This window comes from Temnothorax americanus, unplaced genomic scaffold, assembly GCF_048541705.1.
Source record: "Temnothorax americanus isolate GAGA-0224 unplaced genomic scaffold, ASM4854170v1 Scaffold52, whole genome shotgun sequence".
Lineage (NCBI taxonomy): Eukaryota > Metazoa > Arthropoda > Insecta > Hymenoptera > Formicidae > Temnothorax > Temnothorax americanus.
In genome coordinates, this window is record NW_027509678.1 from 387,454 (window position 1) to 645,000 (window position 257,547).

The 257,547-nt window shown below is 36.9% G+C and overlaps 3 protein-coding genes and 1 long non-coding RNA gene across 13 annotated transcripts in view; 2 read left to right on the forward strand and 2 right to left on the reverse strand.

The window, feature by feature from the left end:
• Positions 1–103,313, forward strand: part of LOC143904441 (protein amalgam) — a 311,418-nt gene extending 208,105 nt beyond the window's left edge. For 2 of the 7 annotated variants that reach the window (XM_077419130.1, XM_077419129.1), the window contains exons 4-8: positions 89,327–89,537; positions 90,754–90,813; positions 92,562–92,721; positions 93,404–93,564; positions 99,319–103,313. In XM_077419130.1, coding sequence (XP_077275256.1) covers positions 89,327–89,537; positions 90,754–90,813; positions 92,562–92,721; positions 93,404–93,564; positions 99,319–99,419 — 693 coding nt within the window. In that variant the 3' untranslated portion in view covers positions 99,420–103,313. The remainder of the gene's footprint in view (positions 1–89,326; positions 89,538–90,753; positions 90,814–92,561; positions 92,722–93,403; positions 93,565–99,318) is intronic. The other 5 variants (XM_077419132.1, XM_077419131.1, XM_077419134.1 and 2 more) reach the window with 5 other exon arrangements.
• Positions 103,314–117,761: 14,448 nt separating this feature from the next.
• Positions 117,762–243,235, reverse strand: LOC143904446 (zwei Ig domain protein zig-8). 4 transcript variants are annotated; one of them, XM_077419147.1, is made up of 8 exons: positions 242,972–243,235; positions 242,491–242,530; positions 198,293–198,468; positions 140,166–140,376; positions 139,722–139,776; positions 133,898–134,069; positions 132,690–132,846; positions 117,762–118,835 (listed from the first exon to the last, which is right to left on the reverse strand). In XM_077419147.1, the coding sequence occupies exons 1-8, from the start codon at positions 243,047–243,049 to the stop codon at positions 118,699–118,701; spliced, it is 1,026 nt and encodes a 341-aa protein (XP_077275273.1). In that variant the 5' UTR covers positions 243,050–243,235; the 3' UTR covers positions 117,762–118,698. The 4 variants fall into 4 exon arrangements, with proteins under 4 accessions (XP_077275273.1, XP_077275272.1, XP_077275271.1 ...); XM_077419146.1 differs by lacking the exons at positions 242,491–242,530; positions 242,972–243,235 and adding an exon at positions 231,383–231,665 and having other exon boundaries at positions 133,898–134,061; positions 139,723–139,776; XM_077419145.1 differs by lacking the exons at positions 242,491–242,530; positions 242,972–243,235 and adding an exon at positions 231,383–231,665.
• LOC143904454 (uncharacterized) lies at positions 216,176–220,186 on the reverse strand. Its single transcript, XM_077419153.1, has 3 exons — positions 219,893–220,186; positions 218,116–219,382; positions 216,176–216,304 (listed from the first exon to the last, which is right to left on the reverse strand). Exons 1-2 carry the CDS (start codon positions 220,008–220,010, stop codon positions 218,121–218,123), a joined length of 1,380 nt encoding a protein of 459 aa, XP_077275279.1. The 5' UTR covers positions 220,011–220,186; the 3' UTR covers positions 216,176–216,304; positions 218,116–218,120.
• Positions 243,236–253,886: 10,651 nt separating the features above from the next.
• On the forward strand, positions 253,887–256,113 carry LOC143904447 (uncharacterized). Its single transcript, XR_013258905.1, has 2 exons — positions 253,887–254,070; positions 255,868–256,113. It is a non-coding gene; the product is annotated as an uncharacterized LOC143904447 (long non-coding RNA).
• The last annotated feature ends 1,434 nt before the right edge of the window (positions 256,114–257,547 follow it).

A 257,547-nucleotide genomic window follows, 5' to 3' on the forward strand; every position in this document is an offset into this window, starting at 1 on the left:
TTAAACGCGCACTTGACGTTGATTTTTTGCAAAAGAAAAGAACATATTGACTTGTATTAACATCTAATGTCCAGGACAAATATATTGCATTTATTTATATTATTTTCCTTTTAGTGTTAATTTTGTCGCTTTTTGTATTTCTCAGTTCTTTGTTAAATATAACATTTGTGCGCGAAAAGTTTCTTGACTTGGTCTGTAAAACAACAATTTTTTGGTTTTTAATTGTTTTATTTCATTATTTTGTTTATAACTACAGACACATTTATAACATTTATAACATTTTGTTTATAACAGAGAGGTAACATAATAAGAAAAGTTAATGTCTGTTTTAAGATAAAAACTCACGTACATAGCTTGAACGAAAATGTCATGGTAAAGTTTGAACTGAAATTATATCAACGATAATAAATAAATATTATAGTAAAGATAACTGAAATATATTATAATTAGATTTATCAAACTAAACGCGTACATATTTTATTATATCAACTGTTCCAAAGAAGAGAATAATAAAAGCGTAAACCAAACTTTTAGGAAATATAAATTAAAAAACCTCTTATAGATGACAAGTTTTAAGGTGGAAGCACATAAAATTGCAGGAGCCATGAGCAGAACGCAGAAGCCATATGCGCATGCGCTATGGTATCTGCCTGCATTCTGCCCATGGCTATGGCTTCTGAATTTTCAATCTACATAAACTATGCTTATGTATTTTTATGTAGATTGAAAATTCAGAAGCTATGGGCAGAATGCAGATACCATAGCGCATGCGCATATGGCTTCTGCGTTCTGCTCATGGCTCCTGCAATTTTATGTGCTTCCATTTTTAATGGGCAAACTTAAAGTTACTTTGAAAAGTCACAGTGATACGAAGTGGTCAACCAAACAAAGAACAGTTAGTGTCTTAAAAAAGTCAATAAAGTAAGTTCTGTTTTTTTCCTTTCAGTATTGAATGACAAGACAGATCGCAGAAATTATATAGTGATGAAACATCTTTTGGAGCACAAGCTTTGATCAGACAAATAGACTTCAAATTTATGTGCCTTCTTCTAATATGGGAAAGAATACTAAGTTGCATCGATCAAGTCAATCAATCTCTTCAAAACAAGAGTGTTTCTCTGGATGTAGCAAACAAAACGATAAAGGATCTCGCAGGATCGTTGCAGAAAGTGCGAGATGAGGGAACGGAACCAGCTATAAAGTTTACCAGAGAAAATTAGAAATGGGATTAGAGGACGACTTTTCTGACGTGAGGCTGAAAAAAAAGTCAAAAGGTTTTATGACAGTGAAATAGCTTAAAGAATCTGAGTTTGAATGAGCTAAAAAAAAGTGCTGACTTCGGACTTCGCTATTCATTAGACGTAGACAAAGTGGAATTTGTGTTCGAATTAGAAGTGTTCAAAGCACAAGTACAGGAGCTGATCGAGGAATTTAGAATCAGTAACTCCCCTGTATTTATTAAAACGTATTCAAGAATACACTCCCTAGATGATATTTATCCAAACATCAAGACCAGTCATAATGCATTTCGAATTTATGTAACTTTACCAGTGACTGTAGCGTTTTGCGAACGCAGTTTTAGCAAGCTCAAGTTAATAAAGAATTATCTCCGTTCTACGATGAATCAAGAAAGATTAATCAGACTTGCATTATTATTATAATAGAAAAAGAAATGGTTTTACACATGAATGTAGATGCAATAATAGACGAATTCTTTAGCCAAGGCAAGGAAATATAAAATTGTATAACTTTCATATAATAAGTAATGAAATGTTTATACATTAAATAAGATGTTATTTTTTTCTGAGAGGGAAGAGTCGCCGAGATACAGCTCTTTGCCAAGAACGCGAGGAATTCTAGATATACCTCTGAATCCATGCTATTATAGTTTTGAATAAATTTGCAAATAATATAACACGCACGCTAGGTTTTATTATCAGATTTCCATTAGCATTTTTAATCGATTTTTTGTACGTTATTAAATTAATGTTTTTATCAACTGTTATTCAATTCATTCTACACACAGATTATAAAAAATGGTTTAATAAAAATGAGATTTAGATTACTTGGAGTAATAAGATATACAGGGTGTCCCATTTTAAAAAACGCACCTCGATAATTCTTCAACGAAGTATTTTCAGCAAAAATGTTTCAGACAAAAGTTGTACGGTTTCGAGGGGCACATAAGATGGTGTCATTAGTTTGACCTTGGATAGGCGTTTGAAGATCACGTGAAGGTCACCTTCAATTTCTTAAATGGAAATCCTTATTTTTCAATGCATATTCTTGTAGCTAATCTCGAAAGCTTTTCAAAACACTATAATAAAGTATTTTTTTATTAGGAACTTTTGGAATTATTAGGCTTGAAAGTTCTAGTATTTTGACATAAAATACAAAATATCTTGTGAAACATTAAGTTTTCGGTAATGTTACCTTAATACTTTTATGCACAGAATAATGAGACCAATCAATTGGTATGAAAAAAAAAACATAGGTAGTTCCTTTAAGAAAAAATATGTAATTTGCAGCATGCATCTGCATACTTTTTCTTAAAAGCAATTGTCTTTTTTTCATGAAACCGTACAATTTTTGTCTGAAACATTTTTACTGAAAATACTTCGTTAAGGTAGTTCGATGATGAAAGGCCGAAGACAAAACAATGTTTATAATTTTTTTATTTTTATGATTATAAAAAAATAGAATAACGCATCGCAAGGCTTCGTAATGATGTAAAGAGATTATTTAGTAAATAATTTTTACGTTGTAATAGAATAATAGTGTTTGCCTGAAATAGATTAAATAAAGTGTGTGTTAACGCGTCGCTTGACTAGTTTTCAACTTTAATGATTAATTAAAAAAAAAACTGTACGGTGGATCGTGTTCACCTTCAACTATAAGCTTCCTCACAGTGTCCTCTTTCCATTGATATATATTGTTCAGACATTTTTGGCAAAAGATTTTTCGCAAACTCGTGTTATTCATAGGAAAATAACCTCTTTTCCTATTAGACATTAGACCAATGTTAAAATCATTAAAATCACCTAATTTTAAAATTTAATATCTTGAGAACGGGACGGTGAATTATCTTTTTTCTGGACTTAATCGATTCAGGAGAGTTCCTTTTTTTGATATAAAAAATAAAACCTATCACTTTTGGCAAAAGTTGTTCATCATCGAACTACCTTAAAGAATTATCGAGGTGCGTTTTTTAAAATGGGACACTCTGTATATTATAGCTTATTTAACAGTTTATAGCTTATTTAACAGATCTTGGAAATCTAAATAATAATTGTTCAAGAGGAGAACCAATATGCGTCATAAAGTAACGACGCAAAAATAATTGTTTGCACATGGAAATGCAAATTGTCGTTTTAACACAATAAATTACTTATATACCGGAAATGATTCTGTTCATCTGTTATATAAGATATCTTATTCAGTTCCCTCAGTCCCCGAAGAATTATATACACAGTAGCGTCGTCAGTAAGATATTACAGTAGATATACCTTCTGTAATTTCTCATATGGTTATTCAACGTAAGTTTGAGATCGGCAGCGATGAGCATAGCTTCGTGCACTGTTAAAAGTGATTGCGGATTATCGTTCTGCATTATGTAGGCAGATAATTTACGAAACTCTGATATATTTCGTTCTCGTCCATTTACCATGGTTTTGCCGGTGACCGAGGTAGTTCTGAAATGCGATGTGTCGTTAATTTATATCAATACGAAATTACTTTTTTCCAAAAAGGTGAAAAAAGGCGCCAAGTACACGCGCAATGTATGTTGTAAATCCTAAATAGTAGTAGCTTTATTTCTCCCTAACAAAATAATTCACAAAAGGATGTGAAATCTTTAAATTGCGCCATATTATAAAGAATCATTTTAATCACAAAGAATTAAAGAGATAACAGTACAAAATACAAAAATATTTAATTAAAATATAATAAATAAATTGTTCTTAAAAAAAACTTGGCGCTGCTTTTTTACTCATTCTTCCCTAAATTATGTTTATTGTTTTTTTATTTAATCAAAAATTTCAGTACTTTATTTTAAATTTCGAGATCTAGCAACGCCAAGTTATTTTACAAGAAACATTTATTAATTCTATTTTATTAAATATGTTTATTTTGTACTGTTATCTCTTTAATTCTCTGTGATTAAAATGATTTTTTATAATATTATAATATTGTTACGGTTAAATGTTACGTAACGTTAACTCACGCACAGCCGCGTTTGACTTTCAAAGCCCACTTTTTCCTCGTAAATTTCAATATCGAGAGTTTTTAGTTGATTATCCATTTACTGGAAAAACAAATAACGTTTTTTCAATCTGTTACACAGTACCAGCTACGATTGACCATATCTGCACGCGTATCGCGGAGCTTTTTTTAACAGCTCTTTTTCTTTCTAATCTCTGTTTAATAAATCGCATTAATCATCGCACATGACTCAATCGGCCGGACATAGCGACAAGTTAAGGAACGATTTACGTGCTATATGGTCCACATATTAGACTCAGCGAATTATTACATTAACGTACTACATCCATCCACGACACCTGCTCGCGGCTCGGAAGACATTAACGTCACCGAGAGGTCGTTCCCTCTCTTAATCGCGTGTCGCGCCTGTAGCTCGAATCTCGTCCGTCGAATATTTCGCAAGCGCATCACGCAACACGAACTAAGATAGATACAACTGTCGAATTAAAATCTAATTCACCATAAGACTCTATGGATTAAATTATAACAGACTTGTGGATCAATATAGTTTTCAACAGAAAGCTGCAGTCCTGGGCTTCTGTAGAATTCTGATATAACGTGTGCTTATTAACTCCGATCTTTGAAATAAAAACCACGAGGAAAGTCACGTAATGGCGTTGGCATTGCGCAAAAAGTGTTGTATTAATATATGAGCTACTTTCCACTTTCATCAATCATATAACGCGCTTACACAGCGTGCTAAAAAAATTGCACGTAAAACATCCTTGTTTTAATCTTGATGAATAAAAAATTATCGGATTCGCTGGAGGTGGCAGGTCTCTTATTACAATGTTAAAAATTTCCCCGCTGCTTTTTTAATATTCTCTAGTCCCGGTCACTTACGAAGAAACATACTTTTTTTCTAGTGTCGTACAATTTCGTGTAATTCGTGCGCCAACACGGTTGCAGCTTTGCAGCACGGCGGCGAAGATAAATATTTGAGCGAGGCGCCACGTATAAACGCGCGTCTGCTGGAGATAGAGGTAGGCTCTCTCAAACGGCCGACTTTCGTTTCGGAACTACGGCGTGCATTTCCGGCTACGCCGCTGCCGTTTAAAGTACAGACGTCGTTGCGTCGGACGTTTTGCACGGCTTATTAGTCGGCAGTAAATTAATAAGTAGTTAGTTTGTCGTACGACTTCATCTAAGTTGGAGTGCTTGCAATTCGGCGGCGAAAACGGAAAGAGGAAAGTCGATGGTCGCGCACGAAAGGTATAAGCTTTCGTACTTTTATACAGACGAATGGTCCACAAGCCAATCAGCGTTCGAGAGTCACGGACTGGAAAAGGAATGCTGTGCTCTCGTTAATTGGACCGATCTGGAAGGTCTCCTCCGCTCCGCGATTTTATCGGAGTCCGAGTTTTTGTGAGAGCAAAGACGCAAGAACCTCCGGTAAAACCGTGGGGAACTTTTCGGACGTTACGGCAATTTATATAAGTTTGTGCGATTGTCGGAGCGCCAGCTGACTATGCGTGAGAGATTTGTAAAAATTATTGCCTTTAATTAGATATTACGACTTAAATAGTATAAATTTCAGAATAAAAGACTTAGGGACGTATTAGCGACATATTTTGGGTCTTCGAATAAAGATTTCATTGTCTTACTAAATCTAAAACTTAGATTTCTACACAATACGTGTATAGAAATTTAAACAGTGTTGATTTAAATAACGTTTTAATGTTGCAGACAATAAAAATGCATAGAAAATAGATCATTTTCTTGTTATCATATTTTTCTTTAAAGCGATAATTCATTATTTTTATCTTCTCTCTGTGGATAAATGCGAGTGATAAGCGATTCGGCGAGTAATCCATTTTTAGCGAAGATGAAGTTTTCCCATTTAAATCAAGAGAGAAACAATGAGAACTTTATAAGCAAATTTATCGGATTGAACTTCTTGAACTTTCATCGTCCACGGGGAGAAGGGGAAGAACACTATGTATGGATTTTTTTGAATTTCTTTATATCAATTTCATATTATGTATTGCGGGTCGCCGTCCCGGTATGATATGCCGTCTATTTCCAAGCGAACGATATAGCGTTGCCAGGAAGGCGAAATAAATCAGCCATTCTCGGAGCAGCATGAAATATTGGTTTAGACGACGCGCGCAATCTATGGTTTGTAAATATTAATCCGCGCTACTAGTGTCACATCAAATATTCGCTTGCCAGGAAAAATGGCCAAACAGATCGTTTAATTACATGTATATTTCTCTAGCATTGCATATTTTCTCCTTTACTGTTGAATTAAGTTCGCATTAATTTAAGATAGATTTTCTTATAATCGTATATATATATATATATATTTATGTTTTTTTTTAATATAATTATATAAAAATAAGCTAATTGTTTGTATCGGTATTGGTATTTAGCGTATCATGAAGGAGACTTTTAACGCCAAACTTGATAGAGTTTAGAAAGAGAATTCAAAGATTTTATTTTATTTCAAAATTCTACTAGGTTTTTAATTATAAATTGTTGTAAATGTATGTGTATTGATTGTATATGTATATGTATATACATTATACATACATATACAGTCTATATGTGTAATACTTTGTATTACATGTATATATATAAATATTAGGGTGTCATTTTGGAGCAACTTTTTTTTCATTTCACGAATAGCATATATACTTATAGGAAGGTAAAATAAGACACCTGTTAAAATTTTAGCCCTTAATATTAATATTAACAGGTCGCTCATCGCGATTTTTTATTTTTCATTTAGTAACATAGAAAAAATTTTATAACTATCTAACAAACAGTAATACAGCATTGCGCCACATAGATTTTCTGTAGTAAATTTACCGCTCTACAAAAAAGATCTCTTATCATTTTTTTTATAAATTTAACCGTTCAAAAGATATTCAAAGTTAAAGTTTGATAAATTTTATAAAACTTGTTTTTGCTTCTTATGAATTTTGTATCATATCGACTATCAAAAATATGAAATAATCAATACCTATTTTTGTAGAAAATTTAACGATCTACAAAAAAGGTCTCTTATATTTTTTTTATAAATATAACCATTTAGACGATATTAAGGTTTAAAGTTCAAAGTATAAACCTTAATATCGTCTAAATGGTTATATTTGTGAAAAAAATATAAGAGACTTTTTTTGTAGATCGTTAAATTTTCTACAAAAATATGTATTGATTATTTCATAATTTTTGATAGTCAATATGATACAAAATTCATAAGAAGCAAAAACAAGTTTTATAAAATTTGTCAAATTTTAATTTTGAATATCTTTTGAACGGTTGAATTTATGAAAAAATGATAAAAGATCTTTTTAAAAAACTCATATCTTTTGCCTGGGACGAAACGCTTTCGCTCGAGTGAAACTCTTTCGCGGAAGAAAGCGAGAAATGGTCTTTCAGACGTCCCTTGTACGCGTCAATCGCAGTGGAAAAATTAAACATCTCTGACATTATCGCTGGCATATACAGTTTGCCGCGGAAGAAAAGAAAAGCGGATGAGGCAGAAACATCCATTGACCCGCTCCCCCAATCGCCGCCACATTTATCGCGCGCCATTCGTCGAATCGTGCGTAAGCTCTTCCGCCGATAGCAGGAAGCATTCCTTCGTCCCGATACCAATACTTCCCGTATATCGGCGTCACGCTCCACCGGCGTATCGGTGAAAATAGAAGAAAGCTTCGCTCGAGGCTCGGCGGCGGATGCGACTGAAAATTCCAAGTTCTCACGTATACCCGATTCTGGCTGGTCCACGTGCCAGCTGCGGTTCTACACACAAGGCCCGTGGTCCTCGAGGGGGACAAACAATCGGTATCAGAGCAAGCTGCCAACTTCCAATGTCGGGGAACGTCGAGTGCAAACTTCGATATTGACCGTTCTGCTTTTCATCCGCACAGGCAAGTGGATACTTTTATTGTTTTTATCTTGAGACAAGTATCTTAGCTTGCTAACGTCGGTGACCTTTTATCAGAATATCTTGAGAGCCGCGCATGCACATGTCGCGGGGAAAAGTATCGTCGATTCGTTATCGCGGCTTCGTAATCGATCTCGGAACGGACTGAACTCCTAGCTCTTTCACCGAGCTCACTGTAGGATGCATTAATTGCTCGTAAACGCAGTTCTTCCAGGACTATTTTCCGGGGGCTACTGTAGCATAATAAAGTGCATATCCATCATCCCCTTACCCAACCCGCTTCTCTCAATCTTCCTCAATCCCCCCGCATTACTTCCCTGTCCGCCTCTATCTCTCGTGTCGCTGCATCGACGTCGCTTCTTCCGTTACGGCGGCAAAAGGAAGAGGGGGGCCATTGCGACTGAGGGAAATCGCGCGGGCGGGCGGGCGTCCGGGTGGGGAAGGGAAAAAGCACACCCAACGACCCAACGCAATCTCACACGCTGTGGAGAAGCGATACTCTCGCGCGTCAGACTTTCCAGGAAATCTCCTCCGGGAATCTTCGCCGCGGGACACCTGCGCGCGCGGAGATCTCCTCCCTTGAGATCCGGGAAAACTGGGAACGCGGCTGTATATGTGTAATATATATGTGCGCGCGCGCCTGTATGTGTTTGTACGCGCGAATGCCGCGTCCGTCGTGTATGTGCGGAGAGCGTCAGGGATACGGGGGATATCCTTCTCAGCATCGGTGTTAGCCGAAGGAAGAGCGAGGGAGATCCCGGAGATCGATTGATCGCCCGGCCCGATCGTCGGGGCGGATCAGCGAGAGCGAGAGAGGCGTCACGGGCAAAAATGCGAGCCATATTCGATATCCGCGGTACGTTTATCGCGGCACTTTTATCGCGCGCGCGCGCAAGAGCCCAGACGTGTTATTGACAAGAGTGTACATTTGTTATCGAGATTGATTAAATTTGAAACGGGCGGTGGCTTAAGCGAGACACTGGAAAAGGCGATATCGCGGACAGATCGGAGAGGATAGATAGGGGGATTTTGCCGTGGTTTTATTGGTTGTTTATGGACCGTTGCTTCGGGGGAGGGGGGGGGAGGCTACCCGTAATTTGCCGAACAAACGACATTCTTTGCTGAGAATAAACAACTGAGGAATACGATGAAATCACATTAGCATAAAATGTTTATACGATAATTTCGCCCGAGTGTATTTATCATACGCTTGGAATATTTTCCCTTGGGTATACTGCATAATTTGCAATATAATATTATTATAATTAAAGACTTTAAATTATTTTTGTTATAGCACACCTCTCACACAAATTAATATTGTGCACGATGTATTCGCAATTTTGCTTAAATTTTTGAACTTTCAAAATTATTGTATTTTGTTGCTTGTTACTAAATTAAATGAAAACTAGGTATATCATGACATATGTATCTCCTTGTCCACTGCCGTGCACACTTAACTAATTAATTATAGTTGTTAATACGTGCTTGTATAACAAACGGCTAAAAACAACTACAGCGTATACAACACAACGTATAATTATAATTGTATTATCGTAAATTATCCACGCGCGCCGTTATCCGTAGTCGTGAATAATTGTAAATACAAACAGATATATGGTTTCAACCTTTGAGATACATGCGTTTTGCTAAATATACGTTACGAGATATTACTAGACTTTAATTCGTTGTCCGATCTTGGAAGTCGAATATCGGAAGAAACGATATATTCGATTGAGGACAATGAGTTTGTACGCACGAGATTCTGGCGAATATTGAAGACGTTATTTCAGAAGTTGTCTGGATGTTGGATACGATCCAACACCCTCGAAACTCAAACTCTACCTCTCTCGCCGTCCGGACTCTCGTGGAATTCGTTTGCGCTCGGAAATTTCGTATGCATTCGATCGATTTGACCATGATCTCCTCGTTTTTCAATCCTCGATTCCTGTTAGCGTTAATAATTGCATAAATAATTCTCACCGCGAGCACAGAATTGCGCACAAAAGTGCGCCGATTTATTACCACGGCACTTGTGGTTTATCGAAAATAGTTTATCGATCGGACTACTTGAGAAAATAAAAATTCGCTGCCGATCGTATTTAAATAATTAAATAACTAAAATGTTTATCAAAATGTAATTAAAAGTATCAAAGTATTATAATATAGATTAAATCGAATCGAAAGTATATTTTCAACAAATATTAAAAAACTTTTAGTAAATTAAATTTTTTCTCTCGTATTTTTGTAGATTTTAGTTTTTCTCAGGTTTCCCGACAGACCTGAAAAAAATATTTTGGCTCGTTGGGAATAGAAAAATATTGAGAAATTGTAACGTATGAAATGAAAGTAATCAAATATTATTATTTTTAAACATACATATGCATTTAATATTGATAATTTATTTTAGCTTTCTTAAATATAACGTAACACATTTTTAGAAAAAAATATTAATGTAAGAAAATGATACGTATATTTCTTCTATTTATGTGAAATTGTTTTTATGCACTAAATTACTAGAAAATATAATAATAACATTGAAACATCGATGATGCATTGATTTTCTATTCATCAAGATATCCTGAGAGACTATCCGTTATATTCTTTTGGATATCATACTTCCAGATTGAAGAAATAAAAAAAATATTTTAAAAAATATGTTATTCTTCTTTTCAATATATCGCAAAAGTGAGAAAAAGCTGGACCATCATAAATCGTTTTTTTTTTTTTTTTTTTTTTTTTTTTTAATTTAACGGCTTGAAAAGAATAGTTACAGATATCCGGAAGTTTTCCGATAGCTTCATACGTTTTCTTTTGGCATCCAATTGTCGTAAGTTCACACCTCCTTAACCTTTTAACTTTGGCCATACCGGTCCGCTCACGTTTCAATGGAGGTTTTGAGAATCCGCGGAGGTATCGAGAATCTGTGGATCAAAAATTTTCCCTGCAGCATTAAACTTTCGAATAATTTTCCTTCTCATTAAAATCAGGTTCCCGGGTACAATAAAGGTTCATGCAATGGTAGTTCGTGCTGTTACTCAGTTTCGCGATGTTCTCTCATAAACAGGAACTGTTTTTCAGGGGCTGAAACGCCGCTTCTGTTACGTTTATTACCCCGTCGAAATTGCAGATTATTTCTTGCCATGCGGAATTTGATTATTTATTTTTTTCGCTTTTCGCGATAACAGCCTAGCGAACTGTTTTAAAGGTTCATTATACGCTCGGAGAACGGTCGAGTTTATCGCGCTAATTAAATGCAAAATTCTCATTTCGATTTCTGTTACTTTGTAACCAAACTACTGTTACGTGTTTCCATTAATAATAGCCTACGGGTTTTAATGCATAAAAATTAGAAGAATGCTACTTACATGAATCTCATTATCGTATACATTCTGAACCTAACTGCAACATAATGTAGAAATATTCATTTAGGGCAGTATATAAAGAGTTTGTAAAACTCCCACGCTTCTCGATACTCGTATATAAGAAGCAATAAACATGTATTAACCGTGGGCGGATTGTCTCGCCGGAAATATAACTTTCACGGACAATGTTTTATCTTGCGAGACACGAATGGTTTCGAAGTTTGCAAATTGATTCCACCGCCGGATATATGTTGCACACCGGTTTCGTATTCGTTCTGTAAGATCTATAAAGAAAACCGTAGCCTTCCCAGAGGGAGAAGAACTGTGCGGAATGCCAAGAGAAGGAATGCATCAACGTACAAAATATTTTGCACACAGATCACGAAACGTAAGGTCAGCCCTAAACCACTTGCAATTTAAAGACGCCAATGGGGGCAATAGGGGGTTTTCGAAAAGAAGATAAAGCGAATAGGTGCCGCAGCGCTCTATGGCAATACCCGAAAGCCGGATTCTCAGCTTGTGTAGCTAAAGCACAAGATGCACTTTATACTTGCCTGAAGTTTTCGGAAAGGCCAATGCGCGGAATGCATACAGAAAATAGTCCGCCAATGACTCTTTCTATATATTACAAGAGACAAATAGTGTTTTCTTTTTTCGAGCAATTGCAAGTTTGCATATTATATGTGCAAAGAAGATTTAAACAGAAATTGGTAATAATTAGATTTTGGAAATAATACTAAATGATTTATATTTATATATTTGTTCTTTGTTATATATAGAATTTTCAAAATTAGTCAATTATATATGTATATAAAAATTTGTAATTTTATAAGACGAACGTAAGGGACCGTGACGGGGTCAGCGAATCCCGGAAGGAAGCCGCCGAGTTTGAAGAATCTAGTAAGGCTCGGAGATACCGGGTGGTAGCGGGGTAGAGATGGGTCGTCGGAAAGAGGGATAAATTCATTGAAGTGGATAACTGCATTGTGCCAGGAACAGTGCAGGAACACATCCGATTATTGGGAAGACGGGATTTCGGCATTTCTGTACCGCCTGGCCGGCTGCCACAGGATGTTGTTTCCTCTGTCGTCGGAGGCCGCTGGCTCGGAAGAATCGGTTCGGTTTTTGAAATAATGCACTTTTATCGCTCCTTCAGGGCTTTCTCCTCGCGCTGTTGCCTCATTGAGCCTGATGTCGGCAGGTACCACCACGGGCGAGGTTGGAAAGTAGTGTTTAAAGTATGGTCTCGGAAATTTTTCGCAATAGAATAACCCATGATACATTTAGCGTTGCGGTATGTATGTAATATATATCAAATTTTTTATATTTTTTTTATACGTAGGATTTTTATAAAAAGATGGTCATATAATTCTTTATGTACTCTATGTATACTTCAATCATCTCTTTCTTCAATATATGCGTGTGTATACCATTAGTCCGCACTAATGGTTCGAAAATGCTTAATAACAACTACTTGTTTGAAAGAGGTTTGAGGCTACAGAATCCGTCTTTCACTATTGAAATTCTTGCCTGTGAGAAGTGGTCTGCAAGAGAAGAAGATGAAGAAGAAGGATGTGCGGCGGTGGAGGAGCAAAACCCGAAGAGACAAAGTTGAGCGTACGTATATAATCCGTCCTCAAGCTCGCTGAAGCTACGTTGCGGTGTTCTTCTTCGCCCGTCTGTTCGTCCACTTTTGAGACTATACTTTGAAGCTATTTCCTACTGTAAAGTATGTTCTAGTGTTAGCTAGATGGATGGTTTGCGTGAAGAGCAAATATGGCGGAAGATCGAATATATTTTATATTTTGCGTTGCCGGCATATATGCATGTAATTATTGTTTATGACAAATAAGATAAATAAAAATTAACAAAAATAATGAAAACTAACGCGATTAAAGAAGCATATTACGTATAAAATTAAAAAATTCTTCTCTAAATTACTTATAATTAATTTTTTAAGCTATAATTAGATTAAGATACTTTTCTTCTTTTAAATCTTTTATACGTAGCATTTACTTATATTATTTTCGTATTTTTGTAATTTACAGTTATATCTAGGAGGGTTTTGTTGCTTTCTAATGATAAAGAAATTAAATACATTCAATTTTACGTAATTTCTTTTGCTATTTTTAAATCTTTGTTACCTTTATTCTTGATGATAAGCGTTGTAATGCTTTAAGACGCAGAAAGTTTCTATTCTTTGACACATTAGAAATGTTAAAAAAATAAGTTCGTATATCTCTGTAGCGCATTGTTGCGATTTACGTGTAACATTAAGTTTCGCCACAAATGTATCTCGCGATTGCAATCTTTTGTCCCATCGTCTCGTTCACTTTCGACTTGTTCGCTGCATCTATTCACTCTTTCTTTGTCTTTAAGCGACGCCGCTGTCGCGTCTCTTGAATGCGGAATGGATTAACTGCGCTTAACTTTATCGCCTCGGGTTTCGCAGCGATGCCCTTCAGGCCCTCCTCCTTTCGCACTTCCTGTTGCTCGCACGCGAAGGGGCTTCACAAGAATCTCATTTCCCGACTGTATTTTCCGGCAACGTGCAATCCGTAGTCATCTCCTTCGCACACGCACATACACATGCGTACGTGCACCCCATATGGGGAGTTACATTCGAAAGAGAGGGTGGAAACGTTGCGTTATTGGGTTGCGTAACGATTATTGGCGCGATCGGTCGTGAGGACTCAGCGCGAAAATGTAGATGGCGGAAATGATGAAGGGACCGCGGAATTGCATGTCCATTTGATGGTGCGGTGCGTTCTAATTAATGATTAATTCCGAAATTCGTCGAATCGAATTTGCGATGCTAGAAATAGGTCGTTGGTCGCGTTAGTCTTTGAGCGGCTGCGTCGCGCCGGTGCGGTGGTGTAAATTCTAACAAGAGATCTCACGTATCCGTGAATCGCGCACTTAAATTTGCAAGCTGTTGACTTTTTCGGTGGTGCAATTAGATAGCAAAGCTTTATTTTTTTGTTTATTTAAAAGTGAGTAATGTTTGTTTATTACTAAAGGCGCATCGTGTTATAGATATCGCTGCTATATAAACATGTTAATATTATTTATGCACGATTAATTATTGTACTTTTTATTTTATCAATTAAATAATAAAAAGGTGGCTTATTTTAGGGAGAATAGCGTATAGATTAATATTTTGAAATAGGAAAAGAGAATATGCAAGGGTCGAAATATAGCCATTAGAGCAGAAATGGCGCTAAGGCTATTCGGCGGTTCCATACAATATTTAAATCAGCGGTTTATATATGTGAAGAAAATGAATAATATATTCTGAATAATGTAATGTGTATTCTGCTTTTGTCGTAAATTACTTGTTACTCTATGGAAGATACCAATTCCATTTGTTTGATTACAAAAGAATATTTAAATTGGCGGAATCTTTGCAATTTTAAAAGTTCGTGAAATTTCCTCAGTTTATCTTATTATTTATTGCAAAAAATAGATTAATTTAGATACTTTGAAAAGAAAAAAAAATAACAATAGTCAAATGACTAAAAAATTATTTGAAATAAACTAAATAAGTATTTTTAATAAAAGTTATTTTTTGCTATGCTTGTATCTAAATTAACTGTTTACTATTATTAAATTTAAAAATATTGTACAGTATATATATAAGTACACATTTAAGAAGAAAAGATCCTATAAACATCCTAAACTGATTTGTTTTTAAAATACAGGATGACAAAATTATTTAAAAAAAATCGAAAATCTGGAAAACGTTTAAAATTTTTTTATTCAAATTCGCTTTGCGTATATGGTATTAAGAACTATTTTTTAGTAGGTACCAGATGAAACATTTTTAGATCCACCAGGGACGTATGGGTAATCATATTAAGCTTTTTAATGAATAAAAAAAATGGTATATCACTATTTTTTACAAGTTTAATCTTTTTTTTTAATTTCGAACTAAAACTACAAAAACTACCTCTTGTGTTTTTTTTTAAACAATGGACCGCTTTTGAGTTAAAGCAAATATTTAGTTACTTTAATTTTCTTTTTTGTTATACATATACTATTGTTTTCCATTTTTTTTGTAATAACACAGATTGTTCCGTAATAAAAAGTGAGGCTATATTTATACAGTTTTTAATTTCAATTTTTATCTTAACTTACAACAATATTAGACGCTCCTTAAAAAAATCGTGCCGTGCTTAATTTGTTTAGTGTGTCACACCTCTGATGGCGGTCATTGTTGACACAGGATCTCATGTGAATTATATAAATAATGCAAGCTTTGCATTCAACAAATGAATTAAAGAGAAATTAACAAGGAGTCGCCGTGCGGAAATGAATAATAATGGATGCGTAAATAATCATAAAATGATAAAGAAGAAGCACGATGAAACAACGGCCTCCTAGCTGTTGCGAACGTTCGATATCGCGTTTTACGTAGCGACAGCGTAAGTTGTTACGAGTGCCATGTGTTTTTCTATAAATTATGCACCCCTTGTCTCGGAACTTTTTTAATTAGGATGTCTGCTGGGTTCGAGAGACGAGAACAGGGATAACGTGAATTTTTCACGCAGCTGGCGCGGTAAAGCGTCCCGCTTTATCGCGGATAATAACATTCGTAAGTAAGTAACTGGAGTGGCGGACGTTTGAAGTATTTTACTTTTTTCTTCGTTATAACGACTTCCTCGGCGACGGCTTTTTGTTAAATCACGTTAAGCAGATTAAATGATGTTCTGTGATTAAATGCCATCTTGTTAATATTACTGTCAAGGAAGCCACGGTTTCCTTTCACTATAAGAAGTCCTTATTACTTCTATATAGTTCTTATATATAGTAAAGCTCGTTAATTGTTATATAAAATTGCTGTCTAATTTTTCCTATTTTTATAACGCTGTATTTTATCAGTTTAAAATTATATAGAGAAAAAAAACGCATTTTATATACGTGTCTTTAATAGGTAATCTATCTCGAGCTCATCACAATTTGCTGAAGACAAAACAGAAAAATGTCAACTTTTACATTTTACTTCAGTATTAAAAGGGATTATATCAGGTACATCCGTTTTTATAAAGAAAGTAATAAGAAATATGAGCAAATAGTAAATATGCATGAACATCGATGGTTTTGCTAAAACATGTGAATCCGGTTTTAATATCTTTAACGATTTCAGCAGTCAATATTCCGCTGCACTATTTTTCCCGTTTTGACGATGCCCAATGAGAAGTCAGAGCAATGCTAGCTCGTACATGAATCTTTATCAGCAGTCCGTCTATTCATGAAAATCGTGACAGGTTCGCTCTTTTTTTTCGGCCGGCTGTACCGCGCGCGCTGCGAAACATCACGAATGAGCTCTTCGTGTTCGTCCTCGACTCGTTCGCGCTGCAATGCAGCGGCGCGCAACGAAAGAGGAAAAGCGTTTCATACTGGCAATAAATAATAACGAATCCATGCGGTCAATGTGTCTCGTGACCGATATTCCCCATTTTCCTCTTTTCATTTTTCTCGCTTTTTCTTCCTCTTTCTTCCGCGCGCTTGTTTGCAGCCAGTCAGAAACGCGGGAATGGATGTTGAGCGTGAACAAATTTACGAAATATCAAATATAGTTATACTGTCGGAAATTATCCTTAACTCATATTGCTCTTTTTTAGTATATCGACTTAGTAGTACTGATTTAAATTCGAGAATATTTGCAAATTCAATTTTCTATCGCAAATTCATTCTCTTATTACGAATTATATTAGCTATTTGCTAGGCATGTTTTTATATTTAATAGAATAACACTGTTGATTTACTTTTATTCCGCAATGCAATGCATATATAAATTAAATTTTGTCCATTTAGTAAGCACAATTTGTACAAACATGATAGATTTCATTCTTTGTTTCAATGTCGGAAAACAATACAATTGTCGTGGCGCGAATGAATATTGCCTAGTGACAAAGCATTTTTGTAGAAATAATATTTTAAATTTCTGCCAAGCTCATCTAAAACTCTCTACAACATGTAGCGACGAAAAAGTGTTTTAAATAATAACGAGTTACGAGTAGCAATAAATAATAACGGATTTGATCGTTTGATGTATTCCGTGACCCATTTTCCTTCTTTCTGGCTATCTATTTTCCCTCAGCCGAATCATAAAATGTCCAGAATTAATACTAAATAGTTTTGCGTGAATCAATTGGTCATTACCATTATTTTTAATATTTATAATATTTTTCACTGTTAATATACATTATGTATTTAAAAAAACGTATTTAGAAGATATATTTAAAAGAAATTCGCGTTTTTCCGTCATGATAAATATTTTAAAATATCTTACATTTCCCGATACATATCTCCCTTTGTACGAAGAACAAAGCACTGGAGAATCAACTGTTAAAAGCTCTTAAATATACTTTTAAAAACTTCCCTCTGTAAGCTTCGACAAGCTCGGAAAGAAACCATAACGATTGGCTACACGAATTTCGTCGAAAAACGTTCGCAATACATCGCAATATATTTTTGAGATGAGAAAAAGAGAAAAAGAGAGAGAGAGAGAGAGAGAGAGAGAGAGAGAGGGAGGGAGAAAGCTTGCGTTTCTCGTGTGAGTAATAAATAATAATGCATCCATTTGCTCCAGTCCGATATTCTCCGCACCCACATTTTCCTCGTTTCCAATAGACATTTCTCTCTTCCTCTTTGAAGCCGCGCTGTACATGCAACTGGCAGAAACGCAACACAACGGCTCTGGGGCCCTACACTCGAGAGTAAACGAATCCACGGCGCAATTAGCTATTATTCGAACGAAAATGATACATGGCTCCTATTCTGAGTGCAACAAAGGACGCCCGGAGAATGGACGCGGCGCTCGCTCGCATGAATCTTCCTCAGCGCTTTTTCGCGGAAATGATCGCATTCGCGATGTACCGCTCGTGTGTTTCCGCGGTACCTGGTAACACCATTATGGGCGTATACGTATAGCGTAAATGTAAAAAAGAGTTAGCGCACAATGGAATTATAGCGCCTAACAAATATACTGTACAAATGTATCGTCGCGCGCATATTAACAATGTTTATCGCGTGAATGGGGTATTTCAGGGGCGAGTCAATGCTTATATTTAAAATTCATTCGCGCAAAGCTCTCGACACAATGACCTCGTGAATTTTTAGTTATTATCGTTTTTTAATTATTTTCAGGCCAAGATCATTTGATAGAGATGAAAATTTACCCAATTTCTACGCGCAAATCTTCAATTGTATATTTCATTGATAGCGAAGAGAAGGTAAAAGAAAAACGGGACAATCGGTGAGAATGCATGTGGAAATTTCTACAAGAATTGCAGGCTCCATCATATCAAAGGAATATCATATTCGCTTTAGTGTAAATTATCCAAGCATGAAGAAGTATAGAAGTTTTATTTTCAGTGTGAGAAGAAGTAAAAGAGAGAGCGACAGAATTTTCTGTTGCACAATATACAAATTGTAGTCTTTTCTTACCGTTCAGGAGAATTTGAAGGAAACGTGAGAAATAAATGTTCCATACAATTAAATCTTGTCTCGCAAAAATTGTACGCGCTTAAAGCGATTTAAAATTATTTAAATTATCTCACCTTATTTTTTTAACTTTGAGAATCACGGATCGATTAGAATAATATATCTGTACGACGAAAATTAATTATTTCAAATACTTAGATATTTTTCTCCTTTCGTTTTTGTTACCTAAATTAACCACGATAAGATTAGAATGAGATTTTAAAGGAATATTCTTTTTTATAGGAATCAGACGGTTAAACGTATAATTCTTTTAATATTTGAATATGTGCTATCAAAAGTGAATAATAAATGAATGAAAAACGGGTACTTCCGGTAGTCTGCAGGATGTTACCGAAGAGGGTAAGTCGTTTTTATCCTTTAGACGATAAAAATTTCGCAATAAAGTAAAAACAATGAAACCACGAAGATCGTAACTCCGCGTTGATGAGAAGTTTAAAATTCAACATCATCCTGCTTTTTAACTTTTTATCCGACGCAAAGTCGAACTAAACCGCCGCACATCCGCGGGATTCTACCTCTCACAATAACACTTTTCTTTTCTGTTCCTTTTTTTTTGTTTTCTGAAAAGAGAGACCCGCGCTCGTTCACCTCTTCCAAGCTAAGCGTTTCGCGCCAGCGTTTTCCTGCTGTCGCATCTGTTCGTGTTGCAACACGACAAAATGACGAGAGAGAAAAGGTGCTTCGTGCTAGCAATAAATAATAACGGATCTCGTCGGTCGATGTGCCTCGTGAAACGATACTGCCATTTCTTGCCTTTTGCCAGCCCGCCTTTTACGCGAAATAGCTATACGTATACCGTCAGCAGAATGTAATAATGGCCTCTGGAACTTTATGTTGCCCCGTATCTCACATCATTTTTCCTATCTTCTTCCCGGTAGCGTAGCGACACTTTATCCACGATTAAACGTCTATAATCTTTTCACGGCGAATCTCTTATATACGTTAAACAGCGCCCGTAACCTTTACACAACGTGAATGCATGATTCGAGAGCGCGTGCGCGCGCGCGCGCGCGCGGAAGCGTATAGTTTTTCTACTTCATTCTATACACCAATCGGAAAAATTCCATTCAATCATCGTTTTTCACTCTTCTTCATTGTTCATTCACGTCGGTGGGCAAAGATACGTACCTCCAATCGAGAAATTCGAAGCAGCTCTTGAGTCCTGAAGCAGATTCGATTCGAAACGACGAGATGTTCCTAAATATCAATGACGTTTTTGTTAAGAGAACCGAGAATTGTGTGAGAATTAGCGATTGTCGTACTGTGCATATCAAATTTTCAAAGCAAACACTGTTATGTCGTTTCAATGGTGGTTTTTGAAATTTTGTCGTATTTGTTTGTATGTACATTATCGTTGCAAAACAAAATATTTTTGGCATTGTATTTTGCTTATAAAATTCTAAATACTTACAAAACTGTAATTATATTTTATTGATTGCTGAAAAAATTTAAGGTTTTTATATATACTTTATATATATTTTATAAACTTTCATATATTTATAAATACATAATGTTAACGAACTAATAAACGTTTTACTTATGAATATGATTACGTATATAAATTACGTAAGATTTTTAATATTACTATTAATATTTGTAATAATTTGTAACTTAACAATCGAGATTTTATATCAAAGAAGAAATGTAGGTTGTTTTATTGCTCTCTCTGTAAATTCGTGAGAATGTCAGATCATATTTTTGCGTAATATATCTTTATCCGCGCTAGATCGATGATTCTGGGGTACTAACGGCGAGCATTTTTTTCCCGAATGCGATATAAATTCCTGTCTATCCCCCTTTCTCATTATTCGGTTCTGTCGCTCGCTAGTGCACTCGTCGATCAGATAAGGGGATACGTGTCCACTTCTGATCGGAAAATTTGAATCGCGCGACCTCGATCCGCCGTGGATTAAATTTAGAGAGGGGTAACGAGATGCTGTGTGTGTGTGTGTGTGTGTGTGTGTGTGTGTGTCCATCGCTTCTCCGTTTGTCTGCTCTTTGGTTATGCTACGAAATCCGACGAAGATGTAAATTCGTGTCGATTATGCCGTAAAAAGAGTAAAAAAAAATCTTTGCTGAAAAATAATGGTCGTATAATGATATTCTTGTGTTTTTAAGTTCCACTAGTTTTCCATATTAATATGCTTTAAAAAAATACAAAAATCTGATCCTGTGTTATGACAAAAATAATATTTATCACAAGTTAAAAAAATTATCTGTTTTATATATAATATATAGAGAAATTTGCGCTATTTTTACCGACGTATTAGTCATGACACACACAAAATATTACTGCAAAACTCTAAACTTACCTATATATCATCTTTTCGAACATTGTTAGTCTTTTACTAAACAGTTTTTGCAACAGCATTTTGAAAATAATCATTGTGAATCTAATGACCCTGCGAGCGCTGTGCAAATTTGTTATGGCGCATTTTATCACTAATAAACTGCAGCGATGACAAAGTTTGGAATTTCAAGCGGGCTGTGATGTGACAATGTGTAGTTAATAACATTAATTTACCGTCGCGCAAAATCCGCGCGCGTACCTCTTTCTCCTCTCCCCCGCGCTTCCGCTTATGCGTATTTGCCAACAGTAATTAAGCCGTAAGCATATTTCGCGTTTCCACGCGGACTCACGCCGCAACGAGTGCGACTATTTTCATGCGACAGGCGGCGCAATATAGCGCTCTAGTCGTCCCCTACAATTGGAGATGAAATGGATTAAATGGATTCAATTGCCGCCGCGAAAAGAGCGCAATGTCCAACACTTCACTTTTGGAATGTCACAAGTCACAAAGTATAAAAGTCATCGACAATTTTGGTTCTAATATATATTTCGATTCATTTGCGAGGCTTTTTAATTGAAACGCAATGCAATATTACATGTCCCGTAATCATTTTAGTACTTGTAATTACCGTGTAAATATGTCGCTGCCTTGTGACATTAGAACGACATAAAAAAGTTTGAGAGATGAATATTAAAATATATATAAATTAAATTAGTCAATAAATTGATATTTTAATCAAGTTTATTCTTAAATCAATTTAATTGCGTACTTTTTTTTGCAAAATTTTGAATTTTTTTATATATTTTAATTTTATTTAATGTGTATTTGGTCTTGCATCGCAATTTGATAAGGTGCATCATAGTTTTTACTACTTTATATTGACCATTTGATATTTGTATAATTGCTGGAAAATATAATTTTTATATAAACGCCATCTTCTTTTAACGAGATTGAGTCGAGAAATATTGAATAAAGTTGGCTTTCGGTTTAGAACTCTTTCGAAAATACTTCTTTTTTGTCATTCTCTTTATAAAATTTCCCACTTAAACTGTTACACAATTTATAGAATATTAAAATTGATATATAAGCAAAATTAAATCAATGTAGTTGATTAAAATGAGCACGATGACCACAAAAGGATACCGCAAATACGCCGGCGCGTTTAAAAAGAGATGATATGGAAAAATCTTGAAAAATGAGTATATAAGGAGGTGAAAATGAAAGAAAAGCATATCGCGATAAATGAATGCTCACGAATACAGTCACGTTATTAATTAAGCAGCTCCAGCTTGTTGCTCGAGATGAATACTTGATTGGAGCAGTCCATTCTAGTTCCTCCGTTTCTTCTACGATAATAAAGAATGTTAAAGAAACCCATAAATTTGCGTGATTTTTCGCAAAATAGCGTTTGCTTTTTTTTGAAACAAGAAATCTTATATATCTTCACCATATAATCGTAAGAATAATGGATTAAAAATTTCGCATTTGTCATCTCTGATGTGAAAATGTTCGCTAAAAATTCGATTTGTAGCTTTTATTATTTTTTATAGTGAATAATATATTATATTTTTAATAAAACATTTAGCACACATTACATATTATCTTAAAAGACATATGTAATTACGTATTTCATAATATATATTTTAAAATAACTGTTGCAATTTTTATGAGATATGAATGTGTGTTGTTATCAAGATATGAGAACGTCGATTTTCTTAATTCGATAATTATTCTACATTTTGCAATATCGTTATTCCTTGAAATGTATCTCTATCGTAGAAGGAATAGATATAGGGAAGCTTTAGAAAAGCACGAAGAGAGAGAGAGAGAGAGAAATTATACGGGGCTGTTCTCTTCGCTAAGGCTTTGCTTTATTAAAGGCAAAACTTCCAGGAACTTTGAGATTATTTAATTAAGTATTCGTAATGGAAAACCAGTCATTCGTGAAGCACGGGATATTAGACCTGCTCTCGCATTGTATATGAATTATTATCATTGCTGTAACAGATATTCTTAAATAAATGGCTCCCTTTAATTCAATTCTCATGAAACCACCAAACCGCTTTTGACATAATTTATTTTCAAAAGATATTACCAAGTCTCTCTCTCTCTTTCTCACTCTCTCTCTCTCTCTCTCTCTCTCTCTCTCTCTCTCTCAAACTCGCGAAATTTATTCGCATGGCATTTGCTATGAAACCTCGCAAATTTATCGGAGATTTATTAACAGTTTACTTCTCGTATATTTACCTGTATTATATTTGGCTCGATTCAACGGATGCAATACAAATTTGTTACAATATTTTAAAAATTTCTACATTTGTAATAATATTTTTAAATATCCAATTAAATGGCACAAATGTTTTCCAGATATTAAATATTAAATGCTTCCTTTTTTTTGATGATATCTAAGATGGAAACAATGTTACGTCACAGGGAACATTACTCGCTCTTTAATCTCACTTAATCTCATCGTCATAAAGACTAAACATGAAAAAACATTGCGTCTATAATAATGACATATTAAATCCGTAATTGATCTAATAAACCGTACATTATATTTACCTGGGACTAGCGCGAGACGTTACATGAATTCTTTTTACAAGCCGAATTCTATACGGGATCTTACGATTATTTATCCGTATCACGACGAACAATATCCGCGAATTAGAAGTAACAGCGTTACGCCGTAAAAAGCGTCACGGTGGCTGTTGCGGTAGGATGCGCGCCGCGCCATAAACGCGCTCGAGAACGTGCAAACGGGAGCTCCGGAAGCGGGTCGCATAAAATCGCATTATCCCGAAGGCGCTATTCCCGCTCCCACGGGGTTATACTTCGTTTCACGAATTTTTCCGCGTCCGTGGGTCCGCCGCCGTCGGTTTTCGAACCTCTCCACCCAGATCGCAAAATATTCAGGGAGTTTATGTGTGTCTTTCGCTTGGATGGGTAGACCGGCCACGAAATCCCACCAGCAGGAATTCCCTTAACACATTTCAAGGGTGAAAACGAGGCGTTTTGGGAAGGAGATGGGTAGGGGTGGGGGTGAGGGGGGAGGGGGCTTGTGCTTGCAGCGCGAGGCTGCTACGGCACGAGGCAATAAACGCCGACACTATCTAGCATCCCCGGAATGTTATATAAAAGCTCATAAATAAAATTCCCATACGCTCGAAGAGGCAGCGCGTTGGCGCGCGAGCCGACTCCGTTTTTTTCTTAATTGTCTTTACTCCTCCCCCCTTGCTCTAGGATGGCGCCTGGGGCCGACGTCGTGGAACCTTTGAAGCACCCAGAACGCACGTTATTATACGTTTCGTGGAACGTAAACGACTTAGCGCGGTACATATATTGCACACATATTGTGTAAAATGTCCATCGTTATCATATGAGAGTCAAGAGCGTGCGTGGATGTAAAATATTTTTGTTAAATAAATTCAACCACGCACCAACTGCACCGATAATAGCATATTATTGCGTCGGAAATAACTTTGTCGGTTGGTTTACGATCTAATTTTTGAAGCTCGTCTGACGGAATTTCGCAGGCGAATGTACAATATAGGTATACACGGTTCGCGGTGATATTGCTATGAAAAGTGCAGTTTTGTGCCTCTCACGATTACGATGTGTATAATCTACGACGACCTCGTGCGAGAGATGCGAGAGATGTCAGTGCAGAATGTTCTTTAACATCTGCTTTTCTTTTTTCTTCTAGTAACAAGCTTCTTAAAAAAATTATTAGTTCCTTGCTTAACAAAATTTCACGCAAAATTTTTATTACATTATAACTCTTGACGTTAAAAGTTTAACTTTTAATATTTGGAGGAACGATTATATGAAAAATTACTAAAAACAAAACTATGCAGCTAAAAGAAGCTACAGTATACACAGCAATTATTTTTTACACGCAAAAGCATTCTTTGAAATATAAATTCTCGCAATCTGTTTTCTTGCAGAAAATGTCTTTAATGACATACGTGTGTTTTGTGTAAAATAAAATTTAGCTTCGATAATGGTTTTGTATTTTTCTTACATTTTTACGGACATACAATCCGGAGGTGAAGAACCCGGAAAGTTGCGCTATACCAAAATGTATCACTGAGATGCTGTATCTCTGTATAGGTATCGATCTCGGCCGCCGAAGGACCATTCGTTATTCGGTCTCATTTGACCTCCCGTTCGTCGTATAAAAAAAGAAACTCGAAAATAAGCGTACGGAGAGAAGTGGAAGAAAGAGAGTGTCGTGGGCCACTCACTAAACGGTGTCTAAAGCTCTGTCCGCAAGCTAAGTAACGAGCTTTCGGCCAAACTTTTTTCCTGAACGGTTGCCAAGTGGCCGAGGGGTGTTTGCAAGGGTGGTCGCTGGTGACGGGTAAAAAGGACGAAGGCAAGAAAAAAGGAAGAATCCGCCTCTCTTCCGCGAGCGTTTTCACCCTACACGGCCAGCTTTTCTGTTCCTAACTTTTTTTGTCTGTGACAAGCTCTCATTAAGCTCATTTGCCGTTCAATACTAAGTTTCTCTCTTCTTGGAGGACGCGCCAGAGGGAAAGAAAATAAATACAATTCTAATGCACAGACGTATCGACGATACGTTTCACAAGCTTCTAGACAACTCTTCACGCATATATTCCGGGAAAGTGCACGTTGCGAGTTGTTATTTCAGAGCTGAATCTTACGACAATGTTTCCATAATTAATTAAGGTGGCACTTTATAATTAAGTGAACCGAGAGTAGGTGAATGTGATTAAGACGAATAATGGAATAAAAGCATAACCGAAGGATAAATATTGTTGCGTTCAGGACACGCAGCGTATATAAACACTACTATGATTATTAAAATAATTATTAATATTGTACCATTTTACCTTCAATTTTGTTATATAAACGATGAATGTATATTTAGCGACAACTTTAGATAAAAAATTAGATTTAGAATAGGAAAAAATCTAAAAGATTTTTTCGAAGTACGAATTCTTGTTGTCTAATTATACCATTGTCAAATACCACCTGTATTATAAACTTACTTATTTGTTAACGATATTAAAAAGATATAACAAGCGTATAACAAGCGCGTATAAGCTAATCGATTTAAAATAAAATAAAGATTATAATAAAATTTAATTAAAATTACAGTAATTTTAATTTTAATAAACCGCATATTTGCAACAAAGCAAACGGGAAATCGATAATAATAATTTTATATGTCATGGGTTTAAAATTGATCGTAGCAAAATCAGATATATCCTTATTATGATTTTAATTATTTACGCCAAACTGTCACGCACTTTCGAATTTCTCGTATTCTTGATCGAATTTAATATGCGCCAGCACAGTGGCATAATTCCAGACTGTCATTAACCAATGTACTTAGGGATGGTCATGCACCAGCAATTTCTGAGCGTATTGCTAATAAAGGGTTAAGTGCTGGAGCATACGCTGACAACTGGAACGTCATAGCTCTAGCGTGTCGCTTAGAGCAATTCAGGGGGTATTGCACGGGTATACCGTCGCATTGGACTGCACATCGATATAACGATTCTGTGCCCGCTCGGTACGCACGATTGGTTGGTTTTCGAATCAGCATGGATATACGCAAACCGTGTGCATCCAGTGTGCGCGATGCATCATTGGACTGCACCGATGGAATATTCGCAAAATGTATCGTAAAACTGCACACCTGCAAAGATATCGAACATATATAATAATATATAGAATTGTACCTCTCCCTTTCAATGAGAAGATTATACAATTTCACGTTTTGCGATACGACTCAATGTTTAGCATTAAATTTCTCTCATTCCCTCTAATCTCGTTAGATAGAGTGCATTTTGTTTTATATTTGTTCGACGGAGCAGTTTTTTTTTTTAATAAAAAACACAGAGCAACAGAGACTTAAGTGGTAGCTGCATGTTATAAATATTGTGCAGAATAATTAAAATTTTGTGTAGACTAACTGCATTTTAGCTTGGTATTGTTTGCTTTTAGAACTATCTCTTAATTCGCACTCGCAGCAATTCTTTTATCATTTAGATCGCGTCGTCGAATATACGACTGTCATTCAATTTGGATTACGAAAATTGCAACAAGCGAAGCATGAAAGTGCAATTGTAAGCGACATACAAGATGCAAAGCACCTTTTCATCGGTAGCTCCATAGAATTACGTACGATGCCGGTGTAACGAGGCAATAGTCGAATTTTGGTGATATTACCGAGGCAAGTGACGACTAACGAGACACATTCATCAGCCCGCGAAGATACAAGGAACGAGTTTCGTCCTCCGGTAGGGTGCTCCAATTCACTCAGAATAACGCACTTCAAGCGCCGCCGGGCAAGCGTGTACATGTTCATGCACAGCCGTACAACTTATACGACATATACCTGTGTCTAGAAGGTGCCCATAAAGTCCCTACCTATTTCATCGAAATTATGCGGAAACGTGCCTTCACACAGCACCTGAAAGTCTAATTTTCGAACGCTATCGTGTCGCTTGCGAGCAGGTCGTTATTTCTACTAAATAACCCTGTGTATAATAATTGTCTTCTGTTTCTTCTTAATTTCTTAAAACAAGCTATTTGCACTGTTTACAACTTTTTGCTTTTATACTGTAATTACGTCTCGTAATGTCTACACTTTAGTAAGATTTTTATGAATGATATAACGTGTATATATATATATATATATATATATATAAATTTTCGGGACAGTTTTTTAAATCTGATTACATATATATGCGTTATATTCCAGGACTGTACATTTCAAAAAACGTAAACAGTCCCGGAACATACCTCTGGACCTACATATACATATATATATATATATATATATATGTACATATATATATATATATATATATATATATATATATTAATCTATATATATATATAAAGTAGAAGTAATGTTAAACATATAAAAAAAAGAAGGTCAACGGTCAAAATACGAGTAAAATATAGATGTTGGTTTTAAAAATATCTAATTTATTTAGTGGTACATCTATTTATTTAATAGTAATTTATTTTAAAAGTATATATCAGAACCAATTGAACGTATTAACTGTACTTATTGTTAGTCTTCTTCAGCATCAATAATTTAATAAAAAAAAAAAAGAATAAGGAAGTCAACGTTATATATAAAAATTAATAAAGAGAAAGAGAACATTCTATACACTATTGTAAATAACTATTAATATACTATTGTAAATAAATTAGATTATATTTTAAATCAACATCCTTTGCCCGTATTTTGGCTGTTGATTTTCTTACAGAGCTTATGTTAGTTTATAATAACGACCGTTGACTTCTCTGTTTATGCCTAACACGTAATATTTTTACGTGGTAAAAAAATTGCTTTGTGTTTCTGTTTAGAAGCTTAATTAAAAATTAAGTTTTTGTAGAAAGATTTAATCAATTACTTACACAACATTAATTTTCAAGATTTTTACATAAAATTTATATCTGAGATACTTTAACTTTAGTGATATTGACAGGGGCTTTATAGACGCGCCAATTACATGAATAGAACTCGCGCAGCTGCGCGCAACAATGGACAATGACACGCGCAGTTTCGCCAATCGTATCTACGTATCCATTTTCTCCCTTATTGTTGGCCGTCAATCTCCAGTACTGAGTTTTCCAACGGCTTTTATGCCTGTTCGGAAATGCACCGGCATGTTTGGGTTATTACAGCTATTATTATTCATTCGGCTCGCATGCTCGTCGACGTTTGCTCGTTTATTCCGTGAACAATTTAGCCGACCGGATAAAAAATCAGCGCAACTTCCGGTCCGTATGTACATATTTGATGACAGATGATCTGAAAAAAAGTGTTCTGCAGGAAATTCGATTTGCAATAATTTATAATAATTATAATGTTTACGTTTACACACGAACACGTATATTTGTATTCATCAGGCGAAAGGATTAGTTAATCATACACACACACACACACACACATATATATATATATATATATATATATATATATATAACATTTTTGATGGATGCTAAAATAATTACTGTCATGTTTTGATAGATAAATTAACAAATCCATCCTTTGTACCTTTAAAGTAGGGTCGCTGTATGTTCGGGTTAATTAATGATGTTGGCCTGTAATTTCAGTTATCTCGCGTGAAAGCACAACTCAACTGAGATGAATATCGCGAGTGTAATTATTAAAACGGCATATGTGTATGTAACCTATGTAAAATAGGTAGGTATTGGGAGCCATGACGTATTATTATTAATAACATCGTTATATCTATCAACCCATTAGCGTTATTATTGCGATATACTCTCTATTGAAAAGAATTACTTATTACCTATCATTATCTATTTCCTTTTCTGCTTCTTCATATTGTATTGTATTTAAAGGGCTTTGAAGAGTTTCAGCAATGAGGGATACAAACGTAACGCTAATATCCACTAATTATCGTACTATGTACAATTACGCACTCTATAATATTGTTAATGTGCATTTTCTCGGTTACACATGACTGTGAGACGCAATTCAATAGCTACAGTTTAACCCTATATATGCGTACAGTTTGCCGGCTGCATGACGGATCCCTTTGTACGTAGTAAATATTTCCTCGTCGCAGAAAGCATCTAATTGTAAGTCGAGTAGTAAGCTTCTTGCTGTCATGTCACGTTGCAAAATCTTCGTCGGCAGCAATCACTTATAAATTCGTGAACACCCGATTAATTCGATAGAAAAAAATAGCGTTTAAATTCACAGTTTGTATTATTAAACGACATTATGTACTTTTATTCTTTTATCGCATAAATTTATGCAACAACTATTAAATTCTTTTATCTTAATAATTTTATTTCTGTGTACAAATCAGTGGACTTATAAACAACAGTGTCAGAGCTATGTGTTGCAAGTTTGACAATTTAGTCGGCGCGCAGTTACTAAGGTTGGAAAATATGTAAAAATTAAAAAATAAAAATAACTTTTGCGCATCATTTACCGCGCCTGGCTCTTAATTAGCCCGTTTTCTTATATTCATGAATATTATTGTTTTTATATATATGTTTATTTATAATTATATTATTACAAAAGTATAAGTATATTAATTTTTTAACCATCAAACAGAATATACTTTATTACAAGGCATAAAAAATATTAATATACAAGTTGCTCTTCAAAATTAATAAATTTAATTACGAGAAGAGTAATTATTTTCCTACCATGTACTATACTTTGTAGCACTTTGCGTGGAGATTTTCGCGCAATTCGCGTAGAAATAAGAAAAAAAATTTTTTTAACGATTCCTGAACTTATTAAACGCGACTACGATTCTTGCTAAAAAATCAGGCAGATTCTCTCCATCGCAGCCAGTTATATTATGCCGGTCTCGTTTTCTTTCGCCGTCATAAAAACGCAAGTATATATCGCGCAACCACCTGTGCTACGTGGTATAGTTGCTGTCCACAGCACGGTTCGGTCCTTTTTAACTCATTCACTCTTCCTACTCGCGCGGTGCGCTGCGTGATTTAGCGCGCCCGCGTCCCAATAGGCAGGTGCGTTTCGCGCTCGCAAATTACACATCTACCGCTATTCAGAAATCCGTGACAATTCTAGGGTGGCAGGAACAGGAGCGCGAACATCCTCGCCTCGCGAAGAGCTGGTGATGGCTGGCGCGAGTGAGAGCGGACCCGAAAATCAATGTACGTACCGTACGCACCCTCAACCGTACGTACGCACCCTCAACCCTTCCACGCCGCTATCGAACACGTCGCGCGGATTATTTGCGCGCGAAAAATCGATACGTCCCGAAGAACGGAAAGACGAGATCACTTAAAAATATCGCAATTAAGTTATATAATTTGGCCACTTTATATCTCACGTATAAATTAAGAATTTAATTTTTGATAAATTAACAAATTAGATAAAATAATTAGAAGGCAAAGAAAATGATCGCGTAATAAATTGGTAACATACCCCAAACATTAATAATATTAAATAAAATACCTACTTTCTAATATTTATTGCGCATATTCTTGCAATAAATGAGTCGAAGAAATTGTTATCCGAATTATGGAACAATATTAATCGCATGCCTTACGGAAAAGAATCTTATTTGAAATCAAATTAAAAGGAACAATGATCTTCTCGCATTATTACCTCATGGAGTGCAAGTAGCTTCAAAACAATATTTCTGGAGCGCAGCAATTCCCGCGGCATCTCTACACTCCGCGTTTTACCATTAATTGGCCAATTAATGATAAAATTGCATCGACGAATTAGTAATTCCATTTAGTACGGGCGCGCCGGTGGACATGCTTAATTATTCACAAAGTTCTTAGAACGGACAGAGTGTGACGGGTAGTAGGTCTCCACGGTACGCTCAATTTTGTCGATAATTAAACGCTTGCCGGTTGGCGTCTGCGATCCGCGTTAATTCCGAATTAATTCACGGCGGGATAACGCGCGTTACGCCGGGATGGCGGAAGAGAAGCCCCGGCGTAGGTTTTCCCCGCGTATTTCTTCTCGCGCCCGGGCGCTTGAGCCGCGTAAGTCGCGGCGCAGTCACAGCGCCATCTAAGAGATTTCAAGAAAATGGATATCGGTACGTAAAACGTGTGTAACTTTGGGCTCAAGCACGTAAGCTCTGTATCTTGATTGCCAGGCTGGCTTTAAAGTTAAATCTCGCGGGAGGAGGCGGAGGGTTATGCCACTTCGAGATCTATGTGTATAGATACGCGGTTCTTTGCGAATAAAACTGAAGCTAAAGTATGTGGAATTAGCCACCGTCATTAGGATATTTAAAAGATATCGTATATATTTGTTTTAGTATATTATTCCGTAAATTTATATGCTTAAAGAACAACTGGCAACACGGGGCTAATTCCTTTAATTTAGAAACGTATATCATTCAGCTTTCTCAAATAGAAATGTTTTATTAGCGCTTTGAATTTATAATGATAGTGTGAACTAAACCTAATAATTATTATAGTATATTTTCTCGTACTAATTTCGTAACAACCTAAATTACCATCACCCTTATCATATATTCTTTCATACGCATTGCGTCTAGAGAAATCCAATTTCCATTTTTTATTTGCCACGTGCACGCGTTTGAGCACGCGTGAAGGCGGAAGGCGCGATAGATACCTAACGTCTCTCATTGATTTTCGTCGGTGCCTGGCTTATATCCATTACGAAGGCGACGTGGAGATCGAATTAAATTCGCGGAGACGGAGAGGAGAAACGGATCTTCCCGGGAGATCCATTAGATGTCAATTAGACGCAATATCGGAACGCGATGCCCGACAATTCTCCCGACTGTCGTCGATTCCTACGTTTTCGATAATCCGCTTAATATCGCGCGGCCCTTCCGACGGAAAGAGCGGGGCATTAAACCGATGAGAATTGAATTACTCGATTTCCTGCCGGTTCCACGTGTATTCGTCGAAACTTGCGTGAGTGCAATTACGCATAACTGTATGACCGTGCACGGATTGCTACGAGCCGAGGATACACACACACGTTATTTCCCGTTCGGGGTATTCCCGCGATTGTTTCAGAAATTGCGATCGATAATGACGCAGTCATCCGTTGTGGAAATTATACGGTTAGGCAGTTAGTGTAAACTTGATTTTCTGCCGTACGCGTAATTCGTAATGCTCTACTATGCAGTAAACGTGGCAAAGTAATTAACTGAAGCACACAAGATTAGAATTTCCAATGATTCTTACATGCCAATCGAACGTTATTCGATGATCGCTGCACATCCAGCGCTTCGCGCATTTGCGCCATTATTGCTGCGATAATTATTTGATTATTCGAGAAAGTAATCACTTTTCAATTACAGTAAATAAAAGATACGACAGCGTTCTCTCTCTAGAGAAACAGAGGTCTCTCTCTCTCTCTCTCTCTCTCTCTCTCTCTCTCTCTCTCTCTCTCTCTCTCTCTCTCTCTCTCTCTCTCTCTCTCTCTTTGGACATTGTGTTATATAAATACGCTTGATATTTTCGCCGAAAATTATTTCCATATTTTGTTTGTTTCTGATAGAATAAAATAGGTTCAAATAACACTCTGGAATTAAAATAAATAATTAAATTACCAATCTACGATATTTCTCATATTAATCATTACGAAATTATTTATTATTATAAAAAGTAGTATAAATAAAATTTGCATATGCATACATATGCGTATGGTTCGGTCAGTTTAAAGTTTAAAGCAAACTTTTACTTGCAAGTAAAAATTACATTATTCATTGGCTTACAGCACCTTTTTTGTAAAAAAAAAAATGCTAAAATATTATATTTTTTACAGATTTAAGTCAATCTACAGAATTTTACACGTGAAATTTGTATTATATAAATTTTCTGTACAACCAATTGATTGAAATCAATTAATTAAAAATAAAAATCTTTCTAACACTTATTGCAAATAATTTAAAAAAAATGAATACAATTTATTTTCAATATCAATCGGCTTGTATACAAACAGCATTGCAGTATGATTTCGAAATGCAAGTGCAGCTGTGCGGCCGGTGGAACGCGAGAACGCTCGGTTACACTGGGAAAAATCTTTTCTCGATATTCCGCGGTCATACCGGCATCCGACCGGACGTGCGCGACGGCGTTTCGGGAATCAGTCCCTCGCAATCGCGGGAGTTATTATCGTGAAAAATATTTTTGAATCGATCCACGATTCCAAAGTGGGTCGACGGCTCGCGCAGAAAGGAAACCGCGCTGAAGCGAGCATGATGAAGATGTACGTGACAAAATGCAGGAAGCGAGTGCAGGCGCGGAAATTCCGCGTGGATGTATGTCGCGGATGCGGAGGTAAAATGCAATTGCCTTGCGGGCCGACATTTCTGCAACAATTCTGTGTGAGCTGCCTCGATTGTTCAGATTAGGGAAGCCATTATTTTAGTTGAAGCTGAGAGAAATTTTGGTTTACTCATTAAAACAATATCGCGAGAGGGATTCAAGGGAATCACGCGGTCGCAGCTGGATGGATGAAAACTATAAATAACTTATTATTGAACCCTTCGTATTGTTTTTACAATAACTGAATGTAAAGAAGCTTGAGAGAAACTGTAAATTAGTTCGATCTTATTAAAAATTAAGTTCAACGAGGTTGTGATTATTTTGAAACAAAATAATACAATGCTTATTGATTTTATTTTGAAGAAAACCCAAGTGCGAAACATTATTAATTAAAATTTTCGTTTCAGAACCTTTATGAATACTTATTAATTGGAAAAATAGATTTGCAGCAGAAAAAACGACGCGTGCACGTATCCTTAATGACGTCGACGAATGGCGCTAAACGCTTTACTCGGTAATCGGTTAAGAGATACCTTCTAGTCGCATCCGCCGAGTATAAAGCGTAAAGCTGTTGACATAAGCTAGTCGTACGAAGACTACCCTATTATACGTGCAATCTGCTTAATATCATGAGGCTCAGCAGCCACCATAATGGCAACCTGACTCCCCTCGAAATTTGTACGCTACTTTGCGCCGCATATAGCTTACCATCAGGTAATAAGTTATTATTTTCTTCTGCGTCCCAGTGTTGTCTCCTGCCAGTTGTCTTCTGCTTATAAATTCAATAATTACACGAGTTAGTCTAACAATAACATTGTTAAATATTTTCTTCGATTTTTTAAATTTTATAGCCTTACATGTACAAATTGATGTAAACATCTTTATATCTTTGAATCTATTGAACCTTTTGATCCAAAATAATTGCATAGATTGTAATTAACCGATTCCAATAACGTAAAAGATTATGGCGTTCAATTCTTTAGTTACGAGAGAAATGTTCTTCCTAACGATGGCGAAGTACAAGAATACAAAAGCGATCGCCCCTTTCTCCGGAAGACAGCGACAACGAGAACGGAGGGCAGAACGAGGAAAGAGAAGTGGATATATAGGGGCGGCGAGACGAGAGAAGGTCGAGTTGAAATCGGGCACTAACTAGAATTGTCTCTCTAGTGTCCTGACGTGTCTCGGTACGGCGGCGCGTATATATATATCTATCTCGAGGTACCCCCGATGTTAGCTTTGCCTAAGGCAACTTGACACGTTTGCCTGCGACGACGACGAGGGCTCGGTGCCACCGGGCCTCGGAGAGATCCGGGGAACGGTTTCCTTCTCCGGGGCTCACCAGTTCTCTCCTCTCTCGCCCGCGCTCTCTTCTCTCTCCCGGGTGCATGCGCACGTATAATGTGTCTATGTGCCCTAGCTATGCATTGTCGCTTTACCTTATGAAGGATTGTGGCGCATTAGTATAGTTACGCTTTCCGGTGTAATTGAAATCGCTCCGAGGACCGGATTACCCTCTCTTCGGGGAAGTATACGGCGCGGAATTTCCAAAACCCGGAATTTACGCGGACAAATGGTATTACTTACTCGAAAGAAGTGACTTTGTAACAAGTTCAATCCGGGATGGGGGGGGGGAGAGCCGTATAACCGAAAGACGCGAAGGCGATTTTATTCGCGCGGCGACCGGCGCGCGGCTCTAAAATCGGAGTCTTGTAATTTCGACGACGAATAAAGGTGGAACCGTTAAGTTCGTAGTTTGGTATAGCGTTAATTAAATGGAAACTCCGGCGCGCTGCGCTATACGCGCCGCCAGGGCGCTTTTTCAAACTTTCCGGTCGTAAATTTATACGAGTAATTTAACACAGGGTCGAAATTACAATTTATTCGTGAGTTTATATTTTAATCCGCTCAATACGTACGCCCGTGCTGCGAGTTCCCGGGGTTCACGTAAGAGCGCGATCGGGTAATGAGGAGCGGCGCGACACGTTGCACCGCGTGCATGCACAATACGCGCGCGATGTAACTGAGTTAGCGCTATCGTCGACTCCTTCACGATGTAAGTGATAATGCATTACCGAGACTGCAAAGTTTCTTTATTCAATAAAGTCTAGAAATTCCAAACTTATAATTCTGCAGAAGATTTTTTTTACTCATGTATAAATTATATTATAGAAATTATGTATAATTACATTGTTATAAATAATTACTCTAATCAATTTATTTAGGCAAATATCATTAGTTATTTGTATAATTTTGATTAATTCAGCGTCATTAACTTTTGCACGACCAAAAGTTTGCATAAGAACCTTGCATAACTCGAGCCGTCTAAATATTTTCTTAATCTTCTTTTGAGTTTACGCGTAACTCTTCGTAAGTGTGCAGAAGATTACTCGCATACTAATAATTAATATTGTAAATAGTCAAACAAAAACTGCGAAATTGCGGGGCAAAATCGAAGGGAGAGAATATCTGCGAAGCTTCAGTTTCGAATGCGCGGTCACGGTGCAATAATAGTTAATAATCGGACGCGCGCGAACGCGGCGGCGGGAAGGGGAGGGGCAAGACGAACCGCCGTATAATTCAGCCGATACGCGCGCGCGTCTCTCTCCCTTGACGTTCTTGCGCCTTCCGGAATACCTCGAACGCGACGCTGGAACGTAATTTCGTGACTAACAATAACGAGAGAGTTGTCATCGACAGCTGCACGGTTTAACACGGGGATGGCGCCGGAACGTGTATATGGCACGAGTTACATTATACGCGCAATGTAACGTGAATTACATAGGTATACGTCTGCACGCGAATGAGCTCGTATCTTTAGGACGGAGGCACATATTGACGCCTTCGCGCTTATAAAGTGAACGGTCCATGATGTTTGCATAATCATCTGAATGGCGTTTCGCAGATGATGCCATTCATCTTTAATCGCCCTGTGGATCCACATTGCAGAATGCAATGTGGACGACACTTGTTTGATGTTGTAATCTGATTTTGCTTTAATTACTTTTGATAATGCTTTACCCATAATTTTATTTTCTCATTTAGAATATCTATATAATTTATTTTTTCTGTACAATATTGTAATACATATAGGATATAACTTAAGTTTTTACTTAAATAGAAATAATAATAAAAAATTGCAGTAAATATATAATTATATATAAAATTGTTAATAAAGATAAATTTCAAACGGACAAATATATTTGAACGAACTTAATTAATTTATACATAACTGCGACATAATAAAAATTATCACAATTATTATAATTTGCCTCCCAATCTTAGAAAGTAATGATAATATTAATTTATGTGATAACGTGAGATGAGATGTTCAACATTCGCGAGATGGCAGACTCGTTTTAATTTGTTGAATTTCCGCAATTTGTTTCACACATAGCGCAAAATTCTCGAGAGCACACATCTTTTCGATAGAGAAGCATTCGTGACGCATATACGCTTTTATCGAATCGTCGAGTATTCTTATGAAGGCCGTCCTCTGCAGTCGAGCGTAATTTGCACAAGAGTCTCTCCAGATATGCGACGTACACAAAGGATCAAAGTATGGCGCTTGTAGCGCCTATAGCTGTGTAATCGAAGCTTCAAAACGCCTGTGTATGCATCTACGTAAATCTACCTATCTGGCGCCATAACACCCGAACACGTTAAATTGCTGCTTTCGATTACATCGACACCTCTCGAGATTACGTTTGCAATCTCGGCGTATCGAAAGAACTCCGTCAGGGTTTCACGCTCGCGGCCTCCCCTAGGCCGAAACAAAAGCTCATAACGAATTGACGCGAAGAAACGCGAAACAGTCGTCCAAGTAATTTTCTTTAAGAGCGAAAGAAAGAAGAAACCTTGAAGCTTATAGCTTAAAGGTCACAATGAAGTTGTTATTATTATTATTATTTATCATCACGTCTTGTTTGGTCACGTCTTGTGGCGCAGAGAGATGTGCGCTGGTCTAATGAGCCGGAAGATCCGAGTTTAAATCCGACTAAAAATTGTCGGTTTTTATTCGATTGCCACCTTTCGAAAGCAGGCAACCCACCAAGAGTATTCTTGTGTGTGCCTATAGCTCTCTATACATTTAGAGAGGGAACTGATCCCCCAGGCTGGCGATTGGCAACAATGAAAATCAGACTAATCTGTTAAGTTTTTTTTTGTAGAGGAGTTAATAAGAACAGCCCCGTGATGTAGTAGATATAAAAACCTGCGCACGCGTATATGTGCGCGAAATACCAGTATTACCAATATTTTTTTACGATGTGACAAATTCGATCAGAACTCGTGATTTTCCTATGTTTACTCTTCTTTAATTTTCTTTTGTGGATCTATTGGCTGTGTCTTCCTATTCTTCATGCGTATAACTTTATCTATTCTACACGTCTGTCCTTGCACGCTAAAACCCTCAAATAGCTTTTCTCCGCTTTTTATACATTTTAATCTTAATATGATTCTCTTGTGAGATAAAAGAAAAACTGTTACTAGGATAACGAACTTTGCATTTTGAAAAAATTATGTTATTTATTATTTAAATACGAAAATTATCGAAAGTATGTATTTCATTTAATTTAAAATCAGATTAATTAATTACAACTTAAAAATTATAAAACTTTTAAATGCATTACTGTCTTGTTTCCTGATTATGAAGAGGGCGACTTTTCACAATAAATAAGATATAATAAATACTTGCAAAATAGGGGGTAACGTGTAACTTGGACGTGGTGGACCGCGGCCCAAGGAGAGAGGAGCGGAGAAAGTGGTGCGAGAGGAGAGAGAAGGGAGAGAGAGAGGCCGGAAGAGGCGGATTGGATGGAGAGGGCATAGAGGAAGATGAGGAAATGAAGGAGACGGGAAAATCGAAGCAGGAGGAGAGAAACGGAGGATGAAAAGGGCTGAGTGATATGGAGGTTAGGAGAGAGGCTGATGGAGCGAGAGGGGGGAGACGAGCGGGGGCAGCAGCACTGATGCGAGATCACGCGGCGCTCGCGCAGGCGCACCGGTGGTAATGAGCGCGGAGCGGAATGGTGTGCAGACTGAAGAGAGGTTGGCAAGGGGAACGGTGAGGATAGAGGACGCGGTAGGAGGAGAAAAGTAGATACGGCGGCGCGGGACATCAACGGGCGAGAGGTTGTGTGGGAAAAGCGGAGAGGCTAGAGGGCGTAGCAAGAGGAAAAAAGTTGAGACAGCGGCGCTGGATAGTAGCTGAAAAGGATTGGTACGACTGAGAGGAGAGGCAGGGAACCGAGAAAAGTTGGACGCACTGGCAGAGGTTTGAAAGGAGGCAGAAGTGTAAAGGAGGAAATTATACAGAAGGTGAACGGAAAAGGTTTAAGGGAAATGCGAAGGAGAAAAATCGTGGAGGAGCGGACTGAGAACTGTAAGTAGAGGAGGAACAAGAGGAGCGAGGGAGAGAAGGGCGGGATTGAAGGAACGGAGGGTAGCAGCCCAGGTTACACGACGAGGGAGCTGAGCGAGTTGGTAGCAGAGAGTATCGATCGGGCGATCGATTGACCTGTCGAGAAAGAGGGTTTGGCGATGGTGGCGCGGCAGGTGTGGAACAGAGCAGGGAGTCGGCTCGACAGATCGATGGATCGAACGATTGAAGGGGCTGGACGGATAGATAGGTGATGAAAGGAGAAGGAGAGAAGGCGACGTAGAAGTGGAACGAGGAAGGGGAGGAAGTGACGAGCGTGCGTGAGCTGGACTTTGGTTGGCAAGAAGAAGGAAGGAGAGTGGGAAGGGTGAAGATGGACGAGGATAAAGCGGTGGAGGCGAGGGTATGGATGCGGACGAGGACGAAGGCCATAGGAAGAAAAAAGAGTAAGAGGGAGGTAGGATGGAAAGGAGAAAGGGTCTGGGAAAGGAAAGGGGAAGGAGGGAGAGAGGTTTTGATAGTGGAGATGGAGGATGAGAGGGAGAGGGCAGAGTTGCTGGGAAGATTTGGAGAGGTTAGGCAGAGGTAGCGAGAAAGAGTCTAAGGGTAAAGATAGCTGAGGACAGATAGGGGGAGACGAGGATAAGAGAGAGAGAGGGAGGGGAAGTTAGAATAGGAGAGAGAGTGGAGGAGAGGAGGAGAGCAGGAGTGAGAGGAGGTAGGAGGTGGAGGAGAGCACGAGAGAGACGGAGGAGAAACTCCGCAGGAGCGGGGAAGAGGATCAACAGACCCAGGGCAGGAGACAGACAGGAGGGAAGAGCTGAGACAGGAAGAGGTGGAGGGAGACGAACAAAGACGTGAAGGAAGAGGAGAGGGCTAAAGGAAGGGAAAAAGATTTATTGTGAGGTCGCACATGGCCAGGAAATGAAAGAAGGGGAACTATTGTAAGAGGTTTGGGTACGCTCCTCAGTAAAAAAAACGCCTTGTAAGCCCTGCGGGGAAATGCAATAAACACTTACATACATACATACATACAAATACTTGCAAAATATACCAAGATTACCAAGACACTCCTCGAACAAATCACGCTGATTATTTACGCGCGTAAAGACAACAAATGGATCCACAAAAGAAGATTGACAAAGACAGAAGAAGAGTGTTCGTAGGAAAATCGTATACTGATCGAATTTGTCAAGTCGTGAAAAAATATTGGTATTCAGATAACGAAAGACGAATGCACAGGAACAATGAGTACCGCCCGTTGTTTTTCTCTTTCCAAGCCTGACACCTAATTTTCCGCACTTCAACTCTGATCTAACCGATTCGCCTACTGTCCGCCTCAGATGTAGACTTCCAAAACTTCCGCAACATTCTTTCTATTTCTCTCCAAAAATATAATTTTTTACATATTACTAATAATTTAATAATTATAGATACAGTTGTGAATTTTTTTAAATTATTTATTTTGATTCTTCACTTAATTTTTAGCTGCAGTTAAGTTCGAGACATGCGTGCATATTTAAAACTAATGAGATATTTAGTAAAAGTATTGCATCATTAAGAATGCCTAATATACTATTGTGTTGTGTGTCATCTTTGAAATATAAAATATAAAAAACAAAAAGTCGTGTTTGTTCGACCCGACTGGCCAAATAATAAATATATTCAAAATTCACAACGTTTCGACCGCATTTTCGGTCCTTCTCAACTGATTCAGCTATGCAACTTAAAAAACCGCGTACAAAATATCGATTACGTCGCTGACATCGTGCCCTAACCACATCATGCACACGTAAAGCTAAAAAAGTGAAATAAACTCACGATAGTCAAAAAGATAAAAACGTTCAGAAGTCATAAAATAAAAAGTAAGAATACAATTGAATTGTTGAGTTAAAAATAGTTAAGTTATAAATAGTTAAGTTATAAATAATGTACAAAGTAAAATGTAAGGCTTACATATTCTGTGCGTCAAAACGGAAAGTGAGAACGGTAGCGCAGAACGAAGAAACGTCGTAAGCCATAACTGCGAACACATCCGTACAGCGTGACAGACGAAGTCATACTAAATGACCGATACAATAAATAGATGTGTTCACAGGTGGAAAACGAGCAGAACAAAAGTGTAAATAAAGTGACGCCAATCAAACGGTTGTAATTCGCGGGCAGACTTTCTGTGTCTTTTTGAAGATTGATTGCGCAATCGCATTTTTTAATAAAAAAACATCTCAGAGATTTCACGTTTCTTAAAGTGTCGCTCCTTATATAAAATTTTTGGTTGTTGCCAATTAAAATCGTGGTTATGCGTGAGACGGTGCTTACTAACAACAGAATGATTATCGCTGTTCTTCCTAATATCACAAAAATGTTCCTTAACACGTGTCTCTAGGTGCCTTTTTGTTTGACCAATATATGCAGCGTTGCAATTAGCACAATCAATCTCATATATCAACTCTGTTTGCTTAAGATTCGGTAGCGTATCCTTCCCCCTTTTGATAATACAATCCAACTTTTTCGGAATGGTGAGGAGAACCCTGAATTCTGCATCGCGCATTGTACGGCCAACACCGTCACTGAGACTCTTAATATACGGTATAGTGATAAACTTTCGAGGATCCTGGGCTACACTGTTACTGCTAGAACTATTATTATTATTATTATGACGTGTCTGTAGCTCGTTAAGTCTGATGTTAATGTACTTGTTAATTAATTTTATTGGATAACAATTATTTGAAAGGATCTTTTTTATTTCGATTAAATTAAACTTATGAAACCGTACGTCAGATAAGAGAATAGCTCGGTCAACAAGATTACGTATGATATTAATTTTGTATTTAAGAGGGTGATTCGAAAAATAGTTTATGTATCTCCCCGAAAAGGTCGGTTTTCGATACCAATTCGTAAACAACACAGTCCCCTCTCGAATCACTATTGTGTCGAGAAAACTTAGAGAACTATTCTTTTCTATTTCAAATGTAAATTTTAATCTGGAGTGATAACTATTAAAAACTCTAAGTAACTCGTCAATGCCAGATCTAGGAACAATCGCGAAAATGTCATCAACATATCTTTAAAAAAAAAAAAATATGAAAACTGAGCAATTGCAAACAATGCGTCTCAAGGTCCTCCATGACCATATCAGCCAAAATCGGAGAGAGAGATAAAATATAAACCAGTTAAATTGTGATTGTGAATGAAATAATTACGATTTAACGCATTACAATTCGTACATTCATAATTATTCTGCGAATACGAGAGGAATATTAATATCTGTCAGGACTAACATTTATTTTCCGGAAGATCACGTCAATCTTTTGCAACTTTTGACGAGAGGCGACGAGGAATCTGTGCTCGATGCTCGCGAAATTATTCAACGCGCGCACATGTCGAATGCACATTCTTCTTTCGTCTCCAGCAAAAGCCTTTTGAGTTACGATTATTGGTGGCACGAGTCAATTTTCCGCACCCAGTAGCCGCAACGTTTCGAGTGGCTAAAGTCTAGAGAAAGAGGGCTTGAAATTTCCAGGAACCAATTTGTCAGAGCTCAAGGCGGTTTTCTGCCTTCTCTTACTGCCTCTCCTCGCCCCGCGTCTCTCTTCTCTCTCTTTCTCTCTTTTTTTTTTATTTATGACTCGCATAAATCGACGTGGATTGCCGCCGGTGATTCGCGAAACTTTCACGATACGGCTGTAGACGGCGAGTTTTACTAACCCGCTACTGGTCATCGCACCTCAGTGGTCTTCCAGAGGGAGAAAGAGCCGGAGGATAGGCCAGAGAGAGAGTGAGAAAGAGAGGGGGGGGGGACGAGAGACGGAAGCGAAAACCCTCGATATAAATCGCCATGGGGCTCTAATTCTCGCCACAGTTTATATGTTATTGCATTTATCACGAGTACGTGACCCGAGTTCGAGTCGCGCGAGTTCGCGCGGACACGCGTTGCACATACGCGAGATGTGTTATGTGGTACGTGAGGACATATATTACGCTACGAGGTACATGTGTGCCCCCGCGCGCAACGCGACGTCCATGAAAACCTATAATGAAATATCACCAACGTGTCGTAAATTTCCACGGAACGTCGGCTATTTGCAAATTGTCCGACCGACGCGACGCGACGCGCCCTGGCGACCCGCGATTGTCTTCGATTCTCGCGACTCTAATCTCGGCTTTTCTTCTCGGCCCCCTTTCGATGCGATGTTGCAGCCATAAAATATGTAAAGGCCTTTACACACGAATCGACGGAAGACGTAAGACGTAAATTGTAAAAAAATCCACCAATCAGAGTCGACTATTCCCCTCTTTAAGAGGGAAGAAGAGAGGAATAGTCGACTCTGATTAGTGGATTTCCTTACGATTTACGTCTTACGTCTTTCGTCGATTCGTGTGTTCAGGCCTTATAAGAGCCTGTTCACACGAGGCCGGAGGCGGTTTTGACGCGCGGTTGCCGCGCGATTTTTGCCGCGCGTTAACGTTCGCACGAGCCGCGCGTGGCCGCGCGCTGTCGCGAGGCGAGGTGCGACAACGCGCGACGACGAGCGTCTAAGAAGGCTTTGCAGCGCTTTAAATCTTCCGCGTTTTGTGCTGTGTTAGATTTTATTTCTTTACCATGGAAGTGGAAGAAATAATATGTCTTTGGATTCTATATTGTCGCCACAAACGGCGTAAACAAAAGCAAAGACGATACTGGATACATCCTATTTTAAGGGATAAACTTACACACGGCAGCTTTATAACCTTATATCCAAAACTGAGAGAATTTGAACCAAAATTCTTTAACTATTTTAGAATGTCTATTAAATCTTTTGACAATTTGCTAGAGTTAATTAAAGACGATATATCATCAACTGCGAACATAATGAGAGATAATATTTCACCAGAAGAAAAACTCGTAGTTACATTAAGGTAAGTTTATTTTTGTTAAATGTTTTATACATGTTAACATATTTATTCTCATAGTCACAAACGGCGTAAATAAAAGCAAAGACGATACTGGGTAGATCCTATTTTAAGGAATAAACTTACACACAGCAGCTTTATAACTCTATGGGCTCACTAACTGTCCCCCTAGAAAGAGACGAAGAGTGAGTTTAATCGAAGGATCAAGTTAATCGGAGACTGTGAAATCGGCCCATAGAGTTATAAAGCTGCTGTGTGTAAGTTTATTCCTTAAAATAGGATCTACCCAGTATCGTCTTTGCTTTTATTTACGCCGTTTGTGACTATGAGAATAAATATGTTAACATGTATAAAACATTTAACAAAAATAAACTTACCTTAATGTAACTACGAGTTTTTCTTCTGGTGAAATATTATCTCTCATTATGTTCGCAGTTGATGATATATCGTCTTTAATTAACTCTAGCAAATTGTCAAAAGATTTAATAGACATTCTAAAATAGTTAAAGAATTTTGGTTCAAATTCTCTCAGTTTTGGATATAAGGTTATAAAGCTGCCGTGTGTAAGTTTATCCCTTAAAATAGGATGTATCCAGTATCGTCTTTGCTTTTGTTTACGCCGTTTGTGGCGACAATATAGAATCCAAAGACATATTATTTCTTCCACTTCCATGGTAAAGAAATAAAATCTAACACAGCACAAAACGCGGAAGATTTAAAGCGCTGCAAAGCCTTCTTAGACGCTCGTCGTCGCGCGTTGTCGCACCTCGCCTCGCGACAGCGCGCGGCCACGCGCGGCTCGTGCGAACGTTAACGTGCGGCAAAAATCGCGCGGCAACCGCGCGTCAAAACCGCCTCGTGTGAACAGGCTCTTACTGCGACTGCCGCGCATCGTCGCCGGATCTGTAACAGGCCAAACTGCTGTTTGCGGATCCGAGATTGGGTTGAATTATAGCGTAGATTGCGCGCGTCCGTGCTTCCGAGGTGTCCAATTTTCTTTTGCTTGCGCATACCGAGATTTGTCTTCCGGCTCGCCGCCGTGGTGTGAACATATTTTAGACTTACCCGCGTGAATTGCGCAACTATATACGTTGGACTCGACTCTTTTTTTTCGACCCGAATAAGCGTTGATGCCCGCGGGAATAACGAACTAGATCTTCTGAGTTATTGCGGCCAGTGTCCTGATGTGCAATTGTTGCATATACACGAGACATGTAGACTGTGTATCTTTATAACCGTACACTTGAAACTTCATAACTTCAGATCGTAATTGTGATTTAAGTTGTTGCATATTTACTTGCATCTATTTTTTACACGTAAGGGCCTTACTCGCTGCATAATTTTCCTCAACCGATCCAGATCTCGTTTCTTTTCTATATTTGTGCGCAGCGCATGATGTACGCGGTACGCGGAAACAATAAGACGCAAGAAATAATTTTGGCCGAGCTCAAACTTGAATACCAAAATGTCAGCTGTATTGTAAGAATAGTAGTAGTAGTAGTAGTAGTAAGCGGGGGGTTCTACTTGAGCCCCCAATGGCACCTAGATCCTATAAGATCCTTTGTACCTCCCGCTCTTTCTTTGCTATAGGTGTTTTGGGGCCAGCCCTTAGCCTAGTACCAGGTTTATCAGGTCTGTCACCCTAGCACTTTTCCAAAATCGTAGTGTCTTTAGGTACTTTAGTCCTAAGCTTTTGGGGGTCTTAATTAATTGCTTATGATGGCACCGTTTCTGCGCACGAGCCCCACTCGTGCGGCGAGGCGCAGTCTAAAATATACTGGTGGAAAAAATTCCCGTGTTCAGGTGGACTCGAACCCGGTAGTACCTCGGGGTTATGAGTCATTGTAAGAATAACTTATAAGAATTTTTCGCACGGTTTACAACTAATAAATTCACTTCTCGTTTCTTCGAACTAAATTGCGAGGACGGGAGCGCGGAAAGATTCTATACTGTTCAAGAGCTTCATTCTGAGCCATTCGGAAGATCCGTTTGGAATGACGAAGTAGCGCTGTAAGTGCTTTCAAAGAATGCTTGAATTCACGACTAAAATTTACTTAAATTGCCTCTTTAAGAACACATTTGAACTTTCCGTTATGACATTTTAACGCAATCAGAGGTATTTATTTTATCATGTAAAATTTGTTTGTAAGCATTGTAGCTTATTTAATTGTGGCTTAAATTTTTTTACATGTATCAAACATTTTATTTATTAAAATATTATTATAATTATAAGCGTAATTGCAATTAAAGGGTAAAAGACTTAATTTTGACAATGTATTCCTTCCTTATTAATTAGACCATACATTGCTGCGAAATGTTTTCTAAGAATTTTTTAATGCTACCACTAGTAAATATATTTTGCCCCTGACGCCCGTGCAGTTCGTAGAAAAGTAATATTTTTTAGGATTATCACGCGAATTTCAATTAAATTTATCCTTCGTGCCATGGGAATCGAAATAAATTGTGGGAATGGCGAGAGGGACACGGAAATTCTTTCCACCGTCCGTTTTGCTTAAAGTTCTTCTGGCGCAGAATAAATAATTTATCCGACTGGCCGCAATGAATAGCTCGCGACGGATGGGAGAAGCGAAAACTTCTGTCGCTTATTATTCGCTGTAGCACGGCATAATTATCAGTGAATCAAAAGGCGAAAGGACGCCCAGGTATTTTGTGCTTGCCGAGAGAGTACTTCCATTCCTAAATCCCACCTCCGCCGCCTCTGCCGCCGGTGCCGCGCGCGCGACTCAATGGATCAATGTGTAATTACGACTCCGAAACCGGGAAGTGAAAATTAAGATTCCAAATGAATGCAAGAAATAAATTGCGCTTCTGCGAATTTCGCGGATATTACGGCCAGAGAACTCCGGCCGGAGGCGATGGTGAGACATTATTTCAATTAGGGAACGTCAATTAGAAGGCACTAGCGTTAGTTCACTTTCTCGTTGCATGCTTGAAGTCACTTTGCTGAAGTTTACGTCCCGCTTATAGGGCCGTCTTTGGAGTTTAAGAGTGTGAGAATTAATGTCGCGGCTCTCTGCGCATCTCCTTTGGGACACCTTGGCAGTTAAGAGAAACGAATAAGTTTATTCTTACTCGATAAGAAAGAGGTTGTAATAATAATATTAAGTGTGTTTTGAAGGGAGTCTTGTAAATAAGTAACTGAAGAAAAAAATAAAAGTATTATTATAACAAACTTTTTCATCAATAAAAAAAGGATCACCGATATACAAGTACTTCGTTTTCTAAAAGCTATATTGTTTAAGAGTAGACTTTTTCCGACGATTGGAAACAAAATTTTACTTTGTGGAGAGAAGCTCCTTCAAACTTTTATTTTATTGCCGATAATAATGAAACATCCAGAGATCTAATATGAATCAATTAAGAGATAAGAAATCCATCCCATCTAGAATGGAATATATTCCGATGGTCGCGCGAAGAGCAAAAGGGCGAACGAAATTGGAATTGTAATAAATTATTGAAATCCGATAGCATTCGCGGACACGGCCGGATGAATATGTAACATCGATACTAACCAATTTCAAGCATTTATGTTTGATATCAATTTCCCTTGGCCAATATTTTCGAAGCAACTGCACTGGGTTATTTTAATCCCCCGGCTGCCAATCCGCTCTTTATCGTCGACCGCGTCACAGAGTTACCCCATTGTTTCGTGTCGTATTCGTATATATTGCTTCCGTCTCTTTATTTGATTTTAATCACCTCGATGAATTGATATATTATAAGAAAGAGTCAATGTGTGCGTGCATGTGTCTACGTATGTGCAAGAGACTGTCGAATTGCTCGCGTCCGATTTTTTATCCAAGGTTCTCATGTTAAACAATGTATCTCTCTGTTGGTTTTATTATTTAATATTTAATTTATTATTTAATATTTATTTTATTATTTTTAATATATAATAATACAAAATATTTAATAAAGTATTAAATAATATTTAGCAATAAATATATATTTTGTGAAAAAATATTAAATAAATAGTAAACATACAATATAAAAAATATTCTTAAATCTTACTAAATGTCAAAATTTTATTTTTTTAAATTTTTTTGTTCTGAAACATTTCTCGAAGCGCTATCAATACCAATATTACAAATAAATATATGGAAAGGTGTGAAGGAATAGAAACCCTCTTGGAGGGTTCTTCGACTTTCGAGAATGGGGTCTCAGAGATTTTCTAGCTATATATAATGTATATGAGACATTTTTCTCCGACGAAGCTCAGTCGGCCTCATTAAGCCCCCGGGGAACCCCAAACTCTTCGTCAAGGGAGGAGCTTGCAAAAAAAGAAAACCCGCGGGATTGAAAAATCGCCGACGTGACGCGGCAAATTGCGTCATCGCCGACAAAATAACTCGCCATAATTATCGCTACCTGAATAATTGCGAACGTCTCGTTATCGTGCCCGCGTGACTGCTTGCCCAGGACTGACGGAAGCCAGAGCCGGGCCGTTAAATGGAAATAATTCCCCTAGGACAGCTTTCCATGACCCGTTTAATTCTTCCCTCGTATTTTCCAACTATAGCAATGGAATACGCTAAAATACTCTCATTCTACCGTTCTTTATTTAGCCGTTCGCCATCACTATCTCTCTCGTTTTATATACATTATGTTAATACGTATATCCGACGAAGGAAGTATAATCCTTGTATTGATCCTGGAGTCGGAAGTATAATATACGCATATAGACGCAGGATGCGTGATATACGAAACTCAAAGTTTCGTAAAGTTGCATTAGGCGCCCTTAGAAATTTAACTGGAGTTCGATCCGCTTTACAATGTGATATCAAAATGTAGCACGTAGTTCGAATAGTTTCCTTGAGATTGAAGTGCATGCTCAACCCTAATAGTTGTTCCTGAGATCGAAATGCTTGAAGAGTTTGTGATAAAGGAAGAGTTTATGGATATATTGCAGAATGCGCAAAATTCTTATGTGAAACTTTTGAGACTTGAAATAGATTTTCTGGAAAAAGAGAATTAACAGTATAGATAGTATTCTTTAAAAACTTGCATGCATTTGAGAATAACTAAAAATTGACAAAAATAAAATAAAATAAAAATAAAATTAGCTAAAACTTGAATCGTCAGTTTATTGTTATTAATAACAAAATTTTGATTTTGTTATTAAATTTTACAATTAGATAAGCATCAAATTGAATGGCTCACACGTATATAGTTTTCGCCGTATATATAATTACACGGATTAAATTGTCGAATAACATTTTCTTTTAAATATAGAGAAACTAATATTAAGAAATTTTATATCTCGATCGTTATGCGACATTGCTCTGAAAGCGTCTGCCGATGAACAGCTTCCTGTCTCCGGAAAGGAAAGTGCGATGGAAGATTTTCACGCTCGAAAAAACTCAATAGATGGATGCGCGGCTCTTAAGGGACGAATGTCCGATGGGGATTGAACGTCCAAAGGGGCACTGAATGGTCTCCGGTGGCAAGTACAAGTGACGACGGCCACGAAAAAGCAGGCTGCGTACGCATTATGAAAGAAATACCAAATGGAGCGGAAAACACAGGCAACCCTCCGTCTGTGCTTTTTCCACTTTTCTCACCCTTTTTCTTGCGCGACCGACCCACCCTCGCGCCCGCGCGAGCGACGGTCCCATTGTAACTGGACTTGGAAGTTTCGCCGCAGCTGTCGGTTCGACACGTTGAGTTACAGTCACTCCATCAAGTTCGCGGCGAATGGAGCAGTGGAAAGCGTGGCAATTGGTGGCTTTTACCTCTAACTTGCGAAAAATGCGAGAAAATCCCGGGGAACTCGCCTCGCCGAAATGCGGATGCCACGACGAAGAGTACACTCGGAACTTTGACTCTTCGATCTGGTGAAGAGCTCGCTTCGTAACGTATTTACGATGGATTCAAGAGGTGATTTTATCCGATTAAACTAGATTTGTGTGCTTCAACCAGACTACAATCTAACAATGTTTTCTTGTATCGTTTGAGAGAGAGATTTCAGACTTTATTTTCAAATAAGTAAAGTGAATGGTATAAATAATGATGTCTGATGGTCTCTTAATGTGTTCAATCGAAAAATGCATTTTAAAGTACTTGTGAGATATGTAGATAAAATCTATAAAATTTGTAAAATTAAATAAAAGTATATAGTCTCAAATATATCTTTTGTAAGATTTGGTATTAAAATGCTGTTTATTCTTTTAGCGAGAAAAATCATAGCTTCTTGTTTTCCTTGCTCAATGCTGTATGTGCTAATAATAATTTATTAAAACTGAGAATGAAGAGGATATAAAAACTAAGAAAGTGTAATTTATATCAATTTTTTTTTAAATTATGGATGTTTTTTTCCCGAGTTTTCGTTTTAGATACAATATTCAAAATGTTAAAATATAGACTTTTATTACCATTTCTTTATAAAGTTATCTTGTAGAAGAACAATATATAAGTTTGTGTCGAATATACGCGTAAGAGTTTCACTCAAAATTCTACACAATACTACAGCATTAGTTTTGTTAGCGGAACACAACGGGAGAGAGAAATAATTAAATTAAATCGAACGAAAAAAGCTTGCGGAACAAAAACGTGCCATATTCTATTTTCCAGCGCGAGTCCGAGCGTGCTCGGTCGAAAGCGATTCGGCGGCGTCCGGAAACGCGTGTGTAAAATCAGTGATTCGTATCCGCCTGGGAGTAACATATTTCATAGTAACGCAAATACGGGATTCGGCATATTGCGTCAGTAAACACCGCATTCGCGTGTGTATTCACATTGAAACGTGCGCGGGGGACACACACGGCGGAGCGCCTGCAGAGATGAAACTCGGCGTTAAGCGCTTGCCTATAGATATACATACTTACGCGAGATGCGGATAGACGTTGGCTTCTTCAAACTGCGATATCGCGAGATTTCAGCTACGATAGCAATAGAAAAGTATAAAGGATTGGACGAGACTACAATTTGTCCGTATTGTAAAATTTCAAAGAGCGTCGTTAAAAAAAGCTTGGATAATTTTTTAATTAAAATTTTAAAATTTACGTACATCAATCGTGATATCTTTGCGTCTCGAGAGACGCTAAAAACTTTGATTGTTCAAAAAATAATGTCCTGACGGAAAATTATTACGACATATGGACGACGGTCTAAACAAGTATATACAGCTGATGTATTATAGTATTATACACTGTACGAGATTGTGCTTTTTTCGGGTTGAATGAATCGCGGTTCACTAGTCCAAGCGTAATTAATATGAATACTAACATCGCGAAAACTCGTCCTGCCACGGATTTCGCGCGGGTGGCGCGGCTCCAACCGACGCGCTGGTGCCCAACGTTTTAATTAGCTCCCGGGCCCGTGATTGCCCCCGTCATCTTATGAATATGCGGTACGAACATTTATTTCAAAGTTCGTTAATTCGAAATCTCCGACATAAAATAGTCGCCAGGTCGGCACGTAGGTCGCGACGGACGTTGCGCGCTCGAGCGTAGATCGTGGCTTTCCGCGCGGTACTATATATCGTGCCGTGTAAATTTTGCTGCGTTACAAAATTTTTTATTAAAGGCATAGGATTGAATGTAGCGTAAATACTTGATCCCCCACAGCACATCACCACTTTTTGCAGTAGAATATTACACGGCAGATATTACGCGGAAGGTAATCGCAGAATTTGGATTACCTAATTGAGTCTACTGAAATTTTGCAAAATTTCCAAATAGTAAAGTGGCGTCTGTTTTAAATTACTGGACGTCACTATATGTCGTTTTTTAACATCACTCTACTACTTGGGGATGTTATGTACGACACAAGCATATCTACAAAAATAACTCTATATTTAAGTATTCCATATCGCGCTTTGTGTCAACGTTACAAAAATAGATTACGCCGCGGCAGGTATCGGACGTGGAACTTTTTCCAGATGCGTTTTAGAGCTCCCTGCTCTGCTTATTAGACCGTGTTCTCGGTACGGAAGTTGTAATGAAGCGGTCACGCCGCGCGGGGGAACAACGTCCCTAACACTGCGGTCGAACGAATAAGGCGACTTTTCTGCCGCTGATATCACGGCGACTGCATGTTTCAGCAATGCGGTTGCGCAAACAAGCAGCAAGGGGTAGAATGTTTGCGGCGAGTTCTATAATACGGGCAGAAAGCCGCGGGAAACCTCCACCGCGAGAGTAGATATACCCGGGCGTATACGACGCGCGCACACAATGCCGCGGAGCTTACGAATTTTGCGGAAAAGTCATCCATGCGTGCCGCTGTACGTGACCGTGCATCGCGTTATATATAACTCCGAGAGAGTAATTGTGGTCGCTCCGAGTGTGAATAGCGATTACTGAACATAGTTGGAGAATTCACGCAACGCGCTCCGTCGCCTCGTGCCATAATTTGTACCTCCCCTGAGAAACATATGCTGTTGGCTCCATAGATCTGTTTCGGCAATAAAATTATTTGTTACATGTATATATGCGCGACCATAACCGCAAAATGACGAATTTCCCCTTGTGATACTGGAATTAATTGAAATTGCCGTTTCTTTTAAGATATTGTAATTATGCGCCAACTCATTTTCATTTCCTTTACATTTCTTAATTAAAAGTGGAAAAAAAGCTTCGGTAATATCTTTCTTTACAACATTATTCATTAGAAGGGTTAATTTTGACTTCATAAAATAATTACGGCTATTAAAAAAGAGTAGAAATTATGCAGAAATTACATTATCTTGAACTTAAATTGAATTATCTCGATAAAAGGCCTGTCAGTCGCGTTTCCGTGTTATTAAAATGAGATATTCCGTATCTTAAGGATCCGGGAAAGGAGAAAACTAATTTAAATTTAATTTAACTTACATAGATCAATTAAACATATTTTAATTATAGTTATACCTGATATTAAATTTACATAAATTTACAAAATCCTTCCCTTATAATTTCACTTAATTTACGGAAATTAAACTACATGGAAACATACAACAACTACTGCACAACTACCGTATTCTAGATCGTAGGAAAATAGCCATTGCACCTCTCGATGGACTAATAAATCTTGAGCGGCCGGCGCGGCGCGCTCAAGCGCTCAAGCGCTCTAACCAAAAGCGGATTTGATCAGAGAACTTCCCCAAGGTTTGGCTCCGTAACGTGTGGTTTAATCGAGCGAGGCTGCGTTCGGTTAAAAACTTTTCGGCATTATTCGATAATAATATTCGTTTGCGAGCGGCTCAAGTGCGGCGATTGCCGGACGAAAGTACTTTAATGTCGATATGTATGTGCCGTGACGTGACACCATTATTCTCGAATTAGTTTCAATGTCTGATTTTAATGCTGTTACTACTACTTCCAGCCATGGTAATACCGATCCTTTTCGCCTCCCATGCTGCCCTTCCTTATCCACGCCCTATATAAGCTTCACTTTTAAAAGTGCAGTCTGGACTGCGACAAAAACTAGGACGTGAAAGGGTTTAATCGTGAATGCAAAAGTAGGCGTGAGCCCTTAATCCTGGAATTATGAGAAAAAGCGAATATCACACGTCGGTTGACGAGAACAGCTTTATAAAGCTGCACATACAATAGATACATATATGTATAAATTATATTATATATATTTTAAATAAATATTTGAGGAGTGCTTTATAGATACGTAAAAATGAATAAAATTCGAGAAATAATTAAATTTGTAAAATTATTAATTGAACATATGTATGTATGTAACACATAGATTCGATAATTTTGCGAATTTTCATTGTTTCATTTTACATTTAGAACATATTCTATCAGATCCCATGTCGGATGTACGCCAAACGAAGTGAAATATCGCGATATCGCGACTGGATGGATTTTTTAATCTGGTTCTTTTCAATCACCAGATAAATATCGCGATATCTGTCATTTACCGAATGCGGAAGATGTAATCAAATTTTAAATCGTTAATGAACGCGACACGCGCGTTTCGATCGCTCAAAAACAAATAGTATCGAATTCAAAGAGAATGTTAATTCAAAACGACGCATCCGCACACGACGACGGTATAAACCGGATATATATATTAGAGTTGTCGGTTCGGACCACTTTGCTTCCGGTTTGCCACATAAACGCGGCTGCTGTTTGCTCTCGAGTTGTTTACAAACATTGTTTCACATTTGCGTGTGACCCCCTCCTTCCCCCCCCCTAACGCACCGTTGAGAATTATCGATATAGCTTTGCTTATCGCATACAGCCGTGTATGCCTAGGTGTATGCATACACACATATAGACGGTGTTTTGAATATATCAGGATACTTTAAGGATATCCTCAATATCGGCTTGTACATCGTGGAGCGCTGGTAAAATATCGTCGGCGCTTCGAAACGCGTCAATAACGCAATAGAAATTTTTCAAGACTGCATCACGGAGACAGTTATTTCCATCATCATGTTGATGCTCATTACATTTGTATATGTACATCTATTAGTTTGGAATAATCTCAAATATTGAAAATTTTTATCGAACACCCACGGATACAATAAGCTTCATGTAATAGTAAGTCGACGTAAATTATTTTCCAATTAATTTAAAAATGGTTTTCGCAGTTATGCTTTTTTATATGGATTAAGATAGACGTTTATGTTATAAGAATATTGACCTGAACGCTATTGTTAAATTTATGCGCATAAATTTAAAGCTGTTGAAATGATGGGTAATCTAATATATCACATCGCGATATATTACACCGCGCATTGCGAATAATTGTGCAAAGATTTATGCGTGCAGTCTTGTCAAGCGGTTGACGGACAGCCGCGATACATATTTCCAACCGCGTATACACGGTGGTTGAACCATTAGCCAAATGTTTCTCGCAGAACATACGTATAATGATTTCATGCTGTGCAGTAATTAATTATGCTTAACGAGGTTAATAATAGAGGTTTCGGAAGAGAAGAGGTTTTGCGGGCGGCAAAGGGAACCTGCGGGGGTATAATACCGCGCCGATCGCGCGCGCGAGTTCAAAGCGCGGACGATGGGAGGGGGGGGCGCTCTCGATCGAAGTGGGCGTAATCTCGCGTATACGCGAACTTCCGGAGGTTTTAATGTGCCCCGGAGGTAATCGGCAACTCCGAGTGAATCCGGAGCGGTTGTAATCGCAAACTACGTAATCCGTGCAATTCGCGACCCACTTTTTTGATGAATATATTGGATCGCTCGCGGAAAATAATGTTCGTCTTTCTACCTGGATAATTTCAAGTTTTGGGAACTGGTACCCCACGAGATAAATTGTTGTTTAATATTACGCGTCAAATTTTGGTTGTGACTATTCTCAACAACAACAGAAAAATAGATTCAGCTTTGGGACGTGTCGTATTTTCGATGGGATTTTTAACCCCTGACAAACTTATTGTTAAATACGAGTTGCTTGAGACTTGAATTCATTCCCATCGCGCGCGCGCGAGACGACACACACGGGGAGCAGCGCTCAGTAGGAAAAATTGTGAAGGGAGAAGTGGGAAAGATTGGAGGACGGTGAGCGCGCCGGACGGGTTACTTACTTTGGTTGTCCGGAAATTAAGAGTAAAAAGAATTGGCCGTCTGCCAGATCGTGTTACGCGAGCAAATCCGGACAACTAATAATGAAACGAGCGATATAGTACCGCGGCTACGACCGAGCGACTACGGGCGTGTCTATAAATTTACGACAATTTACTATAACGGCCGGCGGCCACGAGACTCGTGGCGGTAGCGGAAAAGCTAAATTAAAATTTCGGCCCGGCGTATCGGACCGGAAAGAAAAAACGGGGAACGATTGAAATGACGGCCGAAATTGTGTGCGAAACGAACAATCGCGTGCAAACGATCCTCCTATTATGTATTTGTGGCCGAAGAAGCTCTTTTGCAATCGCCCGCACCATTTCTATAATATTATATCTTTTATCTTAAAAATAAAGAAAATTTTTTTGTAGATTTTAATGAAATAATCAACAATCCGATTCGTGTATCTTATAAATGTTCGCATTATATTAGTATTAAATTGTCATCTTGTAGTTTTAAAAAAATTAAACGTATTAAAGCTACAAAAATAATTATATAACCACAATAATTATATAACTGTATATGAGGCAAGGTTGCAATGTCAATAATTTTAAGATAAAAATATTTTTGTGTTTATTTAATTACAAAACACGCAGAACACAAAAACAATATTTCGTACAGCGCTGCGCCAGCCGTGAAAAACAGATAAAAATTTGATGTTTCATGACGTGGCAGATTGAATTTTTTGATGGTTTCCATGCCAATATATAAAACCAATTCGAAATTTTTCTCGTGTAAATGATTGACAGAAATCTGATATCGATTATGCCAAAATTTTGAAATTGAGCAAAAAATAACATATATTTTTGCAGCATGCGTTGTTTTTCTTTTTATTATATTGCTATTATTATTTACCTCCGAAGTAATTATACTGTACCTACATTTTCAATTTAGAGAAAAATGTTATTTAACATCGTTATTTATTCACAGAAGAGTACAAGACTGATTTGGTAAAATTTCATTCATAAATGTTATATATCTTTTGTTACATTCAATCGATAAATCTCATCACTATTTCAATAACGACTAAGATCCACTTTTATCGCCTGGCGATTGTCAATAGTATAGCGACCTTTCGTCTTGTATTTTTCATTTTAGCCGTCCACACGGGAAAGGCGGACGGCATATTTATTTCTCTCTTCTTTTTGAAATTTGAGGAAAAGCGATCGAAAAGCTGAAGTTTGGCTTTCCCTCGCCATTGAACGCCACGCGGAAAGGTGAAGGAGAGAGAGAAGCTCACGGACAATATATTGGAAATATCTCCACGGTGGTATAAAGATTCCACGAAGAATAACGCAGACTTCATAGCGCTTTTGTGCGCATAGTTTCGTCGAAATGTGATTCAGTTATGCGTGAGGTCTCGTCGGCAATGACGCAGCGTAACGTAAGCCAAATTTTGGTATCTGGAAGGCTATAAGTTTATGCTTTGTACCGGACACTTTTTATACATCGACATAACGCTATGAAATCGTGTACTTACATTCGCAACGTCAAACTTTTGGAGAGCAGTGTGGTCTAATGGTAGTAGAGCGCCAGACTCGTAAATTGTGGAACCGGGTTCGAGTCCACTAAGGTAAACGGCCCAGTTATAGGCACCTTTATAGCAGCGACCCTGATTTTCTATTATTTACGAACGCGATATATTGTTAAACCCCAAACATACTATTTTAACACGTGCATTAAAGCTTTCTGAGTAAGATTCACCTATATTTTTAGTTAAATCATTCAGTTCTAATAAATAAATAATTATTTTTATAATGCTCGTTACTGCCGGCGTTTTTGGCACTATCGAAGTGCTCTGCCGCACTTTATGGCACCAACGGGCCCAATTTTCGGCACTTCGAGACGTCACAGTTACTTAAATTGTCCTGCGTATAATTTTAGCTGTAATAATCAATGTTTAATTACTAATTAGCTCTCTGGAAGGTATTATATTTTGCCAACCTCTATGCAAAAACTACATATAATATAAGATATATGAGATAAAATTAGCTACCTTCGATGAGTCCAAAGTCTCCATCACTTTTTTCTCTATCTGTGCTTACTCTGTTACAACAGATTTTTTATATATTACATTAAAATACAAAAAATAAGATAGGTGAAAATAAAACACAGAAAACAAACTTTATCTGTAGCGTAAAAAGTGTCAAAATGTGTTGAATAATTAATAAATTTCAAACAAACATAAAAATTCATTAGAATTATTTTTTTCATAAAAAATGTTTTTTATTATAAATTTTCGAGTTACAAGTATCAATAAATCTACCTCAATTTCTAGAATAATAAAGCAAAATTGATGATGCAACATATTACAAACTCTGTGCCAAAAAGTGAAACATAACCTTCATTACGTGACGCACTTCTTGGCATCGGGAATTTAAGGGAAAAACTAACATACAGATAAACTATTACTTATCTAATCGATAATGTGATTCGTGCTGAACATGTTCATATAACCATTATGACGTTTTAATACTTACATAATACTAAAAATCAGCAGTTTGACGTTCGCTACCACTAAGGTGTGTCACCTAGGAATGCCCTTCGGGAGCCACTGAAACGCGCGAGTCGCCCCATTCACTGTCGGTAATTTAAGTATGAAAAATTAAAAAAAAAAGTGTTTATGCAATAATCAACAGTAAAAAACGCTTTTTAATTTGCTTGTAATTTTTTTAATATTTGACGAAAACTTTATTTATTACAAATATAAATGTACCGTCGGTGCCGGAAACTAGGACAGTGCCTGTAACTGGGCCGTTTACCTTAGAGCCATTTAGCGTGGAATTAATTTTCTGTAAAAAAGCTGTACCCTCTCGCGCACGAGAAGACAGTTCCCGTGCGGAGAAAACTGCGCTCCGTCTTTCGGAAGAGATGTTAAGCAGTTGTTCCAGAATGGTCCCTCAGTTGGGCAAAAAAAGTAAATGCAATACCCGTTTATGACATTGTCATCAACTATGCTTTACTATTACTAGACGTCAAACTTTCATCAGGTTTTCCTTTACAAAAGTGACTTTGTTTTATATGACTACATTTCGCCAGCTATATCTAATCTAATTTCGTATAACCGGATTTGTAAAAGAGAATATTAATGCATTAAATTTACTCGTTCTAGTGTGTTCTGCAAAGCCAAGATATTCTTGATCCTACAATGAAAGCCGTAAACTATCTTCCGTCACAATTCTGCTGTCCTCAATAGTTACACCTGCACTGGTCGTAATTTATATGCACGATATTTAGCGTTTCGCTGCTCTGTAATCATAATGCATTTCTACGTGACATTGCAATGGTCGTCTCTTTGAGAAATGGAAATTATATATATTATTGGAAATTGTTGAGATAATAAAGGCACTACTGTGCAATAATTTGTTCTTTATAGTTTATATTATTTGAATGAAAGAATATAATATGTACTTTTGTTCTCATTACAAATTTTTTTCCCTAAATGACGCACTAGATATACGAATTAATTAAATATTTAAATTATAATTAAAAAAAAACTCGATTTAAGAGAAAAACCGTTTTGCATACACACTATAGAAATCACAACTTATTTATATGTTTCGCAATTAAAAAAAAAAGATCGTTTTTTGATTTTGCGGATATCATTAACAACGAACGTTGACACATTTAAACAGCTATGTAGCTATTATGATTCAACAAAATAAAATTAAATGGAATTATGCAGTATAGATTTATTTTCTGATAAATGGGTCATTTTACGTTATCGAAAACATGTATTTTGGTTATCTCATGAATTTACTAATGATGTAATTTTCCAATACTAATTTTGTTCCTTAATGCATTTGACGAATGCAATATTATAAAACAAATAAAAATTACAAATAAACATAAAAATTATATAGTAATATAAAAAATGTATATATATATATATATATATATAATATATATTATTATAGAAATAATTTATAATTAACATGTGAAAATTATTTCTAACGAATCCTTTTCAACTAAATAATGTATAAAAGGTTTTGACCATATTCTTAGTATTTCCATATTTACATTATTTGTTTTAATAAGATTACGCATGAAAAAGGGACAAAAATGATTTCGTTTTATATGTACATATAAATTCCTCCCGCTATCACAGAGGCTCCGTAAACAATTCTCGCCAGTCCTCCTTTTTATCGAAGCAGATTTTTATGAGCCAGTATCACAGAGACATCGTAGTCACAAATTTTCACGTTCCATAAGGACACCCGGCACCTTCTTTCATCATCGAGAAAAGCATTCAGCGAGCACACGCATTCGTTATTTCTGTGCTGCCACCCTGGCGTCGTCTCCTTGCCATTCAATTCGTCAGCATTCCAAAAAGACAGCGGCAATGAAAGAGAGAAAGCGGAGCCAATTCCGGGCTCCCAAACGAGAGGGCACAGCGCCGCGCGCTGTAGCGGGATGAACAAATGGCCACCGAGAGAGTGCGAGAAACCCCCATAAAAACAAAGCGCTGAAAACAAAGGACAATCGGTTATGATTCGCGCCTCCTCTTTTCATCCCTTTACTCTCCCAACCCATTTATTTCTCTCGTTGCGTATCTACGACTCGCGCGATGTCGCTGAAAGACGCGCGAGCATTTCTCTCTCCTTTGTCGCGCGTACGATATCTCTCTCTTTCTCCCCTCTCTCTCTCTCTCTCTCTCTCTCTCTCTCTTTTCTCTAGACTCCACGGCGTTTCTTATGTTTTATCTCTCAACTCGTTTCTGCGAAATACGCATTGCCGGTTTTGTTCGAACCGCGCCGCGCCGCACCGGTGATTTACGACGATTCTTGTCTCAGCGACAAGCCTTTGTGTCGCACTTTCGCGCTGATAATGCGCGCTTTCCTGTCGCGAGACGCTGTTCGAAATATAATTGCACCCTTCCGTATCAACCGCGTGACTCGCGGATGTCCTCGACTGAGAAAAATCCCGCTCGTTCTCGGGCCCGTGCCGTAGCAGAGATGAAATATGCTTAGGTACCGCGTGTGTAAAGGGGAGTTTACACACGCAACGATTAGTGGCGCCAACTGACTGGCATTCATTGGCGCCAGAAACCGACTGGCAAACTCACAAGTGTTTACACAGTGATTGGCGTATAATATGGAAAATATTTAACATTTGTTAAACACACAGTAAATGACAGCCAGTAAACGCGCCAGATTACTCTAGCGCCAGTTTTTGTATCAAGTAAGTTTACACTTGCATTTTTACTGGCGTTAGTCGATTGGCGCCACTAATCATTGCGTGTGTAAACTCCCCTTAATCCGTAATCGCCGCGCTGCCGAAGAGCGCGCTGTTGCTGACGTATGCGAACGTATGGCGATGGAATTGATCGCTCATACGTGAAAAATATTTCCCGCGTCCAATCTCGCGCGCATCCGCCATGAACGATTTGCTCGATGATAACTTTCGCGCGTTTACGGATTTCGCTCTCGCGAGTCGCGTATAAACGTGTGTATTTAGCATAGGTAATGTCCCTTCAATTTCGAAGCTTCATGCAATTTCGCCGCTTTTTCAATATTTTCATATCGTCGCGCGCTCGAATATTTATTTAATTCCACCGACCACGACAAAGCATTACAATTTTACGGCGCAAAATCGAAATGGCGTTTTGCGCGCTCGGCAAATATACCGCGAATGACGATGCGGAAATAGCGGCATCCGCGTAACGAGCTTTGCATGCGCGCAATTTTCACACGGCGCGTTAAAGCCAACAAAATAATTTGGACGCGCAAAGCGCGCATAGCCCGCGGTCAGCGGATTAAATATTGATTTATTCTGAAAAGACACGCAATATATAGGCCGGGGAAAAAATTTGAATGAAACCCGTGTGCGTCGCGCGTCTTTCAATATATATTTCGATTTCGCATTGTAAGCTTGCCGGCGACGATATAGGTCCGTGCCGAATATCGATTTGCCTTTGCGGCGCGTGACTGCGTGGCAGTTTTAAAAAATATATGGAGCGATCCGCGTGTAAAATAGTAAAATGGAATAAGTTAGCATTAGCATCAAGTTTTATATTACAATGAAAAAATATTCTAGAAACATTTAATGAAAAATGCACTTAAATGCTTTACGCGAAAGCGCTGGTTTATTGAACCACGCGCATTTCGCAGAATATATGCTTATAAGTTATAACTTTATCACGGTATATTCCTCAATCAGTTGAAAAATAAGACATAATACCTAACATTACGCTCTGTTTGCGCGCTATAACACTATAACGCGGTGCGTTACTGCGGAGTAGAAAATTTTATGGCTCAGCCGAGTTTCCTATAGAGCAATAACTTAGAAGCATTATAACGACTATTAGCGGGGCTCTTACTCAACATATGCATTTAGCGTTGGGGGTTGTAAAAACTCCTAATTACGTCCGCGTCTTAGAAACTTGTACATTATGTGCTCACTCAGTTATTTTACTATAGTACGCAATAATCTACGAGACAGTTATAAACAAGATGAATTTTGTTATTATTGTTGCACACTACAAACGAGTGTTTTCTGTTTCAAATTATGTGTAGTATACGTGCGGGAGGTAGTTTAAGTAGCTATAAATTTATTAGCTGGTAGAATAAGTCACTTATTTACACGCGCATTTACATTTTTAGGTATTTTAGAGAAGAATTAGTTTTCCTAATACATCAAAAACTCATAATACAGTTATCAAAAACAAATTGTAGTGATTGAAGGGCTATGAGAGTACAACGCGGTTATTAAATTTTATACATCAAAATGAATTTATTTTAATTTCCACAAAATATATAGAGTCCGTTACAGTTATCACAATTACTTAAAATTTACTTTAAATATGGCTATAAGCAGGCGAGGTAAAGAAATAATTGCGAACAAATTAACCCTACAGCTGCTTCATAACTTTCACGTAGCACTCACTGCCATTCGGGGCAATAGCGATTGGTTAAAATCTCCGGCGTCGTAAAACGGGAAAGGAGCCGTTCAGCCGAGAGAAAGAGAGAGAGAGAGAGAGAGAGAGAGAGAGAGGGGGGGGAGAAGGAACTCGAGAATCGCTCGACAGGAAGTCGGAACGGCAACGCGCTCGACCTCGTTTATCCGCCGATGACGAGAAACGTCCGCCGTCGAACCACGAGAATTTAATAGAGGGACTTCCAGGGAAAGACAATTTTCTTGGTATCTTGGTGGAGCGGGCGGACAACTCGTCGGGCGAGGAGATGGACGGAGGGTGGATGATGTCGGACGAATCTGGAGAGCATCGTAGATTGGAGCGCTTCAACTTTGATTCTGAAAGTTACTCGTTACCCCCGCGGAAACGATGTCGCGTTTGTTATAATAGTTGTAATGCTGTTGCAGCGAAATACCGAGAAATCCCGCTATGATCCGCTGTAGAGAGATAGACAATTTTTTTCGGACAGATTTTGTTATTGATGAATTATAAACTTTAATAATAATAAAACAATCATGTAGGTTAAAGATTGATTAAATTGGATTTATTAATTTAATTGAATCTTGTATATTATTTTTAAATCCAAGCTTCTGCTTCTCTCTCATCTCTCTTTCTCTCTCACTTTTATTCCAGAATTCAGCCAGCCATAAGATATTTTGACGTCAAATCGTTTGTGATGATTTGTTAGTCCCCCTCCTCTCTTGGAGTAATGAAAGCACATTCGCATTTGTCTCTGCACCTCCGGGCGTTATACGGACGCCTCTCTTTACGACGTCCCAAATTCATTTTACAGCGCTATTATGAATGCGACGTGATCGCGCGACTCTCGGCGCTCGAATAGGACATAAGGAGGTCGACTTCTTGAGATCGTAAACTTCAGGATGACATTAAGAGCCGGTGTGATATCTATATATGTACACACACACGCGCACGCACGCACGCACACACACACACGCGCACGCACGCACGCCCACACACACACACACACACACACACACACACACACGACGCACGCGCGCGCGCACACGCACACGCACACGCACACGCACACGCACACGCACACGCACACGCACACGCACACGCACTCCCACACGCACACGCACACGCACACACACACACACACACACATATATATATATATATATATATATATATATATATATATAATAATTTCTACGATATATATTGAAGCTTACCGGGGGATCCGGGTTAATGGTTTATGGTATTTCAATTAAGCATGCAATCATGCCGATATTACTATTGTTCTAATGCGCACCTACTATGTCTTTCGAGTATCCCGGGCGTAAACCCTTGAGGAACACAGTTCTGGAGCAAGAAGAGAGAAAGAGATAGTGCCCAAGCGACAAGTAAGAGATAGCACGAGAGAGGTACCGGAAGTCGAGGGGGTGAAGCTCGGATGAGCTACAGGGTTGTCCCAAACCGCACGCCTCCACCGCTATTGGTACCAATTCGACCACCGTACCCGGAGCGCAGTTCCGCCACTGGATTCGTCGCTATATGCCGGTGGCATTGTAATTGGCTGCCAAATGAGAGCCCGACCTCTCCTAAATCTTCCGAAGTTACACCATGCGGAATCGGTTACGGCGGCTCCTCTACGGTCTGAGAAAACGAAGATTCCCGGGATATTCTCGGTGAGACGGAAAATAATGACAAATAAAATATCAGAGGAGAATAATAATGATCGAGAGAGAGAGAGTGTGTTCCAACTATATTAACGTTGAAATTATAATTATTACATCGATGTCGGTATCATTATATATATTACATTTCTTATTCTATTGCAAACGTTGGCTTGTTATTTATTTCCTATAAATTTTAATAAGATGCTGTGCAATAAAAAATTTATAACCACAAAGGCCTTGTGATCCTTTTATTTAGCAGCGAAGAAAGTAACAAATGGGCAAGTGAAATCTAATAGCGCTTTCAAGAAAAAATTTGTATAATGGAGTTTTGTAGATCATTTCAGTTTTTTATTGTTCAAAACGAAACAATGAACGGTAAACAAAAAATGGATCCGTAAAGAGTTGAAAATCAGTTGAAAGGAGTGACAGTAAATCTGCGGACAAAGTGCACGAAATCGATTGAACGCTCCAAAAGGGGACCTTTTTCAAGCATTCATATACCCTTGGCGTACACTCATTTTTGCAGACGCGACAGTCATTAAGAGCGATGATGATGGTTAGGCAGAGCGCTGTCTGCGACGTGAAAATGACTTCCAACGGAAATGCATATATATAACGGTTGTGCGAGAATACTACCAGCGAAATATGTTTTTCTTCTTCCATATTTAGTGTATGAGATTGCTCTTCTTGCTATTGCTTGTCATTATTATCGCAATATTTGTTTTATATAAAAAAATATCTTTATTTATTTTTTTTTTTTTTAAACCCTTGTTTGTATGTAACTCTGTAATTATTTGTATATGAGTACATATTTCTAAATACGTTTCTTGTGTTTGAGTGCTGAATATTTTACATAACAGAGATATTCAAGTATTAATTATATAATCTTGCCTTTTTTAAACTTGGTCCGCTTGCTTTGCCGTGTGTTTCGCTTGCTCAATTCTTGAACGTGTATGTACGTCAGCTGTTTGCTGCCCCAGGCTTTGTGTATCAAATACCGGAACAGTTTATCGCGTGGCAAAGAGACTGGAAGCGTGAATCTAACATTGATTTACTGTCGTGTAATCGGTTGGCAGGACACATCGACAGTCGAAAGGCCTTAGAATATAAAACAAGAATCCAATATACATAACTTTAAAAAAATTGCACACACTCACACTTCTCGATTCAAAGTTTTACGAGTTTTACATTTCGACTTTTACTTTATATGATCTATCTCCCTTAATAATTTCTTAGCTAAATATTTTTTAATTATAATATAACATTGCGTTCTACACGTTGTAACAAAGTTTTCACCGATATTTTGGATTGAAATTTAATTAAGATTAAATAAAAAATTAAAAATATTGATAAAAACTTTATTTCAATTAGCAAGAGCGTACTTGAGATATTGCTATATGCTATAAACTGTAAAGTTACCTAATCATATTATATAATGTCAGATACTAACTAAAACTACATATTGTAATCTCGCATACACAGCACACACAAGAAAACCGTTTTTATATATCCAGGAGAAAAATTCATTTCACAACCCCTCGTGCCTTTTAAACTATAATGCTGCTTTACTATGCAGATTTCCTTATCTTTTAATACTTTTAGACCAGACGGCCCCCTTCACGGAAAACGATGTACAAGAATAGATATAGTCAGCGGTAAAAAGTAGGACAATGCCGAGTCAAACTTAACGTCGCATTAATTCGCCAACGCGCATAAACACAATTTTTTAAACTAATCGGGATTTTCCGACTAAAAATTCTCTGTATATAAGAGACGCAACGTACGGCAAAGGATACACACAGACTATATCGAGCGTGACATCTAACATTTTCCAATATGTCCTCTCGCTTTGATCTCTGAAAGCCGTCGCAACCGAACGCCCAGTTGAATCGCTCGGCGAGGAAATGCAAGGAGCACGACATTATAAAAGTCACGGCGAAGTATGCGCAGGTATCGACTGGTATTAAGTAAACATTGTATCGTACGTATGCTGCTATTACTTATTTTTTCTGGTATCTTTTATAAGACACATTATCTTGGAAGCTTGAAAATACAATGATAATGAAAGAAATTCTTTTTTCGCACATAAAATTGTTCTTATTTTGAAAGATCTCACAAGCAGTGTATATATAAGTCTTTTAAAGTTTAATAGAGAAGATATTGTAAAATAAAGATCTTTGCGTGTTTACAATGCAAAATACGACAGCTTACATAAATATATAATAACTAACGATACTTAATAAATTATAACTTCATCGTGCGAGGAGAGGCGAAAGTTCGCTTGCTCGAAGTTATACGAACTAGAGAAGCAAAGTCTTCTAAAGCTTTACTGAAGGAAAAGGATTACGTGCGATAAATAATATTGCAATTATAAAACATAATGAAAATAGATAATATAAATAGATAATATAAGCAATTAAGAAATTTAATTTATATAATTTATATAATTCGTAATCATATGGTTGGAGGATACACAAACTCGTGTAAATTGTTCTAATTTTCTTCACACGTAAGCGATGGACGGAATTGATATATTATTACGTGTTGGCAAATCGCGTGCGGTAGTTCGCGAAGCTGAAGGAGAGGAAAGAAGGAACGTGCCAAATTACACCGAAAAATCATTCCGACTACGTCGCACCCTATTCGACACGAGAATTCCTCATGCATAACAATCATGGCGAGGCAACCGTGGCGCGGTGGCAGTTGTTTTCAATAGAAGCGCCGTAATTACACAGGCAGACAAAAGAAGAAACCACGATAAGAAACCACCATGCCCGCGCGCCTTTCCACGAGCTCGTGGTATGCGAGACGTTGACTACGACTTCGGCGGGCATATATCTCGTCAGCGTCGTCGTCTTCGTGTCGTCATCGTCGTCGACGTCGCCGTCGCCGTCGCCGCCGTCTCGGCTGACTGAAAGGGGTTGAAAGCCGCGCCAGGGGTTGTCTGTTACATAAAGGGCGTATTCACACAATAATGCGCGCCATACCGTGTGCGTATCCCGCGCGCGGTTACGCGCGGAAATTACACGCTCCGGGAGACGTCTACTCCCGGAGCCGCGCGAGGGCGGGATTATCGAGAAGACGAGTCCGCAAACTACCCTGACTTTGGCTCTTACGCGATTGCGAGGGCGGAAACTGGAAAGCGTCGCGAATAACGAGAAAGGAAACAAGCGGGGAGCACGAAGCGTCGCGAAGCTCAAATTATACCGCGAGAGAATAATTCGCGCGGAATCTAAAAATATTAGGTACATTTGGTGTGATTACGTGGGACAGGCTTTTGGACTTGGCGCAAAAGTCGGTTCTTACACGGAATAATCCTCCGTGGCCCTAGGAGTTCAAAGGGAGCTCTTTGTAATAACGAGAGGTCGGATTAATTCCAATTTCGCGGGCATTTTTTACAGTCCCCACGCGCGTGAGGGGTTTAAATTAATTTCTTTCATCGTCGGCGTTCTCGACTCTCCGTTCGTCGTTTCTCGACGCGATCGTCGTAAGAATTATTCGAATTCCACGGCGCGTCTGTGATTCTTAACCCAGATCAATGCTGACGCTATCAAGGGCCAATTAGATCTTTTGCACGGTGATCTTCCTTTTGTTCGCCGCCCTTTCTACCTTCGTCTTCTATCTCGACAATTTTACACAAATTACGATACTAGTGATTTTAAACGTAACGCGTAATCACAAGTTGCAACCATCTCAACTGGGATACAATTAAATATCACTCGCAACAATAATACTATTTTCTAATTAAAGATAATATTTTTTAATACCTTATTAAAAAAAAGTACAATTTTGAGTTTTATGCCATTATACAGATAACAAGAGATTTATATAAACTCTAATTAAATTACTTTATTTTAATACTGTTTTCTGTTTTTACTCTTCAGAATTTTTAAGAGAACTTTCTGTCAATGATAATTGTTTGCTGTTTTATTTTTTATTTAAAAACACTACAATAATATATATATATATATATATATATATATATATGTATATGTATATATTAACACAATTGTCTTTATTATGTTTATATATCATCTTCTAACAGAAATAAAAACGCATTGTTATGATTTTTGTGTCATTAACTTACTAATTTTCTGCATTTTTGTCGATATATGCAACGCAACTATAGTACAGTTATTATTGCGAGATAAGATAAATGCGCGCGGAGAAACCTTCTGCGCGATTAGAGGAGCGGTATTAGATCGCTGAACTCCTCATTCCGTCGATTGATCGCCGCACAGCTCAGGGAAGACATATATTCCGGGAGATCTCCCGGAAATCCGGAATATAAAGGTGAGCGAGTACAGGGGATGAAGGATAAATCGCGTTCGTTGTTAGGGCTTTCTGGGAATCGCGTTCCTGCTCTTGAAGGCCTATTAGTGGATCCCTGTCGTCTGACCGCTCGGGCATGGCACAGCCGGGTACAAAGCTTTTCAAAGCGAAGCTCGAGTAAACGTGCTGACCTGGAACTATTATTATCTGACCGGATAATTATACGCAACCCCGTATTATTACTATAATCATGTTTGGTGACATTGTCCTCTCATTTGTCATAGGACTCCATGAGGATTACAATTTAAATTGCTTGAGCGAATCTTCTTTTGCGTTGAATTTCAATCATCGTATTGCAAGCCGCAATTGCAATCGTAATTGCAATTGCAAATTACTTCTTTATCCTTTCTTTCTAACTCTTTCGATAACACTTTTCGCTTTTGCGCCAATTGAAATGTCAGCAAAGTCAAGCAATAACAGTAAATGCAATAGTATACACAATTGATATGGTTCGATAATTATTGAAGATGATGAGCTTTTCCTTTACTTGTAATATTCTTGCATTATTGAAAGCACGAATTAATGTCTGAGAGAGAGATATCAGTCGTTTCTACTTCTTTTGACTTCATTTCTTTCGCGACGATTCCACACCCCCAAGTTTTTCATTTGTTGCTCACTCACAGATCGATGATCTCCAAAAGAGAAAACCGTCGCAATAATTATTAGTATGGGCAATCTTAAACCCCGCGCATCCAAAAGAATTGTTTCTCCGCCGGGACCAAAAAAGCGTCTTTGTCGGCTTGCAAGTCGCGAGGTCGATGGCCTGAATGGCGCGGCATGGAGAAGTAATACGGGGGCTGATCGAAGAATATAAGAAGAGAAATCCTACTAGCTCCGTGGAATCTGTATTTGGTTCGTCACCATTGTCGTTCATCTTTCTTGTAACATACTTTTTATCAGCTCCTTCGATTTTCCACTCGAAGCCATTATGTTATCGGCACAATGCTGGAAGATAGTAGAAGCGATCGTTGAGTCATTGCTCGTTACATCAAAATCCATTCTTGAGATCTTTATACGAAGTTTAAACATGTATTGACTTCATAACGCACAGTAGCTTACGAATACAATTACTATCATAATGATTTCAAAATTTTGATATAAATGTGTACTTATATTTTGATTAAAGATTTTAAATAATAACTTAGTTATCCACTTTAATGTAATAAAGAGCATAAAACGTTGAAGAAACAAAAATGCTTTGAAATTTTTAATATACTTACTCTTGCGTTTGATATATAACACATCGTAACATATCTTCTTCTTTAAAATAAATTATCATAAATTATCAATAATTATTATATGTGTCTAAAGAAGATTGTTTGCCCAATAACCCATTTATTTTTATTATCTTATCTAAAGTACTAATATTATTATAACATCGCTATTATTTATAGCTACTTTAAATAGTTTTAAGAAGGAATGCCGTGTTTAGAAGATTTATGGTAGCTTTCGTAAATCATATTGAGCAGTGCATTTGCACAAGAAAATTTATCGCTGAAATAATTCGCGCAAAATACCAGCCAGCGGGAGCGTAGTTAGCGGTGCTATTCGGAGCAGAAAAATATAATCAGCGATTGCTTGGCTGGGTACAGAGACAGAGGGATTTTACCAGCGATTAATTTGTTTGAGCCGTTGGAACGAATATGAAGTCATCATTTATAATGGGCGATTGTTTGTTGGTCCAAGAGTCTTCTTTCTGCAACCCTTTGAACAATATTTATAAAGAGAGGTCTTATTTTTATCAAGTAATTGCAAATTGCAAGTAAGCAAGTTTTCTCATTTCCTTGAAAATAATTTACAGTAATGAGTTCCCTTGTTCAAAACTCAAAAGTATTAGCAACAAGAGGTAGAATTAAGGTTTATGATAATCTTGAAAATCGCCTTTGTATTGCTCGTTTCGCAGAGATAATTAAGAACGCGGCCAAGATGCAAGAGAAAATTACTTAAGAATAAGTAACTAAGAATCGATATTTCGTCATAGCGTTTTTTGATATAATTTTCGATATATCTAACAAATATATGAACTAAACTTACAGCTCGATTGATGGAAGATTAAATGCATTTGCACTGTCATTTATGTAAAATATAAATAATAGTGTTAATGTTTTGCCCAACTAAAATTATTGTTTGTAATAAAAACAATGCTTATTTATATTAAATTTATTATCATTTTCTTATAAACTGACTCTTACTTTTGATAAAATAGAGCAGATAATATAATTAAAAAAAAAAATACTGCATACACTCTCACAAGATTTTTAGTAGCCTGTTTTAGAAAGATTTGTTTAAAAAAATAACAGCTTTTAACCGTCTTGGAAGAGGAACAAGTAATTTCTAAACGTGACATATGTCGTTCGTTGAAGTACTAACGTAAGATGGCCACCACCGTAAAATCACTTTCTACTTATTCAATCTGGCGTGAAAGTCCAGAAAGTAATTTCCGCGCGAACCAATGAAAGAACAATTCTCCGTCGTCCTCTCAATTCGAAATTACCTCATTTTTTCTTCGCTGAGTAAGAAAACCGAGAATTTGGACTGCGTGACAGTTTTAATTAAACAGAAAATTTTCAAGTTGAAGATCTAATGATTCGGTCGATCTCGCACCGAATGATTTGCGGCACGTTTTGCGGAATAATGTTTATTTTTAGGGAATACTTTCGCGATGCACTTTCGCGAGACACACTCGGCCGTGGAGGAGGCCGACATATCATATCATATGCCACTCGACCTCGCCTAGCTTCGCCCGTGCTAACCGTAATCTAACATCCCTGAACCAAATCCAACCCCCGGAACCGCCACCGACCGGGCAAGCGGCTATACTTTGTTTGCCTTGTGCTCGACCATTACTAACCCCGCTACAGCCGAGAACCCGTGTAATGTACAGCGGCACGTGGATGAGCTACAAGGTTCCACCGCACCGCCATCGGGGATCGCGCGCGCGACCGTGTATTTGCTTACTGCATTTCGGCCGCTTCCGGCCTGATATCCTGCTTTCGAAGTGCATCCGCGCGGAAGACCGTGGCACTTGTTTACCGCGAATGCGCGTTTCTAAATGGTATACGTCGGAGAAATATGCAACTCTTTCGATACTTCTTCACGGAAATCTGGACCAAAATCAGTCACATATTATATTAGTTCGTTAGATTGAGATGGAGATAATTAATCTTGAAAATTATGAGAAGAAAATTGTGAGAAAACAAGATTTTTAAAAAATTATCTTTAATTTTCTCTGAAAAGATTACTCTTGAGAAATATTTCTTTTAGTTTTGAGATAAATTATAAAGAAAAATCTGGTTTTTTAAGATTTATGAAATGATGACGTTTAACAGATATACAGCATCAAAATTTATAAATACGTTAGCTCTTAATTTAAATTATTTAAGATATATTGGTTGACGAAAGAAAAATTAATAATTTAAATTAATATATAAATTGACTGGTAAGTTATGCATCTTTAATTAACAATATAGTTCTAAAAGCATGGTGAATACAGGAATTTAAAGATTAATAGTTCAAATATATTTTGTATCTATATATCCTTGTTGTTTGTTGCTTTTAATGTAATTAAAACGTCGCAGGGTTTGCAAAATAATACGGTGCCCTTTTGTTATCGATAGTCATGATTTCAAACAAGTGCTCCTATTGCACGTCTATTTAAAGATTCATAGCGTATTACGCGTATGAATATTTTCTCTTTTTCGAGGTCCCGTGAATACGTGACCTGTTTTTCTATATCCCTTACAAAAGAGAGGACCTGGCGATAACATCTGGTCACTGCACCGGGAATATTCGCTTCATAATATACGGGAGTTCAACCTGCGCCTAGAAATTCATAATTCTCTACATCATCAAATATTAGTGCACGTTTGCGCCGCTATAAAGGCCTTGGGAAGAAGTAGGTAGGAAGAAGTGGAGAAGGAAATTAGTGCATGACTAATTAATTATGAATATTTTGACTCTCCTGAAATGTCGTGCATATGCAAGGCATATGGCTTTTCGCGTATCTGCTTCTATGAGGAAATATCGCGAACACGTCGACAGCGCAGAATGACATATCGCTGAATTTTCTTTGCTTTGCGCAACGAATGCGTAAATTAATTAGAAGTTATAATTGGAAATGCTGTATAATATATAATTACAGAAATATATAAGCTTATTGTAATTAAAGGAATATTTTCTTTTTCTCTTGTTGCTATAGATTGAGATTTATTGAAAAAAATATATAATATATGTTGGTTTAAATTGAAGCTATTAATATTTCTTAATTTTTAATTATTTTTTAAATATAATTAATCTAAAATAATAATATATATTTTACATTTCTTTATCATTAATTACATCACGTATTTCATTATTATTCGCTTATTTTATCATTATATAAAAATCTTTATCGTAATTTGCTCATTTTCTTGATGCAGTATAATTTTACTACATTACACAACCATTCGTTTTTATAACGTTGGCGTAATCCATTAATACCATCGTGTCGAGACTCGAGGACAGGAGCACGTTATAACGTTCTACCTCCTCGGCCATCAAATCCACCCAGGGCATTTGCTATACGCCTCTGAATCTCTCGCGCATATATACAGCAGCTATAGGGCACAATCTTCGTAGTCCCCGCTATGACGCTCGAATATATACACACCGAGTGTCCTCGAAAATTTACAACCGTTTTCACCTCACGAGGGACTAATATCTATACAGCAGCTAGACGTCTGAAGATCCTAGAAATGGCGGAACTGAAGCAGGAAGTGTATCTCGAGTAACATTTTCTCGTCCGACCGCGCCACACAGAGATTCTTTTTATTTCCTCCTCTTGTCTTTCTTCCTTTGCTCTCGACCGCGCCCCTCCGCGGGCTGTGCGGGGTAGATTCGCTCTCTTGACTTTACGACCCGCCCTAGATTAGGATTTATTTTAATCCTAAAGGAGCGTCGCCGCGCCTTCGTGCGGCGGTTCTTTCCAGAGCCACGACTCGCACAAAGATCACACTAACTCCATATTTAAAGTGTACACGTGACCGCCGGCGATCATTCTTTACGCACTACTCTAATACGTCTTTCCCTCTCGTAAATCAATTGATACTACCTGATACCTCCTGACGGCCAGATAATTGAGGAAAGCTGAAGTTACAATCGAGATTTACGCAACGGATCCCTTGAAAATAAATGCGCAAAGTCGAATTAGTACAATTCAACAGAATATTTTTTCATTCCTATCATTTGTAATTATTAAAATAATATTAATAAATTGTAATTGTAATGAGAAGAAAAATCTTGAACGTAATGTAATATATTTTGTTACTGTAAAACGATCGGGTCGTATGATCCTTCGATATCTTATCTAGTTTCACAAGTGCTTCTTAATGGAATCGATTATTCCGGACAGTTTAAAGGTTAATTAACTGCCTGCCTATATGCGTTATTGAAGCCTACACGTCTACTCATACATCGCGCTATATACGACATACTACTACTCACCCTTAATCCCACAAGCGCTCGTACACGGCCGTATAAGGTAAACTAGGGCATTTCTCATCCCTTTCCGGTGTCTCCTTCATCTTCCCAGAGAATATGAGCAATATACTGTCGTTAAACATATATTTTGTTAGATATATTTGTGGAAATATAACGGAAAATAAACGGTGGGGCTCTCTCGCGGAACAATGCGCGATCGTTAGAACGGAATATCAAGAGGAATTCGATTTATTCGATCCGTTCCCCGGATATTTCTCCCTGCGTGCGTCGACCTTTGTTCCGCTCCGCAACACGAAATTCACAAATAATGAAATAATCCGATCCCTTTAAACGCGCATGTAGGTCTCTGTGCCCTCTAGTTTATTTTATCCGGAGAACACATTTATTAATTATATTAAACAAATGTGTACAGATCTCTCTCTTTTTATCGCGTGTACGCGATTAGTTTCATTTTACATCGTGGTGTTATGTTTCGCATTCGACACGCTCGCGCGCGGAAAGCTCTGACCTATATCATTCGTCTGTTTAGCTCGTAGACACGTGTAAATACGCTCGGTTTGTCAACGCGCCAACAATTTCTCTGCCTATAAGTCAACTAATCGTGAATAAAGTAAACATTAAATCGGATTCGTTATATGAAGGCCCGGGATATTATGATGAAACAATATATGATACAGGCAAAAAATAAAAGTTCTCGTTTCTGTGGGGATTAATAAATCGGATGTGTATAAAAATGCGTCTACGTTACAGTTTGAAAAATATAAATCCTCTATAAATTTTACATTTTTATTACATATGTACAATGCGTTTCATAGTTACAGCTTTTACAAAAACTCTGATATAATAATCATAAAGGAGATAAAGGATTTACCCCTAGTTTCTCTTCGAACAGAAGATTGTTTTTTTAAAGTTGTTAACAATAAATTAACGTAAATTTATATAAATATATCTTTTGTTAAACGGTGTGATACATTTTAGATATTCTATCTCGTGAGCAGACGCTTTTCCATCACCCAAATTCGACTTTTGCACCATAACTGCGAGATGATTATAAGCATGTTGTTTTAAATACACATTTTATATCATCTTTTCTTCTATCATTAATTTTCATGTCCCTGCGAAAAAAATTGCTTTTGAAAGTGTACAAAGTAATTCACGACATATTTTTCTCTTTCTATCGCAGGCAGATATCCATGTATTTCTTTTAATCCGCGCGTCTCGGCCGCGCTATCGTTTATATACGATCATCCTTTACTGAGAGAACATCCTTTGGTATAGGAGGAAGAGCGATGCCGCCGAACGTGGACGTATCATCTTTATATTTCGATTTAGCTGCGCAATATAAATTTATATCGTCAAGATTGAGAATGGAATAATAAATCCGTCCTCTCGGCTAAGCGGAGAATGGCCTATACCTGATAGACTTCGCCAGATTTCTCTCTTGGATAAATATATTTCCCTTCGAGAGGAGTTTTTCGCTTGGTAGCGTTCGTCATGATGAGATGCGATCCTACGCTTGTTAAAGTAATTTAACAGATATGATTTCCTACTGTTTCTACGATTTATTTACTTACCGATAAGTAAATTCAAAATAATTGTTAGATTTTTCGAAACGATTTTTCAATATAAAGGCTAAATTAATAAAAATGACGAAATAGTATTTTTGCCTAGCAATAAAAATAAAGCAAATAACTGTGGCAAACGAAAAACGCAAACTCATCTTTTGCTGAGCGAAGCTCGCGCAAGTTTCAATATACGTTAGTCTGTCAAACTGGCATGTCGTAAACGTCTCATTTGTAAGTTTCATTGTGACTTTTCATCGCTGCAATTTACATAAATTACTTTCTTTGCTGCTCTTTTCCTGCATTCGCAATGAACCAGCAGGAAGTTATTCTATCCTAGATGAAGAGCAAAAATATGGAATTATTGATAAAGATTAGTATCGTAGTGCCTTTCGCCTTTATATTTTTGAAAGAGTAATATTAAATTTTATATTCTATATTTTGATATAAATCGTACAAAATATTTATAAAACAAAAAATAAGGAAGATTCTCTTTTTTTTCGTGTTTATGATTAAATTTTTAAACATAGATATCTAATATAAAGTGGAGTAAGTCGAGCAGCATTATATTTGTTAACTTTTTTGAATATTATTTATTAATAATAATTAATTTATAATCATTACAAAGTTACCACATATTTTAAAGGAAAATATATTAAAAGAAGTATTTTATAAAGAAACATTAATTATAAAAAAGAATCTTCGCAGTTATATTATTACGCGACCAATAATTTGACGCGCACGGTTGATCGCATCCTTGTTGGTTGAGGGCTCAATAAATAATGCATCACATAACGTTACATAAATCATTGGATGATGTAGATGTCACGTACAAGGCAGACGTGAAATTCAATGTAATGGGAGCGCGGGCTGAAATCTGGTTGCATCGCGGCGCCCGAATACGACGCATTTCGCCCCGCAATTACGTCACGAACTCGATACGTATCTACCGCGTGATGTATTAATATCGATTATTTAATTTCCTTACGGCGCGGCGCTAAGAAGACGGGGCCGAGAACTTCCGGCGCGAGAACACGAGCGCGTGTTTACCGGGTGCGCTCGAGTGACCGAAAGCCCGACGCGCGCGTTACTTACTCTTCATCCGCGATGAGAAATCGCCGGGCCTCGACTTCCGTTACAAGGTACGCGAGAAGAGAGCAGGTGCTTTTGAATAACCATATTACGGATACTATTTATATTCATCAAAAATGCAATGTGAATTTTTTTGATATTTTCTGTATAGAGCAGAGAAGAAAATAAGAGAAGAAAAGAGTAAAATTGAGAGAAAGAGAAAGAAAAAGAGAAGAGCCCAACTTATAAGAAATACATGTATATACTTGAATGTTTAAGTTCCAATATGGGTGGCCACTGATACCTTATACATCTATATCTATACATATAAAAATGAATGTATGTATGTATGTATGTATGTCCTTTATACACTCTTGAACTATTCGACCGAATTTTTACCGAAAGTATATAAAATAGGGGTAGAATTTTCCGGTAAGTGTTATAGAGTGTATATAGTTTTTCGTTACCGATCTTCTTGGGAACCGGTATTCGAAATTTTTTCAATTTTTCGGGAAATAATTGACTGAATCGCAAAGAATTATATATGAAGTAGGGGTAGAATTTTACGGGGAGCGCCATGATGTGTACAGTTTTTGTTACCGATCTTTTTGGAAACCGGTTTTTTTAATTTTTTCAATTTTTCGGGAAATAATTGATGATTGAATCTCAAAGAATTATACATGAAGTAGGGACAGAATTTCCCGGGGAGTGCTATAAAATGTACTATTTTTTTTATCGATCTTTTTGGAAACCGGTTCCAAATGACCGAATCTCAAAGAATTGTATATAAAAACAGGGAGGGAAGGAAAGAGGAGAGAGGGAGAGAGAGAGAGAGAGAGGGAGAGGAGTAGAGGGAGAGAGGGAGAGAGGAAGAGAGAGAGAGAGAGAGAGAGAGAGAGAGAGAGAGAGACTATATTTTTATCAAAAGTATATAAAATAGGGGTAGAATTTCCCGGGGAGTGCTATAAACTGTATAGTTTTTCGTTACCAATCTTTTTTGGAACTGATATCCGAAATTTTTCCAATTTTTCGGGAAATAATTGACCGAGTAAAAAAAGATCGGTTACGAAATGTTTAATCCATGAACACTCTTTATGTTTGTTCACAATAAAGATATTGAAACATAAATGAAGTTGTTTTAAGAAAAACGACTCCCGGGCAAAGCCCGGGTAACCAGCTAGTATATTATAAAATAAACAAAGTGTAAAATGCATCATTTATACAATATCGACGTTTTCGGGGATAAAAATGTCGATAAAGTTCAAGTTTTTTAGAGCAAACATATATATGTATGAAATATAAGATTTGTGAACGTACTTCGACATCTTTAAATTTTCAGTATTATCCAGTGTATGTGGATATCTAAAAGTTGGACCTTTCTTCATTTAAGATTCTCTCATAAACCCCATATCCAAGGTATTCAATATAGAATGGGCGAATCATAAATTGATGTGGAATTGTAGTAGTAGCGCGACGCGTATATCGCGCTACACGGTAGTCGAGAAAAGAGTGCAATGGTAACGTTTACAGAACAAACGCATAACGATAAATATACGAACAATATATCGGCCAAGTAGTAGACAATTCGATACACTTTGTCAACACGATATACCGGGCGAGTGCACTTACGCGGGGTAAACAAATCACGCGAATTACGTAGCACAAATATTCCATCGGCCGTGTGCTCTGTATCTGTAGTACCACGAGCAACAAACACCGTCGTCGGCGGCCGCATCGAGAACCGTCACGAGAGAGGAAAGCGAGTGCGCATCAAAGGAGGGAAGGGTAAAAAGAGATACGCGACGTTGCTCGGACTCGTTCGGTTGTCAATATCGAAAATTAGAAATTCGGAGCAGGCAGCGGGTTCCGTTCTCTCTTTCGACGCACGTCGGTGTGCCCGGCTCCATGGCACACATTTGACGCGACTCTTCCACCCCTCCGTTGACCCCTCCTCCCCCAACTGTCGCTCGGTGGATGCAGGCTCCGATAACACTCCGTGATCGTACAGTGACCGTCGACGCTCTTGCTGCTCATAAATCAAACAATATCGATCACGTGTTTACTTTGCCGTCTCTCCGCAGCCACCATTACTATGTCACCGCGCGGGAACGATATATCCAAAGGGGGAACGTGTGTACGTGCGCGCGTGCAAGCTTGTCGTGACGCCCGTGACGGTGCGGGGGACGGTCTCGGGGAAAATTCGCGGGAAATGCACGATTTATAGAGTAACGTATGCGCATCTGTATGTGCGTGTACGGACAAGCTCGCTCGGTCGCAATCTATCGAAAAGCTGCCACCGCCGCGTCGCCGCCGCTGCCGTCGTTGCTAACGCAGCGAATAAACGCCCAACTAAAAAATTGAGTTACTCGAATAAACTACGGAGGTATACGGGTATACGTTAAATTCACGGCGGTTAATTCGATTTCCAACGGTAAATTATTAAACGGTTTTCGACGCTCCGAATTAATCGGCCGCGCGGAAACGCCGTTGATCTAGTAGACTTATACCCGCCGGTTGGCTATCGACGAGGCAAACGATGATGAAGTTCGTTCTATCTTTAACTTCGGCTAACTAGCCGAACTTCGGCTAACTTTAACCGGCTAACTAGCCGCTTTCACCCTGATACGTCATGAAGTTTGTGTAGTTTAAATATTTACGTGTACCTATCTCCTCGCATGTTTCCTTTTTAACTCTAGCTAGCCACACTTGGTTTCGAGTCCTTATTATAATTCGCCACAGTTCGATCCGTGAGACCGCTCCACTTTGTCACACATTGTTATCTTCATTCTAATTAATATTTTTAAGCTTGTAATGTAGAAATTGTAAATACAGGGTCTGAATAAGATGTTCATGATGATATTAGGTCAAGAAAATGATTTGTGTTTAAACTAAACTTATTATGAGGAAACTTAAAAAATTATTTTATTACGTGAAAGCTATGGAATACCGAAAAACGTGTAGCGGTCCACTGGGCCGAAATGTGGCGAGCTAGGGTTAATAGAAATTGTCACCTTTACGATGAGCAGCTCAATTGAGGATACATAATTTATCACGATGTGTATGCGCGCGGCAAACGCTACATCATATTTCTGAAGCAACAATTTGCGCTTGCCGCTCTTTACTCCCTTTTCCCACGTTTTTATTATCGTTCTAGATTCTTTATTTTTCATCTGCTCTCTCTCTCTTTCTCTCTCTCTCTCTCTCTCTCTCTCTCTCTCTCTCTCTCTCTCTCTGTCGTTCTTTATATCAGTCGCAGCAGTTTTCCACCGCGTACTAGTGTTTCGGCAACGGAATTTGCATGTACCGTTTATTGGCCGTATGCCGAGTGCACGCAACCATCCGCTAGATATATACGCCGTACGCGTGCGCATGCGAGTGCGATTTTGTGGAATTTCTCGCTCGCGAATATGAAGGTGCCGGTGGGAGACGAGCAAGTTTCGCCGCGGTGCGCCTTCGAGTGTATTCCACGTATGGTGCACGTTTATCAGGAACTACCCCGGAAAGTTTCTCGCATCAGGCTGCGCGCGCGTTGATTGCTTCGCGAGAAATCGCATGCGAGATGTTGACACGCTCGCGGAAAATTTTTCGAGCTTTCGATAGACTCGAAAATTTTATTTATCGCAATTTTTGTTGCGACAAAGTTTATATTGCGGCTAAGAATTTAATTAACCATTTTAATAAACGCTGATAATAGCTATAATAATATTTATTTTAGAATGTATACCGTAAAGTAAAATTAATTATATAATTAAATGTTTTTTTTTCAGAGTTAATTACACAAATATATTAGGTTTTAAATAGAACATATTGTGTAAAGTAATTAAAAAATGCGATAAAGAGTATAAGTATACGAAGTATAATTTTAATCGGAATTCATAACTTTTTATTTCAATAATATTAAAAATGTTCTTAATCTTTTATAAAGTACCTCATTCTCTTATAAAATATTCTTGCTCTATTTCCTTCGTTTTTCATCACTGCTATAAAATGATCACGCTACTCGACATCTTCCATCGCTTTTCACCCAACCTGGATCGACCTTATGGCAGCGCGAATATTCGTCTGGTTCTCAGGAAAATCGCGATCATAAAATACGAGGGATGATCCAGTGCGGCGAGAAGGGATGGCGGAAGTGCAATGGTGAGAGAATACGCCAGGTCGGTTGGTAAGAGCCGTGCCTCTCAGCGGAATATATGACCGCGAAGGAAAAAAGCGTCGTTACTGATGGAGGCTCATTAACGTTAACTACCCCCAAGACACCCCTAGCAACACCTTCGGTCTCGTCGTACTCTATATCTAGGGTGGGCAGTTCTTGTGCTGCAAAGAGACGTACTGAGCTCCAATACTAATTAGCTGCCGTCTCTTCGAATGGACTGTTCGCCTGTACCACCCCATTTTACCCCTTTTCACCCTGCCTCCGATATCTCCGTCTGCTTTCTCACTTTTTTCTTCTTCTCCGTCTACTTGGATCTAACCTAGACCAAACCGTTTCCCAGATACTTCGCAACCTCCTTCTCGTTTTTCCACCTTTGTCGTCTTATATAAATGTAATTTCAGTTTAGTTTCTGAATATATATATACTTGTAAAATATATTATATATTATATATTAAAACACGGTCGCGCGCGCGCGCGCGCGCGCGTGTGTGTGTGTGTGTGTGTGTGTGAATAATAAATTATTTTTAGACTGTCTTGAAGGATTAATAAAACACTAAATATACAACAATTATAAAGTATAAAGTTAAATATAATTAATTTTTTTAGTTTTTATACGTAATACCTACAGACTATAATATCACATAATCTTCTATTTTATAATACCATTATCTTCACATACTATTAGGAGCTTTCGCTCAAGTTGTAGTGAGAGAATAGAACGATTTAGAAAACAACTCCAAACACTATTTTGCAAAAAATATATATATTTATTATAAAAAATATATATATATTTATTTTTTATTTGTAATAGATAATTTTTTATCTTGTAAAATTTGTATTACAATTTATATCAAAACATCTCTCTTATCGAGAAATTGTTCAATTATTTCCTTTCATTATTTTCATATTTCTTTGATCTCTTCATCTTTTTTAAAATATTCTTTGGCTTAACTTATTTCTGAATATCCAAACATAATTTCGTTTCCTTCAAAACGGCTATCGTCCTCTTTGCTTTCTTCGCTAATTCAATTTGTTCTTATCTCCCGTGTTCTGTTGCTCGAGTCCTATTACGAACATCTAATCGAACCTATCTCAACAACCTCACTTCCTCAAACAGCTTCGTTAAATCCTCCCTCCCGTTCTCTTCTTTACACTTTACCGAAACCGCTCTTCTCCCCCCCCCCTGCTCCACCCCCAGCCACAACTTCTCGTACATCTTCTTTCAAGAAAGCTGCTTCGCTTCTTTTTTCACATCTAATCCAAACTCAACCCCCTTCGTTTGAGTTTTCTTCTATTTCTCATTCGCGCCTATCCTACGCTTCTTAATTCGGTTTCGGTAATCGAACGGTGCGATAGATAGCAGCTAACAACTCGCCCGGAGCCACTTCGTTAAAGGAAAGGCGCACCCGTTTGTTCCGGCGCCGATCGTCCTCTGTCCCTTTTTAGAGAGATTCCGTGAGAATTTGGATTCGTGCCACGCCTAAGTGTCTTCCGCCGAGGCAACGGAAATTCGTTCGATCGCCCGACATTATAGTCTTGCCTTGCTTCGACAGCTCGCTTGAATGACGCTTCTTGATTCGGAATCTTCGCTACGCAAAGTTTATCGCGTTTATTTGCGATTCTAATTTTACGAAATTAAATTTTTGAGCATCTCAATATACATCTTTTATGTGTAAAACTTTAGACAGTTTTAATACCTTCAGCATACTTCATCTTAACTTCCATACCAAAATAATGACGTGACTGAAATTGTCTATCAGGCTATCGGTCAGGCGTTTACAAAGTGTCAATTACAAACTCCATTTTCCAAAATCAACGTGTCGTCGATGATGCAGCCTTGTTTGCCCAACATGCAGATTTCCCCGGGAAATTCAACATTGAAATTCCCGACAAAATTAGTTACAAAACATTACGCAAACAACATGTCCTAATAAAGCGTCAATTTGTTTGTGCACGTGAATTTCGATTTAATTTATTATTTCGGACGAGCTTTCCTCGCCTGGAGAGAGGAGGATGCAGCTACCACACGGTAGAATTGGGAAAGAGCGCGGACCAAGGGAAAATGGAGGGGGGGGAGCGGTTGGGGGTGGGTAGCGGCCGATAGGGTATTCAAGTAATGACGACGGTAACGACGGCGACGATATAATCAATGCCTAGCGCGCCCGTGTCGAACACGTTTCGCCGCGCTAACAGCGATGACGAACGATGCCGTGCGGCCATTAAATTGATACCACCTGCTAATTGGTACCTCCAATTTCTATCGCTCGGTGTACCGACTACCGCGCGATAAAATAATCGCGCGGCGCGGTGCGGCGCGGCGTGTCTGCCGGCCGAAATGTTGCTGCGCCCGCGAAAACGTCGATTCGCCCTGCGTTACGGGCTGTCTGACAATTTCGCGAGTGCGTCACGGCGATGATCAATGTGGCCCGAACACCGCTGAAGTCTTGGTCGGATAGATAGCGGCGGGTGGCGGGTGCCTCGCGTGACGTGCCTCATCTCGCTGCATTTGCGCGCAGATGATACGCGTTTGCAGCTTCCGTTTGAGTAACAAAGATGGGAGATGAGAAACGATTTGTCTACAATACGTTAATAGCAATTGTTAATATCACTTGAAGACAGTTATTACAAAATTTGCACGGTATTATTATTATTAACGTAATGGATTCGTCGACATTTCGCAATTTCTTAAATATACATTTTCTTGAACAGTTTAAAATCTACTTTATATGTTTTTATTTAATAGTTTGTTTAGAATAATACTAGATGAAAGTTTAATATTACGAAGAACTAACTGCTACTATATATATTAGAATGAGTATATGTGTCTAACATTTTACGTCATTAAATTTAAATTGCGAGACCTCTGAATATTTTTCCCGACATGGATATAAAAGTATATAACGAAAGTGTCAGTGTCGCCATTAAAAATTGACGTAAATGGATTATGTCAGAGTCCTTCCCTTTTTTTTCTCTCGCTTTCCCCTCTTTTATTTCACTTGTGTCAGTCGATATTGTCGTGCGTCTGTTAGTTCGCGCCCGAGACAAAACCGACCGGATACAAACTGTCTCTGCCAAATTGATCGACATGCCTGACTGCCTCTCGAGATCTCACGAAAACTCGTGAAAACGGGAAAAAGAAAGCGAAGAGTCGAGCCGTAACACAGCACGTCGACCAACTTGTGCAAAAGTGCGACTATACTTGTATATTGAGACTCTCCGCAAATAGAATTTATCTCCATGTGTCGTACACGCGCGATACATTCGCATCTGTGACGAATCATCGCCTGATGTCTGCGCTGGAAATCTTTCACATCGTCAGATTTTACAGTGAATGTCTGACATGAGAAATATTCGTAATGATCTCGTAGTTTCTGATTTTTTGAGGCAGGGAAGAACATCATCATTTATACTAATTGTAAAAGGAAAAAACAAAAAAGTACATAACAGCACAGATATGAAAACATTTTTACATAATAATAAAATAGAATTTGAGAAACAAGTTATTATGTTCCACATCTTGAATATCGTCTTCAGCGAGCTCCAGTCATTTATTTCATTATCGACAAATAAATGCCGCGCACATCAATCCGAGAACGTTACATAAAACGAGGATAGCAGCAAATAAGAAATACCTTAAAAAAATATATAAGATTGACCGGCTACTCGCTACGCTTTGAATCCGTTCCACCTTGCGCTAAATTGCATCCGGTTTCAGTAGTTACATGCGCGTACAATCCGTCGCCTCCTTCTACCCGGTCGCGAATTAAAGGGAAATCAGGATCGCTGAACGGCGGCGGCGCGGGCGGCGCGCGCGGTCATATTGCCGTGTACAAAGAGACGCGCTTTCCAGAGCGCTTTCGGGTTGACCTAAGCAGAAAATGGCGGATCTCTTCGTGACAGCGACGAAAGGTCAAAGCCACTGAAAGCTCGCTTACGCTGCTTACCGCCTGGCAAATTGCGCTTGGAGATGTTTTATGTACCGCCTAGCTCGTCGTAAGCTTGCACTCTCCCTTTTTCTCTCACCGGATATTCCTGTAGGATGTAAGGGAAACAAGCAAAAAGTCTAGAGGAGGAGCACGCGAGAGAGAGAGAGAGAGAGAGAGGGGGAAGAGGGAGAGGGAGAAGGAGAGAGAGATGCTGCCCTGTCTCGTTCCTTTCGCTATATTCGTACGCGCTGATTTCTAAGCTGGCGCAACATTGCCGAGCGCCGTCCTTTCTTGCCGCGTAATTTCTCTTGACTATACGGTAGGAAGAGCGAGATGTTCTTGCGCTTGGAAATTGCGGGACGAATTTGGTTATCTCGCTGCAGATTGCGTCGATTGTTCTTAGCGATGTGTCGTGAAAATTTTAGCTCAATTTTGTGTAGTTTGACTTCAACGATAAGACGCTTAAAAGCTACGTAATTGTAGGGGAGATTCCTGTCTTCAAGTTATATTTGAAAGATACATATATATGGATAATCAATTGTAAAATGATATATATGTAATGTAAACTTGAGTCTAAAAAAAATTGTTTCTAAATTTAAATTAAAAATTGTTTAAATATATATATTAACTAATATTAATATTAATTATACATATATCTTTTTATTAAAATAAAAACTTTAAGAATATTATTGTCTTACATCAAGTGCAAATTTTTATTCTCGAATAAAATACTTCCTTCCTTTTGTCTTTCTAATAACGAGAAAGACAGAGTGTAGAGGAAAATAAAAAAAATAGTGCAAATTAGAAATTTTCACTTGGCTTCCTCATAGAGGAAGTGATGTCTTAAGATCCGCGGTCTTACATATACAGGTCTCTCAACTCTAATGTGTGTATGTGCCAAATTTACCGAAATTTTTATAACTCCAGAACTAATTAACCAAATTTTAACGAATCAAATATGAAATAGGGGTAGAATTTTCCGGGGAGTACTATAGAGTGTATAATTTTTTGTTACCGATTTTCTGGAAACCGTTTTTTTATTTTTCTAATTCTTGAGTAAAAGAATTAAAAAAATTGGTTTCCAGAAAATAGATAACGAAAAACTATACACTCTATAGTACTCCCCGGAAAATTCTACCCCTTTTTCATATACAATTCGTTAAGATTTGGTTGATCAGTTCTGGAGTTATAGAAATTTCGGTAAATTTGGCACAGGCATACACACACACACATACACACATACGTACACACATACCGACATTTTTTAAAATAGCGATTTTTTTGACGTTTTAGAACATTCTGAACACATTGGCAAAAGCAACTAAAAAAAATTTTTTTTTACGAAAACAAAGCTTCCTTTATGAGGAAGCAATAATAGAGTTTCTGTCAACAATTCGCGTTGTAAACGTGTTTCTTATATTTACACGCTGCGGCCAGTTTTTACTTATTATTACTATTAGAAGGGACGAATATCTCATATTTAATTACGAGTAAGCATCGTTAGCAGTACAGTCGTGAGTAATTCAAAGCGCTAAATGTAAAACCCATTTATTTATCACATTACCGCCGCAATAAAATGACACGATAACATGTCGAGCACGTAATATTCCTGCTCTCGTAATCTTGGTTGCGAGTCGAGAGTTCGGAACTATAAGATTTTCGTGGCTAAGTTATATAGGAAGGATTCTGACCCCGAGGGGCCGAACGTAGAAGCTGGAGGATATTTAATTTTCCCCGACGGAGGTGCACTCCGTCTAGATATAAAAGGCGCTAAACGATAACCACAGAAGGAGGGAGAGGAGAAAGAGAGAAAGAGGTATGAACGATAAAAGAGACGTGTAGAGATACGCGAGCGTATTTCTAATTCATGCTTAAAAGCCCTCTATTTCTTGTTTTCTCTGGCTCTTAAAAATTACAATCTCTTGGGTTTACTGTCGATTTCAGATAATTTTCGCAGCAACATTTTTAAACTTGGAAATATTCGAATTTAATATTGTTTATATATTGATTGAAAATTACAGAAAATGCATTTTATAACTTCTAATGTTTTTTAAGGGACTTTATTTCATTAATTACTTCTTTTTATAATCGCAGTAGATTTTATTATAATTTATATAAAATTATAATAAGAAGCAACATATTACAATATTGATAGATCTACCGACATTACTATCTAATTTTATATAAATTATAATAAAATCTACTGCGATTATAAAAAGAAGTAATTAATGAAATAAAATGTTACCTGAGGACACTCTTTCGGAACATATTACATAAATGTATGTATAATTTTTATTCCAACTAAAATGTGTGTGTGATATTATTGAAATGTGCGTTATATACACATATTAATATATACAGCAAGAAATAACACATGTGATATTTTTGTACTTCATATATGCGTATCAGAATGTTTTGTAAAAAATTGTTACGCGCGATGGGTGTAAAATTGTGAAATATCTTTTCTTCTTTTCCCAAGTGAGAAATTTAAGAGCTTGAAAACGATAATAGAAAATGGGATAAGTTCTCAGTTGTCATATATAGCGCGTTGGATCAGAAGATCGACCTTTATCAACTTTGTCTATCCAATTTCTGGCTTTCCCGCGCGGAAGGATCATGTCATTCTAAAACCGAGGTGACTTCCAGAAGGACGCGATGGGGAATAATTAATGAAAGGGATGAGAGCGTCGTCTATCCGGAAAGAACATACGTTTAACGATCCGCCATTGCTAGGGTTAGAAGTCCGATAGCGAGGTTTGGGAGAAACGTCAAGGATGCCTTGTGGATGTGCTGGTCGGAGGCACGTACTTCTATAATTGTTGGGGTGGCTCGGGGAGACAACCTTTAACGGCCGTCTCAAATACTACCCTCGTGGGTCCGGGGAAATCTAATGCGTTTTTCCAATTTGGCCGTTATACATACGTGTGCCATTATTATCGATTAAACAATATCGATGTTGCGTCAGCCCGAAGCATGCTTCGAAGGTATTCGAGCAATTCGATAGAATGACTCGCCGCGCGCGATCGTCTGACACAATTTCTCTCGAGTTGAGGGAGCCCCTATTTTATATTGGACTCATATATGTGCGTGTCTTTAAGAGGGCGGCATCGTATAATTTACGATTGAACGAAATAAAGATTGAAATCAGCAATTTACGTGATAATACATTTTCTATCTGTGATGCAGGAGAAATGAGTAGAATAGTTATTGAATTCTGAAAAAAATCATATTTTATTTCTAAGTGAAAGAAAATAGAAGGTATAAGATTTTATTATAAAATTAGAGTACTGCTAATAGAGCAATTTAATTCCCAGCAAAATTTCTGAAATATATACTATTTATATATTTTGATATTGCCACGTTATGACGTAATAATCCACAAAATCCGAAAGGTTAAACCGCGGAAACCGTTTATTATCGCGCTTAATAGGCGATGTTGTAAACCACGAAAATGTAATACCTCATTTGTAATGCCGTACACGCCGGGCATGTATGCACCAGGCTGCGACAAATTTCAGATTGCACTGCAATTTTGATGTAACGGTGTGGTAATTCAGTTATTATCACAGGCAACGCGTGGCTTGATCGATCAACAATTGACGATGAAATCGATAGAACGGAATATTTATATGCGACACGGAGTGACAATATTTAACGTTTGCGTGGACGAAACGTTACACATTATGCGTGTTTGTGCGGGAAGCGCGCCAATGGGCGGGTCCCGTACCGATCGTCGACGCATTACACGCCTATGCGGCCACGGAAAGTTATTGTTAAATTTGTAATATTTCCTACGGATTGACAGCTAAACTAGCCGGAAATGAACGTCGGCTTTTTAAAGCAAATCGGACAGTGGTATCGCGGGTTAATGACGGACGACATAATTGATCAAATAAATGGATAGTTGCGGGTACCGATTAACTGAGAGTCGATTAATCGTGCTACTGACTAATTGCCGTCATCTGATGAATTGAGGTCGACTGGATCCGCGATCGCTCTTCTCCTGTCACTCTGTTTAGTTTCCAAAACATACCTCCCGAAAATATTTGATATAATAGAACAATATATATATAGCTTCGATTAAAACTGGATTATCTAAAAGGAGAGGAAAATCGTATAGAATTTCGAAATATAAAGAGCTAAAAAATTCTCTTGAAGGACACAACTTATTTAAAGCCTCTCTTCGATATTAAGTACAATTTACTGCAACTATGGTATACGACAATATTTTTCTAAGAAAATGGGTGTGCAGCCGGTGATAATCGTATCCATTATTCAGATCGGCAAATCGATGGTCGGAGCTCGGGCGGATGAAGTCTAATCGAGCATTCACTTTGCTTGTAGATCTCCTGGATACGTAAGAGGGATTTGCATATCCTGACGTCATCGACCCTCGCTTATACGGGGGACGCAAGATTTTCCGTTAAGCACCCTGAATCATCCGACGAATGGACGCTGAGGATCGAGTATGTCCAACCACGGGACGCCGGGGTTTATGAATGCCAGGTTAACACCGAGCCCAAAATGAATTTAGCCTTCATGTTGAAAGTCGAAGGTAAAATCAAGATCGTTAAGTTTCTAGAAATTTGCCAGATAACCCTTTCATGGATCGCTCAATTCGAAAACAAATGCACACTTTTCGAACAAGTTTTATCACAAACAAAGAGAGAGAAAAGAGAACGGAAATAATATTAATACAATAAAAATAGATTTTTAAATTTTTGTTGCAACGTTACTTATTGTCAGTACACATGCATATAATATATTACATTATATATACTTTATAAATCGAAATAGATATTTCATTACAATTTATTGCAATGTATTAAATTATTATAATTTCCGAGTTAGCTTTTAATTATTTCAGTTAAAACATAAGCGAAAAACTGTGAAAGGGTTAAATTAGATCCCGTAATAACTTTAAGCCGTTGTAAATTATTACGTAATTTACGATAGGTGAAAGAATATCTGAACGCTTTTCGTAAGTGTCTATCACCTGATTGATCAGGAATGACACTGCTGGATAACTCGAATACGCACCAGCATGACCAAAGTCATTAACGCTTCCGCTTGCATGTCTGTCACGTGAGGAATATCCTAAAGTACCGATCAGTTTTGTTGCATCTATTTCTCTGACCGAGTAATCGCATATAACATTGCAGTTACTTTAATTACCAGCGCACAGTGTCGATTTCGTCTTTCAATACGTAAAGCACCTATATATGTATGTATGTTTATATACGATCGCTTAATACAGATATTAATAAAATATCTCGTCAATTAAAATTTCTCTAACAAAAGGGTTCATTTCGGCGCGTTATCCGGGAAAAAGATAAAATACAGGATAAATTACAAGATTTATTGTATAAATATTAATATTTACTCGATATAAAAGCATTCAAAAGATGTTTAATAAAAAGATGATAATATTTTAATTACCCATCAATTAATCTGATTTTAATAATTTGAATTCGAGAGATTGTCAATAGAAATTTATTGAAATCGTTTTCAACGCTTTAAACTCAATTATATTAGGTCAAACATTTTTAAAATGTCGGACTAGGGAATCTCCATAAATCTCGACTAACATACATAAAAACGGACGATAAAAAGGAAATAGAGGAATAATATTCTTTATACTCCGTGTTTCGCAGGCGTGGCCTACATATACTGATAGTGCTTTCAACATTAGTTCAATTCCCAACCCCCCCGAAACAATAGATCTTGACGAAATCGATTAACTCGATATCTTTTCTGTCCTCCCATTCCAGAAAGTGCCCCTGTCCCTGCCATCACTACACCAAACGCCATTCACCGGACGTTCAACTCAGGTTAGATTCACGCAAAGAGCAGACTCCTTTTCCAAGCTATTGAATTTGCTATTAGCTGCTAGAAGTATTATTTGCAATTTAGTTACATGCCGTAATGATTTGTGCATAAACGTTTTTTTTTTTGCTTTTTTTTTATTTATGGCCAAGCCGCCCGGATGGGTTTCGCTCGCCAATGAATTGGAGGTCGTTGCATGAGGAAGGTGAAAACACGGACAGCACTCTTCATTTATAGACGCCGTTACGCTCGGGACTGTCGGGCAAATATTCTCCTCTCTTTTTTTTTTACGCAGATACAGCTGACGCTAACGCGTGCTAATTTTCCGCCCTAATATTGCGAGTCGTAAATATACCACGCGTCAAATGTGTTCGGTGGAACCGCGCGCAAGAACCTTGTTTTGAAATAGAGGGAACCCAATGCGAGCGTAATGAAAATATATTCCACGCAATATTCATACTCGGCCTCGACTCATTTAGATTGTAGATTTTGACTGTTAGCGACAGTTTATCGACTTTTGTACAAGCTTTGGAAACCGTTTGATTATCTTCAGGTTGGCCTTTCGTGATTTTGCATGGTTCTGTTTGCATGTTTTTATGTGTATTCTATATAACTTTTTTAAGATAACTGCAGCAATGATTTGAAGAATAAGTAAGTACCCAATGTAATGAACTGCAATGTTAATGTAATTGAAATAAGTTTTCCCTTATCATGCGGAAATTTTGTTGATAATGACGAATTCTAATATATTTTACTATTTTTATGCACTTCTCTCTTTATATGTCTTATATATATAGATTATTATCTTGTTAATTTCAAACATATCTATATATAATTACTTTTAAAAATTAATCTATCTCTTTTTAAATTTACTATTGCATAAAAGTCACAAACAAAACTCTTATTTTCGTTTATAAATTATACCGTAAGATCGAAATAATAAACTAATTATTAAAATAATTAAGTTTAAAATCATCGATTGTAATTAAAAGTTTCTAAACAAGAAGTTCAATATGAGAAAATTGCTTAAATATTGGTTTATTTAATTGGCAATATTTTTTAACTCGTAATGTGCATAAATTATAAACTTTGGAGAGAGAGAGAGAGACGGAATCGATAATATTAAACAAATAATATTAACTAATAACTAACTAATAACTAAAGGAAAATTTCATCTAACTGAAGTAATATGCTGTAGTCGAATATCAAATCAAGTCATTTTCTTTTCGTTATGATGTATACGTATATATATGACACTAAAACATATTAATTAATTAAGCTATATTACAAACACGTATTTATTATTATAAATGACAAATATAATTTATATAACGCATAAATTCCTTCCTTTATAATATAATTTTTAGAGATTTTACCACAAACACACACATAAAAAGTAACAATATCTTTCATGTAGAAATATAAATACAAGGAATAGAAAGAGAATTTTAATAATTCTATTAATAAAAAAAATACAGCTACCCTGTTAATGATAATAACCTTAAGCATATTAAGCTATAAGAGATCGTTATATAGATATTTAATTGTTTGAAATTTCACACGAGTGCCGAGTGAAACAAGCAGAAAGATATCTCGCTCCTGTAAAATTTTAGATAATGCAAGCAAATGAATTTGATATCAATAAAGGGCACGATTTGATGTTTCCAGATCGATCAAAGCCCGTTATCTAGCACAGATGGATATACGGATGCGGAATATTTAAAAAACGTACGGTTTCTAACGTGTGTTACAGCTGCTCAGGCGACGATCCTGGGACCGGAAGACGTCTACGTGAAGAAAGGTAGCACGATAAGTCTCACGTGCGAAGTGAATGTGCGAAGTACACCGCCCAGTAGCGTTTCCTGGCATCACGGAGGGGCCGTAGTGGATTTCGACAGTCCCAGGTACAAATCGTAAGAATCGCTCTCTCTCTCCCTTTCTTTCTTTCTTTCTCTCACATACACGCGCTAGTACGTACACACGTTTCCATTATCGATTGCGGATCGCATAACCGAGACGGGAGATCCTAACAATGTTTCACAAGTCGCCTCCGTCTCGGCAAACGAGGAGGGAGGCTTCGGCCAAGTTTTTTTAGGGGCGTTACTTTGCGGTATCGCCGATCGAGCGGAAGACATTGGAGTACCCCGCCTTTAATCTTTTCGTCAGCCCCGTCAACTCCGGGAAGGATCATCAAGAGTCGAAAAAGCAAACGACCCTTGATCCAGCAATTTTGTCCGGGATTAGTTCAGAGAACGCTTTACGCGAAAAGATGTTCAAGTAGTTTAGATTCTTCTTTTTCTCTCTGCAGAGCGAAATATGTGTCATCAGATGTCGTCGCGCACATCAGTTTTATAGGAAAACATCTGATATACAAATAAACTTTTTGTTTCGATTTATTCGTGCACAATTGCCAGCAAATGTTTGACAATATGCGTTACGCGAACAAGAGTCCGCGTTATCGTTTATGCATCATATACACGATCGCGCTTTTTGCCGATGTTTTCTGTAAGCCGCGCGCCTGCCTGCAGAGAGAATTAATGACAAAGTAGCAATGTGTGTGACGAGAACGGCGCCAAAGTATCTGCGATAATTCAGTGTACACCGCAGGGGCGGGGTTTCCCTGGAGACGGAGAAAACGGATACCGGGACGACAAGCAGACTACTGGTGACACAGGCCAGATTGACCGACAGCGGAAATTATACCTGCATCCCCAGCAACGCGAATCCAGCGAGCGTAATGGTCCACGTGCTGAATGGTAAGCGAATTTCTTTTTTTCTTTCTTTCTTTTCTTTTACGACGCGCGAGGACTTATCCGGTGGCCCATCATCCCTCTTGCCTCTCGCGACGTCGGTCGTCCCCCGCGGCATCCCGGATATTCGGATACTCGGCGAGCTGCCTTAATGACATATCGCGATAGAAACGTCTGAATATCCGCACAGTTGAAATTTTCAGATAACCCAGCGGTAGCGCTGGGAACACCTCCATATATTACGAGCCATTATCTACCAAGCCGGCCCCGCATGACGCGATAATTTGCGAAATTTTCAACTAATGCAAACGCGTTATGATTACGTGACGAATTTTTATTATTGCAAATGTGACGAATGTAATAATGTTTCGACGTATTTTATCAACACAGAGACGATTTAATTCGGCCCGACTGGCCTTTTATATATAAGTATATATTATTTAAATACACTATTTGTATGAGTTCAGAACCGATTATTATTGAAAAAAAATACTATAAAATTAAAGTTTCAACCTGTTAATATACTTTACGATATGTGCAACACTGAATAATATTAAACAGAAAACAAAAAATATTGGTTATTATAATATTTATAACATATGAATATGTGGTGCAATTGACACCTCACGCCGCGCCCTATTACGTTTCAAATTTTCACGTGGCCTACACTGAAGAGATAAGAGCGACAAAACGATATTACGAAACTTGCACGAGAAACTGCGGGACGTTTAAATTGGAAGTTTATTGCTTTAAAGATCAATTAATTTCTATTCAGCAAACACGACATGCCGCATGCAAACCAGACTTGCACTCGATAAACAAAGTCAGAGGCGGGTTTACTCAACAATTTACGCGTTCCACGTTACAATGTAATTCGCTTATGAACTAACCGAATAACGAGAATACCAAACTGCAATATTTTATCCGGCGTATTACCTTAATATTATTGAACAGACCGGCAATATCTTCTTTATTGCCGCAGAATTGCGAAGTTATTGTCGGGTAAAATTGAGAATAGAACTAATAACTTTTTTTATTTGTTCGCATGAATTACGCGGTGTGTTTCTCATGCCTTCTTGCGCCACGTAATTCGATATACAATCGACTCGGTATAGTCGGATTTTTCCTCTTCTTCGTCTACTTGCTTTCTTTTCTTCTTTACGTGAAGGAAGCACGCGCACGAGTTGAGTCGAGGCTGCTGCGTCATGTGCATACCCTTCGATAAACGTCGCGTGCACATGCACATTTAAGAACCGTTGCATGCGAAAAAATTTCCAAACACCGGCGTATAAACATTTCTATGTCGGCATTCTTGTAATACCGCATTTTCATGTCCACCACATCACACGATTTGATCAGAGTTCACGGTTAATCGCATTGTTTTCTATTAGAGCGCAACCGGATTTGCACGGTATTCGTTTCGGAAGAAAAATTCCCGCTTTCTCTCTCTCTCTCTCTCTCTCTCTCTCTCTCTCTCTCTCTCTCTCTCTCTCTCTCTCTCTCTCTCTTCCCCCTTCTTTTCTAATTTTAAACAAATTTACTCAATCGAATGCAGTTACACATTATTTGTGTATTTCATTGAATCCAACGTTTCGATTTCACTTTCACGTAAATAACAATATTGAAAACTGATGTATATAAAAATACAAAACTTTATCATGAAGAAATTAAAAGTTGAAGAATTTATATCAAATTCACCTCATATATCATTTTTATTTTCACAGCGTGTTTTTCAACACTGTTGTTTCTCTCTTGAATGGAATGGAATATTAAATAACAGTTATGTATCGATCACATTTACGGATATGAATTGGTTAACATTTTAATTCTCTTCATACGTTTGGTTGAATATTATATACATGTAAATATTTTAATTTTTTTTTATATCTCAAGCGTTTTATTATTGCCAGACAGTTCTGTGGAAATTGAGTTTGGTATACATCCTTGGCTTTTTTTGTAGAAACGGAATTTAGAAATTTATAATATCATCCTTTTCATTATTGCGCGTCTCTTTCGAGGGAAATTTCTTCAATAGAGGAAGTTTTTCGGGGACGGCAACATTTTTCCAGCGGAATTGTGTTCGCGCGCGACCGACAAATTTCACATCAATAAACGCTCGCATATTCACAACGAACGCAAGTTCGGCGACAGGAAGCCAGCGGGCTCCTGAAGTGTGACATTCGAAAGGGACGGCATGCGTTCATTCATCAAGTATCGAAATCCCCCGTCATAAAGTTTGACAGGCTCGTATATTGGAGTCGCGGCAAGTTCTCGGCGCGCAGCACGCATACACTCGCTTTTGATCTATTGTCAGCCGGCAGCGCTCGCGATAACACATGTAATATCTTGTTCGGCAAGTTCACCAATCCAACCTGTCAATCATCGCGCGAGCGTGCAGCCCCGGCACGCGTCTCGCGAAACTCGAACGCTGCAGCTGCAGTTGTTCGAAATCAACATCTCTCTCTTTCGCGCTTTCTTTTCTATAGTCGAGATTTATAAATGTTAATAAATAGATTTAATAAAAATTGAGATTTTTCAATAAAAATGAGATAAATATGCGAAGTAATCTTAAATTAATACCCAAGTTTATTTATAAATAAGATTTTTAATATAATTTAAAGTTGATTTTTTTTAAACAAAACTATCCGTTTTGTAATTTTAAAATTTAATATAAAACACAAAAAGGTTTTATCCTTCGGTAAAAATTTCAACTAAACTTTATCCGCACAAAATTTTATCTTAGCTGCCAGAATATTTAAAATTAAATATTGAAAAATTCTGAAAAAGTAGAGTATTTCATAATATAGATTTATATAACGATTATACCGAAATGATTATGATTACGCACGATGTAAAAATTGACGATGTAAAAATTGCAATGTTTCAGTGAATTATGTAGTCTATTATATTCGGAATATTATATACATCATCATCAATTTATATTCGTATGATATAACCTACTTAATATTCGGTGAAAAAAAAGCCCGCATCGATATTCCGCAACTTTCGTTTTGCTTCATTTCAACACCGATGCTGCTGCATGCGCGTCGCGCTGGCCGACAACGCAATAAATTTACAATACCACTGGCCTCACTCTCTTCAATCCCTGATTAAATTAATGTTTTCGAATTCATAGCACCCCACGACGCACGGGGAGCTACAAAAATCAACAAAACCCTCTCTGGCAACTAGGCAACACGGACCGCTCGCGGCGCGTACGCCTCGCGTTTACACGGCAATCGAATTGCAGAACTTAACAAGCTTTCTTCGACGGTTTCCACGGTTTCCAGCACGGCAGCCTGGCGCTGTCCGCTCCCCTCGCCCGGCCGCCTCCCCCGTCCGCACGCCCGTCGCGGTGCGCTTTCCTCCCTTCGAACCATCGAGACATCGATCGCGCGCCCACTTTCCGCGTCTGGAAACGCCCGACGGAACGCGCGCGCTCCGCTCGCGCAGAGCGGCCGGCGCGGCGCGGCGGCCGCTTCCGGTGCCGGATGAAAATTAATGCGGCACAGTTCGTCTGCATAATTAATTTATAGGGCGCACCCGGTTGTGCCGCGCGGTCGGCGCATTGGCCATCGACGTTATTTCAAACACAGCTGATTACTCTGCAAAATTGACCGCAAATTTCAATTATTTCTCGATAAACCCCCGTACGCGACCCGGGAGCCATCCGTTTTGGCACGTACTATCCGCGCGCATTAACGCAATTACGCACGTCGGCCGTGCTCGCGCGCCCCCTTCCCCCCTCATTTTGAGTGTCGGGCCGGTGTCATTTTTCGTTAACAGGCCAGGTAAACGCGGCGTAACGGTAAACTCCGTCCGATGAGATTTTCAATTTGCTCGTAAATTGCGAGGCTCGCCGAAGGGACCGGTTACCGCGTCGCGGAATCGCCGTTATGTCATATATATATACCGCCGGACCCGCGTGATTATCTTTATTACCGCCGAATGTTATACACGCAACGCGGCGATACCGCCGCGCGCACCGCGCCGTCGTCATAGAACGCGAAATTGTTGTTTGCCGTTCGAACGTGGCGCGAGCCGCGTAGCTATACTGTTATTGCCAAACGAAACGATATTTCAACTTGCGGTTCGTATCGCGACACGCGTTTTACTCTTTCGTAGCGCGCCTTTTGTACATTAACCGTTATTCCTTTCTGTCGTGACGTGAAACTTTATAGTAACATATGTGAAATGTGCACCGTTGATCTTGAAAATCCATTGTGAACGTATATCGCGTGAGACTTTGCGAAAGATGACATAAATGATAATATTGCTGGGAAGTATAGAAAAATGATTCGTATATAAATTTGTACATTTTGATTTGTATTTAAAAATTGTTCGGGCCAACACGAAGTTTATAAAGAATACATTAGAGAGTCAGTGTTATTATATTTTTCAGAAATTTTTCAACAGTTTACGTAACTAATATGATTGAATTATCATCAATGCACTGAAAAAATATACATATAAAATATTTCTCTTCTTTACTTTAGATTAATGTTATATTTTTTTATTATTGTATGTTATAATACTTGATTTTTTTTTGATAATTTTTAGGATTTTATATAAGTTCAATTTATATGAATATTAAAAATATTTATTTTATAAATTGAAAGTATTAGTTCTTCTAAAATTTTATTACAATACATATTGTTTGTTATTGTGTGTTGTTGGTAATCGTTCAACATAATGTGTTGAATTTTAGAATAAAAATACAAGTTTACTACAATACACATTTTATTTTACCGATTATTTCCTCTATACATATTATAGGCTCTCGTTACTGGAGAGAGAGATTGTCTGTTAGGCTGGAAAGTTCATGCTTGGCGTTTAACGCGTTATACGAACGATTAACCTACATTGTGAATCTAATTAGGGCTGCACAATTAAATTCCTGCGTTATGTAGCTACTCGAGATAATATTCAACGCGAAGAGACTGTGACGTGGTTTATAGAATTAACTATATAGAACGATATTTGCTTTAGCTTCCGCGAACAATTTTCTATACATATATTGTTCCTAAAAATTATCAAATTGTATAATGATTTAATTAATTTTACTAATCGCAAAACGATGAAAATATTGTATATTAGAAATTAATGTTTGATTCTATTACCTTTCCAAAGTGATTGTTTCTTTTTATTTTAGCATTTATATGTAAAGATCAATGATATGCACTTAATATATGATTGAAAGGTATAATTCTTATACAATAATTTATTTTATTTTTGTAATATTTAATAAGCAACTCTAATATTTTAGAAAATATCGGTATTTACGCTTTTATATACTACATGGCAGTACAATAATATATCATCTGTAAATGTTTGAAAATTTAAAAAGATTTAATTAGAGAAGAATTATTTTAACGTTGCGCTTAAACAACGAAAAATACGTTATTTTGAGAGAGAGAGAGAGAGAGAGAGAGAGAGAGAGAGAGAGAGAGAGAGAGAGAGAGAGAGAGAGAGAGAGAGAATCTAATATACATATATAATAATTAAAATAATTTTCAGATTGTTCTCTTCGCATTGTTCTTTATCCAAGATATTTAATAATCGTGCTCAATATTTACACGCACTTTAAATATATCATACATTTATTTATATTCTATAATTTTACATATTTAATATACATAAACCCAAATAGTATCAGATTTCTGGATGAAGATTAACGCGAATTATCGAGCAAGATCATCAATGTGTAAAACGGAATCGAGCACGGAGGAACTGAAGCCAATTTGCGCACTTCTGTTGCAGGTGAACATCCGGCGGCGATGCAGCACGGCGGCAGCTGCGGCGTGGCTCCGACAATTTTACTCGCCAGCATCACCCTTATAATCGCGAACCTGTTAAGGTGAGCAGCCACGTTGTGAATCGCGCAATTATTGAAAAGAGAAAAAAAAAAGAAGGGAAGTCAAACGTGTCAATGGTCGAAAGGGACAATGTCCAAAGTGAAAACGCGGCGATCGACGGTCGCGAAGCGCGGTGCACGCTCGAAAAAATCGCCCGGCCGACCGCGATAGATCGCTTTAGCTCACGCCTCGCTGTCACAAGCTGCGTGTATCCGTTCGTCGAGTGCTCGGAAGCGACGACAAGAGAATCATAGTGCGCGGACCGAAGTGCAGTGGACCAAAAGCTCTGTGAAGGATGCAGTGACGTGGCGGACGATCTTTAGCGTACGTACGTTTTTTAACACGAAAATCTTTCACCAGACACTCTCTTCATTCTTTTGTATGAAAAATCGTGTTATTCGTGTTAATGCGGCCGAAGAAACGTACCGAATTATTCTCAACGTCCTCGGTAGTATATACGGTTGAGCGGTTCGCCAAAGGGACACTCTTATACACTTGTGCTTTTTGTATAATTAAATCGGCATGGTTAACCGTGCCTCAACGAATCTGCGCGGACTCTCTCTAGTGACGGAAAGAAACTGCTCATCTCGTGACTTTGTTGCGAGAACTCTGTTAGAATTTGTATTTTAACTAATTCAATAATGGCCTCGTATATATCCTAATGTAACGTCGATCGAGGAACCGCGACGCCGTGTACTTGGCATATAGTCGGATCGATCGGCACGATCCGTTTACGACTGCCAAACTGCTTTCGAATTGAGTATCGATGGCTGGATCCGTTCGATGGCTACGAAATAATTATTACATAAATCGAGATTTATAATTTAACGATTATCAATTAGTTGCGTAATAAATTATCAGATAATTAAGGATCTTGTACATAAAACGAGTAATATGGAACGTGTGAGGTTTGCCGTGACCTTGTACAGTACAATGCACGTGCGAGAATTGCCACGTGATCGATAATCGTTTCTCGTCGTCGTTTGATCTGGGCAATATTGTACATAGCTTGTATCATTGGTTATAATGTAATTGTACGGTATACGTACAATCGTAAATTTGCGAAAATTCTAACTAAACCTCGTGCCTCGGGCGCAATTCAGCATCTCGAGCGTGCCAGATATTTTTCGTGTATATTTCTTGAATTATGTATAATTGTATACTTAATACACATAAAATGATTTTGCCCAGATTTAACTCGTTCGGTTTTTGTTAAATCTAGATACGACACAATGTCTATTATCGAGAGATAATTGCGTTGGTAAGGGATTGATTGCTAAAGTGAGAGTGGTGCGGTGATTTTATTAAAAAAAAAAAAAACTGTGAAAAAATATCGCAAAAACGATTTGCATCAAACTGTAGGTAAAATCAAATTTTCACAGTATTGACATTTACTATGTTAATATAATAATGATATACTATTTACGGAAATCAAAATCGTTGTTTGTAGTCTTTTAATACGTAACTCAAGTGCAGTTTTTTAATATGCGACGAAATTATTTGAAGAGTTACAAAGTTGTGCAAACAAATTCTTTGTTTGAAAAATTTTAATCGAGTATTGTTATAAATGTAAAATCTTTTCTTGGATTTACACTCTGAGTAGCTATTTAATATTATCATATTTGTAAGAATCTATTCTTTTTATAAAGAGCCTATTTTGGAAGAATTTTTAATTTATACAAAAAAATAGTTGCTATTGCAATTAAATTAATATCTACACAAAACTTCTTGTTTTAATTAGTTTTGATATTTTATAAATAATCGGGTGTGCTTTATGTTGAAGACGTTATCACTAATCAATTAATTTTGATTTTATAAAAGAAATTTAGAAAAAAAATTTTTATATTAAAATATAATTGTTTCTAACATCAGGAGAGGGTGTTTATAGAGCACAGTATACGGAATTATACCAATAAAGAATGAAAAGGCAACCAGAACTAATCACTTTAGTAATGGTAGTATTTAGGTCTGTCCTCGATATGTTTCTGTTTGTTTATTGTAAACAGGATACGTGTCTTGCTTTATTGTACGATAATCAAAATGCAATTTGTCAAAAGTAATGTTCGTCCTTCAAACATATATGTATATGTTACTTTATTTCTAATTCATTCAAATTTTGCTATGAGAATATCAAAGTATTGTTTCGAAAAACAAAACGCATCAAAATTAATTCGTCGATTAATCAAAAGCTAATCAAACGGATAACAAATTATATTAACAAATTATATTAAAATGTATTATGAAGCTCGTGTATACATAAGTGAATATATGAAAAGATAATACGTAAATATATTTAAATAGGTCAATAATAAGCGTTTGTTATGTATCATGATAGTACGGAAAATATAATTCGAAAGATCGAAATGTAATTAAAAATGAAATAAAGGTTCCTTTGCAGGAGTAATAAAAATCGCCTTTTGCTATGATAATTTATTTAAACTCTCTAAAATGTTGAGAAAGTGTCATCGAACCTGTCACACACACAAATTCTATATATAATTTAAAAATATTATTTAATATTTACTTTAATATTTTTAGTTATATCTATAAGAAATTAGTAACTTTCTAAATAACAGAAATCAGATTTTTGGGGAAATAATAGAGTAATTCATTTAATTTTGCAAATGAATCAAATAACCTTTTGTACATAAGGACATAATTCCGCTAAAATTTAAAATTTTTATTTTGTTTATTAATAATATTACATATAGCGGTCTTCCGACTTTAATGCCAGATTCGATATTTCCATCAGATTCTACGAAGGACAAATGCTTAAATTATTCGTTTTCCTGTGCATTTGATTAATTCAATCAAATCTTGATTATCTAGCTAACAATTTTAAATGACTTTTCAGATTAATTTCTTCCAATTCAAGCCACTTTTTCTGGAAAGAAAAAAATACGAGAGAGAAAGCGTGATCCTAGATATGATCGCACGTAATATAGAACATAGCAGTAAATCATTAAGAGGTAGATTTATTACGACATAATAATGTAACATGAGTAAAGAAATATATCATAATGAAACTAAAATGTTAAGATACGATTTATCTTAGAACCCATAGATTTTTTATAACATTGTAGTTTTGAAAACATAAATTAGAATCTATCCCCTGTTGAAGATTGTGAAGCATTTCGGGATTTTCATTCAGAATCAGAGGGAAAATATCGCAGTGCTATCAATTTGTATATAATTTTTCACATTATGATTTATGTTAACATGCTAATCGAGTCATATATATATTTCGGACAAAAATTGTAAATCACATAATGATTCAGAGAAGGAGAGGGAGAATGCGAGAGAGTGAGAGAGAGAGAGAGAGAGAGAGAGAGAGAGAGGCTGGCGTAATTACATAAAAAGTGATCAAAGTGCAAAGTAAAAAATAAATTTTTTTAAATTGAAGAATTACTTCCATCGAGCTACTGGTGTGTGTCGAATCAAAGTATAATATTTAATGAAACTCAATTCAATAAAAAAAAAGCTTACATTCGCGATGCTCCGCGTTTTGGCGGTTTCCGATAGAGATTCCGCACCCGTGATTTTTCATAACGCAAACGTGGCTCAATCATAAGATCTAAAAATACACTCCTGTGCACACATGAAAGGTGATCAAACAGAAAAATATCGAGAGAAGTATACCTATTTGTGAATTAGATAATCAAATATCCGCGATTCGCATACGGAATGTTGCACATTATACATATAGGTAAGAGACTAGACTGCATTGTACATAAAATTTATAATCGATTTTATGTATCATGTTATAAGAGAATAACTTAAGCATGAATCGAAAGGACAAGATTAAAAAGCGGAAAAGCGATATAGATTACTATATTGTAAAAATATTCATCGACGTGAATACTGTTTCAAAATAAATGTAATGATGATATAAAAAAACCACTTCTAGACTTTTGTACTTCGCTCCTCCTGTTCGATAAATAATTTTCGTCAAACAAACGCGTATACATTTCTCTTTACACATAACAAACAGGACTTATATCCATAATATTGTATGTTATGGAAATTTCATATATCGTCTCCATTCCGTTAGTAGTTAATATTTTTAGTAGTTCCAGTTTTTAGTAAAACTGGAATATTAATGTAAATTTTTTACTACCTAGAAGAGAAATCAAAGCTAAAAAAAAACAGTTTAAAATTTATTTTTTACATAAAAAGAGCAAATATTGAAAAGAAAAAATATATATACATATGAGTAATATTTTCAACAAAAGTATTATTCTTTTTGCTCGAAATCGAAAAAATAATTTTAACTGTGTATTGTAATGTATCTTGCATGTTTAATTTAATCTTCATTATTTTTATGTCTGGATTAACGTGTATACCTACTATACACAACTCTGCGCATAGCATTTACATAATATACAGGGTGTGCCATTTTAAACGCCCCAGACAAATATCTCGAAAAATACACAGAAAAAAAGAAGTGTCAAATCAACTGATATACTTGGATGTATACAATCTTGAAATGAGATTATATTGCGTTAAACGAAGAAAACTTGCTTGAATGAAGTCATTTATATTGTTAAACGAATTGTTTTATCTAGTTCAATCGAGGAAAACAAGTTGAAACAAATTGAAATAAATTGAAATTTTTATAAGAAGATTATATATTCTTGCGTTCTTGCGTATATATGAGTATATCACTGTTGATTTGACACTTATTTTTTTTCTGCGTATGGAAGATACGGAAAAACGTTTCAGGCAAAAGTTGTAGGATATCAAGGGGGAAAAATAATAGTAAAACCAATCTTCGAAAAAAATCGATTTTTTTTAAATTAATTTTATAATTTGTCCCCTTTTTGACATTCTGCAACTTTTGTCCAAAACATTTTTCCGTATCTTCCATATTTTTCGAAATATTTGCGTGGAGCATTTAAAATGGCACACTCTGTATACAGAAATATTTATATATTTTTGTTTTTAATGAATACACGCACCGCCTTTTTAATTAGATACGAAAACGGTTGATTTTAATTGGTACGCGGTTCACATGGTAACGGTTTCTCTGCTGCGTAACGTTGTATGTCGCGTGTATTTTATGCGTGGAAAATATACTAGACGGAAAAATGGGTGTTTGCACACACGTATAATAACTATTAACGCGAAAACATGCATGGCAAGCATCTTTTATTTATCATACTCGGCTGCTTCGAAACGCGTTGTAACAAAATTAACGAAATTGCGGAGACATTCATAACGTAGCCGCCGCTCACTCTTAATTTCTTTAATGGCACTAATGGACTAATTGCACGGAGCAAATTGCGATTTTAATGGAATATCGCGAAATAAATTCAGGGAAATTAAATTGAAACGGCAAACACAGTGCTGCACTGAAATATTTAAACATTAATTTGCCGCTCCCCGCGAGCTACATAATGTAGCAATTTATACGAGTAATACGAAAGAGTTATATCAAGCATTTTGTTTAGGAAATAAATTTATAGGGGGAATGCTCTCTTCTCTACATTTATATCGCTCATCAATACGCTCGCTCTATGCATTACATTTGTTCTAAAAATAGCAATTTCTTAAATGGTGAAAAAACAACTGCTCATAAAGGAGAGCAGTTTTTTTTAAGTCATTTTCAATTATTTATACGTAATCGTTACTAAATTTAAAAAAACAGGCGATTACTATATACCGTTACTTTTAATGGACGCGGTCGAAACGCGGAATCGCAATCACCGAGCGGCCATTGAGCGACTTCCGGGCATTCGAGGGCACAGTGAATTCGTGCATTGTCCCGCAGTTTTTCTTTCCCGGCCCCCGGCGCACGTGTGCGACATTTCGCGCCGGAGTAACAGAGTGAATTGGGCAGAGAGAAAAAGAGAGAGAGAGAGAGAGAGAGAGAGAAAATTGCAACATATAGTTAAACGCGATACGCGCGAGGTAAGCCCCGGCCATCTACTACGTGTACCCGCTGTTTCCAACTTCGCCGCCACGACAATTAACGAACGCCGAGCCGTCGGGTCGGCGAGCTGTCGCGCAATTCGCCGCCGATGCCGCGATTGCGCCGGCGAAACGCGCCAAAACGAGACAGCACGCGAATTTCCGAAATCGAATAAACGGGGACAACGGGGCAGCAGCCGAATGAATCGACGGAAGCCGAAATTGGCGAAGAAGAGAAATAGCGTTTGATAAGCGTATCTTGGGGGGGAAAAAAACCAGCATGGGAGGCGAATATCCAATGCTCATCGTTATTTTTTTTCTCCCTCTTTCGAGTGTACCACGTATACGATATTGCACAAATATGGATAATATTATATGCATGTATGTCGCTTGTATTTGGACACGTTTTATACGCGAAAATGAATTTTAATCAATGGGTGTTAACTCTTTAATTCCAATAATACCGTGCAAATACCACTTTTTAATATCAATATATGTTCGCGTATGAAACGGTTTGATGTACTTTTTAAAGACCGCAAAGTTTTATTAAATTCCGTCTATTCCGCAACAATGTCAATTCATAAAATATTTTACATAATGTGAGAATTATTAAACAGCATTTTTTCTTTTTTTTTTTTAGTTACTTTAAGCCAGTTACCAGTCGACAGTTAAAGTTTCAACATATTTGCTCTGATGTAAAAGCAATATTTTGTACGCTTTGCGTTTTTATCGCCCGCATTTATAGTGTCCTATAAGCGCGCGCAGGAGCATCACGTCACTGCCAACCCGCACATGTATAAACGGATTTTCGTGACAAAGATAAACTATCACGGAAGGAGCGAGGACAACGTAAATGGCGGACTCGCGTCTTTCTTTTTCGGCGATATCGGTCTATCTACGTCGCGTCGCGGCGTTTACACGAGGCATTGACACGAGATTTCGCGGCGACAGCTAATTTCCGGTATAACGCGGGCAAAAAATTATTCTGCCAATAAAAGCTGTTTACCATCTTGCTACGGTTAACGCGCGATTCAATTTCATTGTAACGAATAACCCAAATCCACCATCCCCCCCCTTCGCGTCTCGTTGACCACCCCATTCGCAAAAAGCGCCGGACCGACTCTCGACTATCGAAAAACAATTAAACGGATAAAATATCGGCAAACACACAGCCCGATGGACGACTGATATTTTATCAGCTGTTCGGCAACCCGCGCGTCGGCATCTCGTTGGAAATGAGTGTACCGCTGCGAGGGTTGCAGCAACCTGCGTGGCATTCTATCAGATTAAGAAACTGCTATTATCGCGGCTGTCACATGTCTACTGGAACGACAGCTGAGTTTTGTTCTGTGGATCTGGGCAGCACCATATAATAGGCGATTTTTATAGTGTGAGTTGTGAGGATATTGAGACGATAGTGAGTCATATTAGACAACTGGTTTTGTAAGAGATAAAGAATACTTGATGAATAATTTGTTGATAAAAAACTGCTGAGAAAAATATACATAAAGTTTGTTAAGTACACCTTCTCTCTTATTTAGAGCTACATGTTTCTTACAAAGATGTTAATAATGTGATAATTCTCAATATTTCACTCATGTGTGCAAAGGAATATATTATGTTATAACATTGCAAAAAAATTCAGAAATAAAATACATATTTTAAATATTTTATACAGAAACTGTTTTAATATTAGATTCTCATTATTTCACTATTCATTAAATGAAGAGGCTTTTATATATTGTATTCCATTGGACTGTAATATAGTTTATTCGTTATTATTGTGGGATGTTATTTTACTTAAAAAATTAGAGAATGTTAATACGTACAAAATTAGATAATGTCTTAAACACGCAGATCATCAGCATATTAATTGAAATTCTTTGATAAAAAATTAAAATATTTGTAATTATTTATATAAACATCAGACATATTTCTAAAATCCAAGAGACAACTCCAACGAGCTCATTATTGACAATGAGAGGTCCACCATCGTCACCCTAGAAAAAGTGTAACAACGAATTTTTAATTGACAATTTATAGCAGTAAATGAAACAGTGTGAAATAATTAGAAAATTTTGTCTTTAAAAACGCTGATGTATTTACCAATGTTTCTTTGTAAAAACTGTATATGCATACTTAATGTTTGCGAGATGCATTATGCATTACATGCATAAGACAAAAAGTAAGTATAAAAGTAATTTACTTGACAAGCACCCTTCCCAACTCTTTCCAACGTATATATCTGATTTTCATTGGTGCGTGGATTTATGATGTGATCACTCAGGCAGCGCGATTGGCTCAAGACGTGTTCACCCTAACCCATTTAAGTATTGGCGAGTGATCGGTCCAATTATTTTAGTTTTTCCCCATCCACTTACGATACCGCGTTTATCGCCGTTAATATAATATATAATCTTTACTTGCTAAAGGAACTGGACTTTGTCGTTTATCTTAATCGGTTTTTTCAGCTACGCAAACAAACAATTTGTGACATGAGTTGAATAAAATAGAAATAACCAAGATTGTTTTCTTTATATGATATTTTTCTTGTTCTAGACACTTATTGAGCTTAAACTTATGGTGATCATAACAATATCATTGTTCCTTCTCTCTTTTACTAATATTTGGATGTTTTTGAATACGTTTGATGTCGTGCTTTTCACCGTCCGCTGTCAGATTAATGATTCCGCTTACGAAAACCACAAATTAAATAATTCGATAAGTTAAATAAAAAGATGTAGGATATAAAAATACATCAATACAGAGAAATAATAAAATAACAGAAAAAAAGGATAAAATAAACAATACATAAATGAACTAGAAAAAAACATTAAACTCAATATTGAATATTGCTTATGTGCTATATATGTGTCACATAATAACTTGTGCTTTCATTATCTGATTAATGGAGAAATATCTGCATATTGGGCTAACTCAGATATTAATTGAAAACAGCTGAGTATCTGTTGATGCCTGAAATAATTAGGAAATCAGATACACAGATACTGAATTATACCGCAATACCAGCCAGGATCTAGATGCCAGAATAATAATCGGACCACTATTCGATTAAATTTGACTCGATTATTTGAATAATTTTTATATCTCATTTTCTAAATGACTTAGATTAAGCAGATGGAAATAAAATACAGGGTATACGTAGATAACTAAAAATTTTAGAACCATTTCTAATTCCAATTAACAGAAACATGTATTATTTATTTGAATATTTTGCTTTTCTTTTTTAAAAGGAAGAATAATGATCTTTTAGAAGCAATCTAATAAAAATAAAAATGTAAATATTTTAAGAATATAAAAACATTTTTGTACATCACTGTAAATAAATAATAAAATTTTGTTAGTTAAAAGAATTACATACCATGTCATTTGTGTAGGAAACGTCATCCACACTAAGCAGCAGTGAGGATGTGTATATATATATACTACTAATGATGCTACCTCCGCAAATGTGTTCACTGTAAGATTGAAGGGAGACTTGATATTTAAATTGACCTATTGTATAGCTGTATCACCACCGACGATCTGTTCATGCTCATCGCAGTAAGCTTCTTTAAGTAATAATTAAGATCGAAACTGTCTATTATTTTGTTTGAAAATATTTTATATTGAAACAAATAAAAATATTTACATTATTATATATATTATATATATATATATATATATATATATATATATATTAGGGTGTGTCATTTAAGTCATTTTGGAGCAACTTTTTTTTTCATTTCACGAATAACATATATACTTGCAGAAAGATAAAATAAGATACCTGTTAAAATTTTAGCTTTTAATATTAATATTAACAGGTCGCTTTTATCGCGATTTTTTATTTTTTATTTAGTAAGATAGAAAAAATTTTATAACTATCTAACAAACAGTAATACAGCATTGCGCCACATAGATTTCTTGTAGTAAATTTACCGCTCTACAAAAAAGATCTCTTATCATTTTTTCATAAATTTAACCGTTCAAAAGATATTCAAAGTTAAAGTTTGATAAATTTTATAAAACTTGTTTTTGCTTCTTATGAATTTTGTATCATATCGACTATCAAAAATTATGAAATAATCAATACATATTTTTGTAGAAAATTTAACGATCTACAAAAAAGATCTCTTATATTTTTTTCATAAATATAACCATTTAGACGATATTAAGGTTTATACTTTGAACTTTAAATCTTAATATCGTCTAAATGGTTATATTTATGAAAAAAATATAAGAAACCTTTATTATACTGTTATATACTGGTATATACTGTTTGTTAGATAGTTATAAAATTTTTTCTATTTTATTAAATGAAAAATAAAAAATCGCGATGAGCGACCTGTTAATATTAATATTAAGGGCTAAAATTTTAACAGGTATCTTATTTTACTTTCCTGCAAGTATATATGCTATTCGTGAAATAAAAAAAAAAGTTGCTCCAAAATGACACATCCTAATATATATATTTAAAAGATTTTATATTTAAAAAATACACGTTAGAGAGAGAGAGAGAGAGAGAGAGAGAGAGAGAGAGAGAGAGAGAGAGAGAGAGAGAGAGAGAGAGAGAGAGAGAGAGAGAGAGAGATAAATTTTGTCAAGTTTTATTTTGTTGAAATTAACAGACAAAATTTTCTATACATATTATTTACATGTTTGTACGTTACTGACTTTGGTTACTTATGCTGGACGATGACAGCCACAGCGAACAGAATAGTTAACTTCATCATCTTTGCTGTCGCAAATCAAATTCAGATCGAGTTACAAACTGAATAGTTGTGAATTATTAGATCTGTTACATCTTGAATTATTGTCCAGTATTACGATTAATTTTCTTGTAATTGCGCATGGATGTAGAATACATCGATACAATTGTTTAGTGTAACTAGATTATTAAGCACCATTTATTATCATAGAAAATCGCCCTTTTATATATCTATTTATTATTTAATTAAATATAAAAAATAAAAATTATTTTGTTAATTAGTTCTAAGTTAGAAGAAATTGAAAACACAGAATTTGCAAAAAAATGCATGTTGATTTCGCGACATATAGAAGTAGATTGATTTAACAGTATGTCAATTGCGTGTAAACATTGATTTTTATGTATTATAAATAATGCTAATGTATTAAAAATTATTTGTGAATTTTCAATCTGTATTTCATATTTGGCATAAAAATATAATAGCATAAAAAAGAATTGTAATTTGAGATGTCGTAAACAGTAATTAAAAACAATATTTCCGAATTATAAAGAGCAAGAACCAAAATGTATTAAGAATATATTTCATCTCAATTATTTATCACAATTAAGAATTTAATTGACTATACAACAACGTTACCACGATTATAATCGTGACAAATCGTCACCAAGTTTCGACCAAGGATTCTGGTCATTCTAAAGTAGATGTAATTTTTTATAATATAAGCATCTTAACTAAATAATTAAATTTATTGCAAAAAATATTACCTTAATTATTTATATTTAATTAGTTTTTATATATTATTATTTACTACATATTGTACATTGATTTTATATATAATTGCTATTGTTGATAAAATTATGGTCTGATTCTGTGTACTTGTATGCGTGGATTTTGAGATAATTATTATTCAACGCAGTAGAAAAAAAGTAATATTATAGTTGATAAATAAAGATTATAAAATCAGTTATCGTATCGTGGTGATTCCATCAAAATATTATTTTATTTTCTTGTAGTAAAACGTACAGTCAACACGTTGTAAGTTTTACAAATATCTATCGTTTGTTTCAAATAGTTTTCAGTTTTAGGTTGATGGTAGAAAAACATTGACATTCATTGACAACAACTCGTTATTGATGTGCAAACAAAACTCAATAAACCAAGTCAATATTTGGCTTATATGTTTGAATATTTTGTGTGCACCATGACCCGTACCGTGTTGCCATAAGCGCAAAAAAAAATAATTGCATCGAATTATTTTCATTTACAACAGGGCATAGAAATAAAATTCTACTTTTTATAAATAACCTAAAAGTGAAAAAATTGAATGAATTTATTTTGCGAGCAGTACATATATTATAACAGCGATGAATTTCAATGATTGACTAATGAGTATCTACTGTTAAAAGTCGATCAAATCAATCTATGTGATATACAAATTGAAATGCAGATTGTTTCAACCAAACATATTTCGAATGCAAATTTAAGCAAACTTCAATGTAAATTTGTTGAAACTGTATACCATTAAAATGTACATATATTTCAATTAAATTTGCACCGACGGTCAGTGATTGATCAATTTATAATCGCTAAGTCCATTTTTTACAGACTCAATTAAAAACGGACATGTGTCCTAATTAAATGGATATTCATTATTCATCATACATATATGCACATATCTGTATAATACAAACGAAAATATAATTGTGCCAGTTTTTAATTAAATATGTTTTTTTATATTTTATATTTACCTACATAATATTTATAAATACAATTTGTTGGAGTAGTTGTAAAAATACGTAATCAATTATTTAACAAATGATGAATGATGTGCCTCGATAAATGACTATTAAATATTAAAATGTTTATGTAGAATTATAATAAAAAATTTTTTCTGGAGACTGAAGATATTTTACTTGTTTTTAATATGTATGCTAAAATTGTAGAGCATATAGACTTAAAAAATATTAATTAATATGCGCTACAATATTACGAATTAAAAATATGTAAACGCATAAAATATTTATCGGCAGAATTGAATGTGACTAGTGCACTCCACTGCCAATGTCTTTATATTATCGCGTCTTAATTTCGTGGGATCGATATTTGACGTGATTACGGGTATATAACTGTGTATCGCGTTGCTTCGTGATGGCAAATATAATTTACGCAACACTCATTAAACAACTTCTTATCGATTTTTTTGAATACTCACAAACACAGATTTCTTGAATTTCGCGATACAGCTAGTAATATTTGCACGCAGGGCATAAAAATTATGCAAATAATGTATAAATTAAACCACGTTTGAATTATTTCTTTATTTTTTATTCAACCAGATTGTGTTAATCTTTTTATTCATATCATTATTAATACCTACTGCATGTGTTTTGAAAATAATGTTTGGAAAAAAGTGAGACAGAGGAAGCCTATAAGTTTATTTAATCGTTAGCACTTCATAAATTTACTCCGTAGCTTGGTTAAGTAATCGGTCGTGTAAAAAGAGTCTATAATCTAAAAAAATCGCCTATTAACCCATTAATGTAGCCGTTAACAATTTAATTTACCGCAGCACTTTACGTTCAAGATTATATATCTAATACTTTAAGATGATAAAATAAGACGCATCCGCGCTGTAGAAAAGCTTTCTGCAGATTAATTATATAGTTTAAATGCATTAAAATTGAATATCTTAAATAATAAAATAAATGCTAATTATATTATTTATTATTTATTAGTAGGTTTACTTCATTATGTTTAACTTGTATGAAATAGAAGTTTTAAGATAAAATACGGATGCGTAAAAATCACACTATATATCGTATTGTTGTAGCTAATGAAAGTTCGCATTTCCAGCTCGATTTCCCTCACGATAAACTTGACGTTCGTAAATATTTTAATTGGTTCCAGCTTTTCATGGCAATTTGCGTGAAAAGGTACGCTAAAAGCGAGGTTGAACGCGCTATTGGGAAGGTACATTCGTTTGGCCGGCCCGTTGTTTATCCGAAGCAACAAAGTTGAATTGTCCGTTAACAAAGCAAGATTGCAAACACTTTTTACGGAAAAGCGGCCTCTTTTTTGTTTGAGTCACGCACAGAGGCGGGTCTGCGAAAATTAGCCACCGTTTGTCTATCCGGGCTATCGAAACCTCTCGATAGCCTCCGCGTGCGCCCGTGCCGTGTCGAAAACAAAGCGATTTTTGAAGAAAAAAAAAGAACAAATGGTACACACAAAATGTGTCCAAAAAATCAACTGCACTAAATGATTAAATTAAGCACAAAAAAAAGTGTACGATGCAGATGCGTGCTATTTATAAAATTTCATATGCGTGTGTTTCGCCATGTCGAGCCGTGAGTTTAACCGTATATTTCATTCTGAAATTTCGTTATTATTATGTACTTTAATACGGTATTGTGCATCGATGCTCGCAGGATTTAAACGTATCAATATGTTTTGCGGTTTCAATAGTGCTTCAAGCAATTCAATTAATGCACGCGTATCGGTACGAGCATGGACAATATCTCGTTCTAATTTCGGTACAATGAATACAAAATATCCTGATTTTTGGCGGCTTTTGTTTCAACTATTATTTTCTCGCAGTAATATCTTTCCATTATGTAGTAGAAAATTTCTATTTCAAATGAAATTAAATACAAAATTGTATGCTGTTCATTACGTCATTTATTTATTGCAGAATTAACTTTTTGGTTAAACTTGGTGAAATAATTTCTCATTTACAGTCCTAATTAATCGCTTTTGGTGTTCTGTATCTATAATTATGATTACTTGAACTTATGTTTTTATAAGCAAATTCAATAAACACATTTCAAATGTATATTTCAATTGAGATTGAGTGATAGAGGGAATGGCAGTACGAAATGTATATAGTTGCCCGTACGAAACCTCACGAGTCGCGTGAAACAGAAACTCAAAGCTATGTCTTCCAGGATTAGCTTTATCCAAGTGCCTCCGCTGTATCGCGGTATAAGCAAATATGACGAATATCAAGTTGACTCTCAAGATCCCGTGTACTGAATCACATCAAGTTTCAAGACTAATCTCTCACTTAAATTTGTAAGCGGAGAAACGCGACGGTAAATATACACAAGTCATAGTTAAATACCGCTAAATAAACAACTAGATACATTTTACGGCCGGATACGGAACTAACTTAATATAATTCAATATTTCCTGGAATATTTAATAAAAGTAATCGACTCGATAGTCGCGTGGAGAGCAATCACGATCGGGGCTGATCTTTAATTTGAGCGCAGGTGAAAGACGGGGAAAGAGTGGAAGATACGTGAAATTTATCGTCGGTGGACGATGCCCACTAACGAATGTGTCCCAGCGGAGTAGAACGGGTGGACAATGCAGTTTTCCAATTTTCATCTCCCCCACCCCTGACGCATTCGAACCCCTGTTCGACCTGACCAGGCTAGCGCTCCCCGCGCGCGTGCGCTCTCATCCTTTATCATCCGCTACCCGAACAATCATAAAGCATGTTGATTCACGGTCCGCCGTAAATTTACTGTTATTTCATTCTTGTTTTAGCGTCGCTTAAGCGGCACTTTTAACGATCCCCGACGTGGCCGCTCTCGAATTGCATCGTGTGCCTCGTTAGACGCGAGATCCGTCCGTCCGTCGCGCTCGTTGACTTCTCTGTCTGTCGCGTGACGTCCACCGACATCCGCCAATTTAATTGCGCGTCGCGAGATCTAATTAATTGATACATCCACCCACGCGAGTTTCTTTTTATGCGGCAGGAATTATTTGTCTTCCCATGCATGTACAAGAACGTTTAAGTTTGAATAATACACTTCGCGTATTACGAATGCTTCTCACACGCGACATATTAATTGATCAGACCGATATTGCGTTCTTCTGTTGCTACGATTTTAAATTTTGTAAAAATTCAGGTTTTTTTTTTAAAGGAGGAATTGTACGTAGCGCTGTAACATTAGACATTTCAAGCACGCAAATGTTGTAATTTGGATCTGAATACACGCCGGATGTTTACGTTGACGCGACTGGCCGAGTTTTACACAGTTCGCATCACCTTTACTGCGGGGTGACAGTTATATACGATTACACTCTGAGAGAAAAGCTGAACCGGTATTCGTTCCGGCGACGGTGAGCAAGTAGGAGGGGATGGCTGAGACAGGAGTCTTGTCCGGGAAGAGTTACTACCGCTGCTATACCAGTGCTCCTGTCCGAACTTGAAAAATAATTCAGCACGAAGTAATGTCCTGAATATAAAATGCGCATAGGACGCGTCAATTTCAAAATAGGTAGAAGTCTGGACGGGAAACAGCCGCTCGCCGCATTTTTATTTATAGATTCGGCACAGTTTGAATGTAAGTGCGAAATTACAGTCTTCGTAAGAAACTTGCGCAAAAGGCTCGAGCGTCAAAATTGAAGATATAAAGTTAAACATCCATTATCTTACATTATATTATTCATTCTTCATATTTTTTATTTTTTTATATTTTATTAATATTAATTCAATATTAATTAAATATGAAAAGATAAGAGATATGAAGAGTATTAGCAGAACCAATTTGTTTGGACATTAAATTGCTTTCATCATTTGTAAATCTTGTAATACTAATCAATTTATCCCTTAAAAGATCAATATCGCTACGATTTAAATAAGACTTAATTATTTTGAGAATTATTAAGTCTGAAATGCATGGCACACTCAATAGTAAAGGACACGCGTAGATATGCCGTCACGTTCAGTAGTAAAGCAAGAGTATAGCTGCGGCGTGAAGTACAGTAATAAAGAGCGTATTTTTGCTCTTTATGACGCCTTTAAACCATACAACCGTAAAATTGTCAGATACTAGTATTACGTTAAGCATAAAATATAGCTTGCTTTCTTGACAATAAGTTTTTAGAAATAAACAAATTTTGTTATATCTAAATAAGAATTTTTTTCGAAATATGAAATAACACGTAATTGAATTTCGATCATGAGTACTGATGTAACGCCTGTTACATGGAAAATATGTAATGTAACTATGTGTATATTGCATATACATATTAAAAAAGCATGGTTAATGCATTCGTTTTTCTGTCACCTTTATGATCAAATATGATGTAATCGTGCCTGTCACCCTGTAACTTTTTGCCCATCTTATTTGTAATTCATAACACATCAAAGCGCTACCGTCGTAAGAAAGAGAGAGAAAGAGAGCTAACGGCATAGTGCCGGTAGTGGAATTGCGAATTTAAGGAGAATTATGACTTCAGAATTCACGATGCATGACAAGAGAAATTGCTATAACACACGCACGTTCCCGCATTTGACAAATTCGAATATGCGGCATGATTTTCTTTTACATATTGGAATAAACATGAATAAGCGAACATCGTCTTATTTGATATTTATAAGAGAGGCTGAAGCATAATTCAGCCGGTGATTATATAATCTGAATTTATTTCGCGCGCGATACGCAAATCAAATAAGAATTGATTGCATGTACATATGTTATCTATATATGAAATAATTCTTATGTAACAATTTTATATAAAATTCTTTATGTTGAAAAAAATAATTTTGCAAAATCTATATAAATAAAACAAAGTCGGGTTAGTTACACCATTTATAACTCAAGACAGCTGGACAGATTTTGTATTAAGAGAATTTTCCGGTGAGTGCTATAGAGTGTATAGTTTTTCGTTACCGATCTTTTTGGTAACCGGTGTCCGAAATTTTTCCAATTTTTCGAGAAATAATTGACCGAATTTTAAAGAATTATATATAAAACAGGGGTAAAATTTCCGGTTTCCCGGGGAGTGCTATAAAGTGTATAATTTTTCGTTACCGATCTTTTGGAAACCGGTATCAGGAATTCTTCCAATTTTTCGGGAAATAATTAAGTGAATCTCAAAGAATTGTATACGACGGAATTGAACTTCAGTCGATAAAAAAGTAATATCTTTCAATTTATAGCATTTTAGAGAGAGAGAGAGAGAGAAAGAGAGAGAGAGAGAGAGAGAGAGAGAGAGAGAGAGAGAGAAACTATTTGCGTTTCTTATTACATATGTCTTCCGGGGCGAAGCCCGGGTAACCAGCTAGTAATATAAAAATGTGAAAAAATATGTATTAAATTAAGTTTTAAAATGTACACATGTTTGTTCTTGTTTATTTTGTACAGTATAAAAATATATATTTAAATATATGTCGAAATATATACCTTAATTTGTGCAATGATTTTATATACGTATTACATATTGCCTATATTTCTATAATATTATCAATAGAAAATTATTTTCGTTTTTTTCTGGTACATAACTCTATGAATATAAACAAAAAATGAAAATTATAATAATTATTAAAATCAATACCCACCTTATTTTGCTGCGACAATCTGATGAAAGTTTTTTAGTTATTTATATGTAAGGAACACTGACAAGAATGCAATATACTATTGTAGACACACTTATACGCCGGAATTTCATGAAATTCATGACGCATTCTCCTCGACCCTTCGAAGGAAAGGATATAGCACGATACACAATATCAAATTACCTCCGCATCCTTTGGCGCTGCGTGGCCGCTTTAATCCCATTGACTTTAAGAGCTGCGTTCAAAGAAACACCGTGAATTGCGAGAGAGCACAGCGAAAAGAAGGTTCCGGAACATTGAGATCAAATGGAGTATCGCAGGTCATTTAATGAATTATTTGCGCACGAAACTAAATTTAAGAGACAGCATGCGAGGAAACTTGTGCAAAGGACGTTTTATTTTTGTTCCCATTTGCGTGAAATTCTTTCAAAAAACCTACCTTATTTTATATATGCACAATCAGAGAACTGAATGTGAACATACTAAATTTATTGTCTTAATTAATGAGAAAAAGTCGGGGCTTTTAAAGCACGGTCGGCGGAAAAGATTTATGCACACTTATCACTTTTCTATTATTTTACAAGTACAGTCATTCTCTAGTCTAATATATTACGGCAAAGAAATATTACATTACATACGAACCAACTTGGCGTTTATACTCTTTCCCCATGTAAAATTGTTGCAACAAAAACTAATTTTGTATGTATATGATCATTACCTATAATAAATATTTACAAAAATCTGTCATAGAATCTACTTATTGATCATCTTGCTGCAACCAACTTCTCAGTTAGAGCAATTCATAATTTCCACATACATTTTTTAGAATCTAGCCAATTATAATTATTCTTCATCAACATTATCTGTTACATATAAAAACAGATTAACGTTAACTTCTTAAACACGTTGATATTACATTATTTACCCTATTTCCCTTGATTGTATTATGCATTAAGCAGTTATATTTATTTAAATAGTCCAATTTATCAATCATGATATAATTGTGCTCTACGATCTATATAACGTTTTTAAGATATTTTCCGAACTAAATCAAACTTTCTGTAACTTTATTTGTATACGTATTTGCAATTATTGATAGAAGATAAATTCGAACCCTCCAAATAACTCTTATCGCAAACAATTTTTAAATTGTGTAATCTCTTCATCTGGGTATATTATATAGCGCGCTTTATAAATATGTTTCCTATATAGGATCTTCTTTACAAATCTAAATTCGCTTGGTCGCATTTTAGGTACATTTCAACGTTGGGAACGGCAAGAAATAAGCGTGAAATACTGTCGGGTGTGTGCGCTAGAGCAAGAAAGTTTGGCTGTTGCGCGCGAGCATTAGAAACCACGAAAACGGAAGCAGAAGTCCGGGCCAGTGCCTGACGTCACTTCCGGAGGAGACATATCCGGCGTCACGTTGCATGGCTTCCGTGCGTTCCCCTGTAACAGAAAGGCAAAAAAAAAGGAGAGAGTCAAGTGTCAGTGCTACACTCGTCAGCCGTCCCTTGTATCGCGCACGTAATCGTGTATGAATATTTACGAGTGCGGTATCAAATTAACGCGGGTTTCACGCGATATCATCTAATGAGCGCCACGTCGGCGGGAAACGCTTCGCATGGGCAGACGTTGAAAAATTGCCGTATTAGGATATTGAATCCTGGATATCACGCGCCGGAAATCTTGATACTTTTTTGAGAATAATGACACCACCCACACTCGTAAATCAATGTCGCTTCAAAAATTACGAAGATTATGGGTTTCCTCGTGTTACAAGGAAATCCATTAATTATTGCGTTGTTTGAGGCATGTCGATACGCGTCTCTGCTCTCTATCGTTTCTTTATTCTTCGCTATTTAAACTTAATACAATGTTGCGAAAATCAATTTAATGCAATTTGCACAGCAGATACCATCAATTACCATCAAATTCTCAGAACAACAGTTTTACGGAGTAAAAAAATTATCATCAATAAGATCAAACATAGTTTACATCAGTCAACGTATCGAATATGACGTTTATTTTAAATATCGAGATAAATTGAACAGCTCTTGAAATTTTTACGTCTAATTCAAGGCAACCAATCTCTCATGTAGATCGCGTATAACAAAACATTTGCTAATTAGCTGATATTTAGCATAGCCAAAAAATATCAGCGAAATTGAAACTCGTACATTATTGTACGATATATTAAACGATACATAATGCCAGTGCGAAGGAACGCGTTTCGCATATACGGCAACAAACACGTGTAACTACAATCAGCTTGCACGAAGACAGTTAGTTTTACCAAATTCAATCCGCAATATTTCCAGCGAGACGTCAACAACGATAGCTGTCCTGTCCGTCACAGGAAATTTAAAAAAAAAAAAAAATTCGTAAATATTTCAATCATTGCAGCTGTCATACTGCATATGAATTACTTCCGCGGGGTCGGCGGAATAAAGCGATGGGAATAGAGGGAAATCTTTTGCGCTTTGATCTCGCGGAATTTATTTATTTATTTTTCTATTTGCACCCTGAGATCCATCTATGCTCGATCGCGCTAGCGAGTCGGTATAGAAAGCAGTTAAAAATCTTAATGACGAAGAAAACCTTAATTCCGACAGCCGATGGCCCTTTGAAGCTTAATTATTGTTAGATTCCAATCGCGCCTTCATCTTTACGACCATTAACGGGAACGAACGCTGAACTTCACCGGGGAAAACCGGTAACAGGTACTTTATTTTCTGAAATTACGCTTTTAACGACTTCTTCTTTGATTACGCAGCGTTGGTCCTTTAATAGCTGGAATACGTCCGCTTTGTGGTGCGCGAGCAAACTTCACGAACCATTCCTCGTACTCGACGTCCAAAAAAAATAATATATCGATAGCTCTAAAAGTATAAAAGAAAATCGTCACTAAATAGGTCACAATATTGTTATAGGATGACGTTCAATTTGGACAGATAATAGTAACGGTCGTAACGGACCGTCAGTAGCGACGAGACAGCCAGCAGCGACGTTTTATATCGATGAACCGCGCATATTCAGTAGTATAAGTATCGATATGGTCAGTCATGTGGCATAAGCAATATGTCATCAAAATTCCACCAATGATCGGGCACGTGTGCTCACTAATTACAAATTAATAATTAATTTCTTGATAGTAACATGACATATATCGCGAGATGTGAATTGAATTCTACGATTATGCCAACCAAATTATTTTGTTATTAAATGTTTGATGCCGCGAAGAATATGGTTTTTAACTGCTGCATACAGAGCATAACTAAATTGTGTTAATATTTTCTAGAAACATTTACGTTTCAATACTTACAGATATACTTTTAATGGTGTAATAAATACGTTCTAACGCATCTCGATGACATGTGAAAAAATATGACAAATGATAGGTGGCTTTCTGCACGTTACATCGTTACATATTAGACGTATTGGTAATAAGACAATAATTAATTATCAATGCGCATAGCGCAGAAATTCAATGAGGATCGATGACGATCGACTGCACCGTATATCAATGGCGATCTCCAGAATTCGGGCGACAATAATATGCTGCCGAGGCATGCCTGCGTACAGCCGGGGTATGCGTCCCGATCAGGTATTCGTATGAAAGCCGCGTCATTAACCGTATGAATCGCACACGCTCGATCGAGGCGAGCGTGCTGGCTCGATCGCGCACGACCGTGAACGTCGGCGCGTCCGTGTGTTGGTGTCTGGGAATGCGACACGCGTGTATGTACGGGGGCACGTGGCACGCATACGCACGCCGGAACTGCACGCTGCGCCGATTAAAACGGAAGTAAAATATTTGCACGTGCGACGCATCTATATTTTGGAACACGATGATCTATCACCGTTGGTTTGCGATCGCATACGTATATATATACGGCAACACTTGACGGCGTCTACTTGGCACCTCCTGCATGGACAATTCGAAATGCAAATGACGTGCAAACGTACGCTTGATTATATTACCAAGTAGTAGCAAGTTGTAGCACCGACTTCGGCGTGATAATTCCAAACATTCGAGAAAAACTAGTCTCCTCTTGAACTTTCTATAAAAAGTATTTTTTTTTCTCATATAAATAATATTATATTATATAATTTCTGCATTATTATACAGAGAAAATTATAAAAGTAATTATTTTGCAGCTACTGCAATTTATCATATGTTAAAATATAATAGAAAATTGATATTTTAGGTCACTAACAATAAACAAGTACCAGCCATTGCCAAAATTTAAAACTGTTTCAGTTTTATTATAAAAGCGTTGCGTGTATGAATAACTATTAAATTATAATTAAACATAAAAATTGTATGACATTTTTGCTTTCTACGAATAACTAGCTAAACTATAAAAAATAATTAGAATAGTGCAATTAATTTCATTAACCTTACTTTATTAAATATTCCAACCTTTTATTATTCAACGTCATTTTTCACACCCAACGTATTTAAGCTCTTCTGAAAACTAACTGCGATATATTTTAAAATAACACGCGGAATTGATTATTGAGCTGAGCGAGAGCGGAATTAAAAATTAATTTTCAATCTGCAATAGCGGTCCGGTAAAGATCAGTCCGAGCAAATAATATTTCTCTCGCGAGTCAATAATTTTTTCGAGCGATCGGCTTAGAAAGGGAAAAACCACTCAAAAATGTGGCAAATTAAAACTTCACAACGGCATATTAGCGAATGCTCATAATTATGTACATTATAATAACGAGCAACAATGTTCGTTACATTACTTTGATTTTTATATACGCCATTCATCGTAATTACCGACCCAATGTTTTTTCTAAAGTATATATCAACATATAATAAGTGCGAACACGTTCGCATTATAGCTGCGCGAAATCATAATGATTTATGAGCGTTGGAAGTTCACGAGTAAGTTGCACCTTAGCTCTAGCAACTCCTTAGACACTGTCTCGGAAACTGTCTACTCGCGCCGAGAAAGTTACGTCTAAAGCGAGGTAAGAGTGTACAAAGTTGTACAAAAATGGAGATTTTTAGTTAATGGATGCACAATTTTCCGCCTCTCTCTCGCGCGATTTGCGCGCGCGTGTGCATGTGTGTGTGTGTGAGAAAGAAAGAGAGAGAAGAGAGAGAGTAAATTCGTAAATAATTGCTCCGTGCGTAATTAACGATAGATCTCGGATGAATTATTAAATATTTTGGATACTCTTCCCTATAACAAACGAGGAAGTTGGAAGATTAAGGGCTTAGCTTAAGTCCGTTTATAATCCACGTTATATATATAGCTGCGCCGATACGAGCGCTCTAAACTGGCTCTCGGAAGATATCTGTTAAAGTGTGCATTGTCGTATTAAAGGAAATAAATGGATTCCGCAGTTTAAGAACTCTCGTCGTAGCGGGCGCGCGCGGGAGGTGTATGGGGCAACGGATGAAAAATTAGCCGGAACCGAAAATCGAAGCTCGCGGACTTCACTTTGCGCGCGCGCGCGAGTGTATTTCGGATTTCGGCTAGGAAATTTAATAATATCGTACGTTAAGAGAACGCGACACCACGGGAGAAACGGAGAGCGAGATAAGAAACGAGAGGCGAGAGAGATCTACAGGAGAGCGGGGAGTTTGCGAGCCCCGGTATAAACGACAGTCTAGGGAGCCGTTAGGTATTAAACTCCCTGCAAACTTCCGCAGTCCGTCGTGCTCGATATATATTTAAAATATCTTGGAAGTATCCATGAATCGTCTAGACTGAGCCGGCGACGTACCGAGGCACCAGGGATTTCGTTGGATGTCGGAAAGTGATATCATAACTCGCTACAACGGCACGCGGAATGTCCCGATTTGCCGAGTCATATTTAACGCTTGTTTACCTTCCTATCGTTTCTTAAAAGATTTTAATCGATTTCCCTGTGACGCTACCGTAAATATCCGTGATATAAATTTTATTCTTGCCCGTTCGCATTTAATACATCCTTCGCGCAGGCGCGGAGAAACATTTTAACAGATTGCGATAAAGAAATGTGCAAACATCAAAAATCATTTTAAATACGCCTTGCTCGCTGCACCCCTTTCTCAAGATGTACCCTCGAAAGCTCAGCAGTCAGTTGCGAGATGGTGAGAGGGACGAGCTCGAAGAAATGTCGGAAAAAAGAGAAATAAGAACGAAGGAAGAGCCGCGCTTAAATCGAGAGATAGTGAAATTAAAAGCGGTCAAGAGAGAAAGAAGCTTTCGACGGTACCCTCGACCACACCTCTCTCCGGCACTCTCCGCGGCTGCCGACTTTCTGGATGTAACTGTATATAGCTCCGCAAACGAACAAGGCAAAAGATTCTACCGCTTGCGCGCTTCTAAGTAGCACAAGCGGCGCGAAAACTCGGCGATGAGCAATTAGGAAAATTGAATTCCGGCGTAATTAACTTTCTTAATTAATAGGATCGCGGAATTGTATCTTTAATCTGAGCGGCGCTATACCATAAGTGCCGTTGGCAGACGTGCAAATGCACGAGCGGTTAATGACGGGGAAGGAAGAGAAGACCCTAAAGATGGTCAAGGGGAACGCGAAAGGGGCGCGACGACGCGGATAGGGTGAGGGAAGATGCAGGTTGAACGGGGAGGGAAGGAGAAGTGGGTGAGACATAGGACTACCGCAGGAGAGACGGCGACGTTGACTGCGACGCCGGGATGGGGAGTCGCTGTAAGTTTTGATATATGCGCGCCGACATTATTTACGATCGCATAAGAATTAGCTCAGACGGCCGCCAAAGCCCATCCCCCCCGGGGTAAAAGCCGGCGCAAAAAGACCCGGCATCAGACGCGGACTGGCACTGCACTCGAGGTGTTTTTGCACGCGACGCATTGGCTTCCTCAAAATTCGTTAAATCCCGCGCCGCTTTCGACAAATCGCGAGCAAATGGCGCTTCTTGCCCGCGCACGAATGTTATTCGGCAGAAACGTTCACGGCTACTTTAAGGAAATGGCGATGCGAAAAGCTACGTGTGTAGCACTCTCTCCTAAATTATAACACAGAAATCTTAAATTCAAAGATATACGCCATAATGCTTGTTGTGTCATATCGGAAGATGAATAATATTTGATAAAAAAAATGCATATGGCCTTCCACTTTTAGCTTAGATAATTGATTTGGTTTTACCACTCAAATTATAAATTTTATATTAAAAATATGTAATTGAAACATCGATATAAATTATTAGTAAATTAAAAATTACAATTCATTAATAAAAATATAGAATTGGATATATATTTTCCAAAAGTCATAAATAAGTTAAAAATGATAAATTTATAGTTTTATTCAAGTCTTGTTTAGTCTTATCTTATTTAATTTAATTTTTCTCAAATTTTTTTAAATATTTATTTGCTGTATTGGAATGAAGATGATATTTAACTTTGGAAAAAACTAATTTGATTTTAATGTATGTATTATATCTCGAGTGAAATTAAAACTATATTTCATCGGTTTCAACGGTAAGAAATAAAGATGTGACATATATAATTCTTTAAATCAAATAAGTAACTTTGCCAGTGAATAAATTAACAGTAAAGGTTTTTTATTCGACCTAACTGGCTATCATTATAATCGTCACGACAATACTACCATTGCATTGGTTTTTGGTCAATTAATCATCAAGACGTTTCGACCATAGGGTTTGGGTCTTCCTCAATCAATGTAACTGTGATAATAATATATGTATATAAATATTTTATTTAAAATAAAGTGTAATAACATTATAATTTTTTTGTTCGCGCTAGAGTGATAATGCCTGTATTCGGCAAAATGGACTTGTTTGTTGAAGACAAGACGAATAATTCAAGTTTCGAGCTTCGTGCTGGCCCCTCACACGCTTAAACAGTTATCTTTACATTTCTAAACAGAACATTGACAAAGAGGAATCTTAATTAAGCTACACCTATCTTGCACATATTTAAGAATTCGAGAAATCTACAAAATCTGGAACACAAAACAAACCACACAGCTCAAGAAAAAGAGTACTTGTGGATAAAATTACGGAAAAGATAGTAAGAAAGATGATGTTCTTCAGCGGCACACTTAATACTGGAAGAATTTTACTATAGCATTTATCTATCTATATGGTAGATATTTGGTATTGTATATACTTTTCTGGCAAATGCTTTAACCCCTTAACTGTCGATGACGGCTATAGCCGCAAAAATAAAAGTGGCCAAGAGTGCGTATGACGTCTATAGCCGCAACGTAGAAAAACAAAGTAAAACTTTTTGAATTTGCTTGAAACTTGTTACACGGGGGTTTTTGGGGTCGCTGATTACGAATCCGAAGTCAGATGTACAAAATTCAAAATGGCGGATCCAATATGGCGGATCAAAATTACAAAAAATAGTCTGATTTTTATGAAATTTGATACCCTTATGTTTTTTGAGTCTCTGAATCCGAATATGAAGTCAGATTTTCAAAATTCAAAATGGCGGATCAAAATTACAAAAAATGGTCTGATTTTCATGAAATTTGGTACCCTTATGTTTTTTGGGTCTCTGAATCCGAATATGACATCAAAATTAAAAAATGGCAGTAAATAATGGCAGTATAATCACATTACATTCAAATGTGGAATCGGCGGATCCAAAATGGTATAATTTCTTTCTTATTAACCATTTTGAATATATTAATTCTAATGTTAAATTTAGATTCGGAGATCTAAATAACTTCAAAATAATAATAAAATTCCGTCTATTTTTTGTAATTTTGATCCGCCATATTGGACCCGCCATTATTTAATTTTGATGTCATATTCGGATTCAGAGACCCAAAAAACATAAGGGTACCAAATTTCATGAAAATCAGAACATTTCTTGTAATTTTGATCCGCCATATTGGATCTGCCATTTTGAATTTTGAAAATCTGACATCATATTCGGATTCAGAGACCCAAAAAACATAAGGGTACCAAATTTGATGAAAATCAGACCATTTTTTGTAATTTTGATCCGCCATATTGGATCCGCCATTTTGAATTTTGTAAATCTGACATCATATTCGGATTCAGAGACCCAAAAAACATAAGGGTATCAAGTTTCATAATAATTCGATAAACTTTTTTTCAACACACTTTTGGCCCAAATAGTAAAATTCTCTTAAACAGCCAATGGGTTAAATCTGTTTCGTTTGATAATAGCAAGCCGCATTCCAAAAACGATAGTAAAAACAACATTGTCTTTTAAATAAGTAGTACTAGCAAGGGAAAACTCATAACTCTACTGATTTCGATGAAACTTGGCAGGATTTAGAGAGAAAGTTCCTCCGAATATAATAATACTCTTATTTAGGTGCAGACGGTCAACCGTTTCCGAGGTATTTTAATATTTATATATTTTAATATCTATATGTATAAATAAAATAAATTTAGTAGCGTCTATAGTAGAGTTTATTAGGACACTCACATACGAGTATTTGTGGCGTAGTGAATATGGTAACTGCTTCGTAATGTGTAGATTCAAGTTTAAATCCCACAAGTAATTAATTTTTTAAAATTATAAATACAATAATGGTTTATGATAAAAATACAGTCTTGGCCAAAATTATTGGGCACTTTATTAAAATAGAATTCTTTTAAAATAACATTTATTTTTGAAAGAAATAAAAATTAAACATATAAACGCGTTCATAATAATGAACGCTCTAGTAAACAACTTTAAACAATAGAAGCCTTTCCTGGGTATTAGATTCGGCACAGCATAATATGATTACAGGGGTGCTTAATAATAAGGCTGTAATTATTGTTAATTAAAAAAATATATATTATTTTAATATCTATAAACAATTTTTATCTATATAAATTGATATGTTTATATATTAAAGTTATATAAATTTATATATAAATTATAATATAAAGTCATGATATATAAGATAATATAATAGTTATGACATAAAGTCTACGAATTATAAGATTTGTTACCATTCCACTACAAATACTCGTATGTGAATGTTCTAATAAACTCTACCCTAAAAAGACGCTACTAAATTTATTATTTAAATATCTCGTAAACGGTTGACCGTCTGCACCCAAATAGTGGTATCATTATATTCGGACGAACTTTCTCGGTAAATTCTATCAATTAGTTCATCGAAATTAGTAGAATTTAGTTTTGAGTCTTGATTTGTGGGAATAAAGCATCAATATAATATCATTGTGATACCGATGTAATAAGAAAAGATACCACTGTTATACCAATCAATTTTTATTTTGATTATTTAAAAAGATCCGGAAACTGTATTTGTATATCGATATTTTTTTAAAATAATTTTAAATTCTTTCTTTAAACTTTTTATGGACGATATATGCTGATATCTCCTTTCATTAAATATGTCCCGTGCTATTCGATTTCAAATATAAGAATTTTTGTTCAATATCAAGCGATTAAAGACAATTAGAGAGATATTAGCGAACTATATATATCATAGTAGGCACCTATAATTTTTTTTATCGGTAAAGACTATATGTAGATGTTTCACTTGTGTCGATCATCTATTTTGGCTTTCAAATACTGATTTTATCATTTAACTTGACATTAAGATGATTATCACTAATCATTTTAAAATTAATTTAGCTTTGCGTACATGTACTTTCCTAGCATGTAATACATATTATAGAATTAAAAACGAAACGATCACAAAAATTATTTTTATTAATTTTCTTTCCTTAACGTTTGTCATCCGGAGAAAAAGCAACCAGCGCGTTACCTATTACGTGGCGCACTGTATTTAAAAACGATGCGAAATTAAAAGAACGTGTACATTTTCTCCACAAATCATATGATTTTCATGCTTGTGTTGTATTATATTTTTTCTAACGCATAAAACATAAATGTTACAAGATTAAACATCAGATTGTAAAGCGCGAGATTTAAATAGTACTTATATAAACAAATAGATAGATGAATAGATAAATAAATGAAGAGAGGAGAACATAAGAGCGAGATCGAACAAATAAAACGTCGATTTATAAGGGGACACTAGGACGATTATGTTGACGATGATGATATGATAACATTTCTCTTTCTTTCTCCTTCTCTCTTAAATCTAAATTACTCGATTTTAACACATATATTAAAAGAATCTCTTTTAATATTCAATCAATTATGTATAATGTGCAATCAATCGAGCCTGTTAAAAATTTCATCCGCTCAGTCGTTTTGTAGATATGACCATCGCGAGACACTATACCGTGTCTCTTAATATTATACTTTCGGTTAAGCTTCAACGTGCGATTATCGTACTTTCGCGAAAAACTCGACACCTGTTGTTTGTTGTTTTACGCGCGACAGCTGACCATGCGTCTCCTCATAATAACTCCTAGGCGTGTTATCATATGATTGGGCCACATAATGTTCGGTAAGGGAGGAGATCGGCTCTCGTGAGCCTGATAATGGTCAGAGTTTCGAGAAAAGTGAAAAAAAGAAATCAACCATTCTATATATAGTTTTCGTGAACATTATCTTTTAGGCTCGCAGGGATATTTTCGCGTGTTTATATTATTCTTGAATACGTCAAAGTTAAAAATAAAAATAAAAAATATTTCTTTAAAATCTGACCCTACAGTGTAATTAGCCGTCATAATTCTGCCTCCCGTTTTATTTATGTGTTTTGAAATAGATCTGGGTTTTCTCCTCTTCGTATTATCATTAATTATCTACTGTCAATTTATAACAATCTTCTAATTAGTACAGGCTATTTATTATATGGAGAGCATATATTCATATAGATTACCAGAGTTAAAAGCTCGTGTAGAAACATTCCGATGTGTATTTTAAAATCTATGTATTTTAACTGTTCTATAACTTCCGCGAGAAATATCCCATACTTCGGGACGTGTTCACAAAATTGTTAATCAAATTAACGCTCTGTCAAATAAAATCTCATAAAATAGTTCGCCCGTCGCTGATTCATTGAATCGCGGACCTCAAACTTTAATCGGCGAGAATGCGAAGACTTAATCAACTCTTTAATCTTGAGGAGCTATAATAGTCGTATCAGCTTAGTCCCGATTATCAGTATAGATGCCAATAATTAATTGGAGGATGATCAATTATTGGTTATCCCCGTGGCATTCCCGATACACGGCCGGCGAAAGTTTTCTTCCTTCCACCATTTTTCTTCGATAAGATTGAACACAAAGTTTTGATATGATCTCGCTAGATCGACATTGTTATACGAGGAAACCGCGAGCTGGGCTGTGTTTTGGAATAATTTTTAAACTATAGTTTAGACGAGATCTTTTTTGAGAGAAATATTTGTAATAACATTACGACTGCGTATTTTCAACTTTAAACACGATCAGCCAAATCCATTAATTGATTTTCAGAAACTAGGGCAAATTTTTAGTTGCATTTATCTTTCATTCTACTATAATCTATTTAATTTTAATTGACACGAGAATTTTTATCTACGATTTCAAGTCCACTTCGCACATTATATTTGCGTGTCATCCAGCAGCAGTATATTTTTGTGCAGGCGCGCTCTCATAAAAATGCCCACTGTCCCGTTTAATCCCATCGCAATGGCACTTCCTTCGGACCCCGGGCTCGTTCGTGCCGATAAACTGGCGCGCGAATTCGCAATCTGCAAAACTAGAAAACAAGTGGCCGGACTTCTGATTTATCGTCCGGGCCGCTCTCGCGCGCGGCCACGAATACGTATCGTGCCTGCGGTTGATGAATCGTATACGCGCGTACGTAAATATACACACGTGAGTGAAACGGCTATTGCAAAGTGACTCGCGATCAGACGAAAATTCAGTTTTGCGATATCGCGCGAGTGGATTTAACACGGGTCCCCTTCTATTCGCCGCGTGCGGTTTTTCCGTGTCTCTTCATTCTGAGCGGTTCAACAGATTCGATTATAAATTGAGGAATTATATATACGTATAACTTCTTCTATATCGCAATTGCACGCAACAGATATTTAATTATCCGCCTTTTTTATAGTCGTAATATACAGCCGTAACTTACACACGCGTTAAATACTGGCGTAACGAGTAAATGTACAATTTATACATGTTGCTCGGTCCGTGGAAGCAGCGAATTAATTCTATATTCTCTCGGAGATTTACTCCGACGTGCACGTGTATGTATGTGAGTATTCTACGCGGAGTCATAATTTTACAGTATTTAAACTGTGTTTATGACTGTATAAATAATAATGAGATTTTTTGTGAGCTATACGTCAGGTATGATATTGTTATGCTTCTTTCTCTTTTCATTATTCCGTTGTATTAAAATATAATAAACTTTCACCAAAATGAGAAATGGTAAGGCGTCTAAGAAAGAATGTCGTCTCCCATTCTTTTCCATTCTCTTCAAAAAATAATATTGCACACGTAAATATTTAATTATTCGCAACAATTATTTGTCAAAACGTTCACGCATTTACACAATTTTATTTAAATAATAGTTCTAAAAGACAAGTTCACAAAAGCAGGATTAAATAACATCGATAATTCATATCTCGATTTCCCAAATCCTCCGTTACACGTCGATCCGCGTGATTCGTTTCCACATCTCTATCGCGATATTTGTGCCGATACACCCTCGTAAAAATCGGACGATGCACTTCGCTTAGTTACGCGCGGTCGAGACAGTTTCCTTCGGGCGCGTCATAAACCGCGTAAATCCGCAATCTACGATGCCGCGAGTCGCCCAAGTTTTGATATACAGCCGCACGGGAGGCGTTTCGCGTGCGGATAGACACCGGGTCAGATAGCGGCGCGCATATACACGCGTGCGTGTGCACACACGCGCTCTCTCGCTGCTGGGGAAAAATGTGACTCCGCGCGCGCCGCGCCACGGGCGCGCTTCCTCGCAATAACCTCCGAAGGGAAATTCACGATAATAGAGACTATACCCAGCACGTGAATTTCGCATGCAATTGTCCCCGCGATCCCACGACGTCTGCCTCCAGGCTCTCCTCCGCTCTTCCGCGGATCCCCCTCGGACCTCTTCCGTGCCATTCGTTCCATTTCAGCCGGCGCGTGTTCGCACACACACTTTTCAGCTTCTACCGGTGTCTCCATAATTTCCGTTACTTTTGCTTTGTTACCTTATTATTTTTCTTCCTGATGGTATGCGCTCTCGTAACGACTGTCGCGTACGCGAAGAAAAATCGACTTAAGACTCGACTTTTTTCGAAAGAGAGAGGAAAAGAAAGAAACAAATGAGAAGAAAAGTCTGTGTACCAATCTTTACTGAACTTTGTTAAAAAATGTGTTAAAAAATGCACGATATAAAGACGAGAGATAAGGTAAACCGTCTTTTTTCTCTCCGTTGACTTTATCGACTGTGCGTTCAAAACTATTTACTTTCGTTTTCATTTTTCCCTGTCTCTTCGCGCGTTTCTCCCTCTATCTCTCCTCATATTTATTTTCTCAATCTTAAAGAGAAGGAAAACAACAAAATAGGAAATAATGCAGCGTAGCTTGAATGGAGGGAGGAAAACGCGAAGAATCTCCGCTTATATCTACTTCTTTCCACCGCAAGTTTCTTCCTTTCTCTCGAACTCCACTCCCTCTTCGTCACCGTCCTTCTATCTGTGAACCGTAATTTCTCTTCTTCCGCGATTTCTCGTTCCTCGTCCCTCTCGGACATTCCCGCTTTTCGTCTCGCGCAGGAGTACACGCGCGCCCGAGCGCGAGCGGGTCTTCCGTCTTTTCCATCCCTTCGCAACCCTCCCGCAGCCCTCCTCCCTCTCTCGTCCTTCCGCTCCTTTTCATCCCATGCCGTGGCGACCGAGGGGCTGAGCTAGACAAATAGCTTCAGCGTGAAATACCGCCGCCTCTTTAAAACTTTAAAGTGTTTCAAGTAATCCTAAGGCACGACTTTACATCATGGTTGTACCCCGCGGAGGATACACGCGAGCGTGGAGGAGGAAATGGAATATCGGTGCGCCCGCGGTGGGCTTCCGGCTACGCTCGCGTAGTAACATCCGGCGACAGCAAGATTTCCCGGAAGATCGCGAGGCACCGTAAGTGTACTGTTATTATATCATTATATGTTTCGCGAAGTGTATCTGATATATATATACTTTTCTATTATGTCTGTTATTTTAGTCCTTCAACTTGTTTTACCTTCTATATATATATATATATATATATATATATATATATACGTTCCATTTAATTTTAAATAAATATTTTTGCGGCGCATGCAATCGATAACTAAATATATAAATGTATAAATATACTTATATTACAGTCTAATTATTTGCGAATATATCGCTATAGTTTATTTTCTCGCTACGATATACCCGTGTGAGTGGTAAAAGACTGAGACTAACCTTCCTCAACGACTAAGGTGACAGTGGCTGATCGACCCTCCGTCGGCCTGCATGAATAGTTCCCGACGTCATCTTGAGTCATCGCCGCCAAAGTCAACACGGATACCGTACGTGCCGCACCCCTTTCGGTCTCTACATTTATCCCTCCACGCGCTGCCTGGATGAAGAGCAAACAAGTGAATTCAACGATAAAGTAAGTAATAAGGAATTTTTTCAATATTTGTGAGATATAGAAGCAAGATGCAAGTTTTTCTCATTTTCCATTTGTAATCTAGAGCCGAAAGATTTTGACATACATTGCTAAGACCTTATTTCGTCGAAATGTATATAAAAACCTCTACATTTAGTCTTGTTATAGAATTTTATGCATTAATGAATAAATTTGAGTTTTTGTTTCTATATCTCTCACATCATGTTACATGTTTGAACGGAAATTTTATTATGCAAATGCGTATTTTTATGTGTGTCAACGTAAGCGCGATTATTACTACTTGAATCAATAGAATAAATGCAAACTGTCATTCATGCTACGTAACATACAAGTTTCATTCCAAAATGAAATAATTAAAGTGATAATTAATATGCTAAACTGACAGCGCATAAAGTCGCACATGCAAGGAAATAATGGGACCTATAACATACATCCAAAAAGTATGGCAATATCAACATCAATTTCATGACAATCTTTTTTTCAACATGCATATCATTATACGGTCGCAAGGCCATTCCGCAAATATAGGTTGTAATATACATTACAATTTCACGTAACATTTTATATCTTCGAAACGCAAAGAGTCTCACTTTGTGTATATAATAAACAATAAATAATGTAAAAGAAAAATATCACTAAAGAAGACTGACGAGTTTTAGATCGACGTTTCAAAAGACGCGCAACCAGGCAAGATAATCGCGCGCAGTCTCGCGGTGGCAAAACCCGCGTCGACTCTCGCCAAATCGATCAGCTTTCAACCATCACGTATTTCGCGCGAAAGAAACAGCCGGCGCAGGCTACCACGCAAACAAAAATGTTGGGGAGACACCGGTAGGGGGTAGGGGCCATATGACCCATATCCCTTCGCGTCGGGGCGCGCGATGATATACGAGCGCCCCTTTTTTCTCTCTCCTATCCTTCCGATTCCCGCGGTCGTCAAACAGAAATTTCATTAGAGCGGCCCGGCCCCGCGCGTATCCAGCTGAGGCTGCATTACCTGGAATGTTAGGAGTTTGTTATCCCGTAGCCATTGTACACCCCTGATAGGACGGGTCTGATACGGCGACAATATGACGCACCTCAGGGTGATCGTCGAGCCCGATGGCACCCTTTGCTCCCGGGGACCCATTATGTCCGCCACCGGCGCCGTACTCTCGTAGCCTGGAAGTCATGTACGGACAAATATCATGCGGCGATTGAAGGCAATTGAATGACCGCGTCGTGACGAGATTACGCGCATATCCGATAGTCGAGGGTAAACCGCGATGGGGGAGGGGAGGGGCACGCCGCAACAACGAATTTCTTGACTGAATCTCAAGATTCGGCTGGGATCTTGATTTGAAACGGAAATGCAATCGGGATCCCTTGACCGATGCACTGCTTTAGAAGCGGCAAGCTTGAGTATATCAACGTACGTGCTTTAGTATCAACACACGCAATATCAATTCTCTTTGTATGAAATGCAATTTCGCGAAGTTAAAATTTTATTTGGATTATACGTGTATATTGTTTATTTAACGAATATATTAAATTGTGATATTTTTGCGTGAAAAAGTTATAGGTATAATAATACGCGCGCGCGCGCGATAGGCGCAAACAATACTTTTATTTATCAAAAATAATTTGCGGTCGTTGATTGTAATTGGTAATAATTATTGAAATATTTGTTTTGTTAGACAAGCAGCTCGAAATTGATTAATAAATCAATTGCTAAAATGTAAAATATATATTTGTAGCATTTCTGATGTATATATTTAAATTAAACGCAATATAATCGATATATAATAAATACCACCCAATCAAAATTTACTCAGTGTCTGGATGTTATTTACATTTACTTTTACGTCGTGAAAAGAGCGTATAAATGGAAGAGAATATATTTTTTGAAAGACACTTAACGTATACATTTACTCTAATTCATAAAGAGATTTTCACAAAATCCCGGCGAATGATGTCGAAATGGCGAACAAAGGGCGGCGAGCACAAAGGAATTTACAACTTTTTAATTGACAACGTCATAACGAGCGTGACGTATCGTGAATACCCTCTAATTGATGCAATCCGTTTCTCGGTTTTAATATCTCAACGAGCGACATTAACGCACTAGACCTCTTCTCTCCCGATGGAAAGAAACACTCTGCAATAGCGCGCTTTTGCGCGCATCATCAAGGGTACTCGACGAATGTTATGTAATGATTTTAATTAATGCCAGCGTTATATATCCACTTTCATTGCGCCGGTGCTCCGCCGTCGACGCGGCACAAAGTAGAGAAAGCTGAGGTAAAATGTAAAAAAAAAACCGCGCGTAGTGACACGCACTCACACGTAGATACACCGTCAAGCTTGTACATTTTTGTTTAGGATAAGCCAGGGACAAGTATTCGTTTTAATGCGCGAGCCGCCGCGCGCGGCACTGTATGCATCAGTCTTTACAAAGTGTACCGTAAATTACCTCCCGCCTTGAAAACTCGCTTTGGTTCCTTATTACACATGCGATGAATTATGAACGGGCTTCCCATTACGAACTTTGCTACGTAATAAAGCTCCGTTTTTCTTTTGTAGCGCGTCCCATCCACGCACGGTTGCCTTTCGTCTTTACATATTTTGAGAATATCATGCTAACTCTCTTTAGAACTGAGTATACATAGATTCTCGAAATGTATATCGTCATAAGATTAAGATATTAACCTGAGCGAAGACCTGATGCGCTGAAAATTGCATGACTTGAATTTAAATGATTATTATGGAATATTATGTCGAGAGAATAGCATACAGTAGTACTGACATAATTTAAAATCATCGCACGCGAAAATTATACTTTTTGTAACCTGATATTGATAACCGATGTAAGCTCTTCTCTGATTAGATTAATAATTCATCATCTCCGAAGCGGAAAAGAAAAATAGCCGAAAGAGTGGAGTTCTCCGTCTCCGTATAAAAATATCGAGGCTCGTATACATTATTCAGTACGAGGATCGCGGTCGGGACTCATTTAGCGGCTCAACCTCTGTCCCTTAGAACTCTCAACTCTCGGTGGCCGAAGAAAAAGATACGAAGAAGCCAGGACCGCGGGATTAAGGATAATCCTATTAGACTTAAATGAATCCGGCGACGACTGCGTTCCCTCTAGCGAAATATTATGTTATGCTGTTATTACTGTAAACTCGCTCGCCGACGTTTCTTTTTTGAGCGTGCAGTCTTGCTTGCTCTTTTTTTGCGTCGCCGAGAACTTTGTGGATAAATTCTCTCATGATCCACTGGTATACCCACCGCGAGTTGCAATACCCAAGTGCAAATTCTTCATGTCAGTATATCAAGCATATGCCGGAGTTTTTATCGAGTTTTATCCGATTATGTATGTTTTCTAATTACTTGTAACAAAATTAAATATTATAATACAGTTCAATGACAAAATGCAATAATAATACGTAATTTATAACTAATAATCATTTTTAATCATTAAATTATATTATATATTATATACAACCTGTGAAACACGATTGCGCGGAGAAAAAAATTTACTATGCTATTGTGTCACATTATTATTCGCATACACGCGGCGCGTCGTACTTCCATTTGCTTATTTGTTCCCTTTATTTATCTGTTATGAAACTTCGACAATATAGCTGGCAGCGATCTGTGACCATCTTTAAGTCTCGCATACATCGCGAACAAAAGCGAAAGAAGAAACTTGGCGCGAGTATATTTATTAGTCGGGTGAAACTGCATGGAGAGTGTTCTGAGCGGAAACACGTGATACGAAGAGAAATATTCACGCGCGGCTGCAACTTTGCCATTAAGTTGATAGTACCGCAAAATAGATGAAAACATATCGCAATAATTAATGGGAAAGTAAGGCGGGATGTCCAAAGAAATAATTAATTTCATCGTTCGCGCGTTCGTATTTCTGACGCGCTCTGTATTTCTGTAAAGACTATAAAAACGACGAAAAGATCGAGAAGAAATCAAGAATCACGCGATCAACGACACAAGTCGCGGTGTTTCGGCAACATTTGTGAGATTTCCAATGATTTTGAGCGGCGGTATCAAGAGTAGACGGGTATCAAGCTCCTCGATATCGAGAAAACGCAGCTTCTCGTAATCTGCCGTCCCCGGCGTAAACGAAAAAGTGTAGACGCCGGAACATCGAAGGCGTCAAGCGAGAGAGGACGACGTGTCTGAAATAAAACGACGTTACTTAAAAAGAATTATGAAGCGGCTGTGAAGAAAGTTCGCAAGAAGAATCGACGACGACGGATCACGAGCGTCAAAGCCAGGACGGTGTCGCACTTATCCTTAAGTGATTGATGTCGCTCGGTTCTGCGAGAAAAATAAAAAGCAAGCTTCTAATGATTTTTTAAAGGGTGTTCGGTGTACTACGACGAAAACGCGCGCCGGAGTTTATTAATATATTTATGAAAGATGCGATACACGTTATCGACGTCGACGCCCGAGTCCTTCAATACGATATTTCAATAATATTTTAAATAATCTTTGATTGTTCATTTTCATTGTCATATTTATCTATCGCGTTTGTTTGTCACTTACAATAAATGTTATGTTTCGCGGGAGAATATTTACAATAAAATTAGAAATATAATATTAAAGCTGCGGTTATAATCGATAATTGTTTGACGTGTGTATTACGAACTATCGCCTTCAAATATCGAATATCGGCGATATGCGAATTTAGACTCGAAACCTCGCTCGAAACGGTCGAAGCAGTTCGCCAGATACGTACGCGTATATACGCTATGCAGATCTGATAATAAACTTTCATATAATGCACTCGCTACAGTTTCACAGGGTATTACAGTGAACAACAGAAATAACGCTGTTTACTCGCCCAAAAGTTTGCCACCGACCGTCTAAAGCGGTAAACAGGCATCGCGCAAGTTCTAAACATACGTTGTAATGTTACACTCGTAAAAGCTCAACCTAATCTTCCGTATACGCTTTTGACCGTTATATCTAATTCACTGGATTTTACGTCTGTAATATTGGTATAATTTTTAAGTTAATGTAAATTTTTGTAAATCCAACGTGTTTATATATGTTTCTAAATTTGCGATTTTCACAAAAAATAAATAATACAAAAAAAATAATATAGAAAAAAGACACAGTAAACATTAATGCACATGAAAGCAGTAATAATAATATATATCAATTTAATAAAATGTAATTTTTTATCTTGCAGATATAAATAATGGATAATAAAAATAGCAAGGAAATAGCAAAAAAATGTATTCTACAATCTACATTTATAAAGTATCTGCAGATAAAAATAATTCAAAATCTTTAGTAATTAGTTGTATTAGTCATGTCACTCAGATCGCTAAAATATTGTTTTAAAGTATCTGCAGATATACATAACTTAATAGCTAATAAATCTAATCCTCTTTTAAAAATCTGTATAGCAGTTAGCAGTTAATCGTGTAACTCAGATCGCTGAAATATTGTTCGGTGAAATACTAAAAACAGAATTAATGGTGACAATGATACCTTACAGGGGGGATGCCTTACATTTGTAATGATTGTATTACAAGAAAGCGCGCTTTCTTTGCTTTTGATAATTATCAGTAAGCTTAGCGCTGTACCTCGCGGCTGATTAATCGCGCTTTTTCCAACTGATGCAATCTTAACGACGATTCAACCAGCGCTTTCGGTCCCGCTACTTTCCGAGTGGCGAAACAAAGCGGAAATTGCCAGTCGTTGGCGATAAAAGTTATATTTTTAAATCTCTCGGTAACTAGGTCAATCTTTGCACCCGAGGGAATTTTACAGATTTATACCGGTGAATATTTTTATTGTGAGGTGATGTTCATATTGTGACGTTCATCGCGCGTATTTTATTACGTTCATCATTCGTGGCGCGCATGCCGATAGAATGCAGAAACGGATGAATTTGAAAGGAGAGAGAGAGAGAGAGAGAGAGAGAAAGCAAAAAAAATGCATTCTATCCGGGGTCCGCGAAACTTTCAACGAAGTTTTGATTGCATAATTGTACGCTTGTCCGAGTTTCGTGTCGATCAAGAAATTCATAAAATAATTTGCATGATATAATTTCAAACTGCGCGATACAGGCGTCCCATTTTATACACACCCGCGCTCACCCGATTTGGCTAATGCTGATTACGCGGGAAATTAATTATGCAAGTCTGTGCAAAATATTATCGCTGATATCACAGACAGTGAAATAAGTTCAGCGCCAGTGAAATTAGAATCACAACAAAATGCAAATACGCACGGTACAGCCATATAAATGTCGATAATTAATTTCGATTGTTCGAAAATATGAGAGATTTAACTAGCAACACAAATCTTTTGAAGCAAAATTTACGCAGTTCAACAAATAGTAAATATGAATAAAACGGAGAGCTTGCTCTTTTTAAAAATTATATTTATGAGCGCGTATAAGAGCATTTGTAACGATCATGTAATACAACAATATAAAACAAAAATAATCTATTTTTGGTTATAATCGAATGGTATATTCATTGAAAATGAAGTATCTTTAGAAATTTCTACGTTTCAATCAAATAAATCGTATTTTTATCGTTTTATTTGACACAAAATTGAAACGCATGATTACGCACGATGTTCTATAGGTATAAGCTAACAAAATTTAGTTTCCCATTTTAAAACCTTTATCGCTATTACCGACGGTCTGTTCAGTGTTAGTAGGGAACGTTTCAGTCATGTCTTTAAATATACGACCGATTCGATCGGCATGGACTGGAACTAAAGGAACGTTACGCTTATATATGTCACAAACGCGCAAGCTAGAAATACGCATCACGTCTGCGAGGTATATATACTTACTTATACGTGTCTGCTGAGAATGCGGCTCGTCATAGCCCTCCGGTTTGTCCGGTTCTGGAAATACAAAAGCTTTCAATGATAAAATATTATCGTGTCATTACAAAGCAAAGAAAGAAAAATGCTATATAACTCAATCGTGAATTCTAACGTGATAAAAATAAAATTATTTTATTAACTTATTTTACCATTTGTGTGTATTATTTTATGCGGCAAGAAATAAGTTGTTTCGTTCTTTCAAGATATTCAATGTATTTTTGCTTTAATTCGACTCTTATGTGTTTGCATTACGTTGTTGCGTAAGAACATTTAAATTTCCGTAAAAGTTTAAATAAAGGTTGTGATTTTTATTTGTATAAAAACAAAAATGTCGAATTTTTCTGTCGTAAATCGTCATATGGGGAGGCAAACGTGAAGGACGAAATGTGAAGTGGAACGACAATCACCTCGCACAGAAAGCTGCACTGCATACATGATCTTCGGTTCCGTATTGACCTGGCACTCGTACTTGCCAGAATCCGTCTTCCTGGCGTTATCCAGCCTGAGAGTCCAGGCGTCGCTGCCTGGGGTGTGCTGGGGTCCGAATCGCGCATCCGAGCTGAACGAAAAATTTCCCGAAGTGAGGATATGGAGATCTCTGCTCCTCATCCAGGAAACCTTAAATAAAAAATGTGCAGGTTGCTAGAATGAAGAAAACATGGTCTCCGTGCTTCAGGTGAATTTTTTTTATTTAATCTTTTGGTCCTTCCTGTGTCGTTCGAATAATGTTATGAATAATGGAAGTGAACAAATAGTGCAGGTGCAGCATTAAAAACAATTATTTCTTAAATTAAGTTTACGAGTATATATAATAATGTTTAAGATTTAAATTGAATTAAAATGTATATATGATATAAACTTTTGACACAAGCATTTATACATATATTTAACTGAATGCAACCCGTTTTATTTTCATAACTTTCATAAATATATATTTTATTTCCTGCCATTCATTAATACTAAAAAAAAATGCAAACAATTTATATGTTCCAAATTCTATGTATACTATATCCAATTTCAATAAAAAAATTCGAAAATAATCTTTTCACTTGTGCGTGCAGAGATTTAAAAAAATTTAAACAATATTCTGGAAATGTTCAATACTACCGTGTTGGATTGTGTAATATTTCTGGTACACATGCGAGAAATTTTCGGGCAAATGAGAGTTCGAGGAATGTAAATCTATACTTTGTAAAAAAATTCTTCGTTGCAACAGTACGTATTAAAGATGCTGATATGGACGTGCATGCGATAATGGCGGCTCTCGGGGAGCGTAAAGTTGCCAGACTGCCATTGACGACGCTCATTTGTCAGGACGGTGTCATTTAGCCGATATGCGAGACCGCGAACGCCGACGACTGACGCGGTCTTAAAATCCGAGAAGTCTTACATGCACTCTAAATCAGCATATCCCCGCTGTGACTTATTTCTCCTTCGTTCCGCGACCACGTTATCCGAACGCGTAACGCGTCGTGTAATACATAATAATACATTACAACGTGACGATAATAAAGTTAATGAAGCAGAAGCGAGAACATGCGGCGCGAAGGGTGGTAACGCGACGATGGGCGTAATGGCGCTAATGGATGCTCGATTACTCGAGCGGCACGCAATTATTATTAATTATCATCGATACTGTATCAGTGATAGCGTTTTAGTGGTGTGGCCGGCATTCGCCTCCTCTCGTTTAAAAACTTTGCTCCATTGAAATATCTGTTCCATATAGTACTATAATAATAGATAAAAGTAGGCAATAAATGAATTTGGTCTTTTTTTTTCAAAATTCAGCTCTAATATTACACTTAAATAATTTTGGTTCAGTCTTAATCGTTATATTTCTGTACCAAATAATTAAATGGATTTAACAATCAGTTTTATAATGTACCTATATTGTACCTATATCTATTCATTATAATTTTGATAAAAATTCTAAGTTTTAGACGTTTATATTAGTTGCATAAATAGATGTTTACGCTAGTGACATAAAAAAACATCCATTTATATTAGAAGTACTGGAATATTTTTCAATACATATAATATTATTGACATTTTTGATTTGTTTGACTATATAATTCATATATGAATAATATTATAATATACATTTCCTATTTTTCATTATTTAAATAGAATTTTTAAACAGACAAACACATAACGAGTGAAGAGGACTTGAAGAAAATATACATTTTAAGCCAACTGCGAGCGTCAGATAATTCTTTCTGACTACTCATTCTCTTTCTCGTCCTTTCCTTCGTTATGTTAAAATATGGCACAATCTATTTTAAAAACATTACTAATACGAGTAAATCTCAAAACACCATCTGCAATTTTACTGATTAACATTCGTAAACATGTATACACAGCCCCAATGCAGCTAATCGCCACTATTTAAAGTATAAGTTAATCATCATTATAGCTTTTGCGGAAATAAATATACAAAATATTATTGCAAAACAGTCAATAATTTATTCGTTGTGGTAACGCTTAACTTTTCTATGTATCTAATTATAATAAAACTACAAAATATGTAAATTTATCTTGACTGTATAAAAAGACGGTTTAAAATAAAACAGCAAGAAATTCGCGTTTTCTTTCTTAAGCAAAATGAATGCAAAATGTAACATTCCAGTTATAAATTAAAATAAATATATCTATATAACTGGCATAAATGTCTTACTACAAATTAGTTTTCTTAACAAAAATGTTTAGCTGTCCATATAATAATTATCAAAAATTGCTATAACAATTTAAAATATTTGCTCTATTAGCACACCTTTTTTCTGCATGCTGCTTCGGATTCTGAAAAAAGTAACTGATATCGATTATTTTCTTTAACGTGAATTTTCTTATACATCCAGGTTCATTGAGCCTTCCTAATGGAATATTCAGTCTCAGCGGACTGAAGTCAAGGACGAACCGAAATTTTTGCGAGTGCAGCATCGCCAGAGCAAAAGGTGCAATCCGATGAATATGGTTACCGGACAGTGCTTATCTGATTCTCATATTTTTTGGCACTCGGCCGGCCAAACGGTCGGATATTAGATATCCGGTTATCGGCTGGTAGTCATTTCCGGTCTATACCCAGTTACCATTTTCCCATTGGCTATTCCGCGAGGATGCCTCACCGTGTATTAGCTTCATCGATGAACGCCTGAGAATAAACGATGCGCCTGATGATTTGTTGCCATTCCGGTGTATCAAAAAATGGTTATCGATTCGTCGCCGCAAAAACGTGAGACATCCGCCGTCACATCAGCTTAGAGCGGATTTTGATAACGTTATAAGTATAATGATAGGGATTACGAGCGCGGCTAATTTTCAGCTTAATCTTGTACACTTGAAGTTTTTGAGATCCGGATCGAAGGATATTTATGGCGATACAGAAATGTATTGCAGAATATATTTATCATGCAATTATGTATATATTTGTGTACTTGTGTAATTATAAATTTAAATCTTCGATCTTCGAAACGATTATTTTTGCATTATTAGATATAATTAGGTGTACAAATAAGTCTCCGCCGTTTTACAATAGATGGCCCCACCAGGAGGTTATGGTTGAAATTGTCAGATGTAAAGTGTTATATCGTAAGGTTGGACATCTGGCAACACCATAAACTTGACATAGTATCAGACTGTATCGGCATCACATAATTCTTTTCGTGCGAAAATGTCGATTTTTGAGCCGAATAAGCGTCATTTGCGGAAACTTTTGATTTATTTATTTAATTTGAAGAAATCTGCAGCTGAGGCGCATCGATTGCTTGTAGAAGCATAGAAGTTGTCGTGAGTGGTTTCAAAAGTTTAAGAACGGTGATTTTGACGTCGAGAACAAAGAACGTAGCGGAAGGCCGAAAGTGTACGAAGACACGGAATTGGAAGCATTATTGGAGGAAGATTCGTGCCAAACGCAAAAAGAACTTGCACTTACATTAGGAGTGACTCAACAAGCAATTTCACATCGTTTAAAATCGTTGGGAATGATTTTTTTTTTATAAAAAACGGCGGAAACTTATTTGTACTGCTAATAATTCTCACAGTGACTTCGTAATCTTAATTTCAAGATCAAAAACTCAAGTAAGTCAATTCTAACAAAGTCTATTCCAAGAAAGTCTATTCTCTAAGAGAAACGCACTTAAAATACTCTTAGGACGCATTCTCCTATTTAGTTTCCTCTTATTCGAGGAATTAAATCGTGCGGACTTTTTTTTCTTCGATTCATCACTAACAGTGCCGTCGAACACAATCGAGAATGTCCCATCGACGTGACATCGAGACTACGAGAAAGTCCAATAATCTGGACGACAAAAAAAGAAGGCAGCGGCGGGCGCGTAGTCTCGAATATTCCGTCGGCGTGGCTGTGGGACTCGAGATTTATCGTCGTTATTAAAACAAGCGCGGTGATACACGAGCGATCTCTGGTCGGGCGAACGTAGACATTATTCAAAGGGGAACAAAAGAAGTCTAGATTAATCGGTAATTAAATCGACGGCGGAATACCGCGGTACACTGATACGCGCGCGCACCCGCGACTTGCTTCTCCCCGATTTTATCGGCCTGATTCGTGGGTTGATGCATTTGATGTATTTGATCATCATCGGTCCCGTGTGTGCGCCGCACAGTTTTAATGGGGCGTCTCGTTCTAATAAAAATAATCCGATACGTACACTTTAGTGTATCATTATAAATCTTTGCGTATCTACGATCGTGAAAAAAAAAATCTGAAACATGCGAGAGACAAGTAGAGAGATCAAACTCGTTAATATATACATACACCGTCGAGGATAATCGATGCAAACAATATTTTTGTATTGAATAATGTATTAAATGCCCTATTTCTTCAAATTGCTCTCGTTTCTAAAGAAGCACGTTCTAGCCAAATCGCAGTCGTTCCTGATGAATACAAAGCAAGTAACAGATTGTACGACACGTACATGTAATGTAATGTATGCTTATATATACGTAAGCGACATTGTAAGGAATAAGCAAATCTATAATTAACTAAAGGTTTCTCACGTTGAATACGCAAACGCGTAATGATTCCGGCAAACGCAGAATCGGTAAAGGACGCGCCGACGAGCAGGATTTATGCGTAACGTGCTCTTGTGCGACGCATAGAAGCATAAATTATTGCTAAGAATTTGATTATATGCGGATGCAACATATATATGCGTCAGATTAAACAATTATTCAAACAAAAAGTGAATTTGCCCGCGTCGTGCAAATATGTCGCCTACAGAGATTCATGTGTTTAAATTTCATTACAGTTGGAAATGATCGCGTAAGAATTGACCTCCATCCTTCTTTCATGTATGACAATTGTTAGTTGACTATAATCGGCAGTAAGAGCTAATTTATGAATTTTCATGTTTCAACGTCGGTAAACATTTATGTTATTAATGAGATAAATTTCAGACTTTCGAAGAACATAGACATTACGCGCGATTTCACGCTTACAACTCGTAATTTATTATACATATATAGAATCATATGTTTCAATAAATAGCAAGTTATCCCCTTGGATGTCAATAATTTTGTAACAATAAAATTTCATATTTGGCAAAGGTATTAAAAGTGATCGCATTTCATTGTAGTAGAGCTGAAAAGAATCGGTTTAGCATGACGGAATATAATTTTGTCCCCAGCAAAAATTATCGTTAATTATTGTAAGCCTTGATAGATTTAAAAATATTTATATAGCTACGAATTTCCTATAAAAAGATATATATATTTCCAACAATTTTCATACATGATAAAATTAATACAAATCTCACATCAGATCGTATAGACTATATATATATATATATATATATATATATATATATATACATATATACAATATAGCAGATTATAATAATCTCATTTAAATCTCGATCAGACTTTCTGCTCCGGGGAGGGAAAATACCTCCAAGACCACAGAGGAATCCGCTCTTAGCGGAATCCACAACTACATAATGCAGCGTCGTGAGGAAAGGTTGGTTTGGCAATAACATTAGAGCGAGAGGGATTCCACCATGCGGCACAACACGTTATACGGCACGTTGCAGCGGGGGTGTTTCGGTGTATCATGGCATTTGGTCGTACGCCAGTGTGCCCGAATATACCTAGGATGGCCCAAAATAGAACTGGCTTTGAGGTCGCGAAAGAGGAAGAAGCGAAAACGATGACGGGGGGAGGAAAGGAGAGGACGCGGCCGGGGAGTCGGGGGATGGAGACGCCACGGCTGTTGAGGAACGTCTTGGATACGAGGAGGGAGACAAAGGACGGCAATAGAGAGCCGGCATAACCGCTTTCATCTGCTGCGTCGGCACCATCCCGGATAAAAATGCAACGGGCTCCTGATCCTGGTCGTTCCAACATTTCGCCGTACCTTACGAGCGTCCCCGCGCCGCCGCCGCGGCTCGACCGGAATTTTCCGCAGGATGGCACCTTATGCACGTCGTTCCACCACACTCGGCTACCTTCCGCGGAGAGAAAACCAGCCGCGCGTACTTTGCTCATGGCTTTATACATTAGGTGTTGTACGCCATCAATAACGCGGCCGAAGCGTTCCTCCAATTGAAATCCGACATGGGAAAACTTTAGAATGCACTTTCTGTTATTTATTTCTTGGCACGAATGCGTTATTGTTCATTCTATATGTGCCCCGATATCGAAGAGCTTTTTTTCTATATATACGCGTGAAAAGTATTCCTTTCTTTTAGATTATAGATTTTAAAATATTAAGATAAGTTATCCTATTATATTACATTCTTTTATCTACATATTATTTGCGTTTTTTCTACTAAGCCCGTTACTTTAAATCACTTTTATCTGAATTGGGATTTGTGTGTTTCCTTTCCAAATATTACCGCTTGCGAGAAGCTGCCTTTTACACATTTAATAGAAAAAAATAGTACTCGATTATCCAATATCTTGAAAAAATACATCTTACCCAAGATCTATCTCATATTTCGTAAGTTAAATTATATTGCTCTCAATCTTGTTTTCCCAAATGTTGTAACCGCTGTAAAATTAAATTATTAAAAATTCAAGATTCCTAATTATTAATTCCATAATTCTTACTTTCTAATTCTTTTCAACAATCAAATTTTCATGGTCAACAATTCAACGAAAGAAGGGTTGATAAAAGAGTCTATCTAAACGAAGATCTCGACGCCCTGTAAGTGTGCCGAGATTTCGTCTACCGGTCGTCGTGCGAATCGGACCGGTTCTCACAGCCGATCGTCCGACATCGTTTACTCTCCCGTTTACCCGACGAATCACGACGCGACAGTCCTGGATGTGCTTTTGCTCTTTCAGCTCTAGATGGGTGCAGGTGTCCGGGGGAATGGCGAAAGTACGTCGATGGAAGCACAATGAATTAAGGGAGTTCTTCGCTCGCTCGGAGAGTCGAGGAAAGTCACGAGTAGTCGAGCGAAAAGAACGGCGAGAATGGAATTGGGAGGAAGAGCTCGGGCGCTCGGCACCGAAAAAAAGTCCTCGATGGCGCCATCGAATCAATGTTCCTCAGGTAAATTATTTACTCCCGCTTCCGCATCGACGATAAGAATCGCGGGCGTCGTCTTACCACTGCACCGCGAGGGACGACGACGACGGTGTCCCTTCGGTTCGATAAAGCCGACTCAGCGCTCTCGGATTTACATCTGGCTAAAGTTGTTCGGCAAGTGCGATCGTGAGATTGACAACCTTTGTGATCCTTCGTTGCTACTTTCCAGCTAGCTGAGTTCCTCGTTGCGATTCCTCTTCGCGGAATAGAATCGCATGATTAACGGCGATGAAATTTTCCCTCTGACAGTTATCGTCGTTGTCATCGCGATTAGATAGTTCGCATTTTGCCATACCGCGAGGATAGATAGCGCAATTTCTTGAAGAGATGGAAAAGACGAAAATTCACCACTTTAATTTTGAATTTTTAGAACATTGGAATAAAACTTTTCCATTAATCATCGTTATCCGCACTTTTATAATCTAAACTTTTGTTAAAAAATAGATGTCTTTTAATAATTTATAGCAGTTACATGCATTTCGGTAAGTTTTAGGCGCAGCCTTCCGCGACGATCGAGAAGTTGAAAAATTTACGGACCCCCACGCACAACTTTGCGCCGCGTAATCCTCTTCGACATTCGAACCGTGTGCCATTTCCGCTCGGCGGAACAATTTTTACACTCGCGCCGGCCAGTTTCTACCTTTTTCGATAAACGTAATCGGATTAAAAAACGGACGGTGTGCATTTTTCCTATCTCTACGCGGATAAAAAAATGTCACTGCGGAAGTAATGTTTGCAGGCAAAGGGTTTGATCAGGAAGCTTCGCGGTGCTAAATTTTACACCTGTAAGGATGGCACTTTTCCTTTAGGGAAACGACGACGTCTATTGGGAACATCGATTCTTTGCGAACAGCAAGTGTTACTAAGCGTAATACAATTTTTTAATTAGTTTGTGATTTTTACGGTTATAGCAGAAATAAAGTTATTTATTTTCTCGTAATTGTAGCTTTTTACGTGTATTTTAGATAATTTACAATGTTCAACGCTTATTTTTATAAATTTGCAATAAATTCTTTACAGTTATTTAGATACTTATAGCATCAAAGTTAAATCGGATCGATTTAATTAGGGAGAATTTAATGTTCCAACAATAACTGTGTTTTAAGTCCGACAAAGAATCGGCGCGCAGTTTACTAATTGTAAGTTGGAATAAGTAAGTAATAAGTATAAATATACATACACATAGAAATAGTATTAGACTACTAAGATCCAAAACCATAAATGGCATTTTACTCTAATTTGATTGTATATTATCATAACGGTCTTATTTCTCTTATATTGCTTATTTTTATGTTCTGGCTAAAAATCTATAATTTAAAAAATGAGTATGTGATAATTAAAGAATAAAAGATAATCAGATCATTTTGTTGATAATTGAATTTATCAGTAGTTAAATTCGACTTAAATTATGACGCCAATTTCTATTTGTTTCATTTGCGTATTTTACATTCTTCATTTTAATGCAGACAAATTTGAAACTTTATAAACGTTAGAACTTAATTACTTAAGAGTTAATGTGCATTCAACTTTAGGAAGATTAGATACTTTGTTTTCCGAGCATGAAGAAAGTTTACCTCGAAGTAAAATCAACGTTAATAAAACATTACCCTTGGAATAAAAGATTGTTATCTTCTGTTAAGACGTAAGAAGCACATAAAGTTCCACGCAATTTTGTATGCCTTAATTTTAACAGCTCTTATAAAAATAAGCGGAACGCGAACACACATCTATTCACTAATAAATACTCGCATACACACATTTGAAGTTCTAAAATTGTATTATCACTTTTAAATGTTATTAAATAACTTTGAAGCTCTAGTCGAATGTGATCTTATAGTCTGGTTAAATACTCAAATCACGTATTCCAACGTTGGAGAGTTTTCATGTTAATCGACAAGCAATCTCTAAATGTCATACTTTCTTCGTGACGGCATTATGGATTCTGCACATGCGGTTCTGATCTCGGTTCTGATCTAAACTAATCGACGACCAACAGTGGTCTCGGGTCACCGGGCTTTCATCGATTGCCTTTATTGCGTTACACGTTGCGCCAACCGTGGCAGTATAATGCCATTCGATTATCCATGTGCCTCTGACACTCCGCGTAAATTAAAATCCGGTTTGTTCCGGGGTCCGCCCACTCCGACAACGACGACGACTCGGAGATGCAAGTGCGGGAACTGGGTCAGAGGGAAACAAAAGCCCCGCGCGATGTTCTATCTTCTTCGCGTCTGCAGAAGGCGCGATCGATCGCCGAATGCGTGAGACCGACCAATCAACCGTTGGGGAACATTTTTGTTTTATTGATACTACCTAGCTTTTATTTGAAACTCGCGCTGTAGTGCCACTGTAAAACTAATGGAATCTAGATTTCTCCTAAAGGCACTCCCGCATACCCATATCCACATGCACGGTCGAAAGATCAAAAATCGATTCGATTTGTAATAAATAAAATCGCGTTCTTTTTCGTTGCCAAACGCATTTGATCGAAATCACATATATGTATCTTATAAAGGCTTTAAAATTCACGTGACGCAATGCAATGCATTTTATAACGGCAAAAAATATCTCTTGTAATTATAATACTGTATAATATATACATAATAATAATATGCACGTACACTTGGCACTGCCCTGTCTCTTGATACTTTTAATTATAATATTATTTGTACTATATACATATAAATTTTCATATAAATATAATTTCGATAAATAAACTTCCATTCAAATTCACGGAAAAGAGCAAAGACATTGATTTTCATGCAGAACTTTCCGTCGTCTGTCCGCAGGAGAGCCTCTAATTTTCAGATGTAGGCCAAGGAGATTCTTTCTTTTCCTTTGTGCCCAATGTGCGACCTCCTGCTCGACCTTTGAAAGTGCTCCGAACACCCCCGAACAGTCCAATTATTTTTCACCATTATCTGTACGCTGCCTCTCTTCGCGGACGTTCGACATCCTTAGAGTTTGCTCGCCTCCTTATACATAGCCGCAGGAAGAAAGCCGACCAGACATACACGAAGGCTGAAATTCGTCGTCGGTTTTGTCGCATTTCCTATTGTGCGATACAAAAGGACGGTCGACTAACTGGATCACGGATGCATCGGGTCTCTGCGCGCTCGTCTGAGAATGCAAAGGTACAATTTGGTACTCACAGTACGTAATTTGGTTAGTCGCGATCGTTCAGTGGAAATGTCAGGACTAAATAGATAAGGTGACCGTGGAAATAGTAGTGTTAATCTCGTAACATCGGATTGACAGAGAATCGAGATGTACGCTGACTCTCTTCAGAAACGCGCAGAACGAAAGTGTTACCGTTAAAACATATTTTAACTTTAGCTGGTCTCACTTATTTTCGAGTCTTTATGGATTATTCTTAATTATCCCGCTCGATTTTATCGCATTGCCATTTTCATTCTAATTAATATTTTTAAGCTTTTGATGTACGAATTGGAACTTAGAAGTACAGAGTCTGCAGAATAAGATGTTTATGATAATATCAGGTCAAGAAAATGATTCTAGTTTGAACCGAAAATTATGTTATTATGTGAAAACTAGAAAACTGAAAAACGTTCAGCGGTCCACTGGACCGAACTAAGATTAAGAATAAGAAACGTTCCTGAAACTTATTAATCGCGCATAATCGCGAGAAACGGCTGCAATAACCGCACTACCGCGTAGTTGCGCGAGAAAAAGTTAAATAATCGAGACTTGCGAGCGTTCGGGAACGCTCCGGTGTTTAAAGCGCTTGATACGCGGCGCATCTCTACGGCCGATGAAAAGAGTTTATCGCGAATTGTGCAAAAGAGCGTGAAGCTCGTTATTATCGCGCTCGCAATCCGAGAATACGAGCAAAATACGAGATGCCGAGGTTCTCTCCGGCTCCGCGGCTTCGCGAGGATAGTCACTCACTCTCGTTCGGAGAAAGGAAAGAAGATACAAGAGCCGCTTTGGTGACACGGATACAACACGATGCAACCTCGTCTTGGATCGCTCGCGATCGAGGGAGGAGGATAGGAATCTCTGACGGTCGACGTTGTTTCTTAGTAAACTAACTTCATTAGAACATCAAAGATGTCTGGGTGGGGCGCCAGCGGTGGCTGCGGAGACGGCAGATCGAAACAAAAAAAAGAGAAAAAAAGGAGAAAATCTTATACGACTCGCGGTGAACGGACGCGGTGAAAACGCGCGCGCGGACTGCAAAAGTAATCAAATTGAGAAAATAGGATAGAGAGCGCCAACCGGATTTCTACATAAAAATTCAATTGTGGGACAATTTAAATTTCGCCTCCTGTGTGTGCGGCCCATTTATCCGGTGCGCCGTTGAAAATGTTCGTAATTCAATTAGATGTCGGAGCAGAACTTACAAAGCAAGCAACTCGCAAGAAACAAATTGCAGAGATCCGGGACGGGACATTTGTGAGAAAGCGAGATAAAATCGCCGCGCGGGGCAACCGCGGCGGCGCGAAGTCCCGGAAAGTATACCGAGGCACGAGGAAGTTTTTGAGACGACGAAAGAAGGTATTATAATATACGTTCTCGCGGAGAGAGGCGAAAGAAATGGGAGAGAGAAACAAAGAGAGCGAGAGAGAGTGAGACATGTAACGGTGAGAGAAGAGCGCGGCGCACGGATAATTACGCTATTGTGCGAGACGACGATGACGTGCGCGAGAGCACGCACGACACGACACGACACGACACGACACGACACGACACGACACGACGCACGGAACACGCGTGCTCGGCGTACGATAATGCTCGACGCTCTCGCATCTAACGATGCCAGCCGCGCACAAAGAGGCGCAAAGCGAGGCGAAGAGTTTGCTGTCGCGGCGCGGCGGGAACGTCGCGCGTCGCGCAGAGAGAGAAAGCATGCAGCCCGGGCGCGCGGGTGGTTTCAGCGGCTGAACGGAGCCGTTGGTGTATAGTTCCCCAGTCGGGCAAATGGAGAACACAAGGGAACCACGCGCGCCATCCTCATCCCTGCCCCCATCCGCGAGAGCGAGTTCTACGTTTCGCATACTGATGAGCGAACACTTGGGCGACCGCGCGCGCGATACGCGTTTCCTTTCTCGGTCGTCTCCTTGTCATTTTCCGAGTTCCGCTTTGAGTTCGGCTCTAACGCCGCTTGAGGCTGTGTGTGTGCTCGTCTCCCCGCCATTTTCCGGGACGTGCTGGAAAACAGGCGATCGCGCCAGTAATGTCAATTTCCTCCTGAAGACAGTCGTCTTCGCGTGGCAATATGATAAGCGATTTAGCCGAATAATACTTACGAAGAATAAACAACGCGGATACGTAAAATGTTAGAATAATAAAGCAAAGAGATTCACAAATTATGCATAAATCCTTTGAAAGGCGGTTGCTTTTGTGTATCAAATTTATAGGATAAAAATTATTTCATGTCGTGTTTCGAAATTAAATTTATACAAATAATTTCACTATATCTGTGCATGAATTCTTCATCGAATATATTTCAGTTTTACATTTTGGCTTCTATATTTTACCTATATAGAATTGTGCATGCGATTAACAACATCATTTTTTCAAAGCGTTACATAATTAATCTATGTTTTATAGTTATGATATATTCTAAATAATTTGTTATTTTGTATCGATTAATAGCATAACTGAATAAAAACAGGAGCATTCTCGATTCCACTTATTCAGTTATCAAAGAAATATAGTTCCATAGTTACACGAAGCGAAGTCAGATATTCAGGAAACGTTAACGACAATGCGGGGACTTGGATATATGTATAGCGAGCTCAAGTCGTTTCATCACGTTGTCCTTTCTTCGCGCCGCGCGGTAAGCCGCATATCGCGAGAAGTCGAATGCGCGCTGTTTACGTAATCTCTGCGCGGAAAGTTGCAACTGTAAAAATATCGCGGCGGATCGCTGTTGAAAATAAAGGTAAAAATGTCGGTGGTATAAAACGTTGCACGCGCTATGTTGGAACGCTTCCAATCGTTCGGTGAACAGCCGCGTGTAAATCCGAATTTGCCAGAGGCCATTATCTCACGGCGCGGGCGGCGCGGCGCGGCGGGGCGAAGAAGGAGGTCTCGCCAGTTCGTAAGCAATGAAACGTGCATTAGGTCAAAGATCCTCGGTTTTTGAGGGATATAATTCTTCCTGCGCTCCTGCCTTTCTGTCAACGCTCCGTGGAGCGTCCTGACTAAAACATCCATAAATCGCTGTCCGGTGGAAGTACTTCCGCTTTCGAAAATCGCTGCTTCGGTGAATGATATATAGACAGGTCGATTTCAAAAAATTAAAGTTTTTTAAAGAAAATGGAGGAAAGAAAAGGAGGAAGTAAGGAAAAGTAGAAACTTTATAGCTATAATTTCAATCATTTTGAAGCGAAATATGTAGGCAAAAATGTTACAGTACATCAATATTATATATTTTTTAATTTATGCAATTTTCAATTTTTGCAAAAAATTGTCTTTGCAAAGATTTTATAATATTATTATACTACGCGGTATATTGCATAAAATATGAGAAAATTAATATTCTCGACAAATTAGGTAATGCACTAACAATAAGTTAATTAAGATTTCAAAACAAAATTTCTTTGATTTAAAATATTTATTAGAAAATTATATAGTCACCTTTTAATCCTTATTTGTTTCATTAATTATTTCACGTTTTTTTTCTTTTATTGTATCAATTATATTATATTATGCAATTTAAAAGTACTTTTGGGGTTTTACTTTTACAAAGCCAAACATTCCTATAAAGTGGTTGAAAAATCTACTTTAATTAAAACTGTTTTCCTCCAGTATCGTTTTAACGCCAGAGTTTTTTTACTGGCTATGTATGTAGCATGTGAAATGCGCTTCTATCAAAAAAGTACTTGGACGAGTATTAACAAATTTATACAGTTGGTATATATTTCCGTTAAATTGAATGAAAATGTCTCATTTTACTTATTCGAAAAACTTCGTTTTTCCGCGTTGAATGCGGCAAGATTAAATAAATTTTTTTAAAAAAAGATATTATTTTCTCTAATTAATTGTAATGAATTTTTTATTACAGACATATTTTATTCACATTCCTCTGCTTGCCCGCATTTCATATTTCTATATATCTATTTATCGATTAAAGTAATAGTAAAATTAAAGACTTTAATAGAATGGCATTAAAACATATACTATTTAAATGTCGACTCTCGTTATGTGATATTTGAATTGAAACAAATCCCTATTAAAGATACTCTTGTTGAGCTTACACAGATTTGTTGTGAACTTAAAAGGGGTTATAGATAAAAAAAAAAGAGAAAAAAATCTTTTCTTTGGTTTAAAAAACAGATATCGATCGCTCGGTGGTCCCAACGACCCATAAATGCTTTTAATGTCAGATATCCGATTGAACGACAAAACTTTACAAGGCCGAAAAATTCCGCGTGCTCCAAAAATAATTGAAAAACGAGCAGGCGTTTTATATCGCTGATGCGTGACATCGTGTTAAAAAAATCGTGTGCAACGTAGCAACTCCTGGGGCGACGCGATAACAATTACATTTGAAAAAACAGCGATCGCTTCCCCTATAAAAAAAAGGATGAAAAGAGGAAGAAGCATTCACGCTTTGGCGCCGTTAATACTTTTAGCGCAATCACAAAACTAAGTGTCGCGGGTCAATTGTAAATTTTTATTAGCCACGTTTTTAGCATTATTTCCGATAGAACAAGTCATAATTTTTTGTAATCGTTGGTGATTTTACGATTAATTGCTCGATTATAATATTAAATGGTTGATAAAACTATAATCGTCTTTCTAAAAAATTCGTATAAAAAATTATAATCATCAATATTTTTGAAATAAATGTATAGTATTACGCGCGCACGTAGGGGAGAGTGGGCACCCTTGAACCACGTTTTTTCAAATTATATTAAAAATGATTTTTAATAACTTCATTATAATATAAATATAAGACTATTCGATGTTTAGTATAATAAACTTTGTTTGTAAATGATTTAAGAAGTAAATTTTCAAAAATATTTTGCAAAAATAATGATATTTCGAAATGCTGCGTTTTTCACAGTGGACCAAAAGCGTGGGGTCGATTGAGCCATAGCGTAGGGTACACTGTGACATGTAATGTAAAAGGTAGGGTATTCTGTGACACATAGAAGAGATCTAAATGAAAACTGAAAACAAAGCCTCACAGCGACTCGATTACATGTGATCTGTAACTAAAGGCTGAAAAAAAGAGAAAATAAGCGTATAGTTCTGTAAGCGTGGCACAGAGGATCCCATCAACCTGCGTCACATTGGACCCCACTGAACATTGGTATTATTTATCGTAAATATTTCAGATACAAAACAATTAAACGTTTTTGTACGCACTTTGGTATTGAACCTAGATCCCGACGAACGTCTTATGATTTTTTTTTTAACTGTAGAATCCTTAGAAATCCATACATATCAAAAAGTTGTATGACAAGTAAAAATTTACTTTGCAAGGCTCCAATTACATATCTGCCTTTAACTAAGGTATATATGCTTATTTCGGCATAATTTTTTGATGGAAGTTATATGTTTTGAAAACGAAAGTTTTCATACCCACTGTTACTATTTTGCAGAACGTTAATACAGAAAACTCGCACTGTCACATTGGACCCCGTGGCTCAAGGGAGCCCACTCTCCCCTACATATATATATATATATATATATATATATATATATATATAAGTATAATAACGTAATAAATGATAACTTTGCCGATATATTAGCTTAATTGTAATATGTTCAAAATGAGAATATAACAGATATTATATACGTATAATCTATATATGTTCACATCGAAGCAAATTATTGAACATTAACTATTTTAATTAATATAAAGCATAGCTTTTTTGCTGTTTGAAGTGAAAAACGATTGAAATCCTTATTAATTAACTAATTATTGCATATTTTACATTATAAATATCGACCACATTTATGCTACTGAAAAAGAGAGCAAATGGTACTCACATTTTCGATAATTATTCAAATATCGCCGATTTTAATTATAATATTGAATTTTTTTAACTATGTTAATCACATATATCTTTTTTATGCGTGATTATTACCTACATTTATATTCGGCAGCGTTTATTAATTCATATAAATTGTATTAACTTTATTTTTAAATTAATTTTTTAATTAATAATTTACATAGTGCTTATTTTTATCCTTCTAAATCCAACATCTTGACAGACGTGTGGTGACATGTTTGGAATGACACTTTAATGGATCCCACCATCAAGCACGGCGGTCGCCCGCCTAACAGTATCCCGCCATCGTGACCTGATAGCTGCACCTCGTACAGCGGTCTCCATATCAGCGTGGAGAAGCTGCCCGATGGCGTCCGTCCATCGGCAGGGAGACCTCCCTCTTCTTCGCTTCCCATCCGGTTTACCCTGCACAATTAGCTTCTCCATATTGTCGCTTCTTGTGATGTGCCCGAAAAATTTCAATATGCGAGAGTATACCAGACTCGACAGCCGTTGCCTAGGCTTTATCTCAGTGAGGATGGAGATGTTGGTCCTCCGCGCCGTCCAGGGTATTCTGAGCATTCTCCTCCAGCACCACATTTCGAATGCGTCTACCCGACGGCGGTCAGTCGCGCGTAGTGTCCACGTTTCGGCCGCATAACCAAACACAGAAAAGACAAGCGCATGGACCAAGTTGATCTTGGTGCCGCGCGTTATATTACTGTTCTTCCACACAGGTGTGAGTTGGGACATGGCGGTTCTACCCAGCTGTATTCTTCGGCGTATCTCGGCTTCACAGCATCCTCTGTTGTTGATAACGGCGCCCACGAAGTGATCCACTACCTCGTATTCGCCCACCGAATTATTTTTATACGTAGCAAAAAATCCTCTATACTATCATTTTTATTTCAATTCGAATAGACATATACTCTCTTAACATCTAATAAATGTTTGCGTAGATTGCGTTAATTGTAGTGATATGTTTAGGCGCGTCAATCGAGATCCTCAGAGTGGCATTAATTATTATAGGGTTGCCAAATTCCCTGGCTAAGTCCAGTAAACCTGACTTAGGACAACTTCGCTCGACATTTAAAATTTAAGCGAATAAGCTTCAAACTCGGCTTAAGCAGGAGCCATTTAGCATACGTAATTTGGTAATAGCTTAGCTATTTTAACACTTAACGCTATCGACTCCGGAGATGATCAAGAAAGCGGATTACTCGAGCTGATAACCGTTTACATAGTTCATGAAATATCTGATCTGTCGAGCGCGGTTTCATAATTATACAATATTCGTAGCTGCTTGGTGTAGTAAATTCGAATAATTAATTTTTGATATTATAATAGTTTGAGAAGACTAAAAATTTTACATCTTCTTTCGAAATAATTTATAAATTGTATAAAATTGTATAAAATTGATATAAATAAAACTCGCGTTTTTTTCATTCTGATATCGTTATATAAAATAATGTGATGCTAAAAACGATAATAAATTTTCAAATTTTACTTTTTGCATACATTTTAGTATCTAATAACTAGAATGTTGTTGAGATAATGTGAAATTATACGAACGTAAAACAAGGAAAAATAAACACTAAAAGAAAAGAGATAATCGCGAAAAGAGAAATAAATTCACCGTTGATTTCTACTTGTAATTTTATTAAAAATTAGCCATTCTTTTCAAATAAGCTTTGTACATTCTTCCATAGTAACCTCAATGGGTTAATTAATGCATTTTACTTCGGAGACATATATGCAGAATGTCGGAAATAAAGACATTACGAATAAAGAATATTCTGAACTTATAAAACCGACATCCCTCCGTCTCGCAGGTCTAACAATGCCTTTAGCTAATCCGCTTTAATTATAATACGCTCGAGTACAAACGATAGTCTCGGGATAGATTTTATAACTTTCAAGTCAGTGCTTTTATCCTGCTTGAGGACGTTCTCTCGTCCTTATACTAGAGAAAATCGATTTTCTTAGGATTTTCTTGAAACTGTGAATATACGTTAATTTAGGTGTGCTTTATGCGTGGTATAAATTTCAGTACCTCTTCCGGTATAAAAAATCAAGATACTGAGCCTCAAAGTTTCAACTTTTACTATAATGAAAAGGTTTTCCAGGCCAAACGGTAAGAGATACGAGGTTATTGGCCAAGAGGACCAAAGTTGCTCCTCTCGTCGAGTTCTATAAGGAAAAAATGCCAGAACTAAAAAATTAAACTTTAAAATTTTTTTTTAAACTTTGAGGCTCAGTATCTTTATTTTTTATACCGGAAGAGGTACTTAAATTTATACCACGCATAAAGCACATCTAAATTAACGTATATTTACAGTTTCAAAAAAATTCTAAGAAAATCGATTATTTTTAGTATAAGGACGAGGGAACGTCTTTAAGCAAATCTGCAAATTCTCAACTATCTATAGGAATAAATTACGATAACAGACATGCATAACATTTGAGACGTTATGTTTATTTCGATTCGTCGAATTCGTCGATCGATGTTTTTCTATTCAACCGTACATAAATATGTTCTATAATTATGCAATAGAAATATTTTAGAAATATCGTTTAAATAATTATAATTGATAATAAAAATATTTTATAAATATCTTGAATATATTATAATTAAGCTAATATATCGGCAAAATGTGGTTTTATAGCGCTAGAAAATGTTTGCGACTTAAAATGCAAGTCATTTCTCGAAGACTTCATATATAAAACCGCGGTGTCTACAAAATTCTGTATGTTCAACCCTTTATTTACTATACGAAGTGCACTGGCAGATACCGGCGGTTTATCGTCTTTGTCCACGGATGATACACGGACGGGGCATTCCTGCGAGGAGAATTTTTCCGCAGCTTTCGCCTTATTTCTTAAAGTTGTCGAAAGCGCGTGCTTCTGAAGCATATCCGTTCGACCGCGGGGGGCGGCGACCTTTCACATCGCTTGGCCACGGCGGAAGAGTTACCGGCGTGCAACGTGCTATACGCGCGGCATATTCGATGTAAAAGTACTTCTCCCAAGGCTCGTTTGCTCGGCGTCGAAGTTCCAAACGAGTTGCCTTTGAAATCTAACTCGCGCGCTTTGCTCGCTAAGGCAAAACGGCTCGCGCGCGAGTTACCCGCGCCTCCGCGGCAAACGAGCCTGCGAATGCATCGATATCGGTAAATTTAATGAACAAAAAAAGTTTGTTGAAAATGTTCGATATTTATTGGCAGTTAACGAACAACCGGCTTGGAATGCAGATCGCTTGACCCGTGGCTAAAAATGTATAGACGAATTTAATCATGTGCAAAATTATTTATCAAAGATAGAGCTGACACGTACGCTAACGATCAATTACAAGTTTTCATCCGTCATTAACAAAATATTCTAGAATATTCGTATAGATTTTTCTAATAATACATACAATTCGTATAGGTCTATGTACGTCTTAAGACAATGCGTTTGTCTTCCAAAATTTTCTCATATACAGCAAGAAAACAGAAGACTGTAAAACAATAATCTAAACGAAAAAGGTGCGGACGTCGGAGAAGGAATGACCGGCGAGAGAAGAAACACAGAAAGGTTTTGCTGCAGTAGAAATTCATTTCACTTTTCCCAGGTTTTTTTTTTATTCACCCCCGAGAAATCCAGGATCATTTGAAATCAACCCACGGTCCTTTCCTCCTTCCTACGTTCTTCACAGTATATAGTATATCGCGAGGAAAGAAATCTCGGTAGTGGACAGCCGTATCCCCGCCTGGTACCAAGCTCATCGTCCGCAACCCCTTCTCCCTTGCGCCTCGCCATCCTCCGTCTAGCTCGACGTGCAACAACCCCGACGTCGTTGATCGAGTTTTCATCCCCGGTTTCCTGCTTCCTCCGCCGCGATGGCAAGCGGACCGCCAAGTCGCCACCCTTGGAAGTTTCACCAGCTCCTGCTGATTTTTATTCGAGCCACACCGGCTTCGTTTATAACTTCGTTCCTTTCGTGCGGTCGTCGCGATATGCTATCGATCCGCCGATGTACCTGAGGCATTTGACTTTAGTCCTCCTGTGAAAGCTCATAATGTGAGTTTTCTCCTCACCTCTTTTCTTTTCCACAGTCTAGCAGCTTCAAAGCTAGTCATAGATTGACGGTAGACATTATATATACATGCACTTATTATGACAAACATATATAGATATGGGAGAATGTATATTGTGTACATATTTTTGCCAAGTTACGATCTTGCACAGTTCGATGGGAAATGTTACATATTTAATCTACTGGCGCGGGGAGTTTTAATCCACTTACGAAGACCGTTTTCTCCTCGTTTCCAGAAGCCTCGCTTCATATTTCGCGCAACAATAGAGAATCGCCATACTCCATAGTTTCCAGCCGCTTCTGTACATTATCCCGCAGTGGCGGCGATGGCGTCGTAGTAGTTATACGCGATTCATTGTTATACGCCGTTACTTGGCAAGCAAGAAAGGGTCGCCTGGAGATTCCAGCCAGGCAGCCGACGTGGAGCGTCGTCCTATAATTCGACGCGCATGCGGGCGTCGTCGAGAATCGGAATTACCATAACGACATACATATATGTAGTAGAATCGCTGGGATCCCCAGGAAGATCCTTTTACTGCCCGGAATCGTGAATTTCGCGTGACCTTGAGAGGACCGAAAAGAAGGCATCGGATTTGGCGGTTGTATGTGTGTGTACTTGTGTAGGGTGGATTTTATGTTGCAAGTTATTGCGCGCTTGCAAGTAACTTGAGGGTTTATAAATTGTTTAGATATAGTTTCTCTTGAGTATTTTTACGAAACCTATACACTTCGGGTCTCGTATTACTCTCTGAAAAATTTAATATTAAGTTAATATTAATATTATTATATCTTCTGTTTTTCAACAGCTTAGATCGATGTTTTGCATAAATTATATTATACTGCGATGCATTTGTAAAACGCAATAAAATCAATACATTTTAATTTTTTTTCTATAATTCACGGTTCTTACTTTTTATCATAATTATTTAAAGTATTATTTTTATTAACAATCAGTATAACAACATAGTATTACAAGGTTTAAATTTTAATTTGTTAAATATTTAAAGTACTTAATTCCACTTTTAGTTATTGTCCTACTTTAGAAATTTCAAAAGTCGGCAACTCCTATATTTATCACACGTAGTATATAGGAATTAAGTTATATAATATCAAGAGACACGGTGTGTAGTGTCTCGCGCCATCAAGTACGCGCGGAGCGAGACCGACCGTGACTTTTTTACGCGACGCGACGAGTTGCGAGTACTCGAGATCTGATTACGAATCACAACGGTCTGTACAGTAACTATATAGTTAGTCAAACTATTATAGGTAGGCAAATGTCAAAAGAGTGCAGGTCAAAAGAGAGTCATAAACAAGATTTCTGGTACAATTAATGTAGAAAACAAATGTTAAAAACAGAAAAAAATAATAATAAACAAATAATATTAAAAATACGAAAAAATGAAAATTATGTGGGATCATTATATATATGTTATCAAATATTTTTTTAATATAGTAAAAAATCCTGTATAGTATAATAATAATTCTCAAAAATCATCAAAATGAATTTTTACAATATTGTATTATAAGGAAGAATTCACGGTATTCTTATTTATAATATTTATAAAATTACAATCATGTAATATTGTAATATAAAGAATACTCTCTGCGAATATTAACGTCTTACTAATTTTCATTCGTTATACATATAGATTTCTATAAAAATGTTTAATTCAAATTGTTTTTGCGAATTGTGTATTTTACTTTTCTCTATTTTTAATAAGGAAAAGGAGAAATTGAATCAGCAACGGTTACTTATTTGTGCGGACGGTTTACGTCAAAAGAAGTTAGTCGGAAGACAGTATGCGGTTAGGAGGAATACCCGCCAATTTCTCTTTTTGACCCGCAATTTTTCACTTCACTCCCATCATCCACGTTGATAAGTTTTCCCAGGAAGACCGTAAAATAAAATGGATGGAACCGAGAGCTCTGGCGTTACTGTTCAGTTTTTTCCTCGATTGGCTCGGTGGAAGCCAGAGAAACAAGACCGGGATGAAAAAATACACGAGAAATTCGGCGGTTTGTCAAAGACGATCAAGAATTTCGAATCAACATAATTGAAACATTCGTATAATGGTGAAGCGTGGCTGTAAAAGCATGCAGTTTCTTTTCTTCTTGTAATTTCTTCTTATCTGTCTTATCCGTCCCTCCAGACGGCATGCGAAAGAGGAAAAAAAGTTTTATAGAGGCAATTAAATGCGCGATAAGTACCAATTTAAATACTGGCAGAAGATATTTGAAACAAAGATCGGTCGCGGAAGGAAACGGCGAAATGGGAAAAGCGAAAGAAAACCTGTGCGATTTATATGGCCGATTTTTACGCCGTATTACGCACGGTTAGATCTTCGAAGACCGCAAGAAATTCTCAATTCCGGGCAGGAATCTTCCAAGGATTGTAACGATGCTCGTACATATATGAATGCGCTACAGCGTTTCTGGCCTTCGAACGTGCGCGCGATGCTGTCGCGTTTTGCTTTCAAATATCCAAAACTAAGGATCATTTGCTATCATACTTTTCTGATAACGCTCAAAATAAGAAAATTTTTACATTTGATATAAAAATATTATCTCATAGTAAATTTAAAAAAATTAATAGTTTTTAATATTGTTAAAGATAACTGTTGTAAAAACGACTGATATAATTATACTTATCTATATGTGTGTAAATATATACGAATGTACATATAGAAAAATAATGCTACTTTTTCTTTCATAATATCGATATAGTAGTTTATGACTCGATTGGAAATAGTCAATATGATAGATAAGAAAATAAAGAAAAACTAAAATCTCTCTCTCTCTCTCTCTCGCTCTCTCTCTCTCATCCCAAGTATTCGTGACAAAACTGATACACAATTTTAAGTTAATATAAGAGTGTTCGTCGATATTGACACATCATTCATATTTTTCCCAAAAATTTTTTATAAAAAAGCTAACTAAACTTGGTTGTACAAAACAATAGTTATAAAAATAACAAATTAAATTGACACTTAATTAAAATATTAACGTCTTGCAATAGAAATATTTTGGAAGGAAGGTAATTGTACAATTATTTTATCAATTAATTTAAAATATCACATTTTCTAAGTTATTCTCTCATTATTTCCGTTACGGAAATATTCGAAATGTTGTATTATTTGTTAGAGAAATACAAATTCAATTATTTATAAAACTATAGAGTATTGGATTAGAGATCGTATCTAGGCTTTTACTTCAGGTACATGAGTTTGGTATGCCTTTCTTCTACTAGCGAACACATTCATTTAAGGTACCTTAATCTAGTCCATCGTTAATGAAAAGCTCCGCTAATAAAGCACCATTATCTAGCCCGGGAGCGAATTATCGGATTACTTCTCTATGTTCAATAATTTCTCGACGTTGAAGATTGTACCACCGGTATTCGCGTCCGATTGTGTGAGTATCTACGTCCGTCTCGCTGTTTACGATCTAGCTAAATGTCTCGAAGTAAGATTAGTTAGACTAATAAAATAAAGCAAATTCCATGAGCAAATAAATTCATTTGCGCATACATATACATATATACAATGAAAGTGAGGAATTCTTCCAATATCTGTACATATATCGTTTAGCAAATATCTGATAATTTACACGTATCATGAACATACAAATTTATAGCTCAAATTTGGAGCGTTCTTGGAGCAAAAATTAAAAATTTTGCTAATTATCAAAAAGGATTATAAAAGACTTACTTATAAAAAAATAATAAAATTATAACAAAAACGTGTGATTATTTCAGATTAAACGGAGCACTTTCGGATTTTGGTAATACTTAGGTAATACTAGGTAATACTTGGAGAGCTCCTTTCTCACAGATTTCGCTGAATTTAGGCTTAATCGACGCGTTTTTGCACAAAACGAACGAATCTGGCAGAAAAGTCCCGCTCTGCCCCGCGAAGCGAGATATTATATAACTGTTAAAGTTGACGACTATCAGGTTATGAAACCTGTCATACCGATGAATCATATTACTGTGTTTCGTTAATCTCAACGCTTAATATCTGTAACAGAAATAATTTGTTAAAACGTCGATTAAGCCTAAATTCAGCGAAATCGGTGAGGAGGGAGCTCTCCTTAAGTATTACCCAGATTTTGACTTATTAACAAATTTTCTTTTATTGTCATGGACCTTAAAGATTGTCCTTGCACAATCGTTAGGAATTTTTCATGCATATATGCAAATACGCGCAAGTACTCTGGATTAAACGGAGCACTTCCGGACCTCGACTATTAATAAACTATTATTTTTCTAACGTAATGGATTTTGCAGATTATCCTCGCACTTGTATATTTTACCAAATTACAAGAATTAGTGTTTTCATACAGATTTTATTTTGTGTTTTCCTGTATCTTTTGTTATTTGTTTAATAATTTTAAGTTGGTTTTTTATTATAATTTTAGGGTTTTTTATATTAACATATTTCTCTTTATAATCCTTTTTAATTATAAGGCAATTTTTTACTTTTTCTTCAAAAACGCTCTAAACTTCAACTATACATATCATACAAACTTATGACTTTTAATGAATATATTTATAAAACATAATTTTTCCATATCTTAATTTCTTATAATAATTCATTTTAATGCAAATGTTTGAACAAATATTAACAATATTAATGAATAGAAATTTTATCGTCTATCGGTAGAAATTGGTATAATGTTAAAGACTAGGAATCAGATTCACCAGTTCGGATTCAACAGTCCTAAACGTTAAACGCAATTTATAACTCTGAGATTAAACGTGTACAGCGCGTTTAAACGTCTTTCGGATCGCAATTATGTTCGTTCGAATTCGATCGAATTAACGGCGGCGCCCGCAGGAACGCGAATATCGGCAAAGTTTACCACGATTGCGTTTATTAGTCAGAAATTCAAGGCAAGCGGCTTATTCTCGCGTCCTTCCTGGCGAATATTCGGGTATACGACATAACACGAGATGCTCGAGGCACATTCAACGAATACTAAAGCCATACTCGGGGAAACTATACCTCTCTTCGCGAGATTAGGAGTGCAACTAGTCGTATAGTTGATTCTGGAGACGTTATAACGGCGCGGCTCCTTAAGACATCGCGCGCCAGCAATGGCGCTAAATCTTGCATATAACGAGCTATTATTATGTGAAACACTTATATATATCATGTTCAATGTAATTATGTTATATCTCTTAATGCAATGAGTATGATCAATTTTTCAAGTTTTTTACGGGCTTTTGCATTTCGAGAACGATTTTAACTAGCTACGTTAACTTAGGAAGTAAAATGTAATTTTAAGTGCGTGAATAAAGGATACAAATTTTAGCAGCTTGTATACTCACAATCCCGAACGTAAAGAATAAAATTATATGAAATAAATGTTATCAGGATGCGCACTCGATTATTCTCAATTGTTTATCGCAATATAAATTTGAATGGAATTGATGTTGTGGCAGAGTTTTGAATTAGGAGCTTTGTAAACCGGAGAAATCTGATCCATTCAAACTACACAATATCTATTTTGATGTTCGTCTATACTATGCGGGACATTTGCGCTTGAAACGATCGAAAATTGCGAATCGATAATTGGATCGAGCCCACCACTCCCTCTCTTTTTCTCTTTTTCTCTATCGTGCGCGCACACACATATGTTACCTATATATGCACAATCCGCATTCGAATGTGGTGGTTTTGGTATTACGTCGATCCGCGCCGTAATTCCGAGCCATGAATTCCACGCTATCTGCATTGTTATCGTGATAAAGGAGAAGAAGAGAGTCGATTGGACGTATATCGATGCGTTTTTTACCCCTCAACAGCGGTTTCCGCCAAGCGGAAAGCGCTGCGTTTGTTGCGGTTCAGTGTAGTGTTAGTATAATTCGCGATCGTTTTTAGTCGTGTAATTTCATGTGTAACATATGTTTCTCTTTCATTAAATGGCTGTTTAACAACACACAAGTGAAATCCGGTTTGCATTCTACGCGTGCTTATTTTCTATTCTAACTGGTGGCATTTAGCATAAAAATTTTCACTCATAAACAATATAATTCCTATTTGTTAGTATTGCTAAAATTATCCTTGAAATTTGGATTACATAACTACTAATTGACTATTAATAATAATTAATAAAGTATAACTATTAAGAAATATTGTTTATATTTTAAGTTTGTATATTATTATAATATCACACGTAATACGCAATAAAATTAAACTAGACAATTATTCTTTGATTTTCTAAAGTTTATGACTTGTAATAAGATCGCTAAAGAAATATAGACTGTAAGGGGAACAGCCCAGTATATATATATATATACCCGAACATATAAAACTTGGTTATCAAAATTGGCCGTATATAATTGATTAATCTGCTTAAAAGCCAAGTAATTTTTTTTATATACATAAACTATAATATTATATAATAGAAAATGACAAAACAAGATTATTTTGTATTGAAAATTATTTATTATAAAGATTAAAACACGATATTCTATTTGTCCCAAGACCCGAACGCTGAAAAAACTTATGTCCCGAATGTTCCATTTTTATATCCTAGTAACCCGAACTTAGAAAAGAATAACTTTTAGGAAGAATTTTGGGAATAAATACATAAATTATACATAAATTCATTTCGTTTTTTGTTTACCCTTTTTGTTTTTCCTTTTGACATAATGAATACTAAAAATATAATAGAACAATTGTATAATAGCCCAGATAATAATACATATAATTTTGAGGTTAGATTAAATATTTTTCGTTCTTACCTTTAATATAGACATTTTTTGTAGAAAATAATATATCTTTTTATTTTTAAGGATTTGATAAATATTTATACACAAAAATATGCATAAATAATTAAGATATTGAAAAAATACGTTAATTATTAATGACAACACATGCATAAGCAATCTGCTTAGTTACTGTTCCAGTGACGGGACGTATGACTTATTACGTGACCCACAATCCGAACACGGTAATTTCTTATAAATTTTAATATTCTTTTAATTTTTAATATTTGAAACTTATTCTAAAACTTACTAAAAGAAGTTTGAATTTATTTTAATAATACAATTAAGTATATTACATTTAAAAAAAAACTAATCAAAAAATCGGTCTTTCTAAAAAAATTTCGTAAGATAAGTAAACTAAACATCGCAAATATCCCATGTTTCTAAAATGATTTTTGCCAATAATATTGTATTAGTAACAATTTTTTAGTAAAAATATAAATAGCAAATGTTTAAGAAAAATATAAAAAAAATTATATTTAGTTAATTTAATATTTATTTATAGAAAATAAGAGATATATGCAAATTTGTTCGGGTATTGGGGTACTGTTCGGATACTGGGCCGTTCCCCTTATGAAAAACATGTAAATAATTCATGCCTCGATCACGCGCTGCAAATACGGATACAGCTTGCATCGTTACGTTGATGGTGGCAGCAGAAATTAATTAGCTGAACTAATTCGCGATTGTACGCCGGATTGACGCATTCTTTCGATGACCTCACTCCAACCGCGAGAGCACGTTCCGGATGAACTTTGAGATTTCTACGTACAGACGGAAGTAGGTCAAACGAAGTTTTAATCGAGCCATCAGACAGCCCCATGCCTTCGAAAGAGACATCCGACACAATTGATCGCCGATGTGCGCGGATGGAATGCAATATGCGCACCGAGCGCATAAGTTAGATTCTATTGTGATATAGTTCTGATACATTGGCAATTGCAAAATTTGCTCGCGACACAAGGGATTTACTATTACCAAAGACACGCAACACACAACATTTCATTGTGGCTTTCATTTGTAGTGTCTACATGTCTACAACAATGTAAGTTATAGATTTTTTTCCGTCTTATTTGAAAAGAAAAATTATAATGCATTCAGAGAAAATTGTGGTAATTCATGCATACATTCAACATTATCTATTAATTCTTTCTTCGCAGAAATTACAAAACGTTTTTGCCAAATCACAGAAACAGTTCAAGATATACGAAATTCTATTCGAACGAGGATATGTCGCTTAAAAATAAAGAATAGCGTCCGAAACAATCTGTCATGATCGAGAACCAATTTCTGCATGGATTGAGTGCATCGCCAAATGTAGACAGCTAGTGTTATTCAAGCTACACAAGAAAAATGAAAAATGGTAGAAATTATTCCTGAAGTTTTGAACATATACTACTATGCGCAATCTACTAAAAAATACACGGATTAAAACACGAGGTAATGCGTAATCGGAACACTCCTTCTTTCCGAACGAATGAACGGAAAGTTCGTATTCACAGCACTTTAATTGTTTTTCTTTTGATTGCTTATCTATAACAGTCAAGTATTATATATAACACTCTCTCTCTCTTTTAAAAAACAAAAATTATGTTATTGTTCACACAACATTTAACAAATCAAACAATTTGCAGACTGCAAATGTATCTTTGCAATTGGATTTTTATAAAGCTTTCTTATGAGAAAATATCAGCAAATCGCGAGATCGTTGCCATGATCTCTGTGATTTCCGAAAGTGGATCAACAGTAAGTTTTCCGAGACAGCGCGAGGAGGATCGATTCTGGTACCACTGAAATCCAGATAATCCGACTGTATGACGTTCGTCTATCCCTCTCAATGATAAACCGCGTATTAGTCTAAATCTGGCAAAGGGCACCGCTGATAACTTAGGTGCGGTTTCGTCATGATTCGCCTTTAATATAATATTAATTCGCAATAAAACTATTATATTTTTGAATATAATATGAATTTTTGTACGTTTTAAAGTGAAAGAAACAAAATGAATTATTACGAAAGTGAAATATAAATAAGACAAGAAATGAAAAATTTATTTTGCAAATTTGTCTGGTTTTTTTTTTTATTGTACCGATCAGATATGATATTTTCGCCATATAAAATATTCAAATTTGGCAAATTTATTTTTCTTGGAAAAATATTAATGCTTTTATTTCTTCCTTGAAACATTATGGAAACAATTGTTCTTCATCATTTATTTATTGAGCCATTTCTTTGATGAACAAGATTTCGCCAAACTCATCAAGGGCAAATTTCATAGCGAGCGCAATTTTGGTAGCAGTTTTCGTTTCATCCGTAGCGTTACAACATAGTGTCCAAGTAATTTTGCGAACGAATAAGTAGCCGATAGGTACGTTCTCCACGGTCCGTCAATTACCGAAAGTTCGAGTATTGCTCGAACGAAGAGAGACTCGGAAATACGATATAACTTTATCGCGGTCCTTTCGACAATCTCGCCGGAAATGGCCGCAGTGAACGTCGAGAATCGAACCGGAAGGTTGTCGGCCCGAGAACGGGGCGAAACGCGCGTCCAGAACGTATATTCCGATAGAACAATACGATACGCTACGCGAACGAATACGGACTCTTGAGCTCGTACGATTTTCTCCGTACAATGAACAAGTCCTCCCCCCTTATTAGTTGCGATTCGATTCATGTATTCGAATCGTGGCACGCGAGGAATGGGGAAGCTTAAGTAGAAAGAAGAAAGATATCGGACTCTCTCTCTCTCTCTGTCATCGTCGCGCCTGCAATATCCTCTTTACCGAACAATCCCCACGAGGCGAATCGGGTTGATCGAGACGCGGAATTTGGGTAAATTAATGTGAAATTTATCAGATACGATCTGAATTGAATTTGCACATCGACGTTTCGCATCCTTTGTGCAATGCTATGACACGTATCGAAGGAGCAAAATACCGTCTTGAGAGAAAATATATTATGCTCACAGTTTGACGTTATGTCTTGCAGGATGCATTTTATCTGCCAATCTGTCTATATCAGCAACTTTATTTCTCTTTTTTATTCCGTCTTAATATAGAATATCACACTTTATACATATAGTGAATAATAAACCGGTATTGAATCATCATGTAATAGCGATTCGTTAATTAAATCGTACAATTGTTAAATCACGGTATCACTCCGAAATCTTCCAATAATTTATTCGTGTCCAAAATCATAGTCGATTATCGGATTGACGTTCCACCACGAGCTTCTTGTTCTCGTGATTCCCTCGTTAAATGAACTTTTGTAAATGGTGGAATGTCGTTCGTCACGGCTGCGTTCACTCGGTGGGACCGCGATAGCTGAAAACTCGAAACGATCGTGCAGCCTGCGGCTGATGGGGTAGGATCCTATCGAAGTTCTTCGATCATCGCAATTATGCTTAAATACCGCCCGTGGAGACGATAAATTGCTACACGCGTCCTCGTGGTTCGATGTTTCGAACTGACAATGAGTTAGCCTATAATCCAACTAAGTTTGAACGTAAATTCGACTTATATGATATTTTTAATAACCCTTTATCTAAGCTTATTCCTGATAAAACGGAACAATGACAAAATAATATTCCTGATAGTTTTGCTATCTTATTTCGTATTTACGATTTCATACCTTGCCAGAAACAAAAGCAAAGCAGCCACAAAAGAATTATAAAAAAAAGGTGCAAATTACAAACTTGCACATTGCTTTCTCATTATTACAGGAAGCTTATTTTATTTAATGTATAAATTTAATGTATATGAGGATGAAGCTTTTATTTTATTTAATGTATAATTATTAGTATTTATTTTTTGGGTTTTCTCATAGAGGAAGCTTTGTGAGCAAAGGGTTCTACTTGCACACTTAAAAACTACAAAGAAGCCCGATATCTCAATATTTGCGAAAGTTAGAGCAAATTTACCGAAATTTCTATAACTTCAGAACTAATCAACCAAATCTTAACGAATTATATATGAAATAGGGGTAGAAAAGACTGAAAAATATAATAAAATTATAAATAGATCGATATCTCTAAATTTGCGTAAATTAAAGCATAAACAAACATTTCTGCAAATTCAAAATTTTATTAAAAAAGAACCCCTTGATTATTAGCAATTTTTATTAATTCTATTATATTCTTCAGTTTTTTCTACCCCTATTTCATATATAATTCGTTAAGATTTGGTTGATTAGTTCTGGAGTTATAGAAATTTCGGTAAATTTGGCACATACACACACACATACACACACACATACATACATACAGACATTTTTTAAATTGCAATTTTTCGACGTTTTAGAACATTCTGAACACATTCAGAAAAACAAAAAAAAATTTTTTTTACGAAAACAAAGCTTCCTCTATGAGGAAGCAAAAATCATAGAATAAGGACTAATGATTTCTCTCTATATGGACAAAAAAACTTACAAAGCAATTTTCCGTTATCTATTACTCAAACAATATTGAATTTTTATACAAGCATGCACCCATCCTGCAAAATTGCAAATAAATCACCGTATAAAAATATAGAACGTTTATACACACGACGTTCTATTCATAATGCCTTAAAACTGGAATATAAGGCATTGCAGAATAACATACATTTTCTCGCAAAATTACTGAAGCTTTATACAATTAATTTTAACAGAAAAATGAAAGTCTCAACGAGCAATATTGCATTTTGTTGTACTATTGGAAAACGAAACTATTGCACGCGGAGAAAGGACGTAGTACTTTACAGAAAGGACAAATCAGAGCGCACGATACGTTACATACCACTTCGTCGTACTTCAAGAAATTACAAAACCCAGAGCTCTTGCAGATTAAAAGTGCGATTAAAGATGGCGTGTATTTAAAAAATGTAGGTAGGCGGATGAAAAAGATAGGCGTTGGAAAGCGGAATATCGTCGTGGTGTTTACAGGATAATCCGCAGCGTCAAAAGATAAAAAAAGAGAGAGAGAGAGAGAGAGAGAGAAGGCGCAATATCGAGTAATAAATTTAATGCTAAGTACACAAGACCCTCCACCAGATATCCACGAAGCGTCTACTTCATTGTTTGAAGAGGTACAAGCTCGTCTACGTATTATAGCGTAAGGCATAATACATGGGCTTTCGAGAACTCCTCCAGAGAGTTTACCTTTCGACGGAAGATAATTACCTTTAAAGCCGGCAGCCGCGGATTTACGTGTGATCATCCTCGACTAACGTTACTGCAGGCCATCGAGGAGTTCAGGAAGAGGAACACGAGCGCCCCGCTTTATGAGTAAGTGTATTCCAGTGATACGCCATTATTTTTGCAACGCTTTTCCGCTCAATTCCACTGCGCTTCCATTACGCGAAATTATCCAGAACGGAGTTAGTTGGAAAGGAAAATCACTAGTGAGATAGGAGACATATTAATTTGAAATAAAGTAATATAGTGAAGTAAGTCCTTTTCGAGAGTGGCGAAGGTCAGGCCGGGAAGCAAGGAACGATAAAGATAAGCGCGGAAAAGTTTCGCCGCACCGGAGAAGACGGAAAACGCACCGTTGTCTTCGAATGAGAAAAATTTCTGCTACAGACGTTTTCTACGTTGTCGATTCCTTGTCTGCGGAAACCTTCATTCTTGCGCAACGAGTTCGCTGAACATCTCGAGATGAGACTGCGAAGAAATGCTGTTTTGAAGGGAAGTGAAGTACTGTTACACGACATATATACAATCATGTTGCTGAGAAATGAAGGTAAGATTCAGAAGCAGAAACTTGATTCTCGTTAGTAAAAGGAAATTGTTATATAACTTAAATTGTAATTATGTAATTTTAATATTTATCTGTATTTAGTATACGTAAGTATAAAATAAATTTTGCTAAATTAACAATTCTTAAATTCTTCATGTAGAATTTGCTATTAAATGCATGCAATGTACGCAAATACAAATCAAGTTATAATATATAATTAATTATAATTTTATAAGTACATGATACATATAAAAATTATTGCACATATATACATTTTAAAATCACGACGTCAGTATATTTAATGCTTTTCACGCTATCTCTGCGTTCTAATATTCTACTATTTTTTTACTATCTCCGATCTTTTTGTCCATGTAGTTCGTTGAGAAACGAGTTTGTGCACTTCCGACAAGAAAAATACGAAAGGAAATGATCAACATGGTAAAAAGGACTTTCTTAGGCGAGCCATTGGTCTTTGAATGAGAAAAATTTCTGTCCCGAGACTCTTTAGAGACCGTCCTTCTCAACAGTTATTTTCCACGAGTGTCGTCTTTCAAACGCTTCTACATAAGCGTGAGAAACCGTCGGGTGAGAAAAAAATCGACTTGGTACTTCCGCGAAGAGATTAAAGGATCTTAGAAGAATTTTTTTCTCTGAAAAAGAGAAACCTGGACGCAAAAGTGGGAAACTAATCTAAGACAAGTAACGCAGTAATGCGATTCTTCGGAGCAGAAGTCAGAAAGATGCAGAGGCAATAAAGATAGCGCGGGGAACTTTTCTGAGGAAGACTGAAAACGTGCCCTCGCCTTCGAATGAGAAAAATTTCAGTTAGGAACGCTTTAACACTCTCCGGCCACCATTTCTCCCTCGACGTGTAACGATCGCTCGACGCTTTCGCAAATTCGCCCCCATTTGCATTTTTTCCGTGATTTATCTTACAACTTCACTGTTGCGTTATTATTTTATCCATGCATTTATTATGTTTTTCTGGTTTACTTGCCTATTAAATTATAATAATAAAAAAAACGCATACTTATTTCGCAATTCATCATTCCTATTTTTTAAATATAACAATTGTATTTTGGAATATTTACATTTTAGATATTTAAGAGTTACTTTTAAGCACAAAAGACAACATTAAAATAATTTGATCAATTTATATGCGCTCTCGGATATCAGAATCGACAAATAACACAACGGTTTGCTCGTAAAGATACTGTTCCATAAAAGACGATGTAATTTTATTCACGAGTTCTCTATATATAATATAGCTACTGCGCGTGATATCGTTGACTATAAGGAAAAATTTTATTTATAAACCGGCAAAAAACAATGGGGTCATCATGGATTGACCTCATAAATCAGCCAGCATCTTTTTAACGTAGAGAACTTTCACGATCAGGTTGTTGATAACGCCAAGAAGATAAAAGCTAAGTAAAATTTCCTGTGAAAGCTACGCCGTCAGAGTTGCTGTTAATTTACTGTGTATATAATTGACGTGAGATTGCAATAAGCAGGTGTCATGTAATTTCCGATTACGTCAACTTCATCCAAAAACTTTTGTACGTCCATAATCAGAAAATTAGCAGGAACGACGAAACAATACGATTTATTTATGCCATGAAAGTCACAAGCTAGCATATCGAAGTTAAAGGATCGATGAGGCGTGAGAACGCGGAAGAACGCGTTTGCGAAGACGAAAGAGAAGAGACGAAATGGGAGTACAGTGGTACTAAAAGGAACAGGATTTATCCTGCGTTTAAGGAAATTTGGGACATTCGACGTCACGCTATGCTGATGGATGGCGGTGAAAGTGGTGCTTCTTGTTAATGGCGGTAACAGAAGGTTGAAAAGAGAGAGAGCTTTCGCGGTTAAAATGCGAAGTCTTCTGCGCGCAAACAAACCAACCATGTCGACCGCGCGCCACGTCAATACCTATAATTATGCATTCCAATAAAAGCAGCCGAGAAGCGTTTCGCGTTCGTGAAAATTCCTTTTCCACCTGGGAAGAACGATGTTCCGGTGCAGAGCACGGGAAAAAAATGTGACGGCGCATTTAGGAAATCAAAGATGCGTCTTCCAATAATTGTTCCGTTACAAATCAATGCGCTTCGTTCTTCTCTCACAAATGATAAAATTTACTAAACTTGGTTTTTCTTAGTTACACTTTTTATTTGGTTACCTTTTTAACATGTACACACACATGCCAGAATAAATGGCGGTCATATAAAAGTAATAAAAGTTACAGACCCGCAGTCATCAAAAACTTCCAGAAAGGCTGAACTACATTTTCGTAAAAAAGAACCAATATTGCGGGAAAGTTGATAAAAAAAAGTTTTTAAACTCTATTTATCAGTAATTACTGTCTGATCTTAATAAGTTCATAAAATTAAATGAAAAGAGAAAATTGGAAGTTGAAAGAAAAAGTTAAGAACAAACTCTTATTGGGGACCCAAAAACTGACTTTGTATCATTGTTATAAAAATAAAATTAAAGCTGTATGTGTAAAAAAATGTATAGTTATAATAAAATAAGAGAGAAAAAAAAAAGAAGAAAATGGGCCGGATTTCAATATCTTGCTAAATCATTTGAACTTTACACGTATGCTGAATAGAGAATGTCTTTTATTCCATGTCGACCATACCTATCAGAAATTCCGGACAGAAATGTCGGCGTCGATTAAAGCGGAATTTCGCGCTTTGACAGCGAAAAAGTGCGGCGTTGAAAAGACGTTCTTCGCGGGCTGAAACGCAAAATCACGTTGCAAACAAACCGACTCCCTATCTCAGTCGCGTTAATTTCCAGAGTTGCATTCTAATAAAAGTAATCGAGAAGTTGGTGGCACGAGGAAAATAACGTCATAAAGGCAACGGGAGCCGCGGCGCATCCTGTCAGCCAGTCAGCGTCTTGGTCCTGCGCACAGGTATAGGAGCTCGAGTTTCGTACTTTCGTAGTTCGAGAGTGGAAAAGAACGAAGAATCATCATGCTGTTGGCTGAACTTTGCGGAAAGGAAATAAGAAGAGGGATGGTATTATAGAATTTGCAATTGAAGGCGGTAGGTTAGCTTTGAAAGTCCTGAGTGTCTTTATTCTTCTTCTTCTTCTTCTTCTCTCTCTCTCTCTTTCTTCCCCTCTTTCTTTCCTCTTCTCATCTTTGTCATCGAATTCGCCCGGAACATGTTGTTTTATGTGTTGTACTTGAATTTCAATTGAACGCTCGAACGAATTCGTGTCATGTTTTATTGCACTTAATCTTCTAACTCTTCCAATTAATAGCACTGACCGTGTATAAAAATAAAATAATTTATTATATATTGAAAAGAATAATAAGCATTTTTGTAATAAAATATAATATACAAAAAATATTATTAGCAATAGTTATATATATATATATATATATATATATATATTTTATAACCATGAATCGATTTTCACACGAAAGTAAATGTATTGGGATTATTATTACATATTTGTATATCTACAAAGATCATATTTAAAATTACTTAAATAAAAAAATAAAGCAGTATAATCGCTTTTCGATATGTGATCGCGAATGTTATAAGTATAATTTTATCATTTGTTTATATAGCGAGACTACATTCTATATAGCAAAATATGGTCTTTCCTCCTTTTCGGTACTGTTCTCAAATTCGCCTTTTTCAAAGCCATCGAATTGCATTTCGCAGTGGCTGCAAGGAACGTGCGAAGAATTTTCTTAAGAATGCATTATATACGGCATTGTGTGCCACGCTCTCAGTCCCACATAGAATGTTAAAAGCAACTGTCGGAATTCACTAACTTCTAACGGTAACATTCGCGCAATGCTCGGTGACATAAGTATTTAATTTAACAACTGGAATAAAAAAAGAATAGAATGTGTATACATGACGCACAAGAAAAGAGAAACGATGTTTATGTGTATGACATAAGTATTTTAAATACGCATTATAAACTGCCAAACTAAGCTAGTACATAGGAAAATAGCGGTATACTAGAGTTAACGTGAATCATGTCGGAGTAGAAAGGAGTTCGCTGGAGGCTATATTCTCTATATTCTTGTAGACATCAGAATGTGGAAGAATGTGTCAGAATCCGATATTATAGAGCATTATGGCAGAATACGACAGCGAAAGTTCGTCGAAGTACATTTAAGTACTTCACATTACGTCAATTAGACCATCATTATACGTGCATAACGCGCTTCAGCACCACGATCTTTTCTTTCAAGTGTGATTTCACGTTTCCCCCGTCAATAACATGGCTAAAATTCCCGGCAAATGAGCGCGCTAATTACCACGGGAAGCGGGACAATCGCTATAGATTAAAGAAACAATAAATCTAATCTCGTCTTCCCTGCGATATAGCGAATTCTCGGGACCAATTTCTTCTCCGGTCATTATTGCCGGAGTTAATTACGCTTCGCGAGATTTACAACGATCGAGATTGCCTTCCCTAATAATACGTCACGCGCGTCGTCCTTGTTTCTCTCCCGACTGATCGGAAAGTGGCGCACTTGAGATTTCCGCCTCCATTTTCGGAATTTTAAGCCATCAGAAGAAAAGCGAAAACCATCCGGAAAGAAATCGACGATGGAGGGGGCGAAGGCTGAATTTAAGGCCAGCCTATCGTGATAACTTGGCCCGAATCGGGCGTTAGGGAAAATCTTATAAAAGAGCGCTATCAAATCTAATTCTTAATCAAGAAGTTTCGTAGAACAAGAAGTTTCCGAGGATCCGAGAGCGGTAAGTTGTTTGAGGAGAGGAAACAAGCTGAGGGATGGATATCGAGCGAGAAACGTAATAGGAACAGAAAAATTGGAAAATGTCGGGAGAAATGCACAATGCAAACTGGTTGATTTCACATGAAAGTCATCATCGTAATAGGATATCTTAAAGATTCCAAAATTGCGTTGATTAAAAAATGAATCAAACGATCGTAAATTTTTTAACAGGAAAAATACTCTTCACAAAGACTTAACAATCCTATAATATTTAAATTATTGCAATATTTTTATAACGCTTCGTTGATCACTAATATTTTAATAGAAACATTGTGCGGTCATTTGCAACCACTAACTCGGATTTTAATCCGGCACATACTTTCTACTGTTAAAAACTACCTGTTACGTGAAATAAAACAAATCACTATTTGTGTTTTCATCAAACATTTTTATGTACATGTACATATATACGGTCCGATGAATGCTCTATATTGAAACAGGCACTATATAATTCCACGCGTCATCGTGATTTCTGACCGAAAGAATATTGTTTCTTTATTTTTGTTTTCCACGAGACACAATGTACAAATGGTATTATCGATACTGAAAATGTTGACGATAAGTTTATTCTTCCAGGCAGCCCTCTGGCTGCAAATAATCAGATTTATTAGATTTATTAAGTCGGCCCTATTTACACGGAGCTCGAGGCGCGTGATTTATTGGAGTGGGGCTCTTCACGAATACGACAGCGGGCGGTCGTGGGAGGAGAGGGTACTTGTTACGAAAATAATGAGGTAAATTGCGCCCTTTCTTTCATTCCTCAATCGCGCCCTAGTGGGCGCGGCCCTTCTCCCGTCACTCCTTTAATCAACTTCAATAAGCCTACTACTGTAAGTAGACTAATCTCAGTTTCAGGAGGGAAAGGTGGCCGGCACCCGGGAGTGTTTTATTGCCGAAATTTCGGGTACGATCTCTAAAGCTGAAATACGTAGTAGGTCGATGGCTTTAGAGACGGGTATAGGGAAGGGTGTGTTCTTCCTTAATTAATATTGTAACATGCAAATTAACAGTCATCGGACGCTCCGCGACTCGTAAAGCGCATATAACGGAATTCGGATTATTGTCCAGTTAATTGTGAATGAGACTGAAATACCCGGCTTGCGGCTACTGACTTTCGAGCTTTTATCAAAAAGCTTTTACAGTTGCGTTTCAATAATTATTAATACATCAATTAATTAGGTAATTACAATACACATCGCTTTAATAAATCTCTTTCTACACAAAATGTATTATTTTTAATATAAATAAATTGTGATGAATTTACATACGTTATTGTTATTATAAATTATTTACACATACGGTATTATTATAGACTATACGTTATTATTATAAATTGATTTCTTTTAATTAAGTTCCTTGTTTTCAACAGTCTATTTAATGCCTATATATTAAAATGCATTTAAGTAATTAAGATAACGTCAATCAAGATATCGTTCACCAAGACTGCCAAATAACATTTTAAATAAGCATATAAAAACCATGATTGATTTCATCATTCAATTTAATCATAAGCGTTAAGTATAATATACTTTAATGCTACTTAATAAAATTAAGATAACAATCTCACAACATCTAAAATCATTATTCCTAATTCTAAAAATCACCGAAATTAAGGCAATGCTTTAAAAGGTTCGTATATAGCTTCATATAATACATTAAAGGTATTCAAATAAGTTAAAGTTTAACGGTTTGACGGGTTATGTCGGGTTAAGGTCGAGTAAAAAGTTAATTAATTAACTTTGGGCGCGCTACTCTTTAAGGTTATGCAAAATACATAAGTGACTCGTTAACCTATCACATTAATTTTTGGGTTAAAAGTTTAAAAATTAACTTTTTACCCGACTTTAACCCGACATAACCGTTAAACTTTAACTTTATTTGAATATACCCCTATTGTTCGCATTTCGAACAATAGATTAAAGCAAATCCTATACAAATTATCGATTACTTCGTCTTGCAGAAGCTGCCAACAATTCCATTGAGAGTTTATCGGTCTTAATGATCCCGGGCGAAATGTATTATCGCGCTTCTTTCGGCAATTAATGCGCCCGGTCACGTAATTTAGCGGAAACTCAACAGTTTCGGGAATTTATCAGCATTTACGTCCTTATAACCGCGCACCCCAACCGAGGCGACCGCGCGTGTTTGCCAATCGAAAACCTGTTATTTTCACTAGCGCTTCCATAGCGCGCGCCTATGCCATTTGATGAAATTTTTCGCATTTGGGGAAGGGGGAGCGGTTTTTCGACGAGGGCGAGCGCACGGTCGACGTTAAAGTTGATCGGGGATGAAAATAGTTCAATGGTCGGAGTTGCGCGTATGAACGCGCGTTTTCGGCCAGGTACAACGAACAGGCGCGATCGATGGTCCGCAGGGGGAAGGGTGACGGTGGTTAAATGAAACTATCCCATCCCACACCAATACCTCGCACCGCAATGTTAACTTCCTATGGCGCCGGAGGCCGCGCGCGATCCGATCCGATACTCGAAAAAAATAAGCAACTGTAGTTTCGTAAAGTTTCGTTGCTTAAAATATCTGGGAGGTCGATGAATAAATTGATCCCATCACGTGCGTTCAACGAGAATTTCGGGGGGGGAGAGCGATTGTCGATAGCGTTTTGACAATTATGAAATTTCGCGCGGCGAGCACGCGGATTCGGCGGATTTGGTTTGTTTGCACACCCGGGTCGTATACGCCGCGTGGAATCGTCGTTAAATACATTTGCATATTATTATAAGGGAAACGCACGTGTTTCTCCAAACTGTTTGGCGCTGTTTTTCCCCATGGTGCATGATTGATGGCGCAATTCACCCGAGAGCGATGGGGAATGCGCATATCCGCAAGAAGCTATTGAAAATATTATCACTATTGTCAATTAAATAATGCACGTGGTAAATTAATTACTTCAAAATCGCACCGTGAGATTATACAAGGCGAGAATATATGAGTAACTACACGGAGAGAATTTTTTGTAATATTTTACCCTTAAATTCACTACAAACTTGGGACAACTTGGCAACCAAGGAATTTGTAAAATATACAATAGACATTTTACAAACAACGTGATAAAAATATCAAGCAGATTGGTGAATTTTGAAAAATTATTGAAATTTCCTAGATATATTTAAGTAAATTTAATCAAATATATTTTATATTTTAATGTAATATTATAGATATTAATATTTTTTATTATGGTGGATAGATATTAATCAGAATAGCTCGCATAAAATTCTTGGTGTTACATGTTGTCCCACAACTACCATGATTTCAGGGTAAATTTTAAGAGAAAATTCTCTCCGTGTAGAAAGCAAAAGAGAAATGAATAGGAAGACAATCATATATATATATAATCACGGCGAGCGCTTCACGCTCGTTATTTATAAACGCCACGCGCGCGAATAAAAGCAGGGTTGAAAAGTTTCCGATTTTACGGTTAATCCAAAAATTCTATGAGCGTCGAAATTGAAACAGCCCGAGAGCGCTCGGTTTAATCTACTCCAGATACGATCGCTTAAATCCACGGCTGGATTTTACGGTGTCGCGCGAAGTAACATTTTTTTGGCTGCATTCGATTGACTAGAGCGTAAACGCAGCTGAGAAACGCCCAAAAACGACGCGTAAAATCGGTCTAAGTTACTTACGACAGTGTGACTTAAGCCCGTTTTAAATTCCGTCCCCGAAATGCCCGGTTGTCGCGGCGTTACGCCGCTAAAACATTTCGATGCAATCCCAGCCGTGACGCCGCGCCACGGACAGTAATGGGGAGGTTTCTATAATGGCAGACATTAAATCCGTTTTAGATAGAGTTGAGTGTGTTGCTTCTACGTGGCGTCCCCCTGCCCCCCCCCCCCGATTAAAAAATTCTATGATTACTGCGCGATCACGCGGCGCGCTGCACTCGAAAGAGGATTAAGCTTGTTCTGAGCGTGGCTTACATCAGTTCAGCGTTCCACGGTTTATCGACCTTCGAGAGAGAGAGATGTGTGTTAAGCCGCGAGAGGTATATCTGTACGGGATATCCCGTAATATCGCATAGTAATACTGGCTTCTATTTTCGGGTTTATATACAAAAACAATACCTTTGTGGGACGGCGGTGTGCGGTCTAGTGGTAGAGCGCCAGACTCGTAATCTGAGGAACCAGGTTCGAGTCCACTGTAGCCATGTAACATGGAAAAGTTTTTTTCCGAAAAACCGCGCCCTTATCCGTGCAAGATGCGGAGAAAACTGGGCTCCGTCTTTCGGAAGAGACGTTAAACCGTTGGTCCAAAGGAGGGAAACAGTAAGGTAGTGGATGAATTGGAGGTTATAGGGTTGGGTACGTCCCATCAAAACGCCCTTTTTAAGGCCCCTTGGGGTATATAAAGTAAAATTCTTCTTCTTCTTCAATACCTTTGTGAAAATGACTCCGCAATATTTTCACTATTACATTCAATCCGTACCGCGATCGACACATCCGTATATTGATCCAATTACACACACGTGATGGTATTAATTTTAATTGTAACTTACAGCGTTTCGCAATGCCTATCTTTATTAATTTTTTAACCCCGTAATCAAAAATTTTTATAACTTTTACTTATAAAATTTTAAAAAATTATGTGTATATAATCAATCCAAAATCAATTATTGTAGGCACAGCGTTCTTTTAGCCATGTAAACTAATAAGTCACTCTATAATTCTGCATTTGTGGCTCATAAAACTGTTCTGTGCGATTAAAAATCGTGGCTTTTGTTCGTCCCAAAATCGCTTGATACCAAGGATGCGAAAAAATAAGGGTTAAAAGTGTGTCTGGGGAGGAGGGGGAGGCAGGCGACGGATTAAACGACAAGCGCAGCGGAGTTATCTCCGCCTGGCTAAGCTCGAAATCTCCCTCATAAAAGTGGTAAGAACCGTTGTTTGGGAAACAATGGTGGCACCGTTGGAGACCACGGCAGATCGGCAAAAGTTCGCTCCGAAGATGGAAAGGGGAGAAGGAGGAAGGCCAAAAAACAGACGCGAGAGAGAGGGTTGAGGTGAAACGCGGAGGGCGCCGTCGGCTTCCGGTTCTCTAACCCCCGCGAAAGCCGTCCAATAAATATCACCGCTCGTTATTAGCGTTTTAATTCAGCCCACCGACGGTAACTTAATCCGAGCTTCTAGCGGCGCGGAATCGGAAAAACGTCGGCCGGCCACGGCAAAATTCGTACCATAAATAATGAAATAATACCGCGTCATCGTTTGTAACGTCGCTACCGCCCATGCCTCCTCTTGCACGCTGCTGCACTCGCTCATCAATTATCGGTCGCTGGAATGGCGACTTCGGCCGCGTCACTATTATCGCGCCTATTTTCTTCTTTTTTCTTTTTAGCGCCAGGTGCCCGACTTCTTAATTAAGCCCTTGTCAATCTAGCTGCCGTGCTAGATTTCTACACAAGTTTCGCACAAATAACGCAGATAAATTTGAAGAAAAAAAGGAACTCTCTTATTCCTTTCAAAAAATTATTTCGCCCAGTTTTAAGACATTTCACGTTTTGTACGTTTGCATCACGTATTACTACGTGTATAATCGATTCTTCATCTTTTTATTTTACGAACAAGATTTTCACAAATATTTCAGCTATTTATTGTGGAGCTATTTAAATTTTTATTTTAAGATTACAAATTGGAAACGAGAGAGAGAGATAAGCATGCTTTTTATTTTATTCCAACGTTGGATTGTATAAGGTCGTAGTTTTAACGTTTCATTGTACAGGAGCGAAATTTCTTGAAACGTCAATTAAATGGCGTGACGTTGACTGGGATTAAATCAATTCCACAGAAGTTGTGATGCCTAACGCTCCGCGAGAGAGGCGTCATCGTCCCGGGCGGATGCCCATTGGAGGAACCGCGCACGTCATTTTCTCCGCTCGTGATCGCGAGCGCTTTTTGCGAACGGCGAGAGAAAAGGGCGAGGTGCGCGGGCGAAAGAGGGTAAGGGCGTCGTTTGTCACGACGAGAGACGTCTCCGGTGAAACTTCCGAAAGAAAACAATTAGATGACCTCTCGACGCCGGCGCCAAGCTACGGCGAATGATTTTATCGACACCTTCTTTTACGGAAACGTGACAGACCAAGGCGAGATACGCGCGGGCAGATGGTATAGACGTGTAAGATTCGAAAGCTTCGTTTTCTTAAGTTGCATTAATTGGCGTCGCGGGATGCCTATCTCACGCATTCGTACATACATCATAATACATCGTCATATTTTGTATAATGTATATAATTTTCAAAACGCGTCGAAAGATCGGCAGTAAATATATGCGAAAATAATCAAACCATTAGTGATAAATAAAAAATTGTTATACTTCACAACTTCACATGCAGCGATAAGTCAATTACAATTAAATTTTTACCCTGTCAGACCCTGTCAAAAAGAATATTTTATAATAGAAGATCACATTGACTCGGATAAAGAGAGTGCCCTGAATATTAATCAGGACGAAGAAAATAAAAAGGAGGAATATCCTTGTCCCTGCGTTTATGCAAATTTTCTCTCTGACAATATCCGCAGGTAAAATGCGAACCACCTCGAAAACGTACGTCGTGTCCATTGCCCTCTCATATTATTCCCCATTTTTTTTACATCGTTTTACTTTTTCTACTCTTCACGCCCCTTTTCCACGTTCTTTCCACTTATTTCTCTTTGTCGCTCATTGAGCCACGCTAGAATCAGTCTTCGTCCCATTGAACACCATCGAAAAAAAGCATCGAGACTCGTTCGACAATTTTCCACTCTGAAAAGAGCTTTCTCGAATCCGTTGAAAAAAAGAAAAACTGCTGAATGCCCCATTCACGCCGGCTTTTTTGCAGCAAATATGGATATATCTATCGCGCGCGCGCGCGGAAATATCGATGATTTTTGATAGGTTCCATTGGAATCCACTATATACGGCCGTATCGCAGTAATCATGCCATTATCTTAATCTTTTTTTCTTGAAATCGATATATCTCTAATTGTAAGATGTTATAATTATTTACACATTCAACGCAGGTATGTATAATTTATTGATTCTTTACGAAGAAATAATACTTTTACAATAAAAAACTCTGCTCTCCCTTTTTTCATCGCATAATGTAACAGTTTAATTCACACTTTGATTCACAGAATTTATATTTTATGTTAATGCCTTTATCTTTACATTGTGTGATACGACACTAAAATTTTATTATCCTTGTATTTGATAGCTGATGGAAAACAGGCATTATTAAATATTTCAATCCATAATTATTCTAAAAATGAAATTATAATGCATTTTAAAAATGCAAACACGCGTCTACATAATTGAATCATGAAAGCTAATATTCGGTTACTTTAATTAATATTTCGTCACATTCCATTTCACGCTGGATGCAAAACTCTCAAGCATAATATCAATACGGTTTAGTGCATATTTATGTAACAGTGCTTCGCGCCAGTAATGGCAGAACGAAGCTTTCGACCTAATTAATTAATTTTCATGTTAGCATCGATGCTGATTTAAATCCGATCGCCAAACCGGTAGGCGTACGAGCACGTTAAAATATGGAAAATTGTTAAGTCACATCCATCGAAATCGCGCTGCAAATACATTTAAATGAGATAAATTTAATTATCCCCAGGCGTCACATATCGCTTAGCCAACAAACTCGATATTTGTGCTGACAGAATTTGAGACAGACGTGGCAATTTTATTGAAAAAAATAAAGAAGCTGAAAAAGTATCGTTATTATAACTAAATAAATTGTTCTGCTGTTAGCACATAAATGTAAAAAATATTATATCATTAAATTTATTTCGATACAAAAGTAACTGATATACCCGTAACTATTACTATATTTATAACATATATTAATTGTTTCAACAAATGTGTGTATCGAACAAATAAAACCTTTTTCTAACAATAAGTAACATTTAAATTACATTGATATCATATGCGATGCGGTTTTTATACATTATGCCGAAATGGAAGTAAAGTAAATCTCATATAGCTTGCGTACGACATGAATTACGCGAAACGTAAATTGTAGTTGCTTACAAATTCTACAAACATAATTAAGTGGATTCAGTAAATCTCTGGGTGTGATAGCACAAACTTGCCGCACAATTCGAGGCTTGTTAGCACGTATAACGCGGTGTCGTTTCGCGCGTACCGTGAGAGATCGCGCGTATTCATCCGCTCAACTAAACTCGCGATGGATGTTTTTAATTTTAAACGCGACGCGTTTGTTGCCCGCGTGTCGTTATTTTCATAAGCGACTTTTAGAACGCATATGCCGCGCGCGCCGACCGCGCAGCAGTTGTCATATTTTTATTCGTAATCCGACATTGCGTATGTTTTTCGGACGTTAATTACAGCGGGAAGCAGACTGTCTGTCGGTGACTGGCTGTTGTGCGTAACGACCGCTCGTACAACAACAAAAAAACTCCGCGGCACGCTTCCTCCCGCTGCCAACGCGTGGTTTTGCTTCCATAATTTGAATCCTTTTTATTATATTTTTCTTCCTGGCAATATTTGCGATATACGCAACCGTGACTCTTAATTTCTCATTTAAACGCACTATAAATCCCGATAACGAATCTTATATGCGGTATATCGATCTTCTTTTCCATTCTTTTCTTTTATTGGCTGTTCGACAAATTCTCATCAGTTTTTATCTCGTTAATTGCAATATATTTATTTTTCTTTATTATCAAAGATATAATATAACTGGAACTAATAAGTTGCTTGATATGTTCTTTTTTGATGTGACAAATGTTCTAATTTTTTAACATGACATTTTTTTGTCACAAAAAATATTTAAATATATAAATCTGTTATCAAACAGATTTATCTTTCAAACTTCAAAGTGCGTGAGCTATCTTTCGTTTTAACTTCGGTTTCAACTTATCGTGCAGAATGCAAATGTCATTAATTAAATTACACAAGTATGATAAAATCATCAGATAATAACACGATATTGACGCCGCCAATTACATTAATAACATCGTTCATTAAAATTCTCCAATACTAAAGCGCATTCATTTCCCAAATGAAAAGCACCAATCACGGATATATCAATATTGCTTTTCAAAGTCGGGACGGTAGTCCGAAACTTGTTTCAATAATAAACATTATGATTACGTCATCATATAAATATTCATAATCATAACTTTGACGAAAGCTACAAACGAAAATGAGATACATCAATTACACCGTTTGTTCACGACACACCGGCAAAAAAACTGTCAGCTTCATTTCAACTCCCCAATCGTCATTGCACGCCCGCCGCGCCCCTTTCGCACGAACAACCCTATACCGTCTCCGAGATTTATTTGGCGCTTACGCGGCCGCCGTGGATGCTGACGTTGGTCGTTTCTAAAAGGCGGGAACTTCTTTTCAGAAGCGCCGCTTCTGAGTAACCGGACAGTTTCACATTTCGCGATAAAAGTTTCGTAAACGGCGACGACGCACGTAGCCCGTCCGACGTTGGCAAACGGAAAGGAACTCCGTTGCTGCATTTCCACCCAGTTTCGGTGTCGACTTCGGTGTGCTGGGGAGTTGTTACTGGCGTAATTTGCGAGCAGTGCTTTCCCTATCGTTTGCAGCTGCGGCGAGAGGAGCAGCCTAGCCATTGTACATCCTTGGGAGCAATATGTAGCACTTCATGTGAAGTGGAGATATGGGGATAATAATTTACGCGTGTCACTGCGCGAGCTTTAGCGCTAAAAACGACGGAAGGGAGTGTCTTATGTAAGTTTCATAAAAAAAAATATAGCGGACTTTTCGCAAATTATTTAAAATACTGAAAAAAAAAACACTATTCAATATTTATTTTATATGGTAAATTCTACTAACTTTTTACATTTGTGGTATTTACAACGCGCAATATATCGTTCTCTTTAAACTTTGAAAAATATGTAAGTGATCTCAAATCAATATTTAATCGATTCATCTAATAATGAACAGATTGACCATAAATTAATTTAAAAACAATGTCCGTACTTATAAGATTAAATAAAGTTTAAACGCAAAAACCATTTGTTTCGTCTTATTTCTGTCATTTAATTGATATAAAATTATGTTTTGTGAACACATGAAAAAATACTATACCTTCAGGTACAACAATAATTAAACTATTTCTCAAGATAAATAAAGATACTAAAGTTAAAATTATTCTTCTACACGCTTTACGTAATTAAGAGTACGTTATAAGAATAAATTAACGTTAAGAACGCATTCAAAAATGGAGTCAATCGATTGCCATGCCATTTGCAAATACGCATACAGCATCTATTTTCGAGGGTTTCGCACTAAAGGCGATTCTCTTGCTCATGTAATTATGAAGATAATGGAATTGTATGATCAGTTGCTAATTCAATCGCGCAATTTTGCGGTCGACTTGTACGTTGTAAGGCTATAACAGATGCTATTGTTGCAGAATCTTCGCTCGTTTCGAGTAACAAAACTCGTAGCTGCATTTCCGCACAAACTTCTGCATGTCCGATCTATCGTCGCGTTTTTTTATCTTGTGCGCGTATATGTAGCAGCACATGAAGGGCAAAAAGTTTCTTCTAAACGTAAAGTGATCTCTCACCTTTGAAATACCTGGCAACATTCCATCCATGCCACCCGGCACCCACCTACACTTGCTTCACTTCCCCCCTCTCTCTCTCTCTCTCCTGCGTTTTTCACCCTCTCGCGCCTCTTTCTCCTTTTTCTTTTCTCCGCCAGAACGACACAATGGAAAAGGGAACATTTGTTTAGAAAACGCCCTGACAGTTCACTGTAATCTTAATGAAAAAAGCTCCCTTTCTTTTGAACGCTTGAAAGACTGCTCGTAATTAAAATCCTCGCTGAATTTTTTAAGAGTACTTAAGAATTAGCTATTCAGATGCAGCGCGGTATAATGGACATGTTGTCGGGCAATTGTTACGCTTTCTTTTTCTATCGGTCCGCGGCAACTATCGTCGATGAGATGATAATGTTCAAAATTAATATTAGTAAATAGTATAGTTAATAGTTCCGATATAATGCAGTATAATTATTTTATATGTATATATATATATATATATATCAAACAATTTAAAAATATTTTTAACAATTGTACATAGAATAAAAATTATAATACAATCCCTGGCCATATTATTAGACGCACTTTAATTTTTTAATGGAATTCAGTTTCGGAGAAGAAAAAAGTTACTATAATTTTATATTTACATGCTTAAAAAGAACTCTTAATATATTTGAATAATAGTATATAATAAAACACAAATTTGATAATAATAATCATGTATTTATTTATTTTTGTCAATTATTTAGTTAAAAAACACATATTTTTAATATTTAGTCGAGTCGCCTTTGGCAGTTATTATAGTTGTGTTTCGCCTTGGCATAGATACTATTGATGCATGTTCGCGTACTGCCCCCTGCATCTGTGAATGTTATAATTCCAGCCATAAATAATTTTATCAATCAGCTAAGTTTTTGGTGCAGCAGGTAATCACTTTATTTGCTACTTCTCTCTTCACCTGTTCCCACACATTTTCAAATACGTCATAAACAAATGTCTATCTTCTACAGAACAATAGCTTCTCGATAAATTATAACAATGATAGTGCTGAAAAGTCCGTGAATTAAGGTGCGTCTAATAATATGGCCAGGGACTGTACACACACCTAGCAGAAAATTTGCTATTTCAACAATTACGTCCATCCGCGCGTAAATCTCATCAATTTGATGATAGTTTGACTATCAATCATATATTACTTTTGTATCTTGTTATCGAACGCGGCAACCGAGTTGCAGCAACCTCTTGCTGCAATTATGATATCAGCGTTATTTTCGATGTATCGTATATTTTACTCGAGCTCATTGTGACCTCGAATTATGCTGATACGCGACTGTTATTAATATAGTTGTCGTACTACGAAAAAAAAGCCTTCATATGTATCCGCGGCGCATAAACTGTAAACACATCAAGCAATACATCAAGCTCGCGCAACAGCCTCTGTTGATACAGTTCCGAGGGAATACGAGCAATTATTCAAGCACGTGATGCTTCATGAAAACGCCGAAACATTTTCAATTTTATTTTATAATAATCTCAGGGGAAACGATAAACGATATCTCGCGCAAATGTGCATTTATTGCACTTCTGCATAATGGCATCCATATACGCTTTGCACTAATTTACGGTCGATAACACTCAGATATATACCTACCATCGCCCATTTTACAAATTTCCTCTATAGTAATCGTCACTAATTGAGTAGCAATGCAAATGGTTTGTTCAGTCCGACGTTGCTAAATCATTGTGCCATTTATATTTTGGCAACATACAGGAGTCTCTTAACAGGTTGGACTATCTCATAAATATTCTAGAAGCTGTCAAATACTCAGAAAACTGCATTATAAAAAAGTTCGTTTTTTAAAAGAGACATCTATTACTCTCTCCGTACACACAGCGTCAAAAATGATCTGCCTCGACAATGATACCGTTCAAAAGATATAACTTAATCAGAATGGAATGAGATAACCACCGCATGCCAGCCGCTTTTGTCTTTTTCCCTTATATTCGCAGACATACACACGTCGCGCCCGGTTTTTCGAACCGATCGCGTTCCCTTATCTCGGGAATCCATGAATAATGCACGTCCAAAATTCGCGCTTGTCCAATTTATGCTGTGGAAATGCTGCCCCGAGGATTCGAGCCTTACACCCAGCAGAAAATCGATCTTCCAGGAACGGGTCCGCGTTTTTTCGCCACGATCCATCATGCTACGCGACGTTTGACGTGAGCGCGAGGTTAACAAATCACGATTTTACAGAAAATTTCACGTTGCGTTACATCACGGAAACATAATAACGTTAGAGGTTAACGAAAATATTGCATTGTCTGTTCAAATAATTACTTTTTATTTGCAGTTTTTAAATTTATATATTTATAACGAGTCAACTATAAAAGCCTTTATTAGTATTATTCATCGAAGAGGAAATTGCATTTTGGTAAGGAACACAAAGTTTAAAGTAGTAAGAGATTCGATAAAAAAGAGCTTCTTACAATTTAGTGTTGTATTATCTCGTTGCGCAAATTTGCGCAGACATTAAGCATAACGCAATAGCAAAACGCGGATACAAGATAAGCTTGTCGAACTTTATGAACGTAGCGTAAATACCGAGAAATCCGCCCCTTCTGGTCATCTATCGTGTCACGAATATTTGAGCCGCCGAGAAAGTGAACGAGTTACGGGACACTTTCAGGTGAATCTATACCGGGATTCCGACATGTCTGACTTTATGCTGATGGCGGACATTAGCATTGGAACCATTAATTCAGACAATTTCTGGCAGGTAATGTTCAAAACGTTTCAAGTCCAGATGATCACATGCGCCCTAAACATCTCCTCATTGGATGATGGAAGCAATTATCACATATAAATTTTATGAACTTTGTTTGGCTTTTAAGTCTTTTTCATTATTGTTCGATTTGTCATAAAAAAACACACGACAAAAATATCAAAAATATATGTATAAGTTGAACTAATTTTATAAACAGCGCAAGTACAAAGACAATTTTTTCTGTTATAAAGCATTGATGTTTGAAAAAACTAACGAGTTAATCCAACTTGTAATATGTGTTTAATATATGATCAAACAAATATTTTATATTAATTGTGACGAAACGTAAGAGAAGGAAATTTCATGTGTATAATAATTATTGAATCAATTACAATTCATAAAATATGAAATATCTTCCAACCGTTTCTCGCAACTGACGTATTAATTATCATAAATCTCAGTAATTAAATATACGATAATTGAAAGTTTAATATGAAAAAAAAACGTAATATTCCAGAATAAGTAAAAAATATATCTAAAGCAAACTGACACGCGCGCGCGTTATTATACAAAATTTGCTTTTTATTATGCGTTTAAGTTTATTTTTATACTTTATTACGAAAAGATCTTTCGATTACAATAAAATTCGTTCCCTGTGATCACGTTTTGAAAAGCATATTTTCTCGCTTAAAGTCGTATTATCGGAAAACGGAACTTTAGTAGCAAGAAAGTTGATTTATCCTTCGAAATGATCGTCCCCCGACTCTTAATAGGAAATATAATGGGAAATAGGGTAATGCCTAAGCATGGCGGTGGCACAAAGCGAACGTTTATTGCATTTGGGCAGCACTTTACGTTGCATTATCTTATCTAGACGTTCCTTGGATTCTCCTCGTGCGGAAGAATCGTAGAATCGTAGCTTTCATAACTCATCTTCGCTGGGATGAATAAAGAGTATGATTCTCGAAAAATAAATTATAGAATAGGAATACAATATAGCACAGCTATAGTTGTTCGCTGCTAACTTAACTTACGTTCGCATCTCAAATCTTCCGACGTTCCCGTCCGAAAGAATCGTAAACTGATATTTCGATGGGAATTAAGTCCCGATATTCTTGCGGAGGGAATAGATATACATTGACTCTTTACATAGACTTTACTATCAGCCTATACATATTTTGTTGCATTTAAAGCATACGTGCGTCAGGACAACAAATCTCACCATCGCTACACTGTTAAATATTAAAAGATAAAATATAAACCAATACCTTGAGTTAAATAACTTTTTGTTACTTTTAACTATCTGCGTCGGAAATTTATTACTTTAACGCAAACTAATATTATTTTAAGTTCATTGTTTAGTTAAAATAACAACAAATTGAATAGGAGCAGTGGAGCGACTAATAAGAATGTTGAAAATGACTCATGTTTAAGGAGGTTCGATGGCTTCATCGGAGGGAGTAGTGGGACGCGGGGGTTCTGGAAACAGCGCACATAGCGTTTGAAGTAGTGGTAATGAAGGGGATTGCTCTGATTGGTCGCCGCGTGCGTATAATGCGTGCTGCTGTTCACGTCGTTCACGACCGTGGCAGTCTAGCAGACGAAATATCAAGCAATTTATGCTTTAATAATTATTTTTTCTACGAAATGTGCGGTAACCTTCTCCTTTCTTTCGCTCATTTATTTGTAAATTATTAAGGTACATGTGCATATTTTTCTTTATCCTTATTATTTGCATTTTTTCTTGCACTTATTTCATTCTGAAGGTATATGCAATATACCATTTCCCATAAAAACCTATGTTAAAAATGCAGCCAGTTTCATGAAATTTTAATATGTTGTTTTGGAATGCAAAATAGAATTATGTGAACTTTTTGGGAATTTTTTACCGTCCCGTTTTGAAAAAATTTAATCCAAAAATTGTACTTTTTAAGTTTTTGGAGTAGATTTTTTTCAAAACGGAACGGTAAAAAATTCCTAAAAAATTCACATAATTCTATTTTGCATTCCAGAACAACATATTAAAATTTCATAAATCCCTCTGCATTTTGTTGTAGCCATCGAACCTCCTTAAAAGATAGTTAAAACCGAAAAAGAGATTGTGTTGTGTGTGTTATCTAATCGGATAATCGCGGTATTAGGAGTAGTACGGTAAAGCTGTCATAGATGGCAAAAGAAGCAATGGAACTAGTTCGTTGTCAGTTATGCGCGCGAACAGCGCGGGCCGCGTTGCGCCCCAAAGACGGATCACGCCACGACGGAGTGAGACAGCGCTTGCGAAAACGTGAACGTGCGTGCGTGCATGATGTAAAAATATAATTATATATATATTATATTATATTATATTATATATTATATTATATTATATTTACATCATGCGTGCGTGCAGCCCGGCGATCCGGGCATTCGAGAGCTAGCGGTCGTTCAGTACGCATCTTTTTTGTAAAGAAACAGTTTGGGCCTTTCGCCATTCCGAAGTCTCTATACGAGAGACGTATTTTGTTACGGTTAATCGTAAGCAAGGAAATCAGTTTACATTATTATTCTCGGCAAACGGATAGCTACATTGACATACATTTGATGAACATCTATACGCTAAAAGCCTCGGATTGTATAAGCGATCTTAATTCGATGCGAAGAATACTTTCCCCTTCACTTTTGATCGTAACGTAGATGCAAACGGTGTTATTATTCCGATGTGAAGAATACTTTCTTCACTTTAGAACGAAACGGACTGTAAATACACGCGGTTTTATTCTTAAACTGAGCTCAGTGTAATTTTACCATTATTTTTTTATCGTGGTTGCAACCAGATTAACGTAAGTCAAATATTTTCCTTCGAATAAATTCAAACCGTCGCCAGTAATATTTCGAGCAAATTCATTGCGATATTTGTGAGCGTGATGTTAATTTACGTCTTACATTTATATTCGATTTGATGATAAATCCATTACGTTTTGACAAACAATACTTGCGTCTCATATTCAATCAATTGCGTCTAATATTCAATTACTTGCGTCTAATATTCAATTACTTGCGTACTACATTCAATTACCTTGCGAATTACATTCAATTACCTTGCGAATTATATTCAATTATACTTGCGGAATTTTTATTCTTTACGTTACGGATTATATTCTTTATGCAGCGGATTCTATTCTCTCATATTGCGGATTATATTCTTTATGCAGCGGATTCTATTCTATTAGATTACTGATTACTTATATTCTATTCTATTGCTAGAAGGAATGGATCAAAGTGATATTCGATGAAACTAATGGTTTTGCACTTTTGATATATAGTGGCCTGTATATATTGTTTCATTTCTTATTCGTTAGAATACTAGCAGTTCTCTCAAAAATAAATGTTTGCTTAAGATAATGTGGCTTGATCCACACATTTATTTGTTGTTTATTATCAGATTGACTCATGAATTCATTTTGATTATTCTTATAACTTGTGATAATATTTACACGTATTATATGACTGTATGTGTTTATGCGAACGATCCTTTTTTGAAGCAGATTGAGCTTGGATTAATCTTAATTACATCAAGATAAACACGAAGTATCACAGATCGATGATAATAATTATTCTTTGTAAAAGAACAGTATTAATTTGAACGGAAAGGCATTTACATGTTCTTCTCAAGAAAAGATTATTCTACTAATGATTATTCTGTCTCATTATAATTTATACAGCCTATTTCTTGTTCGATATACAACAATGATACTAATGTTTGGAACGTTATTTTGATTTATTTGTGATGCGAATTTATGTCAGAAATACGCACAATCCCTTTTCGTCAAAACCCCGGTTAATGTGTCGTTTCATATTTCACGATTCTTGAACCCAGGCTTCTGCGCGAGCTTGTACTTTAAACAACTCAAATTGAGTATAATTTGATATATTATTACGAATTTAACAATTCTTCTTCCATAGTGCTGCAGCTTTTCCTCAATAATTCAATCTTTTAATTAAATATCGATCAATTAAGTGTTATCGACGACCGAGAACAAAGTTTCAAAAATAAGCATTTAAGCTAGTGTTAAACTATCCGCTTTCAAGCATTACTTCGATAATCAATTTTATAAAAATGTGTAGTCGATGACTAAATTGTAGTCGATGACTAAATTGATAGGAATATCGTTATAGTACAGATAGATAAAAGTTTATAACCGATATTATTATGCAGTACTTAATGCAAACTAGTAAAATAAATAATGAGATATTCAAAACTTTTAATGACTTAGATTATTACGCTGCAATATTTCTAAGATATAATTATTTGATTATATTTGATTTTAGAACTAAATTATTATTTAAGAATAGATTCATCAATGATTTAATTTAGAGAACGAATAGAGAAAAAATGCTATCCGATAAGTAGCAATTGACATTTCTTCTCTCGTTTTCTTTCTCAAATGCTCATTTTTAAGCATTTGCACTTTAACTAATGAGATCTAGAAAATAATGACGTTCAAACAATCAGTTTCTTCGTTCATAAGTTTTCAAGAGTGTTAACTGGTAATTAGACCGTAATGAGGAGATCTCATAAATTTCGTTAAAGTCCCTTTTTCCGTTTAGGGAGCAATTCGAGTTTTACTAAAATAAATGCGACTAATCCCTCGCAATTATTTTCTTTTCAAACTTCATTTGATTTTCCGACTTAAATTCGAGAAAACTTGTCCGTAATCGGCCCGTCTCCGCTGACCGTCTCGCCGCAGGTAGATCGATATTTAATTAAAGGTGGATCGCGTAGGGGAAAAAAGAAAACAGATAAGTGGAAGGAAGAAAAATGTGGAAAAGATTGGATAAATCTGGTGAACGTGAACTAAAAATGCATCCGGCCGTGCCCCCGAGAAAATGCGCGTCGAGCAATTCTGTATCCCCAGCTATTAAAGAAATCTATATATTCGTCCGTTTCCAATAAAATCTCTGTTAGATACAAGTACGTTTTCGAAATATTGCACATTGAACCACGTTTGACTGTACGATCAATCTTCAGTTTAAATTTTTACAGCTGGACGGCAACGGTAAAATGAAACTTTTTTCGCCAAAGTGGACGCGGTTTTTTGTTATTAGTTACACGCGCACGAAAAAAGAGAATAATAATCTAAATAAAAGGAATATTTACTGAAAATCGTAATTTGTGGTATTTATCTTGAAAAAAAAAACGATTAATAGTGGAATATAGGAATATATAGGTGTATGAAAAACAAAATATTTCATCATAATTTTATGCATGCATAATTAATATAGAATCTAACAAAGCGATAAGAGTTAATAAGAAAATGTTTAATAAATTAAGATATAGAAAAAATGATGTATTATATGCATAATATATATAAAACGTAAGTAACGAAATATTTATATATTACAATAACTACTGACAAGTATAGCTGAAATAAACTAATAAAAATAACTTTAGGCCAGATATCAGTTAGGACACGCATATATATTTCTTTGCCAGCAGCTTTCAAATTGACAGAACCCTTGTATGCTTGATAAAGAGAGAAAGTCGCTCGGATCATTTGTTTCAACGTCAATTTTATCAAACGTCGTAAAAGCGTCAGTCGACAGACAATTACACTCATCAATTCTGAATGTTTCTTTCTCCGGGCGAAAAAGGTGGGCGAAGCCCCGCTGGAAAAACCGCATCCATCCACCAGTTGCATACGTTTACCGCCCTTTCGCTCGATAACAATAAAGCCCGTATATAGGAGTACAAAGAAGCCTGTCCCAAGCGAGAGAGAGAAAATTCGGAAAAGCGGAAAAGTGGGTCGCGAAAATTGGATGGGTGTGTCGAAAAATTGCGTTTCCGGAGAAAAATGCATAGTGCGAACCGTATGACATTCGCTTCGTAGGAATGATTCCCGATTGGTGCCAAGTGCCTTTAGTCTAACGAGTGTCCGCGAACGAAGTGTAACCGACCGACAAATACTGAATGCGCGGCCGTCGGCCAAGCCCCGACGATTCCGCATTCTTCCGCAAAGAACGATTACAGCGTCCACCTAACGTGAATCGCAGTCGAGCACTCCGCAAATTCGCACGCTTCGATCGTTTCATCGACCTTCCTTTTGCCTCCCTTGTTACCGCGAAACCATCTTCCCAGTTTTCTGGCAGTCAAACTGCCGCAGTTCTCTCTCTCCCTCTCTCTCTCTCTCTCTCGCGCAGCGAACGCAAGAATTTTTGAAAGATTCTATTTGCGCGTGTTCCGCAGAGCAAAGAATTTAGGTAGGTAAGTTATAAAGCGTTCGTACTCCGATGTAAACGCTTTAGAAATTTCCCCCTTTCCTTTTACATTCTTCCCACGCAGCGATAATTTGCAACTTTTCGCTTACTTTTTACCTCGATTACGGTTTAGGAGCTACATAAAAAAGTGAATATGTCTTTTTTTATTTCAATGTTATAGCTCGCGCCGAAAACGATTGAGAAATAAAACCTGCACCATTCTTCATAGTTCGCGTAAGTGCTCCATATCCATAAAGTCCAATGAGTTCGGATATCATCGTAATTCGGTCCATTGTGTAAATTCACATAAAGCACTGAAAACTTTGACGATACAATAAATGGCTGGAACGCGGTGAGATCTGAGAGAGGCAAGGCTCGCGTTGCTGCGGAAAAGCTACGCTAAGGCGACCATACGTCTTTGTTAAATCTGTGCCACGCTTAGTCAACGCCGCGAGATACGCATCGGGGAGATTTCGCCTTCGAAGGAAACACCCCGACGTCTGTGTCCCCGCGTGGCTCCTCCATGATATATCGTCGCAGACACGCCATTTCCTACGCGCTACGACACCCCTCCCCCGCCCGGCATTTATATGCTTACGTGTGGAGAACGCGCTCTAATCGCGGCCGCGATATTTATTGGCGACCCGCTATTACACGGAAGCGACAATTTGTCATGCCGCTGTATTAATTACGTAGGCTATACCTTGTGCAGATAAGGCCGCTGGAAGCAACCTGTTTGAATCGAAGCCGTCTCCGGTAAATTTTCAGATTAATTGCCGTCGGGCCAGTCAGTGCTTGTTTGCAATTAATAACGATATACATACGTACCTATACGTACGACCTTTGTTAATTGTTCAAGGATGATTTATATTCTGAGTAAAGCAATAAACGAAATTCGCATTTCAAATATAGCTTCATGATTCTATCTGCATAACAACAGCTAGGGTAAATATATCATCTATCTTTGTATCAAAGATTTCAGCTTAATTATAATATTACAAGCAAGTTTTAGATTAGAATACGAAATACATTATGTACAACTTAATTAAATCGATGGAAAGAATTCTCTTGCCTGGCGTTTACAGTAAATAGTGATAGCAAAATCAGAAGAAGAGACTTACCACTTTGTCGCCCAAATTTCGCACGCGGCACGGCAGATATGCGGTTTGCCCTACAAATGCACTGACGTTTGCTGCTGTCGGCTCGAAAACGGGCATATCTTCCATCAAATCATTACTGGCATCGTTTGCATGCCGCTGCGCATCTTCGGTGGATGTTACACGTACGTGTGCTGACGCTGAAAAGAGAATAACGATCTGATGATGACGATCATGATTCTTAACGCTGATGTTTAACATATTTCTCAATAGTCTTATAAAAGTTACGTTAATAAAAGTAATTGTTATTTGTGTTGCGCTTTATTACTCCAATGCCGTGTGTTAGTGTATATGCGTTAAATTGTTAGGATAAAGAGGAGAGTGCACGCACGATATGTTTCAAACATTTTTTCTCATTTTGTTTTATAGGAAGTATGACAATTAAGAATGATAATTAAAGATTAAATTTATGAAAAAATCATTAAAAATGTACAGAAAAAAAGTAGTGTTAAATATGAAAACTTACATACTCGAATATACGCAACAATCTATAAGTAATCTTCTTATATAAGAATAACTTATATAAGAATTTTAACTTTTTATTTCAACTTTGTTTTCTTGGTTTCATTAAAGCAAGTTTTCTTCATTTAACACAATATAATTTTATTTTAAAATTTAAAGATATTTCAAAATCAAGAATATTCTTTTTTATGTGCTAATCTTATTCTTATGTGCAAAAGATTGTACGGAATTATTAATATACGCGCGGATTAAAAGAGGTCTATATCTTCGTAACGCGTTGGCAAACTTAATCACGCGTGTAGTGCAGCATGTGCAGCGCGTCACAAAGAAGCGCGCAAAACGTGTTCTATAATACCTCCCGTGAAACTTATATGCGGATTTTGGACAGGAAACCAGCGTTCACCGACGTCTCCCACGAGAGCGCAGCTCGTGAATCTGCTGCGAGCGACTATGCTAGATGTACTACTTACAGAATACCAGAATCCAAATGCGCGTTATAACTGGCAAGTATAGCGAACTGGCGGCGCCGAGCGAGCAAACTCAGCTCATTTCTTAAGCATAATACGCTCTTCGACATTTCGGCGGAATATCTTATAGAACATAGCTATGCACTCTGCCTCATTGTATATGCTCGTTTGTACCTCCATAGAATTCTCCCCCCGCCTCCTTCGCCACCCAGTTCGTCATGTACTATGAAGAATAAGCTAGCATACTTTCACGACAATATACGCTCGCCTTTATAGTGATAAAAGACATTACACATGTGCAGCGAACGACGTGTATTTTATCTAAAGAGCGAGCGCGCTCGCTCACTAACAATTTTATTTCCAAAACTTTCGACAAAGGATATCATGTAGTTAAAAAAAGAGGAAAAAACAAAACAAAACTGGTTCATGTTTAATCGATAACGCGTTTTTATTGGTTTATACCTGGAGGATTGATTGAGTTTGTAATAAAAGAGATTGTTTTGAGTACTTGTAAAAACTTGTTTTGATGAATTGGATTAGGGACTTTTGCGTTTTTATCATACATGAGCACCCGTATCTGCTTGTATATTATACATTTTCATAGTACATTTTCAGAGTTCTCTCGATATGCTTTACTACATTTTAACCATGGATTCGAAATATGGTTAAATTTACTATATTTCTAAATAAATAAATCTTTTTTGTTATTTTTTACGAAATTCCTTTTACATATATTTTATTTTATTTTTTCTTCGCATATTGCTGAGTATATTTTATATTTGTTGGTTTTATATAATAATGCAATATATACAATATATTTACGTGTACATACTAGATTCCAAAACTGAAACTTAAAATCTAATTGCAATGCAACTCGCAAGAAGACGCGCAAGTTATGAAGAAAGAACCAATATTCCTTAAGTTTGATTCACGTTCTCGCATCTATTTGCTTCACGTGTGCGAGTGGCAGTAGAATAAATTCGATTCACACACATTTCTCTCTCTCACAACCCATCGAATTTATTTCAAATATGCATGTCACGTAAAATAGTGACACGTACTACAGGGGTCGCGCGAAAGCCAAACTTTCAAACGATTTCGATTTTAGGAGATTATAAAGGGCACATTATTCACGCAAATTGTACGGGATAACCGCAAGCATTATTTTACAATTATGATAATATAATCTAGTGGAGCTAGCTTGAGTATACGATATAAAAACTTTATTATTATTATTATTATATTATTAACATCTTTTATTTCAGTCACGCGTAAATTCTTGTATCTTTCGATATCTAGCGAAATTCCCACATGTCGTGTAAAACAATCACGCTTTCAATTCATAATTAAATTTCCAATACTAAAATTGAGAAATTTTTTTCTACTTAATTAATATGATCCTTATTAGTGTTAATAGTCTAAAAATCATGGAAAAGTTATTACTTTTATTCTAACATTTATGGCTTTCCAGCGTTTTGATCTTTCCGTTTGCTGACTGAACACGTGTTGCATAAGTCTTCGAAGTTCTCGAATAAACATCATTCAAATGGGGCTGCCGGGCTATATACGGATCGTTCTCTGCTTAGTATACCTTCGGAACAGTTAGTATATTCTCCATCATCATCAATCATCATCAGACCGAACAACGATACTCATTGGCGGTTGACAGGGATTGATCCGAAAGAAAAGTTCGTAATAGAAACTGGCTGGCTGGCAAGTGCATTAATACAAAGAAGAAAACCGAATTGATGTAAACCAAAGGATGATTTAATTTCTGTTTTTTTTTTTTAGAGGTTTAACTTTCGCATTTAGCCCTTCTGGTCGTTTGCGGTCTAACTTATTTTCACCGTTTTGTTCAAAACCGATCACTATACCATCATTGTGACAAAATTTTTTAACGTCGTATATCCTAATTGCAATATTTCTATAAATTTGTCAAACGCTGCACAAAATTTAGAAATAAAGAATTATTTTTTCGCACGCAACGGTCCGCGAAATAAAAGAGCCTCGCTTTAAAGTGAGCCATAAACTTTGCGAATATAAATTCTTCATTTCAATATTTTCAATCCACCACTATACATATATTACGCAACCATATTGTCCGCTTCGTGCCGCTGCAATGTCCCAATTGAGAATGAAAAAAACTATATACGTTCTGCCGTGACCCCAAAAAGACAAACGTCCGCCAATCATCGCGTATCCCCCTTTTGACTCTCGCGCGCGTGCAATCTGATAAATTTAATTGGATGAACCTGCGTGCGGCGCGAGGGTAAATCCACGGCGAACACGCGGGGTGGATTGCGAGTAGGGGCTTGAAATGCGGACGGCTATCGAATTATCAGACAAATCTGCCCAGAACAACCCCGCTGACATCGTAACTCGTTGAGCTTGACCGTTTCACATAAACAACAACGCCCTTCCCCAAAAGCTTGCGGTATCCTCTTTCAAATCTCAACGCACACACATGACAATACGCTCTCAACACTCTTGCGAATAATTTTTACCCGCGCGCTATCACCTGACATACTTATTCGAAACTTCCACTTTACATTGAAGAGAACTACAATATGTGTATAAAATACAACATGAAATAGATTGCAAATTTGCTCGATATTTCATGCGTAGTGTTTAATATTTAATTTACGGAATTAAAAATTGAGTGATAATTGTTATATATTTTATTACGTTCTATATCACACAGATTGTTGTTCCAAACATAAGATAAGTACGCACGAATATATCATTAAATAGTACGAGAGCATACCTCAATGAGATTTACAAGTCGAAAGTTAATATTGATGCAGTTTATATGAACATCTTCGCCTGGTTTGCTCGAGAATCGAGAGTAAATATTAGTTTGGTTCCATCACTACTTCTCCCTCCTATTCCTCTTCTAGGGCGATAATGCCCGTATATACATACCCACTCTACTGGCGTTATACAAATGACCAACACTCTACCCCTTTATGCCTCCGTCGCAGTAAAGCCCTGCCACAGATTCAGATAACTCCAGATTTATTGACAAAAAGCCACCGTCGCAAATAAGGATGATGTACATTACACGAAAATCGTCTCGCGTCGTCATTATCGCGATCTCTACCACTTCCGATGGTTCTTCCGGTACGGAGAAATCGGAAAGAGGAATATTAAAATTAACTTTCAACTTTTTAACGTTTTAATCGTTTAGAAAACATATTTACATTACAATTAGATACAAATACGTATTAACGTTACACCGTAAAAACTAAATAATAATGTACACGTATTATTCTTTTTTTTTTTAACGTAAAGTATATAATCCGAAATCTCTTTCCTTTCTTTGCATGTGTCATATGCAATATTAAATAAGGGAACTCCAGAGCAAACGCATGAATCGTATCAACACACTCGTGGAACAATTTCCACACTCTAGTTTTCCTCAGGCAAATACGTTAGAGTATTTTCACGTCTGATTACGACCGTCCGTTTCCACTCGTCGTGCGAGCTATCACAGGCGCCACCTCTGCAAATGTCCTCGCAACCCCTGTACTTCTGCCCGCTTTTTTATCCCGAGGGCTTTTTTTCGCGCTTACACAGATTTCGTAATATTATAAACTCCATGCGCCGTAAATGTGCCGTAAACTAAGATTGTAGCTTTCCTCCATCGTCATTGTTGTTCCCGGGATATTTTTCTTAGTGAAATGTCAGAGGACATATGTGCCTCTTTTTAAAAGATCGCGAGAGAACGAAATCGCCCGCGTGTATACGATCTGGGTTTTTATCGCCACTAAAAACGTCCGGTCACGCCAGACGAATTATATCACACCCGATAGCCATAAATTCTAACGGGGCGCATCTTCGCGTTAATAATTAAACGCGTCCGCGCTTATTTTTATGCGAGCCGCCGTATTTATGAATTTTATTCCGGTTGCACTGTATTGTAACTTAACGATTGGCATTTCAGTGCATCTCAAACAAGCGCAGATATAAGGCTCGATACATTCGCGAGAACGTACTGTGTCATATTGAGCGAACCATTTTACCCTGCTTAGTAGACGAAAGCACATGATATGCAGTATTGAAATTCTCTTCGTATTTACGGTCAATATTAATTTCCTCTGTTAGAACTGACAGTTAATTCTTTTGCGTTATGATATAAAGCTCGTTCTGCCACATATGCAAGATATATTTACTCAAACGGACAAATATTTAATAAATCTCCAAGATTCTCAAGTATTTATAATATTTATAAAAAACAAATGTAACATAATATATATATATAAATATAAATATTTATAAAATATAAATTAATTTACCTGTCGCGCCCGCGTTTGTAAAACTTAAATTATCAAGCTATTATTTTAGCGAATAAATACACGCAAATATATGTACGCTTGTCACTATACTGAGGAAATTAATATAATTTCTTATTGCTCCTGATGTATTTCATCCGAAGGGCGATAAATTGAGATAAGAAATTGCTGTCTCTCGCGGGACAATATATTTTCGTAAACTCTCGTGTGAAGTCACAATTACTATAGAAGACTAACATAACGTTCCACAAATTGCCACGCGCTAAATCTTCCTGGACTACTTCCTTCCACAGATCCCACTTTCCTTACGAAGTTCCTAATTCGCGTGTTCGAGCGACCGACATTTTTATTTCTTGGAAGCATTATCTCGGTTTTCCTCCAGCATATTTCTTCCCGCGGCGCGCTTCTTTTCTCGCGCGCTCGGTTTCTTAACGCGAATGACGTGCATTCTGAGATCTGCACGCGCGAGCAAAAACAAATTTCGATTCGACTAACGGGTAAAGGATAGGCAATAAACCTCCCTCTCCGCCCCAGAATTCGCATCCGGAATACACATGCACTCTTTGTAAAGCTTTTTATACATATATATTCAAAGTGCTTACGGAGAACATATTTGGACAACCTTTCAATGCAATAAGTAAACAATTATATCCAAATTTCTATCGATGCAAATTAACTTTTTAAATCTTGGTTTATCTTACTTTTTATCTTTTTCTAGTTTTTAAGAATTAGAGAATGCATTGAAACGTAGTAACCGTTATAAAAAAACTTGTTTTATCTTTATTAACATGATTATATCTAAACACGATTGATATATAAATTTAACAAATACGCGTGATGGAAGAAAACAACGTGGATGTAATATAAAAAAAATTGGCTTTAATGATGGTTATTCACGTAGAGTATTAATGTTTGCAAATTAATCAAATAAATACTCGATCTAGGTGAATAACAATTAATATGCTCGATTTGTGTTTCATTTTATTAAATTATATCAGTTTGCGTGCATTGCTTCTGTTGTCTTACGGACGCAACAACGAGCGCAACAACCGAGCAGTAGTATTTCACGTCCGTCCGTATCGTACGTAATGCACACATGCAGACGAACGCAAATGCAAGTAGTAAGCGCGAGACGACCTCCATGTTTCATTCAAAATGCACTTAGATAAACACGTACGCAAACGGCGCACTCGACGGAGAACAAATCTCTCCGCCGTTATATAGGCGGGGAAAAAAAAGGCGAAGGAAGGATGAGGACATCGGGAAACAAGAGAGAACTGCGTAACTCTGAAATTATCCAGTGACACGTTGACACAGTGGCGTACTGCCACAGAATCCTTCCGCGCACCAACACGCAGCCCCGCTCGAAGATGCGCCTACGACGTGGCGACTGGCAGCGTGACCGCAGTTTACGAGCGCTGCGGCGAAAATATACGATCCTCCCGACGGTCTAGTGCGACCGTAAACTTTCGTCCTCCCATTGTTTCGAGCGGGAAAGGCAGAAAAGGCCGGGGTTCAAGGGGTGCGCAGCGCGATACGACGCGCGAGATTAACGACGAGATTATTTCATAGTTTCGCGGGCAGGTCCGTTGCTGAAATGACGCCTATTTTGCGAGTTCGACGACGATGTTCGGATTCGATGGAATTTACGACACGGCGTGGCGTGCGAACGGGAAATCCGGCGGAGAATGGGACTTGCGGCTGAGGGATGACAGCCGAGAAGGAAAAAAAGAAGAGAATTAATTCTATTTCTGTCCGTTGCCTATGAGATAAAAGAATTGAGAAGAACAAATATAACCGAAAAATTGTAAGGACTGTATTATTGATAACGTTCGATATAAAGCTGAGGATCAAAATAAAAGTATTAATTTTGTTGCAATTCTGTCATGGACTATGTAAAACACAGCTATGTAAAAATATATAATTAATGTGAAATTTTTCTCTCATATGCTTTTTTTATATAAATCTAAGTATAATTAGAACTATATATTAAGATTAGCAGAAGTAATTGATCTAGCATCATTATACGGCAGTAGCTTCATTAATAAAATTAACAGGACAATTATTTTTATTAAATCAGACAGTCGATAAATAGTTTTCACATAAAAGATTTATCGACTAAACATTAATTGGAAATTTTAATTCTTGTAGCAATTTTATCGAAATTATTCATGCGAGAAATTATATGCGCAGAAACACTTAAGGTATGCTTAAATATATTTGAAAATAATTAATGACCTACTTCTATGATATATTAAGAAGAAACATCAAAAGATGTTGCATGAACTGCATTTGCATATCTGTATATACGTGGTACATTTAGTATACAGACACACGTATTTAGACACTTCAAACAAGCGTGGAGGTAATGGATGCACTCCGCGTAGTACTCGCTATCAGGTACCATTTCAGCACAAGTGCTATAACGATGCTTAAAGCGGAAGTACGCTCGACGTTCATCAGCACGATATAAACTAAAGCGTGATTTTTAATTAAGAAATGACAATGAGCCTCGAATCTATTAACAAATACATTGTTCCGCAGTTCATACATATCTTTAAAAAATCGTTAGATATATCGCTAAAAAGTTTTTACATGCACACTTTTTTTATATGTAATAAAGTTTTTATACGTTATCATTTATTATTAATTTTTTTTTGTATACTTTACTTAAGAGATCTTAAATAATAATTAATTTTGCAAAATTGGAATAATCAGTTAAGCAAAACTAATTGATTTATGGATTATCACCTACAATATTAAAATTAAAATTATTATTATTATTATTATTTCACCTAATTAATACTATTTCTTTCTTTATTATTCTTTTCGCGCAAACAGCTTAAAATAATCTACTGAAGTGAGACCAACTAGATTGTCGTTGCACGCGAAAATTCAATTTCGACCAATAAGAAAGAGGCGATATTTTCATATAAAAGTTTCGCGACGTTTTCGCAATAACCTCGCTTGGTCGGATTTTTCGAAACCTTCGAGTGCTCGAGAGACGCGCCTGTCTAAGCCCATCCCGCTTTCCCGTTTGCAGGAGCCGTCGACGGCTCAAGACTATTTCCAATTTGACGTCGCGGACGAATATAATTTTTCTCGCCTCGCCCGATACGCCAGTAACTTCGGGAAACCGTTTACGAGCTTAAGCCGCCCCAGTTAGAGATAGAGTTCTTTCGCGCAGGCGGCAACTTCCGGCCGTCGTCGACTTTGCCTGAATTTTTGCTACGCGCTACGCGAAGAAAATTTATCCTATGAAAACTTCAAGCTCAGACAAATAAATGGTATAAAAATTTATCTTATTTCGAGTGGACTTTTTAAAAGACTCTTGTATTTTAAAGATAAGTTACAAAGTTGATAATTTACAGCGAATTGCGATATCCCGATATCTTCGCGAAACAGAAATGTTAACTCATCGAGAAATGCATTATTAATGATTAATAAGATGCTGAACAGACATTCTCTAAATAAATGCGACGCAAATAACACGAAAGGATTGCTATATACAACGCTAGAATTTGATTGAGAATACTTTCGTGGCGGCGACATCGTTTGGCGCTGGAAGAATAAGCTTCCCATCGTTTTCGTTATAGGTGCTATCAAACGATTTTGAAGGAAAAAACATGAAAAATATCTACAAATTGGATGGCGGGATTGTACAACGTTTGCCATTGCCAAAATTTCGCGTGTAATAAGCATGCCACGTGCTTCAAATATATGCGTTCTATCTGTTTCCTCTCGCTATCGCGATATCGCAACTATCTGACACACGATCTTGCAAACATTTTCCACTTTCAAACATAACTTCTTTGTAAAGAATTTTGTAAAATTTGGAAATTCCATTTAGCACTATACAAAGTTATTTTAATTTTAAAAATAAAATTAAAAATTACAAGTTAAATTTTATTTTATTGTTAAAAGACATAACAAATTTTATTCTGAAAATTATAATTTTAATAGTTAACATTTTTACCACGCTATATATATATATATATATATATATGTATATATATAGGTACACACACTCTAATATTTCTTGTATCTTAATTATTTATTTCGGTATTTATTTTTTATTATATTTGAAAGTATTGGATTTATTATGCACTCACGTTTTTTATGTGCTAAAACAGCTAAAACATCAAAGTTTACGAATACGGTAGTGACAGATACGATTTTACAATGGCGTCACGGAACGGAACTTTCTCTCGAATTAGTATCTGTAAATGGATTCGACGCTGTCAGCCTCAAATGAGATATAGTGCCGCAAAAAAAGTGACGGCATATATATATAAAATATTCCGAAAATTATAGACGACTACGCGAAGGACGCGTATATAAACGATATCTCTTTAAAAAAGATACTTTATTGTATGTGTCAAGATCAGAATGCGTGAATTCACTTTTTTCCATGGGAAATGAATTGGCTCCCTGAAAAATGTAGCATACAAAATTTTTCGCCCTTCTATATACGATTAAGGAAAGATAGGGGAGACCGGGGCTCATTGGCACCGTTTTTACAATTTCGGCATTTGAGTTTTTATACAACTAATTATCATGATTAAACAGTACTAATATGATAGAGAGAGAACCTTTCTTTACATTTTCATGCTAGGAACGCTTCTGTATACCGTATAGTTTCTTTGTAATAAATGAAATATGAACATGCTGCATTGTGGCCAACTTTCCCCGATAGTAGGGTAAGTTGGCTATGCGACAAAAGTCCACGTTAAATTAATGAATACGCAATAAAAACACAAAACGGGTAATACATACGTACTTCTTGATAAAGATTGTATCTTTTAAAGTTATTTTGTAACGATCGAATATCAAAACGTTGTTGCAGAAAAATAATTGTGAACTATTTTAGATGTAGCTTTCTTCGTCATAAAAATATTAATATAAATATATAGTTAGCTTCTATCAGCATTGTAGATAGTAAATCACGTGCTCAAACAGGTCTCACGCGCACGGCAACAACAAGTCAAGCTAAGCGTGTCTCGATATGAGTCAACATAATAGACCCCATCCCTACATACGTTTTATTTCAGTCGTTTTATTACAATAAATTACTATTGTTAGTCAAAATAACATGTCGTATAGTAACAGAAACTTTTCTTTTAACTAATAATACGTCACTTTGATTTACTTCTGAAGCTGAAGAACATTAATACGATATTTTAAAACACTCGAAAATTTACTTGTCACCTCTTGAATCAGACTTTTCTCTTTTTCTATTGTAATACTTGTCTGATTAAAATAAAACTTTGTGAAAAGTACCTATGTCATATAAGAAATATTTTGTGATAACTTTTCCATTGTTTTTTTCGCTATAAATACATAAACGGAACGCATTGCCAACTTGCCTCTTGTGCCAACTAGCCCCGGTCTCCCCTATTATTGGATTTTGTATTAATCTACATATATAAGTAATGTTTAAAAATATTATGGTTAAAATTGATTCTTCCTCAGAATTTTCACGGAGCAATTAATCGACGTTTCAGAAAGTTACTAACTTAAATTATTACTTGAAAACTACCGAAATACACTTGTTTAATATCGTGAATATTTTATCATCAAAAGTTCGCAACTTATTAAGCAATGGCGAGTAAATAACGAATTAATAATCCTATAACACACCATAATCTGACTATAGTAAAAAAGATATTCGAGAGAACTAAGGATAAGCAATCTGCCAGTTAACTGAAGAAAACGACAGAAGGAGGACTGAAACCTCGAATTAACCTGCCAAGAACAATCTTGTAAGTCGTGCAAACGTGAAGTAATGTGGCGAAACTGGCAAATTTCGTCGGACGCGAGAGAAACTTCGTTTCATCAAGCGGAAACACAGAGGTTGCCTGAATTATGCGGTATTTATAATCCGTAACACGGAGCTGGCGCAATGAGAGATATCGCGCGGGTGTACCGCGGATACGCGTGCAAACACATGCCAGACACGTGCGGTATTCTACGGTAAGCATGACGATTTCCAGGAAATATTCCGTCCGCTTGATCTACCGAGATGAACGACTTTGTGCTAGCTCTCAAGGACCGCGGCGCTTAAGCGGTTGTTTAAAGTTCCCGAAAAGCCGATTTTTTTCTCGTTGTATTACATCCACGTTTCTTTCGTCCATCACACGTATTTGCTAAATTTATGTATCAACCGTGTTTAGATACAATCATGTTAATAAAGATAAATAAAAATAAAAGAAGCTTTTTTTATGACGGATACACTTCAAGAAGTGACACATGATGACGGTTTAGGTTTAGATAAATGAACTCTAAAAAAACCGGTAAAATGGGTAGCTCTTATTCACCGCGTTGCCCACCAAAATTCAACGACCTGAGATAGATAAGAAAAAGGTATACAGGGCGAGTGGAAAGAAGATAAGATTGACGGAGCGTCGCTTCAAAGTCATAATGCGAGAGATCGTGGATGACTATAGGCAAATAAACGAGAAAATAGAAACTGCAAAGAAGAATATTCGACCTGCTAATAAAATTGAAGCCGATCACCCAAGTTGGGTAACCGAACTTGCCAGGCCCGACGTGTGCGCCGGGCGAAGAAACGGAAGTGGTAAAAGAAGGAACGAGTGCTCCTACGCGGAGGTAAAAAAACAAGAAGAGAAAAAAAGCGGAGAGAAATCCTTCGGAGAAATTCCACTGTGCGGTTTGCTCTTTCCTGGCTATAGGGAGAGACTCGTGCTGACATTTACGCGCGTGTGTGGGCACATGACATATGTCGCATGCGAAGCATATGCGTTTGCTTTATATATACGATTGAAAGAGCGTCTTTGTAAAACTCGTGCGACAATACTCCTCAATCTGTTAATCGCAAAAAATTAAAAGAATATATGTACAGTTAATTTTAACAATAGCTTAATACTTTGTTAATATTGATTTAGCAGAACATCTTGAAAACGGCAACTTCAATTTGTAAGTAAAGACGCAAATAAACTAGACAATCGAACCACAAATATAAAAAATTTATGACGCAAACAACTTTATTTCTTGACATTATTAAAATCGAATTATTTATAACACCTTTAAAATACTTCTAACAGTTTGTTCCTAAGAAAAGATCACAAGATGTGTTGTTCTTTTACACATACAAAAATTTGAAATGAGAACAATTTATAATAAATCGCCAATTCACCCGCATAAAAGCGAGCCATAAAAATATGTTTATACGTTTATAGTTAACCAACTTCTCCCTGCACTTCCCTCAGATATGTAGATCACTGTGGCGATCGTGGCGCAGAGAGTTATATGCGCTGCTCTAATGAGCCAAAGATCCGAGTTCAAATCCGACGAAAATATATCGGTTTTTATTCGATCGCCACCTGTCCGTCCTCTCGGAAGGTAATAACAATCCACCGAGAGTACCTCTATATTGCCGTTGTCGGATCCTCTCTCTTTAGCAGAGATATATAAAATAAATAAAAAATATTAAAATTAAATGTATTGTCCAGCGGACTCCGCCGAGAGCAAGAAATTCGCCTGCAAAAACACACCCCGCAGTAAATCTCTGAATTACATCGCGCGCGGATAAAATCAAGCGTGTTACCCTGTACACAAGCCAGCTAGGGTCTGTGAATGAGCGTTTCGCGCATGCGGTCGCCGGAAAGTTACGATAACGTTTGCTTGGGCATTAAAAACGAAGTAGGAAAAAACACGGCGACGCGCGACGTAAGCGGGAAGAGAAAAAGAAAACGAGATAAAAAGGTGGGAGAAAAAGGACGACGTGCGGAAGTAGGGAGAGTGCGATGAGAAAAGTGAAGCGGGTCTCGCGAAGGAAACTTGAAAAATGCGGCGAAGGCAAAGGATCTCTTTCAGCTTGGTACGTCCGACGTACGTGCCACGCTCGCCCTTTCTAAAGAGAAGAAATCACTCGTGCGCGCACAACCGCGGTCCAAATTGCTATTAATCAGATTGGGTAACGCGATATCGCGATGGCTGTCGCGGAAAGTTAAAACGAGCTAAAAGGTTTTTCCCTTTTATTGGGAGGGAAGTTAAATCGGAAAAATCGCTTGATTGCGCCGGAAACGCGCGTTCCGTACGTTGCGCGTCGATTGGAAAATTTTCGACGACTGTTTATAAATTCCAGCTTGCCACGTTTTCATTTCTCCTATAAATAACGTTACATTGACCGATTAAAAAATTTTGCGGTGCTTTGTGATATTTTTTTTCCGAATCGCAAAAACAACATATTTTTCCGAATTATTTTTGAAAATAATTCTATAATATATAAACCCGGAAAAGAACCGTTTTTTTTATCTTTTATCAAAACGTTATGATTATACTCTTTTAAACTTAGTTTGAGTCGTATAATAGAATCTAGCTTCTTCCCATCTCGCGAATGCAGAACGCCAAAATGCTTTTCCTGACAATGAATTCGAGGGAACTCTCTCCCCCGCGTCGCTTTTTGACGCATCAATTTTCGAAGTTACGCGTGGATCGAACTTCTGCGGAAATACGCCAGAATTTCGGATTGTACGAAGCGACGCGACGGATAATGGCCGAAGAAAGTATTACACCTCGCCCAGTCGTCGTTTTCTTCAAACCTCAATTTTCTCTTATCCGCGGTTTCGGCAGTTTATTGAAAAAGCTGAGTGCGAGTGCGACGCCGAAGTTGGCAATCCGCTCGGCAGCGTCTAACCGACAAATCGGACGCTGAATCTCATCTCTGCTCCGTTCTCCGTTTCATAGAAAATCTTGAAGCACCTGTTTCGTGTCATTTCTAATGTTAAATAAAAGCATAAGTGACATAATTTATCATATTTATAACAATTGCAATATAAAAGAGTTTTACTTTATACAATATTATTATTATATAAACTGAACAAATATTTCCTTTTTTTTTAATTTAACTTTCTATTTGTTTACATATAATATGGTAAATATCTTTTGAGGGAGTCAATAACAATTTAATTGTTGTTTACATTATATTATTTGAACAAAATACACTCTAAACTATATATAAGCTTTAAAAGCATAGATAAATGGATGCGTGTATTTAGTAATAGTTAAAATATGATCTATTTATGTTTTGTGTGTGTACACGTTATTACCGAAAATTATTTGGAGTACTTAATTACAAACAACAAATAAATGAGTTATTATAATAAACAATATCCATTTACACGTAACATATGAGAAATAATAAAATGACATTTATCTATACGCGGAAAGAATTTTCTCTTAAAATTTACTCTGAAATCATGGTAGTTGTGGGACAACAATGTACCAAGAATTTTATGCGAGCTATTCTGATTAATATCTACCATAATAAAAAATATTAATATTTATTACATTAAAATATAAAATATGTTTGAATAGCTTTACTAAAATATATCTAAGAAATTTCAATAATTTTTCAAAATTCCACCAATTTCACCAATCTACTTAGTAATTTTTATCACGTTGTTTGTAAAATGTCTTTTGTATATTTTACAAATTCCTTGGTTGCCAAGTTGTCCCAAGTTTGTAGTAAATTTAAGGGTAAAATATAACAAAAAGTTCTCTCCGTATATAATACTATAATATTTCATACTTCCCGCAAAAAATTAAATTCTAAAATAGACCTATTTATTCTTAAATTATAAACTCTTTAACTGTGTTTGATATATATATATATATATATATATAGAATATTAAATAAATTTAATCGATAGATCTTATAGGACAGATATTTCTATTTTTAGTAATATAATTATTTTCACGTAAAGAGTTGTTAATAACAATAGATCTCTTAGGGTAAAGTACGAATTTCAAATTATGTATGTACATATGTGATCAAATCGAGACGCTTTAGCGCATCAACGCTGTTAATGTTCTTTTATTTTCGCTTCTAATATATCAATCACACGTTTAAAAAAGATGATAACACAAAAAGAAATAATGTAGCTTAAATTTGCTTCCTTTAGTAATTGTAAAAAGTAAAAAATCAGTGAATTGAAAAATGTATTAAAATGCAAGAGATGGAATGGAATTATACAGAACTGAACAGACGACGAATAAAAGTTTATGTATACGAGAGAATGGCTTTTCAGAAATAGGACGATAAATAAATATTCCGACGAACATCACGACAGAACAGTAAATGTCGATCGTCGTTACGCAGCAGGGGAGTACGACCTGAAAAAATATACCCGCGATGTATCAACGTAGAGATATCGCGGCGTGCGGCTTACGATGCAGAAAGCACATATTACGTCAAATTAGTCGTAAAGCAAGACGTGTCGGCGAGGTTTATTCGCGAGCCTTTGTAGGATTAATATACGAAGTCCAGAAAGAGAGAGAGCGAAAGTCGCGGGAAACGGAAAAAGACCTTCGCGCAACGTCCATGTTCGGCGCGTTAGCAAAAGTTCCATAACAAATTTACATGCAGAATGAATTATACCGAACTTTGTGCATACACAGCACGGGTTATATTCAAGCTTTCGCCTTATGCTTTGACAAGCAAAAAGATATGCACTGTGAGAAAAATCCAGGTTTAAATCGTTTAAAAATTAACAAACAAATATATATATATATAATCCGATAACTTTCAATCGGAATTACAAAAAGCCTATCAAGGCCAAAATAATGTCCAATCTATGATATCGAATTATCAATGATATCTGGATATCATTAATTTTTATAATTCCGATTGAAAGTTATCGGATTACCCGTTTGTTAATTTTCGAACAACTTTATTTTTCTCAGTGTGTTTATACGTTTCAAACATTTACATCTTTGAACATCTTTAAAGCATGTAAATAAATAATATTAAAATTAACAAGTATATGGAAAAGTGGGCTTTGACAGTCAAGCGCGGTTAGTTGTGCGTAAATTAACATTATGTAACATTGAATTAATAATTTAATACAAATTAAAAATTGTGCCCGAGATTCGCTCGCGTGTTGAACGCCCGAGACTCCTTGCATTCACACCCGCACTCTCCGGAACTCACGGAAATAACTAAACTGGCTTGCGGGAAAGAATTAATTTATTCGACGATAAGTACAGAAGAACACAATGCAGCACGTTCGTATACGGCTTGACGACATTCGCGTTGACGACTCAGCTCCGAATTTTCGTGATGTCTGTTTATAAACGACGGCTCGTCATCACGAAGAATACGTTTCGCAACTTCTTCTCGAAGACAGCTCGAATCTAAGAGGCGGGCGTAATACTTGTAATTTGTTTATTAATTAAATGTTACATAACGTTAATTCACGCATAATTGAATGATTAAACGAACTTACCTGTAAGTGAAGTTCTATCATAATTGTATGAAGCGCCTCTTCCGAAGAGATCAAATTGTAGTACCTTCTACTATATACCGATGTCGCCACAATATTCCAAGTATAAAACTTTTGTACGTTGTCTATCCTGGTAGGCGTGTCGCTCATTCGTATTTAAAGTGCTTTCTTTTTGGGAAAAATTCTCGGATTTATATGTTAAGAATTAGGGAGTATTTGTACTGGGAGGGATTGACTTCTTCGGAAGAAGCGCTTCATACAATTATGATAGAACTTCACTTACAGGTAAGTTCGTTTAATCATTCAATTGTATATCGCGCCTCTTCCTCGAGATCAAATTGTAGCTGTTCAAAGTCTTTTACAGCACTGATTTCACGCCCAAAATATTTATCAGCAACATTCGTCTATTTATAGGTACACGTACATATTATCTTATTAGTATTATGATATTGCTATTAGTAACATTAGTATTAATATTTACTTATCTAACTTGTTTTTTTTTTTTTTTTTGTTCAAAATTGCCAACGCATATGACTTATTGTCTGGAATAACTGGACGGTTATAAAACCTGGCAAAAGTCTTAGATTTTTTAGTCCATCCGGCGGTTTTAAGAATTAAATCTACATTGATGCCACTACGCTCAGCAGCAGACGTTGATGCATGCCTTGTGCTATAAGCACTGAACTTAGAAGTATCTAACCCGCTATTATTTAAGACAGATTTTATCCATCGACTTAGAGTTTGACTTCCTACCGCTTTGTGAGGCTTCTTTATTGCAACAAAGAGTTTATTCTCTCCACCTCGAAGAGCTTTAGTTCTTTTCAAATAAGTAGTCAATGCAGTCGCTGGACATATTGACGAGTTACTTTCAAAAACCGGTATTATCAGGTTTGGTTGAACTTTCCCGGGTTTCGAAGTCTTTATATTTTCTGAGATCTTAATTTCGTATTTATCCTCATTTTGCATAATATTCCTTATATCTATCAAGGTCAACGTTTGCATACGATGGCCTGTGACCAGAGCCAGCAAGGTGACTAACTTTTTTGACAATTCATCAAGTGTAAGATCATCATTTGAGTTTAGTTTATCTAGATACTCTAAGACTATCTTCGGATCCCAGGTACAATCGTATTTGGCCCTAGGAGGCTTCAACTTAGCTACACCTTTGAAAAAACCTTTGATTCTGGAGTCATCTGCAAGACTGGACCCTTGGATCTTCCCGATAGCAGATCGGAAACAATTTAAGGTTCCGTATGAAGCACCATTTTTATATTGTATGGTCAAAAACCTCAAGACCATGGGCACTGTAATTTGATAAGGGTCTGTCTGATTGACGCCGCAGAATTTACACAACTTCTTCAATACAGTATTTTAATACTTCAGCAATGATTATTTAAGTGACGCTATAATAATATCTGTAGACTCTGTCGGTGTCTCGTTCAATTGGAGTGCTCTCCTGATATAATTCCTGCAACCAGGTTAATCCTCGACCAAAGGGGATGAGGTTCCCTGTTCGAAAATTGTAACAAATTAATATCAGGTTTGAAATAAATTGGTGATGACTCAATCATGGACATGTACACTGGGAACCAAGCCTGAGCTGGCCAACGCGGGACTACCAAAATCCTTCTACTTCTTTCAAATCTAATTTTTTCAAGAGTACGCAAGACAATTGAAAAGGGGGGAAAGGCATAGAAAAAATATTTTTTCCAGCTCACAGTAAAGGCGTCAATTACGATTGACCCAGGATCCTTTTTCCATGAGATGTATTGCTTACATTTCGTGTTCGTTCTAGTAGCGAAAATATCAATTTCTGGATTTCCAAACATTGAGACTATTTGACGGAAAGCTGATTGTGCTAACGCAAATTCTGTCTCGGGCTCTAGTCTTCGAGACTCAAAATCTGCCTCAACGTTATCTTTAGAGGCTATGTAGCTAGCGAATATCCATAAATTTCTATTTTCGCACCACTGCCAGATTTTCTTTGCAATTTTTGCTAATTTTGGAAATCTAACACCCCCTTTTTTGTTAATATAAGCTATGGCTGTGGTGTTGTCTATTCTCAATAAGACATCACAATCTCTTAACTCTTTAGCGAAGCATTTTAAACCGAACCACGCGGCCAATAATTCCAGATAATTAATATGCTGATCTCGTTCCTCCTCATTCCAGTAACCATTGACTCTATGTTCGTTACAATATGCTCCCCAACCTGAAGAGGACGCATCCGAAAAGATTTCAACTGCTGGGTCGAATCTCCTTATATGATTCTTTGCCTGACTTATATGTTTACTCCACCAATCAAAATCCTCCTTCAATTCAGACGATAATCTCATGATAGCCTCAAAATCATCATTGTTACGTTCAAGCGCCAAAAATCGTTCTCGTTCGAAGGCTCTCATGTAGACTCTCCCGTACTTTAAAGTTATACAACACGAAACCAAGGTTCCAACAAAAGATGCAAAGTCTCTTATTTTACATTGTTTTATGACTCTGAAATTATCAATTTTAGATTTTACTTTCTCTTGTTTTTCCAATGGAAGCTCTACAACCATTTCTTCTGAATCGTAGATGTTTCCAAGGAATTTGCGCCTAGTTGAAGGAACCTTGTGGCTTTTTTGTTCATTAATTAAAAATCCTAATTTTTTGAGTAACCTAACAGTAACCTGTACGCTTTCCAGACATTTGATTTTAGAATTCTCAATAAACAAAATATCGTCCAAGTATATGACTAATGTATAACCCAAGCTCCTTAAATATGAGATAACTGGTTTCATGACCTTAGTGAATGTATATGGAGCCGTACTTAATCCAAATGGCAAACAAGTAAACTCAAACAATTTTTTTTGAAATCTAAATCTTAAAAATTTTCGATCTGACTTTCTAATTGAAATGAGATAATAGGCGTCTTGAAGGTCGATTGATGCCATGTAACAGTTGGGAGTTAATAACCGTCTAACAACTTTATCATCCTCTAATTTAAAATGTTCCGTATCAATGAATTTGTTGAGATTTTTCAAATTTAAAATTAACCGATACGACCCATCTGGTTTCGTAACTAAGAAGATTTTTGAAATAAATTGTCCTTTAGTTGGAGTTACTTGACAAATAGCACCTTTTTTAAGCAGCTCATTTAACTGTTCACGAATTGCAGTACTTTCCTGCAGTGACCACTTAGGTTCTACAGGTGGAACAGCCTGTGATACCTTGGATACAAATGGTATTTTATACCCTTTAATCCAGCTCAGGATTAGCTTATCAGACGTGATGTCCGACCAGCGTGACTGAAAATGCCTGAGTCTACCTGCTAACCCACTTACAGTCGTTACTCTTGCTTCTTCGCTACTGACTGATTGTCCTTCAGTTGTGTTGATTGACGGCTGGGCTGTTTCTGCTTCTGGTACGACTGGTAAGGCCTCCGCCCGCTCGACGCCGAGTTGCGCGTCCATTTGGACGGTTGACGACGGAGCGGGCGTTTCGAGTTTTTTGATTGACCCGTCTGGTTCTGTTGAGTGTTAGGCTTCAAACTCTTGCTCGAATATTCAAGAGTTTTTGCGGCTTTTACTTTTTCTTCCAACTTCTCTCCGAAGAGCCATTCACCGACGGTGGTTGCGTTAAGCGTCTCTCTCATCGATGCATTGATGTTCTTTACAATAAGGCTCCGACGAACGCTTGATTCTACATGCTGAAGATCTGCCATGAGTTGCAAATCTCCCCTCTTAGATTCTGTCAATTCCTTGGTTGGCAGCTTCTCTTCGCTTTTAAGACTCGTGATTTTAACGAGTACGTCCAACAGACCCGCTAGACTAGTCGTTATTCTCGCTTGCTTCTCAACGATTCGACCGTCTCTCTTTGTTATGGTTTCCTGAAGGCAAACTTTTAATTCTGGATTCAATTTGGGAGGATCCATCATTAGACAATTCTCGGGTGAAGGAAATTTTTCGAGCAACCCTTTCTTTTTGTCCGCAGGAAGACCTTTTTTGATTACTTCTTCTATTCCGGCCACGAACTTTGTGTGTATGGCAGGCGCTAGCTTCCTATCCGGATGAACCCTTTCTCCTATAGCCTCAAGGATCTCGGGGGCAAGGTCTGGTTCTTTCTGTATACCTGCTGATAAGGATTTCTCCTCAGATTGATTCAGTCCTTGAACAGGCGTAGATCTCTGAGCGACCTGGCCAGATTGAACAACCTGATCTGTCAAGGCCACTTGGTTCTGTTCGCCAGCGTCGCTGATTGGCGTTGTATCTTTTGGATCAACGTCTTCTGAACTCTGAGATCTTCCTCTGTGTCTTGAAGATACAATGGGACTGTTATTCGAGACCGAGCTTCCTCGTGATCCACGATCATGGTGTGAATCACTACAATTATCATTTTGCGTCTGATTAGGGCTTCTAGTACGTTCTTGACTTGAACGTCGTTCACGACTGGCGCTGCGACTTGAATATCGTCCCCGTCGGTCATAATAATAACCATAGGTATTATAATGGACTCTTCTATCGCCATGTCTGCTAGAACGTTCCTCACGATAGCGCCTATCATGATAATCCGGATACGATCGATGTCCGTGTTTATCGTCTCTTTGATAACCTGTTATATCAAAATCAGATCGTAAATACACTTAGATATGTCAGACTTTTGCACAGTTGGACTGTGAACGAATTGTTATTTCTATCAATGTCAATTGGACCGACTTGATAGGTTATGCATGTCGACAGTTGTCAAATACGGTCGGACCGTACGTGGATTTCTATACCGATGTCGGTTGGACCGACATGGTAAGGTTATGTGTAACGTTAGCATTGTCAGATGTCGGTTGGACCGACCTGACCGCAACTTGGCACATAATTTTGATAACATTTGTTCGGCGTAATAATATGCAACAGCTCTTCCGCTGTGTACGCTCGATCGCCGGCTTGCGAGCCGGTCTCGTGTGCTTCCGATTAGGAGAGCAATTACGAGAGAGCGAGGCACGTTCCGCGTGCCGAAAAACGAGCGAGTGAAAAACTCGGCCCGCTGAGGTGTCGTTATTGCCGCCACGGCTTACGAGCCGGTCGGCGACACCGCCCTAAAATTAGGTTAAGTGTGTTTTTAACTTACCACATGATTTATCTTTCTTTTGACGATCAATTCTTTTCTTTAATCGCTTAATTTCTTTCCTCAACTCATTCTCCTTGTCTTCATCTCTTACTGAATGTCTTTTCCTTTTGTTCGACATTATTCTCTTGCTGATAATTTTTTCTCGTGTGACGTGTTCGGCACAAAGAAGAAGAATGAGCGACACGCCTACCAGGATAGACAACGTACAAAAGTTTTATACTTGGAATATTGTGGCGACATCGGTATATAGTAGAAGGTACTACAATTTGATCTCGAGGAAGAGGCGCGATATACAATTAACTGCGTTTGGCTCTGAAAGACCACTTTTCTTGTTACTCGTTAATATCAAAGCATTTATTTGAGATTATTCTTTTCGTTAAATCAATTGTCAATTCGTCTTGGATTATTTTCATCTTTAACAATTTGCCGCGAACACGAAAAATGTATGAAAAGTCATCGTTTTTTAATTAAAATTCGGAGAGGTTTGGTAAGATTGTCGAAGATTCCGTTTTCTCCGCCGAGCGTTTCTATAATAAATGCATATATAATTACGCGTCATTAGACGTAAATAATGGCGCGGGGGGATCTCAGCAAATACTTGTGTCGGAAAACTAGTCTACGGGACCTCCCCCCCGTGCCTGGAATATCTCTTACCGGGTCATTTTTCACGTTTGTACAAACGCCACGGCAACGCGAATGCATAAAACGACGACAAGAAGCGCGCCGTGGTAACGTGTATACACGTCCGACTCTACCACCGCCCGGGCCGATGGAAAAAGAAACCGTGGCAAATACTTTCCGGAAATCCATTGGCCCGTCAGCGCGCGCGTATCGGGACTGAAATTGTCGAAGAAACGAAAATAAAGACGGAACACGCGCGGTCGGGGGCGAAGGCGAAGGCATAGATGGATTGATGGAGGGATTTATTGCCGCGCGCGGACTTTCTTAAGACCCTAAGAAACGTAGGGTGAGTTGAAACAGGCAGCGTTAATCACGATTGCTATTCCGAACGAAGCCGCTGAATGACGAGCTGCGATTAAGCGATTTCAGGTATTTTATTCTTGTCCAATCATAATTTACGATCTTTAAGTTGTTATTTTTTAATATCATTTTTTTATAAATATTAAAAATATTAAAATAAACATTGCTTTGTATGTTAAATTTAAAAATGCTACTATATAGTCTGTTGAATATTTTTTAAATATTTTAAATATTTTAAGTATTTGCATTTATTTTGATATTAAAGTGTCTATATTCATTGCATAGCGAGCAACATTTTCAGCAGTTTTATGAATAATTGGGTCGGGGGGGGTTTAATCATTCCCAAAATTCCAACAACGATACGCAGTTCGATGATACACGTGCTGGAAACTGTGCATATTCCACGAACAATGCTCGGAAAATTATAGCACAATGTCAACGTGGACCACATCGTATACGCTCGGTAACCCGGAATTCATATGCGTAGTAATAGAAAGCCATATCGTATTCCATATAACATGGTTTTGACATTAAATGGCGGGATTTTATTACGGCGCTCTACAATTAGCAATTGATCCAAATAACGCATTAAAAGAAGAAAATTTTAAAACTTTGTTTGAAAGATAACAATACAAATTTTTTTTAAACATAAGAGCTATCACGCTCAAAATATCGAATATAAGAGTTTATGAAGCAGAATTCTTAGATTAATTATTTTTCTTTTTTATTAGAGAAATATTATTTAATAATCTTATTTAAATATTATTGAAATATAATTAATTAAATATAATTAAATAAATATAAAATATTATGTAAATTGAAATATTAGTTTTATATAAAAAAATAAGGCAATTAAAAAATAGCAGATTATCAAATATGTCCTTTTTTCTTTTAGAAACAATAAAGAGCTGTATATAGAAGACGATTTTCCTAATCCTATATTAACGAACCGTGGGAAGCCAATGCGGGACGCTTCAATCCATCCTTGTTGTTCGCAACATAATTGTGCTGTAACTAAAGCCTTCCCTAACTAAGTGTCCCTAAACATGCCCATCACACGTCCTTGCCATACAGAATGCGCGAGTCTCATCATCTACGTCAATCGAATTCGAGTCACGAACATAGACACCGATTTAACGTGTCGTAATTAATCTATAAATAGCACAGAGAGCGACGATGTCGCAAGAGCGGAAAGAGGATTTGTGCGACGAGCCTGGGAAAGGGCTTGCCAAGCCCTCGATAGCAAGCACTAGACTAGACCGACGCAGGGTTTGTAACCCGTTAACTCGACTGTGCGCCACCGTGATTTAGAGGCACCTCGCGCGAACATGTCGCGCGCGGATGCGGATCCGCTGCGACAAACGAATGTTTTCCTGTTTATGTCGGTGAAGTCGTATTCCCAATGAATCGACTGCGGGACTCCGCTCTTTTTCAGTCTGTCACTTTTTCCATCGCTCTATAGTTGTCTAGTGTACGATTCGTTCTAGTTTCATCGACGCTTTGACCGGCTTTCGAAGTACGATTAACACCGTATCTCGCGTCCCTTTAAATCTGTGTTATTTTCAAAGATACATTCCACACAGTGATGTCTTTTATAATATAGAGGATATCATATAAGGAAATCATGTTTTATTTTTATTATTCAACAAAAGTGCTTCGAGAGTTTTAATTGAAGATATTGGGAAGATATACTTTCAAAAAAAGGCAGATATAATATTATTAGATAATGCGAGGAAACATGAATAAGATAAAATATATATGAATTGTATATTGCATTTCCATACGCTTATTTAAATTATTAGTATCTGTACCGGCAGCGATAACAAGTACAAATAGATAATTCAAAATGTATGATACGCTTGTGCTTCACCGTATTTTTAATTTAAAACAAATATTTATGCTTCTATCTTCTGTTAATAGAATTCTCTTTATATTGCCCATTCTATTTGTGTAGACTATTGCGCTTTGCTTATAGACGTTCACGTGTAAGTACGAATCAAATTCAACGAGAATTCTAAAGTGATGTGATATGATCAAATATACTCTAACGAAATATGTAATTAAATTCACATCTTGAAACTTGACTAGGTGAGTCACTCAATTAAAACAAGCATTAAAAGCCACATTGGAATACGTCACCGTTTTCAAATCGGTGCAAGCGCATAGATCTATATCATGCAGGGAACACCTGCAGCCTGTCACGAGTGCATAAAAAGCTCTCGCAGGCGGAAGTCAAAAAGTCTAGAGGACGGGCGAAGAGGAACCCGCGCGGAAACAAAAATTTAATATGAAGGCGTCAAGTCTAAATGATTTTAATATCGCGCAGGCAGACGAGCGAACTCTCTCTCTCTCTCTCTCTCTCTCTCTCTCTCTCTCTCTCTCTCTCTCTCTCTCTCTCTCTCTCTCTCTCTCTCTCTCTCTCTCTCTCTCTCTCTCTCTCTCTCCCCCTCTCTCTCTCTCATACTTTCTCATCCCGATAGTCAGCATACACGTGTGTCTGCACATGTGTGTGGATTGTGGATACGTTTGCTCGTCTGTCCGGCTTTGTTAATAAAGTCAGTGGCATTAGGAGAGTCACCAACTTGTCCTGCCGCACACCCATCCACGTGCGCGCGCGTACGCGCGTGGTTACACAGACAGACACAGGCGCGAGAACTGAATCGGCCTGCTGGAGTATCCTGATGGAATGTACCCGAAAGATTTGCTCCGCGAGATTGACCCGAGATAAAATAACATGAGCCGAGAGAGTGCAACAATGTTGCTTTACCCTGTTTAATTTAACGTGTAAATCTGCGGAAATAATATTGCGGCCGGCGGAGCGCGCGGCGCGCCCGTTCATCTCATTGTTATCGGAAGGTATTACGGTGTAATGCGTGAAATTCCGTTTTGTAGACGGAATTCGGTAGAACGACGAATGTTTTCACGTCATTATAAATCGCTTATGCAGTTATAATCGTTTGCAATAAAAAATAGAAAGTTTCTTCAGCAGGGAAATACGAAATGATCGTCTTGCAAAAAGTGCTGTTAAGTTTATTCCCAATTATACCCCCAATTACACGTTTATTGCCCTCATCTGCAATAATTCAAGAAATCTGCTAATTATTATTAGAATATTGTCTTATTTTATCGCACTGTACTTTTTTTCCGAGGAGAGCGACAAGATTTCCGGCATCAACAGAGACACCTTTGCAAAGACATCACGCGCGCGAAAGACATCGTCCACCAGCTAGATGCGTGAGATGTCAGGGTTCGGGCAAATTTTCGGATGCAATTCGAAACGCTCCACGGTATGACTTCTAATTAGCGTGGCTCGCCCGTCTGGCTGAATGCGACGGCCGAATTTCGGCTGGGCGCGTTGTCGGCGCCGGACGTGAGCCGGACGAAGAAGGAGGCTAAACCGCAATCCGCCCAGGAGTGGCGGTGAATCATTCTATGAGCATAAATTAGCGCCCCATCGCAACGCCGGTTAATTAATTAAGGTAAATTGTCCTAAGCGTAAGTAACTGCCGGCGCTTGGTCTACTCCTCACTCGTTCCCTCCTCCTGCGGACGGCGGACCCCACCGTGTGATCCCCTTTATGGGTAACCGCGAGATGCGTTTCCGGCAACGGGGGGAGACAGAGAGCGCAGGCAGTTTTGTTTTCGGTTGTCTAGACGTGGCTTGACTGCGTTTCGCGACGCTTGCCAACCTGACTGCTCGATAGCCGAGTCTGCCGAGAACCAGCGGTCACCAAACTTTCTCAGATCACCCGTCCTTTTTGAGATCATATATCTCGCGGGACCGCAAATTTGAGGAAAGCACGGAATCGAGTCTCCTCTCCACTACGTGATAATAATATGACTTTATGCTCCGAATATTGACTCGCGATAATTGACTTATGTCATTATTGACAGTGCATTAGCTGCCGGAAGCAAGTAATACGATAAATGAATAAAATAATAGCGCGCAATCAATAGCATACCAAAGATAACAAAGAAAAGTCAATATTTTTATTTAAATTAATATTAATTGTATTCAAAAATCTGCAAATTTGCTCTCCCCGGGAGCAAGAACAAATCGAGTTGCAGCGCGCTCTATTAATAGATATGTGGTTCGTTTCCGCCAGACGAGTACAACGGAGCACAGTTTGTTTTCGGTTCTCCCTTTCGGCGATACGTAGTCGGTATTGTCTCGAGGAAAATCGAGCAGTAAAATCGAATTTTCTGCCACGCGTTACGGTAAATGTAAAACAGCTTCCTCCTTTCGAAGCTTCTTGTTCTATTATCCCTGGTAACTCTATATTCGTCGTCTATCTAGTAAACTATTTACCTACAAATTATATCTAGAGCTTTTAGTTCCATAATTAGAAAAATGTATCAATAAATCGGTATCCGAATTACATATGAAAAGTACGAAAGTATGAAAAAGTATTAATGGCACATTATTTTATAGAAAAATAAAAATGCGTTTAAATCTTCAATCATTTCGAATCACCGTCCAGCGTGTAATAACTGCAAGAAAGATAAAAGAGTTTAGAGCATTAATTGTTTAGATTTAATTGGCAAATGTCAACTAAACATTATCTCGGGTTCGTGTTCTCTTTGCCGCGTGAGAATCAACACGGGACTCAAATGTTTAGACCGCTAAAACCAGATGTTTAGTTTGCAGGGAACTTCAAATGTAGCACTCGGTTCAAGAAACCAATTAATGCGCCGCTCGTGTTCCCCCCTGGAGGTAAGTAAACTTTGCCCGAAAGTACTTGACCAAGACCAAGACTATCTTCCTTGTTTCAGCACAATACCTCACGTCTGAGGATTTAAACATTTGTAAGAATTCTGTCTAACTTAAATTAAAATTTGTATTACATTAACAATGCAAGAAAGAAGAAGAAGAGTACGATGTCTTACGGCAAAGCTTGACGCTACTCTTATTTTAGCGTCTGTAATTATTATAAGCTATTATAAACTATTACAAACAACATAATTTAAAGAAATTCGCATATAATACAATTTGAGAACTAATTTATTCAAGTTTTAATATATAAATGCATAAATCACGTATACGTATTAAAGAGGATCAAACTGAATGCCACATGAAAGCATAAGATTATTATCTGCGTTTCCTTTGATATAATTTTATACAGTCGCGTACATTTAGAAACGTCGGAATTTCGCGAATGCGTGGGCGCATGTGTAAACATGCTTTCATAATGGCACGTGGTCGTCATAAATTAAGCCAGTGCTCTATATGTAAAAAAGATGTTGGCGTCACATTTCACAATATTTTACTACTTGCTAGCGCGTTATTTTGAATGCAAAAATAATATCACGTCACTTGAAAAGTTTTTCGGAAAAAAATTGCAACCTCTTGTCAAATCGTTATAATTAAAAATTAAATAAAAGAAAATATTAAGTTTTTTTGCAATGTAAGTTTCTGTATGATACAGGAAGAGAAAGATAGAAAAGGAGAAGCAATGTTCTATAAAATTAATTATAAACATACTTTTGCATATACACAATAATTCTCGAATACTACACAATAATTATCCAGATATTTATAGATATAAAAAATTAGATTATTAAATACTGTTCTGTAGCCTAATCTGAACTTAGTTTAAGATAAATTTGATTAATTTTGTTTAATCGAAAAGTTTTAAAATGGAAATTATATTGTTACTTAAATTTTAATTGACAAAAAAATTGCTTTAATTTGAAATACCTATACTTTCATAATTGTATGTTATAACAATAAATTTTAATTTAAATATGTAAATAATTAATTAAAGACTAATTACTAAAAGACTCTCGATTCTAAAATTCAATTAATTTACCAAAATTACTAAAATACTAAAATTAATGAATAATAAGGAAAAGTGGGCTTTGAGAGTCAATAAAGGTTAGTTGTGCGTTGTGCGTGCAATGAGTTAACGCTATATAACATTTAATGTAATAATTTAATACAAATTATAAATCGTTTCAGCTCTACTTTGAACCATCTTTAGCGACAAGATAATAAACAAATTAAATTATCTCAAGTTCTCTAATGAGTATTGAAAACACGTGTTAAAAAACATCATTTTTACAAGAGTTCTTCATTCCAGTTTTACACAGATATACAATTTCAGATCAATATTTCATGAATTAACCATTTTTAAACAATTTTTTATATCCCCGGCCAACAAAACATTTAGTGAAAATATGTGCCGTGCTGATGTTTTTCCGCAGTTCTAAAAGTAGTACTCGATAGAATTCTATAATAGTTAATTTTTAAAACTTGTTTAAAAAATAGTTAATCACCGCAACTCTTAGAACTAATTTTATAAGGTATATAGAACTCTTGTAGAACTGTCGAAAACAAGTTAAAATTGCAAAAAGTCATCAGCACGACATATTTTCAATAAATGTCGTGCTGAGCGCGGATATAAAAACTATTAATTGGTGGAATATTGATCTAAAATTGTATGCATATATATATGTGTCGAACTCCCAGTCGAACTCGATTAAAACTATCGGAATTAACTTTTGTCAAAAATAATAATGTTCAATGCGTTTTGATACGTTAAAGGGAAGGGTGTCATGCTAGAGTCGCAAAGTTAGTACATCTTTTCAATTTCGATTTTTTAATATAAAGAATGCGGAATTCTTTTTAACATTCTTCAGTAACTGTAGACTGTAGACCTATTGAAAGTGCTACTTAAAACTCTTAGTATTTTTTTTTTAATTCGTAGAATGTCGTGCCAACTTTACAGACGCCGCGCCGATCTATATTTTGTATTAAATTAAATTATTAATTAAATGTTACAATTAAATGTTATAGCATTAACTCACGCACAATTAATTGCGTTTGACTCTTAAAGGCCACTTTTCCTTGTCATACAAATTTTAATTATTATATGCAAAAAATTTATAATTTCTTCTTCTAATAATTTAAAATTAAAATAAATTATGTTATTTAAAATTTATTAAATGTATTACTTGGGAAATACAATTTGGATTTTTCTTAGAATTTTTCAATAGAAATGCGATTATATACGGGTCCACGACTATACCACATTTTACTTTTAAAAGCAAGTACGCGGAATTTATTTTCCTCCCTTCATTCAAGTGAAATGTCAAATCCATGACGAAACGAGGAAACACAATGGCACAGATTTGAGGGAAAATAGAATGAGAGGTATATCTAGGAAGGAACACACGAAGTCGAGACACGAAGTGCCAGCGAGCGTTACTTGCGAATTTAATTCTAGCTTTACAAATCCTGAGCATGCTGTAGACAATTACGAGATAATTGTTAATACGACTTGCAATTTGCACTACGGCCGGTGCCGCGCCTCGTTTAAACTCTCGTGTGCTTAATTAGTTCCTATTTTGTCTGTGAAGCGTTACGAGTTGCATATCTCGACGCATAGAGCTGCGCTTCGCGTTCGAGTGCGTCTGAGGACGTCCTTTAATACTACCCTCGCTATACTTTTACAAGGGTCGTTTCTCTCAATTTATATTTCTAGTCACGCTCTTCTGACATCAAAGCAGCATGTGTAAAGCTTGTGCCTTTTTCATAATTTGTAACAAACTTTAAAACGATCGGGGAAAAGTTTCAAGTTTAAAAATTAAATTTGCTAATTTTACCATAAACGAGGGAGAATTTAATCGCGTACACGTTACATATTTTACATATAAAATTATTTAATTATAACTCTCTTCAACTTTATTAATACAGTTAAAACTTAACTGTGTAATTAAAAAAAGATATAGGTACAACAATTAACATTTTTATATGGATTTGAGATATACAGTAATTGAGAGAGAGAAAGAGAGAGAGTTATTTTAGAAAAAGAATGTTAATATCTAATGATACATTTTAGCTTTATTATGATACCACAGTGGCCGAATTAGAGTTTCTACTAGTTTAACTTGCTCCGGTCTCTGTGATGTCTATTTTTAATAGGGACCAACGCTCGAATTGTCTCAGGAGCTCTAAATGTATCTTCGCGATAGTTAACCTCTCATATACAACGTATGCCATAGATTTTGTCGCTAAATTGTTCGAAAATATTATTCTCTCGTAAATAAAAATAACCCAAATTTAATATATGTATAAAAATACTGACATGTTATTAAAGTTCATATATATATATATGTGTGCAGTATATATATATATATATATATATATATATACTGCACCAACATAGTTTCAATAAAGTTGAAACAGTTCTAACAGTTACAATGTCAACAGCGAAACTAATCTACAACAAGTAGAAACTTGCACATTGTTTCCTCGTAGTTTTTAATTGTGCAAGTAGAAACTTGCACATTGCTTCCTCATAGTTCCTAAGTGTGCAAGTTTTTATTTTATTCGAGGTATAATTATCGGTATTTATTTGTTTTGGCTTCCTCATAGAGGAAGCTGTGTTAGCAAAGGTTCTGATTTCACACTTAACTCTTTTGGGGACTGCGTAAATAATTATGTACATTCACTAAAAAATACTAAAAATACTTGTCCACTTAAAAACTAAAACAATATGCAGATTTCGCCAAATTCAATACCAACCTTACTTAAATGATACTTTATCGATAAAAAAAATCAGCCCGATATTATAAATATTTGAGATAGCGATTTATTTTTAATTCTATTATATTTTCCAGTCTTTTCTACCCCTATTTCATATATAATTGGTTAAAATTTGGTTGATCAGATCAAGTTTTATAAAGCTTCTATGTATGTACGAATTCCTCGAAATTTCAAATGTGTGTAATACGAGATCTAATCAATAAAATTTTAATGAATTATATATGAAATAGGGGTAGAAAAAACTGGAAAATATAATAAAATTAAAAATAAATCGCTATCTCAAATATTGAGAAAGCGGCAGCGTAAAACACATTTTTCAAAAAAAGGAAAATCTGCATAAAATCTATACCGGTAGACCGATTTCAATAAAATTTGAGGAGGACATACTTTCTATGATACTCTATTTGTGTGCAAAAATTCAAACTGGTATCTAAAAAATTGTAGAAGTAGATGCGTGTACAAAAATCCGTACACACACACACACACACACATACATACATACTTCCGGACATTTTTTACTAATATGATTTTTCGACATTTTAGAACATTCTAAACCTATTTCCATCAAAATCTCGAAAAAAAATTTTTTCACCATTACAAAGCTTCCTCTATGAGGAAGCAATATATAGAAACAAATATCCTGACTGACTGACTCATCAACGCCCAGCCCAAACCCCTAACCTGCATGAAATTCGAGGAATATATTCCTTATATAACGTAAGCACCCTGCACTAAAAAGAGATTTTTAGAAATTCTACTCCTAAGGAGGTGAAGAAGGGTAAAATATGCAATGTGTTACCTTAGCGAAGCACGCGGTATCTAGTTTGTAATAAAGTATTAACTCATTTATATTTTATATTAATAAACTAGCTTGGTAAAATATTATCAATATTGCCTGTATTATTAGGTAATAACTAAATTGTTGTTAAGCAGAATATTGAGAATAATGTATGTGCTTTTTCTAAATGTAAAGTTCGACATGATGCCGTGAATTCTTCGCGCAACACAAAGTGTTATTGCTTATTTCGTTCCATTGCCGCGACTTTCTCATTATAAAGTTGAAGTACGGCAGACATCGCGAACGACATTAAACTAATCTTTAAAAGATGGAGACGACAGCGCCCTAGGCGGACGGGAAAGATTTGTGGGGAAAGTTTTGCAAAATTGAGACCACGCGAGGCTTGATGAGCGTCATGATTTATGCTCTTCATTTCTCAGGTGAGACCGCGAGACCCTATATTAAAGAACGACTGCAGAAAAGTTTCACTCTCCCGCGTTATTCTACATCCGCGCGCAGAAATCATATTGTCGTTACGCCTGACGTTGTTGACGACGGTACGTAATAGTGCAATTTGTGAGTTACCCACTAACGAGAAGCGATCGATTTTTTTTGCGACAGGTCGAATAAGAATATTTTGCATAACATTTATCAAATTTTCCACCAAAGGTTTAGTTAGTAACTAATATCTTTAACGAGAAAACAAAATTCACGTTATTTAGTTGTAATTTTTATTTTAATTGTAAGGAAAATAAAAAAAAATTAATTTTATCTGTAAAGGAATGATATAAAATTTATGTAAATTTTATCAAATATATATTCATGTATGATTAAACATATCCGTTAAAAATCAAGCTGATATGTTGTCTATTAAAAATCAATCTTACAATAAATGTAGATTTATAAGACTCAAAACAAACAAACTTTGGATATAAGCGACCATCAATAGTTTTATATTCGCAATTATAAACTTATCATAATTCACCTATTATTTTTTACGAAATGTATCTATTCCATAATGAGAAAACACTATATTTCTTAAATAGTCCATAACTCTGTACGCGTTACGCTATTTCTTGGAAGAAAGAAACATTCCGTAGAGACCACTTAAAGATCTGTGTCATAGAGATCGGACAGAAAGCCGCGACATATACATATATATGAAGAAGATCGTCGATACTCACCGGTGAAAATAGCGCCGGGCAGCAATGCACAGATGCTCAAGTACACTAGCAATACTCCGCGAGCTTGACGCACCTTTTGGCAACAGTCCAGCTTTTTCCCGCTCGGTAGGCCACCACCGATTCTTCTTGGCCCCTTCATCGTGCCGCATAGTTTTCGTTCCGACCACGTAAACCACGCGCGTTACACTCGGATTAGAGCGAGAGAAGTTTAATAATGCCTCACGTGCCTTCCTTCCTTCCTTCCTGCTTCCTTCCTTCCTTCCTTCCTTCCTTCCACTTTCGGTTCTCGTACACGTGACGCGAGATTTCGTAACGATCTTAACGCGCGTGCCGCGGATGCGAACTACATTCATTAATAGGACGCGATTGCATCGGGCGCGGCGAGTTGCATTGTGTGCGCGCGGCCGACTTGCGAACGACAATTGCGTTGAAACGACCTCTCTTTTTCACAATACGGGGTTATTTTATCGCAGCATTTTTATTTTGTGTTATATACGGGGAAATTTCACTCGTAAACGAATCCGATGAAATTTCGGTGATTGAAGTTATATCACCGAAATGACCGAAAAACTATAGTTTCCACTCCACACACGAAAGTCGTTTCTTCCTTGTGGCAACATATTCTGTATCTAGATATTGGATAACGCAGTCAGAATAGGCAATTAGAAGTAATTATAAAAATAAGCGCATAATTGATTGTATCAAACATTTGCATCCTTTCTAATATAGTAATTTACAATTGCGCGTGCCTGTCTTTAGTTGCTTTAGTTTCACTCGCAGTTAAGAGCAACCGTCAGATTTCCTCATAAAAAAGTTGCAGTTTTTTAAAAACCGCAAGTTAACATAATTATATTCAAAACGTTAAGTTTTGAAAAAGTTAACTTTTTTTCAAATTTATTCTTTGACTGCATAATAAATATTATTAGTCTAAAATTATTAATTAGAAATAGTTTTATTTATAACATAAGAAATCAACGTTCTTCATAAACGTTGATTTTACTATAACAACTCGACAAATTAATGGCTAATGGACTTTGTGTAGCACATTCAAAATATAATGCAAATTGAGATAGAACTGGGGAACGCAGGCGTTATCATCGCGGAAGATTGAAACTCGTTGGTGCGGCGCGACGCGGGATGCGGAGAGATGACAAGATGCGTGGAATGTGGCACAAGTTGCCGTACACTTTTCGCCGCGATAACTAATTAACGAACTTCCGTCTCGCTATAGTACCTAGAACCGCATCATTAATGCTAAATTTAACGCGCTGTCACTCAGCCAGCGTAGTAAGACCTGGCAGCATGATAAATGGGATCCGTTTATGCGATTTCAGCATGCCCCTGGCGTTTGATACTAAGATTCGGATACGATGTATTATACTGCGCGCCCATATGCGAATGCATTACGTTTGTCATAAATTTTGGCAGTTAATTTTCGCGATTATTCGCGTTCCGCGCAATAAAATTGATCAGCACCGGAGTTAAATGGCGGTGAAACGACCATCTTAATTTCTGCGTGCACCGTACCATCATTACGAATGAATGTAGCGGTAATTTACAGCGCACGGCGGAGTAATTTTTCAGTTATTCTGTTTACAATTACAAGGATAATCAAATACGACAAAAAGATCCGTGGAATTCCTAAGAAACGTGTGTGTTATTCTTCAAGAAAGTTGCATGCATTTGGATAAAACCTATAAGAAATATTTGAAAACTAAAAATTCCATCCGCGTTTTAAGCCATGATGAAACCTATTGTTTTAAATGACTGAATTAATTTATGACGACTGAAAATTATTTGAAGGAGAGAAAAAAAGAGAGCAATGTTTGTTTCATCAAAAAGTGTTCTCTCTCCCTCTCTCTCACACGGTTTATATTCTTTTTATAATAGGGAGACTACGAGGACATTTTCAATTTGTGACAAGAGTTGGCTAAGTTTAACTTAAATTAGATAGAATGAATGAATCAGCCCGATGCTGGCGGCTTCTGTTTCTAGTAAAGATCATAAATTTATTTTTATTGCACGATATTTATAACGCGACTTTGTCATACACATACCGAAATAAGTGACCTTACTTATTTTTTATAATTCTGTAATTTTTTCTCTCTTTTTTCGTAGTTAATAATTTCTTATATAAATAATTAATTTATATATATATATATATCAATATATATAATGAAATTATAATACTACGTTCAAAAATCAAATCGCTTAGTTGGAGTCTCAGCGCTTAAATATAGTCTAGACAAACACATGCAATATGCGCTTGAATATTTGTCCATTCAAAACAATTTTAATTTTGTGAACAATAATACAAGTCTTTCATAATCGATAATGTCAAACATAAATTAAAATTAAGCGATCCTTCAACGATCAATAATTCCAATCTGATAATGCTATGAGCATTAAAATTTTGTTCAGTTTTAATTAAAATGTTTAGCTATTTCGATATTCAGTAACGACACCGCTGAATTTTATCCGCATATAGGTTAATTGGGGGCAGGTGGATAGTGGAAGCAGTGCGTTTCCATCTCCAACTATTTTTTAAAACAACCTCGTTAATTTCCATCTAAAAGTCTCGATTTTCCGCTAATAAACACATTTCTGGTCATAAAGACATTGATTTCCGGCACAAAAAGCGACGAAGTTACGCGTTGCAAGATCAAATTGCTCCCGATTCGAATTAAACCGTATCTAGATAATGACATTCCGTTAATTAATTCGTCAGTGGGCTTTGTACCGGCACGTCGGCATCATTATTATGGTCATTGTCGTCTTCGAGGTATCTCCACGTGCCGGCGGTTTCAAGAAATTATTATCTATCACAGCGTGGAAGAGGAAACGTTGTCTTTGTGGCGAGAATTAAATTAAACGTATCGAAATGCGATACAATGGAATTTATTTCGCGCACGGTTGCCATAAAGCGTGATATTCTCGCATCTTCACTGGAGAGAGAGAATGGACATAAGATGTTCATAAAATAAAATTTTTACTCTAAATTTTTACCGAACTTATTCTCATACTTTCAAAAATGTCTGATAAATAACGCATGCCATCACGTGTATAGATAGAAAAGATTCAAAAATGAAATAATCTCGATGTTAATCGAAAATAGTGAGCAACTTCGTGAAAAATTATTTCAAATATTAATTTCGGTAGATCGCATCTGTTATTGATGAAAATGCTAAATGTTATTCCGCCATGAATTGCACATCCGATTGTGTTGCCTTCAAATTGACCATTTTAACGGAAAATTTGTGGACACGCAGTCATAAAAAGCATACTGGTTTGAAAATATCACGGCGTGATTTTACGAAGGACGTGTCGAACCATGAAATGTGCATAAAATGACGAATCCAATATGGCACGAGAAATCGGGGTGATAAAATACTATTATTTGTAGATATATTAAAATAAATGCATAATTATTGATTTTCGACTACCTTATTAAAATTAATTTTGCTTACAACGTAAATCAATTCATAAAATTATAAAAGTTATGTAAATAAATTTAGATAAAGAAATAAAAATCACGAAAAATCATCACACACTTGTGGTAAAATTAAAACATTTAATGTTTGTTAAAATTGTTCTGATTAATTTCATTATAAATCAAAAATAGTACAAATTCCCTAAAAATAAATTTACAAAGATAAATAAGGAACTTTTTTATACTCTACAACTACATATCTGCTTTCTATCCAAAAATATTGTTACAAATAATATGTTTACATCGGACTGGAATTGTGTTTCCAAATTAGCACGCCAAAAATAAAATTCATAAACCAATGCGGATTTTACATATATCTGTATATAACTTGAAAGTTTACGTCGCAAATTAGTGAAATGACTGCAACAAAGCACCGAGCTGTCTGTATAAAAATAATATTTCTAGTTTGTAAACGTGGACGACCGCTACACCTAACCCCTCATTCTGGTTATCTCTCTTTTATTGAAATAAAATATGTAAATATTATCATATGTGGTTGCAAAATCTGTAATTTTATAAGACTATCAAAATATTTCTACTTCACGATTATTGTTCAAAATAATGTCAAAAGTAAAGACATTCTTCAAATGTGATATATACAGATTAATTTAAAAGATTAACTTTCCTATAATAAGAACTTACTTATTGTTAGTTATTTCCATTATTTTTCGTAAACTGTTAGACTTGCGTCCAAAGAGGCCGGCGCGTATCTTTAAACACAGTGCGTGCGTGCGTGCGTGCGTGCGTGCGTGCGTGCGTGCGTGCGTGCGTGCGTGCGTGCGTGCGTGTGTGCGTGTGTGCGTGTGTGTGTGTGTGTGTGTGTTATGCATGAATCGCACCAGGTTAGTTTTAAGATGCATCGCGATGCAGACACAAAGGGTTAGACGTCGACTCCGCGGACAATGACAATGCTGATGCAAGACGGCAGGCACAAATTATCCCTGGGAGGTATTATTAATTAATGCCCTTGTTAAGCTATACGGAGCTTGATGAGGAACGAGGGCGAAGAAGCGAGAGATGCGGGTTGGAGATAGCGACCGAGTGTATTGCACAGGTGCACTCGGTGGGATATAAAACTAGGAACACGTAAAACGCGTTTGTGTACGACGTACACATGTGTGCGCATATGATAACACGGCGTGAATGTACGACATGCGGCAGTACGAGCACGCTGGGAATAACGAAATTTTCTGGGCGGGACGAATTAAAATTCAAACACTTATATGACATCGTCGAGGGAGAGAAGACTCGTGTGAATGAAAAGAGGGGGGGAAATAACGTCAGAAAATAATTTTCGCGAAAAAGCAACGTGGGTAAGCAAAACGGAATTTTCTCAAGAATTAAGAGAATGGACTTTAAGTTAGAAAAAAATGAAAATATGCAAACACACAGAGGATATGACGCGTAGTATAATCGTATAGTGAATGAAATAATAGAGCTTGCAAAAATAAATCGAAAACGTAAAATAAATTTTTCTATTCGAGAGATAACTAAAAAAGTAAAAAAAACTAATAATATTTTTTGCTTTTTTTTATAAATTTATATATTCTAAACTACATGAATTTTGCATTGAATATCACACAAAGCCTTTTGTTTTGAAAATATAATTTATATCACTTATTTAATCTTATTCCGTTTTATATATATATTTTTTCTCATCTCTCAAAGGTAAATTTCTTTTTCAGCTTTAAATTTAAAACTAGTCTTCACCAAAACATTAAAAATGACAAAAATTGTGAGGCTTCACACACCTTATACGATATATACGTGTGTTATTTATATCACACGTATTCCCAAGAACATGCACGATTGTCTCTCGACAACGTGACTGTCTTTTCCTCTCCCTCGTCACCGACAAAGAGAGTGTGTAAAGTCTTTCCCATCCCGCATTCGTAATTATTGAAGTTAATTAGAATTTTGAAGTTGAAAGAGAGAAAGTAAAAGAGACGCGAGCTTAATCGAAAAAAGGAAACGAAGCTAACGACACATTTAAGAATTAGCTTCAAGAAAGCGCCGGAGCTTGAAATGACATTAAAACATCGCGTCGCGGGCCGCTCGTACCGACAAATACGGTGACGAAAAAAGGCTCGACGAGGTTCTAGTGGAATAATTTTAGCATCGGCACAATCCGGACGAAGCTTTTCTTCGAAAGGACGAAATTTTCGACATCCGTTCGACGTTTTGTCTTTGGCGGCGGCAGGAAACGGCGCAATTTTGTGACTCGGAGAATGGAAAAGTCAATGTTGTCGACAATATATATCAATTTACCTATTTCACTTTGCAGCATCAAAATTTCCATCGAGGATTTCATGTTCGGACACTTTCTTTTGTGAGCGTTTTGAATTTTTGTTGGAATTGTGATGTGCTCTTGCAAAACGAGTAAAATTAAGAAACGCATGAAATGAAAGAGAATAAATTAAGACGAAGCCGGGGACGAAGCGTTATGTATCCACTTTCCTCCAAAATTCAACGAAACCAAACATGCTCGTGGAAAAAAATCCGGGACAAAAAATAAGAAACTATTAATAATTTGTCAATTTAATGCATGTTTAAAACTTTAATTTTCAGTCAGTTTTTATTGTTAGTTATTTTATTATAAAACTTATTTAATCTGCTTTATTTAATAAAATACCTATTTATTTCATAAAATTATTTATAGTTATTTTTTAAGCCTTTCTCTCTCTCTCTCTCTCTTTTTCTCTCTTTTGATCAAATGCTCATTAAAATATTACGCGCGCGTTCTTGAGCGTCACGCTTCGTGTACGCAGCAGTTTGCCTGACAGTTTTATATAGAAATACTATTTTGGGAGTAAACAATGTATTTCTATCTTCACCGTTCTCGGACTCTCATCGAGCTATCGCGCTTTCAACTATCCACCAACTTCCCCTCGAGTCCTCGTGCAATTGGTTTTTCGTGTTCCAAGCACTTCGCTGTCCTCGAAATCCTAATTTCTCGTTTTTCACTCCCTCATTCCGCCCGCCGCACCACCGTCATCTGATGGAGCGAGGCGGTTCTCCGATGGTGCGATGCCCGCAGAATCTCGCCGTTGCGTTTCGCTTGATTTTCAGGTTTGTGACGGAGGGATGTACGGAAAATGGGAGCAGATTGTGGTATCTGTGTAAACAAGTCGGAGCTATGCGTACCGTGACAGTTTTTATTTGCCTCTGGTGTTCTGGTTCGGCTCCCTCTTCTTCTCCATCACGTATTTTAAAATGGGTCGTGTTGTAATCTTGTTATTTCGGATTTAATTACCGTCGTAGAAATACACCTACATTTCTATCTCCATTATTTCTTTTTATTTTTATCAGTCAATCATGTTATCGTAAAATTTATTTAATATTGTCACACAAATATATATATAATTTACTATATAAAAATAATTTTTGTAAAGTTAAAATTTTAGCTGTGTTCCTTTTTATATTACTTATTAAATTATGCAATTGTTTTATGATATTATCGTTGTTTTATCTTGTTATAATTTTAAATTACTGAATTATTGAGAAATTATCTATCAAACAGATTAGAAGTAACTGCACTCTCACTTATATCCATTCATAACCTTATCAAAAATCTATCAATATAACAATAATCGAAAACTGTAATCAAATCGTCATTTTGTGATTCACCTTAATTTGCACATGCGTTTACGCGTTATCACCGAGATCTCTCGCGACATCACCGTGGAGACGATCGAGCTATATCGGAGCCGGCACACGTGATACCCGGACCGGTCTGCGAGACACACTAAATCGTCAAGCTTCGTCTACAGTGCGCTATACGCGCGGTCCCTCTAACAATAAACTTAGGTAAGCCGACGAATACGACGGCGACGTATAATGTGCACACACGCGTGTCGGCCACGCGTGACAAACCAGTCGCACGCACTCTGTGGGTGCGTGAGCCGCGACTAGCCGCGCGTGGTGCGAGACCCACGGAGACGATCCACTCGAGACGACGTTCCGTCAGTGTGCGTGGCTCACGACGACGATCGTCGTGAATTGTCGTCTGTCGAGGCGTACACGTGTGTGTAAGTGCGAGCGAGTGAAATCCACGAGGGTGTGGAGGGGCCAATTGCCTTCCTCGTTGCGCCGCCACGATATTGTGGTGGTGCAAGCACTTGTCCCTCATGAATTTGGAGCTCACACGAAGATACGCGCCGAGTGTGCAGCGGGGAACTCGATAACCTACGTGCGTGGGGAGCCCGCATTGTAGGCATCGCGGCGCGGCGCCGAAATGTGATATAGCAAATCGTGTTAATATTGTAAGGGGAAATACGGAGGAAGTAAAGGGTTAAGCGATGTAAGTGATAACGCGTTGCATAGATTAACGTGGATTATCGAAACGTGCATGTGTTACTCCGATACTGTATATTTCCCAAAATGACTATGCTCCTCGAGATATTCAGTAACTGAATACGAGACGTGTAAATCGATTAAGGTTGAAATACAATTTTACCGACTAGTCATGTAACGGCAAAAATAAAATTCTTAAACAACTCATTGTCAGATGCGATATGACAAGTAAATTTTCCTAATAGATTTTAAGGTAAATGTACCAACTTAAGACCTATGTCTCTGGACACCTTTATCATTTTAATTTTCAAATAAATATAACGCAATTTAAAAGATAAAAATATAATACAAGAAAAATATTTTTATCATTGATTCTTTAATTTCAATTCGCGTTATAACTTATTTAAGAATAAAATGATATATAAATGTCCAGACACATAGTTACGTGTCCAGGCATTGGTATTTATACAATTACCTTATTATATCTCAATCATTTATAAGGGAATTGAGGCATTTGCAGTATATAATGTATCTGTTTGGAGAACGAATCATAGATCAGATGTGCACCATTTGGAACATGCAGATGCTATAATACTAGTCAAAATGCGAACGCGATCAGTATATATATGTGATCATAATTAGCTATGCAAAATTAGCTGTTTATCACAAGTACAATATGAAAACAGTGCACAAATGTATTAATATTATTCCGCATCATGTTATTCCAAGATATTGTGGGCAGATATTGCAATTATCCATAAAATATAATTTATAATTATAATCTTGACGCACATAACTATAATTTCATGGTAAATCCATTCAACTAAATATGCCTTGTTAATTTTGATAATTTTTATAGATTTATTAATTGTACTTTGATAGTTTTCTTTACAAATTTCACTATAGTCTTCACAAGTAAAAAATACTTAATTCGATATATTTTGACTTGAAATTATTTTTTAAAATAACCTTCACAAATTCTACAATTTCGGTTATTAGCGAATACGATATCACACAGGCTTATAATTTGACTAGTCTATTATCGTCGTTGACGAGGTTAATATACTAACGATGCAATAGTATGATAATTGTGAATGCCCAGAGAATGCAGGATCAAAAATATTTTGTTAGCGGTGACGAACGCGCGGCAATCAACGATGAATTTGGCATTGTGTCTCGCTTAATTACATAAATCGCTCATAACGGACGGCTCGTCAATTCGAGGCGAGCAGCGTTAAAGGGTTAAGTAGGGGGGCGAAATCTGCGCACAGTGAACTCCGCTTATCAGGCAACAACGTAGTAACGCCGCGCGTATCACGACCGCGCGCGGGGGAATTCGCGACCGGTTCATCGACGCGACCCGCGCGCAAAAGCGCAGCATCCGCCGAGCGTGCATATCTCCCGCGATCGATCGTTCCGGCGTTGCGCGCCGCTAACCACGAATGCACACAGAATTTGCGATCCATTGCGTTGAACGTGTGCTCTCCCCTTCTAATCATACGCGCGCGTATAGCAGCAAACGAGACACGGATTTCACGTCTTATGCTCTTGAAACGTGCACACGCGAACAAAGAGAGATCGAGAGAGAGAGAGAGAGAGAGAGAGACGCACGCGCGAGGAACTTCTGCACGTAGGAAAATTTTATTAAGCGAGCCACTCGAGCTTTGCGCGGAGCTGCCGTACGTGGGAAAATTTAAATTTCCAACACGATCCATCCTCCGACCGCGAGAAAGGAGTCTTTAGCCCGTAGGTATCTTGACATTTTGTTAACTTCTTTTCGAGTTTGCTCGGCGTATTAATAATAATTTCCCTGTTGCTTCTCGCTCTACTTGCACCTCTTCTCGTGATTAGCTAATTAATTAATTTCTTATTTCCATCGTATTTGCTCTCTAGAAAGACAAATATTATGTATCGACAAAGCGAGTTGGCTCACAGTTTTTTCAATGTTCACATCGAAAAAACGTTATATATTGCCAGTCAATCGATTTAAATTACTTAATTGTTATTCTATTATATACTAGCGAAGAAAATTCATTATTCTGTTTATTATACACCGTTGACTGAAGAATCGGTGCTCCATCTTATAGTTGCTATTGCGATAAATATTACCACAGCCCCAGTGGTCGAATTGGCACGACACCCGCACGATATACGGGAGGTTCCAGGTTCAAACTCTAGCTGGGGTAATATTTTTTGCAATAAAATTTAAAACTATTTAATTTAGAAATTACATATCATCTGACCAAAAGCGTTGGTCGAAATTAATAATATCTCGATGATTGATCCGAAAAAGTGCTGTGTGAATCCGACAAAGCGAGTTGGCTCACAGTTTTTTCAATGCGTTCACATCGAAAAGATGTTATATATTGCCAGTCAATCGATTTAAATTACTTAATTGTTACAATATTATTGCTCGCACATTGCATGTTTTATATTTAATTTAGATATATCGTTGTCTTTCGCGATTGTTCTGATTAATGCTTACTGCGGTGACAGTTATAGATATATATAGATATATTTTAACAGATCGTAACGTGGAATATTCGGCACCGTCAACTATCGAGCGACGCGCAGAGAGCGTGACATCGCACTCGCGCAATAAAATCGTAGTACGACATACGAGGACAGCGCGACGCATCTATTAACAGCGTTTCGCGAACAACATTACTTTCGGCACGCAACATTACCCGTTACACGCATCATAACAGTATCCTGACTCTCTATGCTCGGTCCATTCCGCGGCGATCCGTGAAGCCTGTTAATCCACGCGACGATCCGTATACGAAAGCCCGTTGCGCGCGGATCCGCGAGTACGAGATTGTGCCACCCTTTTCCAGTTTGCGTGAATCATGATATCAGAATGAGACCGCCACCCTATTCGGATATCACTATCACTGAGCGCGCGTAACATTGTGTAATAAAAAGTCAGCAGAGGGACATAAATTATAAAAATATTTTCTAGGCTCTAGTCTATCCATTTCCGAGCCTGTCCATTTCAAGGCAATAGATTATAATATATTAATTAATTCATTTGTAACATTTTTCTACTGCTGATCTTTAATGTTTTAATTTTTTCTGCAATAACTGTAAAAATAATTAATATATTTGGATATTTCATAAGATTAAATAATACAGACACTTTACCACTACATTAATTATCATTTTAAATAACAATTTTGATATAACGTCTAATAATCGTTAGAAAAAGACTGTTCGTGATTCTTTCATAATATTTTGTATCTCATATACATACATTTTATTTACGTTTGTAATATGTTTTTTACAAATCTATTGTCTTGACATTAAAAATAAAAAAATAACTCACCGACCGACGACCAACAGCGGAGATGTAACCCTGCGTTGATCTGTAACATATAAATATTTTTACATTAAAACAATGTCCAAGGTAATCAATACTTAAAGTAAATGATGATCGCGCTCGTCAAACTTTTAAAACGTTATTTTAACATTAATTTAAAAATGCTAATACAAAAAGAAACGATCGCGGCTGCATATTTCCGTATTAACTCGTTCGCATAATTAACTCGTGAAAAATCGTACAATTAAGTAACATTACGACCATGTGAATAAGAGAGACGCGACGTTCGCGCGCGGGACGTAACATTTCTTCTCGCATATGCCGGAGATCGAACTCCGGCGAAATTTCGCCGGAATTAACCTCGAACGGTATTGCAATGTACGAATAATAAGTATATCACGTAATGTGGGCGAATCAAGTCGCGCTTGGAAAAGTTGCGGAATCCGTCACAGGATAGCAAAATAATAAACGAGAAACAATTACTCACACCCCATGGTCGCTCCGCCGTCGCCCGATGCCTCCCAGGCCCCCTCCTCCTCTCCTCGATTCTCCTCCGTTGTCGCATCTCCGTCGACGCATGCACTCACTCACGACGCGGCAACGTTCACGCGCGAAAATCTCGACACTTTGCACGGCACTCCCGAATTCCGGTATTAATCTCGACGGAAGAATTACGGCGAAGAAGCTACGAATGAAACTATACGATCCGCTCGATGCCCGTGACGCTTGACGTCCCGCAGCCCGCCCGCAAGTAGACGCTAAAGGCCGGTTTTCACACGCAATGATTGGTGGCGCTAGGCCGCGCCAGTCGACTATGACAGTAAAAATGCAAGTGTAAACACTTGATGCAAACTGGCGCTAGTAATGTGGCGTTTACTGGCGGTTATTGGCCAAAGCATATAACCTCAAAATTTGAGGTTATATGGTTGTTGTCATTTACTGTGTGTTTAATAAATGTTAAATATTTTCCATATTATACGCCAATCACTGTGTTTAAGTAAATCACGCGGCCAACTTCACTCTCCAGCCAGGAGCAACCGTCGCGTCGCGTCGCGAAGACGCTACACACTTGCTGCTCCCACACCTGTACTTTCGCACTTTAAACAACGAATATAATGTCAAGATTACTTTTACGTATTGCAATATAAGACACGTAAGAGAAATAAATGTATGAATTAGGGCCCGGGCACAATTGGGGGAGGCCTAGGTCCGACTCGGACTGTTGCGCCATTGGAAAAAAAAAATTGTTTGCCTATTTCGTGGCTATTTAAACTTTAAACTTTAAAGTCAAAGAGAAATAACCACGAAATAGCCTAACAATTATTTTTTTTTCCAATGGCGCAACAGTCCGAGTCGGACCTAGGCCTCCCCCAAAGCCATGTGCTTGTGGTGCGCACACAGGTTGTGCGTACACAAGCACATGGGACTTAAGTACATGGCAGTTTAAAACCGAATCCGAACGGCAAGGTAGAGGGGGTTTCGAGGCAAGGGATACTCCTGACGGACTGCCATTCCGTCGAGGAGGTGAGACAAGCGATACAATTTATTTATTTTGGTTCTACCAGGACTGGATTCGAACCTGAGATCTTTGGTTTACCAGTGCGCTGTCTGCTACGCTCGCTTTCACATGCTAACATTTAGTGGAGACAAATTAGACCAAAAAAGTGCGTTATCTCGGAACCGGTTAAAACTACTCGGATTTAAACTTTTTTTTTAATGTAAGTAATTAAAAATACTATATACAATGTTTATGGGTTAAAAATTGACGCTTTAATTAAATATTATTAAATAAACAAACAGCGTCAATTTTTAACCCATAAACATTGTAGTGTTTTTAATTACCTACATTTAAAAAAAAAAAGTTTAAATTCAAGTAGTTTTAACCGATTCCGAGATAAAAACCTAATTTGCCTCCACTATAATTGCCAACCGAAAATAATACGATCGCTGCTTTATACTGCGATTGTCAGGCGGTTTTGGGTTATAATTGCAGCAATTAAATCATCGATTTATGAACATTATACATTATTTACATTCGTGTCTATTCCCCACGATCACCAAATATTGCCAAATATCAAAACACGATTTAAATACGAGGTGAAACATACAACATTAATGAAGACTGCGTAATCGCTAATTCTTCAAAAAACACGTCGCGGCGTTACTCTCAATTTAGGGTTTGTTCGTATCTTTTATCCGCGTTCCGAAAACGATCGATGACAACTTCATTAATTCTGAAGAAACGCGACGCGACGCAAGTCAAGTTGACGGTTGAAAGCGAGACCGATCGACCGAAAGAATGTAATCTAAAGTTAATATTATCGAATGTGATGTACTACCTCTCAGTATCGATGTATCCGTATAAATTCTGCGAAGCACATGTATTAAGTAAACACTCGATATAATCACAGTTTTCCGTAATCTGAATCGCCGCGCGGAGTCCGACGATAATGAATGACGATATAGCGCGCTCGGTGTGCGTAGTCAGCCTATCCCCACCACTCATGTTAAATTGCTGAGAAATCGCCTTATTTGAATTTGAATGCCGTAAATTATGGCTGTATTGTCTCTGACAAGAGACTGATGATGGCACTGATTTAAGAAGAAATAGAAGAAGCATGCCTGTGAATGCCGCGAAATGCGGGTGTGGGGAAATCCGCGATTTGCACGCCGACGCGTTTACACACGGGCACCGACACGGATCACGATACGGATTCTGGATGCGACGCTCGTTATTGCCTCCGTCGTCTCGTCAGAACGGCGGAAAAGGAGGACCGATGAAGAGCGTGACGAAAAAAGCGCGCGCCGATGGGTGCCAGAAATATTATGCGGATAAAATATTCATGGTTATCGGGAACTCGCGATCGAGACCGGGTTTATTTTCCGCGATGAATAGAAATGGTGCCACCCCCTCGCCGACCTGTGGAACGCAAATTCTTCCTTGCTTCTCCTCGGCGAACGGTAATAAAAGAGAGGTGCCGCGCGCGGGATTTGGTATGCCGTTGTCGGCTGTGCGCGGCAATAATTGTTGATGGAGTTTATATTATATATCGCGCTTGTCTGTGGTAAAGAATCGTTGACGATCGGCCTGTGTCATCAGTTATCCGAGGTTAATTCAATAACCTAAATTCAATAACGCGAATTCGGTATTTAATTTATATATATTTATTACCTAAAATTTTTGGGTTTTAATTTTTTAGTTACAATAAAATAAAGAAATAAAACTTTACGTTTTTAAAAATTAATTAGCGATAATTCTTTATATTTGTAATAATATATTAATTTATAGCGTCGCTTTCAGAAGTATCTAGAAGCTAGTAAGACTAAACAATAATATTCTTATCTATGTACGTTTTCGATACGTGTGCCATGCAGTGACTCTGATAAGAAGCAATTTCTAATTCTCATTTCCCACCGCAGTCTGCTGAAATGCAACGTTATTATTCGGCGCGAGTACTACGAGCCCCACATTACCAACTCCTAAACTAGTTGCACTTGTAAAAGCAGTTAAAATTTGCTATCTTGACGCGAAGAAACGATATTTGATTATTCTTGAAATTCAACGATTGTTTTTGAATAATCATCGTAGGCGCACCGAAGAATACTTCTGCAATCTTTTTTCTGCTTTCTTTTTTCTACCCTCATGATTGATAGTTGGAAAACATCGGGAATATTTATCTTAATCGTGCTAATTGCATTTATCTCACAGTAATAGAAAATTTTAGCTGATTCCAACAATTGGGAAAAGTAAATTGAACAAGTTTCGAAATATAGTATATACTGAATATATTTATACATATAATGGACCGCGATAAGAAAACAATTGGCTAAACAATTCTTGCAATATCGCGTCAGAATTAAATCATAATCAATTTGACCATTTTTTTTCACGCAAAATTCAAGGCTCCGCAGATGATTTGTGGAATTTAATAACGGCATGCCGGATTTAATTGCCATTTTTGTGCGTGGCCATAGGCCCGCACGGCCGAAATGACTGCCGAGATTTAATTAAATTCCTAATTTGCGTGGATGAAATTAACTCAGTTGCAGAAATATAAGTTTGAGGAATTAATTATTAAAGGCGCGGAACTCATTAAGAAACTATTAAAATTTTTATTAGAATACAACTTCTATATTTTATGGCAAAATAATTCCTCCAGCGTTCGAAATTAAATGATACTTTCACAAGTTAAATGCGCCGAAATAAAAACAAAAAGGACACATATAATTCCATTCCAATGCAGGAAGCAGAGAGGAGAAAGGAGATGCAGTCTCTGTAATCTGGAGTAAATACTTACATTAAATACTTTCAGTGCTTAAAAATGTAAAATTTGTTACTTCAGAAAGGAGAGAATTAATAGAAGTTTATATTTACACACTCACAAATATGTAAAGTTTTTTAGCAATATTTTTCTACTAATAGCTTTGATATAAAAGCTTTAATAATTGTCAAACGTTTTAATTCGTTTCGGATTTTTCTTAATGGTAAACTAAATATCGAGAACTTTATAACAAAGAGCCATTTTATTTTTTTTTCTCATGAATTAATCGTTATTGGAGGATTATAACCAAAAATTGATCATAAAAAATAAAAAATATTTTAAAAATGTTATTCATATATTTTAATATATCTTTTTTACTAGTAGATAACATGAAAACATAAAAGTTATCGGAAACAATAAATATAATAATTAATTAAAAGCATTACAGCAATATATATGTATAATATTTTTTGTATTAATTACCTATACAATTTATTGTTATCATTATATATAAATATATATAATGTATAACTTGAATGGAACAAAATGTACAAGTTTATGAAATATTTATAAAACCGCGTACTCTGCAACATTTATAAAAAACCGCACACGTAAAGGGATACTTTAAAAGTAACAACCGTAAAATCAAACGGGGTTTTCCCGTCTCCGTTTTATAAAACGGAGACGGGAAAACCCCTTTGAAAATGAAATATGATTAAATTGCGCTTACGTTACGCGCCGAGTACGATGTAAGCCGGATGCGTTTTCAAAATAATTGGAAATATAATTGGACAATGATACCGTAGAGGAATAATAGCGCCAAGGGGATTCCACGTATATTTTCTCTTTCTACTTCTATAAATCAGCTCCTTCTCTCGTTATTGCGAAATCCAAAAATATTCTGGGGATTAAAATTCAATCATCCGGTCATCCGGATGTTATTAAAACAGCTATACAATAAATTCTAACTTTTCGCGTGTGCGATCGATCGCCCCTCGGGCGCTAAATTAAATTCAATTAATCTCGTATAAGTTTACCACACGCGCGGCCTAAAATCAACGTTCTATATGTAATTAACCCGAGTGCTGCTCCGAAATAATTGGGTGTATAATTGACCAGAAGCCTACTCGACCCATGTACACGTGGTTGTTGCGTGATCGATGGAAAGCCACATAATTTTCTAACTTTAATTAATAGTCTTTGATGATTTGCGTACAAGAAATTGTAACGCGAAACGTTATTACACAACAAAGTAAGTATTTTCATATTTTGTTTAAATTTAATGTACCAGAGTTAAAAGTGATTTATTACGTTTACTGTCTGACGTTATTTGCGGAGTCCCCCGCAATTGCCACGTGTAATGAGACAGAATGCTCTTTCTTTAACGTTAATTTACGCATTCCGCACGAGAGCGAGATAAGGCGATGAAAAATGGTATAGATAAGTGATAGTGAGTAGCCACTGTCTTATGTCGTCCCAGTGTGCCTGCCTCTTACAATTAGATGATATCACACACATATGTTCCTAAGTTAATTGCATAATGGCGAGTGGCAGTTGGATTCTGTAAAAAGCGTAACATGCAAATCGCCGGTATAATAATGGAAACCGGCGGGTAGAACACGGGGACCGTGTCTTTCAGTACCTCTTCTCTCCGTTTCTATATATAATCCTATTCTCTTTATAAGCGCGCAAGTACGAAGGCTCCACGGTCGGTTCCACATTATCTCGTTATCACGTTATATAATTAGTTTCTCTTTGCGCCACTGCCAGAAACTTAGCCAGACACGGCATAACACTTTAACGATTGGAACGATTATCAAAACGTTATTTTGCACTCTTGGTTAACCGAACCTCCCAAAACTATAACATATTATAATATTAATTTGGACTTTAGGAATAAAATAATATAGAACAAAGGTGTAATGGCTCAGATATTCATATGAATATGTGACATATATCTAATGTATAATACATTTATAGTAACATGTGTTTTTCAATATTATCACAAATCGTGGAATATGTTCAGCCATTAAACTTCTGCCAATTTAGATGCTATTATACGTGAATATCCCACTGAATAGTTTAATATCTAACAATGAGATTGCAAATGGTATTCGGCTGTGAATTGAGAATCAGGATAATGGGGATATTCAATAAGGATATGGTTTATTACAATGGACGAGTAACTGTATTCTCCGCTAACAAGATAGATATTAAACATTTCATGCGTAATTACCTCCAATATAAAATTTCATTTCTCAATATGGATGAAAATGGTATTTATAAACTTGATTTTATTACGTATATTACTGTAATATTTTTATTATATTTATCTACGACATATATTCAGATAGAAGTAACTATATTGAGATTTCTTCCCAAATCCCTTATATATGAATTTTTCTCGCCATTGATTTGCATTTCAACCAATCATACAATTACATATTACCTTTAAGTCTTTAAACTGGAAACTGGTAACTGTAACCCAAAATTATCCCACACGTGGTATCCCGTATAGCTCTATAGCAATTATATAGCATCAAGGGTGGTCGCGCTAAGCAAAGGGTCTTCTGACTTACATCGGGGTGTGCAGAAGTGAGCGAGCTGTAAGCCTTTGATTATGACGTGCCCAGGGAGAGTTTGAATCAGGAGGAGCGCGTAAGATGATACTCCTGAATGGGATATGGAACGACCGGAAGTCGGCTATCCCTCGTGAAGGAGAGAATGCTATGCTGCAATGTGGGCGCATCGTAATAGGAACAGAGAGAGAGAGAGAGAGAGAGAGAGAGAGAGAGAGGGAGAGGGAAAGGCGCACGTACCGGTTACCGGTTTACCCGCGCCAGGATAAGCCGCAAACCGGCGTACCGCGTCCGGTCCACCCGTGTAATGAAATACGGTAACGCAATATCCGCGATATACATCCGCGGTGTGCCGTTACACGCGATGAGTACCCGGCGACTGCGGATGTAACGCGTGCAGGCCCAAGGATATCGCGTCGCATCTGAATTAATTCGACTTCGCGGAAACCTGCGGACCGTGCGACGCTGGCCGGGTGTGTTGCGGGTTTCTTCGCGGGATCGCGCCGGGAGAGAATTAATCATCGCTCCCGCTCCCGCTCCCGCTCGCGCCGCGCCGTGCGACGGGAAATTGCTCGGTGGCGGGCGCGGCGCGGCGTGCCGGCAGCTTTTTCACTCGAGTAAATCGACCTCTCTCCCCTCATCACGGCTGCCGCCGTATGTTTTAATAAGTAGCCCGCTTTCTTCGTGCGATTCATTAACTTTATCGCGTCTTTTTCCTTCCCGCTCGACTTTATTCTTCTTTTTCGCATACATTTCTCCACGTCGCTTTCCCGCTTCTCGGTGATTTTCCTGCAAATATGTCGCGCGTCGGTTTCATTAACCTGATGAAGACCAATCAAACAACTTCCTTTTTTATTGTGACGAATTACAATTAAAAAAAAAAAACGAGCTGTCGTCGAATTCATAGAGCGTTCGAGCAATATTCACTTGCACGCGAACGGCGGCTAACCATACGCATACGGAAGCGCCATAAAGCTATAATGATCCCTAAGTGATCCGTACCATGACGACATGATGACTGTTGTGCCAGGGAGGATGGGATTACAAGCAAATGGAACGGGACGGAACATCCCATCATTATCCAATGATCTACGTCTCTTTACTGACTACACAAAACACACCTACGCATGAAAGATTTTACAGAGGCTCAAGGCAGCTGCGTCTTATATGTAGAATATATATCTGTATATCTTGCGCAAAACAATATACAAATGTTGCAAATTTTATGTATCGCTTTTTTATATTGTTCGTACATGTAACATTGTATTTGCTATAGAAAAATACGTATTATCTATTTTCTTTACGCATTAGTAACAAATTAAGATTTGTTACAATTGTTATAAAAGTGATAGATTTAACACAATATATTGTATAAAAAGACAAAATTATAATTATGACGAAATTAAATGTATCAATAATAACGTAATAGTTATTTTTTGGACGTTTTTATTTAGCATAATATATAATATAACGAAACTTATTTACTACATTTTCAAATTTGTTTAGTATGTTGACCGGCTAAATCGAAGCTTAAAAATAAAAGCGTGGGAAAAAATACCGTCGACAAAGACGAACGAGGAGAGAACAGTTATAGCGATCTAAAAAAAGACCCACATGCATCCATAGCTGTGGAAAAAAGACGCGGCTGCTTTGTGCCTCACAAATCACAGTGCGACAGCGAGAAAAATCTGTTGACTCGAGGTTTAATAGTTCTACATCGTCAACAGAATTAATCAAAAAACGAATTCTATTATCAGTCTAATGTATTATAATTATGATATTATAATAATTAAAAATTTAGAAAATATTTATAATTCTAATCCTAAAATTATTTTCTTAACAATCTTCGACGAAATCGGTGAGCTTAAATACTAGAATGTATAAAATGTCGCATACTCTTTTAAAAATTTTTCAACAAATTTGGAATTTATAATTTTTTTTAGTGAAAATTTAAGTAACATCTTTCTCGCAATTTTTTTAATTTTTAGTGAACATCACATGGATGCTTGTAAACGCTCGTTAATATCCAGTCAATCAATTTTATTCTTACATCGGTATCTCTTAACTATTCCGAGATATCGCAACTCGGACTAATCCTTTCGCGCTTATGCATATACGAGCGGCAAGATCAACCGTCAAACGCACGGGATCTCGCAACTGTGCGCCGCGATGCATCTCCATAAAACGAGCATGGAGCTAGCGAGTCCGTCAAAGCTTTGTTAAACTACACCGTACGCCCCGCCGTGTTAACGTATATCAGTATGTTTGGCGTCTAAACCACGAGGCACCGCAAGATCGGCACCCGGCCATCCATCAAGCTCTATTCCCCCTCTGTACAGGATGACCACCTGTATCTCGCTAAACAAGATTTACTCCTCTATAGATCATCCCGCGTGATCGAGTGGCCCGTCCGTGTGCTCGACGAAAGAAACAATTAGTCGTCGGATGATGATGGGCCGGCGAGAGTAACCCAGGGAAAGAAATGGATCACGTAGAGTATCGCGATGGCCCTGTGCCGGCTTAGCTCCACTTTCTCGAGCTTTAGTGCCGCTTTATGCTTATATAATAGATATAACATATTAATCTTAGAACGGGCTGGAGTCAAAAGTAGGAACTGAGATCTGATCGATCAAATAGGATAAAATCCGTGCTGTAAACGCTTCCCGCAGGCTTAGACTCTAGGTTTGAAAGATGAATAATCAATGACGGTGATGCGACAATATTTGTTCTAGAAGTTCTGAGAAGGGGATACCTGCGCAGGTTGAATAAATTTTTAGCTGTTAAATAAATTTATCTAAACTTTAATATATACGTTCATAGCGATATGATACTGATGTAAACTTATCAATTCCATAGGTACGTTTATCTGTATGCTAAAACTGTGCAAAAAAAATGTATTATATTTATACTAATACTTATAATTAATTTTGCAATTAATAATTTGGAGAGAAAGAAGAATACAATTATAAATAATTGTATTCTTCTTTTTCTCTCCTTCACATCTTACTCCAGAAATGTGTATAATAGACTTACATCTCTACCTGCTTTTTGCATTCAAGTTTTATGCAAAATTAATATCAACAGGTTTATCAAGTGTCAACTCTGTTAGCACATATAATCAATTTATTACATATACTGACGCCATAAATTTCTACCAAAGTGGCGTTAAATCTTCTCTCGAAATCCCCGCGTAACTTCATAAATTTCGGGAACGAGACACCGCTCAAAGAAACTATAGCGATATTAACGCAACGCGGAGCCGACCATTTGGACAAATCGTATATAATATGAAATGACTCTTTGATCCCTCCCATATAATAAGCGCTGTAACGTTGTTCTTTAAAACTAAGATATACCGAAACTAAGCACACACAGCGGTTTCTTAGGTATCAAATATAAACGTCAAGGCTTAGAGGCGGCGAGGGGTTGATCACCAACCGAGTCGCCGAGTCACCGCGCTCTCATAATTCAAAATTCTAGACGACTCCAGTCGTCCGAAGTCATGCGCCCGAACTGGGGATCTCGCGCCAGACCCCCCGCTGATAATTTATGAGGTGCAACCCTCGTCGAAGCTGGCCCCGTTCAATTTTTGAACGGGCGTGTGGCCACGTGTAATATCGGGGAGATTACATCGGATCCGTCCGCGAGAAAGTTACTGACTACGAAAATATCGATCCCTTTTAAGCAATACATCTTGCATCTAGACGCACGGAAAACTTGAGGAAGAAGAAGCAAACGCTCTTCCTCTTCTCTCTTATATACGCATTTGGTGAAAATTTATTCGTTGCGTTACAGGGCACAGTTTTTTCTACGCGCAATTACAATGCTCGCGAGCATGAGCGTGTACGTAAGCTCGATTATAATGAATGCATCATTCGGAACGCCTTGATGCAGGCGTGCATAATACGGATTCAACAAAGGAGGATGTATGAAAATGACGTTTTATTCTCACCCCTACATCTCCGAGAAACCTTTCTAAAACAACGGTTATACCGTATAACGTAGTATAGCCGAAGGCAATGCGTTTTTATTATATCCGACCATATTTTTCTTATCATACCATAGACTTGAGGTAGATAAAACATTATAGCGGAGGATTCTTTCCACACGTAAAAGCATAATTTTTGGATTTAAATACCATCTAACATTTCTTTTACAGTTTGGTATAGTAAAAACTATTTAAAATAATGGCACAAGCAATATAAAAAACAAAAAAAGGAATATATTTCAATTTGCATTAAAATACTTAAAAATTTGAAAGTTGCTCAAAAATTTCAAGCTATCATTAGCGATCAAAAAATAACACAACAATATTTTCATTATAAAATTAATAATCTATCATTTTTTAATTATTTTGAATAATTGTACTCATTAGTTATTAATTTTACAAATGACTACTAAGTAGCAATAGTTTTGATCAACACAAAATATATCATCTTTTGATTGACCGAAACTATCTCTATTTCATATAATCATCTCTATCTCATAATTCGTTTCACGCGACGCTATATCTACACTCAATGCATTCTTAAGTCGCATCGCAATTTTTTAAACTCAGAAGCATCTAAGAGCAGCGTGAAGAAGGCAGAGGAAGATGGATGAAAATGAAGTTCCCTTCTCTGAAGTTACAACCACAAGAAGTGGCTTTAATAAAGTATCGTTACACGACACAGCGTGATACACACTGTGAGAGACAATGCTTCTTTATTATGCACATCCACATCAGGTTCTTAAGCTGACACGACGTAAGTCTAAATAAGTCTTAGATTTTTCTTTGTCCATAACTTTGCCATTAAACAGTATTACCTAGATTTAAAAAAATAACAGTAATAACAATGCATAAGTTGATTTTTTTTAAATAAATATTTAACTTAATTGTACTCCGCATTAATACTTTTGGTACTCAAATTACAATGCGCGTAAATATTTCTAAATAATTATAATTAATAAATATTATCCATCAAAAATTTTCAATACATTACGTGATATACAAAAAATACATAGAGAAATATTATTACGAACTTATAGTGCTTCCTTATACCAGAAAAATCAATCATGTAATGTGTAGATAAAAAGGTATAAGAGCGAAAACGAATGTCTGTGCATTGAAAGGAATTAGTCGGGGGTTAACGCGTTCCACTCGAATCTACGAAATCGAAAGATGATTTATGGATTGACTTAATGTCTTTCTTCGAAAACCGTTAGAGATAGTTTCTAGGAGCTATCCGTAGTAAAGCCAGGAGAGAAAAAGCCATGAAATGTTCACGAATATATGCGGCAAAGGCTTTATCTGTTATAATGTTAGATTGCAGGATAGAGATCAATTTTCTTATATACACTTTAATCGTTTTTTCTTCACTTTAAATCATGTTCAATGATCTTGTGTCATGAGTTCTAAACTTGTTTTCAAGATCCTCTATCATATTATGGAAAAAAAAATGTACCAAATCAATTTAAAAAAATAAAGATGACCTTGATATCTCCGAAGCGCCTCCACCTGGACAAAAATTATTATTGCTGTATGATAACCCCTTTTGTACCGTACAATTTTGGTTCCACTAATTTTTCTCTGGGTCTTATAGATTCGAATATATTTAAGGTGGTAATAGTTATTGCCTCACCCTGTATAATAAAGCAAAATTTTGCAGTGATTATTTTACGTAAATTCTCTTTGGATCAATATCATATACTTAACTCGATCACTTCTGTGAAATATTCATTAAACCAGTAAATTAATTAATTAATCGTTTCAATTTTTTTTTAACATTAATATATCTTATTGTGTAATATTAATAATTTAAATAAAATAAATCTCGTAAATCGTGTACCGATTACATTTCTAATCGATATGAATTCGAATATATCGTTAATAAGAGACTGTTATAATGACTTTCTGACTTAATTATAATGTTGGTTGGTTTGAAAAACATTTTTATATCTTTATTACTTCATTTTACAAATCTCTGTAATGTTCTAACTCATATTTGGCAGATTATGTACATATGTCGTTAATTTATATAAAAGTGGAAGAAAGAGGGAAAGAGAGAAAAGAAGAAAGAGACGAGAGAGAGAGAGAGAGAGAGAGAGAGATGTAATAATAAATTCCGCGTTTATGCAAATAAATAGATCGCTAACAAACTCTATAATGCTTTTATTTATATAAACAAGTGGACTTACGCCGTATTTTACTTTATTGTGCCAATTACATTTATAGTGTATGAAAAAAGTATATATTAACATGTTTCTTGACAGAAGATAAAGAAACAGATCTAACGTACTTTTGAAATGTAGTTTTAGAAATGGCATTCTTTGACGTTCTTGCCGTATAAGGGCCAAAGCACATAACATGGCGTAGCGATATACGACGGTCGTAGTCCCCGACCTGATAGATCAGGATACGCCAAAGCTTGTGCGTTACTACGTCCACGACTACGACTGTCATATGTGCTTTGGCCCTAACAAGATTGACATAATATTATCGTGTATATTTAATTACCATTCCTTTTTTGTTTTATTTAAAAAAATAACTAACATCTATTCAGTCTGTTTTAGCTCAAAACCCAGCAAGTTTCCGGATCACTTCCAAATCACGCAGATCAAATTGTCGGGAACACCTTTGTCCACCGAAATTGTCGTCATTGTTACAAACATCATCTCGATTCGGTCCTCGGCAACAGCTTTTGCTCCCACGAGTGTCGCATAAAGGTCGAAAAGAACATGCTTGAGCGAATCTCATCAGTACGAATACCGGCAATAACGAAGACTTCTTCGTCGAGTAACTAGATCGTCCCCTTCGGATCAATATAATCGATATCTACGTGACCATGCTTCTCCTGAGAATTCCAGTCACTATATAAAAATGGAACGAAACTCTTGGTAAATATCTTCAAGACTCGAAACTTTAAAACTATATTGTTATAAAAGCGGAATGACATTGTTTCAGTCAGAAAATAAAGTACATATATTTTCTTGTCATTTATTACCATTTCATGTCCTTTTATGTGAAAAATTAAATTAATATTCTCTTCCTAATTTAGAATATTTTTAATTCAACAAAACAATTTTTAATGAAATTATTTACACTATTATAGATAAAATAAATAATTTATTAAAATGTTTAAAAAATGATTCCAGCAATGTGTACATATATGCTGTATATATATAAAGATATAAAAAGAATATTGGAAAGTAATAAGTTATTACAGAATTATCATAAATATTAAGCTCCATAGCAAGTGCCAAGTAATTAAAGTTTATATTCGCTTTTAATCTCTTTTCCAGTCGCATGTATTTTCACTAATATACATTCTGTCAATAATATAAACCGCTAGAATGACGCATGGACATCCTATTGATTGAATATTATACGTAAGTACACACCCGGATTGGTCCCACTACTATTTGCAAAGGTGGAGGACCACTCGGACGCTCCATATACGAAAGATTCCAGCGAATTGGGAGGCTATTGAGTGCGGCCGAGTGGACGAATGTAATGTACAGCCCACACACGCCTTTCACGAGTGCCCGTACCAGAAGGGTCGTTCAGGAATACCCAACCCTTTATCGTTATTGCACGTCCGGGGTGGCACGTTTGCCGCGTGTTTCCCGGCCGTTCGTCATTTTTAGTGGTCGTTCCTCGGTCGTTGAGGTATTAAATTATATTTCATCGGTGTGATTAACGGTTCCGAGATGTATTATTAAAGGACAGGACTCGGCAGGACGTGGAATCCTTGCTGGACAAGACGTTCCGCCCTTGCTTTTTCACCAATGCTCGTTCGAGATATTTCTTTCCGTTCGGATCATATATACTTATCGCTCTCTGTCTCTCGATAGAATAGTGAGTGGATGATAAAATGCCTCGCATGCTGAAAGTGAGTAAAAGAAAAAATTGTTTAACTGATGTTAGACTGTCTTTAAAGGTCTTTGAGTCCCATATACATACACGGCTATATTAAAAAATCTTGAATACTTTATACAATGAAAGCAAGAACGTTTCAAGAATTTTGGATACATCGGAATTTCCATCAAAATTGTTGTCGGTATACCATCAAATGGAATTTCCAACGATTCTTTTATGATTACGTAAGCAATTTCAGACAGAATGTAAATCATATAAAGAAGGAGCGGTCTTGAAATAGGTATCTTTTCTAATCGCGTTCGAATACTATGTGTGATAAAGATATTTTATAATCATTTTCGACGTGATCTATGATAATTGATCC

What these genes read in the sequence shown, in the direction of transcription:
- LOC143904454 (XM_077419153.1), bottom strand. Translation starts at nt 220,010, where the DNA reads ATGTCGAACAAAAGGAAAAGACATTCAGTAAGAGATGAAGACAAGGAG. An exon ending in AAAGAAAGATAAATCATGTG is followed by an intron (nt 219,383 to 219,892) that starts GTAAGTTAAAAA and finishes TTGATATAACAG; the next exon opens with GTTATCAAAGAGACGATAAA.
- LOC143904446 (XM_077419145.1), bottom strand. Translation starts at nt 231,521, where the DNA reads ATGAAGGGGCCAAGAAGAATCGGTGGTGGCCTACCGAGCGGGAAAAAG. An exon ending in GAAATTTGGGCGACAAAGTG is followed by an intron (nt 140,377 to 198,292) that starts GTAAGTCTCTTC and finishes TTTTTATTTAAG; the next exon opens with GTTTCCTGGATGAGGAGCAG. An exon ending in AGTGCAGCTTTCTGTGCGAG is followed by an intron (nt 139,777 to 140,165) that starts GTGATTGTCGTT and finishes TTGTATTTCCAG; the next exon opens with AACCGGACAAACCGGAGGGC.